Below are 204,040 nucleotides of genomic sequence, written 5' to 3'. Positions count from 1 at the left end.
TCTGATGTTTGTGAACCGTCTAGAGATATCAAGTATCTATACAGAATATAGTTGTCAGTAGGAGAAGGACCGGGTCAGATCCACATTCTACCCTTTGGCTTTTCAAATATGCAAGGAAGGTTTTTTTTAAAATACCAACATGAATGATTGATTTATTGATCCTTCCATACAAAATGTTTCCACACCAGCATTCTAGTTTTTGAGAAATTGGACATAGCCTCCTGTTCTTCAGCTGGAAGCACACTGCAAGACTAGAATGAGACTACAGGCTTTTGTTCCCTATTATGTGCGGGATGCACATGATAGGGAACAAAAGCCTGTATTTTTTTCCCTTAGGTGCCGACTTCATGCAAGCTTGTCTTTTAGCAATGGTTCTAAATTATTTCAAGAAATCCTGTAGAGTGTGTCCACCTTTAACTACGCCACTTGAGCGAATAAGAGGAGCACGAATGATTTCCATGCACAAAAATAGACAGATTGGGGGCGTTAAGGAATAATCTAGATTCTCTGAAACCTGGTGCCTCAAACGCACAAGTAGTGTGGTAACACTTTACAATAAGGGTCACTAAGTTAAGGGTTAGTTAATGCTTAATAAGGGTTAGTTCATGCTTAATAAGGATTAACTAACCCTTAATTAACAGTTAACTAATGTGTAATTTACTAATCGTGTTCATGTTAACTAAGGTATTAATGTATACATTATTTAATAGTTTATAAAGATGACTATTAAATAATGTATAAATTAATACCTTAGTTAACATGAACACCATTAGTAAATAATTACCAGACACATTAGTTAACTGTTAATTAAGGGTTAGTTAATGCTTATTAAGCATTAACTAACCCTTAACTTAGTGACCCTTATTGTAAAGTGTTACCAGTAGTGTTATCTCTCTGACCTTACAGAGCATAAAGGCACAACTGGCTGCTACTGACACTACTAACTAAGGCATGTCATTCACTCTGGAGCTGGGCCCCTTGAATGAGATACTGTAAACCCACTGCTCTTGTTTCTGGAAGGTCATAGGTCTGTCATGAGAAGGCTAACACAGTTTCACAGTTTATCAGTCCCTTATCAGAGGACTATGTGACTCCACACTCACGCGGCACCAATTCTAATTTTCCAATGCCCCAGGCTAGGGGTGAGGGGTGGGAATGAGGTGGGAGTTACAAAACTCTTGGTTTGTCCAGTTGAAGAGGTCTAAAAAATTTTGTTTTTTTCAAGACAAATTCATCACTCTAACCACAGTCCATACTGACAGAATTAGAACAAAGCAGACCTGTACTGGGAAGATTCCATTAAATTGACTCGATATACAGAAAAAATTAGGCCTTTTCCACTATATAAAATTAATACAGAGGCCTGCTTCATTCCATAAACCTACTATAAAAAAGAAAAATAGGTTGATTTCATTGTACACGCGCAGTTCAGCCTCTTTATAATACAGATGACAGTGTATCACATCATGATGGGAAGAGGATAGCTGGCACAGCCAACATCGGCATCAGAATATATTGTCTAAAAATAAAGTGGCATGTGTTCATCCGCTGTTGGAGAATTTTTTGAACACTTTCTTTTTGAACACTGCAGTGTTTCTCTAAATTCTTGACAACCCCACCCCCCCTAAAGCACATCACCACACCCACACAGCAGCACTAGCCACGTGCCTGCGCTGGACCTACATACCTAAAATATTCATAGTGTCCTTGTCAGAACGCATCTGTGCAGCATCACTGAACATATCTCTGTAGAGTGAAAGAATGAAGGGGGCAGCGGGGGCTAAAAAACCTGAAGATGACTCAGCAAGATGAAGGATGTGTGCTGCAACAAGTCCTTTGTTTCGAAATTAGACATGGGCAACACACACACACACACACACACACACATACACACACACACACACACACACACACACACACACAGACACACTTTAGGTGTGTTTGATTTAATGTTCCAAAAGCCTCAAAAGCTGAGGTATTCCATAGAAGATGTATACCTTGCCCTGAAAACTATTTAGCTTGTTTTGCTAAGGACCTAGCATGATTAGGTTTAGCCTAATTAATAGCTTACTACTCTTTTGTTCTTAGGCAACTCCTTGACTATCACATAGGCTATGTATGGCAAAACAGAGCCCATAGGCTATAGTGGATTTACAACTAGGCACACTGGCCATTGGATACTGGTGTGATAGTCACATGTGCTGTTGCAGAATAGAAGTTGGGAAAGGACATATGGAAATGAGGGAATGCTGTATAAATGCTGTTTTACCTACTTTTTACTGTCTGAAACCAGAAGAGGATGCTGTTCAGAGCGCATGTTGCAGTGCTGCTGTGATAACTGAGAAGTGGATATATTCTAACTCATATCATAGGTAGTCATAAACTACAGTATAACCTCAGATAAACAGGTGGGTACATGTTTCTATACCTGCATGTGGTCTCAATTATGCTCCTGGTTCTGGTGAGTAAAAAGTGTGTTTTTTTGTGAGTTTAAGACAGTGGGAAGAGCTTATGGCCTTTGCAACACCACGGGTTCAGCAGTGGTGTGTGTGTTTTTTATGGTGGATGGTGAATTTTAACCCGCTCAGGATAAGAGTATCAGCCAAATGCCTAAAATGTGAATGTACTAGGGTAGTAGTTATGGGTGCCAGTTAAGCAAGTTGATGTTGCTGCTTATGCCGGTGTTTTTCAAACTTTTCCTCTGTGACAGACATCTTGAAAAGGATCTCTCACACCTCGTAACAGATTGTGCAGGTTTTCATGCTGGCAAATCTAACTGTGTTTAGACTAGTACCTATCTGCCCACACTATTCAGCCTATCGTACATTGAAGGGACGGTGGCAACATTACATTGGATCCCACTTTGTCATTTGTCAATTTGTTCACTCGTCATCTCCCTGCGACCCACCTTTGGGACCCCAGCCAGTGTCTGAAAAACTCCTCCTTAAGCAATGGATGAGTCAGGCTGGGTCGGTTGGCTGCTCTCCATCAGCTGCAATCAGCATGTGTCTGTCTGAGGCTCCCGACACCGTGCTGAGGAGATGGACTGAGCGCTCGCCAAGGGATCCTCATTTACCTCAATGACCAGTGTCCTCTGCTGCAGCTGCAGCAGCTACCAGCCTTTTCTGCAGACTGTCATGTTGAAGAGAGAAGGCCCAGCAGAACTTAAGACTCACTCAAACTCAAGTAAGATGATATGGGGTTTGCACTCTGTACTTTATAAATTCAAGCCATTATTATTACACTAGCTATTGCTTTTGATATTTAAATTTCATAAGAACACAAACTTGTTTGGCAATCAGTTAGAAATTGTAGATACCATGATGCATCCTTGCTGATGGCATGTGTCAATTTCAAATTGTTTTGCTGAAAACACCCATGGTGATATTTAAGGTTGGTCGGTTTCCAGGCTTGTCTCCATGGAGGAGGGACATTTCACCTACAGTACAGGCACACACACACACACAAACAAAAGAGTAAGGAATTAGAGGTGAAATGTGATGCAGGTGTCCATTGTTGGCAACCGGCCATTCATTCTCATGACCATGAACCAGCAATAAATATTTCCCCTTGTCAGGAATGTCACCCTCACACTGGTGGAATGACAATATGTTTTGGCGATAATACCTGCACAATATCTGTTATGAGGAGATTACTCTGTGTTGATAAACCTAATCTGTGTGTTGACTCCCCCACTGGCTTTGATTGTTGTCGCTATGATTCTCAACACAATGGACAATGTGCTTTTTGGGGCTTTGGCTAAACGCTATTGTGCTGCTGCCACCGAATTACACTGGGAGTCAGGGCTTCACAAACACCTGCACACACTGACAAATGCACATACATATACACACGCTTGAGCGCACATTTAACAGTTGGAGACGCACCATGCAGCTACAAATGCTGGCTGACACAATGGTCAGGTATTGAAGTGACTCTTATCCATTAATCTAATTACTGCCGCACTGAGGTAGTAGTAAGCTCTATCAAGCCAGGGAAGGTGAATGGGTCCTTCTCCCTTCACGATGACGTGTCCAGCAGAGCACAGCGGCTCAGCCTGGATGTTCCCTCTTTAATTGCCATCGAAGGACTTAGGCTGTGCTGCTCTTCCTGACATGCTCTCAAGCCTCACACATGGAGGTTAGCACACCGAGCCACAAGGCAGGTGCAAATAAATTTGACACCATTAATGTAAATTGAATGGCTATCGCTATAAAAAGACAGACAACCTGGAAAAGAAAGAATTCCATATGGACATGGCAAGCAAAAGGTAAACGCTGGCCCCAGCCTGGACCTGTGCTGTACCAGGGTGACCCAGTGGACCTGGACTAGTCCCATGTCAGCAAGCACCCGCCCTGCTGTAGTGTCCTTAAACAGGTCACTGAATCCCTCCCAGCTCCAGGGGCGCTGTTCTGTGGCTGGTCCTGCTGTCTGACCTCACTGCTGAAGAAGGGCAAGTGAAAGGGGAATTTCCCTACTGGGATCAATAGTCTCACACCAGTGATGAAGTGGTAAATAAAAAGTTGAGTAATCCCCCGGTCGGTGATCATCATGACACAAACTATAACTATTATCAAGAAAAATCAATTACAGTTTCAGAAAAGCATTAAGTTACTTTTTTTCCCTTAAAAACAGTATCATCATATAACCTGCATTGGTTTGATGCTATTTAACATGATATATACTATGAATTGGCATCGTACAAATTGCTGTCAGCCTTAAAAGGAACTATATTCCCTAAATAAACAGATGGGTAAACTTTGGTTAGATGGGTTTGCCGTCCACTAGACCCCTGATCACATCACATTACCACAGCCGGATCTGTTTTCTGGCAGAAGTGGAATAGAAGTGGGCGGGTGTCCGCCGGGCCAGAACCGCCCTCCTTTGGCGACGTCATCGGCGGCGTGGCGGTCGCACAGCTTTTGTCGGGAGCGCGCTTCCCTGTCCAGCCGGCCAGTCTCGAGTAGTCAGAGCTAGTTCAGACTAGTCGGAAGGTAGACGTTCATCTCCGTTAGAGAAGAACAAGGACCTGCTAGCCCAACTAACCGAGCCAACAGTCGCGTTGCTTCTCTGTTCTAATCCGAACCAACCAACTCTGAATTCGCATTAAATATGTCTAATATCGTCTGCTGTCAAACGCCCCAGGTAAGAATTATTTTTTTTCTCAATAAATGATGAAAGAAAGTTGCGAAGAGGAAACGATGCTACTGGTGTTGTATCCGTTAACCTATGGAGAATCTGACACTGGTTACTAGTGGATACTAATGTGACCATTATTGTTTCAGACTCAATGTATTTATTTTGCGCTTCAGTGAAATAGATGGTTATTGTTGGCTCAGCTTGGACCGGGAGAGAAACTGCTGGAAATGCTTTGAACGCCGTCTGGTATTGGGGCGCGGGCAATGTCACCGAGAAAACGGCGGCTTTCCGCATACGGTAGCCTAATGGTTGACAAGGACATCTAACGTATATTGCCAGCTAACGGTATAGTGAAGCTATTGCGTGTTTAAACGGCAAAGCTGTCGTCGGACACGGGACCCGCTAAAACGACCAAATGTATTCTACGTGGTCCAGTTTAGGTGAAGTATCGAGAAGGGTTGTCTTGACAAAGAGATGAATGTCGCATGGCTTCCCGTCCTAGCCAGCCGGTTGCCTAGCTAGCAGGCTAACACGCACACTTCCACGCTTGCTGCTGCTCTCCATCTTTCACTTCAGGTTGCTAGCTAAAATGCCGCCTGTCTTGTAGCTATCCCAAGGCTTTGAAGTATTTGTACTGTCTACCATTAAGTATGATCCGTGTAACAGTAGGGGATTTTTTGTGTGCTCTCTCGATACTGACCTATTTTTTTGTGGCGGGATAAACTGTCCATTGATTGCATGTAGACTTTCTGGCACATTTCCATGCATCATGGCATTGGCATTTTACACTACCAGAGGAGGCGAGGAGATGACAGACAAGGCTTCTCGGCGAATAGACGAAACATCAGATGCTGGGTGTCCAATCATCAGACTTGCCCAATGACAGGGTTGGCAACTTGGCATGGGTACATGCCAAGGAGGTTCTATATTAACGGTACATGCTGTCCTTTCCCCGCTCCCCAGTTAGAGACACATTAATTGTATCAGCTTTTATGGGCTATCATCAGTCTTGAAATAATATCGACGCCTCACTATCGCTGTCAGCCTCGAGCATTATCGATTGTGTTGTATTGATGGTCTCGTTGGAGGAAATGCTTTAGCCGATGCTTACTGATTCAGGGCTCGGTCTGGCTTTAGTATATAAATATTACCATATTGCCCGACTGCAGGTTGTCTTCTCTAGCCACCCGGCTCAGCAGCAGCATTTGACCTACTGTGCTTTCAACGTGGAAATCTGGTTCTTAGGCTGGCAACCACTCTAATACCGTGGCTCTCTAATTTTATAACAAAAGGCCATTTAGTAGCTTCTTTCACGCAGATCAGTAAACGGTCCATATTGTCTTTGAGTGATCACAAGTCTAGTCTTAATTATTCTCATATATATTTAATGTAATAGACAGTATAAAGTGTTCCCATAATATTTGTAGCATGCGATTCCCTCGCTCTTGACATGGGGGATTTTCTGAGGTGTCAAAATGCCTTTGACTTATCATTTCCACTGCTCTCTCCAGTTCACAGTCTCATCTGAGGTAATGAGGTCCCGATGCTGCTACTGCTTTGATTAGGGATGTGAATTTTTCTATATTTTTGGACACACAACTCATGAAGATTACTGCCCCTCCCGCTTCTCGTGTGTTTTTGTCATATCCTGATTACATTCCTGTTCAAGATAGTTATGTTAAAATTCCAAGCACGGAAACTGGGTGAATTATATGGCTTGGCTTGGCAATCCCTCTCTTCACCACAGGGGGGGTCCAACTAGCACTGATTGCTCAGTGGCCAACCTGCACCTTTGTGCCTGACTAACCAAATGGAAACACGGAGAGAAAAAAGTACATTCAGAACTACCCTCTGTGACAAAGTTGCGAACACTCTCGCTCTTTCTCTTTTATCCCTTTGTCCTTTCTCCTTTGTCCCCTTTTTGTTGTCTGGTGTATGCCTATACATCCACTTTCACAGCTCACCCAGCCTGCCTTGCTTTCTGCCTATATCTCAATATACTATATATACTTTGTGTCACTGATCCAGTCTGACTCCTCTTCCTTCCTCATTTTCACTCTAGTTTCCGCTTAAGCCTTATGGTTCTTGTGACCACATGAGTAATTAAGTGCTTAGCAAGCAGTCGTTGTAAGGTTAGTAGCTAGTAGCAGACTGAACCTCAACACTGCTGATTAATACAGTCAGTGTGACACACTTAACATAGCAGTTTTCTTTGCCGAGTCCATTTCTCTACTGCAAATATAGACTAATCCAATTTGTAGGTTACTGAACTTAATTTCTTGGTTTGCCTCTTCTCTATACGTGCATTTTGGAAAGTCTCCATTTGCAGCTGCAATCTCCTGTGGTTCATTGGAATTTTCCTGAATTGCCCTCTGCTAGTTTCTGAGGAAGAACACCGATAATGACGCAAGATTGTCTTATCAGTTTACAGAGGATTATTATTTAATCAGAGCCAGTGATTAAGGCGGCAACTCGATATTGGAAAGGAATGATCAGGATGGGGGTGGTTTGGCTGGGGAAGCAGTGAGTTGAGGGTTAGATGGAGAAAGGAGAGACGGATAAGGGATAGGCTGGAGTGATGGACCCAACCTTGAGGAGGAGTTTGGAGTTACTAGAGCTCTCAAAAGGAGCTTCCTGCCAGATGTTGCATAACACCGCAAATCTGGGTCATTTTCTACATCTACACACAGGGCAGCATACAGCTTTCCATGCCAGTCCTGGCTGTAAATGCTATACTGTGTCATACAATATGACCCTTTATTCTCTAGCATGTGCCAGCATGCTTGCACATAACCCCATAAAATCTTTCTGCCACACTTCAACACTCATGCGGGTTAGTATTGCACATCCACCATTCACACATCTTTGGCCAAACCCTACACAGTAGTACTACACATAAGTTCACACATGTGCACGCTCACACTCAGGCACACAGCTAGCATTTGTCTGGGTGGAAGACGCACCCAGCTCCGAAACAACGCTTAACTGGCTATGACTGTTCGTCATGTGGTACGCTGTTCTTTTCCACAGCAAAGCAATGAATTTTTCATAGTTCCTCTTATTCCTCCTCCTCCTTCAGACTGATGTATCCACCATCCTTTCCCTGTACATTTTGTTCTCTCCTCTTTCCCTCTTCCATTATATCGTTTAAGTCTTGTATGTAATTAAATGGTAAAGAAAAAGAACATGCAGTCAAATGAAGGCTGAGGAATCTGATCTCACTGTTGCTACTTTTGCCTTTTGTATCGGTAATGTTCCATGACTTGATGATTGTCTAAAACCCTCCTCACACTATACAGTACATACAGTGCTCTAGAGGTCTGAGTGTAGTAGTTTTCCACCACTGCGTAGTGCGGGCAATGACTGGTTTGGATTTTTATTTTTATTTTTTTGCATGAAATGCCAAGTACATATGTTTGTGTGACTTCTGCAGAAGATTTTATTATGGGGAAAAATAGTAGGTTCAGATCACTGGCATGCAATTTTCACCTTACATATTTCTGTTTAATTGGAAAAGGGATGATTGGTGTGATTAGCTGTTGCCACTAAACTTGCATTGCGGTAGACCAGTTGAACCAGTTGGTTGACACCTTTCGCGCAAATGTTGCTCCTGGTATTGGATTACTTTGGCTATTACAAAGGCATAGCTTAGGGCATTCTTATTTAAACATAAAAAAAACCCAAAACTGTTTCTTTGATCCAAAGAGTGTGCATAACTGCACACGTGCCCAGACACCCTCGCCCTCTCAGTGAGCATTTTCTTTCAGCTGAAGACAAGATGTCCTAGAAAGAGAAATGCAGCACAAAAGTGTCTTTCACACATGGCCTTGGGTTTGCAAGAATGCTTGTGTGCCGTTCCTTCGAACCATCTGACTGTGGAGAAGACGTTGGTCATTATTTCCAGCAGCATACAAAGGACATACTGTTTGTCTGCTCCTGTGTCTGGCTGTCCTGTACGCTGTCCGTATGGCTACTCATGCTAGCAGATGTACCTGAAATGGCCCAAGATGAAGCTGCCACAGATTTTCCTTATTATATATCAGCCAATGTGCCAAGAAAGGAACCCTCCCTACTTAGCTGTAGCCCATGTTTTTTTTTTGTTTTTTTTTAAGCCTGTCAAAAGCAGCTTTGTGGCGGCATCTGTAACAGTAGCAAGGTCCATCCACCTGTCTGCCTGCTTCAGTAAATCTCAGGTACTTGTGCCCACCGCTTTGTCTGGCCATATAAGCTTGAACCCAAAAAGGATTCCTGCCTGTTTCTGGTTGGTTCCACACAGAACGAGTACTGGTGTGTGTTCATTAGACTCGGTAACCCTGATGTACTACAACAGAGTCTGTCTCACATAAATGGACTGTAGAGTCACTGATTGCCCGCTTCCACAGCAATGCACTCACCTCATCTATAGTATGCCACTGCCTGATTTTAAGGAATTCAACTGTATAAAATATATGAGTAGAAATGTTGATCTAGGATCTGTTTAGCTGTTTACTCTTTCCAAATCAATTGCATATGGACCCACAACTGAATAATGATTTTAATAATACAGGTTTCGGTTTCATATACTCACAATGCCCCCGAGTGTGACTGTTGAAGAGAGATTGTGCGAATTGTATCCCCTGCGTCACATGTCGCTTTGGTGAGGAATGGAGGCTTGCGACTATCTGTTACAGGACCTTCAGGCCTCATCACTAATGAGTACTGCTGTTATAACTTTTGCAGGGTGAACTGGAGGATTTGCTTGAAAATACACACACACACACACACACTGGTATCTGCAGTGTGACAGCAGCTAGAGTGACAAGTACATTTTATGCACGCCAGTTCAACAAATCACAGCTCTTTTATAATGAGTTAGAATCTCATGCGAGTTGTACCCACACACACGCGCGCACCCAAAGCCGAGCTTCCCAGGAAGACTTTCCCACATGGTGTGTGGATACAATTTCAGAGTATCGGGCAGCTGCTGTGGTCTGTCTTGTCCTCCCTCCCCATGTGGGAGAGTGATAAAACATAAAACTGTTGGAATTTCAGTGTGATTTATTTACCAAGCCCCAGATGCAGATGGCCTGGTGGTGAGCTGGTTTGGCATGACATTGGCTCCGCTGTGTTCATTTCTGCTGTGCTGATCCATTAGTACAAGGGAGATCTGTGTATATGTGTTTGGCCTTGGAGGTTAAAAGCTCAGTGTGTGTGTGCTGTCCTTAGGCTTAGTAGCCAGTTAAATCCAAACTCTTAAATCTCAATATGAAAAACTATGTTGAGATGGGACGATATGGGATGATCTTCGTTGGATGTGACGTGCAAGAGTGGGTGGGGCTTGTGGGCCAGGGGTTGACAGAGTGCCTTGATGGAAAACTCTCGCTGTATCTCAATTGACTGGCTGTGACAATATTGACAGTGTTGCCCACTCCTACATTTTCCTTATAGGGGAATACTTGAATGAAAGAGTTCCTATAGGGCGGAGCCAGCCTGAGGGGCGTGTCATAAGACTGAGTCAGAGGGGCTTTGCTTCAGAGCGAGTGGAGGCAGAGCCGAGAGCGTGAGGCGGATTAGATGGTCGTGTCTTAGCCTGGTGGCACATGGCAGTAGGTGTGGAGACTTGAAGGACCAAATGGAGGGGGGTGTGAAGGAGGCGTATCAAGGGTTGGGTTTAGTTAGCAACACTGTAACCTCTAGGTGTAAAGGATCTTGGAATAGGAATGCTGAATTCCAGTTTTCTTGAATTCGCTGGAGTTTATATGGTCAAATGAATTGGCCAGTGATTCTAAATTAGATCTCCTATTCTCGAGAGGGATACTGAGAGAGTGGAGCAGGGTGAGGAAGGGCAGTGTGCTGGGCTGCCATGCCAGGCGCTAGGTTGTGATTTTAACACGTGGAACTGACTCATGCTAGAGCAGCAGGTGCCAAGAACAAGCCGCGGCACGATTTCAAATGAGCATTTGCCCTGTGTCCACTTGACTAAAATAACTCATGTCCCTTTTTCTTTTCTCTCTTTCTTCTAGGTTATAATGTATGACCAACACAGAAAAAGTACAACTCTATAGCCAACGGGTTCCCAAGGACTTGATTACAGTCGCTTCAAGCCTGATAGTTTGTCGGTGCGGCTGCCCCCCCTCTCCCCTCTGCTCACGCCCGTTTAGTCAACTGGCATTACTTCTGACAACTTCCCCATCCCTCTCCTCTGGTGAAGAAGACTTGGGTTCCCTCGTGGTCTCTGTCTGCTTTGCCTACTGCCCTCCTTTGGCTCCCGTTCTCTACTCTCAGCAGTAGCGCTTCCCTGGATTTACGTCATTCTCTATTAGGTAAGGCCATAACTAATGCATGGGACAGATTATATACTCATACACAATGCACATGTTACAGGCACCTAATCCTAATCCTTGCAGTGGCCATGAATTAATAAAACCAGCTATTAGGAACAATACTACACAGCTGAAAGCATGTTGGACAGAGTGGAGAAGACAAGCATGCGGGGTAATATTGACCGTCGTGGCATGGATTTAATTTTTTTACCCGTCCTCTTCAGGCTTTCTATCAAAATTCACCCAAGATGATTCCAAACGGTTATTTGATCTTTGAAGATGAGAGTTTCCTGGATTCCACTGTGGCCAAGATGAACGCCCTGAGAAAGAGTGGACAGTTCTGTGATGTTAGACTGCAGGTATGGCTCAGTGCGCCACTCACACACTCTCACACACAAACTCTTTCACCTCCCTTCTGCAATTTCACTAGTCTTGTAATCTCCCACCTCCCATACCTAAAACTGTGTCTCTTTAGAAATTTTAATGCCATCACACTCTCTCTGGGAAACCACTGAGTCACTCTGTAATCGGAGTGCTTGTGAAACATGAGAGCTAGAGCATGAGAGGTGCTGTAGGGGGAGAGGTGACGAAGACGTTTGTCTAGAAAGCAAAAAACATTTTCAAACGCATGTCTCACAACAACGACACAACCTTGAGAGGTTTAATCTACACCTGGTTTTGTGGTGTAAAAAAACCTATATACAGCACAGTTCACTGGCGTTGAGTAATTTATTTTTTTTTGAGGGTTGAGTTTTTTTGTTTTTTTTTTGTTCAAAAACCAAGTGAGCCATGCCAAACTTGGAAACTGGAAAAGGAGTTGAATATTTACTTTCCTGCTTCCTGTTATGTTTCCATTGCGCCCATATCTCATGTTGAGAACCTGTTCCCACCATTTATATGATACAGACCTCTAAAGAGATTGGTTATGCAACCAGCCAGAAACCTACATTAAGATGTTGTTACTGAGGCACAAGAGTGTGTAATAGGCTTTTGGCTCGTATCTATATTTCCTTCTGTGTCACTTGGATTTTTATCACTGTCATTCTCCCTGATCCAAATGAATGCCCTGAGTTTATTTCTTTCTTTCCTTTCACCCCCAAGCTCCTGACAGCATATTTCTTAGCAAATGTTTCCCCTTCAAAAGGCTCTACTCTTTCTCCGATTATCCAGGTGTGTGGTCATGAGCTGATGGCTCACCGTGCTGTGCTGGCTTGCTGCAGTCCGTACCTGTTTGAGATCTTTAATAGTGACATTGAGCCTCACGGAGTCTCTCATGTCACCTTTGAGGACTTGGACCCGGAAGCTGTGGAAATCCTGCTCAACTACGCCTACACTGCCCAGTTAGTAGCACCACCTTCTTCTTGACTTTTAACCTTTTGGCCTTAAGACCTTCTTTGTCAGGTCTTATCACTGCAAAAACCTAATTTTGGATAGTGATTAGCAACCTCTTTGAGTATGTCCAAGTCTAATTGTTGTATGTCCCTTTCCTTTACCGTGTTGAACGTGTATATGTTTTCTTATGCATCCTGGAAAGCATTCAAATAGCCAGATAATGTGCTATGTACAGATGAGCTGCTTTGGTAACTTAGGTTACCTTAACAAAATGTACCTATAGGCTTTAAACTGTGTTTCTCAGCCTGTCAGACCCATCTGTCTTGTTCAACGAGTGTCTGTTTTTGTCGTCTGTGTTCCCCAGGCTAAAGGCAGACAAAGAGCTGGTTAAGGAGGTTTACTCAGCAGCAAAAAGGTTCAAGATGGAAAGAGTCAAGCAGGTATGTTGTAATTTATCTTCCTGTTGCCCAGTTTTACCGGTCCTGATAATGTCCCATGCAGTTGCCCATCAGCTCCAGGAGAACTTGCCCTCTGCATATTTGAAAGCACAGATGACACTCCAGGTTAAAGTTGAACTTAAGCACTTACTACAGTCTTAACTTTAGCCCTTAAGTGCAGAAATTGTAAAATTGTGTTGAAGTAAACAAAAGGTTGGCTACACATTGTTTTTACCAGGCCAGAAAAAAAGGGTTATTGTGTACCCCTAATTAACACTCATATCTCCCACTCACTTCACAGATTTGTGGGGACTACCTGCTGTCTAAGATGGATTGCCAGAACGCCATCTCCTTTCGTAACTTTGCCAGCTCTATGGGAGACAGCCGAGTGTTGGCCAAGGTGGACGCTTACATCCAGGATCATCTACTGGATGTGTCCGAGCAGGAGGACTTCCTCAAACTTCCCCGCCTCAAGGTGAGCCCTGACTGGCTTAACGTGTGTGCCATTTGGTTAACACTTTTATCCACAGTTCCTTACAAGTACTGTGAGTGCACACACTGTCAGTATAGGTGGTACCAATGGGGATCAAGACTACCATTTTCTTCCTATGAAGCTACACGGGACCACAGTAACAAATTCTTTGTATGTAGGGTGATTTGAAAGGGCATGAACCTAACCCAATGAAATGTATAAATGGATATAGTGAATATTGACATCTATTTCTACCTGTAAGATCGCTATTCTAGTTCCCCTTCTCTGCTGTACTAAATGTAGCCAGATTTGGAGGTCCATAGTTGAGTAACGCATGCTGGACTAAGCTATGTATTTTTAGCTTTATGACTTTGACCTAAGATTAGCAACGCTCGTGAAGATGTGCCTCATGTGTCTCCTCCTCTCTGGTCTAAATTGTGCTAATCAGTGAAATCAGCTGGTGTAGTCTTTGGCTGGAACAAAAACCTGCACATGCTCAGCCTTCCACGGCACATGGTTTGAGACCCCTGATTTAGAGTTATAGTTTAGTTGGGAGTTGTGTTGAAAAACATAGCTGTAATATTTTAATCCTTGCCTGAAGTGTCCCCCAGACACATTAACTGATTACTATATTGATTATTGTTGGAAACGCATTGACTACTGACATTTGTTGTTAGCCTATTGCTGACTTCCACCATGGGCCAGTTGTAGCAAGATGGAGTGGAAATTATTCAAGAATTTATTAGAAAGCAGGAATCAAATAATTTGGCATCATTCGTATTAGTCTGCACATCATTTCGAATTAGACACTCAGTTAATGTATGTGCCTTCCGTTTTGTAACAACAGGTGCTTACTGGTGTAATGATTGTTTTGGGTGGTTCCTAACCAACTTAATATGAGATTAAGATGAATTCCGTCTGTATGGCACAATTAGGCGATGATACATTAACAAATCAAAACAAACCAAAAAACCCTGTTTACACTTTTTTTGTCGGTAATTGGGCCATCAGCCAGTAAAATCAAGTTTTTCAACGGGGCATATTCAGTGGGCAATAAAGGCTGTGGTATTAATCCCCTTGATGCAATCCAATCACCATATTCCTACTGTAGGTGAACCTAACTCCTGTTTCAACCCCTTTATGTGTTTACAGTTAGAAGTAATGCTAGAAGACAACCTGATCCTGCCCAGCAATGGCAAGCTCTACTCCAAGGTGCTCAACTGGGTGCAGCGCAGCCTCTGGGAGAATGGAGACCAACTGGAACGACTGATGGAGGAGGTCAGTACCAGGGTGTGGAATCTCAACGCTCAGGCCACCACACATTGCTTCCCTCCTGCCCTGCCCCTTCCCTCCCTCTGTCTCCTGTTTTTGACGTTAAGAAGTCATTAAACGGCTGAAGTAGAAGTGGCATGCCGTTGTCATGCTGCTATGTCAGGATTGTTCTTTTTTTTTCTCTGGTTTGTTGAGGTTTTTGCAGTAAGACACTCTGTACCCCTGAACCATACTACAGATTAGAGGTGAGCAGAAAAAAGAGCTGCTGTTTGCTCTTGTTTTGTTTTTTTCCACTGTTCTCTTTTGGGTACGTGGTTGGTTCACACACAACCCCACTCCAGTGTTACAGTGCTCTTCTCTTCTGAAACGCACAAGCAGGTTCTTAGAGGTCTGTCCCTTTACTCTGCTGTCTCACTGTTACTTTTCTATCTGAACAGGTTTGTGTTTGTGGCTCCGGTACTAACAGGCGCTCCTCCCCGTTGATTTATCTCTCCTCTAGGTTTATTAGCAGCAGCAGGAGACCAGACTGAGGAGCCAGGACTGAGCCACCAGGGTAATGAGTCAGAGAGAAAAGAGAGGGAGGGAGGAGAGAAGCACTACTGCCTCTCAGCAGCCTCTCTCTTTGCAGCCAAGCAACACTGTGCTCCCATCTGTCCATGCCACATATACAGATGCACACACACACACAACAGGCATCCCATTTCTACATTTACAAAAACACATTGCACACAACCATTTCATAATAAATACATGTAATCAAATGCCCCTTGACCGCATATACCAGTACATGTTCATATAGCATATAGGCCTACCTTTCCATTGGCACATCAGTAACCACTTGAATTAAGCCTTGGACAGAAAACTGCTTTGCACATATTAACATGCTCATCACAGACATTGTATTTCACTAGACCACAGATGAATGGCTCTGGTAAATTCTTAACTCTCCATGGGAAATTATTATAATTTGCAGCAGCTCTTAAAGGTTTTCACATTTTTCAATATCCAAATGGTATTGCTTTTGCCCTTGAGAAATTTGCCCTTGAGATGGGCATTACTGACCCCATAATGTTTTTACAGTATTTTCACATTCTACCATTCTGCCTGGCCTTACAGCTGTTGAACTGGTTTATTTATTTATTTTTTTAATTTTTGAGATTTCTCCTTTTTGTCAAATCTCTTTCATGTTGCAAGCATTAGCTTGATAATTTTTTAACCACAGCACTGTTGTCAATCCTGGATTTGACTGCCTATTATGACTGCCATCACAATGACCAACTTCCTCAGCTAGAGGACTGGTTTCCAAGCAGCAGAGGTGAAAAGAGGGCCACATGCTGCCCTTCCCCCTCCTCCTCTCCCTCCTTCATTCCTCACCCTGAAGATCTTTCCAGATGCTGCCACTCACTCTTCACCAGCTCCCCGTCTTTTTTAGAGGCAAAAGGAGGAGAGAGCCACAGTTAAACACGGGAGACAGCGTCTTGAATCCCAACACTTAACCTTCTTCGTGCAGCGGCGGCGGCAGCAGCGTGTGTGTGTGTGTCTTTTTAAAAGAAGCTCTCCATCCAAGCGACTGAAGATCCAGGCCTTCTTCCCTTCCCCCTCTTCCTCTAACACTGCCCCCCTCCTCCTCCCTCTCCCCTTTACGCTGGGGTTCTCAGTGTGTTGCCATGGAGACAGCCACATGGGTGTGTTGTTGCTGTGTGTCTTGCAGGTGCAAACGCTGTACTACTCAGCTGACCACAAGCTGGTGGATGGAGGGCTGGTGATTGAGGGGCACACTGAGGTGTTTAGTGGCGAGGAGGACCACCTACAGTTTGTGCAGGTACACAGCAGCTTGTGCCTGGCCTCCATGTGATGTAGCCTCTATCAGTTTTTGCCCAGCAATGTGTAGCTTTAATTTACAGCTTGTGCCTGGCCATGCATAAAAATAGTACACAGCTTGTGCCTGGCTATAACTAGATATAGCTTATTTAGCGCTGCAATGTGGCAACTGTACAAACACTAAATTCAGTGGATTAGCAAGAAACAAAGGGTAAAGCTTGCTTGGGTTGCTCTGCATTACTGTTGAGCATATAGTGAAATCATATTTAGATTTTTAAAGTCTATAGACTAATCTTGACCACCAGGAGAATGGTCAGTGATGGCTGTCTCAGCTTTTGTCCTTGATTTGGGTTGTGATTGAACTGTGTGCTTTCAGATGTAGTCTGGTCTGGCACCATGCTGTGTTGTGCTGTGTTGTTGGCTTCAGATGGCTTTGTCAGATTTCAATACTTGGACTAGTTTTAACTAGGTTCATTCTCTCGAGCCTACATACACCAGTTGACAGGTTGGATTAAGGGTTTGTGGGGGTATGATGAGCTGGTGTTGGCCACCGGTGGGCCTGTGGTGCTTGGCTTCTGTAGCTGCGCTGTGCTCTTGCAGAAGAAACCCGTGCGGGAGAGCACCCAGAGACAGCTGAGCTGCAGCTCCTCAGGAAGCCTGTCGCCCTCCAACCAAGCAGCAAATGCCCCCAAACAGACCGCCAGGAGAGAGTGGAAGTACATTGCCTCTGAGAAGACCACCAGTAAGTGTTTGTGTGTGTGAATAGCAAATAACAATAATAAACTTTATTTGTGTAACACTTTGCCAAGTGCTTTATATAGTCATAAAAGCAAACCTCATGAAATAAATTGGAATGCTGGGAAATGATGGATGGGATTGCTATTTTCCCCCCATTTGTTTCCTATGGTCATTTATGTTTCAAGAATTTTCTTGAATCAAGTCACATCTTGATACTAGCAGAGTGGTCCGCTTTAGTTCAAGATATTGTCACTTGAGAAAGAAAATTCTCCTAACAGGTGAAACTGCATTGGAAATGTGAAATTATATCATCCTACTGGCAGATTTTTTCACTTGTTTTAAATAAAACAAAATTGAGACTCGGTACTAAACTAAATGACAAAGAGACATTTTTGCAGTTTAAATATGTTTTTCCTTGCCTGCCTTTAGTGAGTGTGTTGACCACTACAGCCAACTTGGATTCAATTTTCATTCATACACTGACATCTTCCCCCTGTAGACAACACCTACCTGTGTCTGGCCGTGCTGGACAGTGTGCTGTGTGTGATCATCTTGCACGGTCGCAGCAGCCCCCAGACCTCTCCCTCTGCCACCCCCTGCCTGATGAAGAGCCTCAGCTTCGAGGCCCAGCCCGAGGAGCTGGAGGAGCAACCGCTCTCCCCCATGCATTATGCCCGCTCCGGACTGGGCACCGCATCCCTAAACGGAAGACTCATTGCTGCAGGTTGGCACTGAACTTGGAAATTTACCCACAGCTTAGAATAACCAGTATGGTAATAAACCAGTATGGTAAGATACTATGTAATTGATAAAGCTGGATGGAGACTGAGATGGAGGTTGAGGTTTTCTGTGCATCTTTGAAAACATGTGAGGCTGGAAAAAGTTAGTGTGCTGCAACCTAGGAGCTTGGAGTCGTTTGGTGTGTATATAACGTGTATCAGTATAACCACGAGGTACTCAGTTACTAGTGCAGCCATGGGCCATACTGACCAATAGAGAATGCCTAAGCCTAAGTCTTTGTGATATTTTGAAAACTGTTTTAATGAGGCTAACCATGGACAAATGGAACCTGAGCATCTGTATGTTTCTTGGAAAACGTGGATAATTAACTTGTTTTTTTATGGGGGGAAAAGTCAAATGAAGTGTAAGGGAAAACTCTGTATAGCCCCAGAAATCATTTTAACAGTCGGACCCCAGAGGTCAACTGAACGCCTGATGCATCTCGATGTTCCTGCAGGAGGCTACAACAGAGAGGAGTGTCTGAGGACTGTGGAGCGTTACGACCCCAAAGAGGACCGCTGGACCTTCATCGCTCCCATGCGGACTCCTAGGGCTCGCTTCCAGATGGCAGTGCTCATGGTACAGTTTCCCCCTTTGTCTTCTTATCTCAGATTTATTGACACTAGGATACAGGGACATTTGGAATATCGGCGTGGTCGCACACCTGTCCAGTGAGCTAAACATACTTAAAAGAGGTTTCCAAAATCTGTCAATAGGACCTTTTTTATGTGTCAAGTGCACATAGCAACCAAAATTTAAATGTCAATGTTTAACTGGTTGACTGATGTATCATCTGGTCTAAAGAGGAGTGACTCACCCCTTTCCTTCCCCCTCCATAGGGTCAGCTGTATGTGATGGGTGGCTCGAACGGACACTCAGACGAGCTGAGCTGTGGGGAGACGTACGATCCGCACGCTGACGAGTGGGCTCAAGTGCCAGAGCTCCGGACCAACCGCTGCAATGCAGGTCAGTCTTGCATGGATTTGGTATAATCGCTTGATGAATAAAATGATTTTCACTGACAGCTAGAGTAGTACTTTAGGATTTTGAGCCCTGGTCTCGCAAGACTATCAGGGTGGGAAATGAACACCCCCACTGGTAACTCTTCCAGTCTCAACTGTATTACGCAGTTTGTGTTATTGGTTCTGTGAGCTCACCTCTTTAATCTTTTGTCTATCTTAAGGTGTCTGCTCCTTGAACAACAAGCTCTACGTTGTGGGAGGGTCAGACCCCTGCGGGCAGAAAGGCCTGAAGAACTGTGATGCTTTTGACCCTGTAACCAAGACCTGGTCCAACTGTGCCCCCCTCAACATCAGTAAGTATCCACACAGCCCCACACACACTCAGGACATTCCATTGAGTCGGATTCATACTTTAACCATCAGATGACAAACCATATTACATAACCCACTCTCAAGTCTGAACCCAACATCACACTTTGTTGTTGTTTTATTTTAAGACCAATGAATGTCCTAGAAAGCGTGTATTTTACATTTAGATGAAGCTTTAATTATCTCCTTGGGGAAATTGGGATGTAGCAGCAGAGAACAGGATATCAGTAAGAGTTAAGACAAATAGTGAGTAGTGGAGACGATAAAAACAAACAAGTAGAACAGATTACAACTAAGTGTGCATTGCCAGCTATTCACATTGCACATACAGGTGTACAGATGGGAGACAAATGCACAGAAAATGTAGTTATATTTGTACTAATAAAGACTTGTAGGTCTTCAACTGAAAATGCAGTAGTAACCATGTTAATTTTCTGTCCTGTCATTAGGGAGGCACCAGGCAGCAGTGTGTGAGCTGGACGGCTTCATGTATGTGATCGGAGGGGCAGAGTCGTGGAACTGCCTGAACACCGTGGAACGCTACAACCCCGACAACAACACCTGGACTCTGATCGCACCCATGAATGTGGCCCGCAGGGGGGCCGGCGTGGCCGTCTACGAAGGTAAGACCACCAGAGAGGAGGGTGGGACCAGAGACATGGTTCAGCTATTGCAAGTTGCTAAGTTATTGACCGTTCTATGGCAGCTGATTTTTATGTAAGGCATTTTACCATCATAATGTCGTGTGGTAAAATGTGCCAGACTTGCCATCAACACGCCTTGGTTCTAGACAAGAAGCAAATTTCACAGAGAACATTGGAATTCATGCATTCTGTTTGAGATTTTTCAGTTTTTGCGATGCACAACTGGAATTTGGCAGAAATGTCCAATTTGTTAAGAGTTCGATGTGGCTGATGCCGACATGTCACGCTCTCTCTAGGCAAACTGTTTGTGGTTGGCGGTTTCGATGGCTCCCACGCGCTGCGCTGTGTGGAGATGTACGACTCCGCCCGCAACGAGTGGAGGATGCTGGGTAGCATGACGTCTGCACGCAGCAACGCGGGCGTGGCCGTGCTGGGCGACGTCATCTGCGCCGTGGGCGGCTTCGACGGAAACGACTTTCTCAACACGATGGAGGTGTACAACCCTGAGGCGGACGAGTGGAGCGACTGCACCGAGGCCCTGTCTTTCTGCTCTGCCTGAGGGTGGAAAGAGAGGGGGGGTGGGGCGAGGAGGAGGAGGGGGGGAGGAGGGGGTTGGGGAGTTTCACAGTGGTTCACCTTTTTCCAAACTAACAGGCTTAGTGACGTAATCGTGTTTTGTGATGTTCTGTGTGTATGAGCGGATTTGTGTGGGTGGGAACGGGGCGGGTCGGGGGGGGGTGGGGGGGGTTTCCAGGGGTGAGGGGTCTTCAGTGAAGACTGGCTTATATCCGACGGGGTGGGGGGGGTGTGTTGCCCAAAGCAACATGACGCCTTTGCATATTGCATACAATATTTTCCGTGCTGTATATATTTTGTTTTTCCTCATTTTTGTCGAATGCCAACATTTAATACACATTTAGTGCTTTTTTTTTTTTTTTTTTTTCTTAGAGTTGAAAGGTTGTGTATTGTTTTTCATTGAAGGTTTTCAGAGAAGCTAGCTACTGTTGGTCACCCGGAAAACTGCAGAGTCTGCAGTGGTGACATACTGGGAAAACAGGATTTTTGAAAGTTGATTCAGAATATTTCTTTTCTCAAACTGTCATTTTGCTCACGTATTTAAAGATCTTTGATTTGAAGCCTTACTCAAAGTGTGAGTGGAGAAACACCTGTCATGGCTTTTTGTGTCATTTTAAGCTAAAGCTGGATTGCTTTACGAATCTTAAATGATGGCCTTTTTTATATTTTTATACACTGCTGATTTACCAATAGAGAAAGTAGCAGACGCACATGACAGCTGAAGTCATTGAATCTAACCAGTGCCAGTTTTAGTAACACGTTTTTTGTGCACACACACCACACGCACAACAACCATGCTTCTGCTAACCAAATCTTTTGTTACTATGATTTGACTAATGTGTAGAGATGCGGTTTACTGAAGATCCTTTTTTTTAATTTTTTTTTTCTTGTGAGTGTTTTAAAGTGTCAGGCATTGGCATAGATTCTTGGAAGGAATGTTAGAATGATAACATTGTATCACATTTGTAACAAGTTATTTCTTAACTAATAAACCATTTCAACCTGATTTTGTTGTCTTCTGCCCATTTACTCGATGCAGAAGAATAAATGATGTGCATATGAAAGGGAGTCGCTAAGTGATGTTGGCCATAACTTGGCAGTGCTATTCAATTTGAATCACTGAGAACATTCTGCACTAGTTATGGGCTATTACAAATTATATTTCTGCATTTAGCTGATGTTGCTAGCTAGCTCTTGCTAAGCCTAACCCTGGATTTTTAAAAAGTCAGTAGCAGGAGAGAGTGCAATTAGAGAGAGTTTGTATGGAGGGGGCAGCAACTTGACAGCACTAGAAAAACTTATTTCTTGAAATGTCCTGGCTATGGGTTTACATTTGTAGGCCTTTGCATTTGAAGACTTCCATCTAGACTACATATACCCTCTGCAATTGAACTAGATGGTGCAAGCCTTGACTAAATTGTCAGCAGCTCAATCACTGACCCCAAATATAGCATCAGCACTTCCCCCTCCTCATCTCTCCCTCTTGCTCGTGGTGGCAGGTAATTACCGTCTGTCCTGGTTACTGCTGCCTAAGCTTCCACTCCACTGCCGCCATTTTCCACAGAGACTACCACACTAAGCCAGGTTTTTTTTTTTTCTGCCCCCCAAGTGTCTAATTTGGGAAAGATTACACTAAGCTTGCTAGCAGAGACATCGGCAGGAACGGACGAGGACGACGACAGTCATTCCGGGCTGCAGGAGCCTTGAACCGGGGCCAACTGAGCCGGCTGCATCTGCATGACCTCAGACACGGACAACTGCCCGTCTGTCAAAGCTGGTTAAACCCCTGTCCTGCGCTCTGCCACATTCAGCCCATTCACAAATTGGCCTCCTCTAATCTGTGGTGAAAGACCTGACAACGCAGGAGAGCAGCATGGATATGGGCCACGCGCTAAGTATGCTGGGCCACTTCCGGTTCACCTGATGGGTCTGGCCTTTTAGCCTTTTGCCAATGTCCATAGGTTGGTGTCCAATCCCAAAGCACACCCTACTTCCTTACACAAGAACAAATTGTGCTCAACATTTATTTTACCGCCGGTTTTGCTGCCTTCGTCTCATTGTGTTTGATTTAGACGACTCCCAGAGGGGACAAGACTGAGCCACAAAGAGGTGGAGACAAATTTAAAGAGTGGGGAAGAGAGTCAGTCTCAGGGGCATATTCCTTTGTAAGAACCAAGTAGGAAGCTTACCCAAGAATAAGTGTAATAAACATGTATTTAGCCACTTTGTTTCTTCCTGGTCACATAGTGTTTGTTTCATAGCTTACAGATAAGCATAGGACACTAAATTTAGACACAAAGGCATTATTCTGACAACAGAGGGGGAATATGCTGCTAAGGAGTTTGTTCCTCTGTGGAAAATTAAAGGGAAATTTCCATCAAATGAATAATCTATAACAGTAGGATGAAAGCTTTTTTATTATTAACCAGACACTTGATTATGGGAGGCTGAATGGATGAGGAAGGGTCCCATTGGGACAAGATGAGCTTTAGTTTTTCTCACCTCTTTAATCAGATGTTTTGGCACAGATCGCTCTTGCATGAAAACGGTATGATTTAGGAATCATGTTCACCTACTGTGAAAATGTATAAATGGTTATCAGTTTGTTATTTCTAAGATTAAGAGACCACATGAATTAAGAGATACATGGTTCATCTGTAATGGAACACAATTTCACTGTTTCTGACTTTTCAATCGAGCCGCATCCACCTAGCTTCCATCTACTGTGACAATCTGAGAGGCAGGAAGTTCAGTGAGTTCAGCTCGGCGGTGGCGATCGTCATCCGTCTCGTCGACCTCCTCTCCTACAGGAGCCGTCCCTCTTTCTCCTCCACCCCCTACTGCGTGTCGTCTGATGCTTTAGCCTGTCTGTGTATCACACAGCAGCAGCAGGTGTAATCTCAGCCTGCCTGCTGGCGTCACCTGGGCTCTAATCCCCTTAGTCACCACACACACACACACACAGAGTGACACACACAGGCCGGAAGCTATCAATTAGGAGCACAGCACACACTCCAGGGCTGAGCATTTCATAAAGACTACAGGCAATACTTAAGTTACAGAGTGCGGCTGATTCTTAGTTTGAAGGCACAACACAAGATTATTTGTGGCCATTTAGCTCTATTCCAAAGATCCAAGTAAAAGTTATGACGGGGTTTTGAACTCATCTTCTGTAGTTGTGTGGGATGGCCTAACTTGTTAATACACCTCTGCCCAGAGAACACTGTAAGCTAGTGGTGCAGATCAGAAAACAGATGCCTGTAACATGAGGCTGCAAAAACAGTTTAATTTGTTGTCATAAAGTAAATAATAAATCATATCTTCATACATAAAAATATGCTCTGAAATATATATTTTACATTATTTTGCTCATATTTACATTTCTATTTAAACGTATAAAACAACCAAAACTAATATGTTGAACAAACATCTTAAAAAGGTGTAACAAACCAAAGAAATAATAATAAAATCGATTATATTAAAACAAAATATTTCAGGACCCGCCGGTCTGTAGAGCTTAATCTAAAGAGCCTGTAGAGCCCACACACACACACACACACACACTCAAAATACCGGCAGATACACATATGAAACACTCAGAAACACATACATGCATATCACTAAATAAATATCATACATGCATGCATGTATGCATACATGTATGTATGTATGTTCTTTTTGATAGTAATAATGAAAAACAAAGCTTTATAATTGTAGTAATTTTAACAAAATAATTCAACAATCAATAGTCCGTAAATAACAGCTGTACCTGGAAACAGGAATGTACATAAAAATGTATTTCAACTTTTGAAACACCCAATATATATTTTGAGGTGAAGAGAGATCGTATCAGATATGTTGAGTCAAGCTGCCACAGTAGGCAGAATGAGACAGGAGTTAAGCAAAATAAAATAAAATAAAATTAGTATTGGTATAGAGGACAACAGAAACTGTATAAAATAGTCAGCATAGTACTCAAGATACTAGACATTCCTTCCAAGTTTCAAAGAAATTCAGTCTTTGCATTTCTGGAAGACCTTTATGGGTATGAATATACATATGCTGTGAAAAGAATATTTGGGAAAAAAACTATCTTCATTTACTATGGATTCCTCCTTCAATATATTATTTATATAACTCTAAAACACTGCTACACGTTTGCGATTTTTATTTTTATTTTACATACATATGTGCAAGTGTTTCTTACATTTACAGTATGTGTGAGTATTTAGTAGCATGTGTGTATGTGCGAGTGTTTCATATGTGTATGTTTGAGTATTTCGGCAGCAAATTCCGAATTTAGTCCTACAAGGTCTCTCATACCACAAAGCCTTAAGCCTGATGTGCAGCATGCCATAACAGGGAGACAGTAGGGTGAGGTCGAAGTAAGTGACTTCACCCCGTCACGGCGCAGGGCTGATGCAGAGCAGAGGTGACAAGGTGACAGTCCAGCCATCTGATATCAGCCAGCATGTTATAATCATCCGACAGCTTAATGTTGCTGGCAACACAGTATTGTTTCCTGAACCAAAAACATACAGAAAGACGATTTCATCTCCTACCATCCAGGCCAGTAAGCAACAAAACTAGGGTTATATCCCAACTAAGCTGCAACAAAACTGTGGAGGGAAGATGAGAAGTTTTTACCACTCAACGGAAATGATTTGGCAGCAGATAAGAGGGCCAAATGTTGTGAAATTGTTGAATAAATATGAGGGGAGGGGGGGGGTCACTGGAAGCAGGGGGTTGAACTCTACCGACCGGAAAACAGCCCAATACACAAAATAGAACAATGCTGTGTGAGTAAACCGTAGACACCATAACAAACACATCACTTTCCTGAATGATGGCCATACATTCAGCAGAGAGTCTCTATCTCAACACACATTTTTATACAAGGAAAAAAAAAGTGAACCAGTCTAGCCACAGGCGGCATAGTAAAAACAAACAACCCCTGTAACTTACAGTTTTTACTTCAAGTAAAGGATGTGAGTTTATTCAAGGCTTCTGGTTGGCTGATATAGTGCAGACTCCCTGAAGCTGGTCCGATCGGGGCTATGTGGTGTGGGTGATGTGCTGACCCATGGCCTCAACACAGCGATCCAGGGCCACTTTGAGCTCCATCAACTGGGTCCCCCCTATCCTCAGCCTCTCCCTGGGAACACACACACACAATTATTACAGATACATTAGATCCAAATACATAATAGAGAGGAAGAGAGAAACACAGGCAGAGAAAGAGGAAGAAATTGAGAGAGAGAGAGAGAGAGAGAGAGAGAGAGAGAGAGAGAGAGAGAGAGAGAGAGAGAGAGAGAGAGAGAGAGAGAGAGAGAGAGAGAGAGAGAGAGAGAGAGAGAGAGAGAGAGAGAGAGAGAGAGAGAGAGAGAGAGAGAGAGAGAGAGAGAGAAATGGCATTGCCTAGAATATGTCTCGAGAAATGAATGACCCTCCAAAGTGCTTCTGCCCTGAGATAATAACCTCTGTCAGTGTGGTGGTTGAGTTAGAGCCACTAATGTGAAACTGGACCCTCTTTAAATGCCGCACACACACACACACACACACCCTGCCCATCAAGAAAATTATAACGTCACAATACGAGTCTCACCAATGGATTTATATGTGGCAGCTTTCACTCTGTGCACATTTTCACAAAGCAAAGAGACGACTTTCATCCAAACACTCGCTGAGAGCTTCAAAAACACTGAAAGGCTTACTTACACAGTCAAGCACAGAAATATATATATATCTTGTGTGTACATATATAAACGCATGCACACACGCAACCTATTGAGAGAATTGGCAACATTATAATGTAATATTAGATATTAAGATATTAAGCATCAAACACAACAATGCCACACTGCTTTCTATTTGGACGTTATACAAACAGAGACAGAGGATGGAAGAGATGGGTCGATGACTGAATGTTCTATTCACTAATCATGTTCTGTGCAGAATGTACACAAGAGACAAAAGAGCCTCTGTTTACAGCCTCCAGAAGAAGGCATGGGTTTTAACAGCAGCTATTTATGGACACTTCTCTCCGATGGAATTACATTTTCTGGTTGAAACACCATCACACATACACATATACATGTGAGCACATATGCACAAGCACACGCACACACCACCAGCAGTCTTCGCCGTCAACAAAAACACACACACACACACGCACAAATGGGCCTCTATAGCCTTGGCAACGGCTGCTTGGCAGCAGAGACACTGAGGACGCTTGTTGCTTGTTTGTTTCCTCCTCTGCTTTTGTTTCCACTGGAACGTTACATAACCGCGGGGAAGAGAAAAGAGAAGGAGGAAAGAAAGACAGGAATGTGTCGGCAGTTGACGCCCCCTCTCTTTACCCAACATCCATCCATCCCCCTCCCCGTCTTCTTCCAAGTGTGGAGATGTGTTTATGTAACCTGCGGAAATGACAGGTTGCGTTACGGACTGTTAGCTCCTGCCAGTTTTAGGCTACTCCCACGATGTGTTGGCCTGTCACATCTGATCTGGCCTCACACTCCACTGTTCTCCACGGAGAGACAGAGGGAACTGTGTCAAAGGCTTCCTGTCAATGTGTTTACATTGACAGCCACGGATTCGTCAGTGTGACAAACACACACTGGTCTGAGTTCAAATGGCGTGAAAGCATTTGTATACGGAAACTGTGAACACAGTCACTGACGCACTCAAATTGTGCACACATTCACTGACCCAGATAGACAATGTGGGGGCTGTGCTCCTGCTTTGCATTACATATAATGGTTTATATGTGTTTGACTGCTAATTAACTTCGACCAACCATGCCTAGGGGACAATAATGATTTGCAGCGAACTGAACGTAGGGCCACATGATATGGTGAGATGACATAACCGACTATTCTTCTCCACCACCCAATCACAGCTGTTAAGTTCAACGGAAAGCATCCAATCTGATCCGCTCTGCTACCCGACGAGGAACCTGCTGTTCGCACATGGTTCAGCTGCCATGGTGACCAACTCTTTGTCTTCTCAGTCTGCTGTTCAATATCAGTTTGGAGAGGAAAAACCAGTTGAATGGCGGGCACCAGAGGATGATTTGCAGGGAGATCCCCCTTGGAAAAAGACATTATTGGTGAGCAAGCTGAAAGCTGGCACACTCATGTTTTTTGGATTTTTAATTTGTTACTATTCTCTTCCAAAATTTTGGCCTGTAGCTACTTCAAGATACTTTCAGCGAGAGACTCCATTCAAACTTTGATTCTCTTTATACTTTCAAAATATTTAACTTGTCTTTTTATTTTTTTTCCCATAGATATGAATGGTGGAATGTTCAGAAATGCTACAGTGAATTGTTGCATCATTAGCTAGTGATGCTACAATTCATTGCAGCTGGACCTATTAAATTCATGGTAGTCAATGCGCTTCACAGACTTCCACTACTATTGCTCCTACTACCACAACTCCTCTGCCAACTCCTCCTCCTCCTAGTCCCTCTACTCCTACTACTCTTCCTTCTTCCACTCCTCCTACTCTTACTAATAGTCCAACTACTCCTACAACTCCTCCACCTCCTTGTTCTTCTTCTCCTGCCTCTTCATCTCCTCCTACTAATCCTCCCACTCTTACTATTCCTACTATTGCCAAGTATTAACATACTGTAGGTCTAGTGTTAACATTACAGTAAGAAGTTGGTGTCTTTTGTCGACATAACATGAGACCTCCGAAGAACGTTGTCAAGCAACAGCAAGCTGTCATTAACATCGTTTCACTTCTGTCAGTGCATCCTCTGATTATTCAGTGGTTGTCCACTTTGTGTATAACTGTAAACCCTGACAATATAATTTACATGAAACTAAGGCTCCCTTTGATTTTTTTTTTCTTTTCCAGTTGAAAGTTAAACATTGACCTCTGGAGTGTGACTCATACCAAGTACAGTGGCTCATGCAGGAATGCCAGTTAATGATAACAAGCTGGCACTGGGCTCTCGCAACATTTTCAAGGGAAAGGGCATTCTAGATAACACTGTCCAACTGGAAAATGCTGGAGTATTAACTTGGCCTATAAGGCTTTGCTTCGCAGAAGGAAGGAAATAAGAAAGAATCTCTATTTCTCCTCCTCCGTTCCAAACACGGCTATGTTCAATTCAGTTTTGTGAGTGAATGATCTTTCATTAGCAAAGACATTGCAGTTTCTCTTTACTGTACATTTTGAATTGATTGAACTGACGCCAGGCCTTAGCTTTTATTCCATTCAACCACGTGTTGTGCCCTATAGGCTGGTTATTTGTGAAATGGCGTTCCCCTCTGGTCTTTATGTTTGACTAGTGTACCACTATGAATTGTATGACATAACCTAATGCCCGCGAGGGGTGACCGCTATGGATAAGACGCTGGTGTTTAAGGTTGTGTGTCTGGGAAAATGAATTATGTAAGAGAAGCGATAAGGAGGTTAAACACTGACGCACACACGTACGCTCTCACACACACACACACACACACACACACACACACAATGTACGCTCTCACACATACACACACACACACGATGTAAGTACAGTGGAAAGGGGCAGAGATACGCGTGATATCTGTGCAGCGCTGTCTGGACAACTGACGCATTCGGTCTCACCTATTATCTGAGGTAACCAGCAGTTGTAGCTGTGTCGTGAAAAGCCAGCAAGCATCAACCCTGAGGCATAATGACATCCACAGAGCAAAGAATATTACGCTCAGCAAAAGCAGTAGTCTCACACACAATTATATATACAAAGACAGGCACAGATGTTTCTATACAAAAACGCCAGGAAAATCACATAAACAGACACATGGAGCATACATGTACACAAAACATCACAAACATGTAGAGGGAGACACTTATGCACACAAGGTTCCATAGAGTCAACTAATATTTCCTGGAGCTGGATGTGTTAAAACAGAAGGCAAACGGAGGTGATCCACATGATATCACAGAGACTGGAAGACATTTGTGCTCTGGTGCGGTAGCTGATGTGTGTGAATGAATGTCTTATATGCACTGGGTAGTGGATATGAGATGGAGAAGAAGCCATTGTAAAGGTCCCACGCTTTTTACACAATTGCTGCATTGCTGCTGCACTGTTGCCCAACCCTCCAGAGAAAGAGGTGGGAAAACGCTGCAGCACTAATGCAGGATAGTTGCAGGGTGGAGGAATTCAACAAAGACTATGACAATAAAGTGTGCGCCTATATAAATCTAAATCATTACTCTACTTTTTTTAAAGAATGACTGGAGAGACTAAAAGATCTTGTCGGATGCTCTTCATTCACAATAACTGTCTTTGTATACCATGGAGGCTGTGTTTCCCCGTGTGTCTGTGTGTGTGTGTCTGTGTATGAGGCCATGTGCAGCTCTCTGCCTGACACTACCTGGCGTGGGCGTGAGGATGGCGAACAGATACAGAACTGCAGGAGAGATAAGTGAGCAGAGCACTTGAGGTTCTATTGGGGAAGTACTGCTATCAAGCCATATATACTCTCCCTTTCTCTCCAACTCTCTTAAAAAACACATTCAAACAGATAGAATAGATCACATTCGGATGCAGGCTTATGCAAACATACATGTGTGCGCACAAACACACACACATACACAGAAAGAAGATGCATATATGTGCTTGTGCAGCAACACAATTGTTTGTGTGCTACGGACAAAGTGATTATGAGAGTGTACCATCTATCAACTACATCCTTCCTCTCAAACATATTATACAACCCTCCAACTGCAGCAGCAGGTCAACAGCTAAAAGTGAAAAAGCTTTGCATATAAATGATATGGCGATGTTATGGTGGCCATATTTTCATGTTACATATTTTGAAGCCAACAGTTCTCTGTTGTAGGTAATGGGAAGCAACACAGAGCATTGGTTCTGGCACCACCTTTTTTTTTTTCTTTTTTCTTTGACTTTTTTTTAAAATCTCACAATTCCTCTGGAGCGTATTTGCTGACTGCCAGTGAGGGACCGTACATGCTCCTGGACAGGCCTCCCTAAGGCCTTACATAACACATGACATCATCCCACAGCAGTAAAGAAATAAAATATTCAACACCGAGGAACAATGTGCTTGCTAACTAAAGGCCTGGATCACTTCACAGCGAATGCAACAAATAAAAAATGTACAATCAAAACACAGTCGGCTCGACTGTATCTTTCAGCTGTGAGAATGTGAAATAAAAGCAGGAATAAAGTGCCTGATGCGTGCCTGCAAAGCTCCTCTGAGAAGTGAGGCAACAGGTGTTACTCTCTCTAATGCTGAATAAAACTTTGGTTTCATTTTGGCTTCATTATTCCTAGTAAGAAATCCATTCTATAAATGAATTAATAGTTTCATCATCTTTGTATTATCTAATGTTAATAATATTTTAAACAAAGGTTTGGTCATTACTGGCTGATGATAATCATCAATGACAACAATAACCACAATAATAATTTATTATTTATTTCAAGGGATCTATAAATGAATGAATGACTAAGTGAGCTATGAAATCAACTCTCCCTCTCCACAGAACATTTGTTCCATTTGCAGTGAGAGTCAATCTGTTCTCCAGGAGTTATGAAATCATCAGGAATAGCTTCCGACAGACAGTCAGGCAGTAGCATAAAGAGGAGATGCATAATGGCCTGGAAATAAATAATCTGTCTAATACGGAGAACTCAGGCTTGTTTCCATAGCAGCAGCTGGGTTCAACCTGTGGTCATAAATACAGCGTGCAATTTAGCTTCAGAACCCTATCATGATGGACCTGTAATGATGGGCTGTGTGTGTGTGCGCCTGCTTACGTGCGTCCGTTTTGTTTCCGATTTGTTGGTGACTGTGTCTATAAAATTTAGTTTTTTCCAAAATGTTTAGAATATAAATACAGGCGGGACATGAATAAGAACTGCCTAGAAGCCTGCTATGGTGAAATATGTGTGCTTCTTCAAGAGGCAGAAAATGGCATTTGGACTCTATGACAACCAAGTATGGGTACCATGGTAACGGCAGAGCTTTCATGCTCATAAGTATGGAATTATTCAGAGAATGTTCAAAGTCAGCTGGTGACTAAACATTTTTTCCCAATCGACACCATCATTGAAAAGGAAATCTTAGTCCAGATTAGAACCATGTTGTCCATGCAATCAGCCCTTGATGTTCTGTGTTGAACGCATAATGTTAAAGCCTGACTTATCTGGACAGTGGGCCTTATGCAAGAACCACTCGTACGAACAGATTAGTTCATAAGTCACTCATACAAGCGATTTAAGAGAACTTGCCGCATTCACCAATTTTCTCGCATACTGAATTTTCTCTTAGGTACGAACAACATTTACGAATGCTAGCATTTTGAGACTTCAAGAAAAAACATTTTAATGATAATGCAGGCAGGTTAAGGCAGTGTTACATCCCTTCCACTAAACCATGCTGAACCTAGCTGTAGCTGAACTGAGTCATACTGTGAAACACGGCAGCATTTCTTAAGCCCTAGGCTGGGCCTCAAAAGGCATTGTGGGCATGTTTTTGGCTGTTCTCTCTTTGGTTGTCAAAAGTACAAGTATGTTTTAATGTGCTTTGCTACCTGTAGAAAGTGACAAAAATTTGACTCCTGAGATTCCAGCCATAGCTGCTGTGTACCTGGACTCAAGAACCCCTCTGGGTTAACAGATATTGAGGTCATAGTGTAAGGAACAGCATGCTTTTAGATTGAGGTATGTTAATGGTACATACTGTGTATGTGTGTATGCGTCCTACCTGTATTCTTGTTGTGAGAAACAATCAAGTAAGTCTTTGGCTGTGAATCTGGCTTCCATAGGAACGATCTGAAACACAATGGATATGAGCTAACAGTAAACAATGGCAAAGACAATGGCAAAGACATGACCGGAGAAAAAGGTAAAATATCTTCTGCTAAGAAGTAGAATAACTTTCCACAGAAATAAATAAAATTTCATTTAAAGTCATAATCTGCAAGATTCTTGATTTTGGTGACACCTCTGGTGATAAGTGGTCATCACTTTTGTGTTTTGCACAGTTTAGACTGTGGCTTCTTATATTTCTTCTACGTTCTTATATTTATTCCAAACGAACTGCTGTTGTTGTTTCCATAAAGACAAAACGCATCACTTCCTGCATTTTCCCAGGAAAGAGGTACCCTAGGTGTTCAGAACAGCAAATGTAAAGGCTTTCATGAACTGGTTATAGGTTGAATCACTATTGTATGATATCAATTGGGAACAGAGAGTAGTAAAACGGACATTGATTTATATGAAAAATTTGTGGATTGTTACTTTAAACACTGTCCAAATGGGATTAGTATTACAAGAAAAATGTAGGTAATGTAATTTTTATTGCACACCAGTGGTTTCAACGAACAATCCACGCAAGACAAATCTATTACAGTATTATTCCCCCAAACCAAAATTACTGAGGAGGCGTTTCATTTTTGGAAATATGTCACACACTACTTCCTCCTAAAGTTTTGAAAGTTTTGAAAATGTGTTTTTTTTGTAATACAATTTTTTTTGCAACAAATGAAGACCGTCAATGTGAAAGTTATAAGAAATGATGAAGGATGTAGAAGTTTGCTGGAAAACATTAGGTTATTGGTCCTCTAACTATTACTGCCACATGGACCTCATCTGTTTATACTTTATCTGTCCAGACACAGCTTTAGACTCAATGTCAAATGTACTAAAGAAGACAAATTTAAGTTGCTGGACATCTGAAAATTCACCGTCACAATCATATTTCATTAACAGAATACACATTATACACAACGATGAATGCATTTACACAATAATTTTTGAAATGGACAAATAACCAATGCTATGCAATACAAATAAGTTCAATTGATTTCAAATCATTTCAGTTCAATTCAATTCACTTCAATTATACTTGTGTCTTGAGGGCAATCATTTACTATTTCATGTCATTAATTGTGAATTGGTACCAACCTCACTGGAGTGGATGAAGCTGAGGAATGCCTGGGTCTCCTCTAAACCACTGTCTGAGGACAGGAACCTTGGGGGAACAAAACACTCATTTTAGAGAACACCTCTCTTCCATGTGCCGCTTGAAGGTTGAGCATACAATCCATGTAGGGTGGGGGTCAATCTAGACCTGAAAATGTCAAAGCCGTTATTCAGTGAATTTGAATTTGATATAACTTTGCTGTTCCCACAGGAAGAGAATCTGAAGTTTAAGTAGAATTCTATTGCGTGACAATCAGAAATTCACGTTCACAATTTTCTCCATTTCAGATTCAGTGCTTGTCTGGTTAAAGCTGTCATATTCAAATAAGTCAGTTGAATATAGCTAGTTGAATGTCTCTCTCTTTCTCTTTCTCTCACTCTCTCCTCCACCTTCAATTAAACTGTTTCCTGCTTGATTTTCAAATCAAATTTAAAACCAATGATAATAAAGCATTCAGAGTTTCAGAATTTGGATGTACTCTTTCCAAACAACTTTTATCTGAACACACTTGGAGCTGCAAACAACATCTGAATAAGCAACCCTGAAATGCTTACTTATACTCAGAAATGTGCATACATCATCTACCTATCCATACTCACACACACTCACTCACACTCACACACACACGTACACCACTGTCAATATGTAAATAGCAGAGAGCTAGCTTCAGGGCCGAGGAGAAGATAACAGAGGGATAGACAAAGAGAAAGCCAGTGATGGCAGTGAAGAGGAGTGAAGGATGAGGGATGGAAGAAGGTAATTTTGCAGACTAGTCCTGAATTATCCATATCTACTGTCCACAGAGTGAGAAAAGGAGAGGGAGAGAGAGCAGGAGACAGAGAAGTATATGAGCAGCAATGAGTCATAGCTCTGCTCCAAACACACAAAAATGAGTCTGGCTGTCTCCTAGGCAACCACACTTCAGCAGCCTGAATACACAAGCATGTGCAAAGATAGGTGTGTGTACAAACATGTGCGTGCACACACACACACACACACACACACACATACACACATTGAACCAAGATGCCTGCAGAAAGATAGAGATGAAGGTAGGGTGCGTGTAAAGAGATTATTTTATAGCATTCACAGAAATGCTAAGGTATGGAAGATTTCTATCACGACCAAATTTCCCCAATTACAATTTGTGTGTGTATCCTCTGTCATCTAGTTTTTAGGGAATGACTGTTATTTGTGCTACAAGGGCACTGGGGCAGCAGAATCATTTTTTAAAGTTATTCTCATGTAACCAAACACAAAAGAACACAACACACAGAATCCTCACTTTATTTCCTCTCTCTCTCACTCACACACACACACACACACACACTTTCACAAACACACCCTCCCACTCATGTCTGGCTCTTTTACCACTACATTTTCCCATGCCTATAACCAGTTTCTGACAAAAACGAAACTTACGAATTGGTGCAAATAACCTAGAGCCTAAAGTAAAACTACTCTGTACACAGAGGCAAACACTAATCATAATGTGCTTTCATATTCACACGCATGGTGCGTGTGTGCGTGTGTGCACGCACATAGCTGGAGGCAAACGTAATGAGGATTGTATTGGGAATGGACATAATCAAATGTGCAAACTTCTTAATGTCACAGTAGCCTACGGAGATGCAAGCAAATGTGTATTTCATTACATAAATAAAATAAAATGTTCAATTTGATTCATTTTTGCAATCATTCTTGGAATTTAGCAACAGAAAGATCAACAGAAAAGTCATTTGCAGGAGTAACAGCATGTCACAGTCACAGAAAAAAAGTAATATTAAAAACATTGGTTATGTCATCCTAATGGAAAGTCCCCGACACATGTTTTGTGGGTCTAGAGAGTGGGAGTTCAGAGTGACATCTGGATGAAACAGAGGGATCAGCGGACACTTTGCCCTTTAGCTGGAGGCTGTTTATAGTTACCTGGCTTCAAAGAGACACAAATGTCACAGTGAATCCCACTGAGGGAATGAATAATGCACTGACTGTGTTTGTGAGATGTTTGGTTTGTATGTTTGTGCTTGTATGTGTGTGTGTGTGTGTGTTTGACAGCTAGAGGCAGACAGTGGACAGCAGAGAGCATGAGACAGACAGAAAATGGACAGACAGAAATCCTTGCATGATGAGATGGAGATTTCAATGTGAGTAGTTTTCTGTAGAAAGCAACATTCAACCGTTCTCTTCTTCTAATTTCTTCCTATGAATACTTGCATAGCCAAATTAAAAGCAGATGAGACATAAAAAAAATGAGGACGATGGCCAGCCTTGGAAATCTCAAAGTCTCGCAATCTTACTGAATCATGTCACTGACTAAGCCATCTCAAGAGCTCTGAATTATGGGATGCTTTGTTAACTTGCTCACCCTTCTGCCGCCTACCATGACAGCCATGTGAGTCATCATCAAGTGAACGGGGAGAAAGCTGAAGGAAGAAACAACTGCAAACCATTGCTGTCAGCTTGGTAGATAGGGTGCGGTGACATCATCGTAGATGAAGAAGATGTTCGCAGGAACAAAGAGAATATGATCCATAAAGAACTCTGCTGAAATGTTATTGTGCAACTGCGCTCTATGGAAGAACGCTTCATTACACTCACAACCATAGATCAACACAGCTCCTCGCCCGACTGTGATTTCTACAAATAATTGCGTCATCAACTCTCTCACACACACACACACACACACACACACACACACACACACACACACACACACACACAGAGAGAGGTCGGTGATTGATAAGTGCGCAAATATCTAAGACAGGAACATGTGTGAAAGGTAGATCAATTCAGATACATTCAGATGCCAGTGCAGGTGCAAGCCCATACACTGGCAGAATATACAGGAGGTGGAGCTGGAGAAGTTCAAGGGACAACACTAACACTTCTCTCCCCTTCTCAAAGGTACAGAGAGATAAAACAGTGCGTTGCAGTGCATTGCTGTTGCGTCATGGGGAAGGTGATAAGGCAAAGCTAGAAGGTCAAGCAGATTACAGCCTGACCAACAGTTCAGGCCAAATAAGGCCTGAGGGCCATGAGGACACGCACACAAAAAAGATTTGTATGAGAGGCATAGCTACAGCTGAAAGTAGTCTGAGATTATGACCCTTACAAGCATAAGCCAAAGTGACCAAAGTGAATAGACTGCATATAACACAAGTGTTATCCTTACGGGCAGCGCCGTCGCTAGCTGGGTGAAAGGTGGTGACAATTCTAGGGGCCCACAGCTGGAGAGGGCCCACAACAATTCCAGAAGGATGTATGAATTAATGTATTCTATAGATCCTGCAAAGGCATTTGATACTTCAGAAAAAAAATTATGAAAGCAGTTTTAATTCACTGCATTAAATATGCCCTTTATTTAGAAAATACGTACATTTATTTTATAAAAAAAAAGGGCAATATTCTTTCAGGGGACCCAGAATTCCTAGCTACGTCCCTGCTTACAGGTGCATTAAAAAACACCCATTTTGGAAAAGGATTGAGGAAGCTTCCACTGAAGCAGTTTCTAAAGACGAAGGCTGTGTTCACATTGTGGAGTGGTTTCCGCTAAAAATGGCATTATTTTCTATGGAAGGGCGCGGATTTCGCGCTCACCACTGGCTGTGAGGCGGACGCAGATTTTTCCGCTGCGGTTGGTCGCACAAAGAGTTGAAATTCAACTTCAGCGGATAAGATCTGCGCGTCATGTGTCACTTCTCACAAGAGAATAACTCAGTGCTACTTCGGTTGCCTGGCAACAAACTGAGCGCCACCCATTCCCGCTCCGCTTCGTTTCTGCCACTTTTTTCAAAAGTGAGGCGGATCACGGATTTCAAGCAGAACCCGCCCCGCAATGTGAACACAGCCTAAGGCAGTGAAGCAGAATGTCGAAAGTATGGTTAGGCTGAAAATAGTGACATAAATAGACTGAGGTACCTGCTGAAAGCTTGGAGCAGCTGTGAGATCATGGAGGACAGTTTGTGCAAACAGGCCAAGGCGTCCTGTGGCGGTGGAGGACCTCCCGCTGGCTGAGCGCTCTGCATGGTGTGGGGGTCAAAGTGCAGAGCTTTGAACACAGCCAAGCTGGAAAATTACAGCCAAAAGGACATCAGCGGTCAATGGTACAAGGATAAGCAATGTCAAAGTAAACAATACCCACAGTGCTGTTGTTGTTATTTCATATTCTTCTCTGAACTGAAATTTCTGGAAATTTTGCACTAATTTAAGAGCTTGTCAGAACATCCTGTTTTCTGCAGTACTCACTGATGACATCCCAGCTCTACCGGGTCAAAATCCCTGAGTTTTGCCTACCTTGTCTGATACATGTTAGCCCAGATGTTCTCAAACAGAGCCCACACTTCCTGGTGTGAGACCTGAGTGGCCGTGGCTTGTTTCTCTTCATCATCAGACATAACAGCATCATTGACAGGAGACTCCCCCTACACAGACAGATATTGCTGTTATATACCTATGAAAAATATACAATGAAATCCAATACACACAGAGTATCAAATAAAAGCCTGCGTCTAATAAGCAATGACAATAAAAGCATGTCATAATAAGCAAATACATCCTGGTGTCTGGGTACAGCTTGTTCAAACCTCAAAAGTGAATAGACTGCCTCCAAGCGCTCTCTGGCTATAGACACAATATATACTGACAGAAAAAGGATAAACAAATGTTTATGTATTTCTGTGCTTCTGAACCATCACAACAATATTGCAGAAAACAAAATCTAGAATTATAAATTATTCTGTTACATATTGTTTATATAAATAGGAAAACATGGGAATAGTAATAAAATGTAAACACAGAAGAATGAACTCAGCTATTGTCTCTCAGCCTGTAGCATGCTGAGACACATTTTGCCGCCGCCCACAAAGTTTTCTCTTCCTCTCCAAGTACGATTGGTAGTTTCATTTCGTTAGAATGGAGGGAGAAGTTTGGAAAGTGTTTTTCAAATTCAGGGTAATATTTGTTTCTTATTTCTTCATATTTAGCGCATTCAAACAAAAAGTGTGATTCAGTCTCTTTCTTTTGCAGTTCACAAAATTTACACAACCTCATTTCCTCAAGTAGCCAGGACTTTGGCTATGGTCACTGAGCTTTAATTTTGATAAAACTCTTCTTTCTTTTGTGTTTTTGATGTTTAGATATTTTGCCAATTGAATTTAAAGGTTGAGAATTGAATAGCACTGAAGCTTTTTGTGCGATACAATGTCATTTTTCAAACAAATTGTTTAGTTTTGCTTTTGGATGATTCTTTAAGTTTGTCCTAATTTTCCATTATTTTTGTGAACTGTAGGGCTGAACTGTGGGTCTGTACTGGGCTTTACAGTGTTTCTCAGCAGCGCTTTGTATTTGATGGAGTTTTGGTCTGCTTTGTGTAGATGAAGCCAGAACTTTATGGCTCATTTTTGCATTTCAATATACATGGGAAAGAGTCCCAGTTCAGCTCTACAGGCAAGATTTGGAGCATTTCTATGGACACCCAGTATAGATTTACAAAATTCGAATTGAAATATTTCAGTCAGACTTTTGTCCCATTTGTTGATATTGGGGTAGGAGATCGGACCCCACACCTCACTTCCATAAAGGTGTATTGGTGTTTAAACAGAAAGTGTCCCTGAGGAGGCGTGTTGTCGATGTACTGACAAAGCCTTTGCACCCTACCTCGACAGGGTAGATGATGGACCTCCAGCCAGCCTCCCTGCACTCGGCAGCCAGCTCCGAGCACTTTGTGATTTTATTATATTGTATATTTTCCCTCCGATGCCATTTGTAGTACCTTATACATAATAGCTGTCCCCCCACCCCCACTGGTGTCCTACCAATGCCAATCTGAGGTGAAAAAGTCAATGAGATTTGAAACAGCTTGCAGGTTCTTCCGTGGGACAATGTGCCAAATAGAATCGAAGGCCTTATTAAAATCAATTAAACAGGCAAATATTTTCCTGTTTTGTTCATTTAAATTTTGGTTTATTAAGGTGTGGAGAGAGTAGATGTGGTCACGTGTGATTTTTAGGCAGGAAGCAATAGTGGGACAAATTTGAGCCTTGCTGACCTGAGTTTGGAGCCTAATGTTGTCCAACACAGAGAGGGCAGCGCGAGCATGGCTTGACCTCTTCCCAAATGCTTCCATCAGCTCTTTAGCTTCGTGGAGAGCCACTAATGTAGTGCTCCACTCCACTGTTTTACCTGAGGGAATAAGAAAAGATGCATATGGGCCATCAGATGGATACACACAAATGGGCACAAGTACACAGACACACACAGACATACATACACACAAGACATATAAAAGTGGGGCAAACGGAAGAGGTGCTACTTGAATGGAGGGAATATTTTGCCTTGTATGTGTCTCTGCAGCGTTTTTTTTTAAACAATATTTTTATTGGTTTTTAGTATTTTACACATAATACACATAAACAAAATTATCAAATTATGATGAACATAAATTCAAAGACACAACAAAAAACAGACAAAACAAACAAAGAATATCTACAAAAACACAACAAAATCAAGCAACAATATACAGCAGCTTCATTTCATTGTCTCTGAAGCGTTAATAAGACTGTTATGACGATAAAGGTGAAGGGCAAAGCAGGCAGGCAGTGAGACACTCTGGCCAAAAACAAGCTAGCTCAGCTCGACTGTGTATGTGTGTGTGTGTGTCTCCATGTGTGTGTCTTGCTGGGACCTGGCTATAATCTCTCACTGTCTCTGGCCGTGTCCGGCTCTCTGCTTTCGAACACACAAAAAACCTGCGCACACACACACATTACACAAAAACATGTGTGCAGGGCCTCAACAATCGTGCACGTCAGTGTACATAACACACACACACACACAGAGCTCACCCTGCACAGGGGAGCCCAGAAAAAGAGATGCAGTACTTTTCCACTCCTGGATTTGTTCTTAGCCTCACACACAGTTTATCCCCCTCTTCCCTCCTCCTCCTCCCTCCGTCCTCCCCCTCTTCTCCTTGCCCTACTCTAGTCCTGGCACAGAGCCAGGATGCGTGGGGGCAAAAAGTCCAGAATCATGCTACTAAACCAAGGCTAGACAGAACAAGGCCACAAAACTCAATCATTTTTAGCGACTAAAATGCTTAAAATGGATTAAAAAAAACATTGCACAACTGGTTAGAGCAATCACTCCTACACAGATGGACACAGAGAGAGAAAGAAAGAGAGACACACACATTCAGACACTGTAAGCGTAATGTAATGTGATGAGATCCAGAGCAAGAAGTGCTGCAGCGGGCTACTCAGCATCTTTCTGACATGCATTTGAGTGTCCCATTTTAGCAGATGACCTTATTCTGTATATAGTTCTGTGGGGCACTAGCGCGGTGCAGGACAGACAGCATCCTGCCCCAATGGAACAGGGATTTTTAGCAGGGGGATGACTCAGTATCAGGACACTGCTGTCCAGTGAAAAACTTGTAACGCAGATATTGGTATTTCAACCTCAGCTTTAAATGTACACGGACCCTGTTGTGTGCTCAGTTTAGTCCCCATGAAACCCATTCACAGTATATTTTAAGAAAAAATGAAAAAAATGTATGAGTGCCAATCGGGAAATCGGCCTGTGTTTTCCAATTCCAGAAAAGCTGACTTTTTGGATATATGAGGTTTTCATGTGACAGCAGCAATAAGCTGTGTGGCTATTCTGTATGAACAAGTAGAGCAATCAATTCAAGTGAGTCCTCTTTCTGTTTTGGTTGAGGCTCTATCTTTGTGCCATAAGTAAATCCTGCACATTTCACACCAAATTGTACCCCATGACAAATAGAATAAACTCATAGAAAGCAACACATACAATAAACCAATTTTCGCCTTGATGATCTCATTTTTCATTACACTATGCTATCAAAATTAATTTTAGAATGATACATTAAGGTGAATACATGTAATGGCTTCTTTACTGGATAGTTAGCTAGCTAATATGGCCAAATAAATGACTGTTTGTTTAGGTTAACTGAGCTGACACTTGTGAAGCCACTGTACAACTGGAAGAAAGCTTTGGCGGAAGGTCTATGGCTAAAGACAAGACAGTTTACTGGGTCACAGTAACCTCAGCTTAGAACAACTTTCCCCTGTCAGACCATCCACATTTAGCTGTAACATCACAGCATGGATCTACACCTAGAACTTATTTTTCAAATGTCTCTCCTTTCTTGCCAAGTTGTTATGTATTTAGTCATTATTTGCTCGCAGCCAATTTCCCAGTTGATCTCAAAGATGGTTCCAGTCATGCTGCAAAGCCTGTATTAGCAATCCTTAACTGGGGTACAATGTTGTTCAATACACATAAACAAGAAACTCCAAAATCTGGTTTGGGTTACAGGAATAAAAAAAACATATTGAGAATGTGTCCTCATTGAGAGTGAGAGTTGAAAATCACTGAAATACATAATAGCTGTCCTACCAATGCCTACCTGAGGTGAAAAAGTCAATAAGATTTAAAACAGCTTGCAGCTTCTTCCGTGGGACAATGTACCCAAAGACAGCAAGCCAGTGTTTTTTCAAACACTGCAGGATATCTTGTAGAGTCCAGGGTGGTTTTAGATAAACTATCTGTTTACAGAAAAAACACACAATGAAACAATGAGCTCACTGAACAATGAAAACTTTTATGACAAACTTAAAGTCTATGTTCGATGTTTTTGAGTGAGTTGGCCCATTCGTATGTAGCCTAGCGACCTAGACCTCCCTTACAGCAAGCAGGGAGGGCTTTGATCTATTATTTTTCCAGAAAAACACACATAAATCTCATCTAAGACGACTGACAAAGTGCCTTTGACTATCACATTCATAATATCCTGCCAACTAGCACTGAAATCATAAACACTTCTACTCACTCACTGAATCTCAGCCAACATTTATTCATGTTCCAAAGGCATGTATTCATTCATTCAACCTTTATTTATACTCAAGAATCATTTGGAATTTAGAATTAGAATCTATTTTGCTTACTTTAAGACGAGATAACGTGAAATGCAGAACAGTTTTACCTCTACCCAGTAGTCTTCGTAAACGGCCTTCATCTCCACCTCTAGGACCTCAGACAGCGCCTCCCTCAGGCAAGCCTCCAGTTCTGAAACACATCTGCTGAGCTCCCCTTTCCTCTGCTCTTCCTCCTTTCCTCCTTCACTCAGCCGCTTGTTATCTGTGATCATTTACATACATATATGTGAGGGTGTGTGTGCATTCGTGTGTCTGAATATATGCATGTATGTGTGTGAGAGAGTGAGTGAGATGGTGGTGGTCTGTCAAATTCTTTGATATATTTGACTTGCTGACGATCACAAGTGTCATTATCATACTACAGAAAACAACCATCATAACATTATGACAACAGTATGCTTTTTTTCTTTATGACATTGCTATTTTATGGGATTGCTTCACTGAACAGTATACACTGGAGAGACACAAAATCAGACATATAAATGAGGACGGCAGCTAACCTCTATATGGGTGGCTATGTATGTACAGCAGAAGAGAGAGAAGGTGCCTACGGCAGCACAATAAACACACTAAGCATTATGGCAGCTGTTTCATTCCGGCTGCAATTAGACTTTGCAGTAAGTATGTGGGAAATTAAATGCACTTTTCAGCACCTATAACACTAACTGTAAACCGAGTGCGTGCGCGCGCGTGTGTGTGTGTGTGTGTGTGTGTGTGTGTGTGTGTGGGGGTGTTCAAGGTTTTTCACATTTTTTTATATAGATGCTGCTGTCACCTGAATTTCCCTCTAAGGGATAATACAGATGGACCTGACCTGAATTGAAGCAAAGGAAAGATGGGAAAATAGAGTGGGGTGGGTGGAAATGGCAAGTACATAATGGTATGTGCTTTAGACTGCTGCCAGGTAATTTCTTCTTTTGCAGGATGAAAACATCTTCGTGGCTAGCTCACCTTTCTCCATTGGTCCTAGAAAAAGGCCAATTCTTCTCAGCATGGGTGCTGGGACCTGCGGGTTGGGCTGAGGCAGCATGGGTGTCTCCATGCACTGTGGGGGATGAAGACCATGTCTGGACCTCTCAACCTCCTCCGCAAAGTCATCTTTACTGAGGGCCTTCACCCCACTCAGGAGGGCCTTACAGCACAGGTTCTTATCATTACTAGAGAACAGAGGGGGAGAGCAAGGTCTATCAATCATTCAGGTCTGAACAACAATGAAAATACAAACCATTAACAAGACAATAAAATCAAGTTTGTTTTACAACAATCTGAAAGTTTCATGGCCATAGTACAAGTACTGAATCTAATTCTTTGTGGACCAAGTGCTATTTCCATGTCTGCCCATCAGTTTTTTACTTTCGCAAAAATAATGAATGAATGAGAAAAACTGGAAGTAGTGAAAGAGAAACGGGTCAAAAGGAAAAGAAAGTTAAATGATAAAAAGGCCACCCTTAAGTGAGATAAACATTTTATAAACTCAGAATTCTTTGCTCAGCACATCTCTCCTTTCCCCATTACCATCTGTCTGTCTGTCTGCCTGCCCCTATCTTTCTCTCATCCCAACTGCAACTATCAGGCTGAACCCACGCACAGTCACATGCATGTGCAGTATCTGCAGAGGACACACACACACACACACACACACACACTGCGGTAGTGAGCAGCAGTATATTGTAGGTAAGGCTTGGGGGAGGGGGAACTCACGTGCATAGGAGGAGAGCGCACTCTGGGTATAGACTCTGGTACTGCAGGCAGCACTGCAGCACTCGGTCATCATTATTCTCAGTAGTTAGACCATCTGAGGACAAGGAGGTACAAAGAGACAGAGAGTGAAACAGACAGACAGTGTGAGAGAGAGAGAGAGAGAGAGAGAGAGAGAGAGTCACAGTACACAGGGTATTTTCCTATTTTACAGACAGGGAGGGAGATAGATACTATAACATAAAAAGAGCAAAAGAGAAAGACAGAGGATCTTGCTTGGAGATGCTACAAAATATCTCTGCTGCTTCTTCACTATCAGACTTGCTGGAGCGATCAACTTCAGCTGTTGAGAAATTACTTCCAATCAATGTTGATTCTCAAATGTTTTACGTAGCTCGGCTGAGAAAAATGAGATTCCTTATGAGTGTGTGCTGACTCGCCCTTGAGATGCATACTTTTGTGATGCTGAATAGATGGGGGACCAGCTTACTGCTAGTGCCACCTGATGGAGATTTGGTAGAAAGTCAAGCATTTACCCTGGCATGGCAGGCCCAGCTGAAATCATCAGACTCCAGAAACATTTGCTTTTAAATGCTGAAAACCTGTTTTTGTCTTAGTAAATGTTCATAGTACACTTTAGAGGCAAAAAAGGGACACTCCACAGACTTCACTAATTTTCTAGTTTTTCAGCCAAAAATACCACAGAAAATGAAAATTAAGTTCACATATTCGATTTGAGCGTGTCTATGGGTAAGAGACAGATAAAGCAAAGGTTCGTAAAATTTTTGATACAAATTTTTGATACAAATTGTCTATAAAAGACAATGACGGAAGAACAGAGAATTACTGTTTCACAGTAAATGCTGTGAAACAGCAACTTATCAGACATAAGGATGTACTATCGTTGGTTGCATTGGTGCCCATGTGTGTGATAGTTAATAACAATGTATATGCCATACATTGTTATTAACTATCGCTTGTTGTTACTTTTCCCATTAATTGCTTATAGTTATGTCATCTGATTTATTTGCCATTTCTAAAATGTTTGCCTATTCTAATTTGTCACCACGGGTGAAATTTGCACTAGCCATCTCACCCATCACAATTCGTTTTCAGTGCGAGCTAGTGCAAAATTGTCCTCACTACAAGTTTGATGTTGGCCTATAGACAGGGTACGGAGAGGACACTCAACTACACCCAACTGACTCCACCACCAACTTTTAGTTTCCATTCTTGGTTGTGATAAATGAATGCAACTTTCAATGCACTTTAAATTTATGTGATATTTAGAAGTCTGGACTCACAGCTGCTTTGCGCGGCCTGCTGCATGGACTGCCCCCAGAGGCGTGGCTCCCGGCTCTTCAGAGAGCTGTAAATGTACTTGATGGCAGGAGAGGCCAGGTGGGCCTCTCCTGCCTGGTGGGAATCTGACAGTCTGTTCCTCATCTTCAGGGAATCCAGCTCCTGAAGCACCACCCAGGGGATCAGGACAACAGGGAGGCCCAGGGCTACAGGAAGATAAAGAGGGGATAAAGCATGGAGTTATAATACGACTAGTATTACTAGACATCTAGTGTTAACTCCACATTTCATAATGTGAGATAAACACAGCCCGTCTTGGTTAGGAGTAAATCCAAAAAAGGATTAAGTGAAATTTGTAGGGAAATCCAGGGCCACACAGAGAAGGACATAAGCACAAAAACAATGGATGCTTTGTTAAAATTGAACAAGAGGGATAAAGGGAAGGTAAAAAACAGTTTGCCTTCATTTCTCCTGAAATGTATTTATGGGATATGCAAAATATTTTGTGTTCAAAAGGGTGAGGCCATCTCTTGATGTGTAATAATCAGTCCAGAGCATGAGATACATGCAATGAGGGATAGCTTCCAAGCCAGTGAACTGGGAATTCTATATACTCTTTGGAAGGAGGTGGGAAAGGCAGATAGGTCGGTGAAAAGGTAGGAAGGAATGGGAGGGAGAAAAAGAGGAAGGAAGATTACATGTGTGGTGATGAGAGAGGATGAGCAGATAGGAGGTAGAGGACGATCAAGAGAAGAGAGAGGTGGGAAAGATTGTAGGAATTGGAAAAGAAAGATGGAAGTAGAGAGACAAAGGAGGAGAGGGGTTATAACTGGACAAATTGATAAGAGTGAACACTAAAAGAAACTGGGTAACCTGTCTTTTCTTTGCAATGGCAAGAAGCTACACTTTATCACATCTGAAAGAGCCATAAACCATTCTACAGAAAACTATTATTATCCAAAAATCAATCCAAATACCTCCAAGGCCAAGAGATCGGATCTTCTTCACGTAATCCAGGTGACTGAGGAGGATGTTGGTGTCCAGAACAAGGATTAGATCTTGCTGAAGAGGCTGTTTACCTGCAAAAGAAACACAGAGTTCATGCTTGTTGAATTCATATTGTACCATCAGTTAACAACTGAATAAAGCAGGACTTAAGGGAAGTTTCAAATACATTAAATCCTATTACAAGCAAAGGGGAATATGATATGGGATGAAGGGAGGTGGCATACCCCTAGCTGGTACTTTTACATCACTCCCTTTGCTTACTAAATCTTTCATGGAATGTGTATGGGAAACAGCTGTTAATTGTCCAACTGTGTAAAAAAAAAATTAAACTCACCTAGTGTGTCTGTGGCTCCCTGTTCTGGTGGGTCTATCTCCATACAGGTGAGTTCTCCATAGCTCTGCATTAGATCCACCTCCAGTCTCTTCTCAGAACGGGCCAGGTGAAGCCCTTCAACCACTTGACGCTACAACATATTTCATTAAAAAAAATGTGCACAACTGTGAATAATTGCATTTGTGCAAGAAGACAGTACTGTAGGAAACGCATTTTCCCATAGGCCTACTAGTCAACAAAATGCTATTGATATTAGACGACCAAGAATTTGTCAGCCAGAAATGTAAGTTTCGTTTTCTCCGCCATCTTGTTTCTCCGCTGAGATCGAGAGCCCGTTTCTCCCACACAGTAAGCAGGCTGACCAATATCATGCATTGTAAGCTGAAGCTAAAGTAGAATCTATACAATTATATCATATCGCTGTTTATTTCGATGCATATGCGCGAGCTCAGTCCACCTGACAGCCCTCTGTTCTGTTGGCGGAGAGAGAGACACAGACAAGCATGGAGGTTTCGGCGCTGAGGGCTTAACTGCCGACGCTTCCCGGAGTTTCCTGGGGGCACGATTCCGGCCAGTGCCGATAGCTGGGCCGATTTGTTCCCGGTGATCTGGCCGAGATTTCGGCGGGGGTCCCGACGCCGATGCGTCACGAACGGCGTTTTCGGCACCGATGGGTACCAGAGCGACCGGGGCTTGGATCGGGAGGATCAATGCGGGCCGTGGAGAGGACAGCGGCGGAGAGAGGAGACGGACACGGTCCAGCCATATACTAGGTTTTGATCTAGTCTTGTTTTTACAGGTTTTTGCCGGTTTTTACCGTTCTGGCAACCGCATGGAGGAGGGGTCAACTTCGAAAGTCCTACTCAGTATGCCTTTTAAGAATAATATTTAAAAGAAATTTAATCTACAGAGAACGAAAGACAGGCAGACATATCTTACGGTGTGCAAAGTCTCATCTTTCTGTATTTCGTGCATACAGGTGTATCTTTATAAGGGTATGTGTAGTTAAGATGTAACAAGGCCTCTCACTTTCCATGGGACTGTGGGGAATAATAATGGTTTTAATTACTTAAGTAAAACAGGATAATTGTTTGGACCGAACAGAAAGGCTAATGTCTTGTACACCGTGTACTCAAGCTGACTTCACCTGTCTGGCACAGTCAATAAGTGTATGGACAACAGCTTGAAGTGAAACAACTGGTTTGTGTTCAGGACCTTCCAACATAAGGTGTGGGTCAGAAACACAACAAAGAGGAGATAAGAAGTAGCTGCATTAAAGTTCATTCCAACTTTCCACCAGTCCTGTTCGCCTGTCACCTCTTTAAAGAGCTACCAATTAACTGCTCGCCCCCCTATTGTAATTCAGCCTGTTGTTTTCAGTTAGTATGGCAAGGTGATCAATTGATACATGCCTGCTTCAACTGTTTCAGAACATAGTGGGGAACTGATTTTCCATATACACTTTTGTTTTGAAGAAACAATAAATTGAACTCAGAAAATGGAAATTAGGCTTAGGTAGGGCTGGGCGATATGGCAAAAATCTTTATCACGATGTAACATTTTTTTTATCAGTCAATGTCGACGAAGTCATTTTTGTCAGGCTTGAAAATGACCGAATCTGTTGATTGTTTTAAGCAGCACCTGAAAACGCATCTCTACAGGTTAGCCTTTTTCTAATGTTTTATCTTTGTTTTTATGTCCATTTTTATTTCTATACGTTTGTTTCATTTTGTGTTTGTTCTTCTACAGTTTTATAGGCCAGCCTCGCCAAAGTTTTATCTTTGTTTGTCCTCTCGTTTAAATATGTTTGATTTTGATCTTGCTTTTACTGTTTTTGTATCCTCTGCCACTTTTCTATGTGCAGCACTTTGTAACAATGCGTTTTAGTGTGCTATATAAGTGCTATATAAATAAAGCTTTACTTACTTACTTACTTGCTTACTTATTACCTGGTCATGATGCGGTGATGTGTTGGTACAGGTCAAGGTCGGTAACTGGCCTGACACAGATGATCTCTCATCTTGCCCTTCACAAGGAGAAGCAGCCGTAACACCTGCAGAGCGGTGAACACCTTGGACAGTTCCCTGCTTGGTGTTGTTCACTGAGGACCCAGACTGTGAAGGCTCAGTTGCACTTGTGCGTTTTTTGCTGTTTTTAGGAACACCGTCATCATTATTCCAAATTGTACCATCAACTGGCAACGGTCGAGCCTTTTTTGGTATCTTAAAATTGAGAGGCACAGTTGATGCAGGAGGAGATGGCAACTTAGCTGTCTTATGTGACACTGGTGGTGTGACACTCCCTTGTTTTGAGGTGAGATGCTTGCATACATTTGAGCTACTATCTGAGGTAGTGTGTTTGGCTAAAGTGCAAGACTGCTCTGTGGCAGCAGAGGAGGAGGATTTTGCTCCAGCACACAGATTCCTTTTGGCCTTCAAAACCTCTTCTCTGTGCTCCTTGCTAATCCTCTTTAGCAGCTTCCTTCTCGTCTCCCTTAAATCCTTGGAAAGGGAGGAGGTCTCGCTTGGTTCCCTGGTCTTGGCAGTCTTGCTGTCTTTTTCAGTCCTGGGTGGTTCCTCAGGTATGCACCTCCTCTTCACTGAAATTTGCCTCTGTTCCTTCCGTTCAGCTGAAACAAAACTGTGACTCGTCAACTTCTTGGTTAATTTGGAGGGGCTCCTCTGGGAAGACATATTATGTAAGTTGCCTTGGGAGGTCTTCTCTGTTCTCTGAGGACTGTGAGTGCTCATTGGTTTTGAGGGTCCCCTTTCTACAGTCTTACCCACAGTGACAAAAGCACCTTCCCCTGAAATATTAGCCTTTGCCTGACTGGAGCAACTCTCTCCATGGCAAGGCATAGAGACACTTTTTGTTGGTGCACGTTCCTCTTTATTTTCACAAGGTCTCTGGTCTGTTGCTGGTGTTTTTGCCAGTCTGCAGACAGCCTTTTTGATCTGACGGCTGCTTCGGGAAGCATCTTTGACAGTAAGGGAATTTTCCTGTTTCTCTGTGCATCTATATGTAAAAGAGCAGAAATTTTAAATGGCCATATGAACTACGGTGAATTTAACAACATTGTATCTTGTTTAATGATGATTTAACCTTCATTTTCAACCATTAGTTGTTAGAGCACTCTGACTGGGCAACGATGCCTTACCTGTCATGACTGCTACCATGTTGCTTCCTCCGAGCACTCTTGGACTTTTTAGTGACATCTTGCTCTTTGGATGCCTGAAAGAAACATGGAAAATAAACATAAAAGCTCTTGTTAACAGCGTCATGTGAAAAAGCCTAGAGCCGTGAAGGCAAAAATACTGGCAGCTGGAGCAACGTTGAATTTCTTCAGGTAAGAAAAGGTAGAATCCGCACACTGTATTAAAAGCTCCCAGTGATTTTAAAGGCAAGGCAACATTTTAATCTCACAGAGATCTTCGTCAGGCACAGGTAACACAATTTCTTCAACAATCACCTTATCATCCTCTTCACTTGACGATGAAGGCAACCTCTTGCTCTTCTTCTTTTTGGACTTCTTTTTAGACATTGTCCTGTGAAGTTAATTGAGACATGGTCTTTAGTGAAGACGTGAGCTTGGTATTAGAAGGTTCTATCTTTCTAATACAGGTTCCAACTCTTGGCTTGCTGTGTTGGAACCTATTCACACCGGAGCCTCCCCTGGCTTGGATAATAATGGAGATGACCCGGGTCCGTCTGACAGCGGCTCCACTACCTGGGCATCGGTGGTGAAACAAAAAGGGAGGCAATCCCTTCCTCTATTTGATCCATACGGGGATCAGTACTGAGCATCACAGTACTGAGACTGCACTGATTAGTAGGGATGCACCGATGCCACTTTTTCAATGCCGATACCGATTACGAGTATGAAAGTTTAAGTATCGGCCGATACTGAGTACCGATCCGATCCATTACTTTTACTGAACAGTGCAGGCTTACTTCCTTAGTTTGGGGTCAATGGACAAAATTATTGAGATAAAATCCTTGTTTTTCCCTCTGTTTGAGAAATACAGGCTTCTATGTGCCACAAATGCATAAAATCAAGACAGTTTGCTTTTATTTCTTACATGTTACTCATGGCTTTCAGTATCAGATTTTAGTCTTGGGTAAAATCTCCGATACCGATATTCCATTTTAGCCTGGTATCGGCACTGATACCGATTCTGGTATCGATATCGGTGCATCCCTACTGATTAGGGTCACAAATGACCTTCTAATGAATGTTGATGCTGTTGACTTTTCTATACTTGTTTTGTTGGACCTAAGTTCAGCTTTTGACACCATTGCTCATAATATACTTATTAATAGATTACAGCAGTGGGTTGGACATGTCTGGGACTGCCTTGAAATGGTTTCCATCCTACCTGACAAATCGGAGGTTCTTTGTTTCAATTGGTGACCATACCTCCCCTTCTTCCCCTATAACTTGTGGAGTGCCCCAGGGTTCAATTTTGGGGCCAATTCTATTTTCATTATATATGCTTCCACTTGGCCATTATACGTAGGCATGATATTTATTTTCATTACTATGTAGACGATACACAATTATATCTTCCAGTGAAGCCAAACAGCCTTACAAACCTGTCTCATTTAGTCAACTGTCTAGCAGATATTAAGGACTGGATGTCAAATAATTTCCTAAATTAAACTCTGACAAAAAATAAATTCTTATAATAGGCCCAGATCATTTGCACACTCAAATCCAGTCAGCACTTGGTCCTTTGTCCAACAGCGTTAAGTCCACTGCAAAAAATGTAGGTGTCTTAATTGATACGAGCCTTAACTTTGAGAGCCACGTTAATAAGCTCATTCAGACTTGTTTTTATCATTTTATTTCTAGAATTAGATCAATTTTGAGTTTTAGTTTTCCTAAATTGTGTTTTATTCCCGTATTGTTTTATCTTTCATTGCACTTTCATTTAATTTTATGTCAAGCTTCGTTTTATCATGAGTTTTATCTTGTATACTGATTTTACTTTTGCTTTTTATGTGAAGCACTTTGTAACACCGTTTTTGATAAGTGCTATACAAATAAACTTTATTATTATTATTATTATTATTATTATTATTATTATCTGGGTGGAGTGCAGTTCTTAGATACAGTGCATCAATGTTTTGACATCCCAGCTGGCTAAACTGTTAAGTAGTGTAATCCATCTTTATAGTTCACCAAGACCTAACCTAACCCCCATGATGCTTTGAATGTACAATATCAAAATCCTGGGATATTTAGAAACTTGATTTTTGAAGATGGTCCAAACACAGATAGAACATTATCATTCTGTAAGCTCAGTTAGCAAGTTAAATGGAAAATTGAATACATGTGATTTTATGGTAAAAATCACTCACAAAGACAATTTCAAAGCCTATTTAGATTTAATTATATCAAAGTATATCAATATGAGTGTAGTATTCAGTACTTAAAAAGCCCTGACTAACACCATTGTGCATCACCATATTTGTGCTTTATTAACCTTTTTTAACATGTATTTTCACTTAATTTTCAAACTCATTCCAGCATTAAAATACATTGTAGGTCTTTTGAATAAACACATTCAAACAAATCACAAAAACAAAATCACAATTATTCACATTTCATACTATTCACATTACAATTATTTATATCCATTCACTGGAACATTTGCTCAGCATCTCACTGTAAGTCTGGCCACTTTTGTGCACCTGGTGTCAAATTTCAGACTTTTTAAGACATTTTTAATGCAAGCTGGAAAATATCAATTTCACTAAAAATGTGAAAATGAAAACAACTAAGAACTTTAAGAAAACAATGTTAGGTCTCCATGATACTGACATTTTTAGACCTGTAAAATCAGATTTAAGGCTTAAAATTCTTAATTTAACTGTATTCAAATCAGCGTTCATCCCAATTATTTGAATAAGATTGTGCCTCTCCCTCATAAATCACTTGCTGATAGTTAGCTAGTTAGTGCTAGCATTCTAGCGCGTGCTAAGTATATCGGATAGACATGGATATTTAACACTATTTAACACTATTATTACTATTTGTCTATCTTATCAAGCATGATACAAACGTGTGGAAATAATCTTAACAGCTAATATTAGCTCTTCTGTCAGCGCATAGCTACAAGGTGGATTTTAATGTCACCTCTGCATTCATTCAAGTTTAGGATTGGATGTCTGATAGAACTTTATAATACCACGTTTACATGAGCTTTTGGAGATACAACTTTAGATTTTTGTCAAATATATCATCCAAAACCGTATGAAAATAAAAATACCACCCCACAAGCATAAAGTACCATCCAGTGATTACATTTATATGACAAACTCGTTTTCCAAAAACATGCCAGATAGAACCTTATAATACCAGGGTCACGAAGAGGCAAAAGACAGCTGTTGTCTCTTTAATTCTTCCCAAATAATCCAGTTTAAACTACAGCAAGAGCTAAACTGTGTCTTGATTTGCCTTGAAACATGTGACTATAGTCAGCTACCCTGGTTTCTCACTAAAACAGAATTAAAACTTGTGCTTAGTCTTATTGGAATGGGAAAGTATGCTGTGTTGAGCAGAATATTAAGGTCACTGAATGTGGAAGTCAAATCGAAGAGTACAGAGAGACAATCTGCCTTGGAAGGGAAGCATGTATGACACACAGCCAGCGGCTTAGCTAACCTATGTGAGATAGCCAGTAACACTGAGAATTGAGAGAACTCAACAACAATATTTTACTTACTTTGGTATCTGGAACGTTCGCGTACAACATTAAGTGAAAGAAATGTGTAGTTTGTCGACTTGCAAACTACACCAACCTCAGTAGGTCCCACTGACGTTGCTAATGCTAACTGACTGATTGACAACTGTTTACAAAACATCCGCTGATGTCACGTGTGTAACTGAAGTAGTATCTCGACGATCATCATGGGAAGTGTAGTTAGTTCCTAGCTTAAATCGTAACGTAAGAAACTAGGCTTTATTTAACGTCTAGTAAATTCTACTCGATATTAGTAGTGTGCCCTGCATTCTGTCACTGCCGTTTTGGTACACTGGCCGTAAAAAGGACAGAACTGAGCGTTATCGCTTTCCATTTGTTTTGGGCTAGCGTTATATCTTGAAAATGTCTCTCTCGTTTTTGCCTGTAACGTTAAAGTAATATTCTTAGAGTAATTTATTAGTACGACGATTTTTTTCTCCGTTGTTTCACGTTTTTCTCGGTTTCTCTGTTTTGTTTAACTGTTGGATTTATCAAACATCTGTATAATTCAATACAAAGTTACGTTTGAAAATTGCGCATTTTACGTACGATGAGGACAAAAACCGTGCCTGCGTATTTTCTGTAGTTAGTAATGGCGGAGCTCAAGGAAGGAGACGCTGTTCAGCTACACCAGGAGGACGTCGATATAAAACGTAAGAAAACTGCGACAGTTTGTTATTTGTACGGAAATTATGAGACTGTAAACTCCAGGATGTTTTTTAGTTTACGCAGCATCCACATTGTGTGGTAAATTCGCAGTGAATTTGAGTTTGTAACTGCTGAAGTAAATGTGGGCCTCACCACGGAGCTCCGCCATAGGACCTAATAGTCAAACATTACGTTGACAAGAGGAAATGAGCCACTGTTAAAACGCTGGCATTACCAATTGCTTACATCCGTATACATCACTTTGCATGGGGTTGCCCAGAAGGTCAAATTCGCATTGTGCTTGTTCAATTTTTGGATGACAAGGTCTCATCACGGAGCTCCGCTACAGGACCGCAGAGGCGCACAATTTAGACAGTTTGCCCTATCATGGTTATCCCACCGAGCCTTTGGCCAGTAGGCCAGCTCAAAGACAAGCCAGAAATATGCTACATGAATCTCCTGAAGAAAATCTATCTGCAGTCCTACAGGGATGTTTTTTTTTTCTTTTCTATTTTGTGTTATTGAAATGATTTTGAACAATACAACCCCAAAAAACAATGTGGAAACTGTAGGTGGTATAACCAGTTGATATATTAAGCTAAAATGATAATCAAATTAGCTCTGTGACCTCTGTCCTTTTTTTTTTTTTTTTTTAATAAAAGGTGGTGGTGGAGACGCACCTACAACTGGTGACCATGATGCAGTACAGGCAGTAAAGAATGAAGCTGCTGGAGACAGTGATGCCAAACCATCCACTACAACTATTGGTAATTTAGTAAAAGCTCCCTCTGTGTATTGATCAATTGAGATCAGGGATAGTTTTAAAGATCCTGCTCAATATCTGGCTTTGATTGTCAGCTGCGTACCATCAGTTTATGGCTTGTGAGGACAATTTTGCTCTAGCCTGGATGGAAAATTACTTGACAGGATAGTGGGCTAATGAAACTTCCATTGTTTTCATGACAATGTTTTTTTTATTTTAAACTGATAACATTTTTGTTTGCTGCTAACAGAGAGACACATTTCCATTCAGAACAAACTGGAGGGCCTTGAGACGCTGGTTGACCTCAATGGTGGTGAGTCGATTGATCCTGAGAGACCTAATGAAATGCATATTTACAGTTCAGATGCCAGATTGTTTTTTAAAAAAATGTAGCAACATTGTCTCTGTGCATGTGTTTCTGTCTCTCCATCCACCAGCTGGGCGGAAGTCATGTCCTCTGTGTCCTGAGGAGAAGTTTAAAGCCTGCTACAGCCACAAGCTTCGACGGCACCTCCAGAACCTCCACTGGAAAGTCTATGTGGAGTTTGAGGGTAGGAGTGTGTAGCAGAGGAAGCTGTGTTCATTTGTTAATGATTTATTTTGAGATTTTCAAGATAACAACTGGACATTAATGCAATAAAAAAGGATGGGAAACCACTGAGACATAAAATCATAATAATAGTAGATGACAGCAGCGAACAGTAAACTGAAACTGAAAAACTATGTTAAAAATAAGTTAAAGATTAAAGATCATATCAAATCTAAATTAATGTAATGTAATTTTCATATCTGTGCTCTTGTCGACCTTTGACCTGTAACCTTCAACAGGTCAGAGGATGTGCATCTGCCACCTGCCCTGCAGACATCTGAAGCCCAGCCTCAGTGGAGACCAGGTAAGAAATTAAACGCACACCGGTCTCCGGCTCAAGTTACGTTTACTTTGGAACAATAGCATGGTTTCCACTGCAGAGTCGAGCAGGACTACCTGAGGCTTGCTAATTATTTATGTCTCTCATTTTCTTTGTGTTTTCTCCTCTTGCCTCTTGTTGATGTTTTTTCAGCTTGCTGCTGAGTTGTACAGGATATCAAATAAACACTTTCAGTCTTGTGAGATACACAGTTTGAATTACGTTTAGCATGCCCCCTCGGTCCTGCCACAGTAAAGTAGCTATAGCATTTTTGTGTAGTTTTTTTATGTGCTCTTAGACATCTAAATTCCCTCATCACTGTGTTTTGTATTAATCTCTTCCAGGCATTAGGGAGACAGGTGGCTCACTACCACTGTGTAGTTTGTTCTGTCACTATCGCCCGCAAGACGGACATGATCAGCCACCTGAAACGCCATGTCAACAAGGGAGAGACAGAGGCCAGCTACTCGGGGAGCTCAGATGTGACTTTTGAGGAGCCAGGTAAACACTGAAAACCACAGAGTAAACTGATGTTCATGTGTGAGGAAAACTATGTTCTGTGATTGGCTCCATGAGTCCGGATCATGCTGTGCTGTTATGCTTTGTCAACCTTCACTGTGCACTATGTGAAAAACGAATAAAATGCTGAAGGAATGTAGACTGGCCACTCAACACATCAGAGTAACACAGAACTGTGCTCTTATAGAGTTGCAACCCTTTTTTTATGACGTGCCCCATTATTTCAGTTCTAAGAGCTTTACGCTTTAAGTTTTTCACACTGCACATTCCATACAACAGCAACAAAATATAAATGGCAAAAAGTAATGATACAAGTGTCTACCTGTGTCCTTTAATCTGTATACTTGGTGGGCAGCTCCCTCTGGCCAGGCTTATGAAATCATGAAGGAGCTTGGAACCAACGTGCAGCTCCTGCCGAACCACACCACCCCACAGAAGAGTGACACTTACTTCAACCGCAAGATGAAGACCAACAGGTTAGTAGTCAAATTTCTGTTGAACCAAGTTTGCTCAAAAAATATTGCTATTCAGACATAAAGATTTTTGTCCATGCCACATTACAAATGCATTTTGACAATGATTAGGAATGTCAATTTTAGTAGACGCACATAAACGTGTGTATGTATGTTTCAGGCAGCTGGTGTTCTGTTCACTGGCTGTTCTGGCAGAGGAGAGAAACCCCTTGGAGTGTCTGGATGCTTTTGGGGCCACAGGTGAGAAATGAACAATTTACCTGTTCTCCTTTTCATCCAAGCCATTGAGCTTCATATTTTACGGGATAATTGTACAGCTATTGTTTTCAAATGCATGGCAAAAAGTTTCACCAGATATAACCATCTAAGTTGCCTGAAATTCATCCTAAATTTACATTTTGATGACAGTATTTGATGAGATTAGTCTGGGTGCGTAACAAGTGTTCACAGGCTAATCCCTGACCTACATACTTGCACAACAAACTCCAACTTGTGTCTACCTTCTCTGCCTCTTTGGTCACAGGGATCATGGGCCTCCAGTGGGCTAAGCACCTTCGTAATGCAGTCAAGGTGACCATAACGGACATCAGCGAGACATGCGTCAAAATGATAAAAGAGAACTGCCAGCTCAACCACATCCGGGTGGACGGGGGCTCGCGAGGCTCTCGGGTCCCCGACGGGGCGAGCAGTGAAGTAGAGGGAGTGCCCATCGCTACAGTGGAGGTCGCCAAGATGGATGCCAATGTCATCATGCATCTGCGGCCCTTTGACTACATGTAAGTACGACTGTAGGATCACAGCACTATACAGAAAATGGCAATAGGTCCTATATTTTTAAAACGATGTTGCTCTAAAATGACATTTCTTTTTGTCATCCAAGCTATTTTTCTATTAACAAATAGCGTGGATGCACAAGGGTTTTTAAATTATGCGGCATAAAAAAAATAGATTTTCTAAATATTTGCTGTGATTAATTTAATACATCACTTTATTTCTTGAATCCCTCAGTCACTTGGACCCATTCGGCACGTCAGTAAACTACCTGGACGCAGCTTTCCGCAACGTACGGAACCTGGGCATCATCTCAGTAACGTCCACAGACACCGGCTCGCTGTACGCCAAGTCACCAAACGTCACCCTGCGCCACTACAGCTGTCACATAGTACGCACAGAGTACTACAAAGAGCTGGCCGCACGCATGGTAGTGGCCACTGTAGCCAGGTAGACATGTTATTTTGTGTGTGTGTGTCTGTCTGCCTTAATGTGATACACAACGCTAGGTTTCCCAACAGAATTGACAGTATTCAATCCGCAGGCTAGGCACTAATGTCTCTGTATGTGCCTGTACTTTCCAGAGCAGCAGCACGCTGTAATAAAGGCATCGAGGTGCTACTGGCGGTGGCGTTGGAACATTTTGTCCTGGTGGTAGTGAGGGTCCTCAGGGGGCCCACCCAGGCTGACGAGTCAGTTAAGAGGTTACGACAGCTCATCCACTGCCAGTGGTGCGAGGAGAGAGTCTTCCTCAAACAAGGCAGCATGGTGGATGGTGAGTAAGCCAAAAGTGGTGCCTATTGTAGAAGTCTCACTTCCCTGCAGCATTTTCCAAATGGTTCTATTGCTCAGGGTTTTTTTGTTGTTGTTGTTGTTTGTTTTTGTTTTTTTTGTTTTTGTGCACCACTTTTGTGATGAGGCAACTCATTATTTTCTCAAGACGTCCAAGCTAACACACACTAAGTGGCATTTTTTCCACGACTATACTAAAGCAGCAATCACCATGATCTAGCACTGAGAATGATGGGAAATTAAGCAGAGTTGACCTAAAGTGTTGTACATGTTCTATATTGTTGTCGATTTCAACACCTCTTCTCCAGAAAACATGCACAGAAAGTTAGTAGTAAAATACTGTGACTGGTAAATAAGTAGTATTCTAATCTGTTGACCATGGTCTCTCCTCTCTCCAGACAACCTGTATAAGCAGCTGCCCTGTAACTGTCACGGGAGCATGCCTGGCAAGACAGCGGTGGAGCTGGGACCATTATGGTAGAGTAAACCTCTCACTATCACTCCAAAACTCAACAGCATCAATATTATTATCAACCACATTAAAAGCCCTCTCAGCAGTATTAAAGCCCTCTAAATAACTACAATGGGTGTTTATGCATGTAGCACTGCTTGTTTGCTCCAGTACCCTGCTCAGCATTTATGTAATGCTAAATACCCTCAGCTCCATTATCAGTGCATCTCATACTTTTATGTAATGGGTTGCATTTAAACCCACTTATTTAATATTGTGTGTGTGCCCCCAGGTCAGGCCCCCTATTTAATACTGGTTTCCTGAGAAGGATGCTGTTTGCAGCAGTGCAGCACAGTATGGATGACATCCAGCCGCTGGTCAAAACTCTCATCTGTGAGTCCGACTGTACCACCCTCAAGTCTTTTGTCCACGGGCCCACTGCTCTCACCAACCAAGGTAAAGCCCTATGTTCTCAGTGTGGTCCATGTGTGTGTCTGACATTTTTTGGTATGAGAAAAAACATTGTGCTTATCTAAAATACTCGCACACAAAAAAATCCCCAAACATATCCAAATGAGTGATTTTTTGACTTGCTTTCCCTTCCAGTGGAATGCGGTGTGGTCATCAAGACCTTACAGAGAGGTGAGGAGTCAGGCACTGCTGACCAGTCTGGTGAGTCATTTGCACAACTTTGGAAACCTCCATAATCAACACAGTATCTTACCTTCAACAGTTAGACTTTTGTCCTCTAGATGGCAGGTTAGCCCTAAAGCTGAACTACAGTATGTGTTTCCCTCAATAGAGAATTTCCAATGAAGATGCTTTGTAGGGAAAACCTGGATTTAAATTGCATTTTAATAAAAAAAATATTGACTTATAGCCCTCTCAGTTTAATTTTCAGTTAAAATATACTTTTTGATTTTGTGGCAGGAAAGAGGAAGACAGGAGAGGAGTCGGGAAATGTTGTGAAGAAGCTGAAGTCTGATGCATCTCTGGAACACCCAGCCTTCTACTACAGCATCCACCGCCACAGCATCAGAGGCATGAACATGCCCAAGTGAGTGACCGCTGAACGCCTTTACTGTGACTCTTGAGTCTATTGGTTGAGTCTTTAAGAACCTAAGCTGTATAAACTCTGGGCTGGGACCCAAAATGTGTCATTGGCCCATTGCTGGTAGGTCCGCAGACATGTTTTAATGAGCCTATGTCTCAAGATAAGGCTAAATATCTTTTTGAGTCTAAGACTTTTGCATTTTATTACTTGAATTGTCAAAAAAAAAATATAAACAAAAAAGAGTTAAAGACTTGAATTGTATTTGATTGTGTCTAAAAAAAAATGGCCATGGGCTTCCAGACTCTCTTCTGTAAACCCAGTGATTATTAATGTGATTTTTTTCTATTTAGGTTTAGCTATCGTATGTTCAAATCTAGACCTACAGAACACTCTCAATCTTCAAATCAGTGTTGGAAGTCATTTTTATATTCACTCAATCCCCTCTTTCTCCCTGCAGGTTGAACAAGTTTCTCCAGTACCTGACAGAGGCTGGGTTCAGGGTGAGTCGGACTCACTTTGACCCCACGGGGGTTCGGACCGATGCCACACTGGAGCAGTTCAAGTCTGTCCTCACCAAGTACAGCGTTCCCACCTATACCAACGCCACCGCAACTCAGACAAGCCTGAGCACTGAGGAAACGGTGTGAGAAACAAAATCGAAGCATTTTGAGGGTTGAGGTCAATTCACTCGGAATCGTCTCTATTCAGAAATTACATTCTCTTCAGTCAGTTTGGAAACAGAATTAATCCACTGTCAGCAACCAGCAACTTGTTTCATTTTACATTTTGAATTGACTCCAACCCTGCTGTTTATTGGAACCCAAATGAAGTTCTGACTGCACTGATATTTTCAATACCCACCAGTTGTTTTCTATTTGGATGTACTTTTACTGAAGTAGAAAGTCCTTAATGAAACCAAAACCAATGAGGATTTTTATTTAAATGGAAACTAAACTGATCCTGCAGCACAAATGAGCCCATTTTTCCAATGCTAGTCTATTTATTCTTTTTATTTCAGTTTCTTTTGGATTCTTCTTCTCTGGCTTGTTTGTTGTTACTCTGGTCTAATAGTAATAAAAGCTTGCTGCGAAGCCTGAATCTTGCTGATTTCTCAAGAATGTGATTCCTGCATTCCTCATGCAGCCTCAGAATTCCACTGTATTTGCCTGAGACAGAACATGTATGGACGTGTTTTTAGAGGTTTTCAAGCAGCACTGGAAATTCAAGAGTTCTGAATTTCCAGTTATGCCTGACTTCTGTATCACAGCCTGTTACAGGGAAGTAGGGGCCGAGTTTGCCTTTCATGCAAATGAGTGCAAGCTATAGTTGAGATTTGTCTACCCAACCATGTTACAGGTCTTAAAGGGAAAAAATGATAATTTATTAGCATACTAAAATTACAGCTAAAATTCACAACTATTAATGCTGCATTTATTTACCAATTCACAAGTCATGTAAATGCCTCATTATCACAGCAACAACATTATTTGTTTTGTTCCAAATCTGCTGTATTGCAACAACCCTACAAATTCATTTTTCCAGATTTCATCTTTGCAAATTTGTCAGTGACTGTGATGATAAAGGTTATAAGAGTGTATTAGTGAAGGAAAATAGTTGATGGTCAACAATATGTTTATTTACCTTTATACGTCATTTTTTTACCAATTTAACTCCATTCCAAGGAATTCTCTACATTGTTGGCCAATGGGTGCCAGGCACCCACAGAACAGCATCAGTTAGCTTAGCTGGCTAGCTACTCTGTTAAAGGATTATTAAAGGTTAAAGGTTTTCAACCTGGGCCTGTTTTCGCTTGCGTCTGCATGTCTGTGCGTCTTTTAGCAGGATATCTCAAAAAGTTGGGCACGGATTTGCACAAAACTTGGTATGGAGGTTGGTTATGGGCCAAGGAAGAACTGATTACATTTTCATGTTGATTGGCCAAAAGGGGGGTGGTGGTGGGCGTGGCATATCACCAAAAGGTGCATAACTGCCTTGCGGGGTGTTGTTGGCTCTACTGAGCACATTTTCTAGTTTTCCTAGTTTTTGCCATTATGACGATTGATTGTTGTTATCACTTACATCACTGTAGAGATTTACGTACCTCTAGTTCGCAGGGAGTGTTGCTCTCCAATAAACACCCAGAGGGCCAACACAATCTCCAACAGTCAAACCCCAAAAAACAAATAAAATGTAAACACAATAGCAATGGGATCTGCCTACATCCAATTTTCCAGTTATCCATGGCCTGAAACTTGTATTGCAAAATTAGATATGTTGGTTTAACTAGCGTGATGTGTTCATGTCATATCGGATTTTCCGTAAATACAAAATGCCGTCTGGGAAAAAAACGTTCACGTGGTAATTACAAGTAGGATATGTGGGAAGTTTTAGCGGGCTCCGATGTCTCCCACCTGGCATCGTGAATTGCAGAAGTGTCAACACAAGCAGCAAACATAGCAGGAATCCACCGATGTCAGCAATCCAATTGGTATTAAACTAAGTTCTGGTGTGTCCTGGTGACTCAGTGGTCTAAGGCCCACACCATGCAACTGCAACATCCTGGGTTTGAATCCAGCCCAAGACCTTTGTTGCATGTCATCCCCCTCTCTCTCTCAGTCTTTGCTGTCTCTCTCTATTTTGGACTATGTAATAAAGGCAAAAATGCCAAAAAAGAATATCAAAATATCAAAAATCAAAGTTATATTCACACTAATATAATCAACTGTACTAAAGAAAAGCGAGAAATATCTGCTGTAGTTTGAAGTTTGCTAAAAAAGAATCAAATTGACTATTATAACTGAAATGTAATGATAATTGTTCAATCAAAGCTATTTAAATGTGTAGCTGCAGTGTGAGTGTCACTGTGTTGAAAGGACTATTTTAATCGCTTTTTGGGTTCAACTGTTTCAGTTCAATTTCATTGCCTGTATGTAGGCTGCTCACCAACAAAATAAACCAATCCTAAATCTCTCATGTAGTGTGATTATCAAATGATTATCCATCTCTGGCTGATTGATGAAAACTTGACATGGCAAATAGTAAATGTAGCCACGATTACATCTGACACAATGTTATTAAAGCCCAAAACAACTTGTTATGAGAAAACTGTCTTTGTAACAGGACCTTTCTGGTATTGGTGGTGATGAAAGCCCGTCTTGCTGTGGTTGTGAGGGAGCTGCTCCACTTCAGTTATACAGGAACAAGATCCACAACTACAACGTGCGTGTCAGTCGATCTGCAGAGGAGGCAGAAATGATCAACGGTCAGAATGTCAATCCCACCTATAGCAATGATACAGCCTGCACCCAGTTTATTGGAGTTGAAGAGTATTGGAGAGGAAGACCAGTGAAAAGACAAGGAAGGCTCCATTTCTGGCCATTGTGACTGATGGTGACATGGAAGTCACCACCAAGGAATGCAAAATAATATATGCCCGGATTCTGGACAGGGGCAGGCCATCGAATATATTGATTGGCCATGTTGAGGTCAAACATGCCAATGCTCTGGGTATGGCACACTCTACATAACTCTACTGATATCTAGATTGATTCATGCAAATTATTTACATATTGCTCATTTTAATCAGAGGGCAACACTATCCCAACTGAATCACACTACTTCAATATTAAGAAAAAGGGAGGACAAAAGAGGACAAAAAGCTGGGCTTGTTAGGCATGGAGATACAATAATAGCCTACTTTGTTATACTTATTTTAATAATCTATGATGCCACAAAAGAGGCCTTTGATGGTTTGGGGACAGACAGAGTGGATACAGAAGATAGTAGCCATGGGGCAGGTCTGCTGTCTTAGGCAAAAGGGTGTTGTCATAACCCTCCTTCACGCTGAGGCAGGGAACTTCATTCTGTCTTTCCATTGTGTGCCACATAGGTAAATTATTAGAAAATCAATTTTAAGAATAATCCAGAATATATTTGTATTAATTGATTTTTCTCTTTACAGGCTGGAGTAGGCAATGCTGTCAATTCAGTAGTCTCCTAGGAAAGTGAACTGAATGCACAGTTTTACCTATTTTATTCCTATGCTGACCTAAACTAAGCAGGTAATTGATTATGTTATGCCCTTTATGTCTACTAAATGGACAGTTTGCACCCTCTAGTGGCTGAGCATAGAAAATGATAGTATGTAGACTAGATGGGAAAGATGTGAGAATACACTTCAACTTGATTCTGTGTAGACTAAAAACCCTATTTTTATCCTCCATTTTCATCCCCAGAGATGGTTGTGACCCCAAACTAGCCAGAGAGGAGCATCAGTCCTTGAAGATACTGATCTTCTCCAGCTTCATGGACAAAAGCTACCTGGGCCTTTGGGAGACAATGCTCAACAAGGAGCCAAACTGGTCTGAATCCAAGGTAGTGCTCTTTGATGTTTTCTTGTAAATTGAAAGACCTTAAAAGCTGCTCTGTAGAACATCCTACAGGTGGTGCACATCATGCTTGTCCTCCCAGTGTCCTCTGCTGTGTGCTCAGAAGAGGATCCAGTCTGACGTCAGAGGGTCCTCCAGCTTAGGACTCAGATGCAAAGGAAAGTGGTTCAGTCAGGGTGAGAGAGTTAGAAGGCCAACCTACAAGAGTTGGCTTTCAGAGGGGCCTGGCCATACCATTTTGATTTTTTATGATTTAGAATGATTCTAGAAGTGCTAGCCAGCATTGGTTATTAACATGACATTGCAATTATTTTTGGACAGTAATGTATTTTACACCACTCATCTTGCAGATCTGTGTGCAGTTCTCTACACCTGCTGGAAGATTTATTGTATATCTGTATGTCCACCATGTAGGCTATGGCTTTTAATAAAGGAGGTTTACTTTTTCATCGAATATAATGAGGCATTCTACAATTCAAGATGGCAACGGTGGTCGTGTGCCATTAGAATGTTTATTTAGAATATTGACATAGAATGCCAATTAAGAGTGTTTACTTAATAAAACAATGTTATTTCTATTCAGGTGCTCTGTCAAAGTAATTAGACAGTGACACGAGTTTCTGTATTCACAGTATGATCTTATTCTATATCATTTTTATTTCTGTTAGTAGGTAATATGGTAATAGTTCATTGTATGATGCCTGCTGATTACTCATACTACTATGCTAATGTTTCATTCCAATAGACTATTGTGATATACTCATGCTAATGCAGCCTATTGTTCCTCTAAGTTCCTCTATTAGTTTTATGACATTATTTAGGCCTAACAGATTTCATTTTTCTCCTCCTTTTTTCACGTATTTTCCTCATGACTAAATGGCTAAGCTGTTCCCAGTCTTGCAGCTATATTTTCATTTTACATTTTGAATTGACTCCCACCCTGCTGTTTATTGGAACCCAAATGAAGTTCTGACTGCACTGATATTTTCAATACCCACCAGTTGTTTTCTATTTGGATTTGCTTTTAAAGTAGAAAGTCCTTGATCAAACCAAAACCAATGAGGATTTTAATTTAAATGCAAGCTAAACTGATCCTGCAGCACAGATGAGCCCATTTTTTCCACTGCTAGTCTAATTCATTCTTTTTATTTCCTTTGGCAAATTCTTATATGTTGGATTCTGTTTTCTCTGTTGGCTTGTTTATTGTTTTTTGTTACGCTTGTCTAACAAAATAGTAATAAAAGCTTGCTGAATGTGATTCCTGCATTCCTCATGTAGCCTCAGAATTCCACTGTTTATGCCTGAGACAGAACATGTATGGACGTGTTGTTAAGCCTCCCATGTTTCAAGCAGACTGAGTTCTGAATTTCCAGTTATCCCTGAGCCTGACTTCAGTATCACAGCCTGTTACAGGTTTCTCACTGTTACAGGGAAGGGGGAAGGTACAAAATGACCCTCTCTGTAGGTGTGTGTGTGTGTGTGTGTGTGGGGGGGGGGGGGTGGGGGGGGGGGGGGTGGGGGGGTGGGTGGGGGTGGTGGTGGTGGGGAGACAGGGCTACTTGTGATGTGCAGTGTGATGTATAGGAAAAGACATAAAACAGCCTGTCATGGAGAACATATACCTCAGAGCCTCAGAGGGACAGAGGACTGATAAAAAGCTGTCTCCGGCACATAAAATGGGTATAGAGACGCAGGATTGTTTGTGTATGACTCAAACCTGCATGCAGCCTCTCCTAAGAACCACAAGGACATTGAGCCACAGCTATAATTTATTGCACTATAAAACTTGTAGATTTATGCTCTTGTGTGTGTTATTTCATCCAGGTTGAATTTTTTTTTTTGTCTTCTAAAACTGAATCAAATATCTCTCAAGCTCAATCTCTCAACCATGAACTCCAGTGATTATCATAAGACAACAACCACCGTTCTAAACAAAAATCATGTATATATTCAGAAAAGCATTAGTGTTTTTTGTTTGTTTTTATCCCTGAAAAGATCCTATCTTCACTACTTACATCAGCTCGATTCTACTAAAGATGATGAATACTATAAATGTATCTCGTAAAGATTTAGGTCAGCCTACAAAAAGGTAGGAAAACTCTTCCGCAAATAAAAACGTGGATAAACTGAGATTTATATGGGTTTACCCTCCATTACATCCCCGCTCGCACGCCAAAGAAAACCCTATACTTCATCTGAGGCATTTATCAAGATCAATGGAGCAGCAACTTGTGAGAGAGCAGACCCACTGTAGGTAACGGACTGCACGGGGGAAGAAGGAGCGTAATGAGGGATCAGGCGCCCTGGGGGGAAAAAAGAGCGTGCGTGTCTTCTCTCCACGCCCGTCACTGGATGACAGTCTTGAGAGAGAGAGAGAGAGAGAGAGAGAGAGAGAGGGAGAGAGAGGGAGGGAGAGAGGGAGGGGGGAGGGCGTCTCCTTCCCTCGCTGCTGCTGCCGATCGATGCGACAGTGTTTACCTGAGGAGTGAACCCTACCTGTGGATCCACGGCACCCGGCGGCACCATGGGAATATCCGCGTCCAGCCTGCTGGATGAGACCAAATCCAACTACATCAAAGGTAATGGGACGCGCATTCAGACGCGGCGAGGGCGCACTGACTGCTTTCATTTATAGAGGGAAAGACAGAGAGAGAGAGAGAGAGCGAGAGAGAGAGAGAGAGAGAGAGAGAGAGAGAGAGAGAGACAGAGAGAGAGAGACAGACAGACAGCGATTCACTGTTGATTTACACAGCAAAGTTTCAGTTCCGTGGGTTTGTATTGTTATGGAGGTTAATTTGACTGTTGGCGGAATGGGAAAATAGGTGGAAATAGGTGAACCGATGAAAGTGTCGGCTATACATTATATTTTATACTGTAAACTCATCCCAGAGTCTCTTATGACTCATCGGCATCCGTTTCTCGATCCAGAGCCTAAAGTGCTGTCTCGAGCCGACATGAGTCAAAGGAATCGGGGAAATGACGAATATTATCCAGCCGCAAGTGTATGATGCGCTTAGGAGAAGAGGTGAATTTCTCTGAAGAATTCACCTCAGCATTGCTCTCACAGATCTTAATCGGCTCAGGTTCAGGCTGCACTGAACCTGTCAGGCTTGTTCTGTTGTTTTGTCTCATGGCGTGTACCTTACCTGCCCTAGAAATACCCTATAGGAATAGAAATAGACTTTTCCCTCATGGTGTTTGTACATTCCTCCAGATTTGTCTAAAAGCAAGCAGAGCAGGAGGGACAGGGGGTTTAGTGCTGGATGTGACCCTGCTGTTTGCTGGTTTTAGCGGAACAGCTTGGCTCTATCAGGTCACTCCAGCCATTCCAGCCCTGCAGGGGAAAAGTGAGAGGGAGTCCCAAGTGCCAAGACCTGTTTTACCTTTGTCTCTGCTACAGTAGGTGTGCCCATGGGTGGATACAGACAGAGGACAAACGAGATTTCTCCTGTTTATATTGTGTGTGTGTGTGTGTGTGTGTGTGTGTGTGTGTGTCAGACCTCTCTCCTGGAGGTAGATAGCCTCAGAATGACCATACCATAAAAAAGAATGGTAGTGTAACCTGGAACCAAACTTGTGCAGCGGCAGTTCTGTAATACATCCAATAGTATTTTAGAGTGTGAATGTGAATTTAGTTTGAGTGTGAGTGTGTGTGTGTGTGTGTGTGTGTGTGATTCTGATGCACAGGTGCAAATGCTAATGGACAGGGATGCTGGCCTCTGCCTACATTAATAGACAAAATCACACAGCTGGACTGAAATATTGGACTGAAATATTGTAGCACAATGTTCCTGCCTCTACCGTCCAGATGATCATATTATTTATTTGGTGATACAAGCCCCTAATCTAAATAATAGAATAGTAAGAAGTAAGAATAATAGAATAGTAAGCAGGATGTTACGTGACTGGTAGAGCCCATTAAAACTTGTAATCCAGCAATTGCATATTAACCAAATTTTCTCAGAACTGAACATGTTCTGTTGCTTGTTCACTTAAAACTTTGGTATTGACACTGGAGGCCTCAACCTGGAGGCATCCTACAAAAAGTCTGTTTTCACTTTTCCATGCTGTCACGGTACAGTGTATTTTTCCATTATATCGTCTTCATGGTTCAGTACGATTAGGATACAGAAAAAACGTATTGATGCAGCACCCTTATGTATCTGATACCAGCCTGCTCTCAAAGGCTGCTGGCAGGATTGTCGTCATCACGACAAGTGTCACACAAACAATGCACAGGGTCAACGGTCAGTTACAAGCGCCATTTTTAAATACCCCACTGGTGTCAACAGAGTGAAAGTGGAAAGTCAGAGAAAGAAAAGGACAAAACATAAGCAAACAATGGAAAACAATGACAAAACACGGCAAGAATGGGAAACAAGAGAAATACAAGCACTAATCACATTATGTGCAGATGAGAGAAAGTGCAGAAAAATCTAGTCTCCTCCAGTTGTTACTTATATATTATCTTATGTTCAGGTGTGTTTCAGTGTAATACTATTTCAAAAGAAAGATATAATCCCTGGCAAAAATGCAAAAAAGACTCCGGTGGGTCCTCCATGTCTGTTGTTGATGTTGACACTGGTTGCTATGGTTCTGCTGTTGCTATAGTTACACATGTGCGTTCTGGACAGAGTCCCACATGTTCAAAATTGGAATGGACAGCCAAAGGGTATTGATCCTGTGTCATACTGTGCCAAACCATACCCAGGCCCAGGACTTGTGCAGTGGAAAAAACATATAAATGGTGTCTTTCTTTGTGTATGGTGTTATATACCCAGTGTCACATTTTGTCAAGGAAGCTGGAATCTCTAGCAGGTCCCATGCCCCCTATTCTTCCCACTGGGTCCTGTAAATAAGACTGTGTATTCAAGGTTAGAGGAAATTGGCTCTCAAACTCGCTCTTTAATAGGGTCCTTTGGGTGCTTTTTATCTCCTTAAGTCCATACTCACTACTGTGAGAGTAGCCTATGGCCTCACTCAGCAGGCTTTGGGAGAAATCTGTCCTTTCATGTTTGCCTCTCCCTGCCTCGTCAATTTTTCCTGGCTGCCATTTTCTTGAGGCTAAACTGTTGAACGCAGATTTGGGGCCAAAGCAGTGACACTGCACAACCATTTCTCATCATGAAAACATTCCTTTCTCAGTCTGCAGCAATAAAAATATATGTGTGTTTGTGTGTGTATGTGTGTGTGTGTGTGTGTGGAGGGTGGGGTGTGTGTGGGTGTGTAGGGAGTAATGCAATTATTTTGGGTTGGCTTGGGTGCCGCCCAGTTTTTGTTTTTTTTAACTGGCTGTCTGGTTGGAGTGAGGCTGTTCCAGTATATATATGTGTCATACCCTGAAAGTCCAGTTCTGGTGTCCTGTAAACCAGGACCATTCAAAGACTGGGTGAGGAGCCACTGTGGGCCATGGGAAGGTTAAAATACTGCGGCTTAAGTAGCTTGCCAAAGCTTTCCTAAGTCTTTACCATGTAAGGTAGACAGAAACAAAACACTTACTATGATTTCTGAGACTGTTTCCTTGCCATATTGAATAATTTTGCAGTTTTTGTACCCGATGCATCTGCAGTCCCAGCACCCACTCATATATAAAAGTGGTGATCCGTGATGATCAGAGCTGACACCTAGCTGGCACGTACTGGTGTTCAGATCAATATGACTCGCCTGTGTAGCTGCCTTTGTATTTGCGATTTAGTTGCTTCGAAGTTAAAGTCCTTTCACATGTGTTTTTTTTTCCCGTTTTTGTTACATTTTGTTCAGCTCTGTAGGTCAGCAGGGAAAAGAGAAAGTTGTTGAAAATGTGGGTTGCCAGAAAAAAATTGCAAACCACTGCTACAGAGGTTATTTATGATGAGCACTTCATCACCTCGTATATTGTTTAATATTCTATCAAAAACAAACATAGAGATTAAGAAGCTCAACAGGATGCACCAGCTGGTCTCCTGCCTGCTCTATGGAGCTCTCTTCATTACTCAAGAGCACAGTGTTGTTATCACATAAGTAATGGTGAGTGCGTTCAGTAACTAAGAGATTGAATGGTGTCGTTTAGACTTACATTCTCTCATTTAAATACTCGTCATGACCACTTAATTACTCATATATTCATGTTTTAATAAGAGGGAATCTAGAGACTCTTGAGAGGCTCAGTAGGGCGCAGTGTTTGTTTCCCTGTCTGCAAACGGGACCACAACTAGCCCTAATGGGTTGAGCTCTGTTGTGTGTTTATCAGAGATGTTCAGTCAAATGATAACCAAAAGGCGAGACCACTAAGTTGACCTCTGCTTTGCTTGACGAAGCTTCACACTCTTGTAAAAGTGAATTTTACAGGGCAGACGTGGTTAAATTCCCAGCCAACAAAGTGTATTTTTGCACAGTCTTTACAGAGTGTGGGGAGTTTGCAGGCATTCCCAGTCTTTGTTTTTGATGTCAGTCTGCCATTTTTCATCTTGTGCCGCTCTGCTTCCAGCTGGCATTACACAATCCCTCAGATATTCCAGGACTTGGGATATTGTCGGGCTGTTGCCCTCCGATCTGCACCCTCCACCAGCCTCCACAAAGAAAGGAAGCCGCTTCTCAAACTCTCTGCTTGAAGCCCACCTGTTGTTTGCTCTGGCTTGCTGACTGACTGAGTGCCCGGAGAACACAATACTAATGGAGCAAAATCTGCACCCATTCAAGCAACCACTCACCATACAACCAGTTTTGAATAGCTAAGAGAGTTTGTGGTATGTATGCAGTGAACCTGTCTGAAAAGAGAGGACACCACTTTGAGCCCAGAGCATAAAAATGACTGGGATAAAATGCTAAAATAAGAGGCATAACATATTATATTATGGTGTAGCGATGGTGGCAGAAGTGGGCAGTCAGCTGAGAGGGACATTTCAGGCCACCAGGGGTTAACTGTCCAATTTTAGTCTGGGTGCCACAATTTACTGTTCATCCTCCTGCAGGTTGCATGGGTCTAAACCAAGTGCCCACTTGAAGAGTTTCATTCCAAAACACTATGTATGCATTTTGGAACAATTTTGCTACCTGAAATTCATTGGCCAATATTTAAAAAAAAAAAAAAGATTCCATCCGCAAAAAATGAACTATTTTATAAGCAAACGTCTTAAGCTGACTCCTAACATCAATACTAACCCATAATGTGCTTAACTTTCATGCCAGCAGTCAGTATGGGAGAGTGGGTGTCGTTTATTTTTAAATGGCGGATATCTCATATCTCTTCACTTGATAACTCTAATGACATACCCACTCTCATCCATCCCCCTTTCCTCTAACAGCCAAGCCACTGTTCTACTTATTTGTACTGAATTATACCCAATTCTGTGTATTTGTAAAAACAGCTAACAGACATATGGGATGCTTGGTGTATGGTGTGACGAACGCTCAGGGCCGAGCGACAGGGTGAAGAATGAACTCTCACTCGTATGACATCATGTTAGGAGAATTTTCCACAGGCAAACTGCAAACTGCTAGTTTTTTTGTTCTCTTTGCGTGATAAAAGTGTCACTATGTCCTGCTGATGACATACAAACCTCCCTAATTGTTCACTGCCAGGTTTCTATTATTTTTGGATTTATAGGATTACAGCTACCTTCCAAAGGCCTGATGGCATGCTTAGATATTTCCTATTTGTTTCCTATACACACACACACACACACACACACACACACACACACACACACACACACACATACGTGTTCTTATGCTACGATGTCCTGGTATGATGGTATGCGAGTGCCAAACAGGCTCTGCAGGTCATAAAAGTCACTATCTGTCAGCCAGGTGAGTTTATTATTGATTTAAAAGCTCACAAAGTATGACGCCTACTAGAAGCAATCATTCTGCTTAAATAATTTGTGTATGTGCATGTGTGTGTGTAAGTAAGAGAGAGATAGGGAGAGAGAGAGAGAGAGAGCGAGCAACAATAGGGATTAGCCGGCTTTAGTATTGGAAGTCATTCAAATCTCATCAGTGAAGGAGCGGCAATCAAATGTGTCAAGTCTTTGAGGAATGATCATTGAGGTAACCTTTGCAAGTAAACCATTCCATCATGTTGTCAATTTCCCTCTGGTTTGATTTGTCACTTTGACCAAACGCTTCATTACCCAGAACTCTCAAACACTCTCAGAAATGATTCACAGTGGCATTAAACACAGTTGAACTGATGCTAGATTAAATAAAGAATGCAAACCTTTCCAGGCTCATAAAAACAGGAGCAGGTATAATATACTTTTTTTGTTGTTGTTGCTGGAACAAAAATCCCCCTGCTAAAATAGTTCAAACCCTCTGTGTGATTTCATCTTTTGTAATAAGGAAGGAACCAAAATCACTCCCCACTAGCATCTGCTGATAAACAAACACACACACTCGCACATATTTCTGTCACCTCACACCGGCAGACAACCCCCCCTCTCATTGTCTCTTTGTCCAACATACTATTGCCTTGTAGTGACTTGCGCAACGTCTCAGGCATTTCCTGACTGACACAAAGAAGCTGTATTTCACGGTTTAGTGGAATCCCTGTTCCTTTGGGAGACGCTTCATTCGGCTGTCCATAAATGTACACGGCCGATGTTGCGAAATCACGTGAATCTCAGCAGTGCATGATAATATATGCAGAATCTGTCAGGATGTTATGTGCTTATGCAGATATGAGGGTTTCTGGATTTGTAAGAGTGGCTGCATTGGTTCCATTAGTCCTGTGTGTGTGTGTGTGTGTGTGTGTGTTTGTGCATATGCGTGCTTGCCTGCCTGCATGCGTGTGTATGTGAAAACACAACTGACAGGTGGTGACATGTTAATTTCTCACCTGGACACACACACACACACCCTCAGACCTCAGAGAGACCCCACCATAACAATATGTTAGTGTAACTTGAAACCACAACTAGGGAGTGGCAGGTCTGTAATGCATATCATAGTATTTTAGTTTGTGCATTTAAATTGAGCTTGATTTTGCTTGTGTGAATGGGTTTATGTATGTTCATACCTTTGTGTTTGTGTGCTTGTGCACGTGTGCCATGCGTGCGTTTGTATGTACTAGATGTCCTAGGCAGCGTGTATTTTCTGTGTGTCATGTGCTCTGCTGTGCTCTATGCGACCTTTATGGGTGCAGTATCAATGTTGGGGCAACAAGGTGGAAGAGCAGGTTTCTCCAGTGAAACAGGGCCTTGTAGTCGAGCCGCTGCACCACTCCACAGCACACAATGCTCACTCATACCACAGATACTGATACCAAATGCTCACATACCAAAATACTCAGTTTCAGTGGAGAGATGGCATTAAATCAAGTAGCTCAGAGTAAGAGAAGTGCAGCAGCATCGGTTTATACCTTTTAGATCATGATGAATGTAGTCAGATCTGTGCGCCTACTCTGCAAAGTTTATACGATTGGGCCTCAGGTTACAGAATTAGCAATCATGAGCTATGACTATAACTATAACCCTCGTTGTAATGCCTCTTGCAAGACAGCATTATTACCACATTTTCACCTACCAGCTGATCCATGGTAAACCATCTAAAAACCCTATTATCTCAGACTTAAGAGTGACAATGAACATGAAAATACTGAAGATGTAAGAAAATGTCAGGCTCTAAATATTTATGCGTTTTTGTCACTTCTCATGTGGGTTGAATACATTCTGTTTGTTAACTTCTGTGGCTGCATAGTCTGTGTGTGTCACCCTGGCAATCTGACAGTTTTAACAGAATCAAAGTGTTTTCTTCACATCAGTTGTTCTTTAACTGCTGTCGTGCTAATTTAATAGTTTTTTGTAAACTGTGAGTAACAATGTGCCGAGCTAGTGTTGCTGAGGCTCCCCCACATAGGTAATAACATTTCTTTATATGTTTATATAATTTGTCATTATGGGTCATTTCATCGGTTATTTCTTAACATGTTGGGCAATTTGTTGCTTCTGACCTTCCTTTGACCTCTAGAGAATTGTTTCTAATCAGCCTACAGTCTCTCCTTGAACTTCCTCGCATTGAGGGTGAAAACAACTTACCATACATGCATTATTACATTCTGTACCTTCTTTCTTTTAACCCATTCTTCTTTCTTATCCCAATGTGTCCTTGGCCCATTCTTGTCCCCCAAGTGACCTTACATGACCCACTATCATGCAAAGAGAACATATTCATCACTACTTTTTCTATCCTGTTTTTCCTTACAGTTACATCATGCTTTACAACTGTCCTTCTGTCAGATGTTAATTCAGAAAAAAAAGCCACCATCATTGTAATATTGGGAAAGGGGAAAGCCTTCTTAAATTCCATGATACTTGTCTGATCTAGGTGAAGGTGATCCTTCATGGCCTTGCACCTCCTCCACTAAGGACTTTCATTATACACAAAACCCAAAGTAATAGGTTCACAAGATCCAGCAGAAGAGGCTCCTTTAGCCAGTAAGCCTGTCAGAGCTGGAACAAACATCCATTAGACTTGCAGTACGTCACAGCAGCGCTCACCGTTGCTTTTCACACAGGCTTAAATCCTGGCTCAAAAACAATCAGACTTGTAAACATACCTAGTCTTTTCATGTCTGCCTGCTTGTAATTAACTATTTTTCAATGTTTGTGTATTTTACCTGGCCGTCTATCATTGTCTGCTTTGATATGCATGGCCACTGCAGTATGTTTGCATGAAAGTGTCACCTGAATGTTAATGTCTGCTTTATTGTGCATGTTATCTTTACATGATAGTGGGCATGAGGCAATGATGCAATCTTGCTGCTTTTTATGATACTTTTCACTGTCTCTGTATCATTTTATATTATGTCTTCTCAATCTGTACATTGCTTTGCATGATATTCTGTTTTTATTGTTTTTAATGCCTGTTTAACATGCCCAGGGACAGCAGTCGGAAACTAGGCGGTTGGCTAACCCTGGCACATTTGCAGTAATGCTGATTAATATGCATTGCCCCTGTAAAAAAAAAAAAAAGGAAAAGAGGAGGCCTCAAGTCCAACCAATTCCAGGTCGTCCGACAAGTGTGGCTGAATATTTTGCCTTGTCTTCCACACATCCCCGCTCCTGCCACCTTCCTGTCACACTGTGTTTGCATATCCATTTAACTTTGAAAGGGAAAATGATAAACAAAAACTGGCTGGCAAGCACTTTGCATAAAGAGCGCCCTACAATCAGGGCAAGCTTTTCCCAAAGCAGCATAGCATTCAGATCATCTCAGAGTGCTGTGAACTAACATGAACTCAGAGTTGTAGGCTAATCATTGTAATAGTTCCCCCACCCTGCATCTTTCCTCTGCATTTGTAATGCAGATGCTATGCAGTAGAAGTGAATGGGTGTACTATAACACAAAACTCATGTCTCTCAGACAGCTGGCTGCCAGACCGTGCTTCTGACAGCTTCTAACAGCTGACACTAAAAATTACATTTTCCACAGAAAATCCTCTTGGGGGTGGAGCCACAGCGCAGAAGTAGAAGATAAAAACTTGGACTGTAAGATTAACTCTGTGCTGAGGCTGCTTTCATGATGCTCCAGTCCCCAGAGTGACTCAGAGCTTGCTTTGTTAGAAAAAAGGTTAACCTACACCCTGACTTTCGATGCTGTTGTGTGAAAAGAGGACAACATGAGCAGGCTGCAGAGGTGACATCATTCAGAACCTCATTCATTGGCCGTTACGTAAGGAGAGTCTCCATGCCAGTTTTCTGTTGAAGCATGGGTGTTGCCTTATTGGAAAGGTCTTTGGGGATGTGGAGTGGTTTACATCCAGATGAAGGAATCATTTTAGATATCATTCTTTTGTTTCCCAGTGGATGCGTGCTCACATAGGGAGAGAGAGAGAGAGAGAGAGGGAGAGAGAGAGAGAGAGAGAGAGAGAGAGAGAGAGAGAGAGAGAGAGAGAGAGAGAGAGAGTTAGAGAAAAAACCCCATCTTGAATGAAATGGGATCCCAGTGGAGTGTTACCAGGCAGGAGATGCATATCGCCCACAACAGGATAGGCAGCAGGATATCCACTGTGTTTGTGTGTGTGTGTGTGTGTGTGCGTTTATGAGCTGTATGCATGTGGCTTGTATGCATGGACGTGTCAGCGTGGATGTCGGGTGGAATGCGTCTTGTGCGGCGTGTTTTGATTAGCTGATCAGCAGGGAAATGGCCTTGTTAGGGCCGGCGGGGAGAGGAGACGGAACTGCCCTTTAAACACCGTATTGTTTAGCCGCCCAGGCCTGAGGAAAAAACAAGGAGATCCCCCGGGGGGAAAGAGCCCAACTCGCCTTCCACTGCAGCTGTTGATGAAGAAGCGAACTCCTCTCTCCCTTGTCTGAAAACCACTGACGAATAGACTCTCTCTCTCTCTCCCCTTTTTTCCAGTCTCTCTGCCTTTCTTTCCATCTCTCTGTCAAATTCAAATTCAAATTCAAATCTACTTTATCGACATGACTGTTAGGATACAATGTTGCCAAAGCAGTATGGACTCTATACAGTCACACAGTGTGTCATGTCATACATTAGGCTGCAACAAGGAAGCAAAGAAACAGAGAAAAGGAAACTTACGATGCAGTATTATAGATATATATTATTAACAAAATAGCAAATAACAATAACAAAATGGTAAAAATATAACAAAATAGTAATATATATCATATGTCATTTACAGAGTCATACATATTTACAGTCAATAGCTTAATCACCATGTCTTGAATGATGTAAAGCTGATATATATTTTCAGCAGCTCAACTCCAAAACCGAATGACAAAACCCTATTCATCTACTTTGATTTCTCCACTTTCTCTCTGTGTGAACATAGTGCGTTTCCAACCCAGAAGTCCGAGGCTACTGTGTGATTCAGCTCTGCAGGTAGAGCACAGCAAGGTTTTCGCCCGGCTCGTTTAGCAGTGTTTCCATAGTGATTTGGACCGGGTTGCATGGCCCCATGCCATCCCCGCTATAATGCATGCTGCTATTACCCACTGAGATAATGATAGAGCCGTCACCCCCAGCAATAACACTCATTATATATGCGGATGGGGGGGGGGGGGGGGGGGGGACAATGAACAGCAACCGCACGCTCAGGCATGTTTATCCATTTAGTGTGGATATGTCATTGAGAATTACCTCTGATGGGTTGTGGATATTGAATATTTAAGGCCGGATAAATACTCACTTAAAGGTTTTTTTTGTCTTGTTGTGGTTTGAGTGCAGCCGCGCAGAGAGAGAAGACAGAGAGCACAAGACAAAATGTAATTTCTCCGTATGAGAATCCGGCTGACAGAGCTTCAGTCTCTGTCTGTGCGCTGCCCTCGGGACTGCGTTCGCTTTGTTTTTCCTAAGAAACTGAATCCCCAGCGAAAGGAATCTGGCCTGCTTAAGTAGGAACTGAGTGAAATCGGAGACTGTTTTTCTCCGCATAATCATCCCACTATACTGCCAGCAATCATAGGTTGACAGTCCACAGAGAGGCTGCACTTGAGCTGAGAGGAGAGCACAAGGCAAAGCGGAGCAACAGTGAAAGGGATCTCCTTGATGCTATAGCGGGCGAGTGGCCTTGGAGAGGGAACGCACAGAGAGACACACGGTCTGATGGGGCACTTGTACACAGGCTGGCAATTACTCACGCAAACCAGAAAGACGCTAATGAGCAGTAACAACTGCCTTATGTAGCCTCGGTGACCTGATTACAGTATTATGCCGGGATCACCTTGGGTACAGTGTGATATCATCTGGTGTTTGTTAGCCAGGTTGGAAGACAGGACTTTGGCGTGTCACAGCTCAGCACAGGGAAAGATAATATGGGACCGAGAGGAGATGGAAAATAACTGTAAAGATGAGCTCAGGTTTTGTTTTTAGAAAGCTCTGTTGTTTCACTCAGAGGAATGGCGGGGACGTTTGAGGTCTTTGGCAGAAGTGGCAATGCGTGGACATCCAAAATGTCTTGACCCGTTGTGATACGTTCAATTCCAATTCCTTGCGGTTTGTTTCAACGCAGTGTATCAGCCAAACGTGGTTTTTGTCAGGCAAATGAATGATGAAATGTCACCATAGATACCAAAGCGTGTATTCTGTTTGCAGGTCAAGAGGTAGAGATCCTGCTTTTCTCCTGGCTCCTTTCTCCTCTTTCTGTCTGAACAGCAACTCCTATCACTACAAGCATTATTTGCATTCTCTGCTAGATTGCACTTAAAGGAATAATTCACCCAAAAATGAAAATTCTGTCATCATCTACTCACCCTCATGCCAAATGAAACACAGGTGAAATTTGTCCATATAACACACAGGGAGGTTACCAGCACAACTTCGTAGCAGCCTTCTCCAAAACAACTGAAGTCAATGGGGACCAGTTCAACAGCCAAACAATCACACTGTGAATAGAAAGACCTATACACCATTATTTGTTGCAAATCAATCAGCTGTAGTTAAGATTTGCACTAAATGATGGTGTAAATATAGGTCTTTTTGGGACTCTGAAGAACTGGTCCCCACTGACTTCAGTTGTTTTGGAGAAGGCTGCTATGGAGTTGTGCTGGCAACCTCCCTGTGTGTTATATGGACAAACTTCACCTGTGTTTCAACTGGCATGAGGGTGAGTAGATGATGACAGAATTTTCACTTTTGGGTGAACTATTCCTTTAACCCCTTTCCATTATTAGTTACCCTAAGAACCCAGTCTGACATGTATGCCTTTGCCTGCACCTTCTGCCTTACAAAGTCACTACAGTATCTGTTATATTCTTTGCTGTGTGAATTAAATGCTCTATTATTATGTGCGTGTGTACGCAGGTCAAGAGTTTAATTGAAGAGCTTATAGTACAAATAAAATAGCATTTTCTAGTAGCATAATGGGTGCTTTTGTTAATTTTCTGTTATTCCAGCTTCTCAATACTAAAAGTGATTTTAATATAAATCTAACTCTTCTCTCTCTCCCTCTCTCTCTCTCTCTCTCTCTCTCTCTCTCTCTCTCTCTCTCTCTCTCTCTCTCTCTTTGTGTGTGTGTCTTCTGCAGGCCAAGCTGAGGCTGAGCTGAAGGAGTTTAGTCCATACTACAGAAAACAGTTCTTTGTGGCCCATTTCTCTCAGGTGGAGGATGACCTGGAGCAGCACAAGGAGAAGATCACACAGCTGCTCAAGCAGAGGGTACGTGTGTGTGTGTGTGTGTGTGTGCGTGTGTGTATGAAGGGGTGGATGATACCTGTCTGTATGTGAAGTGTGTCCTTCACTCAATGTTTCAGAGGGATTTTGATGGATTTTATTTTTCCTTTTTCCAAATGTAAATTATTGCATCAGAGAAGGGGAAGGTGACTGAGGAAAGAATTCAATGCACAGAATCAATTTGTCTGTTCATTGCGTGTGTGTGTGTGTGTGTGTGTGTGCACCAGGAGGCTCCCGAGGAGGGGGAGGTGCTGTATGAGGAGGGCGTGCTCTACTTCGATGACACCAGGAAGTGGAGAGAGAGGTACGTGGTGGTGAGAGCCAACTACTGCCTGGAGTGTCACGACAGCTTGGAGGTGAGCCTGACAACAAAACCGCCATGAACAGTCAGAAAGCATGAAACTGCGACATAGGCGTGATGTCGAGACGCTAACCAGGCAAAACGCTTATGTATCCACTACTCTTTTAGACAGAAAACATTGTATGAATCTCCAGATAACATGAATTCCCATATAAAAGGACAATAAATGACCTCAACTACTTTCTTCTTCTCTGCCTTTGTCTTCTCTCTGTTTAGACGTTTGTTAAGGGGGTTCCTGCACACCACAAGCTGCTGCCTACAGGAGGAACTGCTCTGACCACAGAAGAGAAGTACATGGCGATGGTAGACAAGTGCTTCCCTGATGACACCAACAGTGAGTGTGTATAGGACTTAAGGTATACTGTAAGCTTATGTCTCCCACAGCTTATGTTGCAGTATTGGCAGGTTGGAGCAGGCATGAGCTGTGAAAAACAATGTGCACATGCAACAAAAGACGCTCTGTTAATGCAGTGTGTTGCTGTCTGTATCAGTGTGGTGTGTTTGTTTGTGGCGGGCCATCGCAAATCTGTGAATGGGAAATACTTTGAGCCGATGTTATGGCATTAAATCTTACTGGGTTAACCACAGATTTGCAGCCAAGGTAAACCGTACGCACACACACAGGCACGCAGACACACACACATGCACACTCAAAAGACTGAAGTAATTTTCTTTAGCAGTATCATAGGCTTCTTTTTGTTGTTTCTTGTCTTAAAATCAGCTGGATAATGTGATTTTAAGTTGACTCAGTAAATAGTTTTTATGATGTTTTCCCCATTCACACACATGTACCTGTTTTTTTGGGGAGTGTAAGATGAAACGCCACACCCACAAGTGAATCAAGCAGCCAGTGTTGTATACTCTGTTTTGCTCACACTCACGGTCACGCACAAATGCACACACACACGTCACAGACATAGTTTGATCTCAGGTCTATGACGGTTGCTCAAAAAGTGACTCGATAGTTGTGTGAGTGCCTGTAAGTCGAGCTAACACTTGGTCACCATTAATTTTAAATGAAGCATCAGTACAATGCAAGTGCAATTAGCCCCTCTATTAGCCTTCAATAATGCATAGGAAAACACATCACACTGTAGGCTAGTAACTGTAGGCAGGAAATGGAATTAATGCACTTGTAAAATGCCTTCCTCACTGGGACACTGAGGAAGGCAGAAATAAATTTGCAGATTTCAGTGCGTCATAATAAATATCATTTTTCCTCAAAGCGCCAGTGGCTGTGGGCCCGTGTGTAACAAGAAAGGAACGGATGAATGACTTTTGAGCTTTTGTATCTAGTGTTAGGCTGTAACTTTTTTGGGTCTGTTTAAATTTTGACACTGCTGAGCCAGATGGGACTTTTTGCGCTGCTGGACCAGATGCAACTTCGACCTCCTTCCATTTGAACAAAAGGCCCTGAGGTCAAGTGGCAGCCAGTGAGAGCGTGAGCCTATGAAATAACACAAATCTGCTGAGCGTCCTTACAACCAAGCGGGGTGCACCACTCTCTCTCTCTCTCATGTACTCTCTCTCTCTCTCTCTCTCTCTCTCATGTACTCACACTGACCAGCCTAATCTTTCCCTGTCATGGAGTGATTCACTTGGTTGCTTTTTGTGGGAAATCCCACTGCAGATACCATAGAAACAGAGTCTGCTCCAGCACCTGTTCAAACTTGCCCGCAGGTACAAAGCCAGAAGAAACAATTGTAAAGCTGGACAGATAATACTATGTTAGGCATTGTCAAACCTACAATGTGTGTGTGTGTGTGTGTGTGTGTGTGTGTGTGTCTGCAGGAGAGTTAGAGACTTGGCTCCCTCGTTCCACCATTGTGAACACCACTCTTACCAAATTTCTCAAATTCTCCATGTTCCCCAAACTCCCACCTAAGCTGCTTTTAGCTTTGTAAAGGACCCATGAGTGGGAGTCTGGTGTTCAGATCCCCACACTGGGAAAAGCTCTAACTCCCTCTTCTCTTAGATTAAGATATCAGGCTCAAACACACATGAAGGCAGTTTGTTGCAGCTCATCTGAGATCAAATCTTTAGAGAGATGAGACTGAGCCCCAGCTTGAAATAGACAGTTTTTGTTGTTGTTTTTTTTTTAACATCAGATGCCCAGGACAAAAGCTTGGGGGTGTGTTCCTTCTCTCTCTGTGTATGTGCACTGTGCGCTCTGTGTACTGTGTGTACAATGCTCTGTGTACACAGGGTTAGGGAATAACACAGTACATGTGTAACAGGGTCACAGCAATCTGATTACATAAATTAGCTTTGAAAAAAGTGATTACCTGTTGGATAATACAAAAAGTATATTTGAAGGGAAAGAGGCATTTAGATTGAGAGATCATAGATAATACATTTAACACTTACTGAAATAATGATTGATACTGCTTGTAGATGGTGATAATTAGGATATTCAGTTTAAAGCCTGTAAATTGGAATGAATTATTTCTGTGGAATAAATCCCTTTTTTACAATTCTAACTGCATATTTTAAGGATTTTGGAAGCAGAAGAATTGAAAGTAAACAGATTACATTTCTGAGAGTGATGATAGACAAATTGGTTATTGACAAAAATGTTACAATATTTTTTTCAATAACCATATCTCTATGTAATACTCCGATATAGCAAAGTGTGTATCATCTACAGTCTAGTCAATAAAAATATTGTCGCAGTCAGGTGAACACGTCATATCTCCAAAATGTCAATTTTCTCAACCCATAGAACATGTAATCCTTAAATTTATGTTAAGAGGTTTTCACACAAGAACAGGGATATGCTTGTAATTGAATTACACCTGCATCTAATAAATGTTTGTGGTGGCGTTAATGTAGCTGTGTATGTTAAAAACATTTAAAAACAAGATTGATGTACTAATTATAGGCACATAAGCATTTTGCATGTATAAAATATGGGAGAAACTGGGGCTCAGACTTTTTGTGCTCAAATGCATTCAGCCAAGGTGCCACTGCATGACAGCCAGGATACCAGCCTGCAGTATGCAGCACTGTAGCGTACGGACTCTTGCACAGGCACAGACAGTTTGGAGACTAAGCTAGTACTATAACAGTATATTGTGTTTTGTGTTGCAGATGTGAAGGAGGAGTTTGTCCCTCCTCTGTCCGGTATGCCAGGTCAGTTCCCGGTCTACCTGCGCCTGCCGTACCGCAGGGACTCCTACTTCTGCTTCCGCCAGGAGGCCAAGCAGGCCGGCTTCCTCTCCATCCTGTCAGACTGCATACGGCACCAGAACCAAGGTACCACTTCTGTACAAGTACATACTAATCTGGCTTCACCATCCTACAGCATCATACATAACCAGAACCAAGGGAGGTCTGATACTTCTGAATGACAGATACTTCTTAGTAAGAAAAATATAGCCATGGCCATCTTCTTGTTTTTGGTCTGAGACTTCTGTCAAAAACAGTCTAATAAAAAAACAAAACAAAACAGGATGGTAGCTGCTGTAAATATCCTCAGTGACAATGAATTATAAGGTTCCATCTAACATATTGGTTAAAAATGACCAATAATTGATTCATATAATGTAGCTTTATAAACAGTGGCTAAAGCTATATTTTTGAATATGTATAAGTGGATAAAAAAAAGCAAATTAATGAAGTATTTCGCTGTTTGTTTTTCTATATGGGATGTGAAAACCTGAACATTCAAATATTTCAAAACAACTGTGAATGCAAAGGGAGCTATCGTTATAATTTCTGACAAAGGAATTATGAACCAAGAACTAGAACCAAGGCAGCCGGCTTGAGATCAACCATCAGTTTAACAACCATCAATTATCAGTCCCAACACAGAGACAAAAACAGCAGGCAGGAGACATTGGTTCACTCTCAAATTCATATTGGTCAATGAAGACTCTTAATCAAGTGAAGAGTGACTTTTTCAAGTGTCATTTTCAAGTGTCATAGTCATTTTCTCCAATGCACCTGTCACCAAAGATATTAGGTGTGCAAAGCCATACTATTTAAAATTCATGGACAGAGACGAGATTAACAGTGCACTATGTGACAATAAAACATGAGCTTCAAATTCACTGTCACATAATCTGTAAAGGTTTTCCTTTTCTTTACATTTGTATTTTATGCAAACACTGGGGTAAAATGCAGTCTGAATTTTATTTAATTTATTTCCGACCATGCATCTTGCTCTCCAAGAATCTACTACCCAACATAGACTCATAATTCTGAGGCTCACGAAAATGGGGCTTTTACCGCTCGCAGCTGTTACCACGGCAACAGACCCACCACACCAGCTCCTAGGAATACAGATGGGCCTTTAATCACGTTGATGCGCCGGGTTATTTGAGAGAGTCCCGCCGCACGCGTCGTTGACGGAGCTTCGAAATAAATTCACCAGATCGATGTCACTTGTCACAGTCGGCGCTAAATCAAAGTGAAAGCAAGTGTGGAGAGACGTCTGCCCTTTACTTTAATTGAACACAGAGACACCCATTCATTTAGGCCTAACATTTACCTCTTAATTGACCAGATTTCATTTCTTTAACTTCTGCTGTTATCGTTTGTCTCAGCATGTCAGTATGTCCCTCTATTTGACTTCTTCTTCTTCTGTTTTAATATCTCTTCCTCCCTCCCTCCCTGTTAGACTTTCTGAAGAAGAAGACGTGTGAAGTGCAGGCTTTCCTCAAAGCCATCCAGCTCTACAGGCAGGAGAAGGGCAAATACGAGGCCTGGGACATGCTGATAGGCAGCGATGTCAGGGTATGTCGCCATTCCCCCTCTCTGTTGTTTTTGTTTCTGCAGTTCGTCTCAGGTTCTATTTCCAGCTCTGTCTCTGCGTCTTCGCCTGCCCTCCGCTGCTTTGGTCTCGTTTTACCAGGTCATGTGCTGTGTCTGGGAAACAGATAAAGCCTGATTGTGGAGACAGCTAAAAATCATGAAGCAGATGTTCAGCTGTCAGGCCAAAAACATGTCATCCAATTGGAGAGTGGAGCCAAGAGGAGTCTGTTGAGTTAGTGCTATTTAGGCTTGTATGTGTTGCCTAGTCTAGTCTAGTTTATTTATATAGGCCTTTATCACAGTCAAGTCTCAAAGGGCTTTACATGCCATCAAATACATGTCATATACCATACTACATCATACATATACATACTACATACAGTATATATACACATCATATACATCCTATACTAGGCCATATACATTGTTTAATTTGCATGATTGTGTGAAGGATGTATAGACATCAAAGACCTGCTCATTTATTCCCTTTCACATTGTATGTTACATAATCTCTGCCAGAGCAGAGGTAGAGAAGACATGGGAGGAGAGGAGGATGAGTCTCTCTCTCTCTCTCTCTCTCTCTCCCTCTTTCTCTTCCTCTCTGATCTGTCATTGTGCTTATTGCCTGCCCGCCCCCTTTTTCTCTCCATTCCCTTTAAATGACAGTGTGAATGGTCTATTGTGTTGCTGTGTGATCACACGGTTTGTTCTGAATGGTCGGGGGTGAAGGGAAGTTCGCTACAGGAAGCCACTACTGATTCTGACAGGAGGCTGCCATTGTCACTCCTACATCTACACACCTCTTCACTCACACACACACACACACACACACACACACACACACACACACACTTACGACTCAAGTCATTTTGTTTCAGCAATTACATATAGACATAAACCCTTCACACTCTGTCTTACCTAAAATCGTCCGGATAATGTGATTTTAAGTTGACTGATTTCACCTTTTTTTGCGACATCTACCAGTCACATTCACACATGTACAGTGTACGTTCAGTACATATATATACAGTTTATATACTGTATGTATATAGCTAAGGATATATAAAAAAGTGCACATGCTTACACACACACACACACACACACACATGCACAGAGATTTTCTCTGTGCATGTGTGCTCTGTGCTTTTTATGCGTATACATGGCACACATCTGACACACACCCACACGTGTCATCGCTAAAAACTGAATGGAATGAATGTAATGTTGGCAGTAGAAACAAAGCGGACAGGAGTTTCACTGTGTTTTATAACCACAGTTGCAATATCACAAACCAGTCGAAAAACATATCTGAGGCTACTGCTTTACTTCCTTAAACTTTTCTAAAATTTACTCAAATACAATGTCATTGGTGTGTGTTTGTGTATGCGTGTGTGTCTGTATGTCCTTGTGTGTATATTGTGTATGTACGTGTGTGTGTGTGTGTGTGTTTAGGTGATGGCCAACCTAGTGATGGAGCAGCTGCTGCCGTCTCTAGAGAAGGACATGCTGCCTCGCCTAAAGGCCAAGAAGACAGAGAAGAAGAGAGTGTGGTTCGCTGTGAGTCAAACTGTTGCTTTCCCACAGCTTAACTGCTGTCAGACAGACATTATAATGGAACACCCATCCAAAACTCAGGCTTCACTACTGACCTAATAGTCAGCGGTGATGGACATGATGCATACTTGTTGGAATTTCCCTATTGATGCGTGGAACAAATTTGCATTTCATTTGCAAATTAGCATACAGAGAGCATTTCAAATTGCTTGTGCGTCATCTGTGTGTCACGGTCAGTTTGGAATTTTGTGTTTATGCCAGTGTTCAGATTATTGTTTTCCCAGTCGACCATTTCTGAGGGGTTTGGCCCGATTAAATCTAAAATCCCAGATTACGCATCCACAATGTAGACTTATCGCTTCAAAATACAACGGCTCTAGAGCTTAATGGAGGTATCAACCTGGGAGTCTTCACTGAATTTTAGGCTTTTGAGTTGATTCTGTATTGTTTTTTATAATGTTAACCCCATTCTCAATCGATTCAATTCCATCAGACGGTGGAGGCGGCCTACATCCTGGTCCAGGAGCATCTGTTGGACGGGCTTTCGGCCATGAAGGAGGAGTGTCGCACCTCGTCCCGCCAACAGGAAGTACTGATCCACTCCGACATGGACCAGATCGTCAGCGCTAGAGGCTCGCTGGAGGACAAGCTCCGAGGTAACACGCTGCCGGAAGGACTGGACCAACATCCAGCAAGACCAAACCCAAACACCATGATGCATGAGCAATATTTGGAGTCAGTGTTGTGGCAGAGGATATTTTTTTATGATAGTTTGGAAAATGTCCCCTTTGCCATCGGGAGGGGGCCAGCTCAGTCTCACTACTGTCAGACACAGGATGGGCTACATTCCACTGTGATAAATGTGAATGAAACTGCCTTTAGGTTGTTGGTGCTGCACAGTCGCTGAGGGGGAGCAGAGGGCTTTCAAATAGAACGATTCAAGGTGATACAAACAATCCATCACTGTACATTTGTCAGAGTGTTAAATGTCTCATACAGTGTGTGTGTGTGTGTGTGTGTGTGTGTGTGTGTGTGTGTGTGGCAGAACAAAGGAATTCCAAGACTTATTAAAAGAGACCAGGTGCAGATTTGTAGATATTCTAAGGAACAAAAGGAATGTCCACACAGAAATAAGCTTCGGTAATTGCAAAGGAAGAGAACACAGATAACCATAACTAATCCACTATCAAATATATGAGATGTATGCTGATTTTATGGACGCTTTGAATGTTTGTTAGGGTTTTCACACCCAAATGAGTTTTGTTTCATTGTGCGTTAAAGGTTTGTCTCCTATTGATGCTCAGTGCAGCAGCTGCACAAAGTGTCGCTTGATAACATCAGAAATTGGAGTCTTGTTTCCTGTTTCCACACAACAGCAGTCATCAGTCAGAGAAAGAGAGATTTCAGCAGTTGGCTTTTCCAGAGAACTAGGTGTGTGTGTGTGTGTGTGTGTGTGTGTGTTTGTGTCCGAGAAGCCCGGAGCAGATTCAGGGTGTGGCTGGTAGGGTGTGCAGCTTTGTATTGTGATTGACAGCTCCCTCAAGTAGACCTTTTGTGTTGTTCATTAGTGTTGACACTGACACCTGGCTCACAATGACAAGAATTATCTGAGGAAGAGACTTTCAGCTTGCACTCCCTTTATATCATATTGATCCACACAGGCCCGGCTTCATGAGGGGACATGCCAAGGTTCTGCACTAGTGCAACGCAACATTTTCCCATGACATTACAGCCAAGTTGGCCGAACTACGGCTAACACATTTGTATAGAGAGCATTGTTAGTGTGAGAAAAACACTTCAGCTGCATATCAGCCACTTAACTGCCTTTAAAAGCATTTGGTATCATTTATTATATTTAGCATTGTTTTGGCCCAGAATTTCAGCGTCTCTCACATAAAGTTTTACACATAACAGCATGTTTTATAAATCAGACGCATTGAAGCTGTCTTCAATTTAAGCAAATCACAGTGACCAGCGTGTCTTGAGACCATTTCATTGGTAACGCTCAACTTTTCTCGCTTTATTGTTAACAGGCAGAGTTTTACTCAGCCGCTCAGTGCATTATTTTCAGATGACTGGTTTTTCCACCAGCGTCCTGCTTAAATCAGATTTTCCCTTCCTGCACAGATCTTTCCTTCATTATATAAACATGAAAAACTTGATTTACCCTGTTTAGGCAACAAAAGAAATAACTGGAAGTCTATGTCAGATGGGGAAATTCCTTCCAACTTGACTCAGCCAAGTCAGAACTGAGGACTAAAACCATCCATTTTCCACTAAATCCATTTTCTGAATGTATTTTTATAACTTTGGTCTATGAAATTGTAGAACTCTTTCTTTTTCATAGCGAATATGTCGCAACTAACAGAGGGGTTTTGCCACTGTAATCCTATTGCATCTCATTGTACATGTCTAAGTCTAGAATAATTGCAAGCATTCTAAATGTAATTAAAATTGTAAATGTATCTACTGGAAATCCCTCATCACCACAGCTCCTGTAGCAAGTGTGTCAGAGTGAGCAGAAAGGTAATTTAAAGGGAATGTATCCTAATTACCTAACTGCATGTAAATCTATCCTAAACCTCTGGGCAGGTTACCCACTACTTCTGGCAGTGCGTCCAGCTTCACAGTGGTGAGTGTAGGTTCTCTGTCTCTAACAGAAACCTCTTGTGCTCCCTCCTGCAGCCAGTGTCTCAGAGCCGGCGGAGAAGTTGTGCTGTGAGAGTGTCCAGCCGTACCTCGCCTCTGTCCTGGAGGAGCTGATGGAGCCAATCAGCTCTGGCTTCCAGGAGGGACGGCAGCTGAGTGACGGCATGATGGACCAACTGTGTCAGGACTTCCAGGGGGGCCGGGTCAACGAGGATCTGAAAAAGGTATGTTGATGTATTTTTTTTTTATCCCCTTTTGGCTTCCTCAGACTCACCTGTTTCTCTCCTTTTACTCTCCTTCCATTCTACTGTCAACAGTTTTTCAGTGGTCATCCTCTCTTAACTTATAGTAACCCCCATCTCTCTCTCGCTCTCTCTCTCCCTCCCTCTGCAGGCCTTGGCCAACATGGCAAAGCCCAACCTGTTGAGCTGCTACCAGAAGATCGGTTCCCTGCAGGAGAAGCTGCATCACCTGCAAGAGCGATTTGGCTTCTCTAACATCACTAGTCTGATTCACAGTGCCCAGATAGACCTGCAGCAGGTACATCTACTCTCTCTCTATCCGTCTCTCTCCTTCACACACACACACACACACACACACACACACACACACACACACACACACACAGCACTCAGGTCTAATTTATTCCATTCACTTCCTCTGTCAACCCTTGGCCGACGGCTGAGCCCTTGTGTCTCTGTTGATCGCAGCCACAGACTGTGTGGGCTGTGGAAGTGTCTGACTCAATCATTTTATTAGCCAGTATTTACGATACACTTGTGATTGTGCTGTATTTTCCATCATTTTATAGTCAGCATTTTGGTGTTGCAACAATAAATAACTCGCAGGTAAGTGCAGTGGTGTGAATACATGATGAATCAGAGGTGGGCTGTTAATGATGTTATTTCATTGATGGATTTTGCAGCTGTTTTTTCTTTTCTTTCTTTTTTTGTGGGGAAATTGGGCATTCAACTGCTGTCTGATCGCATCTTCTCTCTGTTTGGTCCAGCTGATGGAGAACGCAGCTTATACGTTTGAGCAACTGCTGCACAAGGCGATCCAGGACAACCCGGACAACGCAGGCTCTGCCATAGAGAAGGCCAAACACAGGGTGCTCAAGGTCAGACCAGCGTTAATAACACAAGAAGATATGCAGATACTGAAGAGTATGGAGAGAATAAAAAGCTTAGTGAAAGGTCACAAAAATGAAGTGCTTTGATAGAAGAGATCATTCTGGCATCCTCCTGTTTTTGAATGATTGTGTGCATACTGTGTTGCCTGGTTTTCATTCTGCATTTTTATATTTGCTTCTGTTCAGACAGCTGTATCCGGGCAAGATAGATAAATTGCACCGTTAAAATACAATAACAATATACCATGATGCTCTACAGATGCTGTAATGCCATAATACACGATATATTAAAAAAGAACTCCAGAGGGATTGATCATAAACATACAGACATGTGATTGCTCCTCTCTCCTCTGGGTTTCCCACAGCAATATGATTACGACAGCAGCACAGTGAGGAAGAGGATCTTCCAGGAGGCTCTAGTGGCGATCACTCTGCCTCACATCAAGAAGAACCTGGCCCCCACCTGCAAACCTGTGAGTCAGAACACACACACACACACACACACACACACACACACACACGCACACACACAGACACACACACATTTATACACACATATACAGACTGTGCACCAACACTCGCATGTCTGCACACATGCATGCACACGCTTCTACATATGCATTTATGCACGCACAGATGGTTGCATGCACTCTCTCTCTCTCTCTTTCACTCTCTCTCTCTCTCTCTCTCTCTCTCTCTCACACACACACACACACACACACACACAAACACACACACACACACACACACACCAGAGCTTAAGCTGTATGTCTAACTCTATCTGTGTCTCTCTGGACAGGAGCTCCAGGGTCTTGAGCAGTTGATCTATGCTGACCACTCCAACTTTGTCCACGTTGAGAACGTTTACGAGGACATTCTCCTGCAGACGCTTGACAAGGAGATCACCAAAGGTACAATAATGCTAATAATAACACTAACAACGACAAATTGGTGACACGCCCATTCTCATTTACAAGCCTGAAAGAGTAGTTTCAAGGGGAGGGACTAACTACTTCTCCTTTCTCCCTGTGCTGCAGTGGTGAAGGAGGCGGCCAGCCTGAAGAAGCACAACCTGTTCACGGACAGCAGAGACCTCCTGAGCCAGTCCAGCCGCTCCAGCCTCTCCTCCCCCCCGGTGTCCACCCCCGGCAGCCCGGCCAGGGTGCTGGCTTCCCCCACGCAGCTCTCTCCGGAGCCCCACCCCCCCTCTCCTCTCGCGGTTAACGGTCTGGCCCCGGTCCCGCGGGAGATACCCAGCACCATGGCGGAAGAGCAGCAGGAGAAAGAGGAGGCTGTGCTGCCGGGCGAAGCCGAGACAGAGGCGACAGCCACTGCGACACCTGTGGAGAAGGTTGAAGTATTGGAGACGACTCCTAGTGTCGCTGTCACGCAGCAGGCAGAGGCGCCAGCACCCGCAGCAGAAGCAGAAGCCAATGTCTCCCACACTGTAGTGGCTGAAGAAGACAGCTCTGCCGCACTTGAGACAGCAGCTGTAGCAGACGTAACCACCCCAACTGAGGCAGAGAAAGTTGAAATAGCAGCGGCCCCAGAGACTGTAAACGAAGAGGAAGCGCTTGCGGTTGAAACAGAGAAAGTCGAGACAGCTGCTGAGGCTGAGACACAGAGCACAGACACCCCACACCCAGTAGAAATAGCTTTGTCAGAAACTCCCGCCGCTGTAGAAAGCGTGGAGGTAAAGACAGACGCACAAGAAGAAGCAGCAGCAGCACAGAGTGAAGCGCCCGTCCCAAGCCCTGATCCCACCCCATCACCTGCCCCGGAGCCTGCAACTGAACAAACCCCAGTAAATACATTAGAAGAAGGCATTGCTTCCCTAACAGTAGCCACCACTGAAGACGCTGAGGATGTGACAGTGTGCGAGAGCTCTGAAATCAAGTTAGAGGCCCCCTCTAGTGGCGGGGAACCTGTAGTTGCACCCACAGACGGCAGCCTAGACCTACCGGGAGAAGATGAAGAACAAGTTTCAGGACCCTCTTCTCTACATGTGTCGGCGGGAAGCGAGTCGCCCCCCTCAGAATTGGAATCCATGGAGGAGGGCAAGGTGTTGCAGAGCAGTGAAGATGAAGTCTCGACGACCTCTGACCTTGCGGAGGGGGACGTTAACCTCAGCGAGTCGCCCGTGAGCTCAGACGATCCCCCAGATGAAGCGTCGGACAAAACCCCTGGTGGTGACCCTTCACCTCAAGCGCAGACGGGAGCTGTCGGTAGTGACGTCAGCGTTAGCGGGGACACGGAGGCAGGTGCTAGTGTGAGCGTGGAGCCTTCAGAGGAGAGGTCAGACGCCCCGACCTCGGCGTCCGCTGAGCCTGCTGAAGAGGCTTCTCCCTCCAGCCCCGAAGCCCAGGCCCTGGACTCCATCAGGGAGATCCGCGACCTGGTGGTGGAAGTGATTGAGGTGGAGGAGCTGGTGCAGCGTTACCCAAGCGGACTTCCAGTGGACGAATGAAGCATCATGGCGCCGTCACCCTGCAAATAACAGCGGCTTCAGACAGTGACACATGGGCAACCTTGTGAGGCAATGGAGATGAATAATATTCCATTCAGCAGGGCTGGGGATTAGTAACTGGGACAAAACAACTAAATGTTATAGTTGGTGGTTGGTAAAAGGTGGTAATTTCTGACAAAATTGCTGATCTGCGTTGCCTCAAAATGTTGCCCGTGTATCATGACCATGAGAAAAGCTAAAGCAAGGATGCCTTTCTCAGCAGAAACTGAACAGCAAAGACAAATCAGGAAAGAATTCTGGCTCCTGAGAAATATTGAACTGTTACAAAAGCTTCCATGAACTCAAATACATATAGTATGCATGAAATTAAGGTAAATAATTTATACAAATCATTTATACAAATCAGTATACAGGGACTGTAACTTGGGCATAAAAAGTTGGGTTCCGCTAAGCAAGATAATCTAAGATCTCTGTTTCATTCGCTGACTTTGAATTGTCCTAACACTAAAATAATCGTAGCAACTGCAATTCTATTACACAATAGTGAATTTTCTGGATTGAAATTTCATTATAGCACTCCGCAGTCTCTACCAAGAAAACAAATTATGATAAATCTATTTTAAATGATGACTAGTGGGAACACATCCTCACTTGTGTCAAATATTCTAACATTTGTAATTACCTTTGTCATGCATATGCATTTTAGATTGTTTTGAAATCACGATACCAGATATATTAATATATTAAACCATGTGAGTTGTTATACTGGATCAATACCACTGCCAAATACATAAACTATAGGTTTAGTTTCGCCAGATGATAGCTTCCTCCTTGATGTGTTTTTTGACTCACTGAAAAGTTATTTTTTTTAAACTAATTCTCACAGGAAACCCAACAAGTAGCACATCAAGTGCCTTTACAGTACCTCCATCTACTCATGTTTCATGTTGCTTCCAAGTGCCTTAAATCTCAGTTCCACGATGAAGGAAGGCAACCTTTTTTAATGCGGATGTGGTTGCCATAGAGACTGGCACAAGGTCTGTGAATACCTGTGCTGGAACATCACCACCACCAAGTGCCTGTTATCTGTATAGTACATCGTGTACTGACATGGTTAGAAGACCGCTATGCTGATGTATATGATGTATAGGGAAGAAAACTGAGTTTTCCTCACTAGCCAGAAGGCGAATGTTGGTTAATGGAAATGTTGTGGAAATATGAATTAAACAGAGTCTATAAACAAAAATGCCCTCAAACTATTGCTGTGCGAAGTCTATAAGCCAGCCGTCCACTGGGTGTGTGAGTGTTGGGAAAACAACATAAATAATAAATGCTTTTATTTGACAATAAAATAAATACAGCATGCTGCTTTGATTATTCATTTATGGTCCACAAAACATTTTTTACCCATGAGTGACACGAAAACACAAAAAACCTGTTGGTAATTCTATTTTTAGAAGACTAAAAAAAGACTAAAATAGGTTTAGTATTGTATGCAGTTTGACACCAGTCATATTCCAACCATTTATTTCATATATTGCACCACAGAAAAAGGCTATTCCATATTACAGTAGGCCAGTAGCGCTCCAGGCACATGAAAGACAGTATAACAAAGAATACAAAACAATAAAGCAGACATTCGTTCACATTTAAAAAGCATTTTGTCTTTCTCATGAAGGCAAAACAGTAGAGGCTGTTAATATTTCTTCTCATATTACATTCAAAACAATAAAGGTAGATGACATTTAGCTCCAGAGCATAGATTCAATACAGTGTTACAGACTTGTGTGTGCAGGCAAAACAATAAAGTAGTCTAACGTACAGTTCTATTTCACACAGGCTTCGCCCTCTAATGGGACTCTATTGGCTTAGCCACTCATGTAGTTGCCTCAGCGCACTGAAAATCTGCATACAGGTGCTCAGCCAATAGAGCCCTCCATAGAGTGCTCCACCTGTGATCACAGAACTAGAGTTACCATGCGTAACTATCGTTTGCACGTGCAACTATACTGAGCAATTCCAGCCATCTCCTGCCCCGATGACCCCTTGTCAGCAGAATCAATATAAGAGAGGAAGTGCCTGCCCTTTCTATCCCTTATGATTCTATGGTCATGACGCAGACACCTTAGAACCCACAAAGGCAACGATACATTGATTCCCCCCCATTTGCCAATCCCCAACCCCACTGAGGGCAATATTGCCCATTTTTGTTTAAAAATGTCCAGGAATCATCACCTTAAGAGACTGTGGTGGTGAAAAGAAACATTCTGTAATGTCAAACATGTAAAACGGATGGAATGCATCTCACGGTGAAATCACTGGTTCCCTGGATTATCATGAAACATATAAAAAACAAATAAGTTATGTATGTATTCTTGCATTACATAGTCAACGTCAACACTGAGATATTTACAAAAAAGCTCAAATGAAATGTAAGACTGGCCTGAATATAGAAGGTTTTCAAGGTTTTAATTCTGTACGCACATTCAATTCAAGACAGCAAACAGACAGTAGTGTTGATAATATTCCTTCACAATATAGACGCAGCTTTGGTAGCACATAGTGTGGATATGAGGAACATGGCTGCAGTCTGAGCAGTGTTTATGTGTGTGTCTGTGTGTACAGTATATGTGTGTTTGTGTGTGTGTGTGTGTGTGTAACTGACAGCTCCAGGTTTACCGGGAGGCAGTTGTGTGGTAGTTGTAAAAGAATTGCTCATCAGGGCGGAAGCCATAGGCAGTGACGGGCCGTCCTCCTTGGTTAGGAGCTGATGGGACAAACTCTGGCACACTGGTGGATAAAGAAGAGAGAGAGAAATGGCTTTATACACACTAATACAACCATACTGTCATAGTGCATACACACACACACACACACACACGCACACACACACACACAGTTATACTTAAGTCACTTTTGGGGTATTTACATAGACTTACATTCATTTCCTGGAGACTTACCCTAACCCTAAACCTAACCCTTACCCTAACCTTAACCTAACCCTTACCCTAACCTTAACCTAACCCTAACCTTAACCACTGACCCAAAAATCAGCTTTTTACCAATTGGGGACACGGCTTTTGTCCCCAATAGCACAAGCCGTCCCCAATCAACTGGTCTTAAGTCTGGTGTATGTCCCTGAAAGTCATACCCACACACACACACACACACACACACACACACACACACACACACACACAATATGATACCACTAGGTGGAGCTCTGACACTATGCATCTCTCTAGGAAACCCCCCAGGGCCTCACCACTCACACACTCAATACAAGACAAATCAAAGCTCATAATAAGTTAATGTAATATTCATCTGGCCTAATGCAGCCGCTTGACATCAACAGTGAGTCTCTGAATTACAGAGTGCTTATGGCTGGAGGGGTAAACAGCGGAGAGGCCAAGCCATAAAAAACGGCGAGATGTCAAAACAGAACGACATGACGGGGCGGAGGCTGACAGCCAAAACTGGGAGAACCTGGTTGCCCTCCGCCCAGCAACAGGGGCCTGTTGAGGGGGATGATAAAGGGCCTGTATCTGCACCGTATAAATCAGTTACTATGGGGATGTGGATACAGCGAGGGGGGGGGGTGGAAGGCTGGGCTGATTTCACGCTCCATCTTCTGGCCAGCTGGTGTGAGTGTTTGTCTGGTGGGGTCACTGCGACGGGCCCAGCCACCTTGTCAGGCCGGAGCGGGCCTGCTGCAAGCGAGCAGGCAGCCGGAGTGATGGATAAACTGGGCTTTGATGAATGACACATCTCTCATGTTCTTTCCTTTCCTTTCCTCTCCGCTCTCGTCATTCCGTCTTCCTTTCTCTGGGTCTGGAGCTTTTGCCGCCCGGCCCGTCATCCCTCTTCTAGCCTTCTAAAATACGAGCTGTTTGCTTTGCCCCTGCGAGCGCCTATAATGACGTGTTGTTTTTAGCCAAATCACTTCCAGCGATCAGTTACGCAGCTCGCAGCACCCCCTCTCTCGTCTCCTTCTCCCCGCTCTGCCTATGCCCCTTGCCACCCCCGCCGTCTCCTCTCCCTCCTCCCCGGGCAGAAATATGTCTTTTTCCTCTCCGCACGCTACGGCTGTCAGGGGAGATTTGAGAGTCAGGCTAAAGGAGGCTGGGAGGAACACTGGAGCTCTGAGTCACACCATCCGCCTGCCTGCCTGCCTGTCTGTTTCTGAGGCTGGCTGGCTGGCTGGCTGACCGGCTGGCTACACCCTGGGTCTAGTAGGAGGACACAGCTGGACCTCAGGCCTTTCACGATCTGTACAGGGCCCCAATGAACTTAACTTCTCAAAACTGGAGTCTTGATATAGAACTGCTTTTACAAGTTTAGGACAGGGTAACTTTGATGGTGATGGAGACCAAAAAATTCTGACCATAAGGACACTGTAAATATATTGTATAGTGCACACTGTATATTGGATATTGATCAGGGGCAGTTGGGCAGTTGTCCCGTCCTGAACCAGACCTCGATTCTCTGTCTGCTGGAGTAACAGAAGTGAGACTGACAGAAGGTCTAAGCAACATTGTAGCTGAATAAATGTAATTTATCCTGCAGGTCAAGTGATGCTTCCTTTTCTGTTTCTGTTGATGTGCTTGGCCATCCCAGTTTCCCATGTAGTTTTACATACGTAAAATAATTTTGGGATACATTAGTGCCAATGTCTGGATACCAGAAGTGAGGGGTAACATAGCTGTTGTCAGCTGTGATATTTCCTATTATGAAACATGCAAATCAACCTGTCTGCCACCTTATTCAGGTTATGTGTGTCCATGTGTGTTGTGACACGCTGACAGAGTGAGGAGGGGGTGGGGGTCATTAAGACAAAGGGCCCCAGTGTTCCCACAAATGCCAGTTTGGCCCCAGAGGACCGCCAGCAGTAGGTGGTGGGGTGAGGTGCGGGGACACGTCCCATTCCACTGAGAGCATTCCTTGGTAGTGAACAGGAAAGGGAATCAGGCTTTTTTCCTCCTTTGGCGTGACCCCGCGGCCCCCTGCGTCTGTCTCCTCCAGACCCCGGGTCCGACCCCGCTTTGATCTCCCGCTGCTGTCACTGCTCAGGTTACGGCTAACCAACACACCAGCACCGGTAAAGAACCAGATCTCACCCCGCCGCCCCTCCCGCGCTCCCTCTCTATCTCCACGTCTCACCTGATTGCGATGGCGTTCACCTTTTCCCTCTTTCCTTTATTTTTGCCTCACTCCCCCTTGCCCAGTCACATCCTGACAGCTTCTCAAAGCGCTCATTGATTCGCCTGTCTGCGTGTTAGCGTTCAGACTCCTCCAATCACACGCTGTCTGTCTGTCGGGCGTCTTTCTATTGGAACCTGGACACCTCTCTTTCCACTTTGACATTTTCATCCAGTTTGACATGCTTTACGAAGCACTCTAATACTTCTGCTAAATTTCTCCCACTGTCCTTACATTCATGTGCTATTTCCAATTAACCAAAACATTATAGCTTGTTATGATATTTATACAAATAACAGTGATTGTATTAAGTCCATTTTAAAAGGTCCCATTCACACCATGTTTCACACATAGTTTAAAATAAGCGGCGGAGCTGTCTTTGATTATTGTGTTAACCTGGATCACTCAAGAGTACACTGGCCAAATTAAATAGTCTCACAGACGCCAATTCCCCGGGCTCTCTCAGTATATTTAAAAGGTATCAGTTACAAAGCTGAGCGAGAGGGAGAGAGAGAAAGAGAGAGAGGGAGAGAGAGAGAAAGAGAGAGAAAGAGAGAGAAAGAGAGAGAAAGAGAGGAAAATAGACAGTGAACGAGTGAAGGGAACGCAGATTGAGATTTCTCTCTCTCTCTCTCTCGTCTTCTTCTCCCTTCGCTCTGAAAGCTGAAATAACTGTGGCATGGATTCAGCTCATAGTCCTGCTATCTACACAGTCAGCCTCTCAACAGCAGCCAAGCCAAACATTCCTGCCGGAGGGGAAAAAAATCCATCGACATGAGCTTTATCGCACGCAAGGAGATGTTTGATAATAAATAAGACAAATTACTCACAATAAACTCTCCATTTCCCCTACTATTCATCATTTTAGCAGCATATCAAATTAGTTGCTGGTAGATATTAGGCCTAAACGGATGCGGAAGAAACTCAAAGGCTTACATTCCCTTTTAGCGATAACACGATTGATTCTTAATTCCCTGCCCTCAGGTTGTGTTTCATGTTTCACAGTGGAATGTCAGTGGTGTATTGGGACTACAGTAGATGACGTATTGGAGCCACACTGGAATGAGAGGGGGAGAGGGAGAGAGAGACAGAGAGAGAGCGCAAGAGAGTGAGAGAGAGAGAGAGAGAGAAAGAAGAGAAACAGAGAGAGCGAAAGACAGAGAAACAGGAACAGGGAGACGGAGAGACAGCGAGAGTGTGTTTGTTCTCAAAGCTGGAGTATTGCTGTTGAGGGTGGAGTGATGCCTTCTGGGATAGGGGAGGGTTGTTGACTCAGGCCTGGCCTGGTTCAATAACATAGATCAGCGAATAGTGATTCAGAATAACAACACACTAGGGTAGCACTGCTGCCACAGGGTTGCTGGCTGACTAGCTGACTGACTGTCTGGCTGCCCCGCTTCCTTGAGACACCGAGAGCTGGAAGGTAAACACTCACAGTTTTGTGTTTCCCCACTGACAGAGTGGGTATTACTGGACAAAGACAACCTGCCCTGCTGACAGCCTCAATCCTACATTCACATACAAAATTCTGTTTCAGACACACGTGCATTTCGTAATAGTGTGTGTGTCTCTGTATGCGTGTCTGTATGTGTTGTACATACAGGAGTAGGGCGACTGGAGAGCTCATTACCTGCCGATGTAGCCAGTGGTCTGTCCCAGGTCTCCATTTTGGAAGTCGGTGTAGAACTCGGGACTGATGGCACCATCTGCTGGAATGATCCCATCTGGACAGAACAACACAAGCACGCAGGTTTGGGATAAACTGGCGGGTGCAAAACGTCTGCCATAAAGCGGCAGCAGAGGGGTGCTTTGACCTCAAGCAAAAGCAAAGGATACGCAATTATAGAGCGAGAGTAAGTCTGCTTTTGATAAATTGTCGGAATGCTGGAGAGAGTCAACCTAGGCTGCTCGTTCACCATGATCTAATTTTTTTTAGGTATATTGTCATGTGAAACTTTCACCAATGAGGTCCACTACCTTTTATCATCTCTTTCTTCTTTCCCCCCCATCACACCTTCAACCTTTAACAGCGAATTTCCTTCCTCCTCCCTGCTGTTTCCTCATCACCCCATCATACCTCCTCCGCTCTTTTCATTCCATTCATACCTTTTCCCCATCTCCCTCTATACCTGCAAACCCTACATGTACTAACCCCCTTACTCTACTGAGTGACGTCGACTCCTTTCTCACTTCTTTCTCTCCTTTTTTCTCCCATTCCATTTACACCTCTGCACACCTGCAATCACTACCTAATATACACTAAATTCTTTCAGATTCTGATACATCTCCTCTTCTCTCCTCCTATCTTTCTCTCTTCTCCCATTGTGTTCACCCCACACCCTTCCATGCCTGCACTGTATAATGGGAAGGATCATTTGCTAGCTGCAGTGAATTCCTTCTGTCCTCCCGCTTCTCCCCATCTTCCTCCCATTCCATCCCTTCCTTCTTTTTTCCCCTCGTCTAGGCTACAACTCTTCTCCTTCTCTTTAAACCCGCCCAATACCTGCGCTATAGAAGAGGTCGGGTCTCTCCAGGATATCTCCGTTGCCCATGAAGGGCTCCCCGTCGTCCCCGTACAAGAAGGGCTCTCCTGCCTCGTCCATCTGGCGATTCTCCACCATCTCCAGCCACTGGGCGTTGTGCCAGCGGAACTTCTCACTCTGGATCTTCTTGCCCCACTCCTCATCATACTCCTAGCGAGGGATGTGGGGGAGAGGGGGAGGTGGCGGATGAAGGAAGCAGAGAAATTACCGCACAAATCATGTGCACTGGCCAAACGCACAGCAGGCTATAGAACAATTCATACAGCCGCAGATCCATTTACATTTTGGCCATTTAGCAGACGCTCTTATCTAGAGCGACTTAATGAGTTATGCAGGTACAGGCTCAAGGGCAATTCAAAAAGACACATGACTGCTGATGGGCACATAATTGGCTTTTGCGGGATTAAACCTGTGATCTTTGGTTATTGGACGGTCTCCCGAACCACTAGGCCAACCCTGTCGCACACATGCCCATGAACGCACACATACACACAGACCTTGGCCGAATACCAACCGCTTACATATTCTTTAAAATTACTTCTGTTTCATCTTTGCCAACTCTAGTAAGCAACATCCTAGCTGAGTAGAGTGTAAACTGAGAGGCCATCGGTCACTCTGTGGCTGAAGGAGTGAGCCAGGGAAGCATCAAGTCTGGAGCGCCTTATCCCTCCCTGCTGACTGACCGCCATATTGATCCATCTCAGCAGGGAAGCAGAGAGCCTCCATGGAGTGTGTAGGCTTGCGTGAGGGTGTTTTTGTGAGAAAGACAGAATAAGAGAAACAGAGAATGTGTATGTGAGACAGAGACAGAGAGAGAACAAGAGAGCGAGTATGCATGCAAGCACGTATGTGTATTAGTGTGTGTTGTCTCCATCCTCTTCACTTTGGTGTGCTGCAGCTAATAAAAACCTTGGCCCGGCCAGCTAGACTGCTTGCGTGTGTAGCTTGGCGGAGGACGACCACAGAGCTCTGTTTTCCTTTCTCTGCAGGGGCCGAAGGGGGGAGAGATAAAGGCGGCCTTTGAGACCGCTCCGGTCTGCGACGCCCCGGCCCGGCAGATTAATCATTCAGACGCAAAGCAGAGCCCCATGGGCACTGACAGCCACACGAGGCCCAGGCCTCAAACGGGCCTATTGACTGTCACACGGAGGCCCCTGCCCTCCTCCGCCTCCACCCAGAGTGGCAGTGACACTTTTTGTCACTGGACTGATTTATCATACGCTAAAATGGCTTAATGACTTTGGTTTTGACTGGGCAATTAGTTTCCCAACATGAGTTTACTATGAGGACTAATCCATCATTAGCAGAGCTCATGACAGTGCAGGGGAGAGGAAGAAGTGCATACATAAGTGTTGAGAAGCATATCCAATATATTCCTCTGGAAACTTGATCAGGCTAAGAATATCCGTGTGAATTAGCCCTCTGTCCCACTTGGAGCCATCTATACGGATTCTCACTGAGCCACGTGTGTGTTTATGTGTGTTTGTACATGTGGAGGGACATACTGATCAAAGGGGAAAAAAGACTGCACAGTTATGGCGTGTGCTGCTAAAGGACCCTGCAACTCCAAGGAGTAATGATTGTGTGTGTGTGTGTGTGTGTGCGCACTCGTCCAAAGCTCTGCTTTCTCTCTCACCTCTGCTGTCCAGCCACTGACACACACCAGAGCCCACTGGCTCCCTTTCATGTGGTTCACAGCTTAATAGGTCTCACTGATAATTTCAATGAAACACTTCCTCTGCCCCACTACACAGCCCGGCTATAATCTACAGCTAATTACACTGATCTAAGGTCTGGCACGGATCACACACTGACTGGGAGCTGACCACACTTGTCAGTCACAAAGTGATTCAGGAATTCATCGGTTAGTTAATCGCTAATGTCAAATCTGACCAGGGTACACCAGGAAAAGGAAAGGGTGTTGATTGTAAGGGGAGATTATGTCGAAACTGAAAGAAAATCTACTGTCGAAAGGTAGAAGCGTTTAATGCTTGCGTCTAAATGGTAATGAATAATTATCTATATAAGAATATTTTAAGATTTACTTACAATTTTAACCTCTTACCTGTGTGTTTTTTCTGATCACTTGAAAGAAAGTCTGAAATGCAGTCATATGTATGAATTCTTTCTTGTATTCAGATTCTATGACTTGCAGTTGCAGTAGTCTCATTTCCTTGCATAAGGGCTCTGGATGCTCACATATAGCTTGCTTGCTGCTAAGGTTTGTTGTGTACATCTCCTATCTGCATCTGAAACCCATCCCATTAAGAATATTACAGAGTCTTTGTAAAATTTAGGAAATTCCCATGTATTTTTGATCTAAATATTACAAATTGCTGACACTGGATGAAAATCTTGCACCTCCAAAAATTCAACTTTTCAGGGAGTGAGAAAGAATGGTTGATTTCAAATTTGTATTAACGGCCGAAGTTACTGAGTAAAGATCATGTCAACTTTCAATTCAAGAAAAAGAAGGAAAAAAAAGAACACCACCAAAAATGCTACAACTGGAACTGCGATGAAATATTTCTTATGAGGCACCTGGACACTTACAGCAATGATGTCCAGAGTGTTGTCGCAGACTTTGCGGATCTCGGCATTGTTATCGTGCATCAGGTCGATGAGGTAAGCAGGGGCCTCTGGAGTTGGGACTCAAGGAAAGAGAACATTTCATCATCTTTATTGGACATTTCAATGCTGCTTTCAAGCCCCTCAGTCATCAGTGCATCCTTAATCAATGTAAGGGGGACAGGTGGGGATATGGTGGAAATGTGGATAGGAAAGACTATGCTCCAGCTCTTTCATTTGAGGAAAGGAGACACAAGACAGGTGCCCTGTGGCCAGAGGAACAACGCTCTACATTTCCTGTGATGAGAGAACACTTTCTGAGGCCAAAGCCTCTCCCTAGGCACAGCAGCCCTTGAATCAGAAATTCCTGTTATATTCTCCACGCAGAAAGAAAAACATCAATCAAAACATGCTGACAGAGAGCCTATTTGTAATTTGACACAGGCCGCCACTGACCACAACTGTATACGATTACAGACAGCTTGGAATAGACAGAAGTATAAATAAGGCATAAATCAAGGGGTTATGGAGGTTGCTATGGAGATGCAGATGATAATAAACAGTGACGAGAGATATAGGGTGGTACTGTGGGTTACTATAGAAGCATACACTGAAGGGTGAATATGGAGTAATGCTGGAGTGCTACAGACAAGGTCTTTTCAAAAAGACACAGCCGGGGGCATCATGGTGACTATGGCTAAGGTTCAAACCATGTGCTCGGAACATTCTGGACTGCATCTCCTGTCCCGTCTCTCACACTGCATCTCATCTCATGCTGCAGAAATGCCTTAAAATACTTAAAAAAATGGGCAAAAGGATACGTGTGTCTTTGATGATGACATCCCTGGTAGCCTGGTGGAAGACCATCTGGTAGAAGACGTAGACAATCTGGCACACAAACTCATCATCCTCCTGTTGGGCTGGGATAGGAAATAGGTAGACAGGAACAGCAAACAGTAAGGGTGGGTTGCAACTGCAAGGATTCATTTTTAAACTGGATTGAATCATGGCTTATCAATACATTCTGCTGCACAAAAATTGTAACTTCTTTTATATCTCATTTTAGTTTTTACTAGATTACCTTTAATCCTGTTGCTCCAAAACTTTAAGCTCCATTTTAAACTTTGATCAAGGTTAACTTTAAACTGACAGTCGAGGCGGTTTAACTTTCATAATGGCAGCATTTTTTAGGTGGATAGAGGAAAATAAGAGAGGTCCTCGAAGAAAGATAAGGGACAGACTCAACCCAGCTGAGTTTAATGATAATACCTTTCTTTTAATTTCTACCAGCAGACTTTGAGTTTGGATCGTCTCTCCTCTCCATCATTTGCACTTATCTGTTAAAGGCTTTGGCTAGTTGAAGCCCTATATCATCCATTTTACTAACGGTGGTGTTGTCTGTTTTCTTGTCCTGCAGAACTGAACCCAAACAGTCCATTAACTCGACCACAAGATTTTTCTCAACGGAAGAGAAATTTGAGCCAAGCCATTTGAGCCGAGCCATGACAATTTTTGGCAAAGCTGACATTGGTTTGCTGGCGTAATTATTAAGATAACAGCAGAGCGGGGCAATTATGCAACATATGTTTAGAAGATCAAACGGTAACAAAATAACAATTTTCAATTAAAAATTAACCGCACATGAGTAGCCAGGGGCTATTTTTTTCTATTTGTGCTATTTTTTCTTTTTGTCAAGATGCCAACATCTTTGACTGATTTTTTTGTTGACCAATCACTATAATTTTAATTGTTTAATTGCTTTCATTTAGGTTTAAATCAATAATCTTAGATTTACTAAACATATTTTAAACCTAGTTTTAATAAACTCTGATTATCACTTATCTTAGATTCAATAAAATAAACTGTGGTGGTGCAAACCAAACTAAGACAGGAAGTAATCAGACCATTAGAAGTAATATAATTAAGACCTGATTCTCCTGTTGGCCAGGGGATGCAGAAAGATAAATGTGAGAATTATTGTGGTGGCACTAAAAGCAGTTATATCATTTTCAAAGTGGGATGACACAGAACAATTCTATTGAATGGCTTGCTATTAATGTTCATAACTATTTCAGAAGTACTAGTTCATAACAATTAATTTCGTCTACAGTATCTGAGTGAGTACAGCATAGCATAGGCCTTAAAGTTCATCAACCTGGGACACAAAGTGTATACATTTAGCCTTGGGGTGGGATCCAGACTTATTAAAAAGGTGTGTTACTTAGAATCCACTAGGAAAAGAGCTTTGACCCATTTTGTATGCCAACCCAAAGTGCTGGAGTATAGAGTCAGGATGTGGGTCTTACCATTAAGCAGCTCAATAAGGGCAGGAATAATGCCAGACTTGGCCAGCAGGGCAGCACAAGAGTCGTCCATGGACACGGTGCCGATCATGATCACCACCTCCAGAATGAGGTCATCCTCAGCGGAACCTGACATAAGGGAAAAGTAGAAAGGAGCACCAGTAGTTGAGAGGACCAATGCACTGGCTCAAATGTTCACTAAACCTTCTAACATTTGGCCTTGGCGGTGCCCCTGTGTATGTGCAGACCAGAGCATTCAGCCAGGGAAAACATCCATGTTCTGTGACTATATGGGCTCAAATCTGTCTAAGCTGTTAAGAGGGCTTTGCTGTCTCTTTTAACTGTGCTGTCTGGAAGACTACACTCTTTGAAAGTGAGGTTCCAAAAGGGTTCTTTTCCATTTGCACCTTAAGAACCCTTCTTATAACACAAATAGTTCCATCAAAAAACCTGTAAAAAAATGAAAATGATATGGGTAGAACGCCTAGAAACGTTCGAAGTGGAACCCGTAAAATATAAAAGGGATCTTGATAGAACCTGCTTGAAAAGTGGGAACTCTCTTAAGGTTTCTATGTAAAACCCCCAGGGATAGCTCTTCTCAGAACCTTAAGAACATGTGAGGGTTCTTTGCAGAAAGGGGATTCCAGATGTAACCATTGCCTCATGGGCTCAACATGGAACCTTTAAGTTAGGGTTCTAGGTGAATCCCTCTGGGAGGATTCTAGGTAGAATCTTCAAAAGGGGTTCCATCTAGAACCATACATTCAGTTCAGTTCAGTTCAGTTATGAGGACAAGTCAAAGAGCCCTGTGGAGCTGTACCTTTTTGATCAAAAGGTACAGCTCCAGCAACAAAAGGTACAACTCTGTCTGTCTGTTTATATGGTTCTAGTTGGAACTTCCATTTCTAAGTGTGTAATATATTGAAAGGGGAGGCTGTCCTGGTGACTCAGCAGGCTAAGGCACATTGCAAATACTGTATATGTGATGTTGTGGGTTCATGTCACTTTTTTTCCTGTACTCTTAGAACTTTTCTGTAACTGTCTACTGTTTACTATAAAGCTGAAATTAACTTAAAAAAAATACTAAAGTGGACTTCCAACTCCCCTTTGATAAAGACAAAAAAGAGCCAGGGTTAGGAGGTCAGAAAATATAGTGGAGAGGTCATGGAAGGTAAAGATAAAGCCCAGGCCCTAATGAGTGTTCTCCGTCCTCACATCATCTAGGTCGGTGACACCTCACTGATAATATGATTTAGAGATAGTAGTTAGAGGTTAAGGAAGGGCATGGGAGAGAACTGGCTTTTGGGTTCAAAGAGAGGTAGATGAGGGAAAGGTGGGAGGGTTATCTTGTGTGAGGGAGTGTGAAGGCATGTGTGTGTAAAGAAGTGTGTGTTTAAAACACTTCTGTAACAATATCTTGGTTTTGTGAGCGATGTGGACATATAATTCATTCAAACATGTGTTCACACCAGTGTTTCCGCTCAAATTATTTCTTGATGGGGTAGAAAAGACATTGAAAAAGCATTTTGACCAATATTCTCCACTGAAATCGATGCAACTCATTGATATATCAAACCTGGTTTGAGTCGATCTTTAAGGTAGGGAACCAGGTTGTACTCCTTGAGCACCAGCTCCCAGTCCAGGTCGGAGATGCTGAGATTGGCCAATGTGCCCAAGCACTCTATCACAAACTCCTCAGCCTCCTCCTCACTGATCTGGGCTGCCAGGTCACCCACGTAGTCCTATGGGGAGACAACGGAAAGTGAGTGGATCGCACAAATACTGTGAATAGCTAGTAAGTATTGGGCTGACATAAAGTTATAAACTATATAACTATAAAGTACAGATTTTAGCAGCATGCCAACTCCCCTACATTCATCTTTAAGAGAAATACAATGGTGAGTCCCAGGGAAGAACAGTGATTTTTTTTTAACCCTTATTTAACCAGGCATGTTGACCAAAACACAAAAACAGCCTGGTTAGCATCTATATGAGGTCATCATAACTGTGACATATCACCGTACATATTCTGAAAAGCTTGATAAATCAAGCGAAATATCGGCCTTTGATTTAATAGACAAGTTACTACCCTTTGCTTATATGTGATTCTGGATGCACTTGTGTTCGAATACAAAGGACTGGGTACTGACTATGAAGAGATTCTTGGTGGATCCGTCATGTTGAGACAGGTTCCTGATCATCTTCATCATCAGAACGTCCTTCAGCTGTAGTGCCCTCTTCATCAACATCTTCAGACCATTACCTAGGGGAGCAGAGAAAAACGAAGCTTTCTCCCCGTAATGTATAGTGCATGCACCTTCACAGATACTCAGAGGTAAAGGTTGGGGTTAGGATAAGGAGACAGGATGAATCTAAGTAGAATGTCCTCAAATGTATAGCAGCACAACACGCGTCCATGTGTGAAGCATATAATTTCCTGTGTGTGTATGTGTGTGTGTGTGTGTGTGTCATACCTTCACAGATGACCTGAGCATTCCTCTTGTTAGCAGCCAGGTTGATGCAGAAGGAGATGAGCTCAGCATCCATCCTGTCCTCGCCACAATCAAACACCATCTTCATCAGCTGTCAATCAAATGTTCAAATGTTAATTTCAGTTACTAATCCAACATACAGTACATAGGTAGTCAAATGTTCCAGTTTATTTAGCATTACACAGCTACATATTGTGGAATCAATCTTAATCACAGCTTGATTGTTTAATCAATTTTAAGGAAAATGGTACATCTGTTTGCCCATCTTTCCAACGCTGTACATATTTCTTTGATGAACTCAAAGAAACTTGAGTATCAAGGAAGTGAATCAAGGACTTTTGATGACATTTATCTGCATAGCTTGGAGAGAAACTCATACAGTGCGTCATCATGGTTTAGTCTTTGGGTAACCACAACTGCTCTTCCCTGGTGCGAGCTAAAAGGTAGCAGAAGGTAATTTGTGTCCTTAATCAAATTTGTGCCTCAGCCCCAAGGCTCAAAACTGAGCAAGACGAGGGAGAGATGGAGAGAGAGAGCAAGTGACAAAGAGAGACTGAGGAGGATTGAGAAAGAAAAAAAGAAAGAGGAAAGTAAGTGGGGGAGGGAGGGAGAAAGCAAGTCTGTGAGGGGCAACATTTCTCCATATGTATGTGTGCCTGCTCGCAATTTGTCAGTTTGAAAAACCTCTGATTTATAAAGAGCATCCCTGCAGTCTCCTCCAATCATGTCAGGGCCAGTCACCGGGGTTTGAGCCCTGGAGAGTGAGGGAGGCTGAGGAGGGGGAAAGAAAATGTAGGTGTGTGTGTTTGTGAGAGAGAACGAGTTAGAGCGTGAGAGAGAAGGGGACGGTGGGCGTGGGCCCAAAACGAGTCACCCATCATCCCCTAACCTCCCAAACACCCACCACCTCCTTGCTCCCTCCCTCCCGTCTGTCTGTCCGTCTCTCCTGCGCTGATTTAACATTAAACAGGAAAGGCTTTGAGCTGGGGGAGTGGGGGGCAGAGGGGCACTGCTTCCCTGTGAGGAGTCAGCAGTGTGCAATCAGAGAGAGAGAGAGAGAGAGAGAGAGAGAGAGAGAGAGAGAGAGAGAGAGAGAGAGAGAGAGAGAGAGAGAGAGAGAGAGAGAGGAGAGAGAGAGAGAGAGAGAGAGAGAGAGGCTGGGCCAGGCCTGGGTTGGGTATCACATACCAGGGGCCCCGGACCCCAAATCAGCCCCGTCTAGACTCTCTGGCACCTGCCTCTGCTTATTTACCACAGACGGCCACCGGAGGCCCAGTCGGGGCCACAGCAGCACGCTGCAGACCAACCAACCCAACCAGCCCCACCCCCACCTCCACCTCCACCTCCATCCTGCTCCAATTCACCTCTGCAACCCCTATCCTGCTCCCTCACCTCTCACGTCCCTCTTCTGGCAACCCCACATCCAGCATCTCCCTCCCTACAAAGGAGTTACCCCATTAAAAGCTAGAAAAGGGTAAAGAGGTCGGTCACTCACTACCCTGGGAAGGTGATAAAAAAGAGTGAGGTCTTAGGCACAAAACAGGTAAGAGAGGATAAGAGCTGGGAAAGGGGTGAAGCAGTTTGTTGAACGTGTATTTCTACTGAGAGGAGAAAGAGGGACAAAGAGGATAGATGTACAAGGGGGCAAAAGAGGTTTGGACTTGGAGAGTTGGATCCTGCCTTTGAGAGGAAGAGAGAGGAGGACGAAAGAGAGCGAAGAGAAAGACAGAACAAGATGAAATGGAAAAGAAAAAAGGGAGCGGGAGAAAGCGAGAGAGAGAGAAAGAGACAGCATGAGAGAGATGGAGGGAGAAGAAAGTAGTGAGAGGAGAGTGAGCGGGCCTCAGGGTGGGGTCGGAGGTCACATCCTGGTCATGCTGCTACCCAGCATCCTTTGTGCCACGGGGGACCCAGGGGCCATATCTGCTGGCGACATGACCTTCTGAACAAACACTCAACTCTCCCAGCCACATCTGGCCAGAATTTACACCCAATCTCAACAAACAAACACAACACACATTTAGCTAATCGCCAATGATGAGAGGAGTGACTGACCCCGGTCAACTCAATCAGTAGTAAGCATAACTCAACTAAAAGTTCTGATTAAAACTTGAAAGAAATCAGCCTGAGGGTTTTTAGCATGTGTGGCAAATGGCATTTTCAAGAGCATAACTCAATTTCATTTTGGCCAAACAGTTCTACTTCTCTGCTAATGTCTCCTCATTTAAGGCAATTCCCAATTCAATATTGCAATTAGGTGCACTTAGGTCCTACGCTGTGGAGAAGACACAGAGAGGGGGTCTCTATTTACTAAAGGGGCTCGTTAGGTGAAATGACGCAAGGCTTCTTTCAGGGCTCCAACCAGTGGAAAGAGAGGGAGAGGAGAGAAAACAGAGAGTTGTCATCACAGTGAGAGAGAAGACTGAGCAGCCGTCCTCTGGTGGTTTGAGCCCAGATGTGGTGTGTCCCTCCCTCTCTCTCTCTTCATCCTTCTCTCCCTCTCTCTCTCTCATGCATTAATTCCCGGGTGCCGTTAGCTGCCGATGCTAATGTGTCTGTCTGCGGCTGGAGGCGGTGTACATTAGCCAGTCTTACCTGTGGTATGCAGTCTGTATAGGCAAACATGGACTTGAATCTGTCGTCCATGCTGATGTGGTACAGAATGCACATGCTCAGCTGTCTCTGGCCCTCGTCAGCTGCAACATAAACAGAGGAGGAGGAAAGTCAATGGATGAATGACTGGTTGTGCCTTAACGCTCCATGGGACACCAATGACCACATCTAGGAAAGCTGTAAGGTACAGAGTATTTTTTGCAAATACTAATAGGTTGAATGGCCTTTTCAACAGCAATTCCTATTGCAGGTAATTGGGTGAACGGGTGCAAAATTAGCACAAATTTTGACAGCAGCTTGTCAGTTTGTCTATTCTCTCAGGCAGTTTAGCAAACTAAAAAAATATCAAAAAGTTAAATTTTTAAGTCCACCCGACTGGTGGTTGAAAAAGCTAAGCTTCCCATACTGGTTAAAATTTCAAAAATAAAATACATATTACTACAATATTCTGCGTTTATCACAGAGCGGCCTCAACAGCAGCCTGAGAGAGATAAAGACAAAATGGATTGAGTGTTAGACTGTCAGCTAGCCCAGCACCTTTATGAGTTTGACCCTTGACCATTGCTGGGGGACTGGAGGCCTTGAGGAGAAGTCAGCCAGAATACATTAATAGAGTTCAGACCAGAGTTTGACCCGGGGACTTTTCATTAAGAGAAGTGTTAAGAGAGAGGGTCTTCACTGGACCAGAACCACTGACAGACCTCCTGTAACGCCCACCACCCTACCAGCCCCGACCGAGTCCAGTTCAAACTGGTCCCAGCCGTGTTCGGTCAGTGGCCGTACAGGGAGCCTTATCGCTGCCTATTGGATCCAGATGTGCTCAGTGAACCCCTGGAAACACAAGGGGGAGAGGGGGCCGAAAAGAGACGGCTTCTAGCTTTAATTGGGAAAACAGGAGGAAGCATCAATTTTACTGCCTTTAATAAGTTAAAGCTACGCTGCTTGCTGCTCTGGCCCTTCCAGCGCAGGCAGCGATTGGCCGGAACATGTGCTTCTCATTAGCAATCCTTTGCCTCAACCAATACCTTAAAATGCACATGAAAACACCCAAGCACATACGCATGCACACGCATGCAAACGCACACACACACACACGCACGCACACACACACACACACAAACAACAATCACACGCACATTAAGTCCCTCCTGACCTGGCGAACTCCCTCACTTTGCTGGTAGGAACATGGAGGATCCTTTATGGGCGAAGAGAGAGATCCCATTAAATGTTCAAAACACTAGTAGGGTTGGGGCAAGAGGAAAAAAAAGGTGAGGGGAGCTGTTAAGAATTAACTAGACTGTTCAGGGGCAGTTAGTGGGAGAGCTAAACTCCAATTACACCCCAGCCTGATTTAAAACCGCCTAACCTTCATAAAATTACACCCGCACGCATTAAGAGGCGTCTGGGCTAGGTTTGTGGACAGTGCCGCTCTGTTGTTATTGCACTTTCTGGGTAAATAAGAAAGCTGGTTTAGTCTTCAAAGAGAGACATCATACGCCACAAAATTGGGTAAAACGCTCTTAAAGCGTCTCCTCGTGCTTTTGCAGTGTGATGATAGTAAACATGCTGAATCATAGTACGTGAACTGGGGGTGAACCTCAGTGTTGTAAAACAGAAAGGAAGAGGAGGCTGTCTGAGTGAAAAGTTGACTTAGAGGAATCTCCGATTTGCTTTTGAATCCAAATTCAGGTGGTGGGTTCATGAGGGAGGCGATGATGACAAGTGGTGGCTCCCTCTCCTCTTTCATCTCATCAATAGGGGTCATGACCTCGGTTGAGGTCTGGATGGAAGAATGGCAGGCCGTCTCCTCACACCAGCTGATCAGCACCCCCCCCTCACTCTCTTTTTCTCTCTGGAGATAAGACGAGAATCCTTGGGCAGAGTGTCTCAGTTGAAAGGAGGAAAGTCCACAGCGAAAAGGGGATGATTAATGACACATCTGTTCACATACAGAGAGCATTGCACACACCCACACACACACACATACACAGGCAACCTCAAAAACGTCAGAACCATGAGGGGGGGTGATATTTCAGTGTTAAGTTATATTATGTGTGTGCCTCACTTCCTGAAAGTACAACCCCCACCCTCCCTCCCCAACAGCCCTCCCTAAATCTCTGAAGACCTCTCCACCTCTCCGGCCTGCTCCTACAAAAACAACATTTGTGCAGAGGCTCTGGCATGTTATTCTAACAAATATATTATATTAATTATGCGCCGTTACCCGAGCCTCCCCCTGAGAGGCTTCAAAAGGCCCATCAGAGATGCGTCTGACCATGCCACATGACCCCCTGGATGAGCTGACGCACCAATCACACGCTCTGGAACTCCTTTCAGGAAGTCATTTCTCTAATGGTCACCAGAGTCAGCTTGTGGTCCAGGCACTTTGTAAAAGCCCTGCACCTGCACACACACACACACAGTTGACATTTTACACACACACACACACACACACACACACACACACACACACACACACACACACACACACACATGCCTCAATAATAGCAGACTGCATCTGCTGGCAGTGAAATAGAGGCTCCACTCCCGGCTTGGGATGGGAGAGTATTTCTCATGTCATGTGTAAGAGAGACTGAAATAATGGTTGCCTTGATACAGAGCCAAATACATCCCCGCCATAAACACACAGAGACACAGATGCGCACACATGTGAAAACTCGCATCCAAAAACACTGAAGCACACTAAGAACCGGCACAAACACACCCATAAGCACGCACACAGACAGACGCGCACAAGCAAATACAAACAACTGAGCACACCAACATGGGAAAACACACACAAATTTTCATACACACTCGGATTTATTACCTAGCAGTGAGGAGAGTTTGGGAATGAGTCCTGCCTGGACCATCTGGCTGCGCAGGCCGGTGTCGAAGGAGAGGTTGAGGAGGAGACGTAAGGTGGTGCTCTGGAGCTCCTCGTGGTCACAGGGAACCAGCCTGGCCAGCTTCTCCACTGCATACGCTTCAGCCTGGGACAACACAGTTAGGCTTAATATTTCATTGCTTTGGATTACATTCAGTATGTTAGCTTAGCCCCTAAACTGTATGCTGATTTGTCAACCAGTATTGCCTGCTAAATACGGCAAAGCAGGCTGTAGGCAATAGTAAATGTTGGTTTATTTGTGTGACAAATTTCTTTGATGTATACCACGTCAAAGCACATGTGCTGCACAATGGAAACTTGTCCTCTGCCTTTTAATTTAAAAGACATGGCAATGGACAAAAAAACATAAAATAAGCTTTGAATGACTTGAATGAAAAACATCTAATGACTAATTTCCTTTATGTGTCACCGGGTCAATATTAAGTTTATAAAATTTTCCACCAGTTTGGAATAATGCAGCCCTACAGCCAAATAAACAGGTACAAAATACACAAAGAGCAGATGAGGATAGGAGTGACATGGCCAGGGTGAAAAAAACCAATAGACAATTAGGCCATAGACAAATTCCTTCCTATTTCACTCATCAGTTTTCTGTTGCCAATACCACAATGAGGAAGACAGTCATTGATTTGTCATCACACAGGTGCGGTAATTCAAGTCACATTGTTCCATTGGATATTCTGGTACACATTTAGAGAAGTATCTGTATTGAATGAAATTTGCTTTAGTATCTAAATAAGCCTAGTTGTCAATTCATGCCTCTGCGCTTAGCATGTTTTTGCATGGGGCAATAAACAGGAGGGTATCCATAAGCCTCAGAAGCTCTCTGTGTTGGTTAGGTGCACTTCCCATAATTTTAAAATGCACATTAGTCTCCACACAGGGCACTGATAGGACTGGTCTCTAGTGATCATCTATCAAAATGAGGCAAAGTGAATGGTCAGTTTATATTTTTATATACTTTTCACAAATCAACCCCTATGTGAGAAGACCCACATTCTGACATGCTGTCTACTACCCTAACAACATGAATCATGCACAAAAGTATAAGTCATAAGACTGGACTTGCACAAAAAGATTTCTTTAACCAATTCCTATTTTCTGTGGTGTTCTCCAAGAAAGCCTTTCAAATAAACCAGGATGTGGGGTTTTCCTTCGGACACTCTAGGTTTGTGTCTTACCTGAGACAATTTGGTAAATATCTGGACAAAATGTTGTACAAATCTTGCATTCACCTTTATCTTTCTTAAGCAGGGTGCCCAGCTTGGAGTAGATACACACGGCTTACAGGCAGGTGGAGGTGTTGAGCTGATGACACCCAAGACAGCTCGAGCACAACACATGACTGCCAAACTCTCTCTCTGGGGACTCTATGTCATTAACGTATGAAACTGTAAGAGGCTCGGAAGTGTTTACACTACATCCACATGCTGTCATTGCGTCCATGTGCTTGTGACTGTCTGTCTTGTGAGTGTGACAGGCAGTGCCAGTCCAGTATTACTTGTTAACATGTCTGTTTCCCTCTCCTGTGGTCTCCCCACAGCCACAGTGAGACATAATGGGGACGCAACCTGCTCCCAGTTAAAAAGTACTAACTGCTACTGTGTGCAAAACCAGCTCCAGTCACACCATCACAAACCCAGGCCTCGTGCAGTATAATCAACTACAGCCTGTGTCAATTACCAATGACATTCCCATTCCATTAGTGACAGGAGTAGAAAAATGCTCTTATCAGACTATGCTAAAGTCTTATCTGATTAGGAGGTGGTCAAAACATGTTTGCTGTGTAAATAAAATCTGATGACATATAACTATGTGATAAGTCTTCCTTTAATCAATTAAACCTTTAGGTCCTTACTGTAAATGGAAACCCTTTTCCCTGATGTAAACTGATATACTCGACTGAGTAAAAGTGTTGAAACCACTATTTTCCTGCTGGACACATGCTTGAGTGGGCCTAAACCCCCGAAGGGTTCTTTAATCTGAGTCAAAGATACACTAAAGGGGAAACAAGGAGATAAAACCAGTTCCTAACTGGGTCTGGCTTTGATAAAGGCCCACAAACTGTCTGAGATTGGAACCAGGTGGGAGTGGATTAGGGAAAGTTTGAGTGGTGAGGTTCCTGTAAGAGCACGGTGGGACATGGGGCTAAAAGTGGACCCTCTAAGCATTTTTAAAATTGAAATTTGATAAGCGTGGTTTCAACTGCTATTCTACAAGGTAACAGCCATTTATTAAAATAGCCAGGGAGTGTTTTATAGAACAAATATAAAGCAATGGTTGCTTACTTTAAATTTGACTAATTAAGCTGATGTCACAAAAACAATGTTGCTTTTTAAAGCAACAATTTAGATGCCCATTAATTATAGCTTTTAAGAAGGTCTAATTACTGTAGGTCTTTGGCTAGAGATGAAGCTGACAGCCTTGCTCTCATGAATACCCGATCCATGCCACCTCTTTTCTCTCACCACTCTTTCATTCTAACCACTCCTTACTCAAAATCTCATTCTTGTTGCTCAGCAATAAGAATCTTATTGACAAAAACTATGGTGAAAAAAATCACCCACAACAACTGTTTTGAATAATAATGTAACAAAAAACAGATCAGGAATTTAACACAATGATTGATAATGAGTTATTTCCTTCAAATGAACAGATGAAAATTTAAACCTTTCCTCCTTGTATCTAGACCTCCCTAACATTGCTTACTGGGATGCAGAGTCTCTTGTGGAAGAAAACCAGATTTCTCATTCTCTCCATCGCTCTTCCCTTCATTACACATCCATACATCCCTAACTCCCTTACTCCTCCTCCTCTTCCCTTCACCTCTCCTTTCACTCCATCCATCCCTCTCTCACCATGTCATTCTTGTTCTCCAGGAAGATGGAGAGCTTCTTGAGGAAGGAGACCACCAGCACCAGCAGTTCCTCGTCCTCCCGGTCCAGGATCTTCACCAGCAAGTGGACAATGTTTTTGTTCCTCATCTTCAGCTCTGTGCGGGTGTCCTCAGCCAGGTTCAACAGCAGGAACAGAGCAACTACAGGGTCAAATACAGACATAAGAGACAGAACAGAATTGGCCTACAGCTAGAAAACTTTGACAGTAAACACTGTACTATCAATAGTAAATGTTGCTTTTTTACATTGCTTAGGGCCAAAAACAGACAGTATGTGCCGTATTAGCAGTATACAGGTTGAACTTGTCCATCAAGCTGCATTTTACTACAGAAACAGGACATTTCTGGCATAAACCTAAAGGTTGCTTACTTGCTTACATCTTACTTGGCTTTTGCAGCATGAGTGGTTTAGAAGTGTAAAATTAGATTTATATCCTTATAGAATAAAATCCCTGCACAGTAAGTCCAGCAGTACCTCTGAGAAGCTGCTCCTGCTTGATCAGGAGGCTCTGGTACTTTCTGAAAGCCTTCTCATGTTCTTTCTTCAGAGTTTGGTTCTCAGAGTCTTCTTCATGTGCAATCAGTCAAGGAACTTATTTTTAACAACATTGAGTGTCACAGTAATAATCTCCAGGCTTTGTCCTCTAATACCATGAAGACCATGAAGACTGTTTAGTGTTAGTTGTGGTCCCTTTCTGAATTCCTAGTCACACACACACATAAAATACCTTGCATACTAACACCACCTGTTTTCATTAGTCAAAAATGGCCTTAAGTGCAAAGATTCTTCAGCGAGACGACCCTAAAAAAAGGATATAGGCCTTCTTCTTCTTCTGCAGCTCGTCTTGCCAGAGGTCGTACCTCTTCAGCTCATGTTCTATGATGTTCATACACAGGGCCCCAATCTTATAGTGTGTGACCAGGCCATGGAACTGGGAGAAACTGAAGGAGAAAATAAGAAGGGAAGAAAGAAAAAGACTTCCATTTATCCAAAAGTGGACTTTCAAAATTGAAATCAAATTTGGGATTCCAGCTGGGAGCTGTCGCTACAATGACCCAATCCGTCACCCCAGAAATAGTTTACAAAGTAAACTGTCAAAGTCAAAACACATTCAGTCAAACAGTGTGTCCTGGTCCGACTTATAATCAGTCCAACTTGAATCGTTTCACAATCCAAATAGCATAACACGGAGATGGAGAAGGGCCAAGAATGACGATCAGTTTTCAGACCTACACACGTCCTCTTGCAAACTAAATCAGTCCTGACAGACGTTTATGTATTATTCTAGTGAGGGCTAATTTTAGTGTTTCCGAACCCCCAGTTGGAGAGTGAAATTTCAAGACTAGGTACGTTGTCAAAGTTGTATGACTACTGTAAGAAAGGGAGAGAGACGCACATAGAGAAGAGAGCAAAGACCAAGTATTGTAAGGGTCGTCCAACAGCGTTGTTAAAATGCAGAAATACTGCAAATATGGAAACATCAATAGGGTAATAGGGTGTTCCAACTTGGAAAACTGGACATGTGCTTGGAATACATGGGAGTACATTTTGCTAATGCTATGCGGTCACACTCTTTTGCCTGTCCATATACAGTATGTGTTTATACAAAAATGGGTATTCAAATATATCCAAATTAATCCAAATTAAAACCCAAACACACATCACTCTAACTTGGAATCCTCAGCCTAAAAGGGTCTGGTTGCCTACCTGGAGAAGCAGAAGAAGACGTAGATGATGGTTGTTGCAAGGTCAACGCTCTGCTTCCAGTCCTCCCTCAGGACTCTGGCCAGGGCTCCCAGGGCCGTCTCTGAAGACAGACACACACAGGCACACACAAATCAACAAAGACACACACAAGACACACTCAAATTTACATACAAGGACATACAGAGACAGAGGAGGTCAGAAAAAGAAAAAGAGGGAGGCAAGGTGGGAGAGACGGGGTAAAGAGGAGGAACGGGGAAGGGAAGGAAGGAGCATGAAAAGGAAGTGCAAAAAGGCGTGTGTGGAAGTCAATCAGAGTCAGACTGGGGGGAGAGGAGTGCAGCGGGGAGCGCTGGAAGCTAATTTAAAGGAGCGTGGGGGAATGCGATGAGGTCGGAGGCTCCTGGGGCGCTGAGCTATGGGTGATTCTCAATGTAAAGACGTGCGTCCCAGGGTTCCTCTCCTCTTTCCACGCTGACCCCAGGCCTCTTGGTTCGCATGAACACTCGGCTCTTATCAAAATGTGACCACTTGATGCGGTGCGACAGATAAAGTGAACTGACGATGCGTTATGACAGTTACAAATGAAGCTGTGCCATCTCACGACGGCTGCGATGGATGATGGCTCCATGCTGTTGTGAAAGAAACAGCCATGTTGTCACGGAAGGGAATAGCACTTGGGCTGAGCTGTGTTTTCTTTCAAATGAAATGGTGGAATGGAGTTGAGTCAGAGAAAGTCAGAAAGTCAGATTTTATACTAAGAACAAAGATAGTGCACACATCCAAAAGATTTAGGCCAGGAGCTGTGTACCAAAGGAGCTTTGAAAAAAATATATCTGCACAGCACACTACATTTCACTGTCTGGAATTAGTTTTTAAATCTGTTCTCCAACTGTTCTTAAGTAGGTCTGTATGGCTAGAGGGGTTTTTGCTCATTCAGTAGGATGGACGGTTAGGCTGGAGAATTGCACTATTTTGATCAGTCCTATCAGTTAAAATCCTTTTTTATCCCAGTATTAGTTAGAGAATTTACAAAATTGGTTGGGGTTTACACTTTTGGAACTAAGTGATTGGCTCCATTTTGCCATGCAAAAGATCAACCCCAGAAAATGGCTGCATTTTGAATAATACTTTGATTAAGGCCTGATTTTAGCATTGAATAAGACAATTGAGAACTAAAATAGAGCAAGTACTATTCTGCATGAGCTCCTCCAGGTTGTCGGAGTTCTGAGCCAGATGGAAGATGAGGGTGGCTCCTCTAATCTTCTCTTGGATGTCCTCATAGAGCAGCTCCACATAGTCATCAATGTTGTTGATGTTGGCCTCCTCGTCCAGCTAGAGGGGGAGAAACATTGACCTCAGAGTTAGGAGTTATCATCGTGAGAACTATCATCAGGCTACGCATAGCCTACATGTACAGTACACGCAATAAACATATACAACACATAACACATAACACGTGTACAAGGGCAAATAAATAGGCATGTATACACACACACATTCTTTCTCTCTTCTGAGCCCTACCTCCACTCCTGCGTATGGTGTGAGGTCTCTAGGTGAGATCTGTCGCTTCTCTTGCTTGTCTGTGAAAGGCAAAGTACAAGCATTACTCAGCATTAAAAATTGGTCTCTTACTATGAAGGCACCGGTGTTGTTCATAATTAGATGAATGTAGTCGTGGTAAACTCATCATTACCATTTGTCTTTTTGCGGTTTTGCAGATAGAAGAGCAGTTGCTCCACCTCAGGTAGTTTAGACGGGTGAATAAGCCGGCATTCCTCCACTACCTTCCGAGCCAAGGAGGCTATGTCAGTGTTGGCATTCAAGCTTTTCAGGCGAATGCTGGGAATGGTACAAAGATATGAAATATAAAAATTACAGTTTTTGAGAGAAACATTATGTACTAGGGCAGCACCCTCAGCGATGTGCTCATAGAAGTTGAATTGATAAAACAGTAATTCCCATTAAAATCTAACCCAATGTGGTGCTGACTGTTGGGAAATAAACAAATATAAATGGCTAAGCCACACACTGCTCTCTACTTTCTGTGACTTTTCTGTTTCATACTGATGCAAACACATACCAACTCTAGTGCAATACTTTCAATCTATTGTTGAAGTACGTAAATATGTATATTTTTCTAACTTAATGTCTTATGTAAATATGTATATTTTTCTAACTTAATGTCTTATGTAAATATGTATATTTTTCTAACTTAATATTTTCTGATTGTCTTGTCTATTGTGATGGATTTTTATATTTTCTGGTCTATTGGATATCATTTGGTGTTATTTATGAATAAAAATGTTGTGTCCTGTTTTTGCATGTCTTGAAAAACTATTAAGTGCGCTCTATATTTGCAATTGATTGTTGGTTGAATGTCACCTGGGCATTTGCTATTTAAAGGAAATGCATGGCATTGCTCTTCACACCCTGATGAAGGCACTGCAGCTAAAAAATTGGTGTGATAAATAAAAGTCACAGCAACTAGAGAGAGCACTGTGTGGCTTATACACTTGCCTGCCATAGAATGTTTGATAATGTTGTCATGGAAATCAGTGTTGATTTGGTGCATGAGACATTATCCATAGACCTATCTGAATTGCATTTATTATTTGCATTCATTTACATTATTTGCACTGCCTCTATTGTTTCTATTGTTGTATATTATGTAGCCTACATTACCTTTATTCTATATTAGTAGCTATTTCCTTTATTACCTTGTACTTGACACATACTTTACTTCTTGGCATTGTCCGTCAATTGCTGCTGTGGCACCTGAATTTCCCCAAGGGGATCAATAAAGTGCAATCTTATCTTATCTTATCAAATTGCATGGAAGCCATATTAAGTATTCCAAAGATTTACCATGATACAATAGGAATTGTCGTTTCCCTCCATTCACGTTCTGTGGATATTCTCAGTCAGAATATCAGAATTTGAAATACATTTCAATTTAATACTTCTGCTTTTCTCGACTAAATTCACTTAAGTGCTAGTAGTGAAAAACAATAAAGTCTGAACCTTGAGTCTAGTGACAGTAGGTTATATACTCACATTTTCTGACACTCTTTGCGTTCTCCGACCATGGGGTCTCCCAGCTCTCCCAGGATAGTTGCCTCCACCTCATATTGAACGACGAGCGCTTTCTCAGTCGGGTGGACATCCAAACTCCCCCCCTTCACTTTCCTGTGGGTCATTTAGAGACATGACATGCACAAACTACATACACACCTTTAACGTTAGCGTTAGCTGCTTTTAGCTGTAAGACATTATTCAGACTACAATAGGACAGCATTACTGTAAATATTATGAACAGAGATAGCCCACTGGCCTGGTTAGCCACTCGGTCATTCATTTAAATGGCCTGCTACAGCTGGCTGTCATGTTTTGAAGGAGCAGCAGCCTGGCAGCTAGCTTAACAAACCTGTTACAGATTGATAACATCTTTTTTAAGCGAGCCGTTATTACCTTTTCAGATACCGTGCATCTTCTGCCTGCAATTTTTCCATGTTAGACGTGAAAGAAAACCCACATTGGAAGTCTTCCTCCCGAAAACGCTGGCAGTGGATTGTATTATTTTTGATGTCTGTTGCCAGGGCGGCGACAGTCTTCCCAGCATGCAATGTCAGCAGATGAGCGAGCACGAGCAGGCATCCAGAGGACGACTGTCGCCATCTGTGGTCGCGGAGGCCAAGATTCAATTGGAAAAAGGAGAAGAAATTGAATTCGGTCTCCTAATCGCTGCCGTATCCTACCGAGATTTGTACTGTGCTGTCTAACTCTCTGGATGGTTTTAATTTCGCGTCAGCTTTCATCTGTGTTTAATCTCAGGCGGAGTTTGCAGCTTCCTTGGAACCAGACCTTCTTTGACGCTGTGCAGCAGCAGCAGCAGCAGATGATGTAAATTGTGACATGTTTACTCATGTCATGTTGTAGACTAACTTACAGTTGCAAATAAGCTATTTAAGTGAGAGACGGGCGTACATGCACAAGGTAAAATATAGCCTAACATTTACTATAACCATGTGAGGGAATAGCTTTCATTCCCTAAAATTATAACCAGCAAGGATAGATTATTTTTAGGCTTTCAAAAAATAAACAAATGTTACTCAGATGTGTGAATTAGCATAATATGCATTGGCATATTATTTTCTTCACTGCAAACCATTATTTTCTGCATCAGTCTTACATTAGTGAATGGAGCTACCTGAAAGACTTGGTCAGGAAAATATCATTAAATAATCATTGTAATATTGCATAATGTTGTAGGCCTATTGAATTAAAAAAAAAATATTTTGTAAAATTTTAGTGGGTAGAACACACCGACAAATAACAGCTATTTTCACAGTAATATGCTCTGGATGTTAGTGTGAGGTGCATTAGCTGAATGGTATAAAAACAGAGAAATTAGAGAAAGGTCACACTTTGAGGCTACATTATGGCTGTGCCTACTGCAGCTAAGTCCTTGTTTCTATTTTATTTATTCTGGATGTTTCTATTTCTCTCTTGTTTCTATATTCTAGATAGGTAGTTTATCAGTAGGCACCCCAAAGTCATATCATCTCTACTCACCCATTCCAGTCCAAGGTGTTTCTGTAATAGCGATGAGGTATTCTGTGGTCCAAGGGTGGCCTGACAATATATTTCACTTATATATTTCACTGAGATCCAGAGCAGTGCTTCTTCAAAATATGAAACAAACATGCACTCACTTTCTGACGTGTAACTAATATTATTGGCAAAATATAAAAATCAATGTATGATGTATCAATAAAACGTTAAAATATTGATTACCTGGCATTATAAGTACAATAAAGCAGTTTAGTTAAAAGTATTGCAGCACTGGTTCTGCCTCTTTTAGAATGGAATGGTGCTGCAGATATGATGGATGCCCGGGCTGCAGGGTGAAGTCACAGAGGCCACGAGGTTGAGTCAGGGTTAGGTAACATTGAACATGAACTTAAGTCACGGAAAAAACATGTGAAGTTGGGGTTTGATTTCACATATTACTCTGCATGTTACGCAACCTGGTGTTGGGTTGAATTTCCTCTTGACTATTTCTACTTTGATGGCACATTTCAAGTGTACCTGATTCAAAGCAGTTCAGCAAGTGGATTTTACTCAAATTTCAAATGGGTTAAAACTCTCATAAAGTGGTTCTACTAGTGAATTGGTTGAATATCTGAGAATGAATTTCTACCTTTAATTTAATTCTGTTAACATTTGGACTGAAGAGAATGAACGTTCTTCAATCCTGACCTGAATATTTGATTTGATAACTATTTCATATATGGTTAGTAGCCTCAAGTTCAGTGTAATGCATGTCTGTCAAAAGTACCAAATTCAGAAAAGCATTGCAAATGAGTTTGCAATGGCCATGGGAGCAATTTGAGAAATTTTTCCTAGGCTCTGTTGGCAGCAGAGGGATTGTAGCAAAATTATTTGTTTATGTCCACTTTTGGTTTTGCTTGTTGATAGATTCACCAGTGGCACATACGGGTTAAAGTGCATTAGGTCACAACTAAAGAATTGTTCACATGAATTTTGGAAATGATCTGATAAACTTGACATATGAACTCCACACCAGCCCTGTTCTTGTTACTGAGGAAAGAGTTAAAGCAGTCTGTAAGAGATAAACAAATGATCCATAGGGGCAATAGATAAGGTAACATGTTGACTCTGCGCTCCAGAAAGTATCTGCTTGTCTCAGCACCAGTCAGTCCCCCTAAGTGACAGCTGATGTCGCCACTCTAAATTTAGTCTCTGGCCTGTGATGGATACATCAGAATATTATTTGTGTTGGGGGTCAAAAATGTTGATCCTTGTGATTTATTGAATGATAACTGGTGCTACAACAGCAAGTGTACATAGTCTGGTGTATCTCAGAGGTTAGGTTAGACAAGTCTCATGCCATGCTGCACCTCAGAAAAGCAGATGCACTGTAAACCACATCAGTGATCATGGTATTTAATAGTTGCATGTGATCAACCCTACTTCTTGATCTATATTTAAGGTCAAGTATGGTAACTACTAACAGCTAGTCAAACCGATGAACTAACTCACTGGAAATATCCTGAGGTCAAATGACAAACAGGTAGATTTTCTAACTCAAAGAGGTCAGTCACAGTGACAAACATAGCAGGTATGACAAAGAAGTGCAGAGACGACAGAACTGAGATGCTTGAGCAAAGTTTGAACCTTTGACTTTTGGCAAAAAGGGAAAGTAAAAGTCCCCTGTACTTTAGATACTTAACCAGGATCCACATTAGCACAGTGGCTGCTAATCGCTCTTGAGTGCTTATTGAGTCTATAAAGACCAGTTGAGCCCAAATGCTTTCATTCTACACTGTAAATATACAGGGAAAAATGTACATGTTCAGTTTGAGCGTTTGTACTCAGCAATAAAGATGGCTTGGAGCCTAGTTTGTAACTTAGTTCTCAATGTTCTAGCTTCTGAAGAACAGTGTGCCTGTATAAAAAGGATACCATGTATACAAACATGAGAAGACCTTGCTAATTTTAGGGGCCGCATTATATGGCAGCAAGGGCTTGAGGTCGGACATATGGACTCTCTCATGTGCTGCTGGTATTTGTGGCCTGAAAGCTCAGTTGCCTCTCTGCATGCCTGTTGGTCCTGAGGGAGAAGGCTTCTTCTGGAAGAGACGCTCCCTCCCTTTCTCCCTCCATACCCTGGCCCCCTCTCTCCTCTCACGCCTCTCACTCCTCCAAAGTCAGTGTCCCTAGCAGGTGATCTGTAAATCTGACGGGACGTCCTGAGCACCGCCCCGTGAAAAGGATCTATGCCGATCACTTTCGGCGAAGCTGGCAGAGGCTTCTACTCAGCTAGACAGATATAGCAGCAGCCGGAGCAATAGTGTCCCACACGGACACTGTAACACGCGGTGTGTTACACTCTTGTACCGTCGCTCAGTCAAGCACTTTCTGGATAACAGCACTGCTCACTGAAGTGCACAGGCCACATACAGTCAAAATGGAGATTTCCCTTACAGATGACAGTTGTAGCTCATTGCCCAACGTAGAGTACAAGGGAGCTCACCAGGCGTTCAGGGATCGCTGGAAGAAGACAGATGACACCATGTGTCGCCACAGCATGTCCTTCCATCTGCATCATACGCTGAGGAGTGAGTTCTTTGCCAGCTACCTCTACCTGTTGGAGAAGGTCCCCCTGGGTAAGGAGAAGGGCCAGAGAGAGCTCCAGCTTCACATTATTTTCAATTCAAAAAGTCAACACCATATTATTTACTCATGACCCACGAAGGAATGAGCTTGAAGTTAAGGGAATGGTTAGGAGCATTGTAGCAGCATACAGTCACTAGAACAGAACGTTTCACTGTGTGTTGTACTTTGGTTTTAACTGCTACAAACCAAATGACCTTTGGCATTACAAAAGTATTTCCAAACACCATTTACTCATGTTGCAGAGACACCTGCCCCAAACGCTGTATTGGGACATATATCTAAATTATTGGTATATGTATGGCTGAGAATGGAGTGTCCATGCATGAATATCCCCAAAATCTAATTATGTCAGTGTTGATTATTTGTTTTTGATCTTACTGTATTAAATAACAGATGCAACCCCATGAACATCATGTATGCTCCGTATCAACAGTGCCCAATGCTACGGAAGTGCTACTGAGCAAAGGCTGCTAATGTCCAGAAGTTTAACAACCTGACGACTGGCATTAGAAACTTGCTAACATTAGATAGAATGCAACCAATGTTGTATCTGTTCCTATTAGAATAAAAATAAGTATTTACATTGATATAGATGCATTATGCCAAAAAGTACAAGGAACACTGATATTTGAGCTGACAGCAGGGTCAAAGGTTTAGGTGACACTGTCTATTTTATATATTGCACTGCCTATAATGTAAGACTGTGTTGTTGGGTTGAATTTGTTCTTTACTACATCCACTCTATGCTTGCTGTTCATTTGGTGTTACTGTAATGCTGTATTTTTCATGACATACGCCAGTTGATGAACTGCGACCATAAAATTTCCTAAATCATGACAGTATGTTACCTTGTTGGAGGTGTGAACGTTGAGTTTAACACGTATCCTGTCCTTGTCCAACTAGAAACCCCAAGCTGCAGAAACGAGATCCTGACCTATGGGCCATTTTGGCTCAAAGAAGGCTTACTTTCTTACCACCAACCTGATACGAGGCTGGCCCATTAATGGCCTGGCATGCCAAGTATGAAACCACTAACTCATGTCAGTCAGTAATATTCATGAGTCAGAGCTTTGTGGTTATTTATGGACAGCAGTGACAGCTTTGAATGGGTTGAATGAAATATGCTTTTTATGTCTTAATAAATGTTAACTAGTCAGTGATGAAGAACAAGCACGTCCTCACCAGGTATAGAAATAAATGAATATACCCCAAATAAAATTCAATTTGTTGGAGGGATTCCATTGGATTTAAAGTTAGGCATAAACATTGGAAATAACACCAATTGCAGCTCACATTGTACCCTTAATTAGATAAGAGCAAGTGATCGTATTCAAACAAATAGAAGGTCACAGGTCAATCTTCTAATGAGGTGGTGTAATTAAAGGTGAAAGGTAGAGAGACATGGTGGCACCAGATTGGCACGTCTTTGGCAGAAAAGTATTTGACAACACACGTGTCTTGCCCCCTCACACTGTCTTGCCTCCGTCTTTGCTCTTGCTTGATGTTTCTAAACTTACCCTCCCTCTGAAAGCCTTGCTATGGGGTCACATGACTGTAACTGCCTGTTCTAAGTGCCGATCTCATATCAGGATCCAGTCTCTGTGCCAAACCTGATGCCTTGACATTCTCCAACGTTTCATGGCCAAGTGGGTGCTGGACCGGAAAGTTCTTGGCACGTATGGTCCAATTGTCCACCTTGGTTTTGACACGAGAGCTGAGCGTTTAGATCTCCTCCTTGAATATCTGCCTTTTCTTAAAGTTTATAGCATGGAGGATGTAGTCCAGCTGGAACTGAATCCCTTCTTAATGTTGGTGTCCTTAGTCATGGTGTCATGAATTCTGCTGCTGAATATCCTTGACGAGCGAACAGACATTCTCCTGTGACCCCCCACACACCAGGAATGTGTCATTTAAGCCTTTGGAAATGTGCGTCCATTCTACAGGATTTATTTCACCACAGACAAACTGAGGCAGTGAAAGTTCTAGACAGTCAGTTGTTAAGTTTCTAATGTCACAGAATATATCAATATATTAATTGACATCATAAACAGTGTGTCCTAGTACACCCTATAATACAACACATTCAAAAGAATGTAAACCATGATCCGAAATTGTTATGGATTTGGCTGCATGAGAGTATGAATCCTCTGAGGTTCCCAGTAATGTTAACCTCCTTCTAATTGGTAACTTAAAAACGGTTGTGAATGCACAGCAGTGAAGATAAATGTTATCAACCAGCTTGCTACCTTATCATATAACAGCTGAGCAAAGCTTTTGAATAGCCAAACACTTCTTTATTTATAGTCTTGTAGTAATCTAATTATCATTCTACATTTCCTGTGAGATTGTCAACACTTATCCTCCCCATAGATAGCAGTCCAGTGTCCTGTTCTACATTTTGTTCACCCAGGGTTTGAAAGGTTACATTCAAAACTTAATCTGTTACAGATTGCTGAGTAAATGCTGAACATTGTAATCACCAATATAGTTTTAGATTACCCAAACTCAGTAATGTAATCTGATTACTCTGGGTAACTTTTGGATCACTCTGCATTTGTAGTATGTGAAATATTAAGTAAAATATAATTTTGAATAGCATTATTATTGACAACCATAATATGCCTTATTCGGGGTTTTTTTGTATAATGTTTGTGTCAATAATCTTATCTTGAAAACATATTTTTTCTTCAATGATATTTGTGTTTTCCAACAAGTAACGACCCATATTCAAAAGTAAGCCTATCTGTAACGTGATTGTCTTTTTTTCAGTAAATGTAACAGATTATAATTCACATTTTTTTTAAATCAGATTACTGTAATACTATTACATGTAATACGTCACATCCAGCCCTGTCTTCAGCCCCACCTGTTCCCTCTGTGTGTGACTCTGTCCTGTATATGTCTCTGCCTGTGTCCTACCAGTTAAGCTGTATCCAGTCACCTGTGAGTACATCAAGGGCGAGAAGCAGTTCTACTACCGGGCTCAGCAGTTCTATGAGGACGTCCCAGCCTCGGAGGAGGGCATGATGGGAGATTTTGTGGAGATCTCCCACGTTGATCTGGAGGGTTCCAGGCAGTTTCTGAAGAGGTTTTTGGTGAGTCTAACCGAGAGAGACACAAGATACTAATTTGCAGGCAAGTTTGAAATGGATCAAAGATAATCTACTCTGATACATATTATTACATTTGGAAAACTCTTCTTCTTGTGTCATTTCCTGTTTCCTTGTCATATGGACATTTTACTGCGGCAGCTGACTACTGTACATCACTATATCAATGTGCACTGTGTCTGTCTATGCCGAGATCAAATGTAGAAGGAATATCCATGTCAGAATCTATTTTGGACCAGAAATTTATAATCCCGATAGTATAAAAAGACTTCCATCTTCTCTCATGTGTGAGGAGGGCCTCAGTGCCAAACACACTCAAACATAGCAAGCTGAGCCAACAGCTGTTAATCACTTTGTACTATGGTACATTTTTTTACTTGTACTAATCTACTCAAAATAAATAAGGGACTTGATGGGCAAATGGTCACTGTTCGTGTTAACAAACATCTATAGTTTCATAAATTATAATCTACTGTATAATCGACCAAAGGGGCTGCATTTCATATTCTGTGCCTTCAGCCCCTCATCATTCTCTGCACTTGCAAACCTTCTCATCATCATATGTGTGTACATTGGGCTCTTGTGTGTGTGTAAGCTTGTGTATTTGCACATGTTTGTGTGTTGGGTTTTTGATGCGTTGCATGGGTCCAAGTGTTAATTCAGGGCAATGTGTTTGACCTAGAGACCAGGTTATTTATAGGGTCATTTCTACGGGAGCTCTAATTATAAGCTGCTAGGAAAGGAAATACAGAAAGCTAAGGGGCTAGCGACTCGCTTTGCCTCTGGTGCTAATGTAAACACAACCAGCCCAAATGTAACACTGTTCCCGTGGCACTAAACTGTGATATCATGTTCGCTGCTACTGCCCTTACTGAGTGGCTGCAGTAAAGTGTTGATTGGCACCTCTCTATTCTCTGTACTCAAGTGCTGCTGCGTCTGTCCATCATGGAGACCTTTTACAGGTTTTAGAGGTTACAGAGACATATTACAACATACATGATTTGCACCCAAGGATATATGGGTATCATTGCAGAACACAGGATCTGACACATATACATCCAAGACCTTCTTTAATACCATTCCAATCAGTAAAATGTCAAAAGATTTCTAGCTTGCGTATATTTCTTTCCATCATTAATACATCCTCACTGCCATGTCACATGGTGCAACAACATACAATCTTGATGAACTGATCCTTTGAAATGTTACACAGAATTACATAATCCAAGGTTCAGGTTGTTTTTCCAGGCACAGTTCCACCTACTTCCTTGGTACATGTCCCTGTTGAGTTTGGACACTCTGAAGCAGAAAGTATATTAGGAAAGACTAGATGTGGTGAGTGATGGGTGTTTCAGTTTTGTGTCTCTGTGTATGTGTGCATGTGGATGTGCAGGACCTCACATTCAAGTCCTTACTTCAAAGTGAGATTCCTGAATGATTTACCAAATGATATACAAGGACTCTCTTCCACAAACTCTTCCACAAATGTTGTACCCAACTACACATCATCCTCTTCTAAAAACTCCTCCATGGCTGTGAACAGCTCCTGTTTTAGCCTGACATCTCCATTAAAAATAAGTGCAGCGGGGAGATTTAGAGTACTTCCAGGTTAAACTGAAGTACATACGCACAGAGCAATATGGCAGTAATTCACCAAAACCAGGAAGCCTCCTCTAACAAGCATAGAGCTCCTCAGGGCCCCATCTTTCATACAATCACACACTGGGGCCCCGACTCCCCTCTAATCCAGAGGGGTTGGAGTGAGGTCAGAATACCAAATGAAAAGGAAGAAAAACCAGCATGATTCAACTTAGGCGCCTTTTTGTTCTCCCGTGTTAAAGTTCAGAGTTTCTTTGCCCTGAGGTATGGTTGGCCCGCTTGTTTGTGCTCTTGGTGCCTTTGAGGTACAGAGGCCAGACATCTGGTAACATAGAAAATAAAGCATAGGCCCTTTCTATGACTTACAGATATGGTAATATCATGCAGCAGGCAAACTGACTTTTAAATATACATTTTGTGTGCGTGCCACATAAATTAAAATATGATATTTATGTTTTATTGCAAACATTTACCCTCATTTTAGGTATTCACTTTATCAAACTTTATCCAACTGTAATTTTGGTTGAGCTATGGTTGTGAATGTTTTGCATCCATTCTTTTGCACCTACAGGGTCCCGGTAAGGCCGGGACGCATTGTGGTCTGGACTGCGGTTCTGGGATCGGCCGCGTGACAAAAGGTGTCCTCCTGCCCGTGTTGGAGAAGATGGAGATGGTCGACATGATGGAGCACTTCCTGCTGCACGCGCACGAGGAGTACTTGGGCGATGACGCCGACCGCATCGAGACCTACTACTGCTTCAATCTGCAAGAGTTCACACCTCCGTCCAAGAAGTACGACGTCATCTGGATGCAGTGGGTCGCATGTAAGTATGAAAGACATCTCAGCCTACAGTGTTTGTGTGTATTTGTGTGTGTGTGTATGTGTGTGTATGCTCATGCCAGACACATGACATGACAGGCCTGCATACAGTATATTTAAATGCAGGTGTTGGGTCCTGACTTTGTAGAGCTGCAGAATGCAGACATGAGTTATTGCCAAGTTAACACCAGGTTATTGGAGACAGACTCCCTGCCCGACTCCACAGTCTTATTTTAGGTGAGACTAGTATTGATTTCTCATTTCCTGAAAAGAGTGAGTCCTCAGTGGCAGGATATTTCAGGTGGTAGTGCCTTTATTGCCTTGTTTGGCTTCCTCCTCCTCCTCCACCTCCTCTTCTTCTTCCTCCCTCTCTTCTCTCATTTCCTCCTCTTCTCCTCTGCTGTCAGACTGTCACACCCATCATTCACTAGGTGAATTCCGTCACCTTCTCTCAGTAGTAAACAACATATTTTATTTTAGAGGGTCCAGTGGTGCTGTGCTGTAGCTGACCCTGACCTCTGACCTCCCTGTTGATTCCCTATAGGGATCATCAAAATATTACATCACATTATCTCACTTCTGATTGGCTGCTTTGTTGTTTTTCTCATCGCCTTCCTTTCCCCTCTTCCCACTCAGGCCACCTAACAGACAAGGACCTGATGAACTTCCTTATTCGCTGTAAGAAGAGCCTGCGCCCAAACGGAGTCATCATCATGAAGGACAATATGGCACGACAGGGCTGCAAGCTGGACCCCATCGACAGCAGCATCATCCGCCACCTGGACATCATGCGGGACATCATCTTCAAGGCCGGCCTGGAGGTCCTGGCTGTGGAGAAGCAGGAAGGCTTCCCCGAGGTCATCGTCCCCGTTTGGATGGTTGCTATGAAATAGTTGCGGTGGGCGTCGTGTTAGGATACTGCACTGTAAAAAGTAGGTTTCCGCTTGCTCCATTTGAAGAATATTAAGAGGAAAATCTGCCCTAAAGCTGAATTCACATATGTTCCTCCCATGTTGTTGGCCAGTTAAGTCTTGATTTGTGAACAACTGTCCCCGAAAGCAAGAAACAGCAGAGCCAGAAGTCTTCCGGATGTCATCAAGAGGTAAATCCTGGAGCTGCTTGACAGTGAGTAGAAGACAGGCTTGATGATGGTGACAGGGGAGATGGGATGATTTTATGGAGACAGAGGCACGTTTTCTGGTTAGCACTGAAATGAAATAAAGCTTACTTGGATATAAAAGATCATACAAGCATTCTATGTGTCCACAAAGCCAGTCTGTAATTTATTGTCAGTGGACCACCTCCAGCTTTTGTATCTTGATGACATCAAAGATTAGAGCCTCAGTTCTCTGGTTTCTACTTGTGGGAGATGTTTGTTCATGTCTGAACTATCTGGATCATATAGGAATAACATATGTGGATTCTGTCTTAGGTTGGATTTCTCCTTGAGTGAATGATTTGTATCAGTTTTTAAGTAAATCAAACATGCTCTATTACGAATACAACATATCATCTGTTGTATATATACTGGTCATTATATAAGTTACCATTTTCCATACACATAATAATCATAATGCATCATGTTAGGTTTATTTTAAAAACTATATGGTTTCTGTATTATTTTTTTGAGTAAAGCATTTTTGCTCACTTCACATCTCAGTATAGGGCGTAGTTCACTATTTGTATTACAGAAGCGATCACATTAACTGTAAAAACAACTTTGCTGCAGCTGGTCAGTAATATATAATAATGGCATATACAATGTACATATTAATTTTGTTTTAATGTAAGTATGCGTTTTATACCTTTGCCTGTAATATTGCAGATTAATAGATGTGCTTTTTTATATTGATTTTTTCTGTGCAGTCCTTTTCAACTTAGTTTTAGATAGTGTTTGCTTGTGTAAGATGCTTTACTTGCTGACTGTAGAAATTCCACATGGAATCTTTGGAGCAATGACAATACAATTTGGTGCATCATATATTTGCTTTCATTAAATTCAACTGAAGAGGTTTAACTTAAGTAGTGACATTGTTTTGCAACTGTAGGGCCAAAGCTCTCAAAGAGAAAAATGCCCTTGTGTAATTGCAAACTCAGCAAGCATATGGATGTAGTTTTATGATTTTTGAAATGTTCTTTCATAGATAATGTTTTTCATCCTGTGTTCCAAACAAAGGCTAATAGGATTAGAGATGGGTAATCACCGTTGGCTATTATAATCAAGCCTGGAACATAAATGCTGACCAATTTTCCCTAAATATTCCTACAGCACAGCCCATCCACACCCTGACAATGACCAAGCTGCAATCTTCCACAGAGAGGACTCAAAAACATGAGATAATTGAGATCCTCTCAAATGGTTATGGTAATTCTCCTAAGTATTATTATATATTTTTTTTCCAAACTAACAGTAGAAGCAGCACATTGTTTAGGCTAATGACTTTCAGCTGGGCCCCTGAGGTGGATGGGGGGTGATTATTTCCTGGTTTTGACAGACAGTGCCTGCTTTCATATCTGCCTTGGCTTCATTTCAGGCCTGTCAGATGTTGTCTGCATAAAACACATCCAGGAGTCGCCTCAAATATTCAACATTTGCGTGCGTAAGCGCTCGACGGGAGTGGTGCGCCTGGGCCTTACGAGAGTGGAGAGCAGTTGTTCCTCCCTGAGTCTTTATGAAAGGATAGTTTGTCAATGAGCAGCCTGGCCCTGAAAAAGTACAAAATCATCAAAGTGTTGAAGGCACGATGGCGTGAGATGATCTCCGTGGCATGTTCCTCTCGTCAGAATGAGTCTTTTGAGATGTGAATAGACCATACACATTTTCCACATCCCGTATGAATTAAAGATCAAAATGCCCCAAAGTTAAACTTGTAGGTATGTTTTTTTCTCCCCCGGCAAATAGCAGCCAAATGTGCTGTCACCTTTTCAGGAGTGGTTAGCGTCGCTGACAGTCAAGGCTATCGTTTCTAATACTTCTCAATGTCCTCCGCAGCCGCCCAGCAGCAGTTTGAATATATTAGCTGCAGTAACACTAATTTGTCCAGTCACGTCAGCAGAACAGAGCTTTGGGCCTCGGTCCAGACTGAGTATATCTCACACAGCCAGCACAGACAGGAGGAAGACAGCAAACATTGGGGGACAGAGTGACCAACAGCATGTTCAGGGCAAGCAGGATTCCTGAAACATGCAAAAACACTGCTGGGAACAATTGCCCTCAAAGCCGGAGCACAAACTGTAGAAGGAAAATAGCAAAATATGGGATATGACAGCATGAAAACTGCCATAACAAAATATTGGGATCATTGTAATGATGCGGGAGACAGTGTTGTGGTCAACCTATAGCTTCCATCTTCATGTGAAGATGGTAAACCCCCCCCCCCAGGAAGCGACAAGAGGGTCATTTTCCAGACTGGGGCCCATAAGCTCAGACAGCCTGGGCTTTCATCCTGAGTAGAGTGAGTCTTTGTGGGATCTATAGTTGAGAGAAACCTCAGTCAGTCTCTGGAGCCAGGATGGTTTGAACGAGGGAGAGAGAGAGAGAGAGAGAGAGAGAGGGAGAGAGAGAGAGAGAGAGAGAGAGAGGGAGAGAGAGAGAGAGAGAGAGAGTGAAAGAGAGAGAGAGTGAAAGAGAGAGAGAGGAGTTAGCCTGCCCTCCTATCCCTGGGAGAATTCAGACCAGAGGAATGTGCTTTCTGTTCATCTCCAGTTCTCATAGTAAATCATGTCACTGGAAAAAAAACCTGGACCTGATGATTTTTGGGCTGCTGGCTCTTCCTCATGTTGAGAGAGCGCCCCGTCCGGGGGTATTAACGCTCCCAGCGTGTCGTCTGGGGTCTGAGGGTGGTTTTGCCCCACTCAGCTCAAAGGGCAGGGATTGGTTACACAAACTTTTTATAGGCCCCCTGCACATGTAATATTTCATCCAGCAATGTGGGTTTGGAGCCTGTATCAGGTGCTGCTGACTTAATGGGTTTAATCTCCGAGCGAAACAAACAATGGCAAATGACTGCATCCTGACTGCCTAGGAGTACACAGGTCCTAACTTCAGACTGCGTGCCCTGAGTTTGCTTCAGTGCTTTTCATTGGAAAACAAAACTGTGCAATACAAAGGGAGGGAATCATTTCTCTTCCCAAAATTACCTTCCTGCTGAGTACATTGATGGAAAGCAGGAAAGCATTGCTCACAACAAAACGAGGGAATTTCTTCCCATCTGGATGGTGTAAATGGTGTGGAGTGTGTGCGTGTGTGTGTCTGTGTGTGTCTGTGTGTGTGATGATTCACCATGACTATGGTGGAGTCATGCAGGGGCAGTGTGTTCTTGGCTATATGTACAGAGCCAGACCCCGAGGCCCTGAGGCCTACACACTGTAAAAGACTGGCGTAACATTCCTTCAATGTGTGTGTGTGTGTGTGTGTATGTTGTGTGAACGTGTGCATTTCATTCTTTCTCACAAGTTATATTACACAACACAAAGGCAATGATTCTGTGTACAGCATCAATTCTGCTCTTTTGTAACCTATTTGGCACATGTGACTGCATGTTCACATCCTTTCATAGCGTGCCTGTGAACAAATGTGTTTTGCCCCCAACAATAAACAACATGCAGATTTTGATCCCACACAGCGTATCACAGCTGGAAGCAAACACCGCAGGCGACGGCGTGCGTGCGTGTGGTGTGTGTATGTGAGTGTGTGGTGCGGCGGTGGAGGTAAATTACATGTGCAAGTGCATACATTAATTCACTCTAATTTGGTATAACAAACACCTCATTTCATTACGCTGAGTGAGGTTTGAGAGCGGAGCCACCCAATTAGATTGCCAATGTGAGTGGCTTTGCCCCCCTCAGTGTTACTCTGGTAGCATGTTGTCTGGGAACATGTGGAGTCTGCTTCTAGGGCCCTTATTGTGCTCTCGTTGCCCTTGGAAGCACCATCCCTCATGCTGGTTTCAATTCCATAACCTTTCAGATCACGGCATAATGAGTCGAAATGGCTCGCACATGCACATTATGCCCCGACGAATCATTTTTCCACCGAGCCAATTTACTCCCATGATTAAATCTTTTTTTCCTACGTGAGTCAGAGAAGAGAGCCAGGCAAGGCGCTGTTTTGGAGAGCGAGTGTGTGGCGAGTGTGTGTTTGTGTGTGTCTTGGGGGGAGTCAAGTGTGTGTGTCAAGTGTGTGTGTGTGTGTGTGTGTGCAGCCAGGTGAGCTTAGAGTGTGTATGTGTGTAAACTGATGAGTATCATCATGTATAGCATTAGTGTCTGTGTGTATATGTGCACACATGTGTATGTTGGCCTGTGTGCGTTTGTATGCGTGCATGCATGTGCGCTTGCAGTTGTGTGTGCATGTGCATGTGTGTGTGTGTGTGTGCTTGGCCTGGCTCTGAGCGGCTTTTCAGGAGTGTGTTCTGATGTATTCATGAGAAGGAGGGCAGAGAAACAGGCCCCGCTGCTGGAGCCATTAGCTGCTCTAGTAAATCTCCTGGGACCTGAGAAAGACGGGGCTTCAGCGGCAGGTATTTCCTGCCTCTTGATCTTGGGAGGCAGAGCTCATTTCTGCCAGTGGGGGTTCGGCCTTCATAATAAGTTGCGGTTTGATGCCAACAGTTTATTATTCAATTTTATTTTGTGGCGGCTCTGTGTGTGTGTGTGTGTGTGCGTGCGTTTGTGTGTGAATGTCCTTTATACGCGTGTGAGTGAGCATTTCAGAAGTAACAACACAAATGCCTCCGCAGCACCCATTGTGTGAGGTGAGCGACGGTGTTTAGATGGAGAGACGGCGACCGCCTCTCTCTGTCTCCTCCACACTGCATTCCTCCCTCATCTCCCACATTGGGCAGGGCGAAAGTGTCTTTCAGCATCTTGTGTTCTGTTTCCCCCCCTTGTCTCTCCTGTTTTTTAGCCACTCGGAGCTCCTTAAGCTCAAGTGGGGAGTTTGCGTTTTGAGGAAAACAGGATGTGAGCTTTTAAGACCACACTAAAGGAGTTTATGACGGAGGGGGACATTGTTCAGACATGTTCCTAGCCTTGTATACAAGGGGAACATTGAAACACCCCAGTGGTTAGGATGTGAGGGGGAAAATTTATTGGACTCACATGGGCGACATTTTTTAGTCAAACCTAATAGTAATTTGCCCCTCATTTGCGCTGACTGTTTTAGGGAAGGAGGATAGTTACAGGCAATTTGGATATGAGATGGTAGGCAATATGCAATGTTTTCAGGGTTATTATTATCACGTATACTTAAAAATAATGGCTATATAGGTGTATAGAACAGAATAAAGAAAATAAAATTTAATAGAACTCACTGTGAAGCCAATGACCAATAAATTTGTCTTCAGTTTCACTACAGGCACAGTAAAAACATGCATCTAAGAACTGCACAGTATAATACAGTTGACACAAAAACTTCTCTGATGCAAAGTCACCCAAATCTCTGACTCACATCATGTGTTTGGATTTTTGTGGATAAGAACTACAGTCCTTTACTTTGCCATTATATCTCTTGCTGTTTTCTATCATTTCTAGATCAGCTACAGGAAAAGACACTTCTTCAACCTTTTGTTTGATATTGATTTTAACATACTGACTGAAAACCATGCAAAGTGGAAGAGATGTTCTAGTGAGAAAATCCTATTACACAAGCCTACACAGCAGCTGGACCAACGCGAAACAAAGCGGGCCTATATCTGCACAGGCAAAGTCGACTCTGTCACACTTACAGTCTCAATCATCGTAGTATTTATGGTGTGAGGAAATTCCCTGCCATGTGTACAGAAGCCAAGACTAAAACTTGAACCCGATGTAAGCCATATTGCAAGTGATCCTGACCTGGGATGGCAGCATGCAGCCCAATGGCGTAAACTGTGTGAAATCCACCACTAACCCATCATTCTCTCTGATGCTTTGCAGGGGGAGCCAAGGGGAATGGAGGGGGAAACAGCAATCCTACTAATTTGAAGCAAGTTGAGCGATTTTATGAACTAAGCTGTGAAATATGACTTTAATAATGGTTGCAAATGGCAGAGCGGGCGTCTGGAAGCATGGGAGGGAAGGGAATATAGGGGGAATAAAGTGTGGAAAATAAAGAAGTCAAATTCCAGTGCCGGGGCCCAACACCAGCGCACCACCGCCCCTGCTGCCTCCGCCGCCACCCTGGCAAACCCTGTTAATGAAATGTGAAAATAGTTGTGGGTGCGGCGACTATGGGCACGGCGAAATCCAGCTCCATAAACTGATGATTAAATCTATGTCCCTGCGGCGGGGGCTTAATTCCATATAGACGCTCCACTTTGCTTTGGTGGCTGCAGGGTGAAGCGTCGGCACCCGCCGGAGAGGAGCAGACGGAGACAACCGCGTCTGACGAGAGATTTAACGGGTGCCACGGCGCAGTTTAATGGGGCACCGCGGCACCGTGGCAGGGCCCACCCTTGCTTCACCCCTCTCCTGTCCCCGGCCCTGCGGTTGGAGTTTTAAAAGACTTGAATCTTTAAAATGAGGCCACGATGTTTATGTTTGGATTTTCTTTTTATGGCTTTTTAACCTATATTTAGAAAGTGTCAAACAGACTGAGAAAAAATAGGTCATAATATTGCAAAGCTGTACGAACAAGTCATTTAGTCATTTTTCTTGTTAGGATCGTAAAGGCTGGAGTAATGTGAGGGATTTATCAGTGTTCTACTGAAGAGATGCCTCCCCTACAACATAAAAAGCACATGTTGGGAAAGTCCCTCTCTCAGCGTTTCCTTATAATCCTCCTCTTCCTGTGGACAGGATTGCTGTCTGTGTGTACACAAACACACAGTGCCTGCCACATTTGGTTCCAGATCGAAAACATGCACCCTGCACACATTTCCCTATGAGAAATGAGAATTTAACGACCGCACCACCACTGGCCGCTCCGGTCGACCAAGCGATCCTGGGAAAGAGTTAAGGGATGTTGTTCATTGTCACATGACATTAGGAGTACAGACAGAAACTCTCTTCCCTCCTCCTCTCTGTTCCTCTAAACCACCTCCTCCCTCCACACCCCCACACCCCCCTCAGCCCCCAAACCCCCCCCCCCACCCCCCACCCCAGCCCCGTACGCACATCTTGCCTGCAGATGTGGCGAAACCGCAAACACTTCAAAGTGCCTCCCCTCAGACCAGCAGCGTACCCTGACGCCAACTGTAAATGTCCTGGACACAGTGCACGGAAAATATTAAACCCCTCACTCACAATGAACGGCCGGGCTGAACTGGGCAGGCGGGCGGGCGGGCGGGCGGGGGAGAAACGCAGACATCTAAAAGGCCTCCTAAAACACTTAATGACTCATCATTCTGCTGCGCAACAACAGGGGGAGAGTCATCTCTGCTGTCTGTCTGCCTGCCTGCCAGAAATAAGGGAGGAAGCGCTGCGGCTTCTGCTGCCGTTGTTGCTGACGGACGCATCTGCGGCCCGCTCAGCGCCGCGTCAGACGCTCACCTGGCCGAGGAGGCATCGCACGGAGGTGTGTCACCGCCAAACTCTTGATTGTGAGTCATGTTCAAAAGGAACGGAACGAGAAAGTGAAGCCGAAAAAGAGGTGGAAGAGGAAAGAAAAGGCCTTTGGGCTGTGATGAATGCGCGTCTGATTGTGTTTGGAGAGAGGCCGCTCCTCCAGAACCTGCAATGAACTTGGTTAAGATAATGATATAATTGCCCCGGGCCCCTAAAGAGCTCCATCACACTGGGAGACTAAAGTACTGAGCATAATGTGTGTGTGTGTATGTGTATGTGTGTGTGTGTGCGTGTGTGAGATCATCTGTGAGGGTCATGTATGCTCGCTTGTGCATGCTTGCGTACGCATCGCACGCCGCTACACAGACCGCTGTGTGCTGTGTGATTACACAGCTCCGTGCGGCCCCAACTGTGCAGCTCATTGCTGTTTCTCATGGAAGATGAAATGCAGCGCTTACTATCCCACAGGGGCTGCTGGGAAGGGTTTTGAAAAACGAGAGAGGGAAACATGGCAACGTCTCCTCTGATTCCACATCCCAGGGAACTTTGACCTCCAGCAGAGAAACCAAAATAAAAATCCCCTTCTCGCCGCCAAGCCAGCACAACAGGAAGATGGGGTCGGCGAGGAGAGATGGAGGGAGAACAATGAGCCTCTCTCTTTTACTCCAGATGGGTGCTTTTTGACAGCTCAAAGCTTTTGTTCTGTGAGAAGAAGGGGGCATTGCTGTGCTTTACAAGGTTGCCAGACATTGTAGAGGGAGTTTTCTCATGGATGATCCACCGTATTGGGGTTTAATATCACAGTGTGCATGCTCCACCACCACTGAGGAGATGTGGTGAGGAAAAAACTCCCCACAATTTGATGTATTACCACTCTGGTGTGTTCTTATTCCAGTGAAGTCAAAGAACGCGCAAACAACTCTCGCTTGCGTGCGCGTGCACACACACACACACACACACTCACACACATACACACACACACACACACACACGCACACACACAATGATTCATTCACTTCAGGTGGACAGCATGCAAGAGGGATGGCGGTGTGTGTAAATCTGCATGCAGGTAGGCTTTTATGTGTGTGTGTGTGGGTGTGCACTCATGTATGCCTGTCGGTAAATGTGTAGATGTGTGTGTGTGGCAGTTCTCCAGCAGCTGGATGGATGAGGTGTGATACTGGCTTTATTCTCCCATGACAGAGGAGCAGCCAAAAGCGCAGGGCAGGGACTCATATGTCTCCGTCTCACATTATTCCTCATGCTGACTGACTGAGTGGAGGAGGCAAATAGTGACTTAACCTCATTATAGCTCAAAAAACCACTACGTGGATTTGTTTTCAATTATAGTTTAATTTGACCCCCCCCCCCCCCTCCCCCCTCACACACACACACACACAGACACACCAATCTGCACTTTCCTCTTATTGGGTAAGAAATGTGCAATCATAAATATTTTATGGCACAAATGGGATTCAGATTTGATTATGGGCTCAGTGTGTGTGAGTGTGAGTGTGTGTGTGTGCGTGCGCGGATGCCTGCATGCATTCGTGTGTGCGTGCGTGCGTGTGTGTGCGTGCGTGTGCGTGTCACGACCTTGGACACTGTTAAGCCAGCGGATCCTCCATTTATAAATCAAAGTGGATCCATATGTTTTTGTTTTCCTCGTCCTCATAAAGCATATCACACGTTTGACTCACGGAGGATGCAGTAATCTCCATGCTAGTCATTCTTCCTGTGACGGCTTAATGTTTGTATGTCTGTTTTCACTAAGCTAAATGCTTGTAATAATCTGCCTTCTGCAGGCCAGAGGTTAGTGAAGTTGTTGTATGGAGCGTGGTGGTGGCGGCAGATCATTTCTTCTCACCATAATTCAGGCCATGCGCACGCACAGTAACAGACGTGAATGTTAACAGGTGTCGTAGTTTGGTCTAATCATTATTTCAATCACCGAGGACGTTGTGTGTGCCTACTGTGTCAGAATGTGTGTTAGATTGTGTGTGTGTGTGTGTGTGTTGTGTGTTCAGGGGAAGAGTATTTAGAGCTCAGGTTGTTTGCCGTATGAATACATACACATATATATATTCCCTCTCTCTCTCTCTCTCAAAGACACACACACACGCACACATACACGCACACACACACACACACACACACACCCTGAGAGTGATTGTCAGCCATATCTATTACCAATACCATGAGCATGGATTTGATTTTGAGCAATACGACAGTATGTGTAATGACAGCATTAAGGCTTGTTCTGCATATATAGAGTTTCGAGGAAAATGAAGACAGATGCTTTTCCCTCACTGCCCTTACACGTCAACAGAAATAAGGCAAAAACACATTCCTGGTGGCTACGCTGGCTGCGCTGGCTGTGTCTGTGTGTGTTCTGCCCCTGCACTTGAAGGGCCCAAATAACAGGCGATGGTGGATGTCTGACTCCGAGCCGAGGCTCCTTGCCATCGTCAGCCGGTAACGTGAGTAATGAGCTTTGTCAGACGCTGGCGGCTGACTGATGTTTTCCACCGCAGACGAACCTCCCTAAGAGCTGATGGCCACATGCTAACGACAGCTCCATGCAAATGGCGGCGTATCTGACGCGGCCCCTAAAGAGGAAGGTGATGAGATGATTGGCGTAATACACCCACTGCTTTCTCGGCTCGGGGTCAGGACCCGCTGGAGTATCGATACGGGTTGCTGTGTGTTGTTCGGTTGAGATTACAGCATGAGGGAGCAGAGTTAGCCTTAAGCACGCACAGTGTACTCCGCCAGTTCAAAATGAACGCTCACTTCTTTAACCTATACAATTTTTGTCTCTTAACTTCTTCAACAATTTCAACTTTCAACTGTCAGAGCCTGTTGTAATATCAGTATGGGTTACTGGATGTTTGATTGCTTTGGAATGATAACCTTGGGAAACAAGGAGCGAGCTGCAACCTCTGAGAGAGCACACCAAGGCTTCTTAAACTCCACAGTCAGGAAAATGGGACCTGTTTTTGTTGAATACACTCTTAACAAGAGTATGTTTCATGTGCCCCTGACACGTCACACATTTTTGTCTCTTCTTCAGCACCGATTCCACTCTTAGCTGTAGATTAGAGCCTGCTGAAATGTTTATGCGGGTTACTGTAAATGGACGTAAACTCCGTCTGGGGCTTACCTTGAAAAAACAAAACATTCAGTTCCTCTTGGAGAAAACTAGATAAAGATTTAATGGTCTTTGGGTCCAGAGGTGGCCATTTTGGTCAACTCTTCTCCAAGAATAGCTGAACCATTTCATTGTTTGTCAGTTCACGTTGATTCATGCGTCCTGGTGGAGCGGCGATGTTGCGACAGATTTTTTCCCCTCTGGGATGCAACTTGCAAATTTCGTCTCTCAGCCTCCTGTGACCCAAACTAATGACAGCACATTTTTATTCTTGTCATGTGGGAAGCCATCAGACACAGGCCCATGGCCCATTTTGGGCCTTGATCCACAGTTTAAGAAATACTGACACAGTGGAACAAAAGCAGACTTAAACTAGTTCAGTATGAAGGTCCAGCATTCTCCCCTGCTCTTAAGATTGTTTTCTGTCAAACTAATAGTTTCAGCTTGACTGACAACTTGGGTGTTTGCATCTAGAAAATTAAATAGTATAAATGCTTCCCTATTTGTTTTACGGTGAGTGATCGTTTCCCTCGACGGGCTGATTGAGTGGAAATATAAAGAGAAGAAACCAAACAAACAAAAAGAGCATTAAAGCCCTCTGCTTTACAGGACACACCCTTTGTGTTTCTAACACATTAAGGAAACCTTGAGGCCACTTGTAAAATAAAACAACATCTTTCTCTCTTGGCCATAAAATAAAACAACATTGGCTGCCTCCGCAAAAAAACACACAGGCAGCACTTTTCTCCCTGTTTTTCTCAGAGAAGAATGATTGTAAATGTGTAATTAAATTAATAAAATAGTCCTGGGCAGTAAATCACTGTCCCTGCGGATGCCTGATTGCACAATTGTGTGTGTGTGTGCGTGTGTGCGCATGAATACGTTCTTGCATGCAAGCGTAGATGTATGCGTAAGTGTGTGTGCATGAGTGTGTGGTTACGGGTTAGCATATTAAAAACAAAATGGTAACAAAGGCTTTAAATGTTCCCCAACCCTCGGGGCAAGGCTCTCACACAGCATTACCTCTAGCGGTTTCTTAGCTAGCTGAGGTGGGGCGCTGTGGCATTAGGCTACGCTGCGTTGTGCCAGTTTTTGCCATAATAAAGGCATTAAAACGCTCCTCATTAAACTATTTTGGGCACAGGGGTTGGCGTGGGGGTGGGGGGGGGGGTGGGGGGGGGGGGGGGGGGGGTGCTGAGGGTTGGGAGGGGGCACAAACATTAAGGCAGAGGCATTCGCTGCCAGTGGTTCTGTGCCAGGGCACCTCTATGTCACTGGTGGCTACAGGGATGTAATTACAAACACATGCTTATTAATGGGGCTTCAGGGGACCTGTGAGATGAATGGATGAGAGAGAGAGAGGGAGAGAGAGAGAGAGGGGGGGGGGGGGGATAACCTTCAAGGGTGTAGAAGAGGAAAAGGTGTAACCGTCAGTAAGCAAACATGAAAAAGCAAGGGATGGAGTCAGTTGTGTCCTCCTCCCAGAGTTGTTTAACACCATGTGAGCAGGAACAACGGCTACTCGTCCGCAGTAGCGCCGAATGGGATTTGCCAAGGCCAGGAGCAGCTCAACATTTTCATAAAGTTAAAAAAATCAAATCCAGTCCTCTTTTATTTGACTTTTTTACTCGAGAAATGTTGTATCAGGAGCATTTGATTGACATATATAATGAAGCGGGCTCGGGTAGAGCTGGCAGGACCTGCAGTGGAAACCAGGATCTTGTGTAACATCTGAGGTGCCTGATAGTAATGATGATGATAGGAAAGAAAGTGGGCACGGATTGGCCGTCTTGCCCAACCTCCCCATGGCAACCCCTCATGTTTACGTTAAATGTGGGACAAATAACAGCGCCAGAGCTCTGATGTGGTGCGATGGTAATCATGTCACCGAGAAAGAGAGAGCGAGAGAGAGACAGAGAGGCAGAGAGAGAGAGACTCTTTGAGAAATGATCAACACCAACAAACTCACTGATGAAAGAGCCTGGCCGCAGATTCAAACGCCTCATTTCATGAATAAATTTAGACGGGCGTTAAGAAAAACTGCTGTGGTGGCGACAGCAGATACATTTATGAGGTTGTAACTCAAATTAGATAAACAAATGGCAGAAATCAAATTACTCGGCTGTCTCTTGTGTTCGACTGCTGTTCTCTGAGAAGATAGCCAGGGACCGTTTAGCTATAGCTGTTCAGACTGAGGGAAAGTGTCTAACCTAGATAATCCTGTACTGTGGTGCCCAACATAAAGACATGGATCAAACATTTGCCTTGCAACACTTAGGATTACTTATTCTTTCTCAAATGATAACTGGACAGCGATCATGTTACACAACATATCTGTCCCTCAAGCAACACCATTTGTGCTTTCTTACGGCTAAAAAGTAGACCAATATTGTTTTCAACTTTCCAAATAATTCCTCTTTGGGAATGAGGTAATGGTGAGGCACTGATTCTCTGCTGGGACGTCTATAAAGGCCTCAGCATGAGCTGTAAGTCTCCAACATACTGTATGTCAGTTTTGTATCTGTACACTCTTTTATTTTCACCGTCACTTCTTGTAAATAGAGAGAATACATGGCATAAATCAAACCATCATTGTTGGGATCCATTGCAACCAATTAATAGCTTAAGATGTTCTCTGATAACGTGACACTTACTGCCTACAATAAAATCCATGTGTAGTTTCTATTAAAGAACACTTTGTGTTTGTGTATGTGCACAAGTGTCAAGTGCATTCCTGTCTGTACGTATACATGTGCCTGCAAGTGTGTGAAGATGTGAGCTTTTCTTATGTGTGTGTGTGTGTGTGTGTGTGTGTGTGTAAGATAAGATAAGATAAGATAAGATAAGATTGCACTTTGTTGATCCCTTAGGGGAAATTCTGGAATGTGTGTGTGTGTGTCTGTATGTGTGTGTATCGATGTGTATATGTGCATGCGTTCCAGTGTGTGTTTCTGATTTGTGTGCCTACCTTGATATCAAACCATGTTCCCCATCTCTCAGTATCAACCAAGTGCTGGCTCTGTGTGTGTGAGTGTGCGTGTGTTTGTGTGCGCATGCAAACATGTGTGTGGAGTGCTTGTGACTGCTTGCCAGTATCCGTGTGTGTGTGTGTGTGTGTGTGTGTTTGTGATCTTTGTAACTGTTCCCATGATATCAGACCACCATGTTCCCGGTCCCCCAGTATCAGCTGGCCCGCTGCGGCTTGATGAGCCAGCTCAGGAATCTGTCACCCAGAGCAAAATGCATCATGATGTTTAGAATCAGTCCCACAAAATATGGAGGTGGTTTTTGAGGGGAATAGCTCGGCGACTTGGTCCCTGGATCTAATTAAGCGTGTATTTGTGGGAGGATATCTTGATCACAATGTGTGTGTGTGTGTGTGTGTGTGTCGGGCCCAGTTCTACTGTGAGACAATAGCTTTTCTGATGTGCCCCCTCCGTTTACTATCCCTTCTTCAATTCTTTAGTTCCATGGTAGAGAAATTTCAGATACCCTTTCGTGATTCTTTTCAGCAACTGGTGTGTGTGTGTGTTCAGCAACTGGTGTGTGTGTGGGGGGTTTTGGTAGTGTTGGTGGTGGGGGCTGAGGGTTCATCACAATCAAAACATTCATTCTTTGGATTCAAATAATGATGTGTCCCAATCATTCATTCAATTTATTCCACCCTGTTGATTCTCTGAATAAGAAAGCAAGAAAGCATCTCAAATCACAACAGATGTTCAAAAGACAAAACAGCATCAGATGTCTTTTAACAACTGACTGCTACTTTTATGCAAGGCTTGTTTACCGGAATGCTTTTTATTAATCTATTTTGGAGTCCCCCTAAAGTGTATGACCTCTTGTTTCAACCCACATTTGTACTGTTTTATATCCACAATCCATCGTTCCCAATAACATTTCTTTTAGAAACAATCAAATCAGTTTTATGTAATTGTTTATGAAGAACATAAAAAGGCCTAACAAGGCAAGGTCATAAATTAGTGTGATTATCACAGCCTTTCTGCTTGGAACAATGAGTCATTTTGCTTTGCATATCCACAAACATAAGGCATACTTCATATTTAATTCAATTAACTTGCTGCAGTGTGGGTTTCGGCTGACGCTAGGCATTTCGGAACCATAAATCTCTATTTTCTGTTCTCAGCGGGAGCTCCTTACCTCCGGGGCTGCCAACAACCCAAATCCATGACTCCTGTTCGTTTTGTTCCCCTTGTTTAGAGTCTAATGAAATCAGGTAATAAGGGTGTGGCGAATGGGAAGGGAGAGAGCGCTTATACACAAGACTACCAGAAACTCCAGGGGAGATGGGGCACCGCTATTCACTGTGCACCTATGCCAAAGCCAGAGACTGCTAATAGGCATTCTCTCTCTCTCTCTCTCTCTCTCCCCCCCTCTCTCTCCCCACCCTCCCCTTGCCCTTGATTGGGAGCAGATGTGTGTGTGTTACACTCTGGGAAATGGCTGAGATGAGAGACAGCGAGGCCGCCAGAGCCGCAATAAATTCATGGAATGGCTAATGAATAAAACAACAGCAGATTAAATGTGCCATAGCTAAAAATAATTTGATTAAGAATCAGATTCGGAGGCCAAATTGTTCGGGACCATGCTGGAGACAGCTGTATCTTTATTTGAGCTCTGGTGTGTGAGACCTTATTTTTCCTCTTAATGAGCTTCTAGGAGACTTCAATCTACGTCTTTTTATAGGGATTTCTGGGCAAAGCTTGTGGGCTATTGAATCAGTTGTCATCACATGTGATTGCCTGTTTAAACGTCCCAAGCTCTCTGACGCTCTTTAGCCTGCAATCAAGTTCAGTCTGGGTCAATCCAAAGTCATAACACTCCCTTATTCAGCCCATAACCTCCTTATATCAACAAGTGCCTCCCCAGCTCCCTGTCATTTCCACTAATCAAGCATCTATTCATCCTTACTTCCACTTCCAGCAGGATCGCTTCCCTTATGGCCTTTTGTTCTGGGCCTCCCCTCCTCTCTCTCTGAGTATCTGTCCTATCTAACTGTTTGCCGTTTTCATCTCTACACAAACTGACAGGCCGACTCCTCTCCTGGTTTTTCACCCATCTGCCCCGCTCGCTTCTGGGGCTGTGGCTGGGACTTGGCTCCTGGGGCTGCGGACGGCTGGATGTCAGAGTCTGAGGGCGGCTGGGACTGTTGAGGGCCTGTTGAAATGCGTTGAAAGCCTGGGCGCTGTCCAAGGAGCTCACTAGTACGTACAAAAGGGCCGCACATGGAGCGGGCTGCCAGGGGAAATAGAGCTGGGAGGCAGGTGAGACAGGGAAGCATTGTTTCATCGTGTTCCTCGTCCATACAGGTGGGACTGCTCAGAGCCTGGAGCACAGACCTCTGTTCAGATGGATGAGGGACACTCTCCAAGAACATTAAGAGGGCTTGGCATGAGGCTGGCATGGCAAAGAGCGAGAGCCAAGTCTGGAGGAAATGGTAATGATGGTGGAGGAACTCAGGTCCAGCAGTTATTCTGAGGTTTGATAGCCTTGTGCTCCGGTCTCCGAACACAGAGGGACAGCTGTAATGGAATCCAGTGAAATGATGACATCTGTAGTCGTGTGTATAACTCAAAAACCCCATCTCACGACATCGATGCAAGCCCATTGGGCAATCGTTTCCCTCCTCAGACAAAAGACTACAAGGAGAGAAAGAGAAATGTTGCGAGGCAGATGATAAAATAGTTGACTGAATCAAAATAGTATCTTCTTTCCTGAGAAAACCAGAGAAAAAGTGAGAGACAGATGCTGGGGGGGGGGAAGAGAAGGAGAGCGAACGAGAGATAAAGAGAAACAGCGTGCGTGATGTCAAGCCGCTGTTTAGCGCTGCAAACTGACTGCAGATGGCGGGACGAGAGGTCAGGGATGGAAATTAAAGAACAAATTCAGAACAGCAGCGGGGGAAGGTTGCTCTGGCCAAGACGGGGAAGAGGGCCGAGGGGTCAGCGCAGACCCGGCATATGGGTTTTTTAAACAGCAATTAGATGCACCCCCGGCTTCCAGCTCGGAGCCACGCCGGACGGCTTGACCCCTAATCATCCTCAATTTCGTCAGGCTCCGACTCTCTGATATGCGTCTCCTCAGATTGGCTGTTTATTTTTCACAGCACTTCCTGTTTGATGGAGCGTGAGCGGTGTGTCTTTATGGATAGCAGGCAGGGCAAAGGTGATGTGCACACTTGCTACATGCGTTAAATCATCCGCCCCCGCTATTCGTCAATCCTCTATTCAAAACAAATGTATCTCTACATTTCCCATTTCTTATATCCTACCCAGGTGTACAGTGTAAGTGTTGATGAGGGTTGATATTGTTGTACAACTTCTTGCCACTTTGATTCATTAGATACAGGATATAAGTTATAGGAGAGTTTTTCAAGTTATGTTTGAAACACAGTTTTCCACAATTACTTGTCCCAGTTGTCCCATATGATATTGCCACCCACATACTACATTTTCTTTAATTGGGCGTGTATAAACTGACTTTAGATTGATGTCCACTTGCTGTGTGTTAGAAGTTCACGCAGACTTTCTCCAGGGCTTATAAGACACATCCCTGCACACGTGGGCGACAGATCTGACACGTTGAACTTCTGAACTGAACACAGTCATCATCAGAACCCCCCCCCCCTCCATCTACACCACCCATTCCTAGAGGGGAGTTACACTTCCCCCCACCTCTAACCCTGATGTGCCTCCGAAGGTCATCTCCATAATGAGGCGTTGGCTACCCCCCACACCCTGCTAATCAGGGATCCAAGGCCGCCCCATCCTCGGCCGCCCTGGCCCGACACAGCAGCAGACGCACCCTAAATGGCCGGCCAGTCGCTCTCTCGCTGCCATCTGGCCTCCATGCCTGGCCCTGTCTCCACTCTGCCCTGGATTTATGCCCTCCTGAGGTGTTTCGCCTTTTAACTCGCATATAATTGGCCCCCAGATGCGAAAAAGATGTGGAGGCCAGTTTTTATTAGTTGCCAAGCAGAGGTCATTGTTTTTGCATCGCTCTGACTCCTCAGCATTGCCAAGGTTAAAAAGACACACTTTATGTCTGTACCTTGACCAATTACCCAGAGCCAATTTATAAAATGAGGAGTCCACACAAAGCTGTACATAAATTCAAGTAATTATGGAATAGAGAAAGCTGAAGTATAATGAAAACTTTATTTGTGAAAGGGTTGTGATGGTGTGTGTGCTAAATGACAGTAGTAAAAGGAGATCATTTGGATTCGGGTCTTTCCTACAAAGCCCTGTAATACTTAATATCCAGTTTCCTGGCCACAGACTGAACCTCCACCACCATGACTAACTCACCAGACATGACATGCCTGCTGTCAATTTGTATGAGTTAATAGGCGATATTCACAAGAAAATCACATAACATAAAACACTTTTTTGTTTAGGTGTACAGAACAGTGCGGCCTTCTGGAGAGCTGAATACAAGGTCTGACTTCATTTCAAAAGTAAACCCTGACAAGTGCAAAATGGTGGAACCTGTTTTGAAATAAAATCAAAAAGCGTGTAAATACGTGTGTCATACATATGCTTACAATATACAACTTTTGTGCACTGATTATGCTGCAACTATAGTCCAAAATGCAGCAGAAATAAAATGATAAAAAGCCCTCCAAAGAAGATGTTCCTAATACTACAGAAAAATGAAATAAAAGCTTAATATCTTAGTTTAAATTTGTAGTAGGCCTACTCTATTCATCTTTCCACAGAGCTCCCATGTCAGTTCTCCACAAAGTCTCCTACTTCACAGCAGAAAAATGCTCAGTATTAAACTACATAAATCACTTCTCAGTCTGATTTTCTGGTTTTCTTTCCTTCCCAATAGTCTAATACAACAATTCTCCATCTTTCTTGTGAAGGACACCAGTGCATTAGGCCCCGGAGAATGTTTTGTCACAAAGAGCCCCATCTCTGAAGATTTATGTTTTGGCATGTGTGTTTTTCGTAAAGAATTGCACAGCTGGAAGTTGAGAGATAACAAAAGACACAGTGAAACGTGATTAAAATCGTTGTGTAAATATACTATTCAATTTTGTCTATTTTGAGCAAATTAGATAATGTGAATGAATCAGTTTTGCTGTGGACCCCTGGAAACTGTCCAATGGCCCATGGGTGTCACTGACCTACTGTGGCTGATGAGGTATTGCTATATCTTGATTTGCTTGCCTAATGGCTTTTCAAGACAATTCCAGACAATTGAAAGAGATGAAAGCAAGAACAGTCTTTCTGGATCATAAAAACAGACCTATCCACAAAAAAGAACAAAGACAGTTTATGAGAGATGAAGTGAGCCATGGCCTCTGACAGTCGTGTCTGTTTATCCCTCTGCTTTGCAGTGAAGCCACTTAAATTTCATGCTGCTTTAACACAAAGCAGTTCTTTAATTAACCTCTGACCCCTCTGACCCACAGGCAATTAATCCCTCGAAGGCTGTAAGATCTGGACATGGCCTGGGATGGGAAATGAGTGGAAACAGGAATAAACAAATATAATTTGAAATCTGGATGTTTTACACAGCAAGTAATCTTTTGTCTACAATTATTTGACTCGTATCAGCCTTATTGGAATAACCCAGAAAGCCTAGGCTGCAAACAAATTCTCCATGCTCATTATAAGTAATGTATACTTTTCCATGAAAGGGTTAATTAAAACAACCTTCATCTAACATCACAACAAGCACTGCAATATCAGATTTTCAGAGGAGATTTATGGAATCAATTTACTATTAGGAACATGAGCGGATTGATACGTTTAGCCCATGATAAATATGCCTACTGTATTATAACATATATATTCAAATGTCTGTATAAATATACATCATCAAATAACTTAAGAATGAATTCTTCGTCATTTTCAAGAAATATTTGGTCGAATAAGGGAAATAAATTTCGTATTTTTCAGATTTCACGTTTTTTTTCCTCAGGCGCCATCTACAGCTTCACTTCACCGGTCTTTCTTGGGGTCCTTAACGTGGCATTCACAAACAAAGATGGCGGTCGTGTCCAGACTTTTGCAGAACTGATCCAATTATTTGAAGCTTTATAATGATTATTACCCGAGTTTACCATTCAAATATTTCATGTATGCATACTTTTGCTTTGTCAATCGAAGTATTTTAAGTTTAGGGTCGTAAAATGGCTGGTTGGGCAGGTTTTTCTGACGAGGAGCTACGGAAGTTGCAGCAGAAAGGTAACATTACCTAATCCTAGCCAGCTAGCATGAAGTTGTTACCTGCCAACCTGGCTAACTGTGGCTCTTGTATTGGCTTGGCATGTTCTTGACGTTTTCTGTACAAACTGCTCATATGGTCTGAATTAATCTCTTCCATATCCTCGACAATAATCATGTGTGCATGTGCTTGTACCAGACCAAGCGCTGCCCGCCGCGTTAGGTCGCGGTCGGAAACCTGCTCCAACCAACCGGAGTCGGCAGCAGCTACAGCGGGAGAGAGCCTTGCAGGTAGCCGCTCAACAGAAGGTTGAAGCCGGGTCTCCTGCTCTTCCACCGGAGCAGCAGCTCACCAGACCCCCGCCGAAAGATGTCCCTCGGCCCGCAGCCCCGGCAGGAGCTGCTGCTGCTGCCAAACCAGAAGTGGAGAAGCCCAAGGAAGAGAACCTGGCTGTAAACCACGAGCCAGCTGCAGCGGAGGTCTCGCCACCCGTTGTGAAAGAACTGGAGAAACAAGAGGTGGAATTGTTAGTAAGTTTTTGATATCGTACACACAGCAGACTACGTTATTCTTTATCGCTTGAAATGTATATTTTGTGGTTTTATACCATTCGCCTGTATAGCCCATGGTCCTCTGTTTTTATTAAAGACATATATCAGATATATTAGTGTACCACTGACCTTTGAACCTTTCACAGATACACTGGGATAAGCATAGATTGTCCCAATAATACAAACTTGACATTTTCATACAATAATGAATAATTAAATGTTATACTATGTGTTTATACAATGTGAATAATTTCTGTGTTGTTTCTCAAATAGTCTTTAGTATAGACGTTTGCTTTGATTTTCTTTCAAGAGATACATTTGTAGGATGGTTTCTCACAAATATTTTTCACAGGTATATTGGATGTTGTTAATTTCCTTCCCCAACTGTCAGTGTTGGTATCGGACCTAAAACACCTTTAATGTCTGGACTTTGTTTTTATTTTGCCTTGCTGATTTAAATATATATTTGTGTGTGTTCAATGCCCTTTATTTTTCATCACAGACGGGAAAAGACGCGTCTAGAGCTGCTCCAACAAGAGCAAAAAATGATCGAAGAGAGGAATAAGCGCAAAAAAGCTCTGCTTACAAAAACTATCGCTGAAAAGTAAGTACAGGTCCCATGGGAAATAGTCAGTGATAGTCATATAAGGAAATCGTGCTTATCAGCAAATTTGTAATCTCCAATGTCTTGTTCTCCACAGGTCCAAACAGACTCAGGCCGAGGCAGTGAAGCTGAAGAGAATCCAAAAGGAGCTCCAAGCCCTTGATGATATGGTGTCCAATGACATCGGCATCCTGAGAGGCAGGATAGAGCAAGCCAGCTGGGACTACAGTGCTGCCAGGTACACAGACGGAGCATGAAACAGTAAATAAACCAAACAAGAAAGGCATGAAACGGAAAAGGCAATTGACCGTTCAATAGTTATTTTATTTGTTTGGCTGAACTAGTCTGATTGTTTGAATAGAAATCCTAATTAATCAATTACAGCCTTGCAACGAAGGACATCATGAAGCCCAATGAGTGATTTATTTGTGCATTCTGCTAATCCGTTAAGAAAAATGCTCATCAGGGAATGGACATTTACTGTAAATCTTCTCCCTTCAAACTCTGGAAACACTGCCCCCTGCAGCATGTTCTGAGTATTCATGTAACAACATCATTTATACAGGCACACTTGTAATGCACATGTGTTTTCAAAGGCTTTGAACCACTTTCATCAGACATAGTCCCTCTCAGATGTTCTGGGTAGTCTTTAACTTTGACTCAACTTTCATGGATTAGGGATGCATGATTATAACTAAAAGGATAATCCTGATAATCCTCACAATTATTGATCAGACATATTAGTCTCAATGATTTTGGAAACAGATTTAAAAAAAAATTATTGAACTTCTTGCATCTTGAATAAAGATATCAGCTATTTTTAACTTATTCTTCAGTTCTTAATTAGTATTAAATTAACCAGCAATAGAAGCTGGAAAGTCCCTAAATCAGTATGAGACTGTCTTCAAGCTTATTGTGCTCCTCATTCACAGTAATATGATAAACCTGTAATTGACCTTGGGGTTGTTGCTGTGATCTCACTGTGCCTGTGCAGCCTGTTAGATTAGCTCAGTGTTAGCTCAGAGGAGCTCAGATGCTACAGTGTTTTTGTTACAGATGTTTGTATAACGGAGAGAGGACTGCGAGCTGCAGCAGCCTTGACCTTCAAGCACTCATTATAGTGGATTTTGTTATGATTCTTATGGTGATTTAATCAATTGTTGATATTACATTGAGGTGCAACAAAAACCCAAGTCAAAGTTTGTTAAGTTTTGTACTTGTTTGACATCTGGTTTGTTACCAAAATATTTCACTGCTAAAATGTTCCTCTATTCAGACATGCTGGGTGGATTTGGCTCAATCATCAGTGGGTCTGTACATTCTTACCTGAGATTTGGACTCTATGCCAGCTGCTCATTTAGTCTAAATTATCTTTAATCTTAAATGTAATCACTGGACTACTTCTCTTTTACGTTCAAGCAGACTTCTCACTTCAGTTTCGGCCTCATTTATGCTCATGCATGGTTAAGTTATGACAAAGAGCAGGTGTGAATAGACGAATAAGCTGCCTAATGTGCACTCAGCATAATTGGTCATAGTGCTCATTGTGAACAGGCGAGGAATGTAAATGGGAGTACTGGGATTTAATACAGGAGCCATTCTAAATTAAATGAAACAATCCTAATGTCACAAAATTAAATGGTTATTAATCAACGAAACTATAATATACACTGTCTTTTTTTTTTTTTACTATTTTAATTTTGATTCTGTTCATTTCAGTTTTTGATTCTTTTCTTTCCCCTGTTTTTCTCCCATTATTTCCGCACTTTGTGTGCCATCCTCGCCACGTCCCTGCACAGGAAGCGCTATGAGAAGGCGGAGGCCGAGTACGTGACGGCCAAGCTGGACCTGCACAGGAAGACCGACGTGAAGGAGCAGCTGACGGAGCACCTCTGTGCCATCATCCAGCAGAACGAGCTGCGCAAGGCCCATAAGCTGGAGGAGCTGATGCAACAGCTGCAGCTCCAGGCCACTGAAGAAGAGCTGGAGAAGGAGAGGCAGAGGGAGATGGCGGAGGAGGAAAAAAGCAGGAGCTGTGTGGCGAACCCAGGGGATGGGAAAAAGGAAAACGGCGTCCAGGAGAATCAGGAGGGAACAGTGCATTCTGCCCAAGTCCATGGGTCCACAGAGGGAGAGACTGTGAAGCAGGGGGCGGGTGCCACCGTCCACCAAGACTGCCCCCCAGTGACTGAACCAACACAGACTGACCAAGACTGTAAAATACTTGAAAACTGTCATCAGAGTGAAGCGCTGGCGTCTGCCTCCTGATGCTCAGGGAGGAAGGGTACTGAGATTGTCACTTATTCCCCACTATAGGGATCACTACAACACAACAGCAATGTATTCCACTAATACTATTGGACAGGTGCCATGTTTTTCATCTGCAGCGGTCCTGTACGCCTGTACCTGGAGGGCCGGAGTATCATATTCAGTCCTGCACGGTGCCAGACTGCCCATCGCTGAGTAAATTAAAAATGTATTTCATTACCGTTTTGCTCCAGTTGGTTGCTCTTCATGTGGGTGCTTCTAAAAAATGCTCCTTTCCGAGCTCCTCTTCAAAACATGTGGTTTTACATCATATGTGAATTATCTCTTCCCAAAGGTTGAATTCAAAAAGATGACTGTTTTTGATTGCTGTGTCTCTGTGGCAGGGATGAAAGACGGTTAGTGTTTACTTCCTGGAAAATCTCTCTTGTGTTGAGCAGATGGGGGGTGGGGTAGGGGGGGGGAAGGATTAATCCATTTATGTTACGAACATAAACCCATGTATTGTATGTTGTAGATCAACATATTAGCTCGGGTTAGGGTAGTATTTCACAAAGCTAATTTTCCTCTGTCAGTGCAGTTGAGGAGCAGCATCTGCAGTGGGCCTCCTAAATGGTAAGGTGATATCTCTTAATGTATGTATGGATGCATGCAGGCCCTCAGTTGAGAAAATTCCACTGCATGTACTTCTGCACCGCTACGGCCTTAGAGGAGTTTATTTTCACATGGAGCTGCACATCGAGCAATGTGTCCAGAATAATATATGACATTAATCTAGTGCGAATGTTAAGCTTTATATCGTATGTGATGTGACCCGGCTGTTTAAGTCTGGTTTGTTAGTTTGTTAAACCTGCTTAACTGTATAATGTTAAATGATATCGAAACAAATGTCTGATGCATATACAATGTGGGAAGTGGTCTTATTTAAATGGATAAATATTTAAAAAAAGTTTATTTTAGATATACTGTACTGTCTCATATCATTTTACTAAAATAAAATTAAAAAAGCATAATGTATTTCCTAATGCTCTGGCCTTTATTTGATTTATTTTTTTTCTCACAGCTCGGTGGATGTTCACATAGGAATACACACTTGTCATTGCAGCTGTATGAAATGAGAGCTTTAATCCTCTCGAGCTGTCTGTAAGGCTTTGCTGTAGCTGCAGGTTATCTGCATGGCTGACACAGATTCCCTGAAGCTTGTGGTGCGGGAAGGAATTTACGGAGAAGACTTTTCGGACTCCCATCGCTTTTTCAAGTCGTTTTAAAGTGCAGTAAGTGTTTCTGTAAACCGCTTTGAGATTTTACAGCGCTTTGGTCACATCTGGCCGTCTGAACGAGAGCCCATAAAAGCAGCTCTTTTAATTAGTTGGAGGAGGTAGTAGTGAGTGACCACCGCATGTCCCCAGCACCTCCAAGGTCAGGGAGTGAGGCCGTTTGATATCCTGGTTCTGCTGATGGCGGATCTCATTTCTAATTTGTGAGGGCCTGTATTATATTACATAGATATATAAAAATAAGGAGGTGCGTAATGGAGGACCTCCAATCAGTGATCATAAGACAATCGACAATATAAAAAGAAATGTCACATTTTCAGAAAAGTACTAATTTATGCATTTACCTAAACTCTTAAAAGACGCAATATCTTCATAAAACTTGCACCCGTTTGATACATGTTATGAATTTATGTCATGAAGATTTATGTCAGCTTAAAAATTTGGGTAAACTTAATTCCGCAAATAAAAAACTGTGTAAACTGAGTTTAGCTGGGTTTACTACCATCATCCACCTCAATACTTCTGTTTTAGATGGGAATAATAATTGTCACGGGCCTTTGAGATAATTCAGTTATCCTCAGGGGGGCTCCTTGTGAAAAGAAATATGCTCTTGATTATCTGGAAAAGAAAAAAGATAGGCTACAGGCTGTGGAGATTATGGCATCCACAGGGCTTAAAAAAGCATGAATTGGTTATACATTGGAAATACATTTCCATTTTTGTTTTGTGAGGCGCTGGGCCCAACTTCAGAGAGCGGTGGATTTTAAAGCAATGTGTGATTTATGTGGCGCTGGCGTCCCTCGACAGGTCGAGAAAGGCCCTGTAACCCGAGAGCCCAAGACCGAAAAAAAAAACTCCACTAAAATCAACTTTAACTGAAAATCTTAGCCATCTGGCCAAGGCTTTACGTCGACATTATTGAATTTTGACCTTGTCGCTATACCTGTGAACGACACGGATGCGACCTAAATAGACTTAATTGGATCAGAGTCATGATGTCAATTTGATCTATTTTTAATCTTGTTGCAATCTAATAACTTATAAGGTGCTATCAAACATTGGGGCTTTAAAGCTCGAGCTCCTATTGTGCATTTTAGTGATTTGCTTTGGCAACTGAAAATTCTTGTCCAGTCTTTGGTGTAAATAACCCAATCTCATTTCACTCATTTTAATAAAATTCATTATTTCATAAATTCATTCCATTTTCCTTTTCTGACGCACGGAGTAGCTGGACCAGACAAGGAATAGACTGTTAAATCAGGACAATAAATAGAGAATTAGAATCTCTCAGTAAAACTGTAAAACAGACTCTAATCTTGTCAGGCTGTGTTATAGATGCTGATGTAGGCCCAGTCTTATTTTCTCATGTCGATGAGCCTCAAAATAAGGACAGGTCAAGGTTATACAGCAATTCAATTTGGATCAAAGTGAGAGTAGTTACATCTTTTGCGTCGTTACTGAAAAAAAATAAAAATAATTTAACCTATTTCAAAATGCTTAATTTGGCCTTTTCGTTTTCAATCAAAGAATATCTTAAGCCTGTAGCCCAAAATGAGTATAACATAAAATCAACAAAAGGGCTGCATCTCATCAGTTATTTGTTCCTAATTAATGGCCCACATGCCATTCAACAGACAAGTCAAAATGGGCGCATTTAATGAAAACTTCCACTTGATCCTAATGTGTTTTCTTTCGCTGTTGATTCAGTGGTGTATTAGCTCAGTCCTGCTCTTGGCCCCAGGCTGGATCACGGGCCTGCGAGCCGCTGTGTGTCCCGGCTGGCCCGGCTGCAGGCCGCTGTCCAGTGACCCTTGGTGCTGATTGGGGTAGCGCATTGGCCCCTGTCCTGTTTTATTTCCCTAATTGGGAGTAAATGGCCTCCTTGTTGACTCTTTACATCCTGTGCGGGAAACCATATGTTGCCGACACACTCCCCTACTCCTCCTGATTGCAGCGACTGGGGAATTCTCATCGTCCGACTGCTGAGCTGCAAATCTTTCGCACAGACCGAGAGCTGATTACAACTTTCAGTGCAGTCTGTCAAAGGCTGAACAGTCAATTGTGGGTTATTTCACTAAACAACAAGCCTCATAATCTGAACTGTAGAAATGCAGAGTTTATAGATATTTGGCCTGTTAGGCAATAAGGTTGCCTGAGCGTGCAGAATGTTTCCACTTAGTATAACCATGGTTTGATGGTCTAACATTGTCGATGCTTTATGAGTGCCACTCTGTCCCCTCTTCACTACGGTTTATGACTCATTTTCTGATATTGTTTCTATTGTTGCAGTGCTCGGCGCGGAGTGCAGCGTTATAATTGTAAACGGGCGGTGGTGTTCCGACATAAAAAGCAATCTGCTCCTGATTAAACAACACGGAGAGTTTACAAAGCAGTGCCCGTGTGAAATTAATTCACCCGCACTGATTCTCATTAGAAACCTAACCGCTGGCTTTGCTTTCATGGGGGAGGACGGGGACGGGTGTAACACTGCAACACAGTGATGTGGTGGTGAATATAAAGATGGGTGAACTATAACCTCCAGTCAGTGATTATCATAAGACAAAAAAACACCAGTGTAAACAAAATCGGTTATATAAAAAAACATGAATTTATGTTTTTCTCTGTAAAAGATATTCTCATACAATACACCCAGTTCATACTCCTCACTGAATTCCCGTTATAATTTATGTAAAGGTGGGTAGGCTGAGTTTATGTGGCTTTTCCCTCCACTGAATGCCACCCACCGTCTCTCCAAGTTTGAGAGGGCTAAGCTATGGATCAACTAATTAACACTGTACATGCATTTAGTCCTGACGTGAGTGGAAGTGCGGAGCTTCATGGTTCTGTGAGCAAGTGCCATTTTTTTTTTGCACACAAACCCGATTTTTAAAACAGTACAGTAATTTATGACAAGTTCTGTTTTTGGCTTGTGCAGCCTGTGTTTCAGTTAGGCCCTTCAAGCATATTGGGCTACAGATCAGTCTTTCATGATTTATGTAATGTACTTTATCAAAGCTAATTCTGAGCCCAGAGTCTGCATGGCTGCCAGGGTCGCAGACAGTTGTAGCATTCTTCAGGCCTGTATGTCATAACTTGCGCCCATCAATGCGCATCAGATTTATTTTATTTAGTTTCGAGCATGACAAACAGTAAAATACAGTGTGTTACAAGGTTCAGAGATATCTTGATATTTTATATCATTGGTTATATCATGCTTGTAGACACACACATACTCCTAGGCTACATACAAATGCACACAAAAACACACTTATACATACACATACAAATACACATATAGGCCTACATATAGGCTACACACACACACACACACACACACACACACACACACACACACACACACACACAAATATACTTAGAACAGCATGCAGAATTTGCTATTGGGTATGGAAACAGTTGATTGGTTCCATGCAGTGTTTCTCTTTTAGCTCTCTCTTTACATCTTTACATGTGTGTGTGGATTGAGGTGCTGTTGTTTGATTTTTTTTTTAAAACATTCACATTAGCACATTATGTGTTATGTGGCCTATAATTAATTTAATTATGCTTGTAATTATTATATTGAAGAATGAACAATATGCAGCCTTGTTTCCACATTTGATTGGTTGTCACAGATAACTCCACTTAAGCTGACGCTGCGGATTTCAGTGAGGTGTCTCATCTGTCTTTGAGACAATACGTTTCCTTTTCGGCATTGTAGAGACTGAAAGGATGCTGTTTTGTTTTGAACAGGTGGAAGTACAATGTTGCCACATTTTGACGTCTCATAGGTGAAATAACCGGAGTAATGAGGAATTTACCAAAACGAATTACTCTCCCTACTCTCCCAGTCTCCCTTAGCCTGAATGCAAAAGCTGTGTGCTTCAATTACCGCAAAATATAAAAACATTAAAAACATTAAAAACATTCAAAAGAGCGCATGTTTTTAGTTAGTGCTCAGTTTTAAGGCAGAACTTATTATGGATGCTGTTATTCACAAAAATGTATGTCACTTATTTTGATCATTTGTGGTGACTGGACATCAAAAAGCACTGACTTTACTGCACAATTTCATAGGCAATATTTCAGGCACTTAAATTAAGTGAAATGGCTTTAATTTTAACGTTCACTTTAACTCACTCATGATTGTGTGCTAGTGTAACTCCTTTCCCCCGGTCGTATTCACAGCACACAGTTTCTCATCTCAAACGTTGATAACACACACTGTTGCTTTTGCCTTAAACCGTGAAGTTAACTTCTGAAACATAAAAAAAAAAAAAAAGTGTCCTGCGTTTCATAATGTCAATGCGAAACACATCTGCCTGTTGTCATTCTCATAGTCTCATATTTATATAGAGGCCTATACTTAGAAATTGTCCCATATTTTTGTGACAATATTTAATTCATTTAAATGAAGGTTAATGGTTTGCATGCGTAACACCAAGGATTATAAACTTTTTATATTAACACTTTTTCATAGGGATTGCAAAAGTGCTAATGAAATAAGTGTTGTTAATGGACCAAATAAAATCACCGGACAAAAAGACTTCCAATTTATCTAAATATAAATACATTTCTATATAAGTAATGAATCATTTTCTCAATTAAAACATAGCATATATAAAAGGTAAACCAAAGTCTCTCTCACGCATTCTGATACGGATTATTAGGTCCAAGCACATTTCTACCCTCCTGCTAAACACGGCGGTTCTCAGAGAGATACACCCGCTCTCTACTAAAGGTGAGGTCAGCTGCAGGATGGCACTTTCCATGTGGAGATGTTTTGACGTTTCCATTCGCCACGGACAAAATACAGCAGTCGGAGCAAATAGGCCACTTTTCGCATCGAAGTCTGCACAAAGAATAGGGGGCCTGGAGAAGACTTTGAGGCTGAGACTCGGGGAGGCTTTTTTGCCCTGGCACCGGAATGGACTTGTAGGCAGGAAAAGAGAATCTGGGGGGAAAACTAATGATGAAAAAGTCTACTCTATCCCTGCGCCTTCATTAAATACATGGAAAGAACGAGAGAGGCACATCTGGATTCAATCCGCGTCCCTTTGATGGCATCAAGTGTTCTTTTCCCAGATCAGGGGGCTGGAAGCTACGGGATGTCTATGGCAGCTTGGAGCCGAGAGTCTACTCTTGCCATCTGAACACATGGACCCCCCCCCCCATCACCCCTCCACCCATCACCCCTCCACCCCATCTCTCTCCCTTCATTCCTTCACCCCGCCACCCCAACCCCACCCCCACCCACCACCCGTCAAGTCTCAGCAGGCTTGCGCACAGGAATTGGGATTATCATTTATTTACCAAACCGAAAGACTAAAGTCATGTCATGGAGCAGGATAGTACCGATGGTCCTCCGCTCTGATTGGCCGAGCCTCGTTCGAAGCCGTTGCAAAATCCCGGACAAACGCACACCTGTGTTGGAACAGTTGATTTAAATATTAATGCGCTCTGACCGCAAATCACCACTCCAACCGCTGCTTCTGCCGCTATAGCAACCACGTTAATTAGCAAGAACTATATTGTTTGGCGGGAGAGTAACATTGCATAATTAGCTACCCTTTTAGGCCTATTATCATTTAATTAACACAGAATAAAAATATGAGATTTATTGAACATTTGCGTTTTGCGCTCTCGTTCATTACAAAGTTGTTTTAGAAAAGCAATAGGGCCTACATGCCACTCCAGGATTCCGCTTCGCCTCGCGCCTAACCAACTGCCAAAGAGCAATTAGCTCTTAACAACGATACACACGATGAAGGAGCATGCACTTAAAACACTGAAACAATATGGTTTTGACGATAGGTTGGCCTATTTCTCTTTATTATTTTAGATTAGGCTACCTTTTAGGATTATTCTGAGATGGGCTATCTGAGGCCTTAACACAAATGTCAGCCTACTGTGTGTAGACTATATCTGTGGATATATTGTGTTTGGGACAGTTGATTTAATTGGTGGCAGACCACAGGACAGTCAAAATCGCCTTCATGGGTTTACCAACACACAAGTGATAATAACATCTCCCCTTGGCTGCTGGTTCCTTGAGATTCATTAGCCTATTCGGTTTGCCAGGGGATGAAAAAACACCCGTAACCAGGGTGTTGATGGTGCTGATGGTGATGTTTCTGCTAAAGGGGAGGAGGAGGGGGACAGCCGGTGGGGGCCTGTGAAACGTCAGACACAGCATAAAGGCATTGCCACGTAATTACGGGCCTCCTATTAGACTGTGTCCGCCCTCCCAGGGGCCGCAAAGTTTCATTTACTCCTCTGCTGGTGCGTGGATCCGCAGCCTGCCAACGTGCGCCAGAGAGAGAGAGAGAGAGGGAGAGAGAGAGAGAGAGAGAGAGAGAGAGAGAGAGAGAGAGAGAGAGAGAGAGAGAGAGAGAGAGAGAGAGAGAGAGAGAGACTGACTCACTAACAAAAAGGGCTATAGCCTGGAGGTGCGGCGGTAACGTCCTGCCTCCCTGCGCCTAGCTGCCGCTGAGCAAGCTTTACGCACACACGGAGCTGTGCGCATCTGGTCGGCATCAGCAACAGCAGCTCTTCCTGCTAAAGTCAGTCAGATGCGACCGTGACTCAACCAGAGTGGGAAGAAGTTGGGCAGAGAGAGAGAGAGAGAAAGAGAGAGAGAGAGAGCGAGCTCTTCTTAGAGGACTTCCTTGAAAACACACACACACACACACACACACAGCACAGGACGAGGCTGTTTTGGTGATCTATGTTGTTGTCGACGCGCACAGCTGGATGGATTGGCTAGGTTTTTGATCGGGAAAAGCAGACGAGGAGAAAACTTTGCTGAAGTTTGTTTATACCCGCCACGGCAGATCTGGATGTGAACAGATCCGCTTTTTGCCTGGAAGAACCGAGGTTTTCTCCGGCTGCTTTTGGAGGCGCTGTTCGTGCGTTCTGCATGCAAGGATCTATCTGGCTCGCTTATTATTATTACCGCTCCGTTTTTTCCACTGTTTCCTATTTGCGTCATGACTTCTAGCTATGCACATGTAATGGACAGGCAAGCATCGATATCAAATCGCCTGGAGAGTCCGATTACGTCTAACCTGGAAAACCTGCAAGCCAAAAAGAACTTCTCGGTCAGCCACCTGTTGGATCTGGAAGAGGCCGGGGAAATGGTCGGGACCCAGGCGGACGAGAGCGTCGGAGAGGCGGGGAGGAGTATGCTGGAGTCCCCGGGGCTGACCAGCGGGAGCGACACAACTCAGCAGGAGAGTAAGTGAAAAGCAGATCGACTAGAGCCATGCACTCTGCCTGGGACGAAAAACGTGAGCAAACTTTATTGCACAAAAATGATCAAAAACAGGGTTTAATTCTTGTGCTTAAAACATACTTATAATTCATCAGTGTAGGCTGGTCTGTTTTTGGGGTGTGTGCGTAGGCCTATGTGGAAAACCACATATGGTTATCAGGGAAAATAGGCTTGAACTCTGAAAAATACTGCAAATTTTACACAAATGTAGTTATAATGACAGGGTGAAAGCTAAACTCATTTGTTTTCATTATGCTCTGGCGTGTCTCCGTCTGCAGAGTGGAGCTCTGTTGAAACTAGCGCGCATGGAAGGAATCCTTAGTGAGTTTTGGCAATGCATCATTCCTGACGGCCTCCCCTAAAAATGCCCATTAATTTACCATTAACACTTTGATGTCAGTGAGGTATGGCGATGTTGGTGGATATGGTCAGTGAAGCAACCTTACAAGTCAAACTCTTGCAGTAATAAATCTCTGCTACGGGCGTCAATTGGGCATGGCAAGGTATGTGGCACTTGCTTAAGTGACTCCACATTTGATCTTGTAGTTTTGATCACTTTATTGAAGGGCAAAGATCAAGTAAGAGATGCCAGAAATTTATTTGGAAGCTATATCTTCTTAAAAATAAGTCACATCAAGGGAGCATTCAGCACCAATGTTCCCTCTTAGCTATATGCGTCTGTGCAAGATAGTTTGGTGACCCACGTCTAATAATTTATGACACTGACAAATAATAATATCCTTGTCAGTCATCAGTCACTGCTTCATTTGTCCGCAGAAATTAGGTCGATGTATGAGGGTTTCAAAGTTTTGGTGGCAGTTGATATGAGATGCCAGGACTTTGCTTTATCTAAGAGTTTAGTGAAATGACCTCAACACTGTCCAGTGAAATGTCCACTGATGGGACAGCCTGAAAATGTGGAAAATCTTACTTTGAACTTTCTTTTCAAAAAGTGCGATAGGGTGCATGGAAGTAAATCTTGGATACACCCCAGTAAAAGCAAAAAAACACTGCTTGCCCACTCAGGCGCACCGTTGAGAGAGTAAATAAACCCGTCAGCTCCCTCCTCTTATATTCAAAGAGCCATTTGGAGAGGTTGACAGAAACGTTATAGGCTTTAATGAGTGTTATTGTTATTTTTACGGGTAAAAACCGGACCGGGGTGAGAAATATGCAAGAGGAAGTGGCCAGGTCACGTCGTTAATTCACGGTTATTTTCGCTTGTCAAACAGTTTCAGAATATTCAAGCATAATCATTTGTCATAATTATCCGTGTCTCCTCGGTCCAACAATTAAGGAATCAAATAACAACACCTCATTAGATCTCTTTGTCAAGAGCGGACTTCACCACCAAAGGCCATTAATCATTCTGTTATGGTCGGCTCTAAACAAACAAATAAGTTGCGGCAGATCGGTTAGATGAATAGAAACAGTAATTTTCAAAGTTGATGGCATAATGTCGAGGAAACCGTCCAATATACGCTTATTAGCAGATTTCTGAAAGATCTCGGGAGAAAGTAGCCCATGCCAAGTGTTGGCCCCTAGTCATGCAAACATCTTTCATTTCTCAATTTACTGACAGAAACGTGCAAGCAATAGTTGGTGAATAACCTCGGGCATTTTTATTTTACGACTAACCTACAATTAAAGGATATAATTATTTACAATTTACTATTTTCAAACATCAATGAAATTATGTATCAAAATAAATTAGAAAAATGAATATCCTTTTTAAGCAAATATCAACCAATTCTCACATTAATTTGTTATTTTTGGGCAGAAACATTTACAAAGCATTCAGCGCTACTTGAAGTCGAGGCCCATCTGAAACTTTCACTGATAGCTGGTAATGAGGTAAGCCTAATTACACGTGCTGGCAACACTTGAAGTTGGAGGATGGGAATGGCTTTGATTTGCAGTTTTATATCTCACCCCAGGCCTAATTAAAAGGTTTCCATGGCTGAACCGCTGCACAGTCACTGCAATACTATTAAAAGAAACGTTTACATAAATACGAGATTTTTTCCTCTTTTGCACCGACATTTTGATTTTATTTATGCATCCTTGCCACGGAAAAAATGCAGTGAAAACACTTGAAGAATAAAAATAAAAACACATAATCAAGACAATTGGAATTTTCACTATATTGACATTATTGAAAAGGTACGGTATTATCACAATTTAATATTTTCAAATTGCCCATTATTTCTAAATATATTTTAAAATAAAAACTTTAAACTTGTATAGCCTATGTAATACTTTAAGATATATATCATGCCATAATTGAATTGTGTTAAAAAACAAAACAAAAACATCGTGGCTTGCTTGCAGGGGCAGCCTTTAGCCTACAGGCCTATCAGCTGCCCCTAAAATAGCCTTCTGAAACTTCCCCTAAAATATCGAAACTTCTCCTAAAGTGAACTAATTCAATATTTTTAAACAGACAGCTTCTCAATTCTAAATTGCCTGTAGAGCTGATATTTCAGCAGATAAAATCGTAAGTTAGATACACTGAACACCGTGAGGGTGTGCCATCGAAAAGCCTAAATGTCCCAATATTCATACTAGGCCTATAGTCATATTTTAAATATTAGACTCCATGTAAGCTTCGCATTTGTCTTGGGATTTCATAGTCTTTCGTGTCACTGACAGTAAGGAAGACTCCAGCCTCCTGTTCAACCAAACCAGTCTAACTTCAAGGAAGTGATCTTTTTATGGCCGTAGTTGCTTCATCTGAATGCAACGTCATCATAGACAGCAGGCCTGACTAAATACGTGATGATTTTCTCCTTTCTTATAAATGTCTTTTTGGGAAAATATGCGCGGTCACTGGTTAGCCATGTGTTGTTGGCATATGTATTTAAAGCCAGAGTTTATTGCGGAAGCACTGAGTATTTTTTCAAGAATAACATTTTACTTGTCATCCTCTTTTTCAAACCCGTCAAATCCACCAAAGTGACTTTATAACTCTCGAAACTGAAAGGCCGTCTTGGGGCTGCTTGCAGTGATTCTAGGTCTCAGCGCAACATGGAGAGCAAGTGAGAGATAAAGTAGCCTAGAGAAAGACTGTATTTGAGCACCAGTGATGTCATGGTAAAATGTGACCTGCTGCTGGTGATCATCATAAGGCAAACAATCACCAATAGAAACAAAAATGACTTAGGCCTATACTTTCAGAAAAACTTGTTTTTTCTCCTTAAATTACCATACCTTTATATAACTTATGTCAGTTTAATACTGCTTACTATTAAGTATATTATACACTTCCATCTTTAAGATTTATGTCTGTTTTTAAAGGTGGATAAACTCTATTCTGCAATTTAAAAAGTGGGTAAAATGAGTTTAGGTGGGTTTACCCTCAGCTACACCCCTAGCAGGGGCTGAAGGGAGGGCCTCTCTCTCATTAAGCAACATGGTGACAACAAACAGACCCTGTGTTGACACATGGGAGGACAACACAGTGCACAGTGCATGCACTCGATGACAGTAGGAGCATGAGTGAGACACTGAGGAATAGGAATGAAGTGTGTTTCTGCATCTGTGCGCGCCTGAGTGTGTTTCCATACAGGCATGTGAGCATTTGCGTGTGTGTGTATGTGCGTGTGAGCACATGGTATTGTGTATGTGTGTCTGTGGGTGTAATTATTGCGTACAGGCAGGCACATGCATGAGCTCAGTCGTCGTTTTCCATGTGAATAGAAAGTGTTATTTTGTGGTCTTGTGTAAGCCGCTGGGCAGAGCGTGGCACCAGTACTGCCAGTTAGGAGTCTGATTCCCACTGGGGTCAGTCATGCTAAAAATGTGTACAGTACACTTATGGTACAGTAAGGTGCTTTGGCTGTAAGCCCCCTCCAAAATGGCATATATATAATATACATATATATAATATAAAAAGATTATATTGTGAAATGATTCCATCTGTATATATTTATGTAGAGTTGCTAAAATTCATATTTTTTAGATGAACATATGACCAAGAAGTAAATGTCTCATTTTTTTTCCAGCTCACAGCTTACTCCCTGACATTTATCACTTTTTCTATTGCAACTGTTGGTTTTATCTAATGTCTGTAAAAAGATTCTGCATGTAATAAAGCCCCAGTACGGCGGTAGAGACGTCAGCTCCAGAGAACAGCCTGCATCACCCACAGCTTGAATGCACGCAGCTCTATTTATTATTAAAATTTGATGTGTTTTGACATGGCGCCTATGCGGAAATGCTTCAAAAATTGCAGATGTACGTACATAAAACCTTTCCTTTGCTGTCGTCCGCCCCCTGTGAAGAAAATGTGTATGCGTGTGTGTAGCTGAGAGGCCGCAGCTGTAACTTTGTAAGCCAAAACATCGCCCCTGGCAGGGAGATATTAAGCGCTAGATGTTTGGTTTCACATGTGGGAGAAAACTGGGTTCCAATCCGGCCTTGTGTTACACATAAAGCTTATGTTACACCTTCTTCTTCTTGTCCCCGTAGATGAGCAGATGAACACGGAGGAGAAGAAGAAGAGGAAGCAGCGCAGGAACAGGACCACCTTCAACAGTAGCCAGCTCCAGGCTCTGGAGAGGGTGTTTGAGAGAACACACTACCCCGATGCCTTCGTCAGAGAGGACCTGGCCCGCAGAGTCAACCTCACCGAGGCCAGAGTGCAGGTACGGACCGACCCAGCACCCAGCCCAAACCTTGGTCCTCCAAGTTGATGTTTTTCTTCTGATTCCACCTGAATTGAAAATCTGCGCAGTCGTCAAAGTCCTGCGTAGTTCTAATGATATTACAAACCACAAAACCCTTTTCAAACCCTTTTTATAACATCAAAAATGCATAGTCATCACCCTGCAAATAATGCTGTTTTTCTTGAAGTTTTTAAGGATTTAATGTTTTCCTCTGATTTATTAGGGCAGTACCTTTTTTGTCAGAAGGTACAACCTCAGTGACAAAGCCTTTTATCTGAAAGTGAACCATAAAACTCAAAGCAAAAGCAAAGTGCTAAGTAGGTAGAGACCCATGGGCATTACACTGTAAAACGGGTGATTTTAAACTCCTTCATCCCAGGGCCGCAAAAACAGATGGGTACATTGCTAATATAGATTTGAAAATATATCATCTTATTGCATTGCCTGGTAAATAAAATAAAATAAAATTGTTCCTGATCTTTCTGGGACCCCTTGGGAAACCCTCAAGGACTCCTTGGAGTCCTCAGACCTCACTTTGAAAATAAGTGTTATAAAATATTCATTAACCTTTTATTTGAGAGCAGCAGAGACAGGCTGTTACTTGGTGTTTAGTGAAAGTTTTACACTGCTCCTCTTTATAGCATGAGACTAATTGGAGTACATGCAGTCACACAAGGTGTGTTTTCCAGGCAAACACACTATTCTACTCTTCCACCATGGCATGCAATTTTTCCACATCTTTAAGTGTATTAGCTGTTATAGGCTAATAGATTTAGTTAATAATAGTAATGAGTGGCTAATAATGATGAGGTCCTATTTGCATGTTTACAATTAATTTTAAGCAATATGCAGTCTCAGAGGGATTCAGGAGGACGACTCACAGAAAGACCAAGGAAGAGGAATTGATCTCCAGTCGGTGTGTTTTCATCGTATGTTGTCTACCACGCAGCACAGCACCTCAGTATTGGAGATTGCTTTTATCAAATTTACGCAATCTTTTAAATTATTTCTGATCGCCCATTGTTTGTAAACAATTTGCAAACCCTGACTAAGGGACTGGATTTGATCAGAAAGTGGATGTAATTATGTGTTAGTGGTTTTCAGATTGGTGGTAAAAATGCAAGTGTGCAACATATGAGGATTACTTCATGTAAAACAGTAGCATAAAATGATTCTTTGACTGGCTAAATGAATGCTGTTACAGCCAAATTTGAGCCAAATAACCAAGGATATGGGTTTTATATTTTGACGCAATTGATATTTTCACAATCATTTATTTTTGTGAAATCGACTGTTGTACAAGCTTAAAAATAATGCAGTGCAACATTTATATTCAATGTAGTACATTCAAAAAATTCAATAAAATAAAACGCATGTAGATCATTGTTGCACTTATTAAACAATCATAAGAATGACGCATGTATGACATATGAAATTGAATATATCTAACATTTCACGACTCCTTTCACCATAGGCCACACTGAGAATATTTTTACTGTAGGGAGAGTGAGAGGGAAAGAGGAAATAGTGATGGGGAGCGAGAAGGAGAGAGAGGGAGAGAGAGAGAGAGAGAGAGAGAGAGAGAGAGAGAAAGGCAGCACATCTGTGATTAATGTGTACCAGAGAGCGATGCAGAAATCCTTTGATAAAAGAGACTTTGGGCTCATTCCTGAGGCTGTGCGTAACCGGACACTGTGCCTCCCTGAGCCCCCGTGCGCCCAGAGCATTTAATAATGGATTTGATTTCACAGCGAGGAACAACATTAGCACCCCCAGTCATCTCATCATCCGTTTAGCAGGAGGAGAGAGTTTGTGTGTGTGTTTTGGGGGCGAAAGGAAAGAGGGAGGGGGGTTTGCTGTTTGTACTGATGAGTGGTGGATGGTGGAGTGTTGCGTAGATAAAGGACGTGTGTGTGTGTTTGTGAGAGTGTGTGTGTTCATGTGTGTTCACGCATATGTACACATGTATTAAAGCCACCAGACAGTTACAGTCCTCTACTGGGACAAGAGATACCCGTACAGGATGTTTCAGAGAAAGACGTTTCTTTAATTCAGGAGCGCAATTTAAAATCCAAACAGCCTATGAATTTATGAATTTGCAGCCTATGAATTTTGAACAAGAAGTGAAAAGCAATTCTCCACCATTCTATAGGTAAAATTGGTCTATATGTAAAATGTATTAGATAAATTAAGGATTGACTAAATCTTACAAAATAATTTAATGATTGACAAGCATTATAATTACATTTTGTTTTTTGTTTCTCTGGTTCTTTATCATGCGACAATATTCATGCTCTGTTTTCTCTATTTTTTTGTTTTTATCCTCCAGGTTTGGTTTCAGAATAGAAGAGCTAAGTTCCGCCGGAACGAGCGCGCCATGCTGGCCAGCAAAAACGCCTCGCTCCTCAAATCCTACTCAGGCGACGTGACGGCAGTGGAGCAGCCCATCGTACCGCGTCCCGCCCCCCGCCCAAATGACTACCTATCCTGGGGCAGTGCCGCTCCGTACAGGTAGAGTCCCCTCTCATCACTATGGTATGCCTATCTTCCTACCTCTCATCCCCACTGACATTTTTAATTACACGCCCTCTCCTTTTTTATATGCTTGCTGCGCTGCTTCTTCACCGCCAAGCCGAATGTAGGCTAGATATAGCAGGGAGAGATATGTGATATTTGATGGCCTCCACTGTCTCTGTCTGCCTCTTGTTCCCGTGTCAATTTTCCTTGCTTTCTGCCACAGAATATCATAACTGTCTGAAATTGAAAAAGCCCAGGAGGTTTTTGTGCATATGCTGACACCACAATAACCGCACTTTAACCCCACCGTAACATCACCCCCTAACCTCAACCCCTGATACACACACACACACACACACACACACACAAAGGCCCACATACACGCCCCACCTTTACCAGCGCTGACCCTGGCAGGGCTCGCTGTTATTGTTTCATTTCCTCTCCACACATCTGTCCTCCTCCTCTCCTACCTGTGCAGAACTCCTCATATTCCCTCTAACCCCGTCTTTATCGCGCTCTGATCCACCTGGATTCAATGAAACTGTCACTGCATCTGACCTTGGTTTTGATAAGCTGCAGTCCAGTTGGTTTAGAGTCCGATGTATATTTGAAGTGTATGCTCGGAGAAGCATGGCTGTGTTTGTTAGAGTGTAGCGGATACTTTCTTCCTTTCCTGTCTCTCCAGCTAATCGCATACTTTGATGTTCGCTTCTTGCCGTAGTCGCCTCTGGGACGGATCAGTTTTTCTATAACTGTATTGCATAAATGATGGGCATGGCTTGTAAAGGACTGCGCATATCTAACCCCAGACCAATTGCGTTTTATCAAAACAAGCCTTTTTCTTGCCTTTTCCCCCCTTGCTTCGCTCTGTCAGCATGGGAGGGGTGGGGCGGGATCCTGTGACCCTCCTGACGAGGTGATAATGTGAAAACAAACCGTATTAAATCCACTGTTGACCCCCGTGACCCTCTCTGCTATACTATACCAGATAATGAACACTAGAGAGACGCAGGCTCTACTGGGCAACATTTTTTGTGACTCTGGTTACATTGGTCATGATTTACAGTAATCCTCCCTTATGAAACTGAGTATAAAATGTCGGACCCTGCGGCCGCGGTCAAAAGCTTCCAGTTGAACCTCAGTGAGTGCTTTGGCTGGGTGCTATGCAGTGGGAAATCTCTTAACCAGAAATAATGCTATCTGGAACACACTAATGTGGTGCTAACACTTACACTGCTATTCACTGTATATTATTCTTAAGCTGGTATCCAATGCCGGAGGGAGGGCCAATGCGAGTGCCACAGAAAATGCTGCCCTCAGAAAACAAGTACGCTTTCACTTTACTACATTTAGTACTTTTTTGTGTGAAGAATTTTTGCGTTATGAGTGTCTTAAAGTCAAACTGAATTAAAATCCATCTTTGCACATTGATGAATGAATACCTGCCTTCTCCTGTTCATATTTCCACAGCTGCAGCTCATGCAGAGCTTCGGCTTGGTGACAGTTACAGGTGAGCTAACCTTTTCCCTCTTTGCCATTCTCTTGTCTCTCAGCGCCATGGCCACTTACCCGCCCACCTGCTCCAACACCAATACATCCCAGGGAATGAACATGGCCAACAGCATCGCCAACCTGCGGCTCAAAGCCAAGGAGTACAGCTTGAACCAGGTGCCCACGGTCAACTGAGGGGGCAGCGGGGGGAGAGAGAGGCTCTGAACGGAGGGGCTGGGGCTCGCGCAGGAGGGGAGGGGACCCTCTCCACTGCTGGACCCCCGCAGACACACACTGTCTCCGGGATGATCATCGTCCCACACGCCCCTGCCACCTACCACGGGATCCGATCGCGAAGCCTCCTCTCCTGTCTGGAGCAGCCTCGCTAGCCATGGCACACACTTCCTTTATATGCAAAGTGCCCCTTAACGTTTGATGTTGGACACCGAGTGATGGAAGGCTTTTTCCAAGCCGCCTTTTTTCTCCTGAGCGTCGCTGAACTCTTGTGTGTACAAAAGACATCTAGGTTGGATGCCGTAGCCGAATAGCTGAGTAGTTTTACATTTTGATTGTGATACGGACTGAAAAGGAGGGCGAGTTTCTCAAAGCCTTTTACCGGAGAGCTTGTTCTCATACCCTTGACTCAGTCAGTGCCCTATCAAGAGTTTACGTTAAAGACCGCCGTGCCTTGTCTGAGAGACTCATGTATGGACTACTTGGAATTCCCTTTCTCCCATTGGCTGTGGTGCTGGATAGAGTTAGAACACCAAAACTGGGATCAACAACTCTTTTTAATCAACAACAACCAAAACAACAACAAGGACTTCCTCATCCATGTAAAGTGGGGGTTAATAACATTTATGCATTTTTTTAAAAGATAGTTTTGTGTTTCACATTTCTTTCCATGTTATACCACTGACAAGCAAACATTTTCAACGCATTTTGATTCATGTAATAGTCCAGTATACAGGAAAGGCTAATGTATTTCTGAATCCAAAACCAGTAGATTCTCTTAATTTCCTATGATATCCTTTATTTGTAACAGAAAAACTTGTATATTAATAAAATGCATTTCAAGCAATGCAATGCCACGGTGTCCAATTCACAAGGTTGATAAGATCAATCAAGTATAAGATGACAAATGGCATCTTACACATGAGGGCAAATAGATCTATTTTCACAGTTTTGGAATATTTTCCATTTTTTAGAAAGATCAATCAAAGCCTAAAATATATAATTTTATCACAGAACAATGAAGTGAATGGAAGGGTTCATAGGTATGATTGTGTCCTCATGCAAACTCTCAGCTTCGAGTGAATCTTTACTGTTGGAAGATATGTAAATCATCATAACAAAAATATGCGATTGCTGCAATGCAGTCCATCTTGACATTAAATTATATTTGAAAAACTATATAAAAAAGTAAGTTTATAGTTCAGACCGTTTGGAAAGCAAAATGATCTTGGAAGTTGTGCAAGCACCATAAAAGAGAGATTTACAACTCGAGGACAGATTCTCCTTCAGAGAAAGCAACTCTGGAAACCCCAAGCTGTTCCCGCGCTGCGTTTTTCTCCTGATTACCACAACCTGAAATTTCCATCTTAAAAACAAGATATTTATGAGCAGGGAAATCCTCTCCTTAATATGGAGGGCCCCTGGGCCTCGTTTAACTCCGCGGCTGTCATACAAGGTGTTTCTTCTCCGTGGCCCCTCATAACCTGCCGTCAACAAACACATGTTGACACAGTCCTCGCACTGCACACCCTGCCGTAAAACTGGGGTTGTTTGAAATTGCAGTCGTATTGTCCGGTGTGGTGCTGCTTAGTTTTTTTTGTAGGACTTTAAGTGAAATTGCTCGATGGGAGTTTTCATGTAGAAACTCATTCTCTGCTGGTATAGCTTCTCTAAGTTCTTGGGTAGTGTATCCTGGGGCAAGGTTAGCCTCGGTGTTAGTTAGCGGGTCAGCATGGGAGTGAGGCCGATATAGAGAAAGCGCTGCAGTAGCAGGACACTATTCAGGGATGTGACTTTTCAGGTTTTTCCGACGTCTATGCCACATTAAAAAAGGGGAGATTCCCGTTTCCCCCACTTTTCAGCCCTGTTTTATTTTCTGCTGTTGCTTTGTTTTCCTGATCGCTGATCCCTGACTGTGGTATGCCCAGTGTCAGACCCCTGTCCCTCTCTCCCCTGCCAGGCGCCCGGGCTCACCTTTCACGGCCAGGGCCTGGGCCTGACCTGAAGTGATTCCAGATGTGGAGATCTCTTTGACCCCCCCCCCCCCCCCCGCCCTACGCCCTCCAACCCCCCACCCCCCCCACACACACACACACCCCCCACCCTCTTCACCCTCCTCCACCCATCCTCCACCCCTTTTTCGCCCCAGGCCCTGGCCACTCCATCAGGGCTGACAGCGTCCCCTCGGACAGCGTCTCTCTCTCCGCCTGAGCACATGACATACAAGGCAGCTCCCCCCCACACCCCCCCCCCCCCCCCCACACACACCCCCCCGCCCCCCTCAGCAGCACATCTGGAGCTCATTACAGAGGAGACAGTAAGAGAGAGGGAGGGGTGGGGAGTCTGCGTGCAGTGTGTGTATGTGTAAGAGAGCGGGAAAGAGAGAGAGCATTTCTTAACCCTTCTCCTAAAACATCCACCTTTTTTCTGTCTTTTATCCGTTTTGTCTTTGGTTTTTTTTTCGCTCTCTCTTTTTTTTTCCCCCAGCTTTTGCTTTTCACCCTTCTCCTTTGGTTTCTGCCCCTCCCTTCTCTCGCCTGTTCGCTGTCCCACGGCAGTATTCTTTGTCCCGCTGTCAGTGCCACATGATCACAAATACTTTATTAATGAGTGGTTTTGGAAAGAGCTTAGCGCAAAAAATCTCTGAGCAGAGCAGTCTGAGTGAAATACTGCACAGCTGTTAACAGTGTGTGGTTTGGGTGAACAACCAAAAGAATGTCCCGAGATGTGGAGTTTCCACGCAAAGTCAAGTTGACTGAGAGGTTGCACTGTTTGTGTGATTAAGTCACTATTATTACACACTTTCATAAACACAGATGCAGCCTAGAATACACCCTCTGTTGGATTGTAAAGGAAACATAATTAACTTCATGCTGCCATCTCAAGGTTAACATTGATGACCATATGTACTGTACTTGCATCGCCAAAGAGTCCGTTTTTAAGGAACTGAGAAAAACTGCTTTTACCCATAAAAAAAGCTGTACATGTATTTTGGGCCCTAACGTCATCGAACACTCTTAGAACCTAAAGGGCCGTGCAAACCTTACTGATTTTGGAGAAAAAACAAAATATTAAACACACCAAAATTGGAGTTAAATTGTTTTCTCTTGACAGCAGCAATGGGGTGAATGGTAGTTCGGCATTTTGATGGATGCTGGCCATTCCTATTCAATCACGTAAGCTCTGTTTCCCTATTTCGATTTGATTCTGGAACATTTTACTCAAAATGACCGAAGTTTCGCAGAGAGGCAGAAAGGCTGGAAGTCGGTGCAAGCCTAAATGTCACATAACTTTCTATGTTGCATGTAACACAGTAACAAAGATAGTTTTTGTCTCGTCTTGGAGGAAGTTAATTATGGTGTGATAAACATTTGGGCTTGGCTAAATGACTGTTGTGGCCTTGCTGGTGCTGGATGAATTAGCATTTTAATTTCCTTGGCCCTGCTTAGGTCCACCAGGGCAACAACCAAAACAACAATTATGGTAACTGACATGATGTGTGTTCCAAGACATCGTCACCATATAATCATCGTCAGATTTCCCCATGCTCGCAATGCATGTTCCCTTATGGCACATGAACTATTTTAAGTATTTGCTTTTGGAGGAGGTTTTTACAAGAAGAGATCTCTTACAAGAAGTTTGGCCTCTTGCAGTGGAACACATGTGTATGACCTGGGAAATATGCAAGAGGTCTCAAGAGGAGCTCAAGGGGACAGAGCAAGTAGCTGTAATAAGCAGTGCTTTGAACTGACCACAGAGTATATTACAAGTTTATTCCTCCAGTTTAGCTCTATGCATAATGGCCCCTTGCATCAGTAATAATGTGTTTGGGTTTTGTACTCACTTGCCCTTTAACAGTGTTTACTTTGTTGATCATTCTTGCGACACTTAAAATGGTCTCTTTCATGAACCGCACTTTAAAATACGGCGCTATCAGACTGTCAGATCATAAGCAATGCTTCCTGAGCGCCCACTGCGTTGATCACAGCTCTAGCTTAGTTCCTAAAATGTCTTGTACGTACTTGTCAACTGGTGCTGAGTGCAGGATATACTGTCAAAACCCCTGGCTCCCTCAGCCCACTTTGAAGGCAAGAAAGTTGAAGTCAAATCCAACTAACTGACCAACCAATGGACTCAAGCTCAGGTAATGCACCAACAGCTCATGTCTTTCAAGGCTTTGATACCCAGGTAATCCTTGAAGAAAGTGTAAATAGGAAACAATTTGCTACAAACTTTGACCTGCATAATTTTTATAATCGGATTTTTGCTCCTCAAATATCACAATGATTTTGTTTCATTCACCATCTCCTTCACTGCAGTGGGCAACACTGCCCATCTTTACTGTCCATGCGTCACCTTTACACAGACTCTTCCTCAGATTATCAACGGTCTTACTCCCTCTGCTGGGCGCTGGCTGTCCACACAGCTCAGCTGTGGCAGGTCAGGAGAGGCCAGTGACCAGCAAGGGAATGAGTTACAACTGTTTAGAAGGACTTGCTTTTGACTTGGAGAGAAATGGTTTTGTGGAGGCACTCAGGAGATTACTTGACAACTAATTAATCCCAACATTACTGTGCCAGTGATTTCTTTTTCAGGTGCTGCAAGACACCCACTAAGACAAACTATAATTTTGACCTCCTACAGTAAATTTATGTAGTCTTGTTTAAATCTTGTGGTGGGTGTCCACCTTCAGGGAAATATATTAAAAAGTTTGTGTTTGATTTTGAGAAAAATGGTTTGACCTTTGCTTGAGGTGATTAAGGAAATAGGCCGACTCTAAAACTGTCAAGAAAGCCTGAGTTAGTGATTAATAAGAAAGGCTTCTAAAGTATTCTAAATACTCTTATATCTTATCTTATAACTTATAATACTTAATACTAATAATACATAATATTTATCATAGTAGTTATTAGTTTGTAAATTTTATAAAATGCAATTCTAACAATTGGACACATTGTTTGTATTTTATCCATGTAACAATTATTTAAGTGGGTTAGTCCCACGGAAATCACAGATATCTTTGTCCAGGGAGACCTGGCCAAGAAAACAGTTCTGACATCTTCCTAAAGCGCGATGTGCAGCTAAAGGATTATGATGCAAATCGCAGACACCAAATAAGTGTTTCCAGTTTCTCTGCTAATCTGGTGCGCTCCAGTAAGGGAGCTCTGTAATGTGCATTGCTGTTATTAAATTGATGCTGCTTTCAAACTCTGTTAGTGCGTCCCTATCTCAGATGGCTTTCGCATCACACGGCCCATGTTCCAGTGCTCTGTTAACTCAGGCCAGAGGAGGAAACCCGGTCAGTCATCTGTAGTGGAGTATCTCTAATCGGCTCCATACTGGCCAGTTGGAGATGATTATTTGGGGAAACATGACACTGGGGTTGGATCAAATCGACTGTAGGTAGGCACATAGTACAGCTCTGGGCATGAACATGTGTGTGTGTGTGTGTGTGTGTGTGTGTGTGTGAGAGAAAGAGAGAGAGAGAGTGAGTGGGATATAGTCTATGCGTGTGCCTTTTGATCAGTGCCTAAACTTGAGGCTATGAGGAATGTTTCTTTTTCTCCTTTGAAGGCAGTTTGAGTTTTCTGTAATAGTTTTGGTTCAGCTGGGGTTTGTGTGCGCGCTCGGTATAAATGGGGGCAAGCTCTGAAATGAATATCATTGTCACATCTCGTGCCAGAGCAAATTCCCCGTCCAAAACGAGCAATTTGGAGCCGACGCCTGCCGTGGAAAATCTGCCTTCAATTTTCCCCACTGGTGGCTATGCGTGCGCTCTCCCTCCAGCTCTCTCTCTCTCTCTCTCTCTCTCTCTCTCTCTCTCTCTCATTCACACACACACACACACATACAGAGCAAACTGAAGGGCAAGCTCTCACTCCCACACTAACTTCTAGAGCTAGTTGGCCTACAGCAAGTGGACCCCACAGTTTATTTTTTTCTCAATTATCCATTTAGTGTAAGTGGCAGACGCCTGATGGGATACACGCCAGCAGGAAATGTTTGTATTGTCTTTATTTAACAATGGCGTTTAACCTAATACCTGATTAGTGGGAGTGAGTCATCAGTGAAATATATTTTTGAGATAGCCAACTCTGACATGGCTCTATTTCTTTGTTATTCGAGTTCCAGTAATCGCATCCTGCCATTAGAAGACACATGCACACACGCGCACACACACACACACACACACACACACACACACACACACACTGTTTTGGCTTTAATTAGCCATTGAAGTACTTTTCCAGAGGGGGAATTGCTGTATCTGTACTTATAAATTCTGAGCAACGAGTCTTGGCAGCATTTATGTATAAAAGAGCCAGGTTTGAATAAATTTGGCATTATAATGTGCGCATATGTGTGGACATGCTCAATGTTAGATTACCAAGACTCATGTTGTAGAATTAATGACGACCCGTGATTAACATACACAGAGAAATGGCTTTTTATGTAAGATCCGTTTTTTTTTATCATCATAAACCATCATATTGACTTTTTTTTTTGATAAGTGTGGTCTTCTGAATTTACTATCTCGACTTCTAAAAAGGGGTTTTCATCGTATCCAGGCTCTGTTCACGCTCAGCTGCATATGCATGGGAAAACACAGAGGAATTCAGTGCATACAGGCAGGACACCAAGTCTGCTCACATATAGGATGATAACTAAACCGAGCTTTAAGTTCAGCCAGCAAGCAGTCACAGAAAGCCCTGACTTAGCAGTTTCCGAACTTTGTCTGTTCTGATCTGCTATAATTACAACTCTGTGTTTCCATGGCAGAGACCAACTTGGCTTGAGTGAAAAACTGAGTTCAATCTGTATCAATAAGGCAACAATGCCATGATAATACATTACTACCAGCACTAAACATCAGCCAAGTCTTTTACTTGGATGATCCATTCCTCGGTTCTTCAGTTTTCTATCTCTGGGACTCTCTGTTTTCCTTTTCCTTTTACTCATCAGTCTGAATGGGCCTCATGAAATCTTGCTGACGCCTCACTTCCCCTGAGAAAGAGCTCTTCTTCATCTTTATTTTCCCCTGTCCGCTCATTATATGTGTTGTTGGAGCATTGTGCTATGGAGGATCTTTTTCTTTTAAAGAAGGCAGGCAGTCTGCCCTGCTTAGATATTAAATCTATGGAGACAGCAGGAATGATGAGAGTGGGAGGGGGGGTTGAAAGGAAGAAACAAAGTGAAAGAAAAAGACAAAGAGAGAGTCAGAAAGAGAGAGAAAAATGCAGCGGTTCTATAGAGAAAGGATTCGTATCCACTATATCTAAGGGTTATTTTAGAAATTTGTCTTGGACACAAAAATGAGTACAAAACAATACAGTATTATAGTAAACAATATGCATGGATGTGATTCATTCTATAGGACTGTGACATTGTTATCTACATGAGATGACAGTGTGTGTTTGGATGGAATGTGATGCATTTCCGGTTTGGTGCCGTTTCACCGCCAAACCCCTCAGCCAGTGAGATCGCCGCAGTTTCTACAGGAACAGAAGAATCGATCAGTAACCAAACAACAGGTCCTGTATAGGTGAAAGGGTGGAGCATGGCACTAATACTGCTAAGGTTAGGGGTTGGATTCCCTTTGGGGCCACCAATACTATAAATGTAAGCACTCATGGTACTGTAAGGTGCTTCAGATAAAAGCGTTCACCAAATTGCACGGTTCAGTAAGGCTGGGAGGGAGACAGAGAGGGTGAAACGTGTTGGAATTCAGTGCCAAGCCAGGATAGCTGGTGTGTGTTTCCAGAGATGGAGGTCTTCATCACTACATCACCCCTGGGTGCAGGAATGAGGTAATATTAACAGTCAGCTGAAATGGCCTGACTTGGGCCAGCATGTCAAACACAATTATGACAGCTTCAAACAAACAGCATAGCAATCCGAGGAGATGGCTGATTATTTTCCCGAAAAGTTAGAGGTACAAATGTTCATAAAAGAGTAATCTCACTCATCAACACATCTATACCCACACAGCACACATCATTCTGTGCATGCAAGGACACGCAAATTAATACTCGAGTGTACTCGTGTGCGTGCAGACACACACACACACACACACACACACACACACACACACACCACAACCACATGTTCACTTCTTGCACTGGAGCCAGCTACTGACCTAAGTAATTGGAGCTTGGAGTGCATTGTGAATACCTGAACTCAAGACTATCATTAAATAATGGTAACTACTCTCTCCTTTTCACTCTCTCTCTCTCTCTCTTTCATTTTCTCTGTCTGTGTGAGTTTCTACTCTCTGTATGTCGGCCTCTTACTCACTCTGTCTCTGTCTCTGTCTCTGTCTCTGTAGACCTCTTGACAGTGTTTACATGGACAAAGTAGGTTCAAAAGCCAGGAGGGCAGTGTGCCAGTCTGACAAGGCCTTGAGAAGGAAGTGTGTGTGTGTGTGTGTGTGTGTAGACTGCAGCTGGATCCATCATGAGCTCTGCTGAGTATAATGAGGAGTCAGACTCCATCGCTCATATGCAGAAAACACATTGGACCCATATGTATCCAGACGAGTAATCTCATCCACACAACTATTTGAGTAAATAAAATGTGTGCACACGCATGCTTGCCTATGTGTGTGTGTGTGTGTGTGTGTGTGTGTGTGTGTGTCCCCGACAAAAGGCTCACTTTTCATGACAAAAATGATGGTGGAGCAAAAATAATCAAAGGGGTGTAGTTCAGGATTTGGCCACCAGGTGACATGAAAGCAATGGTTGGCACAGACTCACATGGAATCAGACTGCTGAATAATGAGGACTGGAGCACAGACAAAGTGAGGTTTCAGACAAATGTGTGTGTTTTTGCAACTATATCACTGGTGCCATGGCCATTCTCTTGGTCATAACTCATGCATTTGGTGCTTTGCTCTCATTTACTAAATGAGCTGGAAAGGGCTAACTGCAGCACCTAATGACTGAGAAATCTGTTCATTAGATGGTAATGAGAGAGAGAAAAATCACCCACCGCTTCCTTCCAAAAGTTGTGTGTTCGGCAGGGAGAGGAAGAGGAAGAGGATGAGGAGGGGGAGGGCATGCTCTCACCTGGCTTGTGGCTTTTATTTAATTTCTTTGTAGCTCTCCTGTACTTGCACTCTCCCCTGAAGCTTTCACTTATTTATTAACTCGACCATTATTGTGCCGAGTTGGGGAGAATTTGCTATTTTAAGGTTCTTGTATACAGTACAGTCTTTCAACTGAATTCTCTTAGTATTGCTTTACAGAATGGCTTTCAGATATAGTCCTTGTAAAGCCTCCTTAAAGGGGAATGCCATGTCTCCTTCCTACAAGCTGACAGTTTGGTCTGAATTAGTGAACATTTTGTTCCTGTCTCCCATAGCCAAAGACAAAAGAGAAGAGTTTGTACCACCCCTATATTTGTGAAATGACATTGATGTATACGTCTATGGAGTGTGCATACTAAGAGATGAAGCTCTCCTGGATGTAAATGTTCAGTTAACAATATAAATCCACATAGTCAGCCTGCTATTCAGTGTGTCAAGCACATCACATATTCGAGTCTTGGTTTCTAGTTTTCCTAGAATAACATATGAGCTTTTAGCTTAAGTACTATTCTTTTTCTGTGACCTGCGTAATTGTGAAAACATTTTACTATGTTGTATGAACTACACATGCTTACCATTCTACACCACAGAAAATAAACTTAGAAAATGTGTTTATTGTTTTCTGAAAACATATTCTCTGTAGTCATATGCAGATGGGTTCTGTTTTTGCTTTCCTTCTTATTCAATATGGTTGACCAACTGACCTGGTTGCAGTGAAATCATTATAGATTACAATGGCTGCCAACTGTAAATCAATGTTTGAATCCAGATGTAATCTACAGTTCCACACACACCCTGCTGTGTGAAACATCCAGTCTTAAGTTAGAGCATGTTATTAAGAAAATAACATGCTCTTGTATGTCTTGTAAGCACAACACTTTCAAGTGTTTTGTGTAAAAACAAAACCCAGCATAATTAGGAGCGACCTGGGCCTAGAGAAATACGGCCTGTGGAGAAACTGAAACGTCCATCTGCCTGTGAGCCTGTCTGTCCTCCAGCTCACGAGTGCTTCACTTTACTTTGGCCTTTTACTGTCGGTGGTATGAGGGATAAAATGGCCAATTAACCAAGGTGATGCAAAGTTCATCTCAGAAATGACAGAAGCCCCACAGCACCTCTCCACTTTAGAGAGTCAATTTCTCCAACTTTAGACCAAGAGACACCATTAGACACTTAAGACATCGGTGCAGTCAAAAGGCTTTCGGCTTTGAACACTTTCTTATCAGCACTTGCCACATTTTATTTTTACATTTCCCATCAGGCAGCATGGCATAGTGGGAGACAAGTCTTTCAATCAGGCAATGTGGCCTCAAGTGTCTCTCTGTCGAGCAAGGTGTGTGCGCGCGCGTGTGTGTGAGATGATTAAGTTAACACCTAACTCGTTTTACTTCATTCATTGCTGAGACGCTGACATGATTGTGTGCCAAGATGCGTAACGACGCACAGCAAACGGGCCTCCGCGTCAGGAGGGTTTTTCCTTTGATCTTTGGGCACATGGCACCGCTGGGACCGGGAGCGCATCTGACGCGTGAAAATCCAGTCTGCCGTTTATTGGCTCGTGAGGGGGGGGGGTTTCTGTCCGCTACCGACCAATGAACGGGAACGGGAGCATCGGTGGCGTTTGAGCAGCATTTCGCGGATTCCAAAAGGTAATCCGGGATGTTGACGGATGGATCCGGACTAACGGGTTGACGGATGGACGCCGCTGAAGGATCCCGGTGATGCGCGAGGATCCCATCGACGTGAATAAAAGATGGAGTGGGGATTGTCATCGCAGCACCAGTCTGAGAGAGGAATTGAGAGGTAACGGCATCACCATCGGTTTTACAGTGTTACTGCAATATAGAGGCATTTGCTATTAATAGTTCAAATTATCATCATAATATTCATTAATTTAAAGTTGAATATTATCTGTTGATAATATCATTGTTTGTTTTGTAATCATTGAATAACCTGCAGTCCATGTGTTAGTTATTTGTTGCTTTCACAGCTGCAGACACAATACATTGACACAATGCATACGGTTCTGGCATTTACTCGCACAGTCACTATTGTGTTGTTGTGACAAAATTGTGAACCCGAATACCAACTGTTCATTTTGTGCAGTGATGCTACCAGAATGACAGCTGTCTAATAGTCTGGGTGGGGGTGAGCAAACTGTTTCCTATTCAGTATTGATTTATTGGCTGGATCTGAGCGCCATCAGGCCTAGTGAAGAGGACTTGTGCATGTTTCCATTCAAATCCACATGCATTTGTATCCTATTGTATTTGTTTACAGATTTAAAATGTGAGATTGGTAACTTTGAGGCTATATGATAATTCCATTATGTTACTTCCATTGGGATCATAGGAGGGTCACACTAAGGACACCATGCAAACAACATACAGACCATTTACAGCTCATACATGCCAGACAGAGCAGGTGCTGACTACCTGACACACAGGATGTGTATTTTCTAACAAGGAGATGTGGTGCCTCTCTCTCCTTGTGCATCTTATCTGCATTTCAAAGCAATGCAGTGAGGGCCACAGACACAGTGGGACCTCGACATAGAGAGTGGCACAGGGAGCCGAACCCTGTTACAAGCAGTAGGTAGAGATTTTATACATGGATGCTGGAGTGAGTTAGATGAAGCTGAAAGGTGCTGTCCTAATTCCAAGCAATCCTCAATCCTATTTTCGAATTCAAAGAAGCCCTGCTTTGAAGTTTGATTCGCGGTGTTTCGCTTTCTTGACGTGCTGCTCACTTATTTTTTCAATTCTTTCTGTTTAAACGAAGAGAAGGTATGCGGTATGTAGGTGGACTGCTAATTCACTGTATGGGCTGTAATGCCCCACTTCCAGCCCTCAAGAGAAAGAGAGAAAATACGCACTGCCTACTTTCCTAAAAAAGTGTTGTCTGACCTGTGGACTGTGCTCGGTCTGTCTCAATCTCATTCCCAGGGTTCACATTTTAAGAAAGGGCATGGCTATAGGTAGGTCAATTGGTGTTATTGCTTACATATCCCTAAAATCAGTAGTTAACAAGGGATGTTTTCATCACTTATTCATAATTTCTTGCTATGCGAGGAGCGCCACCCCTGAAAATCATCCCTAGTCTGGACACCAGCAGTCGCTCTATCAGTCCTGGACGTGGTTTTGTGTTAGCAGAGGTTCAGTAGTGTTTGTCTAACCCAGGACCCAGCCATTCCTGTCCTGTACTTTGACCCAGTCTGCCCTCCTGTACCACCGGCCCCGCTCCTTATCATTGTCACCACGTCACAGCACTAACCAGTCTGTCAAAATGTCACCAGACTTGACACTGGTGTAGGCCTCTCTTTATCTATATGTATGACATAACTGGTTTACCTTCTCAAAAAAGGTACAACATAGAGGATTTTGTCACTAGAGATGTATTTTCAAGGCATGTCTGTTGCACCTTTTCTGCCTGATGAAGATACACATGTTTTGTATCTTGGGGTGAGGTGTGAGAGCTAATAGGGATCTCCCATCTCTTCTTGGGGGCAGTAACAAAGCTTTTAATGCTGCCAAAGGTGAAATACTTGCCTTGACATCACTGACTGAGGTTTGGCCAGAAGTGAAAGTTTCAGCCTATAGAGAGCAGTGCAGTAATGATTTTCTGTCCCTTCACAGCGGATATAGGACTTAATTCGAAAAATGTTGAAATGAAGTACAAGATTAACGATGTTCACTATATAGAAGCCATATAACCAGGTTCACAGCTCAAACGTGATTTCACTGCTGATTCTCTCTTAAATGACCATTAATATATCTTAGAGGGTACATTTTGGTAATTTGAGCCAAAATGTCACACTGGGTTATTGATTATTCATAAAAGTGGCATAGAGAAATGTGAGAGCCTACGATGGGGGTGGTGACATCATGCTTATTATTATTTCCAAATTTTAAATGCATTCTGCTCCATTCTTGACTACAACATTTGGTGAAAATGTGTAGGAAAATAACAGTGTACACATGCTCACCATCCTCTGTGTTAAAACCGAACAAATTCCCCACTGATTGGTGGAAAGGATGAAAATAGCAATGGAACACAATGATCCAAGCAAAGCACTGACTGTAATCACATTATGTGGATTTATTTGTATTTCGGTTTAGATTCTACATACATTTCCACAGTGATATATTTCAGTTAGACTAGCAGCAATACACATGTTTTTGACTGTATTTTTTTCTTCCGTTGTAGAAACACCATTGTCATTGCAACTGTCTCTGACAGGCTCATGGCCCTGTAAACACATTGTATGTGTTGAGAGACACTCATCAACAGCTTGTACAGACATGACAGAGTTCATTAGAGAGTTGCATCTCTCCCAGCAGAGGGAAGGTATACAAGCCCTGGTTCTAATCAGAGGAAGGGAGTGAGAGAGATAGAGAGAGAAGGAGAAGAGAGAGAGAGAGAGACAGACAGAGATGAAGACAGAGAGAGAAGGCCTGTGCCTCATTCACTCACAGATGGCCACACTGCTCGGTTGAGAAAGACTGAGAAATTACCACTAAATCTCATGTGTTGGATGCTGAAGTTGAAGAATGTAAAGCTGCTCTAGGCAAGATTGTTATGCAAAAATATGCCCGTCTTATCGGCCTAAATCACAAAGTGGGGCTGCAACAGACAAGCGCTTCCCATCGCCCCTATTTCAGATGCTGTAGATTGCCCAGATGAAATTCTGGTGTCGGGTATGTTCACTGTCGGGAAATCTCCATCTCCATGCTCAGGAAGTGGCAATTCGATATACAAAACAGCAGCGAGGGAGCTCTCTGTCCAGAGAAAGCTGGACTCACCAACATTAGATCTTTTTATTCTCTCGTCCCTTTGGTTTCCTTTGGTATAAAGCATCACACACCGGCCGGGTTGGTAAACATAAGCGTGCTGTGTGTAGTTCACTGACGTCACGTTTCATGATTTCTGGGTCCACAAAATTCACCTCTCGCTGCCATTTGGGGACTCCAACGTGCAAAATTACCTAGTGTAGCTTTAAAGCAAGTATTTCGTATTTCTAAATCCAGGTTTAGGTTCACGTCCGTCACTCCGCTGTCGCAGCAGCTGGTCCCGGGACAGCTGCATAAACACAGGAGGAGAAGGAAGTAGGGAGTGAGCGAAGGAGGGAGGGATGGAAGGTGAGATGGAGAGAGGGAAGGAAAGAGGAGGGATGGGTGGGGGAACGGTGCGAGCAAAGTGGAAGGTAATTAGAGGGTGTCGTGTACTGTCAGCAGACACCTCACCTCCCCCTTCCCCCTCCTTACATGTCTGTGCCTCCTTTATGTTTTCTTCTCTCTTTTCTCTCTTACTTACTGTAACTCTTACTGTAACTCCCTCACTCCCTCACTCACTCACACACACACAAGGAGTTGATAGGAATGCTTGTCACCACCTCTCACTGAAATAACAATGTCTTTCCTGAGTTTTCCGACATCACTCACCTTATTTAACTTAGTGATGAACACTCGATGTGTCTGAAAATCGACCCGACGTCTCGAGTTGTTGTCACACCTGACTTGACTCTCAGCCTGGACAAACCCTGACCTGGTTTGCAATGCTCATCTCTCAGGATCACACTGTCTATCTAAATACTTCAAGGTGAATCCTCTAGGGTTTGACACACAAGCGCTTACTGAATCACATTGGTTTTCTTAGGTTTAACCATCCTTGTTTAAAGATATACTCTGACATTTTGAGTTGTACTCCATTACTTTTCTTTGCCAGGCACCCGTAAGATTATGTGGAACATATTTTAATTTTGCCCTCCAGCAACCATTAAAATGGCTTATTAGCATTCCTCATCGAAAACCGGTAGATTCAGCCAGCTGCTGCAAACCATCTTATTAGCTGAAGGTTGGCAGACACATCGGTTTAAATAACAAAAGCTAACGAGCAGTAAAAAGTGGCAAACTGAAGTGGCAATATAGGGAATCTTTTTCCTCTGATTGTGAAAAGTTGTACTTCTTTAGGACAAGATTACCCAATACAATCTCCACTGCCTCAAATTACCCTTATGTGTAGCAACTTTTAGGCTATAATAACCCAGCATACAGAAAGAAAGCATAATGATAAACATCCAGCAACTGACCCCAAATCAACTGAGCTGTAAATCACACAGAGTGAAGGGTTGCTGTTTTTGACGATTGCATAACGTGCTTGGCTCAGCGCAGAGAGCAGCCTCGCAGTAAAACCGCTAATGTTCCTCCTCCTCCCCTGTTCAGACCTGTAGAGCTGCGGGGCAGCGGAGGCAGGCCCAGCTCCCCTCACCACTGTTAAGTAAACTGGCTGGATGTGCGGAATGTTAGGCAGGTATGTGAGCTGGCCACCGAGGATGCCTCCACACTGGCCGAGAGAGATCGAGAGAGAGGAAGAGGAGAGAGAGAGAGAGATTCCATTCGTTTTCACCCATAGCGATCTCATTTGAAGATAAGATACCAGCACTTATATTTGTGCAGACTCCAGCATACAGACGGTGTTGGTTATGGAAACTTTCTGCAACTTTTATCAGTGTTTTCAATCCTGCCTCGTACGCTCCCTCACACACCACACCTTCATGTTTTCAGAAACACAGCCACTTCTCATCATTTAAGTTCAAAATGAAAACTGAAACTCTTTAAAGATTATTTTAGAACATGCACACACACACACACACACACACACACACACACACACACTCATGCACACACACACTTTGCTAGACCACACCCTCATGTTTTGAGAAGCACTGAGGAGGAATTTCCATGGACTGGTATCCAGAGCTCCACTGCTGACTCTGGGCCCGGCGCTGTCTGTCTGACTCTTTGATCCTGAGTTCCTTCCACCGGCTTGTTTAACTCGACTGAATGCGCTGCTTGTCTGTACTGATCTAGTCAATAAAGCAGGTCTATGTGCCTGTTCAAAAGACATTTGTAATAGGCTTAGTTCATGTGGTTTTATAAGAAAGATCCTCAGATCTGTCACTTGTGTGTGTGTGTGTGTGTGTGTGTGCATGTGCATGAGAGAGAGAAATGTAAAGCACTGTGTTTCTGTATTGGAGATTAGCCTCTGGCTTGATACCCAGTTTTACCTGCTGTAAGCCTGTTTCAACATGTCAGCATGCAACACACACCTCCAGGGGGGTGCACAGACACACCCACACATGCACACATGCACACACACACATACACACACAAAGATGCACACATACTAAACAGAGAAATGGAGGATATACAATAGATACAAGCAGATAGGCACTCTCGCACAACACTCTCACAAAGACATGCAGGCTCACACACGCACACACACACACACACACACACACGCACACACACACACACACACACACACACACACACACACACACCCAGGTGCCCTCCCTCTGCTCCACCCTGCTCTTAAAAAATGCCAGAGGCAAATAGTCAATTGACAGTTGAATGACTGTTTCACAACAAGCAATGGCAGGAAGATGTTTGGGTGGTTTGTACACATGCTGAACCACACACACATGCACACACACATGCACGCACACACACACACACGCACGCATGCACGTACATTTAACACACACACATACCTACTGAAGCGTCTGTTTTGGAGCATGCTGGAACAGATCACTCTTTCATGCTGTACCAGACAGTTAGACACACACACACACACTTTCTGTATGTACCTTTGCTCTCCAGTGGTGTTTACCTCCTACTCAGTGTGCTGCTCTCTGTGTCTCTCCCTGGCCTTGCCACGTCAAATGACTGCCTGGGTGCTTGGCTCAGTCCTCCGGGAGCCTCGCGGCCAAACTGCCTGACTGTGGTCACTCCAGTCTGGGTCTGAGGAGCCGGAGAGGACTGGCTCGCTCTGGAGGAACGCTACCTACCGCTAGCAGCAACTGCACAATTGGCTTTTTGACTGGTATTTTGGCCAGGTCCGACTGGTTACTGGAGAGAAGCCTGCAGCTCAACTGGCAGCTGAGGAGATAGTGCCGTGTTTGTGCTGGTACGGTGTTTAAACGGATGTGTTCAGGTCTGTGGAACTAGTTGGACCGAAGGCTCGACTCCTGCTCACCTGACGATTGAGGAGATATTGGTGGAAGAGCGAGCAACTGGAATCTCAAGTGTGCGTGTGTTTTTTTCCATAAGTGCCTGCCAGAAAGGTTTATTCATGCGGCTAAAAGATGAGTGGATTTCTCTATAGAGGAAGGTAAGGTGTTTTGCACGAAACTGGTCTTGTGAGGGAATATTGGAATTCATGATGAGTAACGGAGATTGGTTTTCTGGTTTGTGTATTGTGGTTGGCGCTATTTCAGGTGTGTGCCTGTTTGTGTGTGTATGTGTGGGAGTGTGTGTGTGTGTGTGTGTGCTACTGTGTGGAATGTAAAATGAAATAACTTTTTGCAAGTCTGTCTCCTGCCGCAACTGCAGAAAAACTAAATACTTTTTGGTCTATATGAAAACTTTATCTTGTGCTCATATTATCTTTCTTGTGTCTACTAGCCTACAGTATTTGAGAAAAAGAGGGTCCAGTTGCCATCTCTGTCCATTATCTTGCAATGAAAAAGAAGATCCTTGTGCCAAGGTTACATAAATGCCCATGAGGTTGAGCAGCTAGTCTCAACAGCTCCTGTTCCTGCAGGATAGGCAGCCATGCTATTAGCTGAGCTAATTTTAATACATTCAAAGCACACTCCTGACTTAGCTGTGGGAGAATACTGTATTTTTACTCTACTTCTAACTAGGGGACTGAGTTTGACTGAACTTTTTGAACTCTGTCATGCTAAGTATGCTGTTGGAGGCCTGGGTTATGAGTTTGTTTTACACATTAGTTGCATCAGTGCAATGCAACATTAGTTACTAGGGAGTTGTCTGCATGCAGGCAGGGAGAGGTCTGATGACGAGTACCGGCAAATGAGACCACAAGTGGTGTTCTCATGCAATCGTCAAGCTTGTTGATCAGTCCTCTGGTGGTCCGCTACACACACAGCTGCTAAAGGCTGTTAAGTAGTGTTGTCTAGTCAGCTTCTATTGTCTCAGAGCACCCACACAAACACACACACACACACAGACACAGACACCTTTAAATGGTCTCATCACATCACTCTACCCCCCTCAGCTGTCTTTTATACTGTGTCAACATTATGTCTCATTTGGCCAGTTTCAAATGACTGGTCACTATGGTGGTCACTCTTAACACTGACTGGGACACACACACACACACACACACACCTAGACTGTGGGGTGCGATACAACAAATCAATACACTCATCGCACGGAAAGCCTTTGATTCCTGTGTTGTTCAAAGGGAATGAAGAGGGCTCATTATATTCTGCCACTGATACGAGCCCCGTGCGTCTGCCTGATCTTCACTTAGTCAAACGAGGCCTTTACATCCCAGTGTGATCAGCTTTGACTTAATCTCTCTCATTGATTATTCATGAAAGGCTCGGAGGAAGTGCTAATGGGGAGGAAATCCAGCACACACACACCTCTAATCTTTTTTAAGTCTTAAATCCTTTGGTCTCATCGTCCCCATTGACCAACTTTAAATCATGTAGCGCTACAGTGAATCTGAAACTCAGAGCCAAACAGTTTTTTTTCCACTTTGAGGTGAGATTACGTTACATTAAGATACAATGTTCTTTCCTCACTCGCCACCTTGACTTTACAGATGAATTAATCAATGAATCAATCAATGAAGTGCCTCTATTATGTAATCTAGGAAAATGGCAAAAGTGATTTATAAGTAATGAGATAAATACTCCAAGAAGGCCTCTTTGCTTTTTGTTTGTAAAGGAAATCTTGGAACAGTTGTTTGAGGGACATTCTGGACTGTTCCTTTATCCATCATTGTTTACTGTTTCTTGCATGGTGAGTGATGGCTGTGTGACTTAAGCATGCGCTGACTCAGTTTCCACCACCAGTGTGTGAGTGTGGCTGGTGTCTCTGACATGTCAGTGGGAAGCTCTCCCCGGCTCGGCTCATTTGTGGACTATTTTTGACCGTGCTTGAGAATTACCTCATTGTGATATTCAGAGACACGTGAAGTAGGAGCCCAGAAGCAGGTAGAGTGGGGAAATATTTGCCTTAATCCTTATGTGAGAAACAGGTTTAAATGTGTGACTATTCAGGAATAAGGACCAATGTGTAGATCTGTGTGGGAATGTTGAGTCAGTGTTGGTGTGAATGACTTTGGCTAATAGCTGCCTCTTGTTTCAGGCACTGTGGTGGAGAAAAACGGGCCAGGCCTAGGAGTATTGGACCTATGACGGGTAAGTGGGCCTTCAAATATATATATATACATGTAACATAAAGTGTAAATTTGTGTAATATTCTGTTTAGATGCTTCACTGCTCCTTTCTCTGATTCTCTGATTCTATTTCTATGAAATCGAGGTATTTCGCCCTGCTTGTTTGTCATAGTTGTCCCAATAATTGGACGTTTCAAATGTGTTTTTCTGTGTCCCTTAAGTTAAATAAACATCTCACTACACATTTATTACCCTCAGCCTAATGCAAGGTCACTTGTTGACTAATTAGCTATTCACAGAAACTACCATTTATTGCATCTCTGTGTGAAAGAAAGTGTTGGTAATGGCCTCCACCCCTCCTCCTCTTGATGTTTGTGTGTGTGTGTGTGTGTTTGCTTGGTTCTGCCAATGCGTCATGCATATCAGTACGTTTTTTGCACCCTGGCCTGTACCACGCTACAGCAGTTAAAATCCCAGGCCGCAATCCCGAATATCTCTTACCTGTACGTTACAAAGCGGCTTTTTAATAATCTTTAATGACCTTGCGCTGCAATTTTAAAGAACTGTCATAAATTTGTGCTCTGCCAATGGTTCCTTGATTATGCCCCTCGGGATCTGCCCCTGCAAACCCCCTCCGCCGCCTCCACCCCACCTGCGCCCTCCCTGCCACGAACCAATTGGCCCCGCTTTTAAAGGAATAAAACACACACTATTGTACAAATCCCTCCTGTGTGGAATTTTTTCTGGGAACGCTCCTGGCCTTTTAGCGAGGATAAGTTTGGCTTTGAAACGTCTTAAGACCTCTGGAACCGTTTCAGCTGGACCGGAATATGCCATGTCGGTTCCGCGGGGGGACACAGCCCATATATCCAGGTTTAATAGGGTTATAATGAGGGTACGTTTGATCAGAACAGCCCTGTTATGAGGTCTGGGAGACGCTGCGCAGAGAGACTCCCCGAGCCCCAAGGTGTTTAGATTTCAGCCCGGTAAGGTTAGCCTGACGATTCTCAGCGTACGGTGGAACATTACTAATGGGGGTAGTATGGATTTGTGAGAATTTTCGACCGCTATGCATTTTAAATGGCACTGTATAGTCTGGTGTACAGATGAAATGCATTTAATTGCGTTTAGCACAGTTCCCTCCACAAATCCCTCCTGTGTGTACTTTTCTGGGAATGCTCCCGGTCTTTTAGCGAGTTTGGCTTTGAAACGTCTTAAGACCTCTGGATGGTTTCACCTGGACCGGGGCGTACCATGTTGGTATTAAGGAAGGAAGCTCAAATAATTGCACACAGTCAACAGAATATGTTATTGTGTGTTTCTGCATTATGTCATTCGCTATTTTTGTTTAGAAACTGAATACTGGATTTTTGAAGTTTCATCCTACTGTTTCAATTCAGAAAAGAAATACTAAGGACAGTGATACTTTATTGATCCCTATGGGGAAATTTGGTCAGACTCAGCTACCCTGCAGCTGGTAGGGACTCAGTGTCTTGCTCAAGGACACTTCAGCAGGGCGGATGCTTGTCGATGTGGGGCTTTAACCCAGGTCTTCCAGTTGAAGAACAGTCTCACTAGCCCCTAAGTCACCTTGCTGCCCCAGGTGGACTGTCCATTTTCTTTTAAAATAATGCTGTATTTATTCACCTCTTTCATTTTCCGTTTGCCCAGATTTCATGTGTGATGAGACGGACAAAGGCCCACCTGTACAGATGCACAGCCTCAGAGAGTTTGAACAGGTAAGAGCTTGTCTTCTCTCTCACGCTCTGGTACGATGTTATGTTTCCACCATGACGCTCTGCTGTTGTTAGGTTCACAGGGTTCATATAATGATGTTACATCTAAAAGTTTGATGCTGCAGTTGTGTTGGAAAGAGTTGGGTAACTATGTTGGCAATTCAAATCGATCTGAACTGTGGATGAAAAGCCCAGCAGAAATGAGGCTCCAGTAATGTTAGCTTAGCACACTGTGTCAGTGGAAAAGAGCTGTCCAGGCTTGCCTCTGCACTCTGGTAATGACTATGTAGGTGTGTTTGGGAGGATGATGTGGCAACAGAAACTCTTAACTATCTGAGTCAAAGACGTTCCCCATCTCCTGCTGATTCTTCCCAGTCGTTTCATCATTTCACTCCCATACATCGCACTGCTTCTCTCACCAATATCCCCGGCTGTAAATCCCTCACACAAAGACTGAAGATCACACATATGGAGAGAAAGAGAGAGAAATCTGAAAGATGTAGAGAACAAATTCACGACACACACATACACAAACTTGAAATCAAATTGAAATCAAACATTTTGTATGAAAAGCTACGCAGCTGTATACACTGTGTGTCTGGTATCAGTTTAGATACAGGCTTAGTCCCCCCCCCCCCCCTCTGGTTCTGTGCCAGAGTAATGGATTCTGGGAGCTCTGCCAGGTGCATTATGGGTCTGATATAACTCTAGAGGTGCTTGCTGCAATTACTCTGCCCCCTTACTGAAGGACAGGGCTAGAGAAGAGGGAGCTGGCTCTGTTGTTCAATGTGAGGGGAGAAAGGGGGAGCTGGGTGAAATAATGTTGCCTAAATGTTGAGAGTTCGGGGTTCACTGGAGGAAAAGGTGGCATGAACAACTCAGGTCAAATGGAACACAATTCAGTATATCAAATGGGAGAAGCATGAGAAGTGGAAAATGCAATGAGACGGGCTGAATACATGTTTCCCATAGCCCACGCTATCTCAGTGATGGTGAACCTGAGAGACACATAATAAAAGCTCACAGTGTTTTTTCACCTATATTCCGCCATTTTGACTCTTGGAACAGGTAGTAAAACTGTACAGTAAAAGAAAATATTTCATATCTCTATGTCTCTCTATGCCTCTCTATGTCTCTTAACTTTTTTCTTTAGTATACAATGGCATTGGTTATAGATGCATTAGGTGCAGAGCATGTCACCCCCCTAGGTTTCTCACAGGAGGTTACCATGGCAGACGTGGCCTTGACTTGCCATATGCCACATATGGCATGACCTTGGAGTTATACGGTTCCATCTGGCATGTTGGTCAAAAATAAGTCTGGTACATAAGGCAGCTCTATTACCAGTAAGTCATTACGTGTTCCTGATGATAGACATTCAAAATGTTTATTTAAGCTGATAAAAAATGCAACTTAAACGGTCACATTAGCTTTGCTCTCAGGTATGTGAAAATGTAAACAGTCAATATAGAAATATTTAATAATGAATAACCACTCCGAACCACAGAACACAGAAGGAATCCAATAAGTTTATGATGTGCAGTACCTTAGTTCAGTTTATTTTTAGTTTATTTTAATTGCACAGTGATAAAACAGAATGAAATGATAGAAACAATGAAAAATAATGATAAGAAAAATGATTTAAAAAAAATAAGAGACAAGAACAAAATGGACAATTTGTTAGATGAAAATACATTTGGTGGCTTATAAAAAATATCTCACAAAACAAACCAAAAATACAATACAAACAAAAAAAACAAAAATCAAGATGAAAAGCAAAGAGCTAAATGACAACAAAGCACATTAATGATGGAAAACAGAACAGCAACAAGATGCATAAAACGTCAAGGGAAATAGAAATAAATTAAAATAGCCCTGATAGATAATATGAAGTCATAGGGGAAAGGAAAATGCAGTGGTGAGTGGGAGGGTGTGTGTATGCGAGTGTGTTAACATGTGCATGCTCAAAGTAAGAAAGATAGGAAGAGAGAGAGAGAGAGAGAGAGAGAGAGAGAGAGAGAGAGAGAGGAGAGAGACAAATGTGCTGAATTACCACCCTGGAGAATTTCATCTGCTTTTTGAAACACATTTGAGAATAAAAAAAAGACATTGGGCTATGAAGGAGAGATTGAAAGCGATGGAGGAACTGAAATACTTTCAGAGTGAAGACTTATTTCTTCTCATATGACCAGAGGCGATAGGCCGGACCCTCGGCTTGCTTGGAGGCTACATTATAGTGAGCCGGCAGCTCTCCTTTGAAGTCTGCCTGTGACTAGCCCACTGGGGGATGAAGGGATGAGTCATGCTATATGCAGATATACAGACACCCACTCAGACTGGGAGGCAACCTAAAGACCAGACTGTATGGAGGGATGAGGAAGAAAATGCTGAGGAGGCCAGTGTTGTGTGTTGGCATTACAGTAGGTGACTCATAAACCTGCAGAAATCCTTTAACAACACTTTTATCTCCAATGCAGAAATGCAGAAACCGAGAAAATTGACCACAAATAAAATGTAGGTTTACACTGTGAGACTTTTGAGGAGAGGTTTGAGAATGCGAGTATCAGATTTCCATTGCATTTACTCAAAAGTGCCAGACTGCAATATTTACATACTCCGAAACTATAGCAAACGGAAACAACTGATTTTCAAAATCTACCAGAGACATAACAGCCAGCCTCTTGTCTGAAAAATTTCCCCATTCTGACGGAGCAGATTAAAGTTTGTTGACCTTTCTTTGCCACTGTAGTTTTACATTAAGTTTTTCTGACAGTGGTAGTGCATGGTGTTTTCAGACTGGCCCTCTCATCTTAATAGAGCAGTCTGGATTATTGAATCCAGGTTACGGTTTCGAAGTGTGTGTGTGTGTGTGCTTGCATGCATGTGTTCAAGTCTGAGAGTGTGAGTGTGTGTGTGTGTCTGGTCTTTTCATGTCTGTGTGAATCTTTGTGTGTGTTTGTGTGTGTGTGTGTGTGTGTGTGTGTGTGTATGTACAGTTTGTCCTCTCTCCACATTTGTGTCAGTTTAAAGAATCAATCTTCTCTCCGGCTCGCTGGAAGAAACATGAACCTGCCAGAGCAGCGTTTGTAGCTGTCAAACATCCCCACTCTGCAGTCCTGAGGTTTTCTACAAAAAAAAAAAAAATATCACCAAATCAAAATACCCCTTTCTCAAATAGCCTTTATTAGTCCATTGGAGAAATTGAAAGCACATGGCTGCCTATAAATGTGAATTCAAACCGACCACAGAGACACTTAGATTGATAGAAGAAGGGGGAGGATTGCATATAATTTTGGCCATTAAAACCTCAGGACAAATTAGGGTTGTTAATCTGTTATTTTGCCCTCGGTCTCAATGTTCACATCTAAAAAGCCACATACACTATGAAAGGTCTGTCAAGAGTTGGATTACCACTGCCAGAGTGGCAGTAATGGACCGTACTCCATATTGTACAAACACCAAAACACAGGAGGAACACCCAATCCTACTGCTATAATAATGTTGAAGTGAGCATGCGATCGAAATGGCACCGTTTTTGTTTTGTTCCCTATCTCTAGAGTCTTTTATCTCCTTCTTGCTCTTGCTCTCTCCTAGTTTCTGTTACGGCATTTGAAAATAGGTCAGAACTCTCTGTGTGTGTGTATGTGGGTGTGTGTGGGTGTGGGTCTCTCGTGCGCTGTTCAACCCTCAAGCTGTTGGCTCTGATTCATTGCTTTATGGAGCTGGTATCTCCAACTCTGCATGGTAACGCTTTAAACACAGCAAGGGCGATGTTGAGTAAGGAGGGAAAAGAACAAATAAATGACTGCATTCGCTGTCCATCCAGCTACCAGATGACAGATAATATGAAGTACAATAATCCTCTTGCGTCCAACACAATTTTTAAATGTCATAATCAGTTGGTGATTTGTCCAAATTTAGCAACGGGGGATGACAGAGGTGTAAAAACTTGTATTCCCTCATATTAAAATGCAGTTAGCAAGGCAGGCGCATAGAATCGACGTTTCCCTCAAATTGACTGGTTACATTTACTGTATTTCTTATGGTACACCAGATAATAAAACAAATTCTGGTTGGGATAAAATTATAGCATTTTAAGGAAGCATAATGTGTGATTTATGGGGGGATTAGAGGGCAGCCAGCTTTGTTAGCACAAAAGATTAAGATACTGTGTCCCTCCATTCTGGAAAAAGCCTCATACATAACCACTCCTCCACCATTTCCGCCTCTCAGGTTTTCTCAAATCACCCGCTAGGAATAGATATTGATGCCAAGCTCTCTGTCTGTGCCCTTATTGACCTACACACTGCAAAAAATGTCCATCTTAACTTGCCATTGAGTTGCGTCTTGTTTTGAGCGAGTCTTGTTTTGCTTAGAACAAGTGAAAAAATAATCTGCCGATAGAAAGAGATAATTTCATTTGTTTCCAATGCAGTTTCACCTGTTTCAGGAATTTTCTCAAAAGAAATGAACTTGAAATCTTGAAACCATATAGCTTGAAATAATACTCATAGTATTAATATAACTTGATTCAAGAAAGTCCTTGGAAAAAATGTTTTGCATTGGAAACAAGTGAAATTATCTCACGTCACTGGTAGATATTTTTGACTTGTCTTAAGAAAAATCAGATTTTAAGACTCAGTACATGACTAAATAATGACTTGTTAAGGTGTATATTTTTTGCAGTGCTGAACGGAGCTTCATTGAGACGAGCTGATGAGCCCTAATAGATGTGCTGACAGCGGAGGTGTCAGGTTCCACTGAGCAGCACTCAGACAGACTGCAGATCGATACGCAGCAGCTCACCTTTCAGCTCCTCCACTGCCATATCTGCTGGAGCAGGAATTAGCTGTCCTAGACTGATGCGCATTCGCATTTACACACACACACACACACACACACACACACACACACACACAAATATTCACAATGGCCCTGTTGTTCTATTTTAACAAGGAGGTGGTAGAGAATGCAAATGGTTGTTTTCTATCACATTTCCACTAAAATCTGCGGTATGTGCATGAGCGCAGACACAGACACAGACATACACACACACACACACACACACACACACACACACACACACACACACACACACACACACTCAAGGTGCCCTTTTGTCCTATATCACATGACGGGTTTCTCTTTCTGTTTTTGTCAATTATTCAAAAAGTGCAACCAACAATAATGTGCAGACGTTCTCTGGTTTCATTGCAATATGACCGTGGACTAAAGCCACAAGATCACTCAAACTAAGAACCACCAAAGTTTTTGTACCATCTTATTGTTCAAACCCAGGATGCACAGAGGAACTATATGTGAAAAAAGTATGATTGTTGGATTTTCACCACCATCATTTATATATTTGTACACAAAAGCCAAATAGAATATAAATCCTATCAACATCTTGTTGTGTCTGTCTACCCTCAGAGGAGTTGTTTAGGGGGTGAGTCTGGCAGAGAGTCCAGAGAGGGGTTCACAAACTGCATTAGCGCCACCATCTGGAGAGAGAGAGAGAGAGAGAGAGAGAGAGAGAGAGAGAGAGAGAGAGAGAGAGAGAATGAGAAGTGAGAGGTACATAGTAGTCCTAGCTAGACTTTGTTAATTGATCCCAGGCATGAGCAATAAATTTGTGCTCCTCTCCAGCGGGTCAGAGAAGACATATTGACTTGATCATGGCGTCGGTCATGGATGATAATTGTTCAGTTAATGTGTACAGTAATCTGCTCCCACCACACTCCCAATGGTAATGCAGCCATTATAGCTATTACGTCCACTGAAAAATGGCTCTGGCTGGAAATAGCATGACATATCGTTGTGCTTTATTTCTGACAAGCTTGTTTTTTTATTTTGTTCTTCAATAGCCATGCTAGTGTGTGTGTGTGTGTGTGTGTGTGTGTGTGTGTGTGTCAAAGTCTTGACATGGCAGCATGAAATCATCTTTAGTACTACTACCTTATAATTTAGTATCACTGAGAAATTGTGTGTGTATTTGTCTGTAAATTTGTGTGTATGGGTGCATGCTGACTTCTGTGTGTGTGTGTGTGTGTGTGTGTGTGTGTGCATGCATGTGTGTGTGTGCGTGTGTGTGTGCATTTATGCGTGTGTTTATTGTATGTTCCAATGCCCTATTGTGTGTTTTTTTCCTATTCAGAAGATATTTATGTATTGTATTTCAACATCTCCCCTCCTGAGCCCACAGATCATATGGAAACAGTTACAAACAAAAAGAGGCAGAAGAAGAAAAAAAAATGTATTTTTATGAATCGGTCTTGTACTTAGTGGCAGGCTGGATCCTGCAATTACCCCAACAATAAAGCTTGCCTTCTTTGCTTGGGTCAGAGAGGCAGAAAAACCGCAGCCTGTACACTCCGTCAATCTGACCAATCACCTTCCCAGGCTTTGCAGGAAAATGGACAGAATAGGAGAGAGTGAACATTACAGTCAGATTTGTTAACTTGACAACACTTGAACTATTGACTGACCGGTTGGCCTGACTGACGCCTCAATCGATGGCAGTTTGACAAGAAAAAGTAAAAAAAAATGTCAACTGTTTGAGAATATTAGATCAAAATGTAAATGATTAAATGTGTCCTGTTGCTGTGACTGGTCAACTATAATACCTCAGGCCTTGTCATAAATGTAGCTTAGGACTAGAAGGCCAATAGAGTCAGCTGAGCTAGTGACTTAGCCAGTGGGTGATTGGTTAAATTCAACATGGGGGTAGTGGTCTGGCAAATCCTTGTGTCCTCCCATGCTTTACTTAAAGTTTAACAAGGTAAAGAATGTGGCTAATTTGTGCTAATAATGGGGATTCCACCCCTATTTACCTCCCTTCAAATCGGCCCTTGCTTGTTGCCTGACAGACATCCATAAGGAAAATAAGGAGGAGCGGAGTCCAGAACTGTGAGAACAATCTGTGTGTCACCCATATAAAATCAAAATGACTGACAGGATCACTGAAAAATGTAGTACAGCCACAGTTTTGGCTGTGAAAAAAATGTCCTGTTCTTGTTCTTTTTCCCCTCTGGACAGACACAAACCCTGAGAAAGCTTTAGTATGGATCACCATCTAATCGAAATCAAATATGTAAGCCTGCTTGTTACACAAATCAGGGCATGCGTTTGATTGGGCACGGTTCAGACAGCTTTGGATGAGCGCACGGCACAAAAAGTCGCAAAGGCCAAAATACACAAAGAATATAAAAATCAAATGTGATCTACTACTTCTGCCACAGATCCAGGGAAAGCCTATTAGTTGGACAGCTTTTCGGGAAGCTCTGGATCGTCATCTGCCCAGATGCCGAAGAGCTGGCAGCGTAGCGTTCTTCTATCAAAAACACCTATTCATTAGGAAAGGAAATTGAATATAGATTTTTACAAGGTTCCTTTTGTATCTTTTTCGTCTTGCTCCTCCAACCGTCAGTAGGTGTGTTTCCCATCAGCCCGCTGGTTGTTGTAACCTATTACTGATGGGTTGACTGATGGTCTCCATTTGTTATTGTTTTATAGTCTCTCTCTATGGGCTGGTAATGGCCAGATCTGTGTGTAATCAAAGCCATCTCTCTCTTTATCTCTCTCTCTCTTTCTCTCTCTCTCTCTCACTCACACCCACAGATCCTCGCTTTCTCTCTCTCCCTTCCTCTGTCTTTCTCTCTGTCTCACCCTCTCTCTCTCTCTCTTTCCGCTGCGATACGTTATAAAGGGTTGTGAAAGAGCGACATGTGCAGCGCAGGCCTCAGAACAGGCAGACTCCCTCCCTCCCCTCCTCGCATACCAGAGAAAACTCGCCCACTTGCCAGAGAAACAGGAGAGAAAGGGGGGAAAAAAATGAATAAGTTAGAAAAAATCCTAACTTGGAACTGGTATATACGCGCCCATGTGTCATCATTTATTTCCAATGCGAGGTTCCTGGAAGCAGCGCATTAGAATGGGGTGTTGAAATCGAGAGTTTTGCTGTGGTGCTTTGGGGACAGGTGCTTTTTGGTAAGCCTGTATGACTTATCTGTGATTGAGGGAGCCTTTAAATGGAATAATTGCAAGCAGAGGGGGAAAAAAGGAAGACCGGGAGCACCGAGAGAAAACTCCTGATTTTCATCAACCCGCTCTCTCACTCTTCTCCTCTGTCTTTTCTATCTGAGATCTTCCTTCTTGTCTTTATCAGTCTCTTATTCCTGTCTATGCGGCTTAATCACTCTCTCTTTCTCTTGAACTCTATCTCACTTGTTCCCTCATTTTCATCGCTGACATTTTCTCATATCATATCATTCATTTCATTATCATTTCAACTCTAGTATTTTGCCATTTCTTCTCTTATTTGCTCATTTATTAGGCCCCTCGACATATTTTCATGCCCTGAAGAACACATACCCATCCATTCCCCACTAACAAAAGTCATTAGATTTTGAAGAAACCGATTGTATGTCTCAATTGTCTGTTTCCATCCATTTTGACTCATGCCCATCTCGCTTAACTGTCTGAGGTCATGATAGATAATAACTGATCAGACTCTCAGGGTGCATCGCCCCTGCTGGGGAGGCTTAAGCGGCATGAGATCATGTTTTTTCTCCAGTGTATCCTGTAAGTGAAATCTCCTGTGAGTCTGGGAAATGGCAGTAATCCCCCCCGTTTTAAAACATATCGAGAGTTGTTCTCTTTCTTTTTAACAGCTCCGGCCCGAGTACCCTCTCCACCCCTGTGAAAATATTTTCACTGCCAGTGAAATATTAGAATTGAACCATCAAACTCGGTGTTAAAGGCCTGCTGCTGTCGCCCCCGCTGGGGGAGGCTGAGCAGGGCCGGATTGGGGGGCGTTGCTTTAGTTTTCCTACGAAAACCTTGTATCTCCAATAATTGCCTTTGTCCCGCATGTGTGTAAAATGTTTCAAAGTCCTGGGACTAAGCCAAACTATTGAAGAGTCACTGCAATATGTTAAAAAAAATGCATGGACGACAGTGAGGAAAATCAGAGAACAATCAACCAGTGGTTCTCAAGTGCTGAAAAGTTGACTTTTCGGAGATGCCAGGTTTCTGCAGGACAGTGAGGATTGGCAGGTAACTAACAAACCCAGAGCCTTGACTATAGCCTGGCTCAGATCAGACTGGGCTGGCCTGCGCCAGCCAGTGTTGAGTAATGCTGTTAGTAAATACCAGGCCAATTATTGCTAACGAGGGCCTAATTGGAACCAGATGAACATTTATTGAATTTGTCAGAGAAAGGTAAAGTGGAGATAGCTAATGAAGTACAGCCGCCGCTTCGAGCCAGGCACCGGGTGAATGCATAATTCACCTGGCAGTGCCACTATGTTTTGCCATGTTTGTGGTTTTATACTCACTTAATTACTACATTTTACACAAAAAGGTAGTTTGTAAGCCAACGGAAGAAAAGCTCAATTTTCTTTGCAGAGAAAGCCAATCGATACAGAGTATTTAAACTTGTAGGCTTCGATCCAAATAAAAAAAAAACCTTGGAGGGGCGTTGCAGCAGTAGGTGGTGTCCCTTGATGCAAATGGAGCATTCTGTCCAAATAGTTTCAAAACCCTGAAATCTGAACCATTCAGTCTTCACACGATACAAAGCCACCAAGTGTTGAGCTGATGTCCTGAAGTCCCCTCTATCCTCAACCTAATTACATGTTAGCCTGCTACACTCTAACTGATGCTTTGGCAGTGGTTGATAAGGGCTTATGCAAACACACATTGTGATTGTGGCTCACGTGCACACGCAGACACACACACACACACACACGCATTCACACATACACACTCTTACAGATACACTCAATCCCATTCAGCTGTAGCTGGTTATGTAACGGGAGAGAAAGGCAGTGACACTAGTACACAAAGCCTGTGTTGAAGATGAGTTTATTATTCAGTTGGTGAGAAATTCATTTGTTTTCTGTGGTTCAGTTGTTCTGTCTTCAAGTGGCTCGCATTCTGTCTGCTTGTGAAATGCTTAATTCTGCTTAATGCTTTATTCTCTATGTTGTGACATTGTTATTCAGCGAGACCAACTGCAGACAGAATCAGAGGCCTTCGATCTGCCGTGTCCTGACAGCATACTCTGTGTGTGTGTGTGTGTGTGTGTGTGTGTGTGGTGTGTGTGTGGTGTGTGTGTTGGCGCAGAGAGTAGTTATCCCCCCCATCTCTCTCCCTCCCTCCTTTCCTCCCCCCACCCATCTCTCTCTCTCTCTCTCTCTCTCTCTCTCCCATTCTTCCCTTGACCCTTCCCTCCCCCATTCATGCCTCCCTCTCTCTTTTCGTCCCTTCCCTCTCTCCTTCCCCCCACCCTCCATCACGTCATCCATCCCTCCTTACACCCTTCGCCCCCCCACCCCGCCACCCCTATAGGTCTCATTATACAGTCGCTTCTCATCCTGCCAACTGATGGTTCAGTGCAGTGAGGCCCTCAGGCTCCACTCCCTGTCCCTTTGATTTCCATCCATAGACAACAAAGGAGGGCACGGCTCCAGTGTATACACACAGACACACACACACACACACACATATACATACACATAGTTTGTACAGTCCATGTGTCCATCCATGTATGCATCCAGTCATCCATACACACATCTGTAGATGCTCAGCCATCTGGACATTCATTGGTCATACTGTACAAGCACACTGACATTCCTTTTAAAAACATCTTGTTCTGCACAAAGCAGTGTGCATAGAGCTTCTGTTGGA

At 43.0% G+C, this 204,040-nt stretch overlaps 9 protein-coding genes across 14 annotated transcripts in view; 7 read left to right on the top strand and 2 right to left on the bottom strand.

Annotated features, from left to right (window-relative positions):
- Positions 1-4,966: 4,966 nt before the first annotated feature.
- On the top strand, positions 4,967-20,966 carry ivns1abpa (influenza virus NS1A binding protein a). The gene is made up of 15 exons (XM_071913435.2): positions 4,967-5,145; positions 11,142-11,441; positions 11,666-11,800; positions 12,612-12,781; positions 13,138-13,213; positions 13,512-13,685; positions 14,835-14,960; positions 16,666-16,776; positions 17,376-17,517; positions 18,013-18,237; positions 18,751-18,872; positions 19,133-19,259; positions 19,477-19,608; positions 20,074-20,247; positions 20,565-20,966. Exons 3-15 carry the CDS (start codon positions 11,690-11,692, stop codon positions 20,825-20,827), a joined length of 1,953 nt encoding a protein of 650 aa, XP_071769536.1. The 5' UTR covers positions 4,967-5,145; positions 11,142-11,441; positions 11,666-11,689; the 3' UTR covers positions 20,828-20,966.
- A 4,619-nt stretch (positions 20,967-25,585) lies between these two features.
- swt1 (SWT1 RNA endoribonuclease homolog) lies at positions 25,586-53,905 on the bottom strand. 2 transcript variants are annotated; one of them, XM_071913433.2, is made up of 17 exons: positions 53,831-53,905; positions 50,572-50,647; positions 50,260-50,333; positions 49,052-50,117; positions 47,103-47,232; positions 46,738-46,839; positions 45,763-45,966; positions 44,462-44,555; positions 43,712-43,917; positions 42,808-42,962; positions 42,232-42,370; positions 39,853-39,986; positions 38,100-38,227; positions 37,725-37,871; positions 33,785-33,851; positions 32,583-32,650; positions 25,586-25,999 (listed from the first exon to the last, which is right to left on the bottom strand). In XM_071913433.2, exons 2-17 carry the CDS (start codon positions 50,641-50,643, stop codon positions 25,900-25,902), a joined length of 2,886 nt encoding a protein of 961 aa, XP_071769534.2. In that variant the 5' UTR covers positions 50,644-50,647; positions 53,831-53,905; the 3' UTR covers positions 25,586-25,899. The 2 variants fall into 2 exon arrangements, with proteins under 2 accessions (XP_071769534.2, XP_071769535.2); XM_071913434.2 differs by lacking the exon at positions 37,725-37,871.
- Positions 53,906-54,400: 495 nt separating this feature from the next.
- On the top strand, positions 54,401-61,290 carry trmt1l (tRNA methyltransferase 1-like). The gene is made up of 16 exons (XM_071913443.2): positions 54,401-54,501; positions 55,159-55,263; positions 55,510-55,572; positions 55,697-55,810; positions 56,088-56,152; positions 56,512-56,668; positions 57,042-57,162; positions 57,320-57,399; positions 57,683-57,935; positions 58,168-58,380; positions 58,515-58,705; positions 59,121-59,199; positions 59,466-59,629; positions 59,780-59,845; positions 60,104-60,230; positions 60,685-61,290. Exons 1-16 carry the CDS (start codon positions 54,441-54,443, stop codon positions 60,872-60,874), a joined length of 2,049 nt encoding a protein of 682 aa, XP_071769544.1. The 5' UTR covers positions 54,401-54,440; the 3' UTR covers positions 60,875-61,290.
- A 5,730-nt stretch (positions 61,291-67,020) lies between these two features.
- niban1a (niban apoptosis regulator 1a) lies at positions 67,021-94,012 on the top strand. Of its 2 annotated transcripts, none has more exons than XM_071913457.2 (14): positions 67,021-67,194; positions 79,584-79,714; positions 79,957-80,085; positions 80,307-80,424; positions 83,181-83,345; positions 84,712-84,827; positions 86,298-86,402; positions 86,893-87,055; positions 89,085-89,272; positions 89,442-89,588; positions 90,058-90,168; positions 90,546-90,653; positions 90,989-91,091; positions 91,218-94,012. In XM_071913457.2, exons 1-14 carry the CDS (start codon positions 67,140-67,142, stop codon positions 92,645-92,647), a joined length of 3,069 nt encoding a protein of 1,022 aa, XP_071769558.2. In that variant the 5' UTR covers positions 67,021-67,139; the 3' UTR covers positions 92,648-94,012. The 2 variants fall into 2 exon arrangements, with proteins under 2 accessions (XP_071769558.2, XP_071769557.2); XM_071913456.2 differs by having other exon boundaries at positions 67,022-67,194; positions 90,980-91,091.
- A 94-nt stretch (positions 94,013-94,106) lies between these two features.
- On the bottom strand, positions 94,107-121,463 carry kifap3a (kinesin-associated protein 3a). The gene is made up of 20 exons (XM_071913450.2): positions 121,346-121,463; positions 120,932-121,063; positions 119,571-119,716; positions 119,399-119,457; positions 119,068-119,209; positions 117,878-117,977; positions 116,987-117,111; positions 116,645-116,743; positions 116,132-116,310; positions 113,196-113,358; positions 110,348-110,448; positions 107,735-107,843; positions 107,411-107,523; positions 106,837-107,002; positions 105,264-105,389; positions 103,779-103,877; positions 102,943-103,028; positions 100,350-100,539; positions 99,477-99,570; positions 94,107-95,437 (listed from the first exon to the last, which is right to left on the bottom strand). The coding sequence occupies exons 1-20, from the start codon at positions 121,384-121,386 to the stop codon at positions 95,323-95,325; spliced, it is 2,385 nt and encodes a 794-aa protein (XP_071769551.1). The 5' UTR covers positions 121,387-121,463; the 3' UTR covers positions 94,107-95,322.
- Positions 121,464-124,868: 3,405 nt separating this feature from the next.
- ntmt2 (N-terminal Xaa-Pro-Lys N-methyltransferase) lies at positions 124,869-131,499 on the top strand. Its single transcript, XM_071913445.1, has 4 exons — positions 124,869-125,067; positions 128,000-128,172; positions 130,358-130,610; positions 131,243-131,499. Exons 1-4 carry the CDS (start codon positions 124,869-124,871, stop codon positions 131,497-131,499), a joined length of 882 nt encoding a protein of 293 aa, XP_071769546.1.
- Positions 131,500-151,254: 19,755 nt separating this feature from the next.
- Positions 151,255-155,296, top strand: gorab (golgin, rab6-interacting). The gene is made up of 5 exons (XM_071913458.2): positions 151,255-151,459; positions 151,638-151,965; positions 152,493-152,594; positions 152,692-152,832; positions 154,394-155,296. Exons 1-5 carry the CDS (start codon positions 151,405-151,407, stop codon positions 154,860-154,862), a joined length of 1,095 nt encoding a protein of 364 aa, XP_071769559.2. The 5' UTR covers positions 151,255-151,404; the 3' UTR covers positions 154,863-155,296.
- A 7,473-nt stretch (positions 155,297-162,769) lies between these two features.
- Positions 162,770-173,121, top strand: prrx1b (paired related homeobox 1b). 4 transcript variants are annotated; one of them, XM_071913453.2, is made up of 5 exons: positions 162,770-163,369; positions 167,877-168,052; positions 170,403-170,584; positions 171,852-171,917; positions 172,144-173,121. In XM_071913453.2, exons 1-5 carry the CDS (start codon positions 163,123-163,125, stop codon positions 172,274-172,276), a joined length of 804 nt encoding a protein of 267 aa, XP_071769554.1. In that variant the 5' UTR covers positions 162,770-163,122; the 3' UTR covers positions 172,277-173,121. The 4 variants fall into 4 exon arrangements, 3 of the variants coding, with proteins under 3 accessions (XP_071769554.1, XP_071769555.1, XP_071769556.1); XR_011785162.2 differs by having other exon boundaries at positions 162,771-163,369; positions 170,403-170,608; positions 172,144-172,189; XM_071913454.2 differs by lacking the exon at positions 171,852-171,917.
- Positions 173,122-189,248: 16,127 nt separating this feature from the next.
- pde4dip (phosphodiesterase 4D interacting protein) overlaps positions 189,249-204,040 on the top strand; it is a 72,303-nt gene continuing 57,511 nt past the window's right edge. The window contains exons 1-3 of the mRNA XM_078285503.1: positions 189,249-189,572; positions 191,585-191,637; positions 193,287-193,354. Coding sequence (XP_078141629.1) covers positions 189,547-189,572; positions 191,585-191,637; positions 193,287-193,354 — 147 coding nt within the window. The 5' untranslated portion in view covers positions 189,249-189,546. The remainder of the gene's footprint in view (positions 189,573-191,584; positions 191,638-193,286; positions 193,355-204,040) is intronic.

Source organism: Centroberyx gerrardi, chromosome 9 (assembly GCF_048128805.1).
Source record: "Centroberyx gerrardi isolate f3 chromosome 9, fCenGer3.hap1.cur.20231027, whole genome shotgun sequence".
NCBI lineage: Eukaryota > Metazoa > Chordata > Actinopteri > Beryciformes > Berycidae > Centroberyx > Centroberyx gerrardi.
This window is presented reverse-complemented; position numbering and strand designations above follow the sequence as displayed.

Excerpts from the sequence above, each read along its gene's own strand:
- gorab (XM_071913458.2), top strand. The coding sequence starts at position 151,405 with ATGGCTGGTTGGGCAGGTTTTTCTGACGAGGAGCTACGGAAGTTGCAG. Across the intron at positions 151,460-151,637 it reads ACGGAAGTTGCAGCAGAAAG|ACCAAGCGCTGCCCGCCGCG; the intron begins GTAACATTACCT and ends TGCTTGTACCAG. Across the intron at positions 152,833-154,393 it reads TGGGACTACAGTGCTGCCAG|GAAGCGCTATGAGAAGGCGG; the intron begins GTACACAGACGG and ends GTCCCTGCACAG.
- trmt1l (XM_071913443.2), top strand. The coding sequence starts at position 54,441 with ATGGCGGAGCTCAAGGAAGGAGACGCTGTTCAGCTACACCAGGAGGAC. Across the intron at positions 57,163-57,319 it reads CGCAAGATGAAGACCAACAG|GCAGCTGGTGTTCTGTTCAC; the intron begins GTTAGTAGTCAA and ends TGTATGTTTCAG. Across the intron at positions 58,706-59,120 it reads ACAAGGCAGCATGGTGGATG|ACAACCTGTATAAGCAGCTG; the intron begins GTGAGTAAGCCA and ends TCCTCTCTCCAG.
- niban1a (XM_071913456.2), top strand. The coding sequence starts at position 67,140 with ATGGGAATATCCGCGTCCAGCCTGCTGGATGAGACCAAATCCAACTAC. Across the intron at positions 67,195-79,583 it reads CAAATCCAACTACATCAAAG|GCCAAGCTGAGGCTGAGCTG; the intron begins GTAATGGGACGC and ends TGTCTTCTGCAG. Across the intron at positions 90,169-90,545 it reads CCAAACACAGGGTGCTCAAG|CAATATGATTACGACAGCAG; the intron begins GTCAGACCAGCG and ends GGTTTCCCACAG.
- ivns1abpa (XM_071913435.2), top strand. The coding sequence starts at position 11,690 with ATGATTCCAAACGGTTATTTGATCTTTGAAGATGAGAGTTTCCTGGAT. Across the intron at positions 16,777-17,375 it reads ACCACCTACAGTTTGTGCAG|AAGAAACCCGTGCGGGAGAG; the intron begins GTACACAGCAGC and ends GTGCTCTTGCAG. Across the intron at positions 17,518-18,012 it reads TGCCTCTGAGAAGACCACCA|ACAACACCTACCTGTGTCTG; the intron begins GTAAGTGTTTGT and ends TTCCCCCTGTAG.
- kifap3a (XM_071913450.2), bottom strand. The coding sequence starts at position 121,386 with ATGGAAAAATTGCAGGCAGAAGATGCACGGTATCTGAAAAG. Across the intron at positions 119,717-120,931 it reads CGCAAAGAGTGTCAGAAAAT|CATTCGCCTGAAAAGCTTGA; the intron begins GTGAGTATATAA and ends TACCATTCCCAG. Across the intron at positions 113,359-116,131 it reads TGGAGAACAAGAATGACATG|GCTGAAGCGTATGCAGTGGA; the intron begins GTGAGAGAGGGA and ends GTGTTGTCCCAG.
- ntmt2 (XM_071913445.1), top strand. The coding sequence starts at position 124,869 with ATGGAGATTTCCCTTACAGATGACAGTTGTAGCTCATTGCCCAACGTA. Across the intron at positions 125,068-127,999 it reads GTTGGAGAAGGTCCCCCTGG|TTAAGCTGTATCCAGTCACC; the intron begins GTAAGGAGAAGG and ends GTGTCCTACCAG. Across the intron at positions 130,611-131,242 it reads CTGGATGCAGTGGGTCGCAT|GCCACCTAACAGACAAGGAC; the intron begins GTAAGTATGAAA and ends CTTCCCACTCAG.
- prrx1b (XM_071913453.2), top strand. The coding sequence starts at position 163,123 with ATGACTTCTAGCTATGCACATGTAATGGACAGGCAAGCATCGATATCA. Across the intron at positions 163,370-167,876 it reads CGACACAACTCAGCAGGAGA|ATGAGCAGATGAACACGGAG; the intron begins GTAAGTGAAAAG and ends TTGTCCCCGTAG. Across the intron at positions 170,585-171,851 it reads GGCAGTGCCGCTCCGTACAG|CTGGTATCCAATGCCGGAGG; the intron begins GTAGAGTCCCCT and ends ATTATTCTTAAG.
- swt1 (XM_071913433.2), bottom strand. The coding sequence starts at position 50,643 with ATGTCTAAAAAGAAGTCCAAAAAGAAGAAGAGCAAGAGGTTGCCTTCA. Across the intron at positions 45,967-46,737 it reads CCGATCTCTTGGCCTTGGAG|CCCTGGGCCTCCCTGTTGTC; the intron begins GTATTTGGATTG and ends ATCTTCCTGTAG. Across the intron at positions 26,000-32,582 it reads TTCTCACAACAAGAATACAG|GGAGAGGCTGAGGATAGGGG; the intron begins GTAGGACGCATA and ends GTGTGTTCCCAG.